This window comes from Gymnoscopelus braueri (genome assembly GCF_963280865.1).
Source record: "Gymnoscopelus braueri genome assembly, chromosome: 7".
NCBI lineage: Eukaryota > Metazoa > Chordata > Actinopteri > Myctophiformes > Myctophidae > Gymnoscopelus > Gymnoscopelus braueri.
In genome coordinates, this window is record NC_137608.1 from 8,396,154 (window position 1) to 8,684,511 (window position 288,358).

Sequence of the window (288,358 nt, forward strand, 5' to 3'; positions counted from 1 at the left end):
CATGCTCAGGACAGTGTTTCTATTCGTCACACACATTTCCAGTATTTTGTGAGACAGTGTTCACAGAAAAATAAATAATAACAACAAAACAACATGTTGACATGTGTACAGTTAACATATCATAATCCAGCAGTCCTTTCCAACTGCATGTTCTTGTGTGGGATGATTATAGAAACGGCTCATTTTATTCACGTCCATAATAAGAGGCATTCATTCATTTGAACATAGAAATGGACCTAAGTTGTGTCCTTTGCTGAACGGTGATTATTTTTGATTTAGCGCTGCTGTGTTTTCAATCATTATGTAAAGCCAAAGAAATGAGAAAATATGGGGTGCAAGTTATATACGTACGTTTTGTTGTTAAAATAAGTGTTAAATGGCACTGTATTCTGATAGTAACCAGTGTGTGTTTGTTTGTCCAGTAACAGGGGCCTCCCTGTCTCTCCAGCTTTTTAGTAAATCGGAAAATACATTTTCTAGTGAACTCATACAGGATACAGGATAAACAAGTGAAATTGGAAGTGATGAAAAAAATGAATATACTGTAATATTGAAGCTGATAAATGACCTCTCCTGATTTATTATTGGTATCCCAACCTGAACGTGTATTTCCTGTTTACTAAAGAGCTGGAGAGACAGGGAGGCCCCTGTTACTGAACAAACACTGTCTAGCAGGGGTTCCCAAACTGTTACTGAACACACACTCTCTAGCAGGGGTTCCCAAACTGTTACTGAACACACACTCTCTAGCAGGGGTTCCCAAACTGTTACCGAACACACACTCTCTAGCAGGGGTTCCCAAACTGTTACTGAACACACACTCTCTAGCAGGGGTTCTCACACTGTTACTGAACACATACTCTCTAGTAGGGGTTCTCAAACTGTTATTGAACACACACTCTCTAGCAGGGGTTCCCAGACTTGCAGCTCGAGACCTAAAAGATGAATTTTTGGCGTCTCTCCACTCCAGGACCCAAACTTAAATTATGAATTAACCACTTCATTCCTATTTCTGAATATAGTGAAAATAGCTGATTTACAAGCTCGCATGTCACTCTGTGCACTTCATAACAGGTCATACAACAAAAACATCATACAACAAAAACACAGTAGCAAAAAAACATAATGACGCGCGGTGAGCTTGTATGTTTGTTATTTTCATTATTTCTTGAACGTTTTAATGTAAATTTATGGATGTATTTATGTCGGAAATTCTTTTGAAAATTGCTTGACATTTTTTTCTGAAAAATGTTAGATTACTATAATTTTTGTAATATTTTGGAGTAATCATAAAAAAATTGTAGGAAATGTAAAAAGTCAATATTTACTCCTTATGTGCCCCAAAAATGGTTCCAGAACACTGCTCTATAGCAATGATTACTATCAGAATATAGAGCTTTAAATTCTAACTATTTCTGTTTCCTTTTTTTCTCGTCTCTTTATTCTCTTTTTTTATTATTATTATTTTTTAACCAAAACTGGAGCAGACTTCAAGGTGGCAAATACAAGGAAGTGGATTATTTGTAAACTTCTTTTTCTTTTCAAAGAAGAAGGGAGAAAAAAAAAAGAAGAAGAAAGGAAAACGTAAAGTGAGTGACTAATATGTAAATGACGGGGGACTTTGATGTCCCATAAAGTCTGTCTGGCATCTTGGAACATGAGGAATGCTTTAAGCCCATTTCCCTTCTCCTCTGTCCAAGTGGAGCTACCGCAGCCTGGGGGGGGGGGACACACACAAACACAGCCCCCATCATCTTTCAAAGCTCTTTACGCCTTTAATTTGTTTAGACAAACAGCCAAAACATGCCGGGGCCAAGCGCTGAGATGAACCCAGGGTCCCCGAGCAGGTTCCCGACCCTAACTATAAGACCACTAGCTCTGGGGACGACCAAAACAAACGCTAACCTGGCCCGCACTACCGGGAATACAAACAATTAAAGGGCCTAACACTCCGCGTGCGTGCGTGTGTGTATACTTGTAATTTCTATACTGCCAAATGCCAAATTTGGCAGTATGTCCCCACAAGTATAGCCACATTTTTGATGGACATAGTAAGGACAATTTCCTGGTCCTCACTAGAGAAATGGTTGTTGTTTTATGGTTAAAAAAACAGCAATTAGACCAGCGTCTCTCAAACTTTTTCATGTGAAGGACCCCCAAAATGATATGATTTGGCTGCGGACCCCCATCTCATATTTTGTGAGTGACCTCCAGAAGCAAAGACTTGTTCGCTTTAAACATTTTCAAATTTGCAAAAATAGCAGATCTACAAGCTCATAGAGTGGTGCTATGAGCTTATATATCTGCTATTTTTTAATAGCCAAAGTATAACATATGGTTAAAGTGGTTAAAATGGTTGTGACGCAAATTTTGTGACTAATTGTAACTAATTTAGCTGGGGACCCCGATTATATATCAAAAATAATATATTTCCATATATATTTCTAAAGATATAAAAAAAAACAATCACAACTTTTCATCAATTGAACAAATTCCAACATATTTCAGAATGATTTCATAAATAAAATAAAATAAATCAAATGATTTCCATACATGAATAAAGCAACGTTTAAGACGTAGTGAAAACAGCAGATCTACAAGCTCACAACGTGTCCCTTCGTGCCGCGCTGTGAGCTTGTAGATCTGCTATTTTCACTAGTTTGGGTCCCGGACAAACATCTAATTTCTCTTTTGGGTCTTGAGCTAACACGTTTGGGAACCACTGGTCTAACCAGCACAGAGAAGTTCTGGACTTCATCGCCAGACTGTCAGGTGTCGACAGGTCTCACGACGACTGTCACGTTTTAGCATTTTCATGTGGATAGAGAATCTTTCATAACCGTGGTTGTGTAGACAGGCTTTCTTTTTAGGAAAAACTGTTTAAAAAAAAAAAAACAGTGTATGTGTGGCCCGGGCAGAAGTCACACCAACACTGTTCTCGTGAAGCAGATTGTTTATGAGTAATGATGAAGATTAGTAAAGATCGCCATGTGTCACTTTGATTAGATTTTTCCTAGAATGTGTGCTTGTCTTGACCTTAAATTAGAAGTTTGACACACAGACAAACTCCCTCAACAGCCGCCTTCCCCCCCCCCCCAGCAGTGCAGCTCTTTAGTAAACAGAATATAAAATGTTCAGGTCAGGATACTGGTTTTATCCAAACAGGAGAGAGAACTCCACGAAGATCATACATCAGCTTCGATTTTATAGTGTTCCAGATAGACAGACAGACAAACAGACAGACACACAAAAGCCAGCTCGAAGGTCCGTTCGCTCCTCTCCTTCTGGGGCTGCTTGTCCCCCCCCCCCCTCTCCATCCAGATGCCATGCGTAGATATGAGAGGAACACTCTGGCTGATGACTGGGGTTGACTCAAACTCAAACTTTTTATTTAGATCAAATTAAAGGCTTCGCCGGTCGCCCTCCAATATGCACTAAATTGCAGTGTGCGTCAGTGGCTGGCCGGGCCCGGGCCGTCGGAGGCCCCGCTCACGCCGTCCTCCTGCTGATGTGGTCGTACACGACCACGTGCGCGTAGAGCGCTGACTGCAGGGGCGTCCTGCTGGAGCTGTCGCCAGTTGCCGCCTAAAGAGATGGGCCCCGTAAAAAAAAAAACAGGACAAAATGGTTAGCAGGTGTCCGGGGTAAGTCTGAGCAATGGCGGACAAAGTACTCAAGCACAGTACTTGATTCTGAATAGTATACTATAGACTATTTTATAAGGAGTATAGTACATACTCCTGATCTCATATCATTCAAATACAAGTGAAAGTTGCTCAGTCAACTTTATACTTTTTGTGTTAATGTACTGAAGTATAGCTTTTAGAAATAATCGATTAGATTAGAAGATAATTTGACAGTTCTCTAAACTGTAAGTGGAGAGTGTAACATCCTACTGTGTGAATTTCATTGACTAGAGTGACAGGTAACATCCCGTGAGACTTGGGACGAGAGTTGATATGAATAACGTGATCCAAGATGGCGGGATAAATATTCAGTGCCAAAGCCCCCAGAACCGCGGAGAATAATTGAAGCCTCAGAAGCCTGGTGGCCAAATCTGGTATTGCAGGACTTCCGCATTTGGGACGCATCCTTCTATCGTCTGAAACGCTAGTGGGCCTGCTCTATATCTAATCCAGGAAGTAGAGGTAGTTCCGGGTCCTTCATGCGCTTGTAAGCAACTTTAATTGAAATGAATAGGTGGGGCGGGGCCGTCCGCTCTCTAGATATGTTATAACTCTATGGTGCTGAGACAAGAGAGTGAAACCTATGATCTAAATCAGTGGTTCTCCTTGTACCAGGGGGTCCCCAGCAAAATGTCTTAATACAACATCACAATCATTTTAACCACTTTATCCATACGTTGGCTATTCAACAATGGAGAGAAGAAAGCAGCACCCGTGTGAGCTCCACAACGTTGTAGCGTTTTTATTTTTTAGCCTTTCTTTTTTTATTTATACCGTCGGGAGTTATGACAGACAAGCACTTTTGGACATCAGCAAAGCGATCCCACACCGGATTCCAGATCTTTTTGCCTAAAATCCTCCACTCGGCTGGGTGGTCGGGGAGATTCCCCTTTGTCTCCTCCGGGACAATAGAAAGGAAGCGGTGGTTTACAGAGTTAGCATCTGATGTTCTTCATCACACCTCCTGGCTTCACTGCTTACAGAAAAGACAGAGATGGACTGAGCGGTCAATGTGCAATGTGTGTGTGTGTGTGTGTGTGTGTGTGTGTGTGTGTGTGTGTGTGGGGGGGGGGGGGGGTTGTGCCTTGATCAATAACAACTGGTGCAAAGATGTTAGAGTCCTGGTCAGCCTCTGCTCAACAGACCTTGAACTTTTGATTATAGCCTGCCATCCTTTCTATCTACCACGTGACTTTAGCATTATGATTGTAGCCGCTGTCTACATCCATCCTGGAGCCAACAAGGACACAGCAATGGGGGAATTACATCAGACAATCAGTGCACAAGAGAATCGTCACTCGGATTGCGCAATCATACGCTGATCTAAAAAAGTTTTTTCCTAAATTCCACCAGCATGTCACCTGCAGCACCCGCAGTGACAATATTCTTGACCATTCCTACACACCCTTCAAAGATGGATACAAAGCTCTACGCCGTCCACCGCTTGGAAGCTCTGACCACTATTCCATCCAGCTGCTACCGGCCTACGAACAACGGCTTAAAAGGGAGCCGGTCGTTGAGAAGGAGGTCCGAACCTGGTCTGAGGACAAAGACGCTATGCTACAATCCTGTTTTTACCAGACTGACTTGGGATGTTTAAGGAAGCCGCTGGGAGTAATGTCAATGAACTCTCAGACTCAGTCACTGGTTTCATCAGCAAGTGCATAGACGACAAAGTCCAAAAAAGACAGCTCGGGTCTATCCCAATCAGAAACCGTAGATCGACAGCGGAGTACGTGTACAACTACGGAGGTTTCAGATCCGGAAACATGGAAATGTGCAACGCAATGCGCGGCCCTAAACAGCGCCATCAGGAAGGCGAAAAAGGCCTACACTGCAAAGATGGAAGACCAATTCAGCAGTGGCGACATCAGGGGCATGTGGCAGGCGGTACACACCTTGACAGACGGCAAAGCAAAAACCAGAAGTGGACCCGCCTGCCTCCCTCCCCAACAAACTGAACACCTACTACTACGGCCGGTTCGAGACCAGCTCCAACTGCGGCAGCCAAGCAGGGCCATCAGCAGCACCAGCAGAGGAGGCCCCTCTAACCATCTCGGAGGACGATGTGCGCACAGCCGTCACACGGGTTCAACATCCAGAAGGCGGCAGGACCTGATGGGATTCCAGGCTGGGTCCTTAAAGCATGTGCAGACCAGCTGGTGGGTGTTTTTGCTGACATCTTCAACCTCTCCCTCTCCCAGGCTGTGGTCCCCGCAGGGTTCAAAATGTCAAAAGGCCAAAGGGACATGCCTGAATGACTGGAGACCTGTCGCTCTCACCCCGATGTCAGCAAATGCTTTGAGAGGCTGGTGAGGGAATACATCTGCTCCACACTACCTGCCTAGCTGGACCAGTGGCAGTTTGTATACCACAAAAACAGATCCACCGATGACACTATTGCCATGGCTCTCCACATCGTCTTCTTGCACATGGACAACAAGCTGCTGAAGGACAAATATGAATGTGTACGTATGCTGTTCGTGGACTACAGCTCAGCATTCAACACCATTGTCCCAGCAAAACGTGACACAAAGCTCAGAGACCTGGGGCTACACCCAAGCATATGCGACTGGATGCAAGACTTCCTGTCCAACCGACATCAGGTGGTGAGAATGGGCAGCACCACATCTGACGCCCTGACCTTCAACACTGGAGCACCCAAGGGATGCGTGCTGAGCCCTCTCCTCTACTCCCTGTACACGTATGACTTCACAGCCACACATGACTCCAACACCATCATAAAGTGCGTGGACGACACAACAGTGATAGGTCGAATCGTCAACAATGACGAGTCTGACTATAGAGAGGAGATCAACTCACTGGCACTTTGGTGCCGGGAGAAAAACCTTGCCCTTAACGTCGACAAGACCAAGGAGCTGATCGTGGACTTCAGGAGGCTGCGGAGAGATCATGTGCCGATCCTCATCGATGGCGCTGCAGTGGAAAGGGTCAGCGAGTTCAAGTTCCTCGGAGTACACATCGAGGAGGAGCTCAAATTGGAGACACACCACACACGTGAGGAAAAAGGCTCAGCAGCGACTGTACTGGCTCCGCCGCCTGAAGAAGTTCGGAGTAGGACATGGTTCGTACACAACGGGCACCTGTCTAGTAATATAAGAAAGAGACAAACATTTTGAAAATAGCTGATCTACAAGCTTGTAGATCTGCTATTTTCACAATATTTATGTGTGGAATGGTGTCAAACTAAATGTAATGCCTCAACTCCTATACATACCAAGTGCTAATCAGGCTGGGGGGGAGGTCCCTAGTTCAAATATGATTATTTTGGGCCTGAAAAGGTTGAGAACCACTGCTCTAAGAAACTATACATAGAAACGGGCAGATAGTGTACATTTTGCATGGCATAGGCCCACACAAGTAAATACTTCAATACAACGTTTTAGCTAATGTAATGGTAGTGGGAGTGATATAAATATGGTAAAGCTCTATATTCTGATAATTGCTGAAAATATATTTTCAGTTTACTAAAGAGCTGGAGAGATGCTCCCCACCCCTGTTACCGAACAAACACTCTAACAATAGCAATGATTCGAATACAGAACTATTTAACACTTAAGCTGTAAAATCCCCTCTGATATATTGGCCATTACGCAAATTGCTAATAAAAAAAAGGCTTATTAAAGGGGATGCTAAGTGCTAATTTGACGTTTAATGTAATTACCAGGGCTCAGAAAAAGGCTTTGGGGGCTTGAGCCCATAACCCTGAATGGCAAAGTCCAAAGTGAGCCCTCCACTTCAGATGTGAAGCCCACAATGCAGCTGGGAGCGTTTATTTTTGATCTCATAAGTGTGTCAAAAGCGTCGAGTGGGAGTCGACACCTAGCCAGCCATTACGTTCAATTTACACTTTTACCTCAAACACACTTGTGGGCTTCTAAATAAGTCCACGGAGTCTTCCTTTACAAGTTCAAAAGAATGTCAGCTAAAATAGAGCAATAAACGAAAAGAAATTACCTCACTGAAGCACTGAGTTCAGGAAGTACACAGGGTGGGCACAACAGTTTATATACACCTCAGTCTTAAGACTGATTTATGGTTAGTTGTGCAAAAAAACAGCCTCACAATGTGTCGCAACATGATGCGTTGGGAGCTGATAGATTGGCTGTTTTGGCCGCACAACCACCCAGGAATTAAGCATCAACGTCCTGTTGTCTTTCAGAAATAATTTCATTCAACCAACTCAAACATTTGTGAGATTTGATCATAATTTTACTTTTCCCATTTTGGGGGAAAGAAGTTTCAAGTCTGATTTCTTTCCTCGATTCTAGAAGGTTCCCTGCGGACATGTGACTGAGTAGCTTTTAGGGAAATTATAGCACTGGACCGCGCCGGACCGCTGAGCTTGAAGCTGGGTTTGAAGCTGAGCTTGAAGCTGGGTTTGAAGCTGGGTTTGAAGCTGAGCTTGAAGTTGAGTTTGAAGCTGAGTTTAAACCTGGGCTTGAAGCTGGGTTTGAAGCTGAGCTTGAAGTTGGGTTTGAAGCTGGGTTTGAACCAGGGCTTGAAGCTGGGTTTGAAGCTGAGCTTGAAGCTGGGTTTGAAGCTGGGTTTGAAGCTGGGTTTCGGGGCCTCTAGCACGGTCGGTTTGCTGCGTCTGGCTTCCTGTGTTTTTAATAGACGGCCTGGCCTGGCCGGGGCGGGGCGGTGCTCGACCGCAGCAAGGAGAACACTCACCGCTTTGCCATTTTGGCCGCGCGAGGAAGGCATTAAAAAAAATAAGAACGCGGTCATCCCCATCCCCCTCTCCCCCACCAAAGCTCTGTCTGCAAATTCTAAATAGTTTCAGCTCCGCCAACTGCTTCCCTACACCCCTACTCCACCCCTCCCCCCAGTGGGGAGAGAGAGAGAGAGAGAGAAAACAAAACAACGGTGTCAGAGTGATTCTTCTACTACTACTGCTGTCACACTGCCAGTCTGGAGGAAACACCTGTCTACATTCTCATACAGGTGGAAAGCAAACAGCCCCCCCCCCCTCTCTCTCTCGCTCTCTCTCTTTCTTACGGGATACCCTGAATGACTCACATCTGATATCTGGGACTAATTAAGGTGGTACAGTAGTTTAATGCTTCAAGCAATTAGTCAATTTGGGATGAGCATTTCTTAGTCTAAATTTAATTTAATAAAAGATTTCTGAAGATGACTTTGGCTTCTTTTTCTTTTTCTTGGGACATGTTTTAGCGCAGTGAGGCACGACGCGTCCGGTGAATCTTACATAAGCATGTGTTTCCAATCCTCTGGGACTTGACAACAAGGCCGAGAGGCTACAAGGCAGAGCTGCGCCAGTGCTGCACCGGAACAAAAACAGAGCAAAGCTAAACACAGCGTACCAATGGATCCACGTTGAGGATCTTGCGGTCTCTCTTGTTCTTGAAGAGCAGGCCAGCGGGGTTGTTGCTGATCACCTGGTAGTTGGGACTGGCGTTGGACGTGGACCGCTGCGTCTTCCAGTTGTAGAAGCTTGGAGGGCAAAAGTCAGACCACTGTTATAACTGAATTATAAGTGCACCATAATCAATCAATCAATCAATCACCAGCTGTTGCTTGTCGTCCCTGAGATGAGGCGCAAGCACTGGGGGGGTTGTGAGCCTTCTCATTTGATGCAAATTGGAGCAACAGTGTGCCTGTGGCCACACGTGACCCCTGGCTATACTCATGGCAGACCCCAGAACAGTGTTTATGCCAAGTTTGGTGCGGATCGGCGCAACGGTGCGCCTCGTACATCCATATGTTATGTTACAATTATGACGTACACCGTCGGTCCAACCACCCACCCACCCACAAGGCAATTTTAATATAGGATAACATCTTCACAGGACCAATGCAAAGACGTTTGGGCGGTCTCTCATACTGGGATGGTATCATCATCCGATGGTATAGTACAGTTAGTCCAAAACGCGGCCGCTCGCCTCTTAACAGGGGCACGGAAATAGGATCACATCTCCCCTATTCTTGCCTCCCTACACTGGCTCCCTGTTCGTTACAGGATTCAGTTTAAGACTTTAATGTTTGTCTTTAAAGATGGAGTGCCATGATATTTTTCAACCCTAAAACCTGATCATAAGGTATTATTATTATGTAAGGATTTTTTTCAACAAAAAAAAAGTGTACAGTAAGTGTTAAAATTTTGTTTTTATGTAGACACACCCACCAGTGCATTAAGTATACCTGGTTCTCACCTTAGCACCTCCTCCACCACCTTAGCACCACCCACCTGTCCTAGTCCCTCCTCCTCCTCATGCCCACACCTGTTGTGTTATGATAATGAGGGGGAGGGTGTGGGCTTTGTGATGTCATTAAAGCGCTGTTTCTCTATTGGCACGTTTGACCCTCAAGGTTTCAGCCTCCAGGAAGAAACTCCAAATAGTCAGAGAAGACATAAAACACCATAAAAACACCACCGGGGGGCTTAATGAAGTTCTATCAACCTCATAGACACATGAAAAACAGAAAAAGTGAAAAAACATGGCACCACCTCTTTAAATGGGACCATTGTACATATCAGAGCTTCTATCTCCCAATAACGCTACAAGGGTCTTAGTAGGGGAGTTTCGAGGCTCCGTGAGCACCCCAAAAACACATCTCTTAAACCTGTTTTTTTAGGACCCTAAAGGTGTCTAGTTATGATTTCTGCTTGTTGCCGTTGTCAACTAATGTCCCATGGGGTTTATTTTTAACCCTTTCTGACACCTACCCCCAACCCAAACCATAACATGGAGATAACAGAGAATACCATAACTCTTGAAGTAAACAACATACAGCAACAAATGAACACATTTTTCTATATCATTTTGACCCAAGGAATTCATTAAAGTGGTTTTTATTAAGATTCAAACACATATTGACTCTATTACAGGGCAGAAACAGCCAAAAACTAGCAGAAAATGTTGAAATCATAATGATCACGTCTATATTTCTCTTTGTATTAAACGTTTACCGTGTATTCTTTTTTACCATATGTTTTTTAGGACCTTTATGGTGTCTAGTTAAGATTCATTCTTGTTGCCCAGGTCAAATAATGTCCCATGGGGTTTATTTTAACCCTTTCTGACACCTATTCCCAATCAAACCATAAAATGGAGATAACAGAAAATACCATAACTCTTGAAGTAAACAACCTACAGAGACAAATTAATACATTCTTCTATATCATTTGGACCCAAGGAATTCATTGAAGTGGTTAATATTAAGATTCAAGCACATTTTGACTCTATTTCAGGACAGAAACAGCAAAAAAAATGCAGATTTTTTTAAATCACATTTATATTTCTGTTTGTACTACATTTTTAAGGTGTATTATTTTCTACCATATATCTTTTAGGACCCTAAAGGTGTCTAGTTAAGTTTTAATCTTGTTGCCCTGGTCAAATAAGGTCCCATGGGGTTTATTTTAACCCTGTGTTGCACCTATTCCCAACCCGAACCATACAATGGAGACAATAGAAAATACCCTAACTCTTGAAGTAAACAAATAGACAAATTAACACATTTCTATATATAATTTTGACCCAAGGAATTCATTAAAGTGGTTATTATTAAGATTCAAGCAGGTCTTGACTCTATTTCAGGACAGAAACTGTAAAAAACTAACAGAAAATGTTCAAATCACATCTATATTAATCCTTGTATTAAATACTTAAGGTGTATTCTACTTTACCCCATGTTTTTAGGACCCTTATGGTGTCTAGTTAAGATTCCATCTTGTTGCCCAGGTCAAATAATGTCCCATGGGGTTCATTTGGTGACCATTTTAAATGGCGTTTTCATATCTGAACCAGACAACGTACAAAGACAAATAAACCCACTTTTTCATAGAATGTATACACCAGGAATCTAATGGAAAGGTCACTGACATGGTACAACCATTCTTTATTGGTGAAAAACACACAAATATCAAATTCTGGCTTATATTTAGGCATAATATAACTTTTTTTGAGTGGTGCCACCTTGCCCTTGAAGGAACTAGTACAGCCCTGATCACTGAATACATGGTACCCAAGCAGGGTGCTACAGTATGGCTGCCCAAGAGAGGTTGCTAGCTCCGTGACATTTACCAGCTGACGGTGCCTGCCTGTGCCAGTGTCAAGGTAGATGAGCAGGTTGATGTCGTCATCAACATCAACAATCATTCTTGGCAAATCTGCTAACACAAGAACTCACCAAAGTTATATAGGTATTGATCAATCAACTCACTTCTCAATCTAATGCCACAAGTTCATGAGCTGTTCCTTCCACGATGAGAGCAGCTGTTTCACATTTTGCCAGCCGGGATGCTGCCTCCTTACTCCCCCAGACCTTGAGCATCAACTGGCAGTGCTGTCGCTTATTTTCCGCATTGCCCAGAAAGAACTGGGGTTTCCTGGTGGCTGGACCTTGCACTATGAATTTCTCCGAAAGTCCACGCCTCAGCCGCTACTGCGCCCTTGATGGAATCAAGAGTGGTCTTGATTCCATCAAGGCGCAGTAGAGGCTGAGGCGTGGACCAGCTCGCTTGCCCCCATGCCAGGACACACTCATCCCCCACATCCAGTGGGTGAACTATAGAGTGACCTGTTACAAGCGAGCAGCTGAGCCAATCTTTTGGAGGCCTAAATCCTATGATGATGGTCAGGGGTGGCAGAAGACAGAAGGAGGGATTTTGGAGCCTGTCTGGTCTTGTGGGCCAATTCTGCCCCTATCTCTCATTGACCTGTTGACTGCTGGTGTCATCAGTGATGATGATGATAAGAGGGAAGAGGATGAGTTGGAGTTTGATGATGAGATGGATGATACTGATCAGTGAAATTGTGTTTTAATATAAGCCAGAATTTGATATTTGTGTGTTTTTCACCAATAAAGAATGGTTGTACCATGTCAGTGACCTTTCCATTAGATTCCTGGTGTAAACATTCTATGAAAAAGTGGGTTTATTTGTCTTTGTACGTTGTCTGGTTCAGATATGAAAACGCCACTCCTGTGGCGATGGGGTTCATGGTCACCAAATGAACCCCATGGGACATTAGTTGACCTGGGCAACAAGAAAAAATCTTAACTAGACACCATAAGGGTCCTAAAAACATGGGGTAAAGTAGAATACGCCTTAAGTATTTAATACAAGGATTAATATAGATGTGATTTGAACATTTTCTGTTAGTTTTTTGCAGTTTCTGTCCTGAAATAGGGTCAAGACCTGCTTGAATCTTAATAATAACCACTTTAATGAATTCCTTGGGTCAAAATTATATATAGAAATGTGTTAATTCGTCTCTGTATGTTTACTTCAAGAGTTAGGGTATTTTCTATTGTCTCCATTGTATGGTTCGGGTTGGGAATAGGTGCAACAAAGGGTTAAAATAAACCCCATGGGACCTTATTTGACCAGGGCAACAAGATTAAAACTTAACTAGACACCTTTAGGGTCCTAAAAGACATATGGTAGAAAAGAATACACCTTAAAATGTAGTACAAAGAGAAATATAAATGTGATTTAAAAGAATGCTGCTATTTTTTTGCTGTTTCTGTCCTGAAATAAAGTCAAATGTGCTTGAATCTTAATATTAACCACTTCAATGAATTCCTTGGGTCCAAATGATATAGAAAAATGTATTAATTTGTCTCTGTAGGTTGTTTACTTCAAGAGTTATGGTATTTTCTGTTATCTCCATTTTATGGTTTGATTGGGAATAGGTGTCAGAAAGGGTTAAAATAAACCCCATGGGACATTATTTGACCTGGGCAACAAGAATGAATCTTAACTAGACACCATAAAGGTCCTAAAAAACATATGGTAAAAAAGAATACACGGTAAACGTTTAATACAAAGAGAAATATAGACGTGATCATTATGATTTCAACATTTTCTGCTAGTTTTTGGCTGTTTCTGCCCTGTAATAGAGTCAATATGTGTTTGAATCTTAATAAAAACCACTTTAATGAATTCCTTGGGTCAAAATGATATAGAAAAATGTGTTCATTTGTTGCTGTATGTTGTTTACTTCAAGAGTTATGGTATTCTCTGTTATCTCCATGTTATGGTTTGGGTTGGGGGTAGGTGTCAGAAAGGGTTAAAAATAAACCCCATGGGACATTAGTTGACAACGGCAACAAGCAGAAATCATAACTAGACACCTTTAGGGTCCTAAAAAAACAGGTTTAAGAGATGTGTTTTTGGGGTGCTCACGGAGCCTCGAAACTCCCCTACTATCTTGAGGTCTACTGACCAGTCATTCCTTAAGGTCCCAGCAACAAAGTTGAATACCCGGGGAGATAGATCATTTTCCTTCATAGCGCCCACACTGTGGAACGAGCTTCCACCCCATGTTGGAGCGTCTCAAACCCTGCCTGTGTTTAAATCACGTTTGAAAACGCACTTGTTCTCCTTGGGGTTTGAAAACTCAGATTGAGAAGCTGCTGTTTTCCTACAGGCATTGTGTCAAATGTTGTCCTGTTTATTGTGTGTTGTTTTTTGCTCTTGTTTATCTTAGTATTCTGTTACTGAGTGTACAGCACTTTGGTTCAACACTGTTGTTTTTAAATGTGCTCTATAAATAAAGTGCATTGGATTGGATCAGGATTGCTTTTCAAAGCAGTGGGCAGAGGTTTGTTATCGCTGGTTTTCTACTGCATCCAAGCCCATTCAATGAATTTAGATTTCCCAAGACCGGGCTACGCGAGACTACTGCCATTAATAGGCCGCCCGGGGGGGCAGTTAAGGGTTAAGTGTGTTGCTCAGGGACACTTTGACACACAGACCGGGGCCCTGGAGGCGAACCGGGGACCTCCTGATTACCATCTCTACCCATTCAGCTACGGCCGCCCTATAGCATCATGGTTTTGAAGTGGACGTTTAAGCAGGATGTTTGTCTGTCCAATAAAAGGCCTCACAAGTGACAAATGACAGGCTGCACTTACAGTAAAGAGTGCACAGCTAACGGGCTGGACGCTAATCACACCACTCAATGGCTAATAAACAAGTCCCTTATCCGCAGTGGTGGAAGAAGTACTCCGATTTTTTACTTAAAAGTATCAATACCACAATATAGAAATGCTCTGTTACAAGAAACAGGCCTGTATTCAAAATATGACTTGAGTAAAATGTATTGAAATCAAAATACAGTATACTTACAATAACAAAGTAAAAGTACTCATTATGAATGGCCCACTTCACAAACATTTTCACAAACTTAGCCAATCTACAAGCTCACAATGCGTCGCAGATCAGCTATTTTCAAATAGCCGAAGAATAGAATTGGGCTTAATTGGTTAAAGTACGTTCTGTATTAATAATATAAATATAAATCTAGTAAATAGTAATAGTAAATAGTTAAGTGCCAAATAATTGTGGTGGAGTAAAAAGTACAATATTTGCTTGAGAAGTAGTGTAGTATTGAGAAAAAGGAAATACTCAAGCAAAGAGTACCTCAAAATAAGTAATTAAGTACAGTACTTGAGTAAATGTGCTTAGTTACTTTTCACCACTGTTCTCATCGCTAGCTTCCATCACATCCAGAGGCAGCTGCTCTGCAGTAACAGCGGTCCAATTGTCACACTCTGAGGTGCAGAGGGTTGCTCTTCCCCTGCAGCACACAGTGCTCCAGGAACAAAGCTAGACATAAGAACAAGCAAGACCTCTTCCAGTGGTGTAAAGTAACTAAGTACATTTACTCAAGTACTGTACTTCAGTACAGTTTTGAGGTATTTTTTACTTTACTGGAGTATTTCCAATTTTCTGAACTTTTACTTCTACTTCACTTCATCTCAGAGACAAATATTGTACTTTTATTCCACTACAATTATTTGAAAACTTTGGTTACTTTGTAGATTTTGATACTTTTACTTAAGTATATAACATTTCAGTACTTTTTTCCACCACTGACCTCTTCTGCAGCGTCAGTGATCAAACTCCCTCCACCGCCCCAGCCTCCTCCTCCTTGTGACATTTACTGTAGTTCTTCACTACGTTAATTGTACATGGATTTCTGGGGATTGTATCATGTTATGTGTACCTTAAGTTCATTGTTATGTCCATGTCATCTTGTGTATCTCTGTATCTTATAGGCTCTGCAAGATCATTGCAATAAATGGGTTATCTTGACAAAAGTGTCTGACTGAACGTTGGTGGTGTCTGTCATTTTCTTCGTAAACCTCTTTGCTCTGCAGAAGCATCTACTATCGTAACTGTCCAGCAGGGGCAGGAGGGAGCTCCCTGTGGCATACTGAGCCCAACACACCAGATCCTGGGAATGGCTGTTTCCATAGTTTGCCGTGTCCAGCAGTTGTTGGTTCCAGACCCTTTTTCCTTGGAGTCCCCCCCCCTTCTTACATCTGACAAAAGCTATAGACCCCCCACATGTTCCCCGCACACAGACACATGCATACAGAGCGTACGGCGAAAACAGTGGATCTACAAGCTCACAACAACGTGTGGCATCGCGATGTGAGCTGATGACAATAGCTGTGACAATAGCTCCTTTATTACTACAAAACATAGTATTAATCAAATAAGCCCTATTTCATACTTCGGCTATTTGAAACTAGCAGATATACACAGCTTGTAGATCTACTATTTTTTAAGGCATTTGACAACATTTTATGCTAATGCTTTTGTACTTTTTAGTAAGTAAAATGTTCCTTTTTATATCGTCTCTGCCGGGTGGAAACCTTATAGTGTACTTTTCAGGATTCAAATTCAAAAGTAGCAAAAGTAGCAGATCGACAAGCTCGAAACGCGTCGCTTTGCGCCATGTTTTGAGCTTGTAGATCTGCTATTTATAATGCTTTTGTGTGACGCTGTAGTATGATCAAGTAGGGCATACATTTACGAAAAAAACACAAACAATTAAAATATGGAGATAAGAGGTTCCTATACAGTGATATGTAATTGTATTGCTACTTTTACTTAAGTAAAACATCGGAATACTTCCACCACTGTGCCATCTGCTCTCTCAAACATCTGTCAAGTGTCTCCTGTCAGCGTTTGGAGTGGCCTCTCCTCTCCTCCAGTAAACACAAGCCTTCCGCCTCCCACAAACTGACAATCAGCGAGGGAAGAAGTACTGATATCGTTTACTTCCGGGAACGCATCTCTGTCATTCTAGATTTCTTTGGCTGTTAAAAAATAGCAGATATACAAGCGCATAGCGCGGCACCGAGTGCCGCGCTATGCGCTTGTAGATCTGCTATTTTTTAAAGATCTTGAAAAATGTTGCAAATCTTTGAATATATATTTTTTAAAGTGAACATTTGTAAGATATTTTGTTCCAGGGACGCCCAGAAGCAAAGATTTGAGTTACAAATGTTCGCTTTAAAAAATGCATATATTCAAAGATTTGCACAAATTCTCAAAAAGAGCAGATCTACAAGCTCACGAGCTTGTATATCTGCTATTTTTGAATAGCCACGGACATCTTAAAAATGACACAGATGCGTTCCCGGTCTAAATGGGTTAAGTTAAAGTAGCAATACCACAGTATAGAAATACTCTGTTGTACAGCATTACAACATTGTACGTATAGAAGTAGAGTACTTGAGTAAATGTAGACGGTCCAAACTTTTTTTTGCAAGCAGATACACATCGATGCATTAAATTAGAAGCTATGGCAGGACAATCTTGTCGAAAGTCTGGCTACCCCTTTAGTCTGAACCCGCTCAACACAGGTTCAGAATAGACCCCCCACCTCCCTCCTCTAAGGCACAGGGCTAAATTATATTGTTTGAAAGTCGCTCACGTTGGACACATGCACATACTTCCTTTCTACGCAAATTAGGTTTGACAGCGTTTTCAGTGCCTATTTATACCGAAATGCCATACGACAATTAACATTTTTTCGGTAGACCACTTTTATGCCACGGTGAACCACTTGCTTTTGGGTAGAAAAAAAAAAGAGAAAGGGACACATGTGAGATATTTTAATGCTGAACATGAAAAAAATTGAGAAAAAAAAGAAATGTTGAGAGAGAGAGAGAGTTTTGCCTTGTACATGTTAAAGGGCAAGACCACTTTGGTAGAGGTTTGGGTTGTGTAGTTACCTTGCCATGATGTAACTCCAAAGTGGTGGACAAGAAATAAAAAATAATTGCTCCATTGATTAGAAATTGATAGTTTAAAATATGCTCCTCATTGACTTACATTGTACGATAAAACAGTTCTCAAAGTCACTCTTTTAGCACGTAAACGAACGCAAACAAAGTTGATTCAGACAATATAGAACATCACCAAACCCAGTACTGTTTTTTTTAAAAATAAAAATGTCAACTTCCTGTTGATTTTGCCATTTTTAATAAGTAAAAACCTGGACTGGATCCGCGGATCCGGATCCAAATCTTCAAATAGTAAAATCAACAGGAAGTTGACATTTTTATTAAAAAAACAAACAGTACTGGGTTTGGTGATGCTCTATATTGTCTGAATCAGCTATGTTTGGGTTCATTTATGTGCTAAAAGAGTGACCTTGAGAGCTGTTTTACCGTACAATGTAAGTCAATGAGGAGCATATTTTGAATTATCAATTTCTAATCAATGGAGCAATTATTTTTGATTTCTTGCCCACCTTTGGAGTTACATCATGGCAAGGTAACTACACAACCCAAACCTCTACCAAAGTGGTCTTACCCTTTAAGCTTTATAAAAGGCTCCAAAAATAGCAGATCTACAAACGTTGTGAGCTTAAAGATTGGCTATTTTCGGCAAAGAGATTTGGTGCATAGGGGGTGAAAAGGAGGGGGCCAAGTACGGATTCCGGTAAACGAGGATTTAAGTGGTTTGAGAGGCTAGTAAAAAAAATCGTCTCCTCCCAGTTCGCCTACAGCTCCAACAGATCTCACGGCTGCAACTATCGATCGCCGTATTTTCAAAGCGACGATTATTCTATCAATTTTAGAGTAATCGAATAATTGAGAAGCACTTTTTGGTTTTCTTCTGGGTTCCCAAAGACTCAGGGTTATAGTGCTATACCTCCTGAGCAGGGCCCACAATTAGGTTCTGAGGAGGACCTTATCTGAAACCCAGCCGTATAGCCGTATATGGAAACAAGTCCAGAGCCTTTTCAATGAGTTTCACGACACGGTGGGGTTCACTTGGTTCTTGTAGTGCACTGGGGGTTGTTCCAGGGGGTACGCAGCTAAATGATCGATAGTTAGGAACCAAATGGATATAGATCTGTAACTCTGAGAGTGTACAAATGTGCACACTCTCAGAGTTATGGGGGGGGGGGGGGGGGGGGGGTACGGTTACGGTAGGGGACACAAAGGAGACTCTATGTGTCATCTACCGGAACCTGGATAATCAATAGGGGAAAGTCATTTTGGGGGTGAACTATACCTTTAATTGCATACCTCAAAACTGCACTCAAGTAATGCTTGTAAATGTAAATGTACTCCGTTACTTTGTCCAAAGCATGTGGATGGGAGCACCACACCCTGCAGCAGACATATGGACCAATGCAGTAAAAACGGTGTGTATGGGGCTGGAAACAATGACGGAGGCGCCCCCCCCCCCCCCTACTCCCCCTTGATCCTCCTGTTAGTTCCTGCTTCCCTATGCGTTCACCGCTGACGTTGTTTAGTTCCCGTTGCCATGCTAACCGAACGTGTAAGTTGTATTGTAACCTTCCCGCCGCGCTATAGCCAGTCACTTTTCCAGGCCTAATATCGTTGGTCTCATTACAAGACCCACAGGAGGGCTCGAACCGACCGGCCCGGCCGCGCTCTGCTGATAAACTGTCAACCAGTGCTTGTGGAGCAAACTAAAGTACATTTACTCAAGTACTGCTACTTTAACTACAATGTTTAATCCACTAAGACCGGGAACGCATCTGTGTCATTTTAAGATTTCTTTGGCTATTCAAAAATAGCAGATCTACAAGCTCATAGACGCGGCACCGAGTGCCGCGTTATGAGCTTGTAGATCTGTTATTTTGGGGATTTAAAAAAAAAAATGTGTGCATATCCTTGAATATATATATACATTTTTTACTCAAATCTTTGCATCTGGGGGTCCCTGGAACAAACTATTTTGAGATGGGGAGGGGGGTCCGCGGACAAATAAATCTCATTTTGGGCGTCCTTGACATGAAAAAAGGATGGGATTTAGAAGAGATTTGTGGAATCCCCAGAAGCAAAGATTTGAGTTACAAATGTTCGCTTAAAAAAAAATATATATATATATTCAAAGACTTGAACACATTTTCACGATTTCTTTTCATAAATAGCAGATCTACAAGCTCATAGCGCGGCACTCGGTGCCGCGCTACGAGCTTGTAGATCTGCTATTTTTTAATAGCCAAAGAAATCTTAAAATGACACAGATGCGTTCCCGGTCTTAATGGTTTAAGGTACTTTTACGTAACTACAGTATTTCCATTACCGACTACTTGTCTCTGACATGTGCCTCTGACTACCTGTCAAGAGGCAAATACTGTACTTTGTACTCCACCACAATTAGAATTAAGCCCTATTTTATACTTCAGCTTTTCAAGAGTAGCCAATCTACAAGCATTGGTAGATCTGTTATTTTTGAAAACTATCGAGACTTTTACTTTGATACTGTAAGTGTGTTTTGATGCCAATACTTTTGTAGTTTTACTCGTGCTTACTACTTTTACTCAAGTAGAACATTGGAGTACTTTTCCCCACCACTGCTCTCAACAGAGAGTTCCATTACAATAGAAGGTGCAGTTGCATTGTAATCTCCTTTTCCAGGCTAATATCACTGGTCTCATTACAAGACCCTCAGGAGGCCGACCAGGCTCTGTTGATAAACCCTCTACTGGACTGTATATTGACTATATTCACACAGCGTCCATTTTGCTCTCACGTCATATTTGCAGGTGGGGAAGGAATACCACCCGGGGTGGCATTTTAACTTTGCAAAATGGCCGCCGTGTGAAAATGGTGAATTGCAGTGGTGCCCAAACATAGGACCAATTTATTATGGGCAAGTAAATATATTTTATATCCTATATTTTAATATATTTAGGCCGGTAGTAGACCCCTTATCACAGTGTTTCCTAAACCAGTGGTTCTCAACCTGTGGGTGAGGACCCCATGATTTGGGGGGGGGGGGGGGTCCCCAGATGACTTTTCAGACCTTTTTAATCCTTGAAAAAAATAAGAAGAAAAAAAGACCATTACAGGTTGAGAACTACTGTCCTAAACTGAGTCCAGGTGGTCCCCAGCTAAATGATGGAAGAGTTGGTAACCAAACGGGTCCATTTGGTTTCATTTTACACTCTCAAGAGTTCAATTATTGTTAAACATCTGCATTACTTAATTAAAGAATTGTTATTTTGATCAGCGTTTGCCTGTTATCTCTCCTATGGTACCGCATCAATACAGCATGGAATTGTGGACAAAATCTTATCAAACAATAACAAATATTCAACTTTTTGGGTCTGAGAGTCTAAATCTCATCAAATGGTGGTCCGTGGCTCAAATGCTGCCTTATTTATTTTTTTCAAATTGCTGATCACCCCACACCCCCAGTTTCCTTAAAATTCACTCATCACATCTCAATCTTGATCTTGTTTGTGACCTTGACCTTAGAAATCTTTCCTTGACCTTGACCGTTGGAAGATTCATTGAAATCTGCCGGTCTGTTCTCAAGTCATTTTGCCAACAGACAAACAGACAGAGCTTATGTACTGTAGACTAGGCTATTCCCACCCAAACGTTCCCCCCTAGAATAGGGACGCTGGGGTTCAAGTTAAGCGTTGACCTCCGCCTGCCAGCCCTATAAAACCGGCACTGATTCCACGCTCAGAGCAAACGAGAGTGCGTTTTATGTGTTGCGAGGTGTCGTGGCTAGCCGTCAAGTCCGTGAGTGGAGAGCTGCACACACACACACACACACACACACACACACATTACATAATGCAGTGACACAACTGGGTGTTATACTTTGTTCCGCATGAGTGCAACTCACGAGACTAATAACACGGCGAGCTTGGCTACGCCACCGCTCCCTAGAGGTCACCCCCATTATCAAAAAAAGAAAGGCCTAGAATAATACCAGGACCTGGCCCAATAGGTTAACTCATATCCCAAGCACGTTCACCCATTACAAGGTCTTGGTCTGCTATGATAACACTTAAAGATGCTTGTAAGAGCCATAGGATTTCTTTCGTTTCTCATTCAATGACGTCACTGCGTCTGCGGAGCACGGTCAAGCAGGGGCGGACTGGCCATTTGGTATACCGGGCATATGCCCGGTGGGCCGCTGGGCCAGCTGGGCCAGTGGGCCGGTATAAAAAAAGAAAGAAAATGTGTTCCCGTTTTAGGATTATTACGGTCATTTCCGGGTCGCGCGGCCCAATTATTAGTTACGTTAATGTTTGGGCTGGGATGCTTTTCAGCTGTGGCGTAATTTACATTTGTTGCCGTTAAAACAATGAAACGCGTTGTTTTTTTATGTATGACATACTTTCTTGTGAAAATAGCCGATCTACAATCTCACAACTTTTCAGATAGCAACGCGTTGTGAGCTTGTAGATCGACTATTTTCACTAGTTTCCATTCTGAGAAGACAAAAAAAATCTTTATTGGTAAATGTTTTGTGAACCAGAGATCTAGAGTAGTTAGCGAAACAGAGGCTCGGTTCATAACGTACGGAAGAACCTATAGATATCAACAGACACCATCAGGGAGGCCATATCTCTAGCTCAATGAGAAGAGAGGCAGCCTGTGAATCCATAAGTCGCTGGTTCGATCCCTGTCCCCAACAATGTGTTGAAGTGATCATCATTACGAATTCTTCGTTTTACAAATAGTGTTTCTTGAGGTTAGGTCGTTGTTTTACTAAGGTGAAGGTTAGTGAGTGTGGGTGTAGAAAAGAGTCAGCTAGTCAGCAACCTTCCCCCTATTCCCATGGATTGGATCCACCCCTCTCACCTGCTCTCACTCATCACCAATCACACCTGTCACAACTCATTAGTGGCCTGGTGGCTTTTTCTTTGAAATAATGTGTAGTTTTCTAAATATTTAACTTTAAGCGCCCAATGCCATGTTATTGGTCATGGCCATTTAAAGGGTAGCAACATTAACAAACAAATGAGTCTATACCTGTAACAATGCTCTATAAACCAAGGAACCAGATTACTCATATGTTGTGTTGCTTTTGCCAGGATTCGAGCCCATGACCTTGCGGTTCAGAGTCAATAGCTCTTCCAACTGAGCTACCCGAAACAATATACATTGACATTTGATGAACTTGCAACCTTTACACTACAGATTTTCTTTACATCACACTCCGATTTAATCAAAACATTTAAGCTGTGTGATATATACATTTTGAGTTAAGACCATTAATATCAACCCATGTCCCTCTGCACTCTAGCAATCAGTGCACCTGGTGATACCTAGCCTGCCAGTCATTGGCTCCTCAATGGTGCTGAAAAGTAACTATGTACATTTACTCAAGTACCAATACAAACGCTTACAATGCACAGTACAATTTTGAGGTACTTTTACTTTCCATTTTTGTCACTTTACAAGTGTACTCTACTACAATTACAGCAGATGACAGCTTTCGTTATTGTTACTTTGCAGATTTAATTATTAATACAACACCTACAGTAACCACATACAGCCGATCTACAATGTGACACGTTATGAGCTTGTATATATATAATAAGCAACCCATGCTGTATGATAACTTACCACACATGAAATCCAATTCTGTCTATCCAATGGCTCAGTCAGTACACTGTCTACCTGTCAGTCTGTAAGTCCCTGGTTCAAACCCCAATTTAACCACTCCAAATATAATTTACTGAACCAAAATCATGACTTTGTTAATTAATGCATGTTCATGCTCGCGCGCTCTCTCTCTCTCTCTCTCTCTCTCTCTCTCTCTCTCTCGAAACCGCTTATTGCTGCTTGCAGCTATATTTTAACTTGTTTTTTGACGAGAGATCATGCTTACTCTGCTTATTCCGATCTCGCACTTGTAAGTCGCTCTGGATGAGGAGGGTCAGCTAAATGCCTAAATTGTAATCGTAATCAAGTGTTTGTTAAGTAACAGGGGTCGATCTCCCCGGAATTCCATCTCTTCAGTTAACAGGATATGGATAGGACATACATTTTCAGGTCGGGATACCAATTTGATCAAATCAGAAGAGAGAGCCCATACAGGATACAAGATACACAAGTGGAATTCTGAGTGATGAAAAATAAATAAATTAGCGGACAAAATTGGAACTGGAAAAAAAGCTGATCAATTATCTTTGTGGGATTCTCTCTTCTGATTGGATGAATTTTGTAACCCAGAGGGAAATGTATTTTCTATTTATTAAAGAACTGGAGAGACGGGCAGACCCATGTTACTGACCATACCCTAAAGGAATGATTACTATCACAATGTAGAGCTTTAACTTTTTAACAATAAACGTTGTTTTAACCAACAAACATATCACAGCAACTTTATCCACTTGAACCCTAGCATCCCCATTGTTGGGGGAATATTTGCTGAAAATAGCTGATCTACAAGCTCGCCAACCCTGGTCAAGTGTTAGGTTACTAAAAGTATGAGGGTTTAAATTGTTAACAACGATAGAGGAGATTTATTATCATTGATAATCACTTTGGAATGGTTGCGTGTGCAAACCTACTTTGCGTTTCAAACGTGGACCACTGGGACATCCAGTTATCAATGTAGTTCATCTTAATTATGGCTGACCAGTGGTGGAATGTAAGTAAGTGCATTTACCCAAGTATTGTACTCAAGTGCAATGTTGAGCTACAATTACTTCTATACTTCTACTCCACTACATCTCAGAGGCAAATACTGTACTTTTTACTCCACTACAGTTATTTGAAAATAGGTGTTCTGACTTTTGGGGTGTTATTCAATCTGTTTATTGCAATTTTTGGATGGATATTATGTATCTGCATAGTACCAATCTTTGATATCGAATGCTTCTGTGGAAAATCCAACAAACAAAGTTTCCAAAAGAAAAATATTGCATTATTATTACAAAACGTACATTAACCAAATAAGTCCTATTTTATACTTTTGTCCATTCGATAATAGCAGATCTACAGGCTCACAACGTGTCATGTCACAACACATTGTGAGCTTGTAGATCATAACTACATTGGAATCAATATTGTTTATTCTTTTCCCCCCACATTTCCTGCAAAGTAACGGTTTTAGACATACAAGGTTTCCACCCGATATATATCGGAACGGTTCAATCCATGTCAACACAGAGCAAACCGTTAGAACGTGTTGCCCCGAGGACGCTAATACAACGTGTGCATTCCATGTGTGTGGAGCTGGACATGCGCGACACGCAGGAGGAGCGTTCTCAGCCCTTTTCTGGCAAATATTTATCGGAGCTGGCAAACTCTGTTGTAATTCTAAGATAGAATATCCCGGGCCAGCCCCTCGCGAACGCACGAAACAAAGCGTGCGAGGCACAGCGACTAAATTCACCTTTGGAGCTGGGAACAGTTTCTCTTTTGTATTAAAACTTAATCAAGTACGACAGCAATGCAAATATTTTCACAGCGGAGGAATGGAGCCAGGGCTCACAGGTGCATTGACGAGGCTGAGCATGGAGGCAGTATGCTGCTGGCCTCACTCTCACATAAACTTGTTTTTTTTTTCTACCAGGGCTGAAAGAAGTACTCTGATCTTTTTGTTTTACTTTAGTAAAAGTAGCAATCCCACAATGCAGAAACACTTACAAGCAGCATAGGCTACACATGTCATCATGTACTAAGTTACAAGTAAAAGTCCTGTATTCAAAATTGTACTAAAACGTGCAAAAGCATTGGAATCAAAATATACTTAAATTACTAATAGTAAGATTCATTATCATGCAGAAAGTTTCACTTCACAAGTTTTCCAAATGTATAAAGATATATTTCCAAAATAGCTTTCGCCACGCGTTGTGAGCTTGTAGATCGGATTTGTCAAAATACAGTGTCACCATTACGACCCGAATTTGATCTACTAGCCCCCGGTGGCCCCTTGCCATTTTCCTAATGTGGTCCTCGGGTTAAGCCACTAGAGCAGGGGTCTTCAACGTTTTTCAGGCCAAGGACCCCTTAGCTGAGAGAGAGAGATGAAGCAGGGACCCCCCATACATATTGGATTCACGTTAAATGTGTGTTTTCAGACATTTAACCACTTAAAACCCTCAATACTTTGTAAACTTGACCTTTGGCTCCGTAGACGGTCGGCTCTTTTTTCCCTTTACAAAACCTCTTTGCTGAAAATAGTAGATCGACTATTTTCAGTTAATGTTCCCCCCCAGAATAGGAATGCATAGTAAGTGGTTAATAAATAGATTAAAAAAATAAAGTCCCTATCACACAAAGATTTGGTGACCCCCCTATAGTAACTCTGAAGACCCCCTAGGGGTCCCGGACCCCCTGTTGAAGATCCCTGCACTAGAGTATCCATGATCTAGCAGCTTGGTTTTGGCAGACGAGTATGATCTAGTGGCTCCAAAGACACATTGTTTAGTTTTGGCAGACGAGTATGATCTAATGGCTCCAAAGACGCATTATTTAGTTTTGGCAGACGAGTATGATCTAGTGGCTTCAGGTTTATGTTTTATATCAACATGTGACACACTGTAAGAGGCTGAAGTCAAACCAATTAAATACTACTACCTACGTGAACCTATCCAAACCCTGGCTGACTGAGAGACAGACAGACAGACAGACAGACAGAGCGTGTGTGTGTGTGTGTGTGGGGGGGGGGGGGGGGGGGACGGACGACGACAGAGTGTATAAACAGATGGGGTCTTTGCTGGGGAACATTAAATAGACATCAGAGATGCTGGAGGCACATGTGGAGAGTGGCAGGAAGCTACACACGCTCGCACACACGCACACGCACACACGCACACACATCTGTGGGATAATTAGGTGAGGGTCAGGACAAGAGTGTGTGTATGCACGCATGTGCGTGTGTGTGCGCGCATGTGTGAGTGTGTTTGCGTGGGAGGCACACTGTAAAAACAGTAGTTTTGCTAAATTAAAAGACGAAGAGGAATATACAGTGTGTGTATATATATATATATATATATATATATATATATATATATATATATATATATATATATATATATATATATATATATATATATATATATATATATATTTATATATATATCATTTGTTTGTTTGTTTATTAATTAATTAATATATTTTTTAATTTCACTGATATCCAAAATATTAGGTGACATACACTGTTTTGTATTAAAGAGATACTTGTTTGGTGTATTTGAGGTGATAGGAATCTAAGTAGATCATCATGCATAAGTGTGTTGCATCGTCTGTCTTGGGAAATATTTGCATTATCATCACACTTACTGTAGCACTGTGTAACTTCATAAAGAACAGTGCTATGACAGAGAAAAGGCGTACTTGCTGCATTCTCTATAACTTCACGTTCTTCTGACCACCTCTGATAATGTTCACATTCTAGCAAAGCAACGAGGGACATTCTGAGAAAAGTGTTGTGCTTGATTTATTTAAGCAGGTCTCCCAGGAGGGTGGAGGCTTACAGCATATGCCTTTACAAACCATGTTTATATGACCCACTCTCCCGGTGTGCCTGGTCAAATAAATCAAGCTCAGTGTTCAATTCGCGGTGTCCCCCGTGGCTTCTGTAGAATGAATGCAAACGCAGAAATTTGGGAAGCGCTTAAAAGCGTGAGAGGGGTGAAATGGGGGGAAAAGGTAAAAAAAGAAAAGAAAAAACACCCGGATGAGATTCACAGATTTTTTTGACTATATGACCAGTGGTGGAAAGTAACTATGGACATGTACGTCCTGCATTTAAGGACAATTTGTTTGTACTCGTATTTACTTGAATAGCCTATGTCCATTTTTCAATACTTTATACTTCTCCAATAGACGAAAGTATTGTACTTTTCACTCCACAACAATTATTTGAAAAAAATTGTTGCAATTACTTTGTAGATTAAAACCATTATTATAAAACATATAATATCCAAGTTATCTAGTTAAAATGAGTTATTAGTTGTTAGACCAACTGAGGATAGACTACTACAGTATATCCCATAGCCTGGATGGATGTTTCCTCTGTGATTGGCTAGTCAGTTGTTAGGCCAACCGGCTGATCAATGCTGTCAGTCAGTCAGTCAGTCAATTAGCCTGTCAATTAGTCAGTCAGTCAGTCAATTACTCCTCCCGAAAGCTGAGAAAGGAAGCTATCTGTTCGTCAATTACGTTCACGAAAAAATATTTTAAAAATATTAAAAAAATATATATATATATCTCACGAGACTACACAAAGTCATAGGACTTAAAGGAGAACTGTGCCATTGTTTAAGGTGAATGAATGCTATGCAGAAATATCTGCATGAACCTCGACATGAATGATCACCATGAACCTCGTTTCATGTCGGCTGGCAGCGGTTTGTAAGCTCAACCTCTTGACACATAACGCATTGGGAAATGTCACCAGTGTAAAAGGTCACTTACAGCTCCATTCTACACCCTCAGAGTTCAATTAACACTCCGCACTCCGTAGAGTTAAGCAGATATAAAGGAAGGCAGATAAACATGAGCAAAATGAGTTTTTTACTCATTATTGCCCAAGTTACCTAGATGAAAGTCCCGTTTTGTTTCATCTTTCCTGAAAACCTTAAAAATATGACTTAGGCAATTATGCTACATGGCTAACGATATTCAATTCATTCTGCCTTTCCCGCTGGTCTGGTTTTGTCCTCTCTCTCTCTCTCTCTCTCTCTCTGAGTCTTTGCCTTTGAGACGGTGCAGCAAGCAACAGCCTTTTTGCTCCGTGAACCTATCCACCCGTGTTTGGAGGTGTAGGAGTTAGGAGGCCAGCTAGCAGGGCTGGCACTGGAGTCGTCCCTGCCTGGGCTGCGTGCTTTGTGGCTGTGGGGGAGGACGGATGGAGGGAGGGAGGAGGGACAGGATTCCGACTCCTGCGGTGGGGTGGGGTGGGGTGGGGTGGGGAGGAGGTTTCTCGGTGCGGCTGCGTTGCACTGAGTGGGCAGCAGCAGCAGCAGCAGCAGCAGCAGCAGCAGCTCCGTCCGTCCGGGCCGGCATCTGCTCTCTCTTAGTGGCAACCACACTGGGCTGTTATTGTTCCCGACAGAGAGGCAGAAAGACAAGGGGGGGGGGGGGGATTAAGGCAGGGGAGGGGAGCTGGGTCCAACTGTTCCGATATCGTCGCTGTCTGGCAGAAAACCTGTATGTTCCAAAACGGTTACTTTTCAGGAAGTGGGGGGAAAAAACGAACCTGTGTTCAATGTAGTTATAATATTTAGTCACAAACTCTTGTTAATACTTTTCATTGGTTGAATATGTATGAAACCCACAGACAGACTCTCACTTTAAATACTTTCCCCCCCAAAAAAGCAGATCGACGAAACAATGTGTTGTGAGGTTGTTGATCGGCTATTTTCTGGCTATCGGCAGGCTGTGAAACTGTGTGGTAGAGGGACACTGACTGGGTGACTCAACCCCCAAGCTGGCTTGGGGTTCCACTCAGCAGCCGAGGCAGAGTTGGAGGTGACGCGTGGGGATGTGTTTGAGTGCATGCTGGGCGAGGAGTGGATAAATAAAGCAAAGCGCTTAACTCTGTCATGGAGGAGAAAGTGAAAACCACTTGTGCCGATGAAAAACGGTCATCCATGTCTATTTCCTCGACCAACCTGCTCATCGGAAGAGGTCAGGGGTTCAGTGTTTCTTGCTTAAGGACACTTCGATATGAAGCGTCTGCAGTCTGAACAAAGCCTTAGACTTTCTGTGTGTTAGTCAGTCTGTTTGTTGGTTCGTCGATCTGTGACCGACATATCTTGAAAAGCACTGCATAATGCTGGATTGCTATGGACTTTGCAACCTATAGCAACACTTTGAACAGTGAATTAGAGAGGATAAAATGTATCGTTTTGAATTGAGAATAGGTTTTGAATCGAATCAAAATCTAATCGCTTTGTGGGATTCCAAAAGATTCACCCCCCCACCCAATACTGTTTAGAATGAAGGACTTAAGCAGATGCCATCCACAGCAACGTGCAAAGTGCACAATCCGAGTAAGCTCTGGGGGGGGGGGGCACCAAAGATCACAGGAGGGGCGTGAGGCCTTGTCTGTTTGGACAAGGCCTATATTCGTTGTACGAGAAGTATATATAGGACCTAAGTGGTTAACATGTCTTAAAAACACAAGTGTGTACATGTGTGTGTGCACGTGTGGGGGTCTCAGCTCCTGTCAGATGCAAGAAGAGGGGACTCCAAGGAAAAAAAGTTTGAGACCAACTGCTCTGGTCCAGTGGTTCTCAAAGTGGGGTTCGGGGGCGCCCAGGGGTTCCTTGGGAGTGTTCCAGCAAGCCCCCAGCACAATTTGTTGATATAGCATCAAGATCAGTTTGAACCAATTTAACCGTATATTATCTGCTTCTTTCAAAAACATTTTGAACATTTGAAACATTTTGAGTACACACAATTCCTGTGCGGGGGTCCCTGGTACAAAATATTTTCAGAAGAGGGTCCGCGGCCAAACATTACTTTGGGGGTCGTTGACATGAAAAAGCACGGCTCTAGTCAACCGAAAACACGGTAAGCAGCCAAGTAAATAGAGAGCAAGGAAATTGGTCGAGCGCTACAAATTAACCAGGAGAGCAGGTAGACATCAAACCTAGCATCTGTCTAAACAACCAACTAAATGAGAAACTTGGCATCTGTGGTCGAGCAAACAGCTTCCATCTATCTAAATAAAGTACATAGCATGATGTGAACAAGTAAGCAATATACATCTGGAAAACATAGAAGCAAGCAAGTAAGCCTTGCCGAGCCATAATAAGGCAGGAGCCCATCTCCTGTTTCTGTAGCGTGTGACGGCTTGATGTACAAATTCACCCCTAGCCATGATGTACAAGTACACCCCCTGGACATGACACCAGTACTGTACGTCACATGGACATTCCCCCAATCCAGCCCTCGATGCTGAGGGCCAAGCAGGGAGGCATTGGGTCCCATTTTAATAGTCTTTGGTATGACCCGGCTGGGGAATCGAACCCCGACCTCCCAATCTCAGGCGGACACTCTAAACACAAGGCCACTGAGCTGGAAAACACACCTAGCATCTAAATCGCCAACATGTGGATAACATTTATAACTAGCATGTATGTAAAGAGGCAACATCATACTGTAGAATGAATAGGGGTAACACACCAGTAACCTCCTAGCAACCACCAATATAGATACACCCTATACCTAGTACACCCCAGTGGCGGCCATAGCTGAACGGCTGAACGTTGTGAGCTTGTAAATCTGCTATTTTCAAACATTTTAACTTTTGGTACTTTAAGTACATTTTGATACCGATACTTTTGTTATTTGACTAAGTACAAAAGTACTACGAAGTACATTTTTAATTCCGGACTTTTACTTGTAACAGGGTATTTCTATATTGCAGTGTTGATACTTTTACTTAAGTAAAATATCTGAGTACTTTTTCCACCACTGCTAGTAACCAGTGAATACTTTGGGTAGACGCTGGTACTCAACCCCCAGGTTGATATAATTTCACCCTGACATACTAACAGCATGAGGCTGCTGCTTGTGATGCAAGCCATATGTTTGTTAGTGTCGGGGTACCCACCTGTTCTGCTGTACGCGTACGCAACCTAATGCATAGATTCATGTGTAGGGCAACTCTGTCATAACTAACCCTATATGCAGTTCTGTCAGGTTCTCCTCTAGATTGTGGAACCATTGGCACACATGCCTGTATAGAAAGTGATCACTGTGGAAGGTTTTCTGTTTTACTGTTTATTTCTTTTTCTTTATTTTAGTTTATTGTGATGTTTTTCAGAATCAGAATCAGAACTTATTGCCCACTCTCCCCCCCCCCCCCCCCCCCCCCCCCAACTCATTTTTAGATATTGAGAGGTTGATTTACTATATTCAGAGCACTATTATTGTGATAGGGACCTCCCTGGGTCTGAAATAAAGGATTGAATTGAATTGAATTAAAATAAGCATCTAGACCAACCACACAATATATAAAAGCCAAAAAAGAAAGTTACTCACAGTCAAACAGATAAAAACAAAACATCTAAAAATCAATCAATAATAGTCGAAAACACATTCAAATGCATGTAGTGGAAGGGCAGAGTGGACATAAACTATTGGCCATCCTTACACAGAACTAAAAGCAAGGGAGAAGAGGTGGGTCCTTAAACTAGATTAAAAAACTGTCTATAGTGGGGCAGGAGTATCAGTGTTTTAACAACAAATGGAAGCAGGGCCCTCGTTGAGAACCACTGCTCTAAAAACATTGGAAATGTAGCAAGTGATATTTCACATCATGGATAGATGTGAATCAGCAAACACACACACACACACACACACACACACACACACACACACACACACACACACACACACACACACACACACACACACAGAGATATAACACCGAGGTTACACAGGTTGACTGTTTTGTTTGGTAGCGTGAACACGGGTGCGTAAAAGTCTCGTACGAAAGGGTCGTGCCCCAAAAAATAGCAGCCCTACAAGCTTGCGAAGCATCGCATTCGCGACACGCCGTGAGCTTGTAGATCTGCTATTTTCAGTGTGCGACACCATCATGCGACAGAGCATAAATCCGACTTTACATAATTCTCTCCCCTTGGCCAGGTGTGTTTGTCACGGTGGGATTTCTAGCACGTACTCGAAATGAAGGGGATTTGTTTGCTGTGCAAGAGTATGTGGAATGTGGGCATGGGTTCTTTCCAGTGGTAACTAAATACATTTACTCAAGTACTGTATTTGTGTACTTTTACTTCACATGAGCATTTCCATTTCCCGTACTTTTTGCTTCTGTGCCATTACATCTCAGAGGCAAGCAAATATTGTACTATTTTTATGTGATTCAGTAACTGAAAAGCACCAATTTAAACTCTCATTCCTTGTATTACTGTTGCATTCACTGCATATAGCCTTTCTCAAGTAACATTTTTAACACAGGACTTTTACTTGTAACAGAGTTCCTGATTGTGCTACTGCTACTTTTACTTGAGTAAATAAATCGGAGCGCTTCTTCCAGCGCTGCTGGTAGTGTCCCAGTGGTTTGCTGCCAGCTCAGTGTGTACACAGCTCTGCTGATGGACCATTATGAACAGGTCACAGATGATGTAATCCCACGCAGCGCCGCAGCTTGGGACTTCACAACTTCAACATCATGACTTCACAACTGCAAGTTCAACAGTTCAGCTGCAGGGCCATGCCCTCAATTCACTCCACTGGCGGCCATGGCAAACTTCACTGCTTCTCAGCGTGCAAACACGCTGAACACTAGAGCAAGGGTACGTTCGGCAATATGCACCGAGAACAGAGCTGTCGGTGTGTTGTGCTCTAGGTGGACTACGCGACCTGAAACAGTTGACTCTGAACACTGATGAAAACAACAAGGATGGAATAAGTAATCGCTACCGGTAAGTGCAGGCTTTCTGCAGACGGTAGTAACCTGGTTGCACTTTTCCTGAAGGGCGCCCGGAAGCTCAGAGCTTGGGTTAGGGCCCCACCGGACCCACCTGAGGACCTGGGGTTGGTCCTGGAGGCTCTACGACAAGCCCCCTTTGAACCACTTGAGTCAGTGAACCTGAAATGGCTGTCACTCAAGACAGCATTCTTGTTGGCTGTCACATCTGTAAGTCAGTCCATGAGGAGCTTTGCAGGTCTAGGCCGGATGATGGAGGAGTAGTGTTGCGCCTCAACCCAGCCTTTCTCCCCAAGGTTCTCTCACAGTTACGGGTGTGAGTATGCAGTAGCGTTGTGTGTGGGTTTTGTGTCAGTGTATGTGTGGGATTGTGTATGAGTTGAGTGTTCACTTCCAGGTGCTGAGCATTTCCTGATTGCTGGCTGCCAATCACCCTTGCTTCTGGTGATTGGGTGGAGAAGACTGGAGAAGACTATTTAAGATCTGTGAACACCTGTGGTCTCTGGCAGCATTTGCAGTAGTGCTGTCCACCCACACACACTTGGTGCTCTTTGTTTAGTATTTAAGTAACTGTTTTGAGTTATTTAGTAAATGTGTATTATGTGAAAGCAATGGGCCACGGAAGCCAGCTTTTTGTATAAAGTCATGTTTTGTTAGATTATATTAGAGTCGAGAATTTAGGACTTTATTTTACTTTATTTTCTGTTTGTCAGGTTAGTGTTTAACACTCAAGATTATAGGTTTAGGGCTGTTATGTTTATTTCCCTGAGTTGCTCCGTGTGTCCTATGATTTTGTTAAAGTGTTAAATTTAATGTAAATATCTTAAGCTATTAATAAAAACGGGTTTCACTCCCAATTTATGTTGCATCCCTTCTTCCTCTAGACTATAGGGACGTAACACAGAGGCACATCACAATCAGGTGATTGAGCTATGTCCTCTCTTTGACATGCAGACAGATGGAGTACAGAGACAGAGTCGGTCCCCACTCTGCCCTGTTAGAGCATAAAGCCCCTTACACACCGAGGGCGAATTTTTTAAAAACCTTATAAAGTCTATGCAAGCTCACATGGAGCGAAAAGCGTCTTTTGATTATTCGGAACGAGTACGAATTTTGCGTATATTCGCATATTCGCCGGTGTGTAATGACCTTAAGAGTCGTACATCAGCACCACACGTGCCCACAGAGTAATAGAACCGGGTGAATGTAGTTTGAGTCCGTAGTCCAACGACTGAACGTGGCTGCATCCTTTCCCTCGGGGGAGTCGGTCTTGCATGCTACCCAGCGGTAGGTGTCACCTTCACCAGTCAGTTGGCCTTGTGTCCGTTGGGCTGGCTTGACCGGCCCTTCACCCCTGTGGTCACTGGTCTTGGCCAGGCTCTGGGTAGCGTCTTGCGCCTGAGCGTTTAGCGACGGATGTCCAGCCGCCCCAGGGGTTGTAAATATTTAAATGCAATTTACTGGTGAATATATTAAATACAGTATGTGCTTGGGCCGTGGGCCCCTGGTGTTGGCTCTGGGGGTCTGGGACTGCTTCGCTTCCTCACAAGGTGTCTTACAGAGTTTCCCCACAAATATGTTGGGTGGAGAGAGGTTGTAACCTTTGTTCTTTGAGTGAAGAGACTATCTCTCCACCTCCATCAAGTAGGACATCACAAACGTAACCTGCGAGGCTCACTGTTGCTCAAATCTGCAGCAAACTTGGCACCAACACTGGTCAGGGGTCTGCCATCACAATAGCCACACCAGGGGCCACATGCGGCCGCGCACCATTGCTCCGATCCACACCAAATGTGGCACAAACACTGCTCAGGGGTCTGCCATCAGAATAGCCACGGCAGGGGCCACTGGCTGCCACAGGCACACGTTGTTCTGATCCACACCACACTTGGCACAAACACTTTTCAGGGGTTTGCCATCACGATAGCCACACAAGGGGCCCCTAACGTGGCCAAATACATATACATTTTGGGGGTCCTTGACATGAACCTGTTTGAGAACCCCCTGGTATACGCTAACCACAGCGGCCCTCTGTGTACAGGCCTGTTCCATGCCATGCATGTCAAAAATAATATTTGAATCCCGTGAAACAAGATCTCCTTGCCCTTCAAATCTGGTCAAATCTTCCTCTAGCCGAGGCCTCCACGAGTCACACGTTAGAACAGGGGTCTTCAACTTTTTTCACCACATATTTGTATAGCACAGTGGGTTTCAACCTTTTTCATATCAACGTCCATTATTTATTCGGCATTTGAGCCACGGACCACCGTTTGATGAGTTTTAGCCCCTCAGACCCAAAAGTTACAATATTTTGTTATCGTTGGATAAGATTTTGTCCACAATTCCATGCTGTATTGGAGAGATTACAGGCAAACGTTGATCAAAATAACAATTCTTCTACATTCTAATCGTGTAGACTTCTTGTAAATCAAGTGATGCAGATGTTTAACAATAATGTAACTCTTGAGAGCGTAAAATGAAACCAAATGGACCCGTGGTTACCAACTCTCCATCATTTAGCTGGGGACCACCTGGAACCCCCTCAAGGACCACTGGTGGTCCCCGGACCACTGGTTGAGAACCACTGGTATAGCAGATTAAACGTTAGATTTCATAGATAGGCTCTTGGACTTGTTTGGCAGCACTATCATCAGTGTTGTGTAAATCCAGGTTCTTGGTTTGTTTGTTTAGACATTATCTTTTCTAATAATATGTTGGATTCTTATGTGTATTTTCAGACATTTAACCACTTAAACCCTCAACAATTAGTGAACTTGACCTTAGGAACTTGGTCTGTTCTTTTTTCCCTCTACACCAATTCTCTTTGCCAAAAATAGACTATCTACAAGCTCACAACGGGTAGCAGCACGATGCGTTGTGAGCTGGTAGATCTGCTATTTTCAGCATGTAATGTTCCCCCCAGAATAGGGATGCTAGGGTTCAAGTATTCAAAAAAAACATTTGGCGGCCCCCCCGTAGTAACTTCCGAGGACCCTCCTTGGGGTCCCGGACCCGCTGTTGAAGACCCATGCGTTAGAACAAAGGTTTAGACTCACCTTAAATCAGTGTGCCTTGGCATGAGCCTCCTCTTTCCGCTGAAATACGCTTCAAACTCTTCGCTTTGCAGTCTGTGGGCGTAGTCTATATAGCCAGATATTTCCTGTCCCAGAGCATTTCGGTCCCTTATGAAAATAATTGACTGTAAAGAAAAGAAAAAGAGGGGGAAAAAAAGGTGGAATCACTGCGTAAATAATCATAGAGGTCAAGCAGCCAGGAGTTAAAGCCAAGGGGGGGCATATCAGTTGCTTCTAATGGGGAGATACTGGACTTAGATGAGGGTATCCGTTACAAATACACCCACCTTGAAACCCAGAGGGAGGACACTGTAAAATGGAGTGTTCTTTTAACCTTGAGAGTGACCCCTTGTGGGTCCATTTGTAGACTCCCAAGGTTATAGACGCTCTCACAGGACCCTTATGGGTCCATTTGGTTCAGTTCATAAAATAACACTCGTCTGTGCTTTCTGTGTGAATCCGAAATTGTTTTCGTTTTCGCCGTACCATGAATTTGACTTTAATCGATGCTATGAACGGGGATCAAATCCAGAAAAAAATGGACCCCAGCATGTCTGTCAGCCTGTGAGGGGCCCGTTCAGACTATAGAGGTGGGCTGTGGACGGAATATCCTGCTCAGACATGTGTGTGTGGGACTTTCGGGCCGGACCCTGCGACTTAACTAGCGGCTGACTTCCGTTCCAAGACAGCCTACAGACGGGTTCGAACGTGGCGGAGGTTAACGTTCAGCTTTGCCATGAGATGAGAAGGGAGCTCGCCTGAGTCATAGAGTGCAGAGCAGTGCTTTAGACTCAGCTGTTTGGGCCCAGCATTGATTGATTGATTGAATACTTTATTAGTCAAAGTGCACATAGGTACAGTAAGACATTAAGGCTAAAAGTATAACACAAAATGTTTTCATTGTGGTCCTATGTAGTCAATTCATCAAAAGAGCATAGAATATTAACATATTAATATATGTCATCAACAAATACAAATAGCTATATTTACAGGGGAGAAGAAATGGGGAAAACAACAATTTCAGGCCAGTTTTGAACGAAACCAGTGATTCACATCCTTTAATGGATGATGAGAAGGAATTCCACATTACGGTGGCATAGTAGTAGAATGTGAATTTTCCCATATGACATGAATTATTTTCATCCATGGCACCCCAAATTACGAAATATTGTTATTTTTCACTCTAGCATCATATATTTGTGCCATATTTTACTACTTTCATTTGACATAACAATATGAAATGCCTTGCAATAACTATCTGTATCTTTATGCTGATCATTATTACTATATTTATGTATTTTTATTATAAGATGACGATGCATGTTCAGGTTGGGATACCATCTAAATCAGGAGAGACAACAGGACACAGGATAAACAAGTGAAATTGGAAGTAATGGCATATAAAGAAATGATTGGAACTGTAACACTATAAATTCTAAGCTGATAAACGGATGGGTACCGTCTCTGGATTGGATGAATTTGGCAACCCGCCTCAAAATGTATTTTCGGTTTATTAACCCTAAAGAGCTGGAGGGATAAAGAAAAAACTTTTGTTTTAATCATAAAATATCTATTAAAGACCTATTACCTTTTTCTCTCTGGCCTTTAATTCTAGCTGAGTGTGAATCCCTGGCCTTTAGAGTGCATTGCTGTTTTAGCCCTTCTTTTGCACTTTGGGTCGACCACAGTCGTTGCAAATGTGCTTTACAAATAAAGTTTGAGCCGAGTTGAAACGCACAACAGTTTGTAAGATCTTTGTGAAGCGGTACAAAGGGAACATAACACTTCCCATTTCCCAAATATTTTTCTAAGAGCAAACGAGAATAAGAATGGAAATCGGGGAAGGGGAATCCCACATTTTTGACGGCTTCAACCTATAGTCTAAACACTGATTTGTGATCTGTGCTTAAAAGGAACCCAGGCGTTTGATGATGTCTGTGTTTGGGTCTCTTCAGTGCAAACAACAGCCTGGTCCTGTTGTTTGCACTGAACACTGTCTCCGTGAATCAACTCCTAAAGTGTAAACTTAAACCGCATCTACCCTACAGCCAGTGGCAGAAAGTAACTAAGTGCATTTAGTAGTACTGTACTTGAGTACAATTTGAGGCACCATTGGCATTCTCCAGACACTTTGTGCTTTTAGGCTACCTACAGACAGTGTTGCCAGATTCTGTGAGAGAAACAAGCAACCAGGTCTAGGAAAACCAGCCCAAAAGAAGCGACTATGGGTCACGTGAGCACTTTAACATATACATCAGCTATTTGAAAATAGCAGATCTACAAGCTCACATGCGACACGTTGTGAGCTTGTAGATCGGCTGTTTTCAAATAAAATCTTGCAGGGAAATTATAATAAGAAGATCTGGCAACCCTGCCTACAGAGGCAAATAATTGTACTTTTCACTCCACTACAATAATGTGAAGTTACTTTGTACATTCCCATTATTATTACAAAACACACACGGTTAGCGCTCGGGTGGCGCAGTGGTAAAGTCCCTGCCCACCACCACGGAGGTTGTGGGTTCAAATCCATTGTGGCGCAACCGGCTTTACTTTGTCTGACGTCTATGTGAATACATTTGGTCTGTGTTCGGCGGGAGGAGTAGGACGAAGGCTCTACGTCCTCCCGGTGGGGGCTCCTCACTGGCAGGTACTAGGATACAACAGCAGTGACAACACGGAAATGTGTGTGGGGAGGAATTCATTGGCATAACGACTACATTGGGGAGAAAAAGGCGGTACAAAATAATTGGCTACTCTAAATGAAAAAAAGACAGTTTTCTTTTTCTCGGCTATTCAAAAATGGCTGATCTACAAGTCTGCGACAACACGGCACAACACATTGTGAGCTTGTAGATCGGCGTTAATACATTTTTTAATACATTTTGACAAAGTTGAATAGTTTTACGTTGGTGCTGTAATATCGATGACGATACTTGTGTACTCCGTCTCAAGTTAACATTTCTCACACAGGCTGTTTACTTGTAACTTTTACTTGTAACCACATCCCTTAGGGCTCTATACAAGTGTCTTTTCTGTTTTCTGTTATTGCGGGGAAAGCTTTCGCAGGAAAATAGCCAAGCTCACAACTTGTCGATCGGCTATTTTCTGCGAAAGCTTTCCCCACAATACGGATACTGGGATTTAAGTGGTTAAGTAAAGAAATATGAGTTGTTCTTCCATCGCTGCCCGCAGCAGACGGAATCAAAGCATGACAGATAGGCTTGTCACTGGACTCAGACAAAGCGGATGAAAGCCCACGCCGTCCTCTCTAGGCCCCCAGGTGACAGAGAAACGTTGAAATGATCTTTTCATGTTCGATTGGGTGGTAGAGATAGCAGCGCCCTCGGTGATATAAATAACGGCCCATGACAATGGACAGGAGAAGAAGACGCACTAACAGACTACACACACACACTCAGGTGTGAAAAGCTTGTTTTGGCTGCCGTCACCGAGATCACAGCGGCCTTGATCGCGTCCCGCTTTGTCTCGGGGAAGGAGGCGTTTTGTGCGGGACGCGTCTTGTTTATCCTCTCTCGCAGCAAGCCCTGCTACGGTATTGGCATAAAGGGATGCAGGCAGATATCGGTATTCTAGTTTTCTGAATTATTTTTCAAAAATGCCCGATCTATAGCTCACAACTTGTAGATCTTTTTTTTTAAAAACAGGGCTTAAGTGGTTCAGTAAAATGTTCAGTTCATATGCATATTTTATATTTACTTGTTTGATTGTTCATTGTAAAAAAAGGTACAAGTTGTTTTCATATATTGAAGTATAAATCATTAACATTTTTGTATCTATTAAAAATGTGTTTGTGTTGTATTTTGTTCATTCATTTGTTTGCTCATAAGTTAAAGGTAGGGTAAGTGATATTTTTGGGTTAAAACAAAAAGTTTTAACCCAAAAATGTTGTTAAAAGGTTAAAGCACTATATTCTGATAGTAATCATTGCTATAGAGTGTTTGTTCAGTAACAGGAGTCTCCCCGTTTCTCCAGCTCTTTAATAAACAGAAAATACATTTTCCGGTAGGTGTCAAAATCTCAGCCAATCAGGAGAAAGTACCAATTTTTAAGCTTCCAATTTTGCCTGCTCATTTCTTAGTGTCATCACTTCCAATATCACTTGTTTAATCTATATCTTGATTGAGTTCTCTAACCTGATTGGATAAAATTGGAATTTTCTGTTTTATAAAGAGCTGGAGAGACAAGGAGACTCCTTTTACTGAACAAACACTCTATAGCAATGAGTACAATCAGAATATAGAGCTATTTAACACTTATTTTAACCAAAGAAAATCACTTACCCTACCTTTAAATGTTAAATGTTCTAGTTCTAGTTGTTTTTTCTAAATGATTAGAAAATTTACTTTTTGACAAAATAATAATAAATGTCTAGGACTCTCCGAAATCGGGATGGGACCCAGAAATCTGGCATGGGGTCGGGGGCTCTGTAATAGTCAGGACGCGGGCCAGCTGCAGATCCCCTCACTGAGAGCGGTGAGATAACTATTGCTCCAGAGCTCAAAGGGAAAAAGAGAGAAGGGCTCCTCTCTCTCTTAAACGTTTAAAACAGATGCGATCAGGTTCACAGCTGGTCGGGGGCCTACAGGGCCGGGGGCCTGGAGGGGCCGGCTACCCTGTCTTGTGGCTTCTGTGCTCTCCCGCAGCCTATAGCTTGAAAAGACATCATCGGGTGGAGCCAGAGAAGAGAGAGAGAGAGAGAGAGAGAGAGCGCAGCAACCGGTGGGAGGCGAGCAGGATCGCTGCTGAGATCGCCTTCCTGCGGAAGAGAGACTCCTATTGCCCCGTGGTAATTAGCGACAATGGATCACCAGGGCCTTTCCTTTGATGTTACAGCAAATGAATTGGCTGAGAAGCAGAGCGTGGCACCAACCTTGAGGCCAACGTATGCGTTGTGTGCTCTCTCAACGTTCTGAGTTTTGAGCGTTCTGTGGGTAACAGACTTTTTTTGTGTCATTGATTGTAGTGTCTAGGTCTTCTATTTCTATGTGCTCGGGCGATGCGAGAGTGTGGTCTAGCCAAGTGGTTCTCAATCTTTTTCATGTCAAGGACCCCCAAAATGATATGTATTTGGCCGCGGACCCCCATCTTAAAATATTTTGTTCCAGGAACCCCCCCCCCCCCCCCCAGAAGCAAAGATTTGAGTGTTCGCTTAAAGAAAAAATATATATTCAAAAGGTATTCACAAACAAGACTTTTCAAAAATAGCAGATCTACAAGCTCATAGTGCGGCACTCGGTGCCGTGCTATGAGCTTGTATATCTTCTATTTTTGAATAGCCAAAGTATAAAATATGGATAAGGGTTAAAATGATTGTGACGCTTTATTAACTAATTTTGCTGGGGACCACCTGGTACCCCCCCCCAAGGACCCCACTTTGAGAACCAATGGTATAGCCAACACCAACTCGGGACTCCTGAATCACTGCCCTTCACACTCTCCTATCTAGCATCAGGGTCTTGAGCTCTCTACAATGTTAGCTAAGATGTCGCGCCTCAGTGCATTTACGTAGGTGGTGCGCTTTCTTGCCTTTCCTGGCTTTGCCCTGGTGTCAGCTTGCTTCCCACTATAGTTCCGGGGTGCCTGACACTGTGCCCTGTGCCAGCTTCATCCTTCTCTCTCTGCCATGTGTCTGTGACCTGTGGTATAAGGTCCCCATATGAGGACCACATTTCTGATGTGGTCCGTCCATGTGACACCTAGTGCCGTTCGTAGCATTCATGTGTAGACTCCATCCAGGGCCATTTTCCTCGTTGTGCTGTGAGCATCCATGTCTCAGCCCCCATACAGCAGTAGCCTACCGACTCCACTGTAGCTACAAACAGCCGCCTCTTGAGCAGTGTCAATTTTGACAGCAAATTCTGATTTAGTCTTAGTTCTAGTCTTTTGAATAACACACCATTTAGTTTTAGTCTTAAAATATGAAAATATTAGTCTTTAGTCTTTTAGTCTTATAGTCAGCAAAATTAACACTGCTCTTGAGATCTTCTCCCATGTCTGATTTCCACACTCTCCTCAGACATTGTTAGTTTTTTTTGATGTGCAACACCTGTGTCACTCAAAGCACAAGTTGTCCTTTACGGGTGCATTTCTTTCCACATTCAGCGTTAAAACAAAATTACACTTCGGTAGATGGCAACGTACGTAACTACACAACCCAAACCTCTGCCAAAAGTGCCATTTTATCTTTACCACTCTCAGCTTGGCGTTCCTACTTTTGGCATGTCATTACAGGTGTAAAAAATTTATCAAATTGAAATAAAAAAGCAGAAATAGCAGATAAATTATTTCGTAACGCATTGTGAGCTTGTAGATCTGCTATTTCTGCAATTAGTCGTACAATGAAGTATTATTATGGGTAAGTAGTTTAACACTGAATTGTACTGTACAGGGCCCAGGTCACAGGGCTGAGGTTCTTTGTGACACTCGACACTCAGGTCCTCTCAAGTGTTTGAACGCGCGCAAACACACACACACACACACACACACACACACACACACACACACACACACACACACACACACACACACACACACACACACACACACACACACACACACACACATTCACACACACACGCAGCTGTAATTACAGACGGCCGCGAGAAAACACCGTTGACCTTAAAAGGAAAAGGTTACAAAACAACCCACCCCAGAACAGTAGCCCTCTGGAGTTCTCTTTGAGTCCCGCAAATCCTTCCGTACAATTTGTAAACCCAACAAAGTGTCTGAATTCCGTCTGAAATCCGCCCCGCTCCCCCGCCCTCCGAAAGAATCTGTTCACGCGCTTGGAAACAACACAGTTGACAGCACGCACACACACACACACACACACACACACACACACACACACACACACACACACACACACACACACACACACACACACACACACACACACACACACACACACACACACACACACACACACACACACACACACACACAAACTTGTGAGGACATCAATATTTTGGTACATGGTATTTAAAAAAAGTTTTAACCCTAAAAGGTGCACTACATTGGCGTGCATGTGAATATAAATCAGGGATAACTCTAACCCCAACCCTTAAACCTAACCCTTAAATGCCTGCCTAATCCCAACCACAACCTGAATCGTTTTCAAATTGTAAGCCCAACTCCCCAAGAATTTCTTTCCTCAAAAATGTATATTTCTCAAATTCTACAATAGTACTTGTGGGGACATTATACTCGCAAGTATACACACACACACACACACACACACACACACACACACACACACACACACACACACACACACACACACACACACACACACACACACACACACACACACACACACACACACACACACACACACACACACACACCTCCTGACAATCAGTAAAAGCTTCACAGATGTGACTTATTGGACCAACCCTGGGCTAATCTTTCAAAGCCCCGTGGCTGAAAGAGGGGGATTTACAAATTCAAGTCAAACACAAGCTGACGGCCGACTGACACGTACTGTTGCTGCTCCTTTGTTGTCCCCACAATGTCCTACAGGTGGACTCACAATGCCCGCACCACCTGACTTCCTCTGCCCTGTGTGTGTGTGTGCCTGTGTGCAGTGGTGTAAAGTAACTAAGTACATGTACTCAAGTACTGTACATAAGCAACATTTTGAGGTATTTTTTACTTTCCTGGAGTATTTCCAACTTTCAGTACTTTTACTTCTACTCCACTACAATTATTTGAGAACTTTAGTTACTAGTTTTGTAGATTTAGATTATTATTACAAAACATAAATTAACCACTTTCTGCCCTATTATACATTTCGGGCATTTGAAAACTTGTGAAATGGGGCATTCTGCATAATGAGTACTTTCTATTTTTGGTGCTTTAAGTACATTTTTAGACCAATACTTTTGTACTTTTACGCAAGTATTTTTTTTGCTTGTAATAGAGTATTTCTAGATTGCATTATTGATACTTTTACTTACGTAAAACATGCGAGTACTTTTTCCACCACTGCCTGTGTGTGTGTGTGTGTGTGTGTGTGTGTGTGTGTGTGTGTGTGTGTGTGTGTGTGTGTGTGTGTGTGTGTGTGTGTGTGTGTGTGTGTGTGTGTGTGTGTGAGAGAGAGAAAGAGAGTTCTAGAGGAAGGCTTACAATTAGGAAAGATTCCAGGTTGTGGTTTAGTATTAGACGTGTGGAGGTTAGGTTTAGGGGGTTTAGGGGTTTTGGAGTTATTCGTCATTCATACTTAGTTGCTCACAGGTGCCGTGCATTGAAGACCTACAAGCTCACAACGTGTCGCATGCAGCGCGAGTGGGTAAGAGGAGGGGGGGATAGGTTGTGACACTCTGGTGTCCACCCGTGTGTACCCTGGCTTCCAGTAAAGAGGTTGGTAGGGAGGGGGAGGGGAGGGCAAACACACACACACACACACGCACACGCACACACGCTGCCCTGAGGAAACGACCAAAAGGGCTTTTTATCATGTTTCCACGCAAAGAGGGCCGGGTTTCCACTGACACATGCTCCTGAAGCCGTAAGAGGGAGAGTGTGTGTGTGTGCGTGTATGTGTGAGAGAGAGAGAGAGAGAGAGAGAGAGAGAGAGAGAGAGAGAGACACACACAGACACACACACACACACACACACACACACACACACACACACACACACACACACACACACACACACACACACACACACACACACACACACACACACACACACACACACACACACACACACACACACACACACACACACACACACACACACACACACACACACACACACACGTGGGGGTTGGTTTGTGCGTCTTGCCTGGTGAGTCGCTCTGGTACCCAGATAACACTTCCCCAGGAACTCTGGAGACTCCCTCTCTCTCTCTCTCTCTCTCTCACACAAACCCCCTACCCCCCTTTCCTTGGCCCCTGCCCCCCCCCCCCCCCCCCAGATCCCTGGGAACAATCCTGCACTGTCAGGTTTGCAGTGCAGGTGTCTTGCGGTGTCAGCTGCCATACTGTTTATTATTGGTGGGCTGCGCTTCTAGGAGGAATCCTGGGCCATCACTAACAACTGTGTAAATTTGTTGGGGTAATGAAAACATGGCCTGGACTACAGGAATGTTTAGGTGGGAAGTCCTTCTTTTTTTTCTTCTTTTTTTTTGGCAAGCTCTGTCCTTGTCCCCCTTTTAGATGGGGGCTGGAGTGCGCGTGCATCTGTGTGTGTGTGTGTGTGTGTGCGTCTCTGAGCTAATACGCATGTTAAGAGAATGTGCGTGCGTGTGTGTGCAAGTGTGTGTGTGGGTGGGTGGGTGTGTGTGTACTTGAATTACTGTATTTGTGAAGGCCAAAAATTTCCCCACAAACACACACAAATTGAGAAATAGAGGGGAAAAAATCCTGGTCTTCCCAAGAGTAATGGCTGTTTTCAACTTTTGGGTCATTGGCTTAAAATGGCACTGAAAAAAAAAATCACTGTTCGAAAAATGTTGACGTCCATACAAGTATAGTAATATAAGCGTGCACGTGCGCACGGATGTGTGTGTGTGTGTGTGTGTGTGTGTGTGTGTGTGTGTGTGAGTAATGGGTGTGGGGAGGGGCCGGATGAGTAGGACGATGATGAGGGGCCGTTGCTTATTTGGCTTGGAAGTGACTTCACACGGATAGGGGGCGGAGCGTTGGGTTGTAATAGATGCGACGGTGGAAACCATATGTGCTGAGGTGTGCTGCATCTGTGGCCATTCCACCCCGAATTACTCACTCTGCAGATCTACCCGAATTACACACTCCTGCAGGATATGGGAGCCAGAGCACCAAACGCGCGCAACGAGATGGTCTGTGGGCACCCCCCCGATCACACTCACGCGAGTCACGCACACACACACGCGCGCGCACACCCACACACAGAGGTTTGTATTTCTATACTTGTGAGGAAATCAGAATTTTAAGACAGTGATTTTATTGATGCCGTTTCTTTATTGCCGTTTTTTTTTACCGTAAGTCTAAAGCCGAAAAATTGCAGATCTACAAGCCCACAACGCATCGCGCTGCGATGCGTTGTGGGCTTATCTGCATTTTTTTCTCCCGGTGCACGATCATACGCCAGGGCGCAACTAAGTAGTGTAAGTCAGATATAACTCCATTTATAATCCCTGAAAGATGACCTTTAAATGTCTAATCCTGAACCTAACCCCCAACATGAATCTTTTCTACTCGTAAACCTGTGTTTCATTCTAACCATGAAACAAAACAAAAATTCTTAGCGAGGACCAGGACAATGGTCCTCGCAACGTCTATTTCTTATTATTCTACTATACTTGTGAGAACATTTGCTCCTCACAGCGTATAGTAACACAAACACAAACACACGCGCACACACACGCAAACCCCCCCACCATCACTAACCTACATCAGCCGGCGTACAAGCTGCAAAACAGCTATAAATACTACAAAGTTGCGCGGGGACGCTAACCCCAAGGGCATGTGCTAAACTTCATTCAACACCAGCTTTTGTGGACAAATCAGGTGGAACATGTGGAAAGCCAGCCACACACACAGACAGCCACACACACACACACACACACACGTGTTGGTATCCCTATACTTGCGAGGACGTCAACATTTTAGGACAGCAATGTATTTTTAGCAAGTTATTGAGTTATACTTGGTCACGCGCCGTGTTGCATAACAATCTACAAGCTGACAAGCGGCACTCGGTGCCGCGCTGTGAGCTTGTAGATCTGCTATTTTTGAATAGCCAAAGAAATCTAAAGTGACACAGATGCGTTCCAGGTCTTAATGGGCTAGCCAAATTCCAATACTCTAACCTCCACACTCGCACCTCCGAGCTACAGTAGGAGGCGAGGATTAGATGAGAGTCCAGAGCAATCGAGCAGGTCGGACAGAAGGCCACATTCTAGTTCTCACATTTCCACCTCGTCCTGGACGCTTGTATGTTCATGAATTGAGCTGTTTGACATGTATACTCCCACACCCTGTGCACAACAAACAGCGTGATTGTGTAAATTAAGATCAAACTAATTTGTTGCTTCAGTAGATTTGATCACTGTTATTCACATATACGCTGTATACATATACAAATGCACTTAAGTATCAATGAAGTGGGACACTTTCACTCTCAAACCTTTGATGCGCACGTTTACATTATTAGGATATGAGCAGATCAAACGTTTCGTCGCTTTAAAGCATCCCTTTGAAGTCCGCAACATGCATGGCTTTCGGACCCCATCCCCCAGACAGCGAAGTGTCCATCCCATAGCCCGAGGAGAAGGTCCACTACAGTATCCAGTAACAAAACAGATAGTCAGTCAACGCTTCCGGTGAGTTGACAAGAAACTGGCTGCAGTGACAACTTTCATGTACACTTGCTGATCTTCGCTCCAAGTGGCTTTGGAAGCCTCCTCTCTACTCACTCTCGGCTCCTCCGAAAGCAAAGTCACATTTGGGACGCGACCGATTTCCGGGTCGCGCTGGAGGACGGAGTGCGGAGTGAGCGGAAATGAAGGTATTGGCTTCTGAAACACACAGTGAGTGGACAGAAATGGTTCCATCCAGAGCCTTCTATTGGAGAGTTGCGTCAATGAAGGGGCAAAAAACAGCGCCGGTCACATGGTTCATGTAAACTCGAAATAGTGACAAACGCTCATAGACTCCAGCGCATTCCGTAAACTTCCGGTTCAGGGCTTAGTCACTATTCATCTCCTCCCGAGCCACAATTGGAGTGGCCCGATAAAATGAACGGCGGTGACGCAGATCTTTAATTATATGGCTCTGGTGCCATCTATAATGTAATGAGCATTAGTGAGGACCATTGAAGAAGAAAAGAAATGTCCTCCTTTAACCGTTGCGCTTTTATAACAAGAACCTTGGAATCAAATCCAAAACCTGAACCATCTCTTTAAAGGGATACTTCACTTTCAAAACTTTTTGGGGTCATTTTAAAATGTTTTATTCATTTTATCAGACACGCCCCCTTCCTAATACTAACCCATTGTTACTTCAAACTTTAACCATGTTACTGTAGACTCGTTTAAAACACACATCCCTGGTTCTGGTGACTGATATTGTCCTTCTAATGCGTGAGGGGTCCGTGTTTCTTCAAATACCTTTTCCATAAATGTTTTATGTTTTTGGGAAAGTGAAAAAACAAAGAAAGTGTGTTTTCAATTAACCTAGCATGGTTACAATGGAGTTTGATGTTACACTACAATAGTATATAGGAAGGGGTCGTGTCTGATAAAATGAATAACTAAATACTGAATCAAGCAACTTAAAAACTGTCTGGGGTGCTCACAAAAGCCAGAGTAGACGCTAAAATGACCCCAAACATGTTTGAAAGTGAAATAGCCCTTTAAGTCCAAATCAGACTCAATCAAATGGTCAAAAAACACCACATTTCTGTCACGGTGACACGGTCGTCCGAAAATAGCCGACCTACAAGCTCCCCAACGCGCCGTGGGCCCGCTGCGTCGCGAGCCCGCTGCGTCGCGAGCTTGTAGATCGGCTATTTTCGGTAGCCAGCATAAATCAGGGCTTTAACAGGGGCCTGCATGTACTGTAACTGTGTGTGCGCAGATGCGTGCAACGGGATGAAAATAATCAAAGGACAGCTTCCTCTCGTTTATAATTATAGGGTGTGCCACCGGGCCGGGCAGATGTCTTGGCACAGGGAACAAGAATGTGCCACTTAACCATTCAAAGGCTGCTGGCGCTATTCTATTGGTTTGCTCTGGAAGCCATTCAGAAAAAAGCCTGTCCACCGGTTACACACACACACACACACGCGCGCACACGCACATTTGTTCCGTTTTTAACCCTGAAGCTGAAAATAGCTGATCTACAAGCTCACAACGTGTCGCGCTGCGACACGTTGTGAGCTTGTAGATCGGCTATTTTCGCTGCGCGACACCTGCGAGCAACTAAGTGTAGACCACGCATAACTCCAACCCTGACCCCCGAACCTAACCTCTAAATTCTAATCCTATCCCCATCCTGAAACTTCTACTAATTGTGAGCCTATACCAACCCATATATATATATTTTTTTTTTTTTTCAAAACCATAAAACAACCATTTCTCCTGTGAGCAGTGGTGGAAAAAGTACTCAAATGTTTTACTTAAGTAAAAGTATCTGCAATGTATCAATACTGCAATGTAGAAATACTCTGTTACAAGTAAAAGTCAGGAATTCAAAATTTACTTGAGTAAAAGTACAAAAGTATTGGTATCAAAATGTACTTAAAGTACCAAAAGTAAAAGTACTAAAATGTTTAAAAATAGCAGATCTACAAGCTCACAATGCGACACGTTGTGAGCTTGTAGATCGGCTACTTTCAAATAGCCTAGGTATAAAATAGGGCTAAAGTGGTTAATGTATGTTTATAATGTAATATATGTATATCTGCAAAGGAACTAGTAACTTAAGTTTTCAAATAACTGTAGGGGAGTAAAAGTATTTTTTTTGCCTCTGAGATGTAGTGGAGTAATTACAGTACAGTACTTGAGTACATGTACTTAGTTACTTTACACCACTGCTTGTGAGAGCGCGCACACACACACACACACACACACACACACACACACACACACACACACACACAAGATTTGCGACCGGGCTCCTATTAGACCGCAACGCGACGTTTCTGTGGTTTTTCTTGTACTTTATTTCATAAACTATTTTCTGCTCGGCTACATGACGTTTCTTTCCAGCACGACTTCAAAGAAGACGAACCCTGGTACAGAAATACGGATGCACAGCTATGGTGACGGTGATGGTTTGGCTGTTGTTTAGAAGTCCCTTAAGGGAAAAAAAACGGGGTGGATTTGAGCAATTTGTTTACCTCGTGTGCTCTCCATCTGCGTCCGTAAACAGAGTGCGTCGGGGTGTTTGTGCAAGAGCCGGAATAAGTAATCCATAAGTAATCCAAAGGCAGGTGTCCTGTTGTGCTTTCTAAACAACCAGTGGAGGAATGCAACGCCCAGTGTGGTTAGCCGCACCGCTGGTGGGACAAGTACTCGGATTTCTTTCTTTTTTTCTACTTTAGTAAAAGTTGCAATACCACAATGTAGAAAGGCTCTGTTACGAGGACAAGTCCTGCATTCAACGGTCTACTTGTGTGAAATTACTGCCAAGTATTGCCATCAAAATATACACGTACAGTATCAACGTAAAAGTACTTTTTTGAGAATGTGTCAAACCTTTTCAAAAAGAGCCGATCTGCGCGATGCGACGCGTTGGGAGCTTGCGGATCGGGTTAATGTTGAATAGCTTAAGTGTAAAATAGAGCTTAAGTGGTTATATGGTATGTAATCTGCAGAGTAACTAGTAAGAAGTACAATATTTGCCTTTGAGACATAGTAAAAGTGTACAGCATCGAACCCTGGAAACACTCAATTAAAGTAAAAGTAACCTCAAATCGGTACTTAAGCCATTAAGACCAGGAACGCACCTGTGTCATTTTAAGATTTTTTGGCTATTCAAAAAACAGCAGATATACAAGCTCATGGTGCGGCACCGAGTGCCGCACCATGAGCTTGTAGATCTGCTGTTTTTTTTTTTATCGTGAAAATTTTTGCAACTATTTGAATACCGGTATATATATTTTTAAAACGAACATTTGTAAATCAAATCTTTGCTTCTGGAGGTCCCTGGAACTAAATATTTTACAAACGTTCGCTTTAAAAAATATATATACACTCAAAGAATTGCATTTTTCACAATGTTTACAAAAAAATAGCAGATCCACAAGCTCACAGCGCGGCACTCGGTGCCGCGCTGTGAGCTTGTAGATCTGCAATTTTTTTGAATAGCCCAAAGAAATCTAAAAAGAATCACACGGATGCGTTCCCCGGTTTCAATGGGTTAAGTGCAGTACTTGAGTACATGTACTTTAGGTATACTCTGCCCCCACTAGGTTTAGCCATGAGGGCAAGCCAGCTGCAGCCAGCTCCCCAAAGGGGAAGCGGGTTGGTCAATCAGCCCTATGCGCTGCGCTGTGGCGTCGCTTGCTTTTCGCAGAAAGCTGCACCAGTTAAAGCCCGGACCACAAAATAAGTGGCTTGAGCCCACATACTTCAAATTACAGGGCACTGGGAGTCACAAAATGCTAGCCTCCTTTTTTCGCAATTTGGTGTTTTAGAAATTCTATTAAAACTCCTCTTAGCTTTGGCCCTCCATCCGAGTTCGCTCTGTGTCCGACCTGTACTGGTTTTAACTGACAAGAGCCCCCCCCCCTTCTTTGTCTCGCGTTTAGCTCGGGAATTCGTCTCATTCTGACAGAATGGTAGCTTTGTTGTCGTCACACAGGTTTACGGGTGTGAGAGAAGTGGGTGAATTCTGTTTTTCGCGTAAGCTTCGTTGTTGTCAGGAAAAGGTGTGTGTGTGTCAGTGCTGGAAAAAGTTCTCACATTTGTTACTTAAGTAAAAGCATCAATACCGCAATGTAGAAATACTCCGTTACAAGTAAAAGGCCTGTGTTCAAAATGTTACTTGAGTAAAAGTACAAAGGTATTGGTATCAAAATATACTTAAAGTACAAAAGTAAAAGTATTCATTACGCAGAAAGTCCCATTTCACAAGTTTTCAAATGTATAAAAAAAGGAGAGAATCCCAACAAAGATATGAACATTATATATGCTTCATAATGAATGTAGTTATTACAGTTACTTAATGGTTATTACAGTCGTATAGGCTAAAAGCACACAACAGTCTGGTCTGCACAACACAGCACAGAGATATGCACATTTCTGCATATATAGCACGAAAAGAAATTCGTATGAGGTTAGAAGGTTTTTAGAAGCCATGATGGAGGTGCAGAGCCAAACACCCGGCTGCAACAGGCAGAGACAACGGAGGCGATGACAGAGACGTATGTTAGCGGACTGACGTGGAACTTCTAAAAGTATATCGTTGCCGTCGTATAGAAACCTCTTATCTCCATGTTTGAACTTTTTGTGTTGTTTCTTTCATAAATGAATGCCCTGTCTGATCATACGATATGAAGAGAAACTACATATTAGCCTACTGTATGTCCTGAAAAACTTTACTTTTCAAAAAAAAAAAAAAAAAAAAAAACCTGTGTTCCCATGGATTCAATGCAGTCATTATTTAGTCACAAGCTCTGGTTAATAATACTGTACTTTTCATTGGTTAAATATAAAACCCACATATACTGTAGACTTGAAAAAAAGTTTTTACCATACCAATACCAAATTTTTGTATTAATTCACGAAAAAACTAAAAACACAAAAAGCTAATATCGTCGGGTGGAAACCTCATATGTCCAAAACTGTTACTTTTCAGGATTCAAATAGAAAAAAATGCAAAAATAGCAGATCCACTTCGCGCCGCGTTTGAAGCTTGTGGATCTGCTATTTTTGTGTGACACTGTAGTATGATCAAGTAGGGCGTTAATTTACGGGGAAAAAAACTGTGGCGTAAAGTAACGAAGTACATTTACTCAAGTACTGTACTTAAGTACACTTTTGAGGATTTTTTACTTTACTGGAGTATTTCCCATTTTCAATACTTTTACTTCTACTCCACTACATCTGCATCTACAATGCGTCGCGATGTGTGCATTGTGTGCTTGTAGATCTGCTACTTTCAAACGATTTGTATCCATTTTGAACTTGTGAAATGGGACATTCTGCACAATGACTACTTTTACTTTTGGTACTTTAAGTACATTTTGATACCAATACGTTTGTACTTTTATGCAAGTCAATTTTGAATTCCAGACTTTTACTTGTAACAGAGTATTTCTACACAGTATGATACTTTTACTTACCACTGAAAAAAACCCACAAAAAGTTAAAATATGGAGATAAGAGGTTTCTGCCCGACAGCGACGATATAAAAGCCGCAGCATGTCGTTAACTCCATGCACGACTGTAGGAGGCTGCTAACCTCCCAGGCAGGACCAGCCGCTATCAAAGCCAACATTTAAAGCATATTTTTAGAGAGACTGAAACGTTGCTGTGAGTTATAAGCTTTTTCAAAGGAGCCACACTAAAACAAATAATCAACACATCATATGAAACCCATCAAGACATCCATCTGATCTCCCAGCTCTTGCACAGCGGTGGAAAGTAACTAAGTACATGTACTCTGGTGCTACACTTCCATTGTGTTTCCATTCTTCTCTGTGCTTTATCTATGCCTTAACTTCACTGCGTCTCAGAGGCAAATATTGCACTTTTACTCGACTACAATTACTTGAAAACTTTGCAGATTTCAATTAGTATTACAAAACAAGTTTTCGATTAGTATTACAAAACATAGATTAACAAATAGCTGATCTACAAGCTCACAACGCGTCACATCGCGTCACAATGGGAGCTTGTAGATTGCCTATTTTCAAAAGATTTTGACACATTTAAAAAGACATGAAAGAACATGTGAAATGGGCCATTCTGAACAATGAATGTTGATGCCAATGCTTTTGTACTATACCTTTACTCAAGTAAAATGTGCAAATGTAGGCCTTTTACTTGTAACAGAGTATTCTAAATTGTGGTATTTGTACTTAATAACAAATAAATAACATCAGAGTGCCGCTGCTCTTACAAAACGTGACCTGACCATGTCCAAACTGCTGGTGAAGCGAAGGGAAAGTCCCGGTCGAGTCCGGTAAGCGCAGAAAGAGAAAGTATTTTCGAAAGGCTGTTTTTCTCTGACCCGAGTTCACCGCTTCCGCAACAAGTCAACCCGTCTCTGCAGCAAAATAAACAAGCTAATAAAAATGACGCTGTGTGGGTGCTACTTTTACCGACAGCATGGTCAACCGATGCAACAGCTTTGGAATCTCACTAACCCATTATGAGGTTAACTTTAAACCACCTAAAAGCCTATATACTTTGGTTTACCGGGGTCCCCCAGGGCTCTGTATACTCTGAGTCCAATCTCTTTGTGAGCTTGTAGATCTGCTATTTTTGAAAAATCTTGAACATTTTGTGCAAATCTTTGAATAATACATATATCTTTTTGAAACATTTTTATCTAAAATCTTTGATTCTGGAGGTCCCTGGAACAAAAAACTTTACAAATGTTCGCTTTGAAAATATATATATTCAAAGATTTGCACACATTTTCACAATTTTTCAAAAATAGCAGTAGCGGTGCCGCGCTATGAGCTTGTAGATCTGCTGTTTTTGAATAGCCAAAGACATCTACATAAATCTCCTTACTGAAAAAGCTACAAGGCTCAAAACACGTCGCAATATGGCATGTTGTGAGCTTGTAGATCTGCTATTTTCACCGACTGTTTGACCCAGAATAAGGACGCCAGCCTTCAAGTGATTGAAAACAATTTCCTCGTCCATGGAAACGCAGCTAATCAAAGCAATCCTCATTATGGAGAATTAAGTTGAATTTCAATTAGTCAATTTAAAAGTTGTCAGTTTGAAAATCTGTTATTTCAGTGTAAATTAGGCATAAACTGTCAGCCTGACTGCTGGCATCACTTTGACTTTGCAAATCTTTGAATACATTATATATTTTTTTAAAACATGTTTAACTTAACTCTTTGCTTCTGGGGGGTCACTGGAACAACATATTTTACAAATGTTCGCTTTAAAAAATACATATTCAAAGATTTGCGCACATTTTCACTATTAAAAAGAAAAGCTCATAGCTTGTATATCTGCTATTTTTGAATAGCCAAAGACATCTAAAATGACCGAGATGCGTTCCCGGATTGAATGGGTTAAACGCATGTGAGAGCGCAGCAGGGGGGCGGGGCTGCGGGGGTGTGCCTATACCATGCCAGAGGAGAGGGAAGACAAGGAAACTTAAAGCAGTGGTTCTCAGACTTTCTCAAGTCGAGGAAAACCAAATTGAGCGGACACCCATCTGAAAATGTTTTGTGCCAGGGACCCCCAGAAGAGAAGATTTGAGTAAAAAAATTAAAATATATAAATGATTATAGTCTCAAAATTGCAGATGTACAAGCTTGCGGTGCGACACGAAGTGACGAGCTGTGAGCTTGTACATCTGCATTTTTTTTAAATAGCCAAAGTATAAAATATGGTGGTTAAAATGACTGTGATGCTCTATTAACTAATTATATACTAATTATATTATCACCCCAAGGACCCCCAAGGGGTCCATGGGGTGGTTCCAGGGGATCCCCAGCATAATTAGTTAATTACCCCACTTTGAGAACCACTGACTTAAAGGGATGGTTCAGTTTTTTTTTTTTTTTTACATATTGCGATAGTACAATCTCACAGCTTGTGGTGAGCTTGTAGATCGGCAAAGAGATTTGGTGCAGAGGGGAGAAGGGAGGGGGCACGAGTACACGGACCCCTTCGGGGATTCCTGGTCAACTAAGTATATAGGGTTCAAGTGGTTAGATTCTCTGCTCTCTAGAAGGAAGGAGAAGAAGAAGAAAAGAAAGAAGCCCCTCCCTTCACTAAATGAGTCGAATGCCTGAATCCAGCAAGGAATTGCAGGTTGAGAATAGCAGGCCGCTCTGGGAGATGTGGTCAGTGTAAGTATACTCAAAGTACCGTACTTAAGTATAACTTTGAGGTACGTTTACTTTCTTGAGTATTTCCATTTTTCTTCATACTCCAACTCCACCACATCTCACGGGCAGATATTGTACTTTTCTTTACTCCACTACAATTTATTTAGCTTTATTTACGCATGTTAACTTGTAGATTTGGATTATTATTATTGCAAAATATACATGAACTATTTAAGCCTGATGCTAAACTTATAGGCCGATCGAAAATAGCTGATCTACAAGCGCACAACGTTGTGAGCTTTGTAGAGTAGATCGACAGTTTTCGAAAAAGTTTGACGCAAATTTCGTAAATTGTTAATCCTTTGAATTTGTCGCTTTAAGTACATTTTAATGCCAATACTTGTGTATTTTTACTCAAGTTGAATTTTGAAACGTAGGCCTTTTACTTAACAGAGTGCTTCCACACTGAGGTATTGCTATACTTTTTTGCTATGCTACTTTTTTTTTTTTACTGCTATACTTTTACTTAAGTAAAAAAATATATGAGTACTTCTTCTTGTTCCCCCAGTGGATGTGGTCACAACACACATCAGTCAAAGTGCGTCTCAGCTGCACATTGCAGACAGCAGCGACCGAGCGGGTTGAGTCCGCACCTCCCCCGCCACTCCTACAATCATTTTCCAAATTCCACTGGCTTTCAAATTACCAAGTGGGAAGTTTAGCCTTAAAATACACTTGGAGCAGCGCGGCAGAGAGAGTACATACAGGGCTGCGACTATCGGGTTATTTTCTTAGAGATTATTGTAGCGATTATTTTCTTTATAATTTGTTTGTATGATTATCGTTGTTGTCGGGCAGAAACCCTCCTCCATCTCACACAAAAGCATGAAAAAAAACGATGCGTTTTGAGCATGTAGATTTGCTACTTTTAAATTTGAAAAGTAGAAGTAGAAGTAGAAAAGTAGAAGTTCCGTATTTAAAATGTACTTGAGTAAAAGTACAAAAGTATTAGTAAAAAAATGTACTTAAAGTACCAAAAGTAGAAAGTACTCATTATGCAGAATGTCCCGTTTCACACGTTTTCAAATGTATAAAATGTAGAGAAATCTTTAGAAAATAGCAGATCTACACTGACTGTATGAGGTTTCTACCCGACAGAGATGATACATTTACAATTTAGAATTTGGGCTTATCCAGAGCAACTTAAAATAAGCACGGTCATCACATTGAGTACATAGGATGCAGAGAGACAATGTATAGTGCCTCAGGAAACTATAGGATCACAGGTAAACCAAGAACCTAGCATCAGTTTAAACAATATACTATCAAAACAATAGGACATCTGTGCATTGAGACTATACACGAATCCACGGAGCGCTGCCCTGCGCGCAGCCATTGCTGCGGTGTCAACGCTCCGCGGACGCGACACCGCAGCAATGGCCGCCTACAGGCAGCTACAGGCAGTGCGTCTGTGGATTCGTCTATAGGATACCAAGAAGAAAGAAGAAGAAACAATACCATGGTATTATTTTATGTTATCTTATCATTACAATCTTATTGTTTTCCCAGTTATTTGGGGGCTCACTTGCATTATCCTGACGGCCCGCCAGGGGGACCCAGCACAAGTGAGCATCGTTTAACTCCTTGAACACCTTGGTAGAAGCATCCTCGTCCACGAGTGCCGCGCTATGAGCTTGTAGATCTGCTATTCTTGAAAAATCGAGAAAATGTGCGCAAATCTTTGAATATATAATAGATATATTTTTAAAGCCAACATTTTTAACTCAAATCTTTGCTTCTGGGGGTCACTGGAACAACATATTTTGAGATGTGGGTCCGTGGCCAAATACATATAATTTTGGGGGTCCTTGACATGAAAAAGTTTGAGAACCACTGGTCTAGGAATCTCCGAAAATGGGATCAACATCGGAACCAAAAGATCTGTCGTCGGTCACAGTGTCACAGCCGCAACGTTCGGCCAAAGACTGCATGGGCGGTTACATCTAGTGCTTCAGCATCACACGCCCCCTTTTTATACAAGCAGACCTTGAGAAGCCCCGATGCCCCGGTTGAACCAGACGCCTTTATGTCTTTTTTTTTTGCAAACGGAGGGAGAATTCTCTGTACTTGTGGGTTTACACAGAGAAAACAGCGCGGCAAAGCCCTTCTTTTATTAAAACAGGGCCAACACCTGTACAATAACACTGAGCACACAAAAGGCTGCGGTTGGCCCAGCGCTCGCACCCACAAACTCAATCCATTCAATCCCCAAACGTGCTTTTGATACCGAAGGTGTGACCCTGCATGTGATGAGATAGCGGCTGCTGAGGCGTACACCGCACAATGCAAGAGCCTTGATGTGTGTTTTGCTAACCAAAGATCAAATGGCAGGTGGAAGAAATATTCAGATTTCTTTTTTTTGTTTGTTGATATTATAGCAACATAAGTGTTTCAGAAAACTGTCGGGATTTAGGAGACATTTTGTAGAATCCCCCCAGAAGCAGAGATTTGAGTTACAATTGTTTGCTTTAGAAATATACATGTGTTCAAAGATTTGCCACATGTTTTCACGATTTTTCAAAAATAGCAGATCTACAAGCTCGTAGTGCGGCACTCGGTGTCGCGCTACGAGCTTGAAGATCTGCTATTTTTGAATAGCCAAAGAAATCTAAGACACTATTAAGGTTAAGTAAAAGTATCAATACCACAATGTAGAAATACTCTGTTACAAGTAAAGTATCATTTATAGTCGGACGTAAGGATACGTAACGAGCGCCGGCGCTCCTTACGTTGTCGTTTTTGTCTCCCCCTCCTTCACCTGCGGCCCCAGTTTTTCCTTCCGTGCAGTCGACATTCACCGTCAGGCCGACGTGTACGTTCAACTACGTTGCCTGTATTACCAGTGGCGCCCGTTGGCAGTATAAGGAAACAAAGTTTTCCTCGGGCCCTCTTTCTCCAAAAAAAGACCCACGTTGGTGGAAGTACTTGAGTAAATGTACTTAAAGGGATACTTCACTTTCGCCGGGGGACACATTTAAAAAAAAATATTAAAAATAAATGAAAAAAGTTATGGAAAATTCATGGCCCCCTCACGACACGCAGTGTCCTACTAATGTGTGAGGGGGCCATGAATTTTCCATAACTTTTTTCATTTATTTTTAATATTTTTTTTAAATGTGTCCCCGGCCCGAAAGTGAAGTATCCCTTTAATACTTAGACCCGTCGATCAAAACGAACCCAGCCATTCCCTAAAGTTAAACACACACACACAAATAATATAGCACAGTGCAGTAGGGGTCGAAACTCACGTTTTGTAGACAACCATTGTTTTTGTCTAGTTTGTGGACTAGTTTGTGTCTTTTATCGCGTTGTAGCTTCATGTTGTTAGCTGCGCTGTTGCCAGCTGCGCTGTTGCCAGGTTTTGTGAGAGAAATAAGCAACCAGGTCTATGAAAACAAGCCCAAAAGAATCGACTAGGATATAGCAGATCTACAATATATGTTTGAGAATCACTGGTTTAAATAATAATTGGCCCAAATAAGCAACTACAATTTAGAAACAAGCCCAAATAAAACCTCAACCACCAATAAAAAATTGCTTGTTTGTTTACAAGCAACTTTACAGAAAAATAAGCCCAAAGTCGCTTATAATAAGGAGACATGGCAACATTATGGGTACGGTACATAATCTCGCAACTGCCATTTAGTGGATGAATAGGTGTATTACGCCTGTACACTTTAAAATAAATAAAATAACCCCTAAATAACGTGAACGACCATGCATGTGTCCATAAAGAACGGACGGAATCCCTCACCCCCTGACGCACGTTTCAGACCCATCTAGGGACTTTGAACGGGCCTTAAAAGGCCTACTCAAATTTGCATTTGAGTGAGAGTACAAAAGTATTGGCTTTAACATACTCAAAGCACCAAATGTAAAAGTATACTAATTATGAAAAATTTATCAAAATCTTTTGAAAAAAAGCAGATCTACAAGCTCACAGTATGTTTTGCAATAATAATCTAAATCTGTGAAGTGCAAAGTACTGAAAAATAGGCCCACTCAAGCAAAGTAAAAGTATACCTCAAAATTGTACAGTGTTACTTTCCAGCACTGCAGGAGAGGGAGTGCTTAAAGGGATAGTTCACCCCCAAAATGACTTGAATTCATGGATATGTTATTGTTTTTCTCGCATTCCTAAGTCAATAATTTGATGACCGGCAGCGGTTCCGGTAGGAGACACAAAGAGTCTCCTTTGGCCTACCGGTCTGCTGGTTATCAAATTATTGGCTTAGGAATGCGACAAAAAAAAAAAAAAATATCCATGAATTCAACTCTCTATAATCGATAGAAAAAAAATTGGGTGAACTATCTCTTTAACTCTACGCAAAGCCAGGAAGTATCTCAACAGCCATTTATCGCTCATCTAGTGCTAACTTCTAGTAAATGAAATCAACTTCCAACTTGTCCATGTTAGATCCCTGGCGACTGCCATCACCCGCACACACGCACGGACGCACGCACATTTACTTAGTAGACTTTGGGGGCATTTACATAGACTCACATTAATCACCATACAGCTCTGCCTTGAACACCACAGTCCCCACCAGGCCAGCAAGTCCTCAATGGCAGACGTGGGACTGTTCCAACAGTGTGGGTCTGGGTACTGGTCTTCCTAACCACCAGACCCCAAATGGTCAGGGTGGGCAAGCACACCTCTACCTCCCTCACCCTGAACACTGGAGCCCCATGGGTCCCGCACTGAGCCTTGTGTTGTATTCCCTGCACACCCACGACTGTATAAAGCCAAGAACAGCCCAAGCACCATTGTAAGTTTGCTGACGACACTGTGGTGGTGGGCCCTATCGAGGATGATGACGAGAGGGCCTAAATGGAGAGGTGCCAAGAGAACAGCCTCTTCCTGAATGTGGGGAAGACCAAGGAGATGATTGTGGACGTCTGCACCAGTGTTGAAATTGTGATTTAGTTTTAGTCTACTCGTTGTTAACTAGTTGTACGAACTCTTGTTTTATTGTTGTATTGTTTTATTGGATCTTGTTTAGTCGATACACTCATTTGTTTTAGCTCTTGCTCATTTGATTTTGCCATTTGTCTCATCTGTTTAAGAAAGTAGGTAGCTGATATATTGCACTTTTACCTTAGCGCTAGGTATACTCTTGGTTGCTTGTTTTAGCAGAAAATGCACTTAAGACTTCTGGTGATTAGTAGTTTTGTTCCCTACCTATGTTGAATGCACTTATTGTAAGTCGCTTTGGATAAAAGAGTCTGCGAAATGACTGTAATGTAATGTAATGTAGTCATCTTCTTTTGAACAAGTAAGACGCGCGAACGCTGGAAGCGAACGCAGCTCTAAAAATATTGTTTGTGTGTGTGTGTGTGTGTGTGTGTGTGTGTGTGTGTGTGTGTGTTGTGCATTGTAATCAGAGCATTGTCTAAATTCCTGCACTCTGGCGCACTCGGGTGGCTGCTTACAGGCAGTGCACGCATGTGAGTCACATGGGGGCATGAGCCAATGAGAGCATGAACACAGACACACAGACAGACAGACAGACAGACAGACAGACAGACACACACACAACCCGAGCAGGGTTACATAGTAAGCTCCACTTGGTCGGAGGCGCGGCTTCGCCGCGCCTCCTTCCGCGCCTCCTTCCGCGTTCGCAATAACATTCCATTTAGTTTGTCATATTTTAGTCATCCGAAATGTTTTAGTTTTTGTCTAGTTTTAGTCGACTAAATATCACAAGATTATAGTCGACTAAATCTACAGTTGATTTAATCGACTAAAATGTATTTTGGCGGTGCCTTGATGACGTCGTAATGGCTGATTTTACACTTGGTTGCATGCTGAAAATAGCCGATCTACAAGCTCACAACGCGTAGTTTTGGTCATCGTAGCTTAGTTTTTTTTTTAATATTTATATTTTAATATCTTTTAAAAATAGCAGATCTACAAGCTCACAATGCGTCGCATCGCGAGATTGTGGATCGGCTATTTTCAAATGGCCAAAATGTATATAGCGGTTATGTTTTGTTATAATAATAAAAATCTACAAAGTAACTAGTAACTAAAGTTTTCAAATAATTGCGGTGGAGTAAAAGTATAATGTTTGCCTCTGAGTTGTAGTGTAGTGTAAAAGTGTAAAAAGTTAAAGTACTGAAAATTGGAAATACTCCAGTAACATAAAAATACCTCAAAATTGTACTTAAGTAAATGTACTTAGTTACTTTACACCACTGGAAGTGAGCCTGTGTCAGAGCCCACACGGAGGGGTGAAGAGGGAGATGGACAGAGGGAAAGAGAGATCTCTGTCTTGCGCGCTGAAAGACGCATGAATAGGATATATGATTAATCTCATTGATTATTAATTATAAGGAGGTGAGATTTTGTCCAGAGGTAATGCCAGCTAGTCTACCGGAAAACGTTAGCTATTCATAATCGTCTCCTCTTCTCCGTTAATAACACAACTTTCAGAGGTTGAGTCGATTGCATCCCAGATGTACTGTGGATTTTAAAATGGCTGTCAATGCTCGTTCATAAAATCGTGCTGAAAGTGATCCAAACGATATTGTCCACGACTATCGTTGTTGTTATAGTTATGGTGTGGATGCTGCCTTCCATTTGGGCAAGACATTTATTTTTTAAACGACGTTTTTATAGTTATTGTTATCGTGCTTGGTGTGAATGGCACTTTAGAGATGAAAGTGTCCAGTTTTCTGTACGTCATTCCAGTCTCTGGCTGCAGCAGACCCTATAACAGTAAACTTAACTAATGAAATTCACTAAATTCAATTTGGGGACATCAATTTTGTCCCCAATTAGACAACATTCCTGACATAGGCCATATTTGGGGACAATATAATATATTGTCCCCACCCACACACACACACACACACACACACACACACACACACACACACACACACACACTCTTAAGCATTGCCGCTGGGGGTTTGTGAGATTAGCTCCAGATACACACACGCACGCACAAACGCACGCACGCGCAGGTAGACATACAAACACAGGCACACAGACACACAATCAACTCTGCTATGTTTTCATATATAAAGCTATTCTCGGTAATCTCCCCTCTTACATTTGCTCCAGATTTGTCTTAGTTAAGAACACTCTTAACCTCAGATCTAGTGCTTGGCTGACGTTATGTCGTGCCTTCATCACAATCTGAGGCAGATAAAAGAAGTCTTTCTTATTTTGGGCCTTGGTCGTGGAAGGGTCTGCAGACCAGACTTAAATTGGCTTCATTAATTCCTCTAAGAAGTTTTAAAAGGATTACCATGGACGTACTTACCAGTAACTGCTCCTGCTTTGATGTGTTGGCTATTTTTTTTTCTTCTTTAAGTCTTATATTGGTTTCTTTTTATTTGATTTGTTCCTTTTAAATTGTTATTCTATTTCTCCATTCATTCTCCTGGAGCTCTGTAGGTTGTCGGTGCATTTTTGTGGATATCGTATGGCTGTATTGTCCTGCATTGTCTGGTAAAGCCGTGCAATATCTCTGCCTGCTGGCCATTTCACTCTTGAAAAAGAGTCTTTAGTCTCAATGTGGTTTTCACTGAAGGTTAAATGAAATAAAATAAACTAAGTTGTTGAAAACAAAATACAAATTTTAAAACTCATTCTTGAATTTTTTTCCTAAAATGTATATACGTCATTAGTCAATGAAATGGCTAACATGTCGTGTTTAGGACATGAAACAAAAGGTTAAGACAACAATGACTTTGTCCCACCTCAGACAGACTTTGTCCCACAGAAAATAGCCGAATGGGGGCACGGTGGCGCAGTCGGTAGCGCTGTCGCCTCACAGCTAGAAGGTCCTGGGTTCAATTCCCACCGGGGACGCTGTGGGCGCTGGGGGCGTGTTCTCTCCTCTGTGTCATCAGTGCCCATACCCTAGGGGTTGGCGAATGGGCCTTTCTGTGTGGAGTTTGCATGTTCTCTCCGTGTCCCCATGGGTAGGTACCCTCACAAAAACATGCGGTAATCCTGGTCTCTATATATGGCCTCCCCCTGGTCAGCCGGGGCGCCTGATGGAGGGGAAGGGAACTGGTTGGAATAACGTGTTCCACACGCTACGTCCGACCGGGGAAACTCACCCCTGTCAGGTGATAAGAAGGCTTGTTAGCTCTCATGCATTGAAGGAGGCATGAGCTCGGCTCTGGGCTCTCCCTAGGCTGGCAGAGGGAGTGTAGCGCCCAGGATTACTTAGACAATTGGCACTAGGTGAAAAAAATGGGGTTGCAAAATCGTGGGATATATATATATTTTTTTTTAAATAGCAGATCGACAAGCTCACAACGCGTCGATGCGTAGTGAGCTTGTCGATCTGCTATTTTCTGCGAAAGCTTACCCCACAATAACAGAAAACAGAAAAGATACTAGCATAGAGCCCTGAGGAACTCCGGTCAAAGGTTTACGTGGTTAAAAGAGCAGTACGTCTGCAGTCCATCAGTCAGTTGTTTCCGAGCAGAGAATAAAAATAGCCATTTGAAGGGTTTTTTGGAATTTAAATGCAGGAGTCTGGTTAATACACAGAATGCATGAACGCTTTCCTTTGTGTGATGTTAAGTCGTAAACATCCTAAAGCAAACCGCACAACTGGAAAGAGAAACAAACTCATCTCGGCGGTGGGTCCTCTAGCACTTGTCATTGTCCCCCTGGAGACAGAATCATGACACCATACGCTACAAATAATACCATGGAGCTGTCCACACCAACTGGAAGAATACTCCATATTTAACTTTTTTTTAAAGTACAAATACCACAATGCAGGAATTACGCATTAAGTAATGCAGAATGTCCCATTTTGCATGTTTTTTAGTTTCCAAAAATGTGTCCGAATCTTTTTACAATAGCCAATCTACAAGCTCACAAAAGACTGGCTATTTTTGAGTAGACAAAGTATAACATAGGGTTTAATTGTTGTAATAATAATCTAAATGTACAAAGTAACTTTGACTAAAGTTTCCAAATAATTGTAGCGCAGTAAAAATGTTACAATAATTGCCTCTGAGATGTCGCGGAGTAGAAGTATAAAGCATTGAAAAACGGACATACTCTATTTAAATAAAAGTACCTGAAAATTCGACTTCAGTACAGTAAATATACTTAAGTTACTTTCCACCAGTGCACACTAAGACACATGCATGCCATCAGCTCTAGAGAGGCATGAACATGATCACCACAAACAGCTTTATTTTGGAGAGCACTCCCTCCCTTCCTGTTCAAAGAGACGGATGTTTGAACAGATTTCGGAGCGGAGGTAAATAAATGTTATATTGGGTCAGCAATAAGTCTGGCTCAAAGCGGCCCCTTCTCTCGCGCACACGTGCTCTACCTTCTCTCATACACACACACGTGCACTTACCGTCTCTCATGCACACATGTGCACTACCTCTGGCCTGAGTGCAGCTGTGACTTGGGCTGTCACAATCCTGAAATTTTACTTGACGATTAATTGTCATTGATAATGTATTGAACATTGGAACATAATGAATAAACATTACAATTCTGTTTGTCTTTTAGGTTTTGTAAACAAAACTCGCACAAGGCAGATATGACAAATTACTTAAACATATTAAGAAATTACTGACATATTTAATAACTTTTAAAATATAAAAATAGAAATAGTCGATCTACAAGCTCACAACGCGCTTCATGCGCATTGTGAGCTTGTAGAGCGTTTATTTCTGTGTCAACCACGTGAAGAGGGGCCGGTGAGCTCAGGTCCTGGAAACTACAGATCTACATATAACAGTGGTTCTCAAACATTTTAAGGTCAAGGACCCTCAAATCGATCCGTATTTGGACAGACCGACAGACAGAGATCTCCATATGGTTATTAAAACGGACACTAACAGACACACAGAGAAAGACAGACAGACATGGAGATTCTTGGATTTTGGGTTCTGGACAATGCTGGTCCGACTGAATTCCCACTCGGCACAACACAAAGTCAGGTTCAAGACGATACAAACAGCAGGTTTGAAGTTGATTGGTCGGATGGTGCTCGAGTTATGTGCGATGTTGTGTTATGATGTTTATGTTGTGTTATGTGAGAAGGGCCAGCATTTATAGACAAATCTCACCTTCACTTGTCACCTACACTTGTACAGAAGGTGTTATTTACAGCTCAGCTTTCAACACCATTGTCCCAGCAAGACTCGACACAAAGCTCAGAGACCTAGAGCTACACCCAAGCAGGAGCGACTGGATGCAAGACTTCCTGTCGAACTGCCGCCAGGTGGTGAGAATGGGCAGCATCACATCTGACCCCCTGACCCTCAGCTCTGGAGCGCCCCAAGGATGTGTGCTGAGCCCTCTCCTCTACTCCCTGTACACACATGACTGCACAACGACACACAACTCCAACCTTCATCCTGAAGTATGCTGATGACACGACAGTGATATGACGGATTATCAACAATGACGAGTCTGCCTACAGAGACGAGATCGGTTTACTAGCATTCTGGGGCCAAGAGAACTCTGGTGCCAAGAGAACAGCCGGACCCTCAATGTCGACAAGACCGAGGAGCTGAACGTGGACTTCAGGAGGCAGAGGAGAGAGCATACGCCCGTCTTCATCGATGGAGCTGCAGTGGGAAGGGTCAGCGAGTTCAAGTTTCTCGGAGTACACATAGAGGAGGATCTCAAGGGGGATACACACTAGCCATGCATGGCCAGACTAATGTCACTGCGTATATATTAGTCTGGAATCTCTGTGTGGAACCTGCATTTCCAAGGAGCGAATTCAAGAAATGCCTCTGGTGATAAACCCGCCCCATATTTGCATACTGGTTCGGAACCAGTTGGTTCCTGATTGGTCCCTCACTACTTCCGAGGAAGTGAAATCCAATCACAACTGAGCGGTGCCAGACCAAATCTGCCGAGGGCAATTATTTTTTTGCAATGGCAGATTCGTCTTATTTCCAGGCTAGATACACACACCACACACATGTGTAAAAAGGCCCAGTAGCGACTATACTGGTTTCGCCGCCTGAAGAAGTATTGAGTTAGCCCCTTCAGATTGTACTACAACAGCTCCATCGAAAGCGTCCTGTCAGGCTGTGTTACAGCCTGGTATGGAAACTGCACTGCCCGAGAAAAGAAAAACCTACAGCGGGTGGTCTGGTCAACAGAACGCACAATGACGATAACAACGAGGCGAGCTCCCCTCGCTCCAGGTACTGTACAAGAAGAGGTGCGTAAGTCAAAGCTCAGTGCATCATCAAGGACAGGCACCACCCCATGCCACAAACTGTTCAAACCCATACAACGACCGTGGCCCGAGCAAGGCGGCCTGCCATAGTATCACGGGCCAGACCACCAAGTTTATGAACAGTTTCTACCCGGCTACTATCAGGTTGAACAAAGCATGACCATCATCAGGCTGGCCTTGGACTTTTGCTTTCCTCATGGATCTACCAGTGGATTATACCAGTTAATAAAACGGCTAGTCCCAATCCTCGATTCTGATAGGCTGGTGTCCGTTTAGTAGACGTGATAAAAGACACTATAATCTACTCCTTATATAAGCTTATATTAGAAATTCTCAGCCTTTTTACACCAAGTACCACCTCAGAAAATATTTGTCTCTCCACGTACCACCATTATGACTGATGTTAAAATACAGTAGCGTACAGAGGGTCGGAGGCACTCGGCTAGCGCCTCCTGCCACACGCCCCCCAGCCATTATAAAATACTCAGTAAACTGCGACCTCTAGCGGATTATTGGTTTAAAAAGCAACTTTTTGTGGACTAGGTGGTTGAACTTGACACTTGCGTGCACCTTAATCTCCTTGAGGGGGTCCCAAATGGCCCTTTGCGGGTGTGTAACTGAGAGTGTACGGGAGAGTTACGGGTCCATTTGGTTCCATTTGTACACTCTCAAGAGTTATGGTCCACTGTGCTACACCAAATGGAACAGAGCCTTAATTAGTATCATTGGTAAGACCTGCGAAGGAAGTAAGGAAGAGGCCCAATTTCTTTCCAATATGGCTGCTGTGCATAGAGCTTAGTACCATCCCCTGAGACCCCAAATGACACCCCTTATCACCTCCACTCTGTCTAACAAGCAGACAGAAGAAATGTCAGGCAAGTGAAAAGAAAAAACAATAGGATGTAGAGAGGGAGTTGTCCTCTGAATCCACTCACCAGCAAACCCCAGAGACACAATTATTTTCCTTCCTTCTTTTCCTTGGACATGCTTTGGTTGCGCGTTTGTCAGATGAAGTGAGACTAAGGGCTTTACTGTTTTGATTTCCCACGTTTTTTTTTTTTTTTTAACTGACTATATGTCTGTGTTGTGATCCAACAGTGGAGCAGACAGACGTCTGCTGGTTGCACAGATCGCCCTTCCTTCTGGAGCGGGAGTGGATGTGAAAAAGCCCCCAGACGGCTACAATGACCACAGTAACCTTACAGTATACTTTGAACCCACACCCGCACCCTGAAAACAACTTGCTCTGCAGACTGAATAGTGCATGAAGGAAGAAAGAAAAAAGAAAAGAAAGAAAGAAGGAAAGTCAGAGGGACAGCTATATGTGAGCAGGTCAAAGCGTGGTGTGCGTGTGATGGTAAGAGCAGCTTGCGTGTTTATCGCTGTCAGAAAGGAGTACGTAAGGCTGTAAAAATGACTAAATGTCCAAGTCATTTCCTCCACGTCTTGCATCGTCTGATAGAGGAACCCACAATGTACATATAGGAAGGAGTCTTATGCAGTGCGGACAATCTTCCATGTTTGTCTACCACAAATACAAAAATAACGTTAAATACAGCATTATGCAAGATAACATGTTCAGGTTTATATATATATAGTGAAATATGGAGTGAAATACACCAACAGTAGCAAAAATCTACAGTGACCACCCTAACCTCCCACGCACGCACACACGCACACACACACACACACACACACACACACACACACACACACACACACACACACACACACACACACACACACACACACACACACACACACACACACACACACACACACACACACACACACACACGACCACTTAAACTTTATATAACTAATTGACAGGAGCCCCCACGGAAAATGGCAGATCTTCAAGCTCACAATGCGCTGCAGCTTGTAGATCTGCTATTTTCGTTATCCGTTGTACGAGATGATACGAGACGATATACAGGGCAAACAAGAAAAACTAAAAAAGTGTGTGTGTATATGTGTATATGTGTGTGTGTGTGTGTGTGTGGGGGGGGGGGGGGTCAGCTGTTGTAAAAAGGGGGTGAGGGAGGGCTCCAAGGGAAAAAGGTTGGGAGCCACCGACCTTTGCGACAGCAAACCCACCCATCTCCTAGAAACTCAAGCTTGTGATAAACTCTTGTTTGTTTTACCCTAAATTCACAATCCTTTGACATAAAAAAAGAGAAAACAAACAAACTTTAAAGTCATGGGGTGGGGCGTAATTTCTTCTTAAAATGTTTGGAGATTAGTTTGATCTTGACAAGTGGACCAAAACATAATCTGGAGGCACGGAGCAATTAGTTCTAGGTTCAAAGTGAGTAAGACGCGCATTATTACAAATCCTCTATGGATCCATTAATGCCTTTACAACCCTCTAGCTCTCACATCTCCAAACGGACCAGGGGAACCCCGGCCCACACTGGTGGGAGAATGACTCGGAGTCTGGACATGAGTGAAAGTTTGCATTATCACAGTGTAGAACAGTGGAGGAAAAAGTACTCACATTTTTTACTTAAGTAAAAGTATCAATACTGCAATGTAGAAATACTCTGTAGCAAGTAAAAGTCCAGAATTCTAGATTTACTTGAGTAAAAGTGCAAAAGTATATTGTTATCAAAATGTACCAAAAGTAAAAGTACTCACTATGCAGAATGTCCCATTTCACAAGTTTTCAAATGTGTAAAATGTATTAAAATCTTTTGAAAATAGCAGATCTACAAGCTCACAATGTGTCGCATTTTCAAATAACTGTAAGTGGAATAAAAGTACAATATTTGCCTCTGAGATGTAGTGGAGTAGAAGTAAAAGTATAGAAAATTGGAAATACTCAAGTAAAAATTACCTCAACATTGTACTTTAAGTACAGTACTTGAGTAAATGTACTTAGTTACTTTACACCATCGGTGTAGAAATAGTACGATTTTGAATGCATGACTTTTACTTGTAACAAAGTACTCAGATAAGAGTGTCCCTATTATGGGCCAAACATTCTTTGAAAATAGCAGATCTACAAGCCACATAGCAGATCTACAAGCTACAAGCTTGTAGAGTGGCTATTTTCTGTATTTTAAATCACAATGCATCGCATCGCCACACGTTGTGAGCTGGTAGATTTGTTTTTTTAATGTCTTTTTTTTAACTTTTTTAAAATACAGGTAACAACATAAAAAAAATGACATGCCCAGAATAGGTATGCCAGGTTGAAAGTGATTCAAATATAAAAGTTTAGGATATTAGTATTGACTCTGTATTGATGCTCTATATACAGTAGGCCTAGTAAATTAAAAGGGTAATTCATAACTCTATCTATAATTGTATATATTGCAACAACAGCTACACCTGGATTTATCTCACTACACACCAGGGTGACTCAACACACCGTTTGAAAACCACTGGTTAAGTGAATAATCACTTTCTTAATTGTCACCTCCTGTTCGCACAAGCGCATTAAAGTGGGCTGCAAAGTCAGGGATTAGATACGAAAAGGGGAAGTCCATTATTCCTGATCCCATAAATCCAATATGAAGCATGCATGAACACACACACACACACACACACACACACACACACACACACACACACACACACACACACACACACACACACACACACACACACACACACACACACACACACACACACACACACACACACACACACACACACACACACAAACAGTCCTCCTCATGCTAAGTGTAGGAGGACCATAATGACTTTTTTGTGTTATCCTTTTAGTCTATAAGTGTTTTACTGTACCTCCGTGCTGTTTACATTTTCAACCAATGAAGTATTCAACCAATCAATTAATCAATAAGAGGGAGATTATCTATATAGCTACGATTCAGCGGTGAAAGATTTGTGTTGAGATGGGTGCTATGGTAAAATGTTCTGTATTGTCCTTACAGTAGTGGTTCTCAAAGTGGGGTCCGGGGACCCCCGGGGGTCCCCGGGAAAATAAGGAACAGTTTAGGGCACTTTAACTTTATTTTGTACTGTATTAATTAATATAGTCTACCATACAGATTGGTTAAAATGTTGCATTTATTGACCACTTACAGTAAACCCTATACATACTTTGCTACATGTGACTGGCGAACATGGCCAATCCTCAAGCATTGCACTGTGCAAAATATGTGTCTATTTTTACCTTATTATTAAAATTACAATTTTGTCATTTAGCAAACGTTCTTATCCAGAGCAAGGTAATCACATACATCAAATGCAGAGACAGTGTAGTGCCTCAGTAAACTAGGATCACAGGTAAACCAAGAACCTATCTTCAGTCTAAAGAATATACTATCAAAATACAATCTGTACATAGTACAAACTATAGTATAACAGGTAAACAATGAATCATCTGTCTAAATAACATGACATTATGACATGGTTGCTAGGATCTAAATGACATTATGACATGGTTGCTAGGACACATGTGGTTCAAATAAGTTCCGGATTGCAGCTTGGACGTGACTTAACCCATTATAGTGCAGCGGATAAAAGCAATATTTTGGGAGAATCGTTCACTTGGTGATACAAGCGTGAAACTTGGTACAGATCATCTTTAGAGGTCATTTATCGATTTTTTTAATCGAGCCACTTGAAAATCAAAGATGGCGGCCATTTTTCAAGATGGCCGACATCTTAGTGGGCAGTTAAGTGATATGATGGTTTATTTGGTGATACAAGCATGAAAATCGGCATGAGCAGTCTCTGTGGGTCACTTGACAATAGGCCACCCACAGCTACTTGAAATTTCAAGATGGCGGCCATTTTTCAAGATGGCCAACACTTTAGTGGAGCAATTAAGTTATATAATGGTTTATTTGGTGATACAAGCATGAACATTGGCATGAGCAGTCTCTGTGGGTCACTTGACAATAGGCCACCCACAGCTACTTGAAATTTCAAGATGGCGGCCATTTTTCAAGATGGCCAACACTTTAGTGGAGCAATTAAGTTATATAATGGTTTATTTGGTGATACAAGCATTACATTTGGCATGAGCAGTCTCTAAGGGTTGCTTGACAAGAAAACACTCCCAGCCACTTTACATTTCTATTTTCAAGATGGCCGCCCCCTGGATCCTCAAAAGATACATTTCTCATTTTTTTTCATTAAGGACGATTATACGATTATTATTATTATGCTAAAGAACAACTTTTAACACATCACAATATAGTTGTGTTGATTTGTTGATCATAGATAGATTAGATAAGAGTGAATATCTGCACTACCAGGGCACACTGGTGATATATCACTGCTGTTAAACTCAGAGTGGGGTTCAATGTCAGCTAATTGAAAGTTGGTATCCCAAATGCTGTCTAATTTACCCCAAAACAGTTAGATAGCCGCACCTGAATTGACAGGTTGTGCCAGCACGGGAGAGCCGAGCCAAGGTTAATGGGGTTTTAGTTAACCGGATGTGTATACAGATCGCTCAGGATTTAAATGGCATTGGATGAACGATCGAACTAAGTGTAGGGTTAAGGCATGAACTTAGTTGTATCCCATACATCAAAGTGCTTGGTAAAAGGTGGTAAAAGGATAAACCCTCGGCCTCTGCCTATGCTGCAGACATGGCAGAAGCCATCATAACAGTTGTGAAAACTAACTGGGACAGATGTTTAATTTGTCAGCAGGTCACCAAGGAAAAACTCATTCAGCCGAGTTTATTCAACAGAGAGCACGATCGTACTGGTTATGATACCATTGCAAGAAATGTTCCATTATTTCATAAGATCAATGCTCTGCCTATCTTACTTAGTCCAACCCGACTAGATGAAGGTGATGGCATAGAAAGCACATCGACAAGAAACAGAGCAAAATATAATTCAAGCTGTAAACTTAGGTTCAACAACACAGAGCTGGAAAGGGCCCAAAAGAGAGCATCTACATCTGCTGGAGACACTGAAGATACCAAAGATATCCATGTCAAGAGGCCAAGAAGATCTAATGTATGACCGGTCCAGCGATGTCACAACTGTGAACGAGGCCAGGCTTGATCTCTTTGCCAGAAAGCAAAGACAATATGACTTGATCCCACCAACTCAAGCAGCACTCAAAGAGCATGCCAAACATGCTTCTTATGAGGCTGGATACGTGTGGGGACAGGCATTGAAGCGACATCCACAAATGCCGAGCCCATCTGACTGGGGATGGGTGGAACAGGACGAGAAGTGGAAAGTCTTCTGGACTCCACTTCCACCTATTGCGGAGAGTTGTTGGGAGTTGACCAAATGTGGGTGCTCCAAGGCATGTACTGGAAGGTGTAACTGCTTCAGATATGGACTCAGTTTCACATGCCTATGTAGTTGCCCCTGCTAGAACCTATTTGCATGTTTATTTTGCCAGAGTTATTCCCTGTTGTCCTCTGTGTTTTCAAGTGGAGGCCTATGGCTCGGCTTCCCCTCGTCACATCGACGCATCATGTTTTACTTTTTATCTAGTCTATTACTGTGTAATTTTCAGTTGTTACTTTGTAACATTGCTTCCACTGCCTTCCACTGCCATATCTAACAGTGAAGCACATTTTCAGTTTAGTTCCTTAGTATCGTTTGTCATGGTTCCGTGGCTATTGCCATTCAGTATTAGCCATTACTCATAATTTTGGAGCACTGTCCGTTCAGCACCACAACTGTGCTTATCAGCACCACAACTGTGCTAATTTTATTTAATTTTATTTTAATCTTATTTTTTGTATCCCCACCCCTTAGTATTTATTTGACACATGTAATGGCTGTTAGTTTAAAAAAAACAATATATATATATATATATATCCTCCCTTGTGACTGTTACCTTGTCGTGGTAAGGGAGCTTGTTTAGGCCTACCTCAGTGAACCCTGAGAGCTATGCCGGTGGGAGGCAACTCCTGACAGGTCTTACCAAACTGGACAGGTCGTGGGCGAGGAGTCAGACAAAACACAGTCAAACAACCTCTCTTGACAGAGCTTTTTGAGGAACCCAATACATTTCTATGAGAAAAGGTATCATTTAAAGATTGACATCTTGAAATTTCAAGTGGCTGTGGGCGGTTTCTTGTCAAATGACCTTTTGAGACGGCTCATGGCAATTTTCATGCTTGTATCACCAACTAAATGATTTCTTAAGCTTAACTAGTCCACTAAGGTGGTGGCCATCTTGAAAAATGGCCGCCATCTTGACATTTCAAGTAGCTGTGGGTGGCTTATTGTCAAGTGACCCACAGAGACTGCTCATGCCAATTTTCATGCTTGTATCACCAAATGAACCATTATATAACTTAAATGCTCCACTAAAGTGTTGGCCATCTTGAAAAATGGCCGCCATCTTGAAATTTCAAGTAGCTGTGGGTGGCCTATTGTCAAGTGACCCACAGAGACTGCTCATGCCAATTTTCATGCTTGTATCACCAAATAAACCATCATATCACTTAACTGCCCACTAAGGTATCGGCCATCTTGAAAAATGGCCGCCATCTTGGATTTTTGAGTGGCTCGATTAAAAAAGTCAAAGAGTTGACCTAAAGGAATGTTCATGCCAATTTTCACGCTTGTATCACAAAGTGAACGATTGTTCCTACTATCCGCTCTACTATTAAGACCTGAGGCGATTCTTAAAAAAAAAAAAAAAGTTTTTGGAAAAGAATTAAAAAACAAAACAAAAAAAAGCAGATCTACAAGCTCATAGCGCGGCACTCGGTGCCGCGCTATGAGCTTGTATATCTGCTATTTTTGAATAGCCAAAGAAATCTAAAGTGACACAGATGCGTTCCGGGTCTTAATGGGTTAACCCATTAAAACCGGCATCTGGTCATATTAGATTTTAGCTATATATGATTGTGTGTGTCACGATTTCTCTAAAATAGCAGATCTACAAGCTCAGAGCGCGGCACGAATACATATCATTTTGGGGGTCTTGATATAAAAAAAGTTTGAGAACCACTGATGATGCAACATACGTTTTCCAGAAAACGTAGGGATTTTGAAGACTTTTTTTTTGGAACAGGTCCTCATGTCTTAGCGGGTTAAAGAGCAGGTGCGGCGCGTTATCGAAGAACACACAGTGATTGGTGGCGGAACACATTCCTCCACAAAGCACACAAAGAGCACAGGTGTTAGGTTGTGAAAGGGAAAGTGTGCATAAGCCACAACCACTTGTAAAAGACACACTAATGACTCAACGCACGCTCAAATCGTCGGTGTTCCATCTAACCCCGGGAGTGTGTGCAAAATGGAACCATAATGGACCCGTAAAGGGGTCCATTTGGTTCCATTGGCACACACTCCCCGGAGTTTACACGTGGATAAATGAACACTGAGGATTTTAATGTGTAGAGAGCTTAAATATTTGCCCTGGTGTCATTTCAGGTCTTGCTCTGGGATGGGTGTGTGCGTGTGTGTGTGTGTGTGTGTGTGTTCTACAAGCTCACAATGTGTCGCGATAATGACTACTTTTACTTTTGATATTTTGATGCCAATACTTTTGTACTTTTATTTTTTTGAATTCCGGACTTTTACTTGTACTACATTGCAGTATTGATACTTTTACTAAAGTACAAAATGTGAGTACTTTTTCCACCACTGTGTGTGTGTGTGTGTGTGTGTGTGTGTGTGTGTGTGTGTGTGTGTGTGTGTGTGTGTGTGTGTGTGTGTGTGTGTGTGTGTGTATTCCCATTAGAAGGGCACAGCACGACTAAAGCCCGTTTAGGTTTGCAATAACATTATCCACTTCAGCCCCATATATACACACTTCTTCGTAAGACAAATCGTGAAAATAGCTGATCTACAAGTTCACTCCACGGCACGTTGTGAGATCGCAGATCGGCTATTTTCTTTAATCTAAGATTTCTAAAATCTTGACAAATGTTGATACAAAATAGGGACTCCAGGGTTAATAAGGTTAACATACATTTGTAATTAAATTGTGATATTGTAAAACATTAATATCAAACATTTCAGAAAGTATATTTTTCCCAAAAGGAAATGCATGTATTTAACCCATTCAATCCGGGAACCCATCCGGGACATTTTAGATTGGAGCTATAACCATTATTTTATACTTTGGCCATTCAAAAATAGCAGATCTACAAGCGCATGGCGCTACAAGCGTATAGATCTGCTATTTTTGAAAGATCTTGAACATTTGTGCAAATCTTTGAATACATGAGTACATGAATATATTTTTTTAAAACAACATTCTTAACTCAAATCTTTGCTTCTGGGGGGGTCCCTGGAACAACATATTTTGATGGGGATCGGCGGCCAAAAACATATAATTGTGGGGGTCCTTGACATGAAAACGTTTGAGAACCACTGATATAACATCATTCTTTTCAAAAAAACTGTTAAGATTTAGAAGACATTTGTAAAGATTTGCCCAAATGTTCATGATTTAAAAAAAAAAAGCAGATCTACAAGCTCATAGCGCGGTATGAGCTTGTATATCTGCTATTTTTGAATAGCCAAAGACATCTAAAATGACATGCGTTCCCGGATTGAATGGGTTAATTCAGTCCAAACCAGAGGCAGGGATAAAAACACACCCCCTCCCTCCCACCCGCCATAAAAAAAGCGGGCTATCAAAACCAGAGGCAACCAGAGCCCCCCCCCCACACACACACACACACACACACATACACATCCCCCAAGCACCCCAGCAGATCTAACCTTGCTGTTAGTAGTTCACAGAGGAAATAAAACTCTCAACTCCATGAAAGAAAATGATTAATTTAACCCATTCAATCCGGGAACGCATACTGTGTCATTTTAGATTTTTTTTTGCTACAACCATTATTTCATACTTTGGGCCATTCAAAACAAGACCAGGAGACCTGGTTCTGCCAGACCCAGAATAAGTACTTTATAAGATCAGAGCACTACGTCACGGCTAAGCCGGACTTCACATGACGTGTCAACCTGTGTCCCTTTTCAGAGGTCCCTTCTATGCCCATGTATGGACGAAAGGGGGGACTGAATGGCCGGACTTCGCTTGACGTGTGTGCAGAGGAACAATTCCGCTCAGCTACTGAGCTTGTGTATCTGATCTTTAAATTGTGAACATTTGGTGCAATTTTAAAAAAAACTCAAATCTTCGCATGTGGGGGATTCTACAAATGTCCTCTAAATCCTAACATGTTTTTTTTTTACTTATGTTGCTATATATCAGTGGTTCTCAAACTATTCCATGTCAAGGACCACCCACAATGATATGTATTTGTCCACGGACCCCCCCCACATCTCAAAATATTTTGTTCTATACTCAAAGATTTGTACACATTTTCTCCCAAAAATAGCAGATCTACAAGCTAGATCTGCTATTTTTGAATAGCCAAAGAAATCTAAAATGACACACAGATGCCGTTCCCCGGATTGAATGGGCTAAAAGACGAGGCGAACAGCCATGCGAGCGCGGCCTCAATATCCAGCGGCTTTTATTCTGCTCTTGTAAATGTGGTAACGTTTTTTATTGGAGGCTAAATGCAAGATAATCATTTAGGTGGTCAAGCAGCACTCGAACAAATGACAGACCTGTGACAGATTGATTTTTAGTTTGGTAATTAAAGGTTCAGGCCGTACCGAAATAAACACAGCAAGTGGAGGGTTATGATTAGGCCTTTGAAGAGGCAGATAGGCTCGTAGAACCTTAGAGACTGAACTATATTTAGAATGGTGCGCCTTGGGGCTTTCGTTAAAAAAGACTCTGAACAAATATTTAAAGCTGCGAACCGGGAACTTTTGAGTCTTTTATGCCAGTGTGGTTTTCAAAGTGGGGTCTGGGGGAACCCCCCCACTGCAAGGGGTCCTTGAGGGGGATCAAGGGGTCCCCCCCAGCTAAAAAAGTTACTATAGCATCGAAATCTGTTGAACCACTTTAACCCATTAAGACCGGGAACGCATCCGTGTCATTTTAGATTTCTTTGGCTATTGAAAAATAGCAAATCTACAAGCTCAGAGTATGAGCTTGTAGATCTATTATTTTTGAACAATTGTGAAAATGTGTGCAAATCTTTGAATATATATATATTTTTAAGCGAACATTTGTAACTTAAATCTTTGCTTCTTTATTGTTTATATTTTTTTTCAAAAAACAGTTTTCCTCAGGTCTTCATGGGTTAAACCTATACATCGGCTATTTGAAAGAATACTACTTTAAAAAAATATTTATTTTAATCTTTATTTTATGTGGAATATTTGTTTTAACATTTTAACAACAAATCTTGTATGGGAGTCCCTGGCACAAAAAAAGGAGGGACATTTTCAATTAAATTCAGTTAATAATTGTATTATAGTGCCAAATTGCAAGTTATCTCAAGACACTTTAGACACCTTAGTTTTTTTAAAGGAGCACTTCACCCACTTTCAACCTTATGTTCATTTAATTTGTCCTCACTAATGCTCAATATAAGATGGCACCATTTCTGTCTCGGAGGAGTTTCTGAACTGTGGACAGTTCAGGGGGCATGCAACAACAATGGCCTCTGTTTCAGCATACTGACCTTCCAGGAAGAGAAAGGCTGTAGTTTCTTGGATAGTTTGCTTGGATACCACATCGATGAGGTCATTGGTAGGCAGGCTTCTGAACAGGCCACAGCTTCACCAATGAGACCCAGAGTGAGTGGACAGAAATGGTGCCATACCACAATGAGCATGAGGACCAATTATATTAAGATAATTTAATCAAATTATTATTATTTTTACTTTTAATGAAATTGTGATAGTAATGAAGGATGCGCTTAGGCACTGGTTTGGGGTTGTGAATAGTCACTTAAATTCTCAATGTCAGATGGTTAACAAAAAATAGCGTGCAAAATATTCAGAATAATCGTGAATAATAGTGGGAAGTTGTCCCCTAGCCGCAGTGGCGTACCCACCATAGAGGCAAGGCAGGCGGCCGCCTGCCCAACTAAAATCTAGCCTCCCCTAGAAAATAAAGTAAAAGACTGAAAAACAGGCAGTGAAAAAAATCCAAAGAGAATAGTGGCCATCGGACCTCCTCGTCCATTCACGCGGTCAGGCAGCCAATCACTACCGTATCCATTCAGCAGAGCGACGTCGCCTATAGTGATGCAAATGTGTGCCTTTATCTTCAGGTGCCAGGAGTGCCAGGGGTGGGGGTCTGGGCCAACACCTGTACTCACCTGGCATAAAAGGGGCTCTGAGTCTGAGAGCAGCTTGAGCCATTAAACTACAACATGAACCACCGCTGAATAATTGATTGATTGATTATACTTGCATATTGTTTTTATTAAAGTTTTTCAGTTTTGTAGTCAGTGTAGTGTTGTTGTTAACTTGTTTCCCCCCGAGATTTCCCCCCGACATTTTTCCACCCCTTTGGAGGGGTGGGGGGGTAGAGAAAAAAATCTCGCCTGCCCTAAATGTAATTTCTGGGAACGCCACTGCCTAGCCGTGGAAAAATTATAAAAAATCTGGTTTGAGTGGTTTGAGAGGCTTCTCTGTGATATACGATGATAATCTTAGCTATACTTTAACTATTTCTCTGGTTGTATCTAGTTCTATCTTCTTCCATCTGCCTCCTATGTCGGGGTTCAGCATGTATAAATAAAGATGTGACGTCATGCTGGCGTTGTGCCAGATTAGGTGGTTTTCTCAGGCTAGATGTCATATCCTTTGTAACAGTGATATTTCCAAACGTGAATATCAAACATATCAGACAGTGACAAGAAGCAGAGACAAAACATATCCCCACGCACCATAAGACTGATTGACCAGAGGGGGGTGGGGGGATATCAAAAGAAGAGGAATGGAAATTGAAGTTACTTAAGTACAGTACTTGAGTAAATGCACTTAGTTACATTCCACCACAGCCTACGAGGGCACACAAAATTAACTGAAGTGTGTGTTTAAGAGCGGGAGGGAGGGCGGGAGGGATCCGGAATAATCTCCCGGCCCCCCCTCAACTATCACGCTCCTTGTCTGAGTCTTATCCAACTTTAGCCGCGCACACAACTAGAGGTTAATTCTTTTGACCCGATACAAAACTCTCCCTGTCGTTATTGGACATTTCTGTCGCTGACAGAAGCTTTCAGAGCCTGTTTGTTACGGACCAAACATGTCGGAGGAAAGCGCAAAGAATTCCAACCATTTCGGCGGGGCCTTCGGTTCGCTCCGGCCAAATGAGTCAGCTATTCATAGCCGCCGCGCGCAAGCTAGCATTTGCGTTCCGTCTGTCAAGCTATCGGTTTCATTCTACTTGTGTTTCTATAGTAGCAGTGGTTCTCAGCCTTTTTTCATTTCAAGGACCCCCAGTTTGATATGCATTATACTAGGCCTCGGACGTGATACCTTTACCACTAAAATTGGAGGCTTACAGGTCCATTTGGTTACGTTTGTACACTCTCAGAGTTATAGACCTGTAAAGGTTGATTTGGTTCCCCCTCAATGAACCCTGGGGGTCCCTGGACCCCAGTTTGAGAACCAGTGCTACAATAACAGATAATAATAAATAAAATAAAAATATATCTCTGATTTATATTGTGCTTATCGAAGTACTCAAAGTCACTTTACATGTGAAAAAAAAAAAAAAAAAAACTTTATTGTGAAAAAAACAACAACAACTAATAACTCAACCCATACGTTTGTGTGAGGACCAGGAAAATGTTCAAAAAGTCTGTTTGTCAAATTTTACTATGTGTAAGTATAGCAATACAAGCACACACGCACACATACACACTGTGACGCACGGTCGCACGCACCCACACGCACTGTGACTGACGCGCGCACAAACACACACACACGCGCGTGCGCGCACGCACTCTTGCCAAACCAGTGCAAGGATACAAACAAGCCAATCTCCCCAGGTCATTAAGCCCACTTCTCAGAGCTTTAGGCTACAGTGTGAGCAGCAGTAAACCCTGACCATGATGGGATGTTTATTTGTTAAAGCTCTTATTGGCGGTGTTTGCCCAGGGCAGAGGTTAAAACGTTACATGCCTAGGTGAACGCACTCTTTAACATGAGGCTTACACTGCTGGAACACTGCCAAGTGGAAACCAAGCTTATTGGAGTTTTTTTTAATTAGTTTTATATTTGTATTTTGTTTTGACTTGTTGTTTGCAATTTCAATTCGGTTTGGACTCGGTTAGAAGTGGGTGCATTGTTTAGTTTCGGTTTTATTTTATTATTTTAAATTAATAGTTTTGTACAGCAGTACTGCCTGACGCTCATAAGTTCAATATCTCCCCTGGCCATGTAGGGTTTGCCTCCCACGAGGGAGACCCGGGTTCGACACACACAGCTCGGTTAAAAAAAAAGAAAATCTATAAAATAGTTTTTATGAGGATTACAGCTTTTAATATCAACATGTGGTAATTTGGTGGCCATTACTGACTTTCCGAACAATTGGATTTTCAAATTGGTTGGAGCACGGCGGACATAAATAAGTGCAGAGGGGGTTTGAACCAGGGCTGCCTGTGACTTATCGATTATTTTCTTAGCGATAATTCTATCGGTTACTTTTTAGCATCTTTTTAAAAGCATCTTTTTTACATGTTAACATATTTGTTCATATATCTATGAATCAATATGGCCACGTAAGTGTTGTTTTATACTTCGTCGCACAACGGTGTCAGAAATAGTGAAGATATCCAATCTACAAGCTCAATATTCTGATTCTATGTTCTCTATATTCTGATAGTATTCATTGCTATAGAGAGTTTGTTTAATAACAGGGGTCTCCCTGTCACTACAGCTCTTTGGTCCAATCAGCCATTTCATCCAATCGGGAGAGAACATATTTATCAGGTTACATTTTATAATGTTCCAGTTCCAATTTGGTCTGCTCACTTGTTGCGTTTCATCACTTCCAATTTCACTTGTATCGGATCCTGTATGAGTTCTCTGTCCTGATAGGATGAAATAGTTTTTTTCTGTTTACTAAAGAGACCCCCGTTACTGAACAAACACTCTATTGCAGTGGTTTTCAAACTTTTTCATGCCAAGGACCCCTAACTTGATATACATTTGGCCGCGGACCCCCATTTGAAAATGTTTTGTGCCAGGGACCGCCAGAAGCAAAGATATCAGTTAATTTTCGCTTTAAAAAAATATAAATATTCAAAGATATGCACACTTTTTCAAGGTTTTTCAAAAATAGCAGATCTACAAGCTGCACTCTGTGCCGCGCTATGAGCTTGTATATCTGCTATTTTTGAATAGCCAAAGCTAAGCGGCTAAAATGATTGTGACGCTATGTTAACTAATTTCACTGGGGACCCCCTGTTACTACCTCAAGGACCACTGGTGGTCCCCGGACCACTGGTTGAAAACCACTGCTCTATTGCAATGATTGAGCATACGGAGCTATTTAACTCTCATTTTAACCCAAATATATCACTAACACTTTAAATGTGCCTCTGCAAGTTCTATGTCCTGCATCAGTTTATGATCTATCCGTTTGGCCAAAGCGGGAGAAGGGTGGGAGTTTGTGGGTGGGGTGGGAGAGTGTGGGTGGGGGCATCCCCCCCCCAATGTGTGACAGGAAACAAAACATGGCCCCTTGTGACTGGCCTGTTTGAGGTCACCTTTCAAAGCCCAACGTCCTTTAACTTTAATGCCAACATCACCCACAAGCCCAGTGGGGGAAATTAACCAGGCACGTTTACTCAAAGTATCATACTCAAGTACAATTTTGAGGAACTTTTACTTTACTTGTACAGCGTATTCCTACATTGTGGTATTGCTACTTTTACTCAAGTAAAGCAAATCAGAGTACTCCCCCCCGCCCCAGAGTACACACACACCCCAGACCCCACAGAGCTACAAGTCACAAACAGGAAGTGTTTGCTGGTCCTGTTCTTCTCTAATGACGCAGAGGAATTCTCTACATTTCCCATTGTCCTCTTCAACGGACTGCACTTCCTCTACGCCAGTGGTTCTCAAACTTTTTTCACGTCAAAGGACCCCCAAAATGACATGTATTTGGCCACGGACCCCCATCTCAAATATTGTTGTTCCAGGGACCCCCAGAAGCAAAGATTTGAGTTACAAATGTTTACGATTTACGATTTTTCAAAAATAGCAGATCTACAAGCTCATAGCGCTATGAGCTTGTAGATCTGCTATTTTTGAATAGCCAAAGTATAAAAGGTTAACATTTTTGTTAAATTTAGCTGGGGACTCCCTGCAACGCCCCCAAGGACACCTGGGGGTCCCCGGAACCCACTTTGAGAAACTTTCTCAAACTTTTTTCATGTCAAAGGACTCTCCAAATTGTATTGTATTTTATTTGGCCACGGACCCCCGATATGAAGCGATTTTGTACCAGGGACCCCCATACAAGAGTTGCGTTGTTAAAATTTGAGTTGTTAAAAAGCGATGTGACGCGATGTGAGCTTATAGATCGGCTATTTTCGCTAGTTTTGCATTGTTCAATGGCAAAGTAGGGCATCAATTTACAAAAGCATGAAATATGCAGATACAAGGCAGTGGTGTAAAGTAATTAAGTATATTTACTCAAGTACTGTACTTAAGTACACTTTTGAGGAATCTTTACTTTACTGGAGTATTTTCCATTTTCAATACTTTTGTTTCGATCTACTCACTACATCTCAGAGGCAAATATTGTACTTTTACTCCACTCCAATTATTTGACAGCTTTAGTTACTAGTTACTTTGCAGATTTAGATTATTATCACAACATATACATTAACCACTTCAGTCCTATATACAATTCGGCCATTTGAAAATAGCCGATCTACAAGCTCACAATGCGTTGCGATGCGACGCATTGTGAGCTTGTAGATCTGCTATTTTCAAAAGATGTTTATACATTTTTAACTTGTAAAATGGGACATTCTGCAAAATTAATTACTTTACTTGTGGTACTTTAAGTATATAGTTTGATGCCAATACTTTTGTAATTTGATTACCAGACTTTTACTTGTAACAGAGTATTTCTACACTGCAGTATTGATACTTTTACTTAAGTAAAAAAATGTAGTACTTTTTCCTCCACTGATACTGTAGGCCCCCGTGCATCAGCGTGCAGGCTGCATGCAGCAGGCTCTGGCTTCATCAACAGGACAGTTGGTCCAAGGCAAATATTGTTGCCCTTTTGGACGATCCCAGACAGGACAACATGCCTCGTCACACAGCTCTGATGTTTATGACGGACGCCGTTCCCACGAGGGATTGTGGGAGCTCACAACGTGATGTACGTGTAACACTCCTCACTTACTCGCCATCTTTGTTTTTGAGACAACGGAGCTTGTTTGCGTTAGATTGTGTCATCGGTGGGCTTAACGCTAGCGTAACCAACATTTCCAAAACATATTGTGCAAATCTGTGAATCTGCTTGGAAATGATCTGCCTTTTTATGATGGGTGACTCCCGTTCTCACGGCTCCTTTTAGCCAAATAGCTTGAACACCACATGCACGCACGCATGCACGTCACACGCACACACTTGAGCTTCATGCAACATTTAACTACTATTTTACTACTAGAGCAAAAACTGTAGTCGCTAGAGGGTTAGGTTTAAGAAGGTTTGACCAACCGCTGGTGGCCATTTTGAATATATCTATCTATCAACACATCTGGCAAATTTGATAGGTTTAGCTATCTTCTTCTTTCGGCTAATTCCCATCAGGGTCACCACAGCGGATCATCTTTGGCCTTCCTCTTCTCCTCTTTACCTGGCAACTCCATCTTCAGCAATGTTTGTTTGTTTGTTTTGTTTTTAGATATTTTAGATTTGTTTTTAGTGGTATTGATACTTTTACTTAAAGGGATAGTTCACCCAAACAATGACTTATTTTCTATCAATCACACACCCTGTGAAGCCTTGCATTCATGGAGATTTTTTTGTTTTTGTCGCATTCCTAAGCTAATAATTTGATGACCAGCGGAAAGATGCTAATGATTCCGGCAGGAGACTCAAAGTTGACACTTTGTGTCTCCTACCGGAGCCGCCGCCGGTCATTAAATTATTGGCTTAGGAATGCAACAAAATAAAAAAAATCTCCATGAATTCCACTCTCCATGGGGTGTGTAATCGATAGAAAAAAAAAGTCCATTTGGGGGTGAACTATCCCTTTAAGGGACGACTTCACCCATTTTCAACCTATGTTCATATTCGGTCCTCACTAATGCTCATTATAATATGGTACCATTTTTGTCAAGTACTTCTTCTTTTTTGGGGGGGAGGCTTTTATCTTTTTTTTGGGGGGGGGGGCTTTTATCCCTTTATTGATACGACAGTACGCTGACAGGAAATGGAGAGAGGGATGGAGAGTGACATACAGCAAAAGGCTCGAACCCGCGACACGCTGTCATGCTACGCTGAGCCAATAGGTACCGCTTTGCCAGCGGCCAAGGCCCTGACTACTTCTTCCACCACTGCTACATCACATCACAAGCTGAGCGGCGGTATCAGCCGGCGCAGGGCGGTTCTCTCCCTCTCTGGAGGAGATAATGTCCGACACGTCCTACACACAAGGAGGATCAAAGACGCCGTGACATCATCCATACGCGCCGCCGTGGCACTTCACAGAGGAAGCACAGATAAACGTAGCGAGGCCCACGGTCTTTATCAAAGGGGCTTGACTTTGTTTTAACCCATTCAAACCGGGGAAGCCTCAGTGTAACCACTTTATCCATATTTTATACTTTGGCTATTCAAACATAGCTTGTAGATCTGCTATTTTTTGAAAAATCTTGAACATTTGTGCAAATATTTAAATATATATATTTTGACTCTAACTAACATTTTTGACTCAAAATCTTTGCTTCTGGGGGGTCCCTATTACACATAATTTTTAGCTCTGTGCGTGCGTGAGTCCCTAAAATCTCTTCTGCTCGATTCTCCTCAGTGGCTGGAGCAATTGATCTGCATTTGCACACAGCCATTGACCATTACCATGTGCACGGAACACCCCAAATGTCAGCTGTTTATTAGCATTTTTATGTCAAATAATGTCGCCATGGTTACGGCCCCCCGAGCTATGGGATGGCCCCCCGAGCTATGGGTCTGTGCACAGCGCAAAACCCAAACTGCACATACTTTGGGTGCTCATATCCCCCGACGGGTATGGTCTAGTACATATAATTTTGGGGGTCCTCGACATGAAAAAGTTTCAGCACCACTGATATAGCAACATACGTTTGCTTTCCATTTAGACCTCAGGTCCTCATTTAACCCATTTAGACCTCAGGGCTAAATGGGTTAAGACCTTGATTAAAAGCTTTGGGGACCACCCCACACCTCCCACCCACAACCCCCCCCCCCCCCCCCCCCCCCCCCCCCGAATGGAAATAGGTGTTCAAACTCTCATTCTGTTTTTGCTGGCTCTTCTGCCCCCCCCCCCCCCCACCTCCCCAAAACACCCCACCCTTCGTGATGAGGCCTGATAGGTCACAGCGGGAGGAATTCACCATGTTTTTTTTATTAGTTCGTTTTCACTGTTTGTTCTGAAAAGCGTGAAAGCGCACTTCAAGAGGGAAAGGATAATAAGAGAAGCGTGATTTCCTTTTATCTCTGCTTTTTCTGTTGGCTCTGAAATAACTAAACGGGGAATAATCAGGGGGAGGGGGGGGCGTGGGGGGTTAAGACAACATTAACTTTGTCTGAACACTTCCCATACATGTCCGTCTATGAAAACATGTTGATCCTTTTTCTTTTTTAACTCCTTTCCTGGTGTCCTGTGACTGATATGTGGCTTTTTTGTTCTCTATAAGGCCAGAGATGAGAAGATTTTTGTTGGGGGGGGGGGGGGGGGCGTTAAGATAAGTCCAAAATACACAGTAAAATCCTGAGTGTAAATACTGTAAATAAGTGTAAAAGCAGACCCCTAAATGGTACTGTTTACCAAGCCTACGCTGTGATATCAGTTGGAACAGATGGTTGCTGGAAATACAAGGCTGATAATGATTTTTTTTTTACAACATGTTTCGTTGCAACCCTCTTTGAGCTTGTAGATCTGCTTTTTTGCAATTTTTGAAATAGGGCTTAAAATGTTTTTTTTCTGAAATGAAAGTGCTGGTATGGATTTGTTTGTAAACTTGAAATAAAGAGTTCAACTTCCTGTTGATTTTATTATTTGAAGATCCAGATCCATGGATCCAGTACGGGTTTTCATCCTAATTAAAATAGTGAAATTGACATTATATATATATATATATATATATATATATATAGTATTGGGTTTGGTGATGTTTTATAGTGTCTGAATCTGCTTGGTTGGTGTTTGCTTGAGAGCTGTTTCAGCGTAGAATGTAAGTCAATGAGGAGCATATTTGAATGATCAATTTTTAATCAATGCAGCAATTATTTAAAAAAAATGTCTTTGGAGTTACATCATGGCAAGGTAACTACACAACCTAAACCTCTACCAAAGTGTTCTTGCCTTTAAGTACAGAAATTGAGTAAATGTACTTAGTTACTTTCCACCACTGATGAAGACTCATTGAGGTGGATGGTTATAGGCATACAGGGAAATAAATTCTCCCAGTGCCCCAAAACCAAGATCATCTCCCAGACAATCACAATATGCTGTCTGCAAAAACATTAAAGCATGATGTCAGATCATTAAAACTGCCGACATCGCCCAATATGAAGTCTGCATCTACGACGCTGTGTGTGTGCAAGCATTCTGAGCTGATCAAAACACATTACACATGGATCTGTAATGTCACAGAATGTTAGGACACACAGGAAAAAAGAACAGGCTTTACCAATCCAAAACGTGTGTAGTAGGGTGGCACCTTAAGGTGCCAGCGGTGGGGTGCCACCCCAGGTGCCACCCTATTACACACTTTTTGTTTACCCTGGACAGTGGACACGCCACACCATGACACACACACACACACACAAACACACAAGATTTTTTTTTTTTTTACATTTTCAGGGTGTCTGTTAACTCTCAGAAATAAACAGTGCTGCATGTTCAGGAAAATGCTACCCTGAACATTTGCCATTTACAATGAGTATCTTCAGTTCATGTCGGTTTCTGGCATTCATATCTTAGTAATGGCCGCGAGTCTATTTAAAATAATTTCCATTTCTGTCTGGCAGAAGCCCTGTGCACCTGTTAACCACGCACTGCAGTGATGTGGAAAATATGCAGAGAATCCAACGCTTGAAATTGTAATCTGAAATCCTTTCAATATGCAGAGGATCCAATGTTTTAAAGTGTCATCTGAAATCATTTCAATAAGCAGAGAATCCAACGCTTGAAAGAGCAATCTGAAATCCTTTCAATATGCAGAGAATCCAACGTTTTAAAGTGTAATCTGAAATCATTTGGATTATAATTTGTATGCGTTGCCTTGGACTGGCCCATGCACGCTTGGCATGTGAGGACCCTGCAGGCTGTGTGCATTGTGTCGCACTGGGGGACCGTATGCGCTGGGCTCGGTACAGAAACATGCAGGCCCTGGTCTCACAGAGGCCTCGGGATGGCGGCCTTCCCCCTTCGGGTACGGTGGGCCGTACCCACCTAAAAGTCGTGCGGCAGAGGCCTTGGGCCGCTTCGGGCGTGGCGGCTGCCCCGCGTGAGGCACTGAGCGCGGTGGGTGATGAAGAGGAGGATGACGTCTTCTCCATTCATGCCCCAGACGAGCTGGTGTTTGGTGCCAGTGCCTCGGTGTTCCGGGCGGCACCATCTACTGCTGGCTTGGTCTTTTTCCCACTCCCACGCTAGCAGTGTTGGATCGGTGGGGCCGATGCCAGCTGCTAACGCGTGCCCTCTTGGAGAGGGTGACGACGGCCCTTGGCCTCGAGTGGGGAAAGCCGGCCACTGGTGACCTGCTTGTCCCCACCTGTCCCCAGTTCGCTGTGGTGATCACTCCAATCGTCATTCCGGTGTTCTAGGGCGCCTCAAGAAGGACACGAGGTGGAAAGTTGGGCCACGTAGGGATTTGAGGCAGTCGCAGAGAGCGACTGCCTGCATGGCACACCATGTACACGGATTAATCTGGTAATCTACCTCGGATGCCTCCGGTTATATCATATTGGAGTGATCCAATCGCTCACATAACTGTGGTTATCTACGTAACCATCGTTCAAGATTGTCCGTCCGTCCGTCCGTCCGTCCGTCCGTCCGTCCGTCCGTCCGTCCGTCCGTCCGTCCGTCCGTCCGTCCGTCCGTCCGTCCGTCCGTCCGTCCGTCCGTCCGTCCGTCAGATCTACATGGGGGGCGGTCTCAGCTTGTGTTATATGTAAGAAGGGGGGGGGGGGGGGTTGAAGGGAAAAAAGGTTGGGAACCACTGCTGTAAAGTGTTGCCAGATTTTATCGAGAGAAACAAGCAACCAGGTCTACGAAAACAAGCCCAAAAGAAGCACACTTTTTTTTTTTCATAACTTATCTAAAGTATTTGACCCCATTTCCAGGCCTATATGATGCAATAATGTGTTGCCAGTGTGCTATAAATGCCCCAAGACTGACTCGAGCGAAGGTGTCACGTGACAAAAAGAACAGATCTACAAGCTAACAGCGTATCACGGTGCAACGTGTTACGTGGGGTCCCGTATACATTAGGCACTCACACAGCATGTGCAGCACAGCACCACATGTTACATATTTCACGTAATGCTATGCACATTTTGGGACATGTTTTTATTTATGTACAAAATCAATAGCCAAAAACATTTCCAAACATTTGATTAATTCCAAACCTTTTCCAGGCCTGGAAAACTGTTTTCCTACTTTGAAAATGTTTCCAGGAATTTCATGACCGTGGGATCCATGTGTACACAGACCATTTGAAAATAGCAGATCTACAAGCTCACAACACGTCGTACTTGTGACGCGTGAGCTTGTAGATCTGCTATTTTCAAAATAAACCATTTTTTTAAACATTTCAACAACACAAATCTTGTGGGGGTCCCTGCCTGGCATAAAAATGTTTTCAGATGGTGGTCCGTGGACATTATTCATTTGAGGGGTCCTTACATGAAAATGTTTGAGAACCACTGGTTTAAACAACATTAGGAAGCAAGCCCAAATAAGAAACTACACTTTAGAAACAAGCTTAAAAAAATTCAATCACACAATCCGTAACGACCAATATTTACAAGAAAAAAACTAAGTTCAAAGTCGCTTATAATAAGCAGACATGGCAACACCGGTAATGCACCATTGTATTTGGAATAGAGACGTTGGGACAATATTATGTGAAAAAAACTAAAAACAACACTGTGTGGTTGAAGCAGCTGGCACTCCTAGATATCGTTGAAACCTCTTATCTCCATTTTGTTTAACTTTTTGCGCTTTTTTCATAAATTAACGCCCTACTTGATCATACTGCAGTCACAAAAAAGCATCAAAAGTAGCATATCTACAAGCTCGAAACGCAGCGATCTGCTACCTTTGCCATTTTTGAATTTGAATCCTGAACAGTAACCGTTTTGGACATCATGAGGTTTCCACCTGACAGAGACGATATGAATCAAAAACATGAATTCCTGGACTTCCTCTCAGAAGGCCACAGGCGTGCTGGGGGCTCTGTTGTTCAAAGATGTATTCAAAAGATTCATAAGAATTAAAAAGAAATGCCTGAAAATGGCTGATTTACACACTTGCATTGCGATTTTCTGTTTCGTTTTTTAATAAGTGTTAAATAGCTCTTTATTTTGACAGTAATCATTGCTATAGGGTGTTCGTTCAGTAACAGGGGTCCCCCCCCCCCCATCTCTCAAGCTCTTTAGTAAACATAAAATACAATTTCAGTTCAGGATACCAATTTCACCCAATCAGGAGAGAGAACACCCACAGAGATAATTTATCAGCTTCAATTTTATTTTGTTTCAGGTCCAGTTTTTCCCCCTCTTTTTGTCAGTATATTTTGACGCCAACACTTTTGTACTTTTAACTCAAAGCCACATTTTGAATAACAGACCTTTTACTTTTATAGTAGATTTTTTTACATACTACTTTTACTCAAGTTTAAAAGGGACATGAAACTAGTTTGAAGTTACACTGGGTTGTATAGGAAGGGGGCGTGTCTGATAAAAATCTAATATCTAAATATTGAATCAAGCAAACGGTCTGGAGTGCTTACAAAAGCCAGAGTAGACGTTTAAATGACCCCAAACATGTTTGAAAGTGAAATGTCCCTTTAATTCGTTTGTTGCAGCTGCGTTGCTTACTAGTCTGCCATGTTTTTAATCTGCGTAGTTTTTAAGCTGAACTGGAAAACAAACTACAAAATCAGCCTGGTATGGGGTTCCATGCCCCTTTAAAAACAGAAAATCAGAGCAGCTTCCACCGCCACTGCCTGTGGAAGACATGTTGCCCTGACCTATAAGTGGGAGAGATGGCGTCCAGTATTTACTCAGGTGGAATAATATTGCAGCCAGCGCAGCGCGGAGCAGAGCTAGAGCCAGTGTGTGTAGTGATAAAACAAAGAGGATTCTCAGGAATGTGCACCATGTGTTGTTCACAGTGCAACCCCGACGCACGCTGGATTCCCAGCGAGCAGTGCTGTTCTTTTTTTTTACTTGAGTATAAGTACCGGCGGTGGAAAAAAAGTACTGACATTTTTCTTACTTAAGTAAAAGTATCAATACTGCAATATATACTGTATAGGAATACTCTGTTACAAGTAAAAGTCTGGAGTTTAACATTTACTTGAGTAAAAAGGACAAAAGTATTTGTATTAAAATGTACTTAAAGTACCAAAAGTGGAAAGTACTAATTATGCATTAGTTTTCAAATGTGTAAAATATTTTGAAAATAGCAGATCTACAAGCTCACAATAAATGGCAATCTACAAAGTAACTAGTAACTAAAGTTTTCAAATAATTGTAGTAGATTAAAAGTACAATATTTGCCTTTGAGATGTAGTGGAGTAGAAGCAAAAGTACTGAAAACTGGAAATACTCCATTAAAGTAAAAAATACCTCAGAATTGTACTTTAAGTACAGTACTTGAGAAAAAGTACTTAGTTACTTTACACCACTGAGTAGCAATTCCACAAAGTAGGAAAGACCCTAGCAGTGTTCATTTTGACAGCAATTTTGATTTAGTTTAAGTCATTAAAGTTTAAGACTTTAGAATAAAACTCAATGTAGTTTTAGTCATATCTTAGTCATCTGAAATGTTTTAGTTTTAGTCTATTTTCTTAATATCATAAGATTTTAGTCAACTAAATCGACAGTTGATTTAGTCAGTGAGGTAAAACACATTTTTAGCAGGCCTTGATGGTGTCGTAATGACTGGTTTATACTCAGCCGTGTTCCGAATCTACAAGCTCACAGCGCGTCGCAGACGTGTTCTGAGCTTGTAGATCAGCTATTTTTGGAGCCAATCATAAAATGAATTGTCTTAGTTCTTACTGGACCTCTTGTCCACTAGTCCTCCCTAACATTTTCAGTTTGTATTTGTTGGCTAAATTGTCACTGTACAAAAGCTAAATAAAAACTAAGCTAACAAGCTCACGCTCACGGGTTTGCATCGAGACAAGTTGTGAGCTTGTTCTACAAAGTAATATGTAAATGAAGTTTTAAACCATTTTAGTGGAGTAAAAAAAAACACAGTTTTGCCTCTGAGATGTAGTGGAGTAGAAGTATAAGGTATTGGAAAATGGACATACTCAAGTAGAGTAAAAGTTCCTCGAAATTGTACTTGAGTACAGTACTTAGTTACTTTCCACCACTGTGAGGATATGTTTTCCAACATCAAGTAGCGATGCCTCTCTGACCAAAAACAGACCTTCTTACCTCACTGAAGGCTCAGTGTCATGTGACTCATGTCCATTTAAAACACACTGATAACCAAGGTGTTGACCCATTCAATCCGGGAACGCATCTGTGTCATTTTAGATTTCTTTGGCTATTCAAAAATCTTGAAGATCTGCTATTTTTGGGGGAAAAAATCATGAAAATGTGCGCACATCTTTGAAAATATATATATATATACATTTTAACTCAAATCATTGCTTCTGGGGGGGTCCCTGGAACAACATATTTTGAAATGGAGGTACGCGGGCCAAATACTTATTATTTTGGGGGTCCTTTACATGAAGAAGTTTGAGAACCACTGATTATAGCAGCATACGTTTTTTCAAAAAACTGTTAGGATTTAGAAGACATTTGTAGAATCCCCAGAAGCAAAGATTTGAGTTACAAATGTTCTCTTTTAAAAAAATTGCACACATTTTCATGATTTTTCAAACAATTGCAGATCTACAAGCTCATAGCGTGGCACTCGTGCCGCGCTATGAGCTTGTGTATCTATCTGCTATGTTTTAATAGCCAAAGTATAAGATGATTAAAGTGGTTCAAATTTAAAATGACAGATGCTTTCCTGGTTTTGGTTAAAACACAGTGATAACCAAGGTGTTAATCACTTAACAACCCCTATATACATAGTTGACTGGAGTCCCCCTGAGCTCTATACTAGGCCTTTATTTTGTACTTTGGCTATTCAAAAAAAGCAGATATACAAGCTCATAGCGCGGCACTCGGTGAAAATGTGTGCAAATCTTTGAATATAATATATATATATATTTTTAAAGCAACATTTTTAAACTCAAATCTTTGAGTTTAAAGAAAATATGGGGGTCCCTGGAACAAAATATTTTGAGATGGGGGTCCGCGGCCAAATACATGTCATTTTGGGGGGTCCTTGACATGAAAAAGATTGAGAACCACTGACATAGCAACATACGTTTTTCAGAAAACTGTTAGGATTTAGAAAACATTTTGTAGAATCGTAACCTCAGGCCATAATGGGTTTAAACACAGTGATAAACAAGGTGTTAACCACTAACAACCCATATACACAGTTAACTGGAGCCCCCCTGAGCTCTATACTAGGCCCCCTCCCCCTTTTCCCTCTACACTTTTATGTCTTCAGCGGAAATAGCCGATCTACTAGTTCACAATGTGTCGCATTGAAATACAGCAATAACAAAAGGTGTTAACCACTTAGGCCAGGGGTCTTCAAGGTTTTTCAGGCCAAGGACCCCTTAGGTGAGAGAGAGATGAAGCGGGGACATTCGTGTTGCATTTCATAGATAGCTTTCAGTGTATGTTGGATTCATGTCAATGTGTATTTTCTGATATTTAACCACTTAAACCGTCAATACTTTTCAAACTTGACCTTTCACTCTGTACTTAGTCTGCTTTTTTTTTTTTTTTCCACCAAACCTCTTTGCCGAAAATAGCCGATCTACAGTACAAGCTCACAACGCCTCGCAGCGCGAGGCGTTGTGAGCTTGTAGATCTGCTATTTTTGGCTAAAGTTCTCCTAAGAATAGGGATGCAAGGGTTAATGTAAAACATATCACACAAAGATATGGTGACCCCCCCTGTAGTAACTCTGAGGACCCCCTAGGGGTTATCCCTTGTTGAAGACCCCTGCTCTAGGCAATTTTTTATCTAATAAAAAGACTTTTACTTGTAACAGAGTATTTCTTATTTTGTGGTATTGCTACTTTTTTTCCACCACTGTTGAATGTGGTCCCTATAAAATGTTCAGCTGCATGAAACAACAGGGCAGAACAATCACACTCTGTCCACAATCCCAGCTGGCCGTCAATCGCTTAATGGAAGTGTTGATTTGATACCGAGTAGAGTTTTTATTACACCACCATCCCCCCATATTCCCACGGGACACATTGAGCTGATGCACGCTGCGAGGGTGATAGTGGCGCAAGAAGTAACTCGGATGCTGTAACTTCAATAAAAAGTATCAATACTACAAGGTAGAGATACTGTTTTTTATCACACGATTTTGCAACCCAATTTTTTTTAACCAGTGCCAATTGTCTAAGTAATCCTGGGCGCTACTCTCCCTCTGCCAGCCTAGGGGAGATAATCTGTTTTAAGTAAAAGGCGTATACTGTACATCAAAATGGTACTTGTAAAAGTATAAAAGCACTGGCATCAAAATGTACTTAAAGTGACAAAAGTAAAAGGACTCGAACACATTTTATTCTAAACATTTTGATTTTGTTCCTTCTTTGTGAAGCCCACAACACATTGTATTAAGATTTAAATGTTTTGTTAAAAATCTGCAAAGTAACTAGTAACTAACAGTTGTAGTAGAGTAAAGTAAAATATGCGCTTCAAAGTTGTACTTAAGTACAATACTTTCAGAGAGAACTGCAGCCCCACAGCCCTTTAGTGCGCCGAACACATTGAGAAATGCACTAAATACTTAAGTAAGGTAATCCCTGAGAGATTAGATTAAGTGGATTCCTGGTCGTTTGTTGGGAACATTTTTTCAATGATGTCTCGGGGTGCTTGCAGCTGTTCGTTAGAGGGTGGGGTTCCCCAACCTTTTTCAGCGTGAGACCACGAAGATGCATTTGGTGTCTTTCCCGGGACTCAAACGCACAAAAATACATGATGAATGAATCCTTTAAGCCCCCTTTTTTATATAAAGTTCTGCATACTTTTTCTTTTTGCACTTTTGGCCAATACTTTTTTACTTTTACTTTAAGTGGAGTACTTCTTCCCAGTGGTGTAAAGTACATTTACTAACTTTGTACTGTACTTAAGTGAAATGTTTAGGTATTTCTTACTTTAGTGGAGTATTGCCAATTTTCAATACTTTTACTTCTACTCCACTACATCTCTAAGGAAAATATTGCACTTTTACTCCACTACAATTATTCGAAAACTTTAGTTACTAGTTACTTTGCAGATATAAATTAGTATATCATAAAACATACATTAACCACTTTAGCCCTATTTTATACATAGGCTGTTTGAAAATAGCCGATTGCGTTGCTACGCGTTGTGAGTTTGGAGATCTGCTATTTTCAAACATTTTAGTACTTTTACTTTTGGTACTTTAAACATATTTTGATGACAATACTTTTGTACTTTTACTCAAGCACCATTTTGAACACAGGCCTTGTATTGTCACAGAGAGTATTTCTACATTGCGGAATTGATACTTTTAACTCAAGTCCAAAAAAAAATTGTACTTTTTACACCACTGCGTTTTCCAACCGCTGTGTGCATCATTCATTAACGGTCGCTTTACCACACAAAATAATTCTCCTTTGTCCCCCTTTGATAGATGGCTTGGAGCTGGTGGGGTCTCCCGCAACTCTGTAAGGGCCATTCAAGCCAAGGTCACCCGATAGCCCCCCGCTATAGGACTCAGTGCTTTCTAAGGCCTTATTCCACCTTGGCCCCACCGCTTTGAAATCAACCTTCCCATTGTTGTTTTTACTGGCCGTGACAAGGACAAAGGAGCGGGCAGCGAGGGACACACACATGGCCTGAAATGCAATAGGGCTGGGAAGCCGTCTCGGGTTTCCAGCCACTATACTTGATCTGTGGGCTGCTTGACTGACCACCTTATTATCTATGGCCGACCGGGAGCTTATCAATACACAAACTCTACTGGGTCCGCGGACCAAAGACAAACACGTCCTTTATAGAGGAAGTCCCCCTGGACACGGGACACACACACACACACACGCACACGCACACACACACACACACACACACACACACACGCCCCTGGGCTACGGTGACGGGACACGTACGCGAAAAGCCAACTGTCTGAATACCACACAGCTGAAGGAGTGGGAGTTGACGAAAATGTCCGAATGCCAGTGGTGGAAAAATGTGTCAATTTTTTTGCTTCAGTAAAAGTATCAATGCGACGCGTTGTGAGCTTGTATATCTGCTATTTTCAAATAGCCTACATATAAAAAAAACACGGCTAAAGTGGTTAATGTATGTTCTATAATCATTTATCTGCGAAGTACTGAAAATTGGATATACTCCAGTAAAGTAAAAACACCTAAAAATTTTACTTAAGTACAGTACTTGAGTAAATGTACTTAGTTACTTTCCACCTCTGCTAAATACTCAAATCAAAGCTAAAAAGGCAGGCTAAGGTCTTGCTTTATACCACAATGAATATTTCTCTTTCAATCGTATAATGGAGAATGTACGCATAGTTGAATATCATGTGTCAGATTGCAAACATGTTCAAAGATAATGATTAAAAAATACATGTTTTTATTGGGTACACCTAATAGGTAACTCCTCTAAGTTTATTCGTTAATCAGTTAAAAGTGGTGATTAAGCAATAGTTTTGGTAATCATTGCTATAGAGTGTTTGTTCAGTAACAGGGGTCTCAGCGTCTCTCCAGCTCTTTAATAAACATAAAATGCATTTTCAGGTGCATTTTTTATAATGCTCCAGTTCCAAATGTGTCTGCTTACTTCTTTGCTTCATCACTTCCATTTTCACTTGTTTATCCTGTATGCCCTATGAGTTCTCTCTCCTAAAATTGGTGAAAATGCATTTTCAGTTAGGCTATTCTCGAGGTTGAAATTGCTACGTGGCAACACACCAGACTGATTGCTGTACCTTTGTCACCTGTGATGAAGTCATGACTCATGAGTGAACATGCTGTTCTAATGATTCATTCCCTATTTATCGATGGCTTTACAGGTTAAGAATTGATGTTTTTTTTGTTTTACATACATTTTTAACCTAAAGCTTTTTTTTTTTAAGGATTATAGTTATTTAGTAATTGAAGTAGATTTGAAGAATCAATGACGTTCTAATGTCTACAAAATACCCTTTTTGTGTTATTCAATATTCCTGAAAATAAAACTCATGGAGTGTACTCTCTGGATATTGCGTTTTGAAAATAAAAATAATTTAGCTCAGTGGGAAGTCCTTGAATGAGTCGGAAGAATACGTTGTCATTAAACACTTGTGATTTGACAACGCCGACTAGCCGACACTATCTTTGGACTAAATCAGAACTATTAACCATTGAAACCATACTTTGTTGACCGTGGTCCTCCAGGGTCTATACTTTTCCCTCACACACCAAATCTCTTCGCCGAAAATAAAATCTCTTCGCTGAAAATACCTGATCTACAACCTCACGCATCGCGACACGTATACTGTTACAGATGCTTTTTTATTTTATTTTCTTACTTTTGAAATGTGAAATGGGCCATGCATAATGAGTACTTTTACTTTTGGTATTGGGAGTTTTAACCTCATATCTCCAAAACTGTTACTTTTCAGGATTCAAATTCAAAAATAGCAAAAGTAGCAGATCGACAAGCTCAAAACGTGTCCTTTCACGCCGCGTTTCAAGCTTGTAGATCTGCTACTTTTGATGCTTTCGTGTGAGGCTGTAGTATGATCAAGTAGGTCGTTAAATTACGAACAAACACAAAGCGTTAAAACATGGTAGATAAGAGCTTTCTGCCCGACAACAACGATATGCATGTATAATCTGTGTACTTCTCCTACCACCGATCTGATAGATATGGGGGGGTGGGTGGTGCACTGGGTGGCGGCATGGGGGCGGGTGGTGGCGGGACACCTTCTATTTCAGATGTGTGTGTGCAACTCCCAACAATGAACAGCCTCAGGCATCCTGTGCAGGTGTGACCGATTTAATAAAAAAAGAAAGAGGAAAAAAAAGAAAACGTAACTTCTTACCCAGTGTAAATAAGAGCCAAAGCTACCAGGTGCACCCTTTGTTTGTGTGGGACTTGGCAGCAGAGTCTGTTTCGCAATGGGGCCAAAGAGAAAAAAAGAAATCACAATGAAGGTGAGGTCGTACGGGCTTTAGAAACCCAGCTGATCGGAAAGATAAATGCTACGCCTCGGTGGAGGGAGTACTCCCAATATTTATTTTAACTTATAGCTCTATTATGTCATTTATTGTTTAGTGAACAAAATGTTATTTTGTCCAATCTGAATGGTAGTGTATGTTAATGCAATGTAACTTCTATACAATTGGTTGTATTTTTGGTCTCCCTACTCTTCTATTGAGTCATTTAGATGTCTAGGTTAGACACAACCTTTGACAGGATTCCGTTTCTGGTTTGAAACAAATGTTCTCCCCTGAGCAAGCACACAGGCTCTATTAGCTCAGTTGTAAAGTTTTCGGCACTTGCGCAGGAGACCAGGGTTCAAATCCAGGGTAGAACAAGAGTTACATATTGCAGCTTTAGATAATAATAGAAATATCAAAACGGAGAAAGACCGTGTTACAAGTAAAAGTCCTGTATTAGAACCTTTACATGAATAAAACTACAAAAGTATTGGTAAAGTAAAATGACTCCATATGAATACCCCATTTCACAATTTTGTCAAATTTAAACACTTTGCATTACACCACGTTGTGAGGCTATTTTCAAAGCGGTGTTTGTTTCGTAATCATATTTGTTTTGTCAAATAATTACACTGGAGTAAAAAGTACAATGTACCACTCCCAAATGGGAGACGAGCTGTTTGTTACTGCCATGTCGACAGTGGTGGAAAGTAACTAAGTACATGTACTCAAGTACTGTACTTAAGTACAATGTTGAGGTATTTGTACTTTACTTGAGTATTTCCAATACTTTAAATTACTTCTACTCCACTACATCTCAGAGGCAAATATTGTACTTTTCTCTCTAGGTCGTCCTCAGACGAGCCCTCCATCGTTGCTTCCAGTCATCCCGACTCTCCATACATCTGGCCAGCTCATTGGTGCTATGGGCTCCTGCATCCTTCTTGAGCGTGTCCACATATGTTGGTGTGGGGCGTCCTCTTGACCGGTGCCCATGTGTTGGTTCCCAGAGCACCAGTTTGCTGGCTGGCAGCTCTCGGTGCCTTTGGCAGTGTCCTGCTAGTCTCATTCTCCTTACAGCAATCTTCTCGCTCACCCTTGGTATTCCCTCATACAGGATTATGTTGGTAACATGCGCACTCTTGCTGATGTTAAGCACTGCACGCAGCATCCTGGTGTAGCACCCGTCCAGGGACTTCTCAAGGGCTGGTTTCAGGGTCCAGCATTCACTGCCATAGAGAAGAACGGACTCTACTGTCGCGTAGAAGAAGCTGAGTTTGATTTGGCGGGGGAGATTGGAGTTCCATACACTGGTCATGCCATTCAGGGCCCTCCATGCAATTGCCTTCCTCACTTTAAGATCTTGCTCAGTTGAGTTGACCCATGAGCCCAGGTATTTGAAGTCCTCGACTTCTTTCAGCACAGTGCCTCCTGCTGTAGTCAGAGGTTGATGTTCTGGTGGAACGTTGTAGGTGAGGACCTCAGTTTTCTTGGCGTTTAGCCTGAGGCCGACCTTGGCGCACTCTAGCTCTACCCTGTTCAGTAGTTCTTGTGCTTGTTCCACGTTGTCAGAGAGCAAACTGATGTCATCCGCATAGTCAAGGTCTGTGAGGACCACTGCGGGGTGTCGCCTCGACTTCCTTGGCGTTAGTGTGAAGCCAAGTTCCTGCTCTCGCCCACTGATTGCTTTCCTGAGCGCATAATCGAGGACTATAATGAAGAGAAAGGGGGCTAGTGTATCCCCTTGCATAACCCCAGCCAGGATGTCAAACTCCTCGCTGTTGCCGTCTGGGGTCACCACCTTGGCCCTTGTTCCTGCGTACATGGACTCTATTGCTCGGAGTAGGTTGGGAGGAATCCGGTATGCCTTCAGGATCTTCACCATCATGCCTCGGTGGATCGTGTCAAATGCCTTTTTGAAGTCTATAAAGCATAGGACTGCAGTCAGGTTGTCCCTCTTTACCTCCTCAATCATTCTCCTAAGTGCCAAGATCTGAGCTGTTGTAGTTCGTCCCTCTCGGAAGCCGTTCTGATTCTCCCTCAGGTGAGGGTCAATTGCTTGCCGGACCCTGTTTAGGATCATGCGGTTGTAAGCTTTAGCAATGATACATGTCAGACTGATGCCTCGGTAGTTGTCCGGCTTTGAGAGGTCCCCGGATTTGGGCACTGGGATGATGTTTGACAGAGACCACATGTCAGGCCGCCGATGCAACAGGGCAAGGTTACAGAACTCTAGAATGACGTCGTCGAGATCACAGTTCTTCAGGACCTCTGGGGGAATGCCATCTGGACCGGGACTTTTTCCCACTTTCACTGTGGTTTTCGCCCTGGCGAGCTCCCCAGGCGTGAAGGGATCATCATCGATTTCCAGGTCCGGGACATCTTCCGGCACATCTTCCGCAACTGCTTCTGCCGACTCTCCCAGCAGCCTCTGGAAGTGGCTGAACCAGGTCTTTACCCTCTCCTCAGGGCTGTGTCCCTTGACCTGTCCCTCCTTGGTCCTCTTCCTCCCAGTCATCTCGTTGATGACCCTCCAGGCCTCTCCATATTTCTGGTCACCCTGCGCTTCCTGCACTCTCTGCACTTTCTCCATCAGCTTCTCCCCTTTGATGGTGTCGTATGTGCTGAACAGAAGATGCTTGGCTTCATTCAGCTCCATACGTCTCTCCACAGTTGGCTCCTTCTCAAATATGAGACGGGCTTCCTCCATCTTCCGCCGTGCCGCTACCACCCCTGGGTGCTTGGATCGCAGGGAAGTACGGACTCTCTCCATCATGGGTACACACAGTTTGGTCGCCTCCTCGTTGGCAGCAACGAAACGCATGTATTCGCTGCTGGGATCCGCTCCCATATCCAGCTGCTGGAATCGCTTCCTCACCTCCTCTGTGTACCTGGTTTGGAGGCCAGGGTCGCTGGAGAGCGCTTTCCAGTTATACCGGATCCTGGGGCTTGGTTTGGGGGCCCTGAGGCTCAGACGCACCTTCATTGAGACCACTCGGTGGTCTGAGCCCACAGTACTGAATGTGGAGTATGGTTCTGCATTCATAATGGAGTTCCTCCACTTCTTCCTCACAAGGATGTAATCCAACTGTCTCAGCGTACCAGTGGCTCTATCTCGGAAGGTCCACCTCTTTCCTATCCTCTTCCGGAAGATGGTATTTGCCGCCATAGCTCGTGTTCTGTGAGGAAGGCAGTAAGGTAGGTGCCATTGCGGTTAGTAGAGTCGTGGTAAGGGAAGGGTGTGTCCTCTGGTCCAAGCCTTGCGTTGAAGTCCCCAAACTTTTACTCCACTACAATTATTTGAAAACTTAGTTACTAGTTACTTTGTAGATTTTTATATACATTTCCGCCATTTGAAATTAGCCGATCTACAAGCTCACAATGTGTCGGGATGCAACACATTGTGAAATTGTAGATCTGCCATTTTCAAAAGATTGGTATACATTTAAAAACTTCTGTATAATGAGGACTTTCTACTTTTGGTACTTTAAGTACATTTCTACAATGCAGTATTGATACTTTTACTTAAGTAAAACATTTGAGTACTTTTTCCACCACTGCATGTCGATTATCAATCTATGGCAATGCCCCTTGTGGTGTGGCCGTATGAGTTGAAAGTGTTTTAACTGACAGGTGTAATTTACACTTGAAAGGGTGAGCATGACATTAAGAGGATAAAAGGTTCAGTCTCTGATGAATATATCATATGCAAGACAAGAACTTCACTTGAAATGGTATCCTTTTGGTAACTTAAATTGGATGTTTCTGCCCGAAAGTGGCCATAAATAGATAAATAAGTGTGCGCGCGTGCGTGCTTCTAATACACGCGTCTCTAAGAATATATTTTTCTAATTATGACCGTGCGTGCGTGCGTGCGTGCGTGCGTGCGTGCGTGCGTGCGTGCGTGCGTGTTTCTAATACACGCGTCTCTAAGAATAAATGTTTCTAATTATGACATTTAAACAATTTAATTGAGTTCAAACCTTGAACAGAACAACTTGAAATGGGTTTGCGATCAAAGTCCATTTGAGGGTCCGCGACAGGAAAAATCTGCTACTACAGTAACAAACGCCAGTTCGGCTAAATAAATTGATGAGATAATTCTACCCACATCCCAGTGATAATAAACTGTAATTAAGGGATAATCAACAACAAGCTGTGTGGTTAGCATGCACACGATGCGGAGGATCCACAGAGTGCATTATTCTAACAGGCACCCTTGCAATAGAAACTTTGCGCGGCACCACCGCATCTCTGTCAACAAGACGTCAAAAGAATCGGAGTACTTCTCTTCTACCACCGCTGGAAATGAGTGCCAGCTGAGGCAGTCAGCTGACAGTAGTTACGTCTGTTACCGCAATGTCAACACATGCGTTTTGTGTTCCCCAATTTCCAGCGCTTGTTTACACAGCTCTAATACTATGTAACACGACTGGGAGTGTATAAGCGCCACTAGCAAAAAGGCAAGGCAGTGGCTCAAAAGGCAAGGCAGTGGCTCTGAAGCCATGGCAGTGGCTCTAAAGGCAAGGCAATGGCTATAAAAGGCAGGGCAGTGGCTCTAAGTTGTCCTAAAGGCAAGGCAGTGGCTCTAAAGGCAAGGCATTTGGCTCTCTGATATGATCAGTGGTGGAAAAAGTACTCAAATGTTTTACTTAAGTAAAAGTATCAATACTGCAACATAAAGTACAAGTAAAAGTACAAGAGTATTGGCATCAAAATGTACTTAAAGTACCAAAAGTAAAAGTAGTGGCATCAAAATGTACTTAAAAGTATCAAAGGTAAAAGTACTCATTATGCAAAATGTCCTATTTCAAGTTTTCAAATGTATAAAAATATTTTGAAAATAGCAGATCTACAAGCTCACAATGCGTTGTGGGCTTGTAGATCGGCTATTTTCAAACGGCCGAAATGTATACAGAGCTGAAGTGGTTAATGTAGGTTTTGTAATAATAATCACAATCTACAAACTAAGTAGTAACTAAAGTTTTCAGTAAAAGTACAATATTTGGATCCGAGATGTAGCGGAGCAGAAGTAAAAGTATTGGAAATTGGATATACTCAAGTAAAGGCCAGTGAAAGGAACAGCTCCTTCTTACCTCCAGGCTATGGTCAACGCTTATACTCCTGCCCGACCACTTTGGTCTGCCGCCTCGGGGCGACTGATTGCCTCGTCGCTCAAGGGTCCTTCTGGCCGATCTACACGGTCACGGCTCTTTTCTGTTCTGGCCCCACAGTGGTGGAATGAACTCCCCACTGATGTCAGGACAGCAGAGTCACTGCCCATCTTTCGCCACAGGCTGAAAACCCACCTCTTCAGGAAACACTACCCTTCCTCTTTGCCTGGCCTACTTGCTGTCAATTAGTTGTACGAGCTCTTGTCTTATTGGATCTCGTTTATTCGATACACTCATTTGTTTTAGCTCTTGCTCATTTGATTTTCCTACTTTGTCCCATCTGTTTATGAAAGTAGGTAGTTGATATATTGCACTTTTACTTTAGCACTAGGTATACTCTTAGTTGCTTGTTTTAGAAGAGAATGCACTTGATACTTCTGGTGATTAGTAGTAGTTTCGTTCCCTACCTACAGTATGTTGAATGCACTTATTGTAAGTCATTTTATCAGACACGCCCCCTTCCTATACAAACCCACTATAACTTCAAACTCCATTTGTAACATGTTAGATTCATCAAAAACACCCGTCCTTGGTTCTGGTGACTCACCCTGCCCTCCTAATACGTGAGGGGGCCGTGTTTTTTCGATTACTTTTTTCATTTATTTTATTTTATTTTTAACACGGCCCCCTCGCGTATTAGGAGGGGCAGGGTGATCAAATGACCCAAAGTTTTTTTTAAAAGTGAAATATCCCTTTAAGTAAATGTACTTCGTTACTTTCCACCACTGGTGTCTACGTAGGCGTTGCGCCTTTTTGCCTTCCTGGCTGTGCCTTGGGTTTGCCTGCCACCTGTTCCGGGTGCCTGATGCAGAGCCCAGCCAGCCTCACTATACTGACCTCGTCTGTGACCTGTGGTGCTCTAAGGTTAGAGATAAAGGCAACGGCTCTAGACTTCAGGGCCCCTCGGAGTCTACAGGCAAGGCTAGGTTGGTCGACCTGACCAGTAAGATCATCCGAGACAATGCAACTTCAGGACATGTCAACCGCTACATAACTAAAAAGGCAATCCAGGTCTATTATGAGCCCACCCGCCCCATTCACTCATCATTCGAGCTTTTTACCATCAGGCAGGGGTCCCATTTAGGATATTTTAAACAAGAACATTATAAAATAATCCAAACCATCCAACCCCACACATGTCTGCCTTTGAGCAGTAGTGATGTAAGTCAAACTAAATGTAAGGCGGGTGGGTGGGGGTTCAAATGTACTCATCATTTTGGGGGGGTGGGGGGGGTATCTTTTTCATAAGGCTGACCCACTTGATTTAGAGCCTACCTTGAAATATATTACGTGGTCCTCAAAGGACAATGGCTTGTCTTCAGTAAATGTATTCAACGTTTTTTTTTCCCACTGACAACCTGGCGTCTGCATTGCGAGTGTGTACAGTAGCTACAGTATTTTGGAACTTTCTTCTTTTCGAAAAACAACTTTAATCACATTTTTCGAATTGATTGAGTTGACTTTGCTTTTCTAGCTTAATCCAAAATATGGCACCAGTCTGACTCTAATAGCAATATAATTGCAACAACTCACAGTGCAATACATATCGGGTTTTCTAAGTTTTCCTGTTCAGATGCAAAGGGTTATGTGAGACAAATTAAGGAGTAGTATGTTCATTTTAGCTCAATTTAACCCTGAGAGTGTACCCAAGTGTGTGTAACCTTGTTTTTGTCGCATTCCTGAACGAATAATTTGAAGACAGTCAGTAGGACACTCAAATTATTGGCCCCAAGAATGCGACAAAAACTAAAAAAGCTCCATTAATTCAAGGCTTCATGGGGTGTGTAATTGACAGAAAATAAGTTGTTTTTGGGTGAACTACTCCTTTAAACATGAGTCAAGGCAAAGACCAAACGCTGACAAACATTTGACACACAAGCAACGATGCATCACCTAAAAGTTTATGTAAAGTCATTCTGTTCCAGCAACCGTTATATTTGACAAGTCCCAGTGCTTATGAAGGAAATCGTCCAATATTATTTTATGCCACAAACATGGCATTAAAACTGTACCGAGATGTAATAAGTGTCTCCAAATGAGATACGTATGGAACTACATAAAACATATATATACGCCCACACATGAGCAAAATGTTCACTGGAATAGCTAAGTAAGGTAAACATACCAGCCGGGTCAAGCCTCGTCAAACTGTATTAAGATTACCTCTAACTCAAAGCGTTTCAAAGAGAAGGAGGTATTAAGTGCTCAAATGTGGATTTGATTTTAAACGGAGAGGTTGAAGGAAAATAAACATTTTCTCAGCGGATTCTTTTTTTTCATCAGAGGAAGCACTTAGGTGAGGAAAAATAAAAAGGGGGGGGGGGGGGGGGATCATGTCAGCATAATATTGTTGAGAACACACAACACTGGGTTTTGATATCCTCGTGTTTTCTTGCGACAACTTTCAAAATAGAGGAAGAACGACTCGGGGATAAATGTATTAATTCATCTCACGAGTGAAAATTTGCGTTAGTCCAAGCCTAGCCTGGCGTCAATACCATTTTCAGGTTTATGATCCGGTCGGAGCGGAAATAACCTTACGTCATCGGGTGACCGGAACCAACGACCGGAACCACTGGCGCCGTACACTTCTAAAAGGATTCCCGTTTAGTTTGGTACAATCGTTTCGTTTGGTATAATAATGGTTTGGTACAGTATGTCCATTTTCTATTCTAACTCATAGCGCGACCAGTGAGACTAAACTAATTGATTTGCATTATATGGTGGACAAAAACAATGCCACGCCAACCGGAACCAACCACCGGAACCACGATTATGTTTTTCCTTTTTTCTAAACCGGATCACACGGCTAGTTTTAGAGCGAATACCGGGCTTTCCTCCGAGGTGGAAAGCCTGGTGACGCGAGGTTAGTCCAAGCCCCAATCAGCAATTTGTGTGACAGCTTGAAAGGAGCCCCCCACACAAGCATGCAGTTTCCTAAACACAACCTTCAATATATAAAATGATGACGGTATTATTATTTTTCTGTTGCTGTACAGCAAACCAGTAGAAGGAATGAAGGGTATGCATTCAAAACGGGTATCATTCACAACAAACGGCCTAAATGCACAAAATCTCTGCCTGTCCCCTGCGTACCCCCCAGAAACATTTGACCGTTCCAACTTTAAACTTGGCATGTCTATCGCCGAAGACATGATGGAGTGCAGTGCCGAGCAGTGTTGCCAGGTCTGCTCATTATAATTTCCCCCCAAGATTTTATTTGAAAATAGCTGAAAGTGCTCATGTGGCCCATATAGCTGCTTCTTTTGGGCTTGTTTTCCTAGACCTGGGTGCTTGTTTCTCTCACAGAATCTGTCAACGCTGGTGCAGAGTGCATGCGTTGCGTGTCTGTCCGTTCGAATGCTTGACCCCTCTGACTGATCTACGTCAAACCTGGCATGTTGTATTGTCCAGGACGCAGAGGGCATGATGTGCCAAGTGGGAAGTCGGTCGGATTGGAGGTTGTCCAGAACCCGTGCGCCAATGGATCTCCATACTGTATTATGGAGATCCCTGAGGAATACACACAGCATGTCTGTGTGAACCGTCTGACTGATACCAGTACTATGACGTCACGTTGATGACATCAGAGACCTCCATATATGGGCAAAAGAGGCAGACAGACGGGTACAACGGGTAGTGCATAACCAGAGGGGCATGCTGTTCCAAACGGGAATCGTGGTAGTAATAACAAATATTATAATGAAAAACCAGTGTTGATCTTGTTAGTAATACATTGCAAACTATTTGTGTATTTCATTCATCGTTTATCTCCATATTTCATAAATGAATGCCCAGTACGGTAGATCAGCAATTTTTTTGCTATCTTCGTGAAAATGTGTGAAAATCTTTGAATAAAATGACATGCCCAGACCAGGGAGGCCAGGTTGAAAGTGGTTAAGTGTGTCTGCGGGGGTTTATAAATATTGAACCAATAAAAAGTATTAACAAGATTATTAAGCTTATGACTAAATAATAATAATACAAAAAAAACACTGGATCCATTGAAACATAAATGATATAGTCCCCTCCCTCCATTTCCTGAACATAGCCATACAAGGTTTTCACCAGACAGTATGTTGGGCCTTTAATGGAAAGCTCATATGACACGCTGTGGGGCCCGCGGCGTCGGACAAAATGTCTATTTTTACAACAATTATGACATGTTTTGTTTCAACGCATTAATATCACGGATGAATGCTTGAGGAGTGGGAGTGAGAGGTGTAAATAAACCCTGTGACAGGGTCTATGGGCCGGTGGAGGTGGTACATAGACCCAGGGCTGAGGGAAGTATAAATAAATCTCCTCCCTATACGATAGCAAACATACGCGGACAATTACATGCCATTGGAGGAACAGTTATTGAACTGTGTTTCGACAAGCTGGCAGAACCGGGTTTGAAACGGTGCATAAGCAGCCTGTGGAAGAAGTACGTTTTTTATTCAAGGAAAAATTGCAATACTTAGACATACTCAAGTCAAGTTTAAGTCCTGTGTTAAAATATTTACTTCAGTAAAAGTGCAAAAGTATTGTCAGGAAACTTAAAGGGATAGTTCACCCCCAAAAAATCGATTAGTCACCCCATGGAGACTTGAATTCATGGATATAATTTGATGATCGGCGGACCGGTAGGCAGCGGTTCCGGTAGGAGACACAAAGGAGACCCAGAACCGCTGCCAGTCATCAAAAAAATCCATTAATTCAAGTCTTCATGGGGTGACTAATCGATGGAAAAAAAGTCATTTTGGGGGTTAGTCCGTGAGCCAGGGGGGTTGGTCAGTACCATCTGAGGGGAATAATGCTCATAGTGATTTTTGTCAAGGTATGCATGTCTAGAGTTAGAAAATATGTGATAGCTTGCACCAATGGTAGCTTTATGGGTGCTATCAAGCATTTTATTTTATAACACTAGGCGAAAATGACATGGGTCAATCTATGAAAACATACTATTAACCCCCCCCCAAAAAAATATACAAAAGGTTTTTCAATTGGTTCTGGTACGTCTAGGCATGCTTAAGAACATACAAAAAAATCTAAGAAATTATATTTCTCGTAAAGCCATCATTTTCAAGATGGCGTCCAATATGACTGCCATGAGCTTAAATGGCTTTATGATACTGTTCAACCTAGAAAGGTGGTTTTGGTGTCTAAAACTAGGTTTTAGGGTTCAAGAAATATGGCTGAATCAGTGAAATTACCATCAGTTAATTATTTATTGCCAAATCAAAGATGGTGTCCATCCCATGGTGATGTTCCATTGTACTAAATTATGTTAAAAAATATTGCAGTTGTGTGAGGGAATCTGTGAACTTATGGTGATTCATATGGGGACCTGGGGCGGGGGGGGGGGGTTCATAGGTGTAGAATCTATTTCTACTGTTATATTTTCACTTGCTGGTCAGTCTTTGGCCTATGTGCTAAAGGTCAGGTCAAGGTTTCTCTCGCACCTTATCGTCCAACCAGGTGTCCAAGCAGGCAGCAGATATGGTCACTGGTAGACATGTACAGTAGGCCCTATTCACCTCACAATTGACATGGAGCCGTTTGTGGACACCTTGCAGGTATGGAATCAGCCAGAAAAGCTCTATAATGTAATTGTGTTATACAGTCATTCTTCAGCTGCATTGCAAAACTGATGCAAGGTTCAGCACTGGAAGTGGAAATGCATGTGGTTGCAGAACATGACAGGCAAGTTCAGTGGTCAGTCCTGAGTCAGCAGCACTCTTGAAGTGGTTTCTCTCAACTTGGCCAAAGACATTTGAACAGGTACAGCAGTAGCCTACCTGGACACTGCGCATTTCCATTCTACTGGCTGACAGTGGGTAGACAACTTTTTCCTACACTTCACATCCACCAGTTTGAATGTGCAGGGAGCAGTGGTGTGTTCTAGTTTTTTTTTTAAGGTATACTATGATTATTCCCTGCCTCCCACACGCACGGCATGCGCGCGTCTATAATTAATGAAATGTAAAAAAATTGCACGCGCGCTTCGCGCTGTAATGTCTGTCTTGCTCTCGTTCTGTCTCTCGTACTACTCTGGGTTCCTTGTTTGTTTTTGTTGTTGGCGCTGCCTGTCTCACTCTTCCGGGGCTTTACCTGCTGGGGCCAGTGTTGCCATGTCCGCGTATTATAAGCGACTTTGGGCTTGTTTTTCTGTAAAGTTTTCTTGTAAAATGTGTAATAAAAACTCAACAAAAGATACCATTTAAACAAATATATATTCAGTGACTGTTGGACAATCAACAATCCACACACCTACAACAGTCCCTAATAATGTGGTATTGATAAACAATATCACATTCACTTCTTGGAAACAGAAAACTGAACAAATAAAAATGAAAATATTTGGTTAATATCCAAAAACTAAAATAAATGCATTACAAAATATATGTTTTCTTTGTCTGTTTGTCCCATGCTTTCTCTAAATATGATGTAAGTGTGAATATCTTATTTTCAAAAATCCATGCAAGTCTCTCTGCATCACTTAACTAAATAAAATCTAGGTTTTTACACCTATTAAATATGTTTTGATGCAGATTGTGATATAAGGGGCAGTAGAACATAAAGTGGAACTCATTCTTAATGTATGTCACAGTAAGTGAAAATCTGCTCTTCTTCTATTACTCATCTATACCTGGTTTCCTCCTCATAGGTTAACCTATTTAGACCTGGAAAGCATTTAGATTTTAGTTATATCGACATAGGTTTTTCAGAAAACTGTTAGGATTTAGAAGGTATTTTGTTGCTTTCGGGTAGAAACCTCTTATCTCCATATTCTAACTGTCTCTGTTTTCTTTCTCATAATTTAGCGCCCTACTTGATCACACTACAGCGTCACACAAAAGCACCAAAAGTAGCAGATCTACAAGCTCGAATCGTGGCGCAAAGCATTGCATTTTGAGCTTGCAGATCTGCTACTTTTGATATTTTTGAATTTGAATCCTGAAAAGTAACAGTTTTGGATAATATGATGTTTTCACTAGACAGAAGATTTGTACAATCAGCCTCAGGTCTAAATGGGTTAAGGTTAAGACATGAGTCAAAGATTTGTATTCTTACATTAGCGTAAAAACTGAACAAAATTCACAATAACACTAGTTTTTCCTTTTTTTCTCCATTATTTATTCTTTATACATTTATTTATTTCAACTATTAAAAGATATATATCTCAATTTAAAAGGCAAACATCCCAACAATAACCAATAAATGAACTGATATAACACAATACACCAAACAAAGAGTAGCATGCAGGAAGAAGCAATGCTTATTAATTCCTAAATAAGCATTTACAGTAGTTCTAAATGTATGATGGAAAATATGAACTGACTTAACAAAATCAATAACAACAATATCAAAATCTAAGTTAAGGTTAAAACTGACATCTGTCAGTTGTTGCAGTTTATTTGAATATACATGAACACAGCTATATATTTACCTATTTGATTGATACATGTCTAAACATGCAGATATTATGATTTCCATAAGATTTAAGATCTTCTCATTCAGGATGTCATGACATGTAATAAAAGGCTGCACAACACTCAACATGGACATGGATAAAACTCCCTTATACCTTTGATATAGTATTATGTACGTAGGTAATAATAATAATAATAATAATAATAATAATAATAATAATAATAATAATAATAATAATAATAATAATAATAATAATAATAAACTTGACATGAAGTGTTTTACACAGCAATTAAAAACAGCAAAAATAATTAAGCGTGAGTGCTTTACAGAAAAAGCAAAAACAATTTAACAACAAAGCAAAAAAAGAAAAGTAAAATAACAACATTAAAACAATAGCAAAAAAGGCAGTGGATCAGGCAAAAATATTGAATACATGAATAACAACACAGAGATCTACACAACACAAATCAACTGAAAGCAAGAGTGAAAAAACTGTGTCGGTAGAACATAGTCAGGATAAAAAAAATCTACAAGCCAACGATGTGTTGCATCGTGACGTGAAGTTCTTGGTCTTCCCAGACATGCCTCCACCTTTACAAATCCTATTCAAACACTTACAAATATGTACTGGATAGCTACAGAGGCCAATCTACCATCATCATCCCAATAAAAAAAAGCACAACTAAACACAATTCACAAACCATGCCTCATTTAACCGCAGCGTTAATGAAAGAAAGGCTAAGATGAAATAAATATAAATTTCATTCAAATACATTAAACTGGTGCCACCTAAGGGTGCCCTCCTTTCAAAAACATTGCTTCCAGAGCACCCCAAAATTATTTCCACCCCCACTGATAAACACTAGTCTAATCTAATAATAATAATATAATATAATTATAATAATAATAATGTGAATGACAGGAGGAGAGATGATCAGAGAAGCAGAGTTTCTACCACCATCGTTAAAACATGGACTGAAGAATGGAAAGAGGTTCTCAGTGAAGGTGCAACCAGTGAAAGAGTAGAGATGAACTCTGGTGTCCACATCATAAAAGGAGACCAGACCCTCCTCATAATCCACAAACACTCCCACTTTCTGGACCTCCTTTCTTACAGGGAGGAGGACATCAGGGTCAGCAGCAGCACAATACTCGTTTCCATTGCTCAACCATATAGTCCAGTAACCAGTGTTGGGACTCAGTTTGATGTCTCCCTTCCTGTTGATGGACTCTCTGGCCACTCCTAAACTCCAGGCGGTCTTCCCTTTAACCTGAACCTCATAGTAAAACCTTCCTGAGGAGAATCTTTGTTTTCCTAAGACACAGGGACATTTAGAGAATCTCTCCGTGTTGTCAGGGAGATTCTTCTTTACATTTCCATGAATCACTTGTTTTCCGTCATCAGACAGGATGAGGTAGTGATGTGCTGTAGTAGTGTCCAGAGTTACATCCACCTCATATTGTTGGATCCTCCTCAGCTCAGCATCACACAGCTTCCTCTTCATCTCTTGACTGAGTGTCTTCTCCAGCTGAGCCACAGCTGTCCTCACTTTCCCCACATGTGAGCACTGATGGACATTGATGTTTGTCCAGTCCTTGGTGGGTCTCCACCCAGTGCTGATGGAAGGGACGTTCTGGAGGAGGTGGAGGTGGTCTTCAGTGTGTGAGAGCTGCTTCAGCTCAGAGCTTCTCTTCTCTAACTCAGTGATTTCCTGATGCAGCTCTTTAATGAAGCCTTCAGCCTGTTTCTCTGTTATTTTCTGCTTCTCTTCAATCACATCAATGAGCTCAGCCTGGCTTCTTTCAATACAGCTGATGAGAGCATTGAAGACCTGCACACTGTCCCCTATCTCTCTGTCTGCATCTTTCTTGTTGAGCTCTACCGAGTGTTTGATCTCCTGAATCTTCTCTTGTCTCCCCTGGATCATCTGCTGAACTTCAGCCTCTGTCTTTCCCAGCTCAGCCTTCTTTCCTTCACATGCTTCTTCCAGAGATACAATGTGATGGGACTTGTGGTGTGACTCAGTGCAGGACTGACAAACACACATGTGGTCAGTCTTACAGAACAGCTCCAGAGGTCTGTCATGTTTCTTACAAATAAAGTCTTCCACGTTCTTTACAGGGTCGATTAATTTGTGTTGTTTTAACCCTGAGATTCTCTGATGAGGCTCCAGGTGAGTCTCACAGTAGGAGGTCAGACACACCAGGCAGGACTTCAGGGCTTTGAGTTTGGTCTCGATACAGACGTCACAGGAGACTTCATCTGGTTTAGCAGCCTCTCGGTTGGCAGTGTGATTTATTTTCAGCTGCAGTGACTTCCTAAACCGGTTAGCCATCTCAGAAATGAAAGTATTGACTGAGACTTTTGGTCTTCTATAGAAGGTTTTGTTACAAAGTGGACACTTACACACATCATTAGTGTCCCAGTAATATGTGATACAGGTTTTGCAGTAGTTGTGTCCACATGGAGTGGTGACTGGATCAGTGAACACATCCAGACAGATAGAACACCTGAACTGCTCTTCAGATGGGAGACTGCTGGCTGACGCCATTTTCTACACATTGAGAATAAAAGTGAAAGTATCAGTAGTAGTTCTTGAATGCTACTTCTCATAGCTTGATAGTTATTAATGGGATTGTATTGGAATAGGCACAATAATGTTGAACAATGTTCTATACTTGACATGGAAACATTACATTTCACTTTTTACCAATTGAAAGATCGGACAGAGGAATGTCAAGGAATATGAAAATATGAGAAAAGCACGTTTGGGTACAGTTTCACGTACCTTATATTATTGTCTTTTAGTGAATAATAAATCCTTATCTGCTGTACTCACCTGTCTTTAAGTGGTCAGTATTGCTGTTAAAGTCCTGTTGAAGGTTTTGTAGCGCATGAGCGCTCTCACCAAACTGTTGAAGGTTTTGTAGAGCGTGTGAGCAATGTCACTTCACCGTTTACTTTCAGTTTAGAGATGTTGAGAAATGTCCTCCTTGCACGATAGCTGTTAACCCTTCACACCCTCCACTCTGCACTGCATGTTAGTAATTGCATGTCCTTTAATTTTAGACAGTATTTACATTTCAAGATGACAATTTACATAAGAACAGTCAACTATTGGCAACGGTTCAATATTTTTCAAAGCCAAGCAAACAATAATGACTATAGCAACACTGAATGTAAGATGAAAAAAATGTAAACCCTATTCAACAGAAACATTTTAACATTGGTTTCCCTTGCTCACTACTAGTGTTTTACTTTACCTCATCGTGACGTAAAACATTAAGGTGCAAAAACACATCGGTAGGTCCACATATTAGCAGTTACATGAGATAAGACATGAAAACACTAAGCTTCAGAGCTCCCAAAACAAACTGATACGACTACTTCTCGGCCTCAAGCCCATGACCCACCTAATTCCAACACACTTTGCTAGTTCAGGATGGCTCAGGTAAGAAGATAGGGTTAAGCAAATACAAATGTTTTTTAAGATAGTCAAAGAGACATTGCCCTTAGTGCCCTCATACATGTCAAACTACTTCTCCAAAGTGAGTGACACTCACAACACTAGAGGGAGCCACCATGATCTGGTTAGCCTACTCCTCAAATATAGAACCCACACGGGAAAGTTCTCATTCTATTTTTTTTTATATTTCTTTCTTGGCTTTTATGCCTTTATTGATAGGATAATAGGCTGACAGGAAATGGGCAGAGAGATGGAGAGTGACACGCAGCAAAGGCCGGCGGGGCCGGGACTCAAACCCACGACATGCTGTCAGGCTATTTTGGAGCCTAGGAGCCTGGACCGCTACGTTAAGTTCTCATTCTACCGCTCTGCCACCACAATGTGGAATGTCCTGACACCATCCATTAAATGGTAAATAAATGGTAAATGGTGCATTTATATAGCGCTCCAAAAGCGTTTTACATAGATTGTGCATTACACTCACCCTTTCACACACAGTCATACACCGATGGCGGAGGAAACCATGCAAGGCACCAACCTGCTCATCGGGAGCAATTAGTGGTTCAGTGTCTTGCTCAAGGACACTTCGACACTAACTCGATTAAAGGATGTGTAACACTGGTTTCTTTCATAATTGACCTGAAAAAACATCTATTAGGAGCCACCTTTTTTTTGTACATAATAGTGTTTGTATTTGTTGATGACATGTATTATTGTGTTAATCTTGTATGCTATGTTGATGAATTGAACACATAGGACCACGATGGAAACTTAGATCAGCTGACACAGGAATGCTGTCCGAGTCTTGTCTAAAAAACACCCTGGACAACGCTCCACAAGTCCTAAACTCTTCTCCCCTTTTGACCTTTTATTTTGTATTTCACATTTACCTTATAAGTCACTCTGGATAAAATGTCGTTGTGGGTTGCGTTTTTTTGGGTCTTGTTTCTAAAGTGTACTTGCTTAGGCTTGCTTCAAAAAATAGCCTAGGTTTTAAGTGCTCATGTGGCCTAAGTTGCTTCTTTTGGGCTTGTTTTCATAGAACTGGTTTCTTATTTCTCTCGCAAAATCTGGCAACACTGGCTGGTGAATGAAATCACAGAAGACTCGTCCCTAAACACACTCGCCCCGGGTCTAATCGGGGTACATCAGTGATGTACCCCAAGTTACTCAGGAAGAGTAACAGTTATTACTTATTTCTTGTTTTCAAGAGCTATATTACATATTGCATTACATATTACTTTTGCTGCAACACGTCGCATTGCAGATTTTTGCAACTTATTAGCTTGTATTTGATTAGATTTTTAATTTATTTAGCACAATGTAAAAACAATACAAAAAACAGTACACAAAATATAAAAAGAAAAGTGCATGATTGAACATGATTGAAATACCTGATTATCCATGAAAAGTTTACTGATAATAATTAGCCAACATAGTTGACATATTAGATTTTACAGGATGTCAAATCCATAGAGCAACCAAGCACACAGGGAGTACAGAAGAAAAAAGAATAATAATAACAAGACAAAAGTTATCAGGGAATGCGTGATAATGGATGTGACATTATGTGACCTGTCAATCAGAACATCCTTCAATTTGTTCTTGTATAAATGAAGTGAAGAAAGTTGTATACCAGTAGAGAACTTGTCCCAACGTGTAGTACCTCTGTATTTAAGGGAAATTTGACCATGACTAATACGGTAAAGGGGGGATGAAGATTTGTAGCCTGTCTAGTGTTGTATTTGCTCATTTGAGAATTTGTTTGGAAGCAATTACTAAAAGGTTTGGGAATGGGGTTGGGGGTATATAAGTAGATAAATACTTTGGATGTAGGAATCATATGTGCTGGCCCAGACAATATTGCAGTATGTTAAGTGTGGATAAATCAAGCTATAATATAATGTAAGCAGACAGTTCTGATTGACCATGCCACTAATTTTCCTGATGACACCAGTAGATCAGTTCTTTTTCTCACAACCTCCTACTACGGCGCTTGAATGGCCTCTACGCAGCTGGACGGACGGACCGGTCATAGCAGAAAGAGAGGGCACTTGTCTCAGTCAAAACGCAGTTGCGCAGCATTACTTGGATCAGTACAACGCTGTCTCACCCAAAAAAAAGTCATATTTTGACTTTTTGGGACAATCTTGACCAAACGTGTCACGTGAAGGGGGGGGGGGGGGGGTGGGGGGCAAGAAAGTCACAATATGACTTTCGGGGGAATATATGATTCACGATTCTGTGCCTATCATGACATAACTCGGACGGCGCTGAGTCGGCACGGCGCTGAGTCGGCACGGCGCTGAGTCGGCACGGCGACTCGCTCGCTTTAGCTCACTCTGCGGTGCCCTCCCGTGGCTCATGCTTGAGACGGCGTGCCTCCGAAGTTTTAACCTGAGAAACACAATTTCCAGCGAGGGCCTAAATTTTGATTAACCAGGAATCATGTGGGGGAAATCATGTGGATCTCGGGATCCACATGGAAACGCAATGGGGATCTTGGGCCTTCCAGTCACCTGATGACGTACTCGAGGGTTGCCAGATCTGCTTATTATAATTTCCCCGCAAGATTTTATTTGAAAATAGCCGATCTACAAGCTCACAACGCGTCGCATCGCGACGCGTTGTGACCTTGTAGATCTGCTATTTTCAAATAGCTGATGTATATGTTAAAGTGCACATGTGGCCCATAGTCGCTTCTTTTGGGCTAGTTTTCCTAGACCTGGTTGCTTGATTCTCTCACAGAATCTGGCAACACTGCTGGCAGCATGCATATAAACTTTGGCGCTGATCAGTACAGCAGTTTGCACACACACACACACACACACACACACACACACACACACACACGTAGATGGATAACCTCTTCCACCACCGTAAGTAGCACATCTACATGCTAAAATAAATCAGGTATTTGGTAGTCTCTGCATTGATGTGTGTGTGTGTAGGGCTCAGTTGGGACTCTGTGCTGCTGGGTGGTGGATGGATGTCAGTATGGGGCAGACAGCTGGTCCAGGCAGTGTTTGGAAGGGGGGGGGGGACATTTCCACTCGACTTGACACAGTATGGATTTTGTTCCCGTTCCTAATGGAATTGCAGGAATATTTCGGACGGGGGGAATCCGTCCCCATTACGTAGCATTGGAGAGTGGGATGTAATAATGTACTCACAGTCATTTCCCCGCTGCGGTTGGCCTCCTCGCGCTCTGCCAGGGCCTGCAGGAAGTTATCTTTGAGTTCTCTTCCTGCACTTGCCAGTGTCCTGGAAAAGAAAACATTCAAAAAGAGTTTGAAATGTTTCTTTTAAAAGCCCCCGAAAAGCACATGGAGCCTTTAGAGCAAAGAGAGAGCTTTCCTTCTCCTTATGGAGGGCTTTAAAAAACACGCCGGATAGCTTCCTATCCATACACTGCAATGTCCTTAAAAAGCTGTAATCTGTAACTTTTTATGTCCAATAGCGGGATTTGAACCAAGGTCTCAGAGAGACACATTTTCTGCACTCATGAGCTTCAGTCAGTACTACTTGTCAACCAGCAGGTGTTCTACCAGACGCCAGGGTCTAAATGTCTCAATGGAAGAGTATAGGTAGACCACCTCTAACCACTGCACATGTACTAGTTATATTGTATTAACATACTCTACCATACAGATGTACTAGTTATATTGTATTAACATACTCTACCATACAGATGTACTAGTTATATTGTATTAACATACTCTACCATACAGATGGACTAGTTATATTGTATTAACATACTCTACGAAATGCCTTCTAAATCAGTTGTTCTCACTTTTTTTTCAAAAATAGCAGATGTACAAGCTCGCAGCATGGCACGAAGTGACACACTGTGAGCTTGTAGATCTGCTATTTTTGAATAGCCAACGCAAAAAATCTAAAATGACACAGATGCTTTCCCGGTTTTAATGCGTTAACATTATTCTACCATACAGATGTACTAGTTTTATTGTATTAAACATACACTAACATACAGATTGATTCAAATAATGATTTATTCATTCAAATAAGTTCCAGATTGCAGGTTTCACTCTGAGAGTATACTTTACACTCTGGTGACGGGCAACACCGTCATACTGCTGTGTACACAAATTGTTCACTCAAACCCTAGCATCCCTATTCCGGTGGGGGGGGGTGGGAAACATTAGCCGAAAACAGGCGATCTACAAGCTCACAATGCGTCGCGGTTGTGGGCTTTTTAGATCACCTATTTTAGGCAAAGAGATTTGGTGTCGAGGGAGACAAAAAATAGCAGACCAACGTACAAAAGCCAAACCGTGGTCAAGTTTACTACGTATTGGGGGGCGGGGGGCGGGGGGGGGGGGTTAATTGAGGGTGCAGTTGCGCCAAGTCCTTCACATGCAGACCCCACCGCTCGTGCTGAAAAACGGCCCCATTATTGCTGCTGGCTTCGCTTAAAATTACAATAATAGAGACGCAGGAGATCTGAATGTTCAAATATACTAGAATTCGGGAAGAGGAATGTCTTTTGGGCCGGGCGCCCCCACATTGAAGCTCTTTAGAGAGAGGGGAATAGCGTAGTGGTGAAAGTGCAGGGACAGCACATACTTGGAGGCTTGAGGCCTTAAACTCCATCCTCGGAGAGTGAATGAAGGATTGCTTGCTGGGTCATTGGGGGGGGGGGGGGGCGAGGGGGCCGACCGAGGCCCCAAAGTAAACACAGGTGTTGAGGAGGAGGCAAAGCGACTGGGGTTACCCCCTTCCAGTAGCTAGAGCAACACACACAGTCACGCTTGGAGGTTGAATAATACCCAGCCAAAAAAAACCAAGAGCCGCGGGTGCGTGTTTTTCGAAACTTCTTCCCCGAGAGTTTCCCCCTCCATCGACACAATTTCTTAACCCGTTCAGGCCGGGAGCGCGTCTGTGTGTCACTTTAGGGTTTCTTTGGGCTATTCAAAAAATGGCAGATCTGCAAGCTGATGAGCTTGTAGCTGAAAATGTGTGCAAATATTTTAATATACATTTGTAACTCAAATCTTTGCCTCTGGGGGTCCCTGGAACAAAATATTTTGAGATGGGGGGGGGGGGGGGGTTGCCCGCGGACAGATACATGTCATTTTGGGGGTCCTTGACATGAGAAAAGTTTGAGAACCACTGATATTATAGCAACATAAGTATTTTTCAAAGAAAAACTGTTAGGATTTAGAAGACATTTGTAGAATCCCCAGTAGCAAAGATTTGAGTTGAAAATGTTTGAAAACGCTTTAAAAAACATGTTCAAACTTCAAAGATTCGCAAAAATGTTCACGATAAAAAAAAAAATAGCACCTGGTGCCGCGATACGAGCTTGTATATCTGCTATTTTTGAACAGCCCAAAGTATAAAATAATGGTTATAGCAAAAAAAAATCTAAAATGACACAGTAGGCCTAATATGCGTTCCCGGATTGAATGGGTTAACAAGCCTCATTTGGAAAGCATAACGAGGATTTTCGTTATTGGGGGGCTCGTGGTTATTAGATGTTAATGGCCGACCGCGATTCATCTGCGCTTTTTTATCGCGTCTCGGGTTGCCGTCTGTGTGGTCAGGTGGACCCGATGGTCCGTGGGAGAAAGGATGTGATGCACCGTTGGGAAAAAAAGCAGATCTACAAGCTCGCAAGGAGCCTGTTAGATCTGACATTTCTTTGGGGCACGACACCATCGTATGACAAAGTATAAAGACTATACACACACACACACACAACCACCTGAAACGGATGTAATTTACAAGCAAGTGGAGATATTTCAACGGAGTGAGTTTACTCCAGGGGGGGCCTCCAGTACATTAACAATGTGTGATACACTGGAGGTCATCTCTGTTGGGGGTAAACAGTTGTCACCGCTGAGCGACTATCCAACCAGTGTGTTTACGTGTGTTTAAACACAGCGTTAAGACTGAAGGCTGCCTGGGGGGGGCGCAGCCCCCAGGGCCACCAGGCGGCACCTGGGGGACCAATTGGAGAGAAGAGGAAAATTAAAATAAACACGCATGCGCGAGCATACACACACACAAACACACACACACACAATTATCCCCGGTTTCTTAATGACCTGTGCCACATCTGTCTCTCGATTTATCTCCATCCAATTTAAATTCCAATTCAATGTAGGTAATTGTGCCAGTTTAACCAATTTCCAACTTGTGTTCCTAAAAATATTTTCACATCACGACACGTTGTGAGCTTGTAGATCGGCTATTTGCAATATTTTCTTCAAATTTCTTTTTTAAAGCAATTTCACGATGGCGTGTGAAGGGGGGAGGGGGTGGCGTGGTGTCATAGCTTGGCTATTTGTTTGTTCCTTGGCATTGAAACATTTATTTTAACCCCTCAGCTATGCACGTGTCATCCATTGACCTATATGAGCATGGTGCCTCCCCCAAAAAATCTTCTGTCAAACTATTTATTGTGTGCATTATCAGGAGTTTCTCTTGGACGACACCTACCTACATACTCTGCCAATGTATGGCCATTGTTTGTCCACTGTTAAGAGAAGTACTTTCCTACAGTAATAACAACAGGGAGCATTCCAACCCATGGGAACTTCCGTTCAGTTTCCTGGAGCCCCAAAAAAATAAAAATAAAGTCCAATGTATGCGTTCACACTGGCAGCGACAAAGCAACAGGTAGGCCACCATATTTTTGTGCAAATCCCTCGATATCGATATTGTGATGATAATTACATTTGGTTAAAGGGATTCTAGGCAACTTCAGAGAACAAAAAAAGAAAAAAAACTGTTGTCAAACACCGCTTTCACCTCTCACCGATTTCTACAAATTATTTTTCAAATAGCAGATCTACAAGCTTACGACGCAAAGTGAGGTGTTGTAAGCTTGTAGATAAGCTATTTCCGCTATTTAATTTTGTTTTTAATACAATTATTAAATGTGTCAGTCATTTCTTTGTATATTTAAGTTATTTGGCTTTGACATTTTGTATTACAAAGCCTAAAAGGCAAAACATACATTTTATATGTTCCAATGGTCAATGCCAAAACCACAATTAAATCGTTAATCGCAATCATTTGTATGACAATGGTCAACTTACATTGTGTAATGGTGACAGCCTGGTCTCTAACTCCACTCTATTGTCTGCTTGCACAGTAGAGCAGACATGTATTGCAGGGAACTGCAACTCAATTTAAAAGCACATTAACCACTATGATTCTCATCGTAGGGGACCACCCACAGGATTTTACAGCGTAGATTGGGAGTCCCAGAGATATATATATATTTTTTTTTAAGTATTGAAAGGGGGGTCTGTGGCCTAATGTACTCGTTCTCAACCTTTTTCTGGATCAAGGCCCACTTGAACATCTCGAAAGTGTTCGGGTGGGTTTATTTGTGTTCCGGCTTGGATCAGTGGAACTATAACATTAAGTTCCTGTTCATCGATATCACAATGAAAACTAATTTTGTCAAAGTTGTAAGGAAAAAATACCATGACGTTTTTAAATTCATGTTATATTATCATTAAAATGTTATAGTCTTGGGCCAATTAGTTGGGAGCCCATTTACAAACAGTACTGGGGGTCCTTGAAATAAAAAGTGAAACTAATACTGGAACTAATACTGGAACTTCAATCTACACTGTAAAATCCTCAGTGCTTTATTTAACTCAGCGTGTACAAAATGGAACCAAACGGACCTCCTGGGGTTCCATTTGTATGCACTCGGTTCCAGTTTCCAGTACACTCCAGTTTCCAGTTGCCACCAGTTTCCAGTACACACTCGGTTCCATTTGTACACACTCAAACGGTAGTGTTTCTCAAGCTTTTTCATGTCAAAGACCCCCAAACTGATTATGTATTTGGCCGCGGACCACATCTGCAAATATTTGGTGCCAGGGACCCCAAGAAGAGAAGATTTGTGTTAACCCATTAACAACACATTCCATGCCAGAGTTTAATCTCATAATGTACTCACCAGTGCCAGCGTTTTATTGTTTTTTTTTTTTTTTTTTCATGTCGCCACAGACCTCGCTAAATAAGTTAAAAGTGCGCGTTCATTTGGTTCTAAACACACAGCGGATCTGTGAGAAACGGCCAGCGAAAACAGTTTCCAAATCCGAGCCGCCATCTTGAAGATACAGCGGATCAACGCTAAACAGTGATCAGCGAGGAGAAAAACAACAACCGAGAAAATCGAGTTTTAAACAGGATCCCAGACAGGAAGCGGATACGATCGAAAAAACCGGAACCCGAATAATTCGGTTTCCGGTCCTCAAACCGGAAACGGAAATGGATCAAAAAAAATCGGAAAGTGCACCTGGGGAAATTTCAATGGGAATCGGCGGTTCGCGTAGATCTACGCGATTGGCACGCTGCGGCTTTAAATAGGTTCGCGTAGATCTACGCGATTGGCATTCAATGTGTTAAGACCGGGAACACATCTGTGTCATTTTAGATTTCTTTGGCTATTTTTGAAAAATCATAAAAATGTGTTCAAATCTTTGCTTCTGGGGGTCCCTGGAACATTTTCAAGCCATTCTCAACCCCACTTTTTTGAGAACCAATGCCATAAGGGTCCATTTTGGGCCACCTGGTGGTCCCCGAGCCACACGTTGAGAACCAGCGCACTCAACATTGCAATTTCATCACCCCCAAGTGAAAAGAAGAAGAATGGTCTGGAGCAAAGGTGTGTCCTCTTCGCACGACAGCCAAAATGTGTTGCAGCGAAGACTTCCACCCATAATTAATGGAATGTCATTAAAAAGGTATTTGCGGGAAGAAATCTTACATTCCCGCTTAACTCTCGGCCTTAATTTTGCAAATAAATATTCAGGCTATTGGCTGAAGGGTGTTTTTTTGTTTTTTTTCGCTGATAGATTTAGATTTCGTGACGAGTAACAGATGTTCTCCATTTGAAATCATTTTTCTTGTGTTCTCCAGTCACATTAATAGAGGGGGGAGGGAGGGGGGGGTGTTCATTAGCCCGCAGCTTTTCAACAGCAGTGCTGGAAGAAGTACGAGTTTGGACTTAGTAAAAGTAGAAATACCACAGTGCAAAAATACTCTGCTACAAGTCCTGCATGCTAAATCTTACTCAAGTTAATAATATATATATATATATATATATATATATATATATATATATATATATATATATATATATATATATATATATATATATATATCATTTTATTGGACTATAATTATTTATTATTAACCACCAATGCCCTATTTACTACGGCTATTTTAGAAATAAATTTGAAGATGTTTGATTAATTATTACTACGTAATCTAAATCTGAAAAGTAAAGCTGTCAAATAGATGTAAAAAGTGCAATATTTGCCTCTGAGATGTAGTGCAGTAGAAGTATAGTGTATTGGAAAAAGTAGAGCATTGAGAAATGGGCACACTCAAGTACTTGAAAAGCACAGTACGTGAGTAAATGTACTTACTTACTACTATACACACCACTGGCAGATGGTAACTTTCAGTAATACGGTGATCTTGAGAATCAAAACATACTGTACTAGCATATTTTTCCTGAGAGCGCTAGGGAAAATGAATCTTATGGAAAATATTATTTTGGGCTGGTGGATGTCGGGGGAAATTCCACGCAGCATGACAATTTACTTTATTTGGGGCTTTTTTCTAAAATCCTCTGTCACCTTTGATTACAATGAGCTGGATGTATCAGTTACATGTGTGTGTCACGTGATATCCTACATGTACCTCAGTGCTTCTCAACATTTTCATGTCAAGGACCCCCAAATTAATATGTATTTGTCCACGGACCTCCATCTGAAAATGGTTTGTGCCATGGACCCCCCATACATGTCCAAACATTTTCAAGACTTTTCAAAAAGTAGCAGATGGACAAGCTCACAGCGTGGCACAAAGTGACGCGCAGTGAGCTTGTATATCTGTTATCTTTGAATAGCCAAAGTATGAAATAATAGTGGTTAACACATTGAGTGCCATAAACGGTCCGGACCGTTTTTGAGAATCCAGGCGTCGTGTGCCATAAACAGTCCGGACCGTTTTTGGCCCATTTTTTTTTTATACGTGGGGGCCACGTGGGGCGCTCTAACGAAACTTTGGGATCATCCAAGGAGTCTCTGAGAAGGAGAGGCCAGATGTGGATCCATGTCAAAAATCCTTCCGGTCGGCCGCTCTAGCGTTAACTCCTTGACTAAAAGCTTAATATCTCCATTTCTTTTTAACGTGGTGGAAGTGAGCCGTTTTCGATCGGCGATCACTCTGCAATGGAGGATCGCGTTAGAAATATTATTGTTCCAGGCGTTAGTCGGGACCCTCCGCCGTCTCGCACGCACGCTTTGTTTACATGCACTTCCGCGTCGGGGCTTCTACAGCACGAAACAGCACAACGTAAGTGGATGGAAGATATGCAGGCACTGAACGTACCCTATTTTAATAAACCTCTGGCACACAATGTGTTAAAATTAAGACCCCCAAATTAATATCTGTAAATATGTTGTACCAGGGACCAACATACAAGATTTGCGTAATTAAAATGTTTTTCCACATATTTTCATATATTTTTTTAAATATGCGTGACCTAACCTTAACCTTCCAAAAAAAAACAATGCCTAAACCCAACCCTAAACCTAATCTTAAGCCGCAACCTAACCATAAACCTAAACGTTGAATGCAACGTACCTAAAATGCAACGTTTTTGGGGTCCAAAGTAAGTTTCTATAGAGCGTTTGTTCAGTAACAGGGGTCTCCCCAGGTCTCTAGTAAACAGAAAATAAATGTTCAGGGCGGGATACCAGTGTTAAGCAATCAGGAGTGAGAACCCAGAAAAGAGTATCAGCTTCAACTTTATAGTGTTCCAGGTCCAATAATATATCTATATTTTTTCATCACTTGCAATTTCACTTGTTGTATCTTGCATGAGATTCATCCAATCAGGAGTCCTTTCTCCTGATTGGATGAAACTGGTATCCCGACCTGGAAATGTATTTTCTTTTCACAAAAGAGCTGGATGATCCCTTTTACTGAACAAACAGCAGTGGTTCTCAAGCTTTTTAGTGTTTTTTAATTTCCAGTGTCCCATAACCCTTAAGACCTGGAACGCATCTGTGTCACTTTAATTTCTTTGGCTATTCAATAGCTATTCAATAGCAGATATAGCAGATATACAAGCTCATAGCGCGGCACCGAGTGCCGCGCTATGAGCTTGTAGATCTGCTATTTTTGGGAAATAAAATGATTTTGATTTAGATTTTTGATTTTTTTTCAAAAAACTGTTTTTAAGAATCGCCTCAGGTCTTAATGGGTTAAGTACACTGCCTGGACATGATGCTAGTCTGTCACATGATGTCCAAGTACAGCCAGAACGGTCCAGCGGTGCCCGAGACTAGCCGGTCACACTCGGACAGACAGACAAACAGACACAGGAGTGAAAACATAATCCCTCGCCTTTGGCTGTTGTGGCCTGGCGGGGATAACAATGTTTTCACTGTGCTTCACACTGTGATGTTACATGTGGCAGTTAGCTGCGTTAAAGCAGTGGTGGAAAGTATCTAAGTGCATTTACTCGAGTACTGTACTTAAATAGAGTTAAGAGGTATTTGTACTTTACTTGAGTATTTCCAATACTTTTACTTCTACTCCACTACAATTATTTGAAAACTTTAGTTACTTTGAAGATTTTGATTATTATTATTATTGCAAAACCTACATTAACCAACTATAAACATTTCGGCCATTTGAAAATAGTCCATCTACAAGCTCACAATGCGTTGCGATGTGACACATTGTGAGCTTGTAGATCTGCTATTTTCAAAAGATACTTCCATTTGAAAACTTGAAATGGGACAGTCTGCATAATGAGTACTTTTACTTTTGGTACTTTAAGTATATTTTGATGCCAATACTTTTACTCATTCCATTGTACATTTTGAATTCCGGACTTTTACTTGTAACAGAGTATCTCTATATTGCAGTAGTGATACTTTAACTTAAGTAAAAAATGAGGGTACTTTTTCCACCACTGTGTTAAAGTGACATGATAATACATTCTGTATGACGAGTTGAACTGATATGACATTGAGAACATCCAGGCAGCAATCTGGGAACCCATTGGTTCCCCCCCCCCCCCCCCCCTTCTTTGTTCTTGCCTCTGGGGGCACCACCCACATTTTTGGTGCAAAAACAGGATTAGCTCCTCCCGTTTCATAGTCCACTTCCTCCCAGGTGCTTCTGTGTTTATTCGTACTAACAACAACACTACATGTTTAGGGCAGTGGCGCTGACTCCGTCTTGAGAGATTAGACAGACAGTGAATGAAAAGAAGTAATGATTTCGTGCAACATCTTTAAAATGTTGGACTACCTCCAAACAGAGACGGCCTCCTCGCGCAAAAAAAAGAAAGCCCAGACCAGTGTTGCCAGATTCTGTGAGAGAAACAAGCAACCAGGCCTAGGAAAACCAGCCCAAAAGAAGCGACTATTGGCCACATGAGCACTTTAACATATACATCAGCTATTTGAAAATAGCCGATCTACAAGCTCACAACGCGTCGCGATGCGACGCGTTGTGAGCTTGTAGATCGGCTATTTTCAAAAAAAAAATTGCGGGGAAATTATAATAAGCAGATCTGGCAACCCTGGCCCAGACCCCAGGTCAAACTGCAAAGGGCCGTCCATTTTGGTTCCATTTGCGCACTCTCAAAGAGTTCCGTTAACACGATGTATAGCTATAGGGTAGAAGTTGAGCACCTCTGGTTCCTATCAGCTCCAGCACTGGGCCCGTCATGTGTCAGCAAGACGCCCTGACCTGGCGTTATGCTCGTACGGTACGGTAGCCCCCTCTGAGGTTTCCATCTAGGCTCGCCTCGATTGCCCCGCGGTCCAAAACCACAGCCGCGCTCTTTGTCCATTGTGCTGCCACTGCTGCCTTCGTTTTCACAGCCTGCCTCCAGAATTCTTCGCTTCTCTATATTAAAAAAAGGACAGCCATCAGTTTTCCCCGTGCCAAGTAAAACCCCATGCGGCGAACATGCACGAACACTGGATACATTTCGGTGCAAATCCAGCCCCCCCCTTCCCACCCGCACCCCCCGCGCCCCCATCCCCTGGTGGCGTTGGGAAAATGAGATTGTGGATGTTACTGACACGAGAAGCCCCCCCCCCACAAAAAAAAACGGGACCCCGCGGCCCGTTTCGTACGGAGCCAAACGCCTGCCACTCTGCATCACTGCCATGCTTTTTGCACAAGCCACCGTGGCTGTGAGGTTTCTCTCTATATATATTACATCTGTTGTCAAGAGAATTGCCTCCACTGCACTCTGGTTTTTTTTTTTGGACAGGTGTACTGCAGTAGTACGTTCTCTGTGCGGTTCTTGTCCAGAGACATGCTCTAGTCTACCGGGTACTGCATCAACTAAATCACGGTTTCCCCAAAACTTTTTCAGTTCAAGAGCCCAAAAGATAAATGTGGCGTCTTCCTCCGGGAATGTGAATTAATCACTTAAGCCCAATTTTAATAATAGCCGATGTACAAGCTCAGAGCTTGTAGATATATATAGATATTTTCACTATTTAAAAAAAAGGAAAAAAAAATTCTTGTTGTATTACTTTTGTTAATTTGAGGAAATCTTTTGAATGTATTTGTATAGATTTTTTTTTTAATTGGGGGGGAAATGTGGGATTTTAAGTCTTTTTTGTTTTTTTTTGTATAATAATTGTTTGGCCCATCCTGGCCCATTGTTTGGGAAACACTGAACGAAATAATCCCAACATCCCCAGTTCAGTTCCGGCTGCAGAGCTGTGTTGCAGGTCCTTCCCCTCTCTGACTGCGGTTGGATGTCTCTCTACTGTCCCATGTATATGAAAGGTGTCATGTCTCTCTACTGTCCCATGTATATGAAAGGTTTAATGTCTCTCTACTGTCCCATGTATAGAAAAGGTTTAATGTCTCTCTACTGTCCCATGTATAGAAAAGGTTTAATGTCTCTCTACTGCCCATGTATATGAAAGGTTTCATGTCTCTCTACTGTCCCATGTATATGAAAGGTGTCATGTCTCTCTACTGTCCCATGTATATGAAAGGTTTCATGTCTCTCTATTGTCCCATGTATATGAAAGGTTTCATGTCTCTCTATGTATATAAAAGCAAAAACCCACTAAAAACAAATAATCTACAGACACGACACTGACTTCATATTTTCCAATGGTTTGCCGCGAATTCATCCGTAAAGCATTCAGACGTGTATTCTTATGGCAGGTGGTGTAAAAAGTATTCAGATATTTTACTTGAGAAGTAAAAGGAGACGGAGTAAAAGTTGCAATAATACCACAAGTAAAAGTCCTGTATTCAAAAGTAAGTACTCATTATGCAGAATGGTCCATTTCACAATCATATTATTGCATAGTAATTAGTCATGCATTAATGTGCTTTAATGCCACACCTGGTAAAGGTGGGGCTGATTTTGATTACTCCATGTGCAGCTGGGTAGATTAACCCATAATAATACATCATCCCTTTTTCAGTTAAAATCTACAAAGTAATTAGTAACTATAATAGCGGTATTAGTAGAGTACCAAATATACTAAAGTAAAATAAAACCGCCTCAAAACTCTACTCAAGTGCAGTACTTAGAGTAGATGTACTTAGTCACTCTCCTCCACTGCTTTATGGCACAAAAGGAAAGACCATGTTTGTTTTAGTAGGTGACTGAATCCAGCCTCTGTGGCACACAGTGGCAGACTCGTCTGACGCGCAGGGACACCAGCTGCATGTGGTGGGACACCTGCTAGAATGGTCTATAAGCTGGTTTAAACAACGAGAAAATATAGCCGCAGAGCGGCAATTTAGGGGTTCAAGCCAACACGAACTGTTTGAAGCTGTGAGGGTTTTTTAGACCTTTGACAGTTTCCGACACCTGTGTTAAACCATAACTAACAGGTTCTATGATGACCGGACAGATTACTCATTCATTTACAGCCAAAACTGTCCCTTTTTTCACTGACACCTCCTACTGTTACATGTCAGAAACATTTTGGGGGCATGTTTTACAAGTTTAATTAAACAACATAAAAAAATATAATAGTACACACATGGTTCAACAGTATTATTAAACATATTATGAATGGAAAAACAATTTAACTGGCTAACTTCAGTGGGGTACCACAAGGGTCAATACTGGGCTCTGTGCTTTTCAATCTACAGTAACCCCCAAATGGTACCATCATAATACAGTAGATTCTCAGAGTCACAATGTACCTACAGTACTGTAAGCTGACCACACACAGATGTATCCCCCCCCCCCCCCCCCCCCACCCACCCCCCCGAATATGGGTTTGGCTGTGGACACCAAGTTGAGAAATAGGAGCCAGGGACCCCCGTAAGAGAATTTGATTTGTCAACATGTGGCAACATTCTTTGAAAATAGCAGATCTACAAGCAATGCGACGCAATGTGACTTGACGCATCGTGAGCTTATAGGTAGGAGACAGCCCTCCTGTCCGTACAAATGAATATCAACTATCTAAATATATTGAATATCAAGCAACTTAAAAACTGTCTGAGCCAGGTGCACAAAAAAGAGCGGGTTGTGTGTGTGTGTGTGTGTGTGTGTGTGTGTGTGTGTGTGTGTGTGTGTGTGTGTGTGTGTGTGTGTGTGTGTGTGTGTGTGTGTGTGTGTGTGTGTGTGTGTGTGTGTGTGCGGTTACTGTATATTTTTGCTACTTTGGTGTATTTTGCTTCTATTGTTGAATTGTAATGTAAAGCACATTGAGTTTTGCACCTGCATGAAATGTGCTTCACAAAGTAATAAAACTGACTTGATTTGACTTGACTAGCGGTTGATTTGAATGAAACTTTCGGGGTATGTTTCAGGTACTGGACGTATCCCGTGAGCCTTGTGATGATTGGCTCAACACGTTGTTGCCTTTGGTCTATTTATGTGCTGAGCCATGCCCTCTGAAAGGGCACCCTAGAGCCTTGGTTCTCAAAGTGGGGTCCGGGGACCCCCAGGGGGTCCTTGGCGGAGTACCAGGGGGTCCCCAGCTAAATAAGTTAATATAACGTCACAATAGTTTTAACCACTTAAACCATTATTGTATACTGGTTATTCAAAAATAGCAGATCTACAAGCTCATAGCGTGGCACTCAGTGCCGCGTTATGAGCTTGTAGATCTGCTATTTTTGGGGGAAAAAATCGCTGGCACAATATATTTTTGAGACCGGGGGGGGCATATCGTTGCCCATATCGTTGCTGTCGGGCATATAAAATCTTATCTCCATATTTTTTACTTTGTGTTTTTTTGGTAAATTAACGCCCGACTTGATCATACTGCAGCGTCACACAAAAGCATCAAAAGTAGCAGATAAGCTCGCAACGTGGCGCAATGCGGTGCGTTTTGAGCTTGTAGATCTGCTACTTTTGCCATTTTTGAATTTGAATCCTGAAAAGTAACAGTTTTGGACGTTTCCACCCGACAGAAACGACATATTATGGGGGACCTCTGTATCTGTCTCGACCCCTTTGATGGCCATATATGGAGATCACTTCCTGTCTGTCTGTGTCCCTTTTATGCCCATATATGGAGTTCTGTGTCAGCCAAGCCCAAATATGAGCAAAATTATTATGTAGATGTATCGATATTTTTTCAACCGACTTCCCACTCGGCGTATCCCTCCCTCTGGGTCCTCGGCGTTACGCACACCCAGTTCTCGCGGTACGGCGCGGGACCACTGTCACTCACGCACACAGATTTCGTGAATGTATAGAAAGGAATGCAGGGTTGTGCTGGCAAAGCCCAGAGTTTGACCTCTGATTCCTTGCTTATGAGGCCATCACCAGCTGTGCCTGGTCACAGCCAGTGGTGTAATGTAACTAAGTACATTTACTCAAGTACTGTACTTATAAGTACAATTTTGAGGTATTTTTACTTTACTGTTTATTTACGGTTTTCAGTACTTTTACTTCTACTCCACTACATCTCAGAGGCAAATATTGTACTTTTACTTCGCTACAATTATTTGAAAACTTTAGTTACTAGTTACTTTGTAGATTTAGATTATTACAAAACATACACTAACCATTTCAGCCCTATCTACAAGCTCACAACGCGTCGCTTTGCGACGCGTTGTGAGCTTGTAGATCTGCTATTTTCAAAGGATTTTATACATTCGGAAAGTGCCGAAATGGGACATTCTGCATAATGAGTACTTTTATTTTTGGTATATTTTGACGCCAATACTTTTGCACTTTTTGCTCAAGTCAATTTTGAATACTGGACTTTTACTCGCAGCAGAGTATTTCTACATTGTGGAATTGATACTTTTACTTCAGTAAAAAAAAAAGGGAGTACTTTTTCCACCACTGGTCAGAGAGCAAGGCAGGGTGTAGCTGTGCGGTGAGGGCTGTTAGTGAGAGAAGAGGGTGGACCATGACCGGAGGAGAGGGCATGAAAGTTTGGTCCGAAAATCCCACGGCACACCTGGACTTTTTTCCTCTGAAAGCACAACAGTGTGCCTCGTCGACACAGACTTTGAGAGGCGCTGACCTACAGGGCACTTCATTAGGTTTTTTTAATCTACCATACTGTAGAGCAGGGGTCGTCAACAGGGGTCCTCAGAGTTACTACAAGGGGGACTGTCAAATCTTTGAGTGTTACGTTTTTTTTTTCTACATTAGCCGCTTGAACCCTAGCATCCCTTTTCTGAGGAGAACCGATCTACAAGCTCACAACGCCTCGCGCTGCGAGGCGTTGTGAGCTTGTAGATCGGCTATTTTTGGCAAAGAGGTTTGGCGTAGAGGGAAAAAAGAGCAGACCAAGTAAAAAAACAAAAGTTTCATCTGGAACCCAATTTTATACAAGATAGAGGGGGGTCCCTGCTTCATCTCTCTCTCAGCTAGGGGGTCCTTGGCCTGAACAACGTTGAAGACCCCTGCTATGTACTGTAGAGAAGTGGTTCTCAAAGTGGGGTCCCGGGACCCCCAGGGGTCCTTGCGGTGGTACAATGGGGTCCCCCGCTAAAGATAGTTAGGAACCCAAATGGATCCACACTTTGTCTGTAACTCCGACAGCATACAAATTAAACTACTACTACACTACATTTGGTTCCATTTGTACACTGTCAGAGTTAAATTAACACTGAAGATTCTACGGTGTAGATAGGGGCCCCAGAGAGAGATCAAATGGGGCCTAATGAAATGAGGATCACTGCCATTGAGGCATCCAAGAAAGAACACATTTTTTGTAACTTTTCCCTTGAACATGGTGACACCAGGCGAGCGGTGCGGTGTGATGCCCCATTACTGCCTCGACCTGAGTTTGCGAGTGGTGACACAAACCTAACCTTAAAAGGAATAGTGCACTCAAAACATGACTTATTTTCAATCAATTACACACCCCATGAAGCATTTAATTCATAGAGATTTAGTTTTTGTTTTTGTCGCATTCCTAAGCCAATAATTTGATGACCAGCGGACCGGTAGGCAGCGGTTCCGGTAGGAGACACAAAGGAGACTCTTTGTGTCTTCCCCCCGGAACCGCTGCCGGTCATCAGATTATTGGCTTAGGAATGCGACAAAAACCAAAAACTCTCCATGAATTCAAGTCTCCATGGGGTGACGAATCGGTAGAAACTATCCCTTTAACCCAAAAACCATGTCAGTGACTAAGCATCCTACTCATTCTTCACTCTTTTGTGTGACGTGCCCTGCAAAAGCCTTGCTTTCCCAAACCCTGCGCTGTCAGTGGCGGCAAGTGGCGCGTGTTGTCTTTTAAAAGGAGGGAAAAAAACAAAAAACGGGGCAACAACGGGGCTAACATCTGATTAGCATTCACGGTACTATCTCTCCCCCTCCCCCCCCCCCCCCCGCTCCCTTGGTATTTTATTACCACAGGTGCAGGGGCATTCATTGATCAGATGCACGCTACAGGCGAGGTTAGCGCTCTAATTGAAAACAGCTCTATTTGTACACCTGCAGCCACTAAAGGGGTCTCTCTCCCAAAGAGAGAGCGGTGGTGGTGGGGGGAGGGGGAGGGGTGGGTGAAAAGGAGAAAAAAAAAGAGAAAGGAATGGAGAGAAAAAAACAGAGCAAGGACAGAGCGCTGAGGAAAGACAGGCCTTATGGGAGGCATAGGTTAAGGCCTACAGAGCAGGCGAGAAAGTCATTCCCAAAGAAGCAGCAGGACAGGCGCTCCGAGTCAGGAGTTGACGGCTCCGCAGGTGCAAGAATATTTAGTGGCCTGCGATGTCACTTTGATTTTCCCGGACGAACGTTACCCGGGGTTTGTTCAAAGAGGATGGAAAAAAAAGACAAAAAATGCTGCGAGCGTAACGGCTATACTAGCCGACAGCTACATGCACTACTGTAATTCAGTGTCGGTGGAAAATTGGCCTCGTGAGCGGACGAGTGCACTAGTGGAATCCTCAGTGTCAATTTAACTAAGAGAGTGGACGGATCTTAAAAGGGATAGTTCACCCCCAAAATGACTTTTTCTATTAATTAGTCTCCCCATGGAGACTTGAATTCATGGAGATATTTTTTTTTGTCGCATTCCTATAAGCCAATAATGGTCATCAAATTATTGGCTTAGGAATGCGACCGAAACAAAAATATCCATGAATTCAAGTATCCATGGGGTGACTAGTCGATGGGGGGGGGGGGGGGGGGGGGGGAGAATGGTGATATTAGGTTTTTAGTTTTCTAAGATAGTAATCATTGTTTGTTTGTTGATTTAATGACTTCCAATTCTACTTATCCTGTATCCTGCATGAGGTCTCTCTCCAGATTGGATAAAATGTATAGGGGGGGGGGCGCTGTTACTGAACAAACACTATATCAGAATCAGAATCAAACAGCAATATAGCAGTAAATGGCTATGGGAATATAGAGCTACAGTATTTAATACCTATGTTAACACTTATGTTAACAAAAAAATATCACTTACTAGCACCTACAACATGATACTGAGGATTTTATTGTGTGAGAACTGTAATCGTGTCGCTTACTTTGACTGCAAGGGGCAACAAGCGGTCCAGCTTTACAGAACAGAGGGGCGATTGTACCGGACCCCCTTTGCAGGTGGTACATTGCATCCCGGGCCCTGTGTTTTCACAGTGGAACCACAACACTAGGTCAAGGGGTCGGATGGGTTTTAAATCCAATCACAAACCACAGAGGAAGGAGCGGTCTTGGTTTAATCCATTGAGACCGGGAACGTGTCTGTGCCATTTTAAGATTTCTTTGGCTATTCACAAATAGCAGATGTAGGAGCTTGTAGATCTGCCATTCTTTCAAAAATCCTGGAACATGTGTGCAAATATTTTATATATATATATATATATATATATATATATATATATATATATATATATATATTATTTTTTGCGAACATTTTTAACTCCGATCTGTGCTTCTGGGGGTCCCTGGAACAACATATTTTGAGATGGGGGTCCGCGGCCAAATACATATCATTTTGGGGGTCCTTGACATGGAAAGGGGAGCACCACTGATATAGCAACATACTGTCAGGATTTAGAAAACATTTTTAGATATGTATTTGGCCAAGGACCTCAAAATCTCAAAATGTTTTCTTCCAGGGACCCCCAGAAGCAAACATTTGAGTTACAAATGTTCGCTTTAAAAAATATATATATATTGAAAGATTTGCACAAATGATTTTTCAAAAATAGCAGATCTACAAGCTCTTAGTGAGGCACTGAGTACCGCGCTTTGAGCTTGTAGATCTGCTATTTTTTTAATAGCCAAAGAAATCTAAAAATGACACAGATGCTTTCCCGGTCTTAAAGGGTTAAACAGTGCAGGGGGACACACAGCCGCCCCCCCCCCCCAAAAAAAAAGCCTGTCCCCGAGCCTTTCTGATTGAAAATGTCTGTGGCCCCGCCGCATGTTTTTGCCGTCCTGTCGAGGCCTTTTTTTTTCCCCCCCCCAAGATGTCAAATGTGAGGGAAAGCGATACGCAGGCGCCTCTAATTAGTTCAAAAGGGCAAAAATGTGTGATATATATTCCGCGACAACTTATATTTCGCCTGCAGGTTTCTGCCGTTTGCCGCGAGAATCCAAATTGCATGTGAAATCCTGCTATAACAAGTTATTTAACCACATTATACCGTCCAAGCAGAGTTCGGCCTTTGAAAAAACAAATACCGACTACACTTGGTACGACTATTAAGCAGAAATAGCTGATCTACAAGCTGAATCAGGGATATATAACATAATCCTCTCTGTCGGGTGGAACCTCATATGTCCAAAACGGTAACTTCTCTGGATTCAAATTCAAAAATAGCAAAAGAAGCAGATCTACAAGCTCGAAACGCGTCGCTTCGCGCCGCGTTTCGAGCTTGTAGATCTGCTACTTTTGATGCTTTTGTGCGACGCTGTAGTATGATCAAGTAGACCCCCCCACCCCCCCCCCCCCCAGTAAATCCAACCATGCTCCCAGGCAATAGGACACGAGATTGCAGAGTTTGACAAGCTTCGTGACAGCCCATAGTGTAAGGGAGAAAAATCGACCTTGATATTCTACAGGCCGTCCCATAATGGACACAGAATAATGTAGGGCCACGTTCAATGTGTTTCTCTTACTGCATCAATTATTATCGGTTAATCCGTTAAGACCGGGAACGCATCCGTGTCATTTTAAGATTTATTTGGCTCTTAGATCTGCTATTTAATTGAAAAATAAATGTGAAAAATGTGTGCAAATCTTTGACTAAATCAATCTGATATAGCAACATACTGTTAGGATTTAGAAAATGATTTTAGATATGCATTTGGCCGCAGACCCCCATCTCAAAAAGTTTTGTTCTAGGGACCCCCAGAAGCAAAGATTTGAGTTAAAAATGTTCGCTTTGAAAATATATACACATTCAAAGATTTGCACACATTTTCAAGATTTTTCAAAAATAGCAGATCTACAAGCTCATAGCGCGGCACTCACATAGCCGCGCTATGAGCTTGTAGATCTGCTATTTTTCAACAGCCAAAGAAATCTTAAAATGACACAGACGCGTTCCCGGATTGAACGGGTTAATTACCTCGGAAATAACGTCTACATCCACGTCCATGCCCACTGCAGAAAAAAGCAGACTGTAAACTCTCTGCATGTGATGCCTTTCCCAGCAACGCTCTGTTATTAACAACTTGTCCAGCTTGTTACTACTGAGCAACCAGATGAAAAGACAAACTACGCAGCGATTAATAATGTAATTCAATGAAAATCACTTAAATACATAGAGCCAGGAAAGGGCGCAGCAAGAGCTTTTCCTTTGTGTGTGGACCAAAGTCTTTCTGTTTTTTTCAAAGTCTGTCTTGTGAACAGGTGCCTTAAACACTCTAGCGAATCCCTATTCTGGGGACGAACATTCTGCGAAAACAGCTGATCTACAAGTATATGTAGGGTTTAAGTGGTTACGCCTCATTCATACTTTGTTGTACGGCGGTGTCCCACGCCTAAAATAGCCCATCTACAAACTCTCACCGCGCCGCTTTGCGACGCGTTGTGAGCTTGTAGATGGGCTATTTTCAGCTAGCCTGGGACCAGACGAATCTGCCAGTGCAAAAGAAAAAAAATCCGATTTGGGTCTGGCCCCGCTCCGTTGTGAATCCATTTCCTGCTCCCGAAGTCTGGGGTGACCAATCAGGGCCCAGTATTCAAATATGGGAGACTGTAATTGGTAGTTGATTGTAGGTCAAACCAATTGCGTCCAGAGTCATTATTTTGATCCCGCCCCTTGGAAAAATAACTTCCTCATAGAAGCACCAGACAGAGAATTTTCAGTGAATGTTCCCCCCAGAATAGGGATGTTATTCCCAATTCCACACATTTTTAGGAATTATGGGGTTATGACTTTTACGGGTGCCAGTTTTGAATTGCAAGCAACCTGAAGGTACTCTTTTATGGCAGTTTTGAAGGAGAGTTAGGGTTTTACACTCCTTCACTACTTTATAGGGCATTCCACATTTTTGTTGCATAGCAGGAGAACGAATTCAACCCCTCGTTTGTGCCAAATCACAACACCTCTGGTGTTGTGATTGTGGACTTCATTTAAGTTTTTGAAGTACTTTGACAGGTACATGGGTTTCTTTACGTTATGGTGGATCTTGTAAACCAGGCCGTAATCACACTAATAGAGTGACTGAACCGTAGTTACCGTAATAAAGTGCAGTGTGAAACGGACCATTTAACAGTGTTTGCTTACTTCTTGTGCTGGCTTCTGGAGGACAGCCTGGCGGCTTGTGCGGCTGCCTTCCTGGCCTCAAACTCCTCTCTCTTTAGGACCTCACCGCTGCCCCTGTAGCCCAGCTCCACCAGCTGACGAGCCATCTCCTCATCCTGACAATCAATGAATCAATAAATCAATCAATCAAAATGTGTTGTCACTTGTCACAACGCAAATACGTAAAAATTTTGGTGAAATCTTCATTTATGGAGGCCTTCACTTTTGCAGTTAAAGAAAGAAACAAAAAAAGAATCTGAATATAAAAGGGAGAATAAAAAATAAGTGCATAAAACATGTTTCCATCGTGCTCAATTCATCAACACATTATATAGAGATAATTGTCTTTAATCAAGGCCAACTACTGCATAGTGTGTGTGTGTGTGTGTGTGTGTGTGTGTGTGTGTGTGTGTGTGTGTGTGTGTGTGTGTGTGTGTGTGTGTGTGTGCGGCTGCTGCGTGTGAGCCACCAACTTTACGAAGGCCAAGTTCATAAAGTCATCATCTCTGAAGCAGAGATCCTGCTGAGTGCTGTCAGATCCAGTGTCTTCTCGTTGGATCCAATTTGTTGCCACGTGTCGACATCATGCCCAAAACATCCCCGCCATTCAGCCAGCCCTCAGCGGCTGTCTGCACCAGGAAAGGAACGTTCTATTTTTGTTCGATTTTGATGTGGCCAGCCAGAGAACAAGTCTCGGCCATTCGCAGCAGGTCCCAAAAATGGCTCTGAAAATCACTGTTCATTTCCGAGGCACTTGTTGTGTACATATATGTATACATAGCAGAAAATAGCCGATCTACAAGCTCACAATGCGTCGCACCGGCGCACCGGCGACGCATTGTGAGCTTGTAGATCGACTATTTTCCTCTATTGCCACGTTGTACAACAAAGTACAGATCAGGCTTAATGATCTGCGGGCCTAGTTATTATTGCATAATATCCAAACTGGGTCCTTGCAAGTTCGTTGAACATTATCACACGTTTTTTTCTTTTAAGAACAATTGAGTTTATAAAACACAGATTTATGGAGGGCTTATCAGTACGAGAGGGCGGGTCAGGTGACCTGGGCTGGCTGTGTTGTGTCAGAACGTCACAAGTTATTGCAGATGACCCCGGCTGATTAGCAGGTCAAATATGAGCCGTTTCTCTCCTCCCTGTGTAGACACAGGTGTTCAAGCAGTGTGGGCACATGATGGCATGTTTACTGTTGGCCACAGTGCCACCTACTGGACAGAAAGGGGAACAAATCTAATACACAGGTGGTTTTCAAACTTACTCAGTCACGTAATAGGTTATTTTACATTACTTGAGTATTTCCATTTATTGATACTTAATACTTATACTTATACTCAACTACACGTCAGGGAAATAGAGTAACTCCACTACATTTATTTAAATTGACAGCTTTAGTTACTAAGTTACTTAGATTTAGATTATTAATAATGAATCATGTAATTAATCAAAAAATAGCTCAAAAATCTAAATAGCTGATCTACAAGCTCACGACGCCTCACAACATGTAGCAGATCAGCTATTTTTGAAAAGCCAAAAGTATAAAATAAAGGGGGGAAAAATGTTTACGTAAAGTGGCACTATGTAACTTTTTTTTAATGAATAAAATGTAATTTTGTGCAATCTGTATATTAATAAAATATAACTTATACAATTGGGGTGGTTGTATTCTATTGAGACATTTAGATTGTGTCAAAGGTCATGTCTCTCCTAGACACAGGATCTGACACAAATTTTGACCTGATGGTCATTGTAGGAGCCAAATGGGCACACATTGATGTGATTGACAAAGGCACCGCATTGGCATATTGGTTGGTGGGAGTGTCGCTGTGGGTGGCCTCAGTGGCTATAAATAATGGCTCTCACCTGCTCACCTTTGTTGGTTGGTTTGCCCATTGAGGTAGGGTGAGCTGGGAGAGCTATATTTTGTTGACCGCTTTTGTTTTATTGGTTATTGCTCACGGTTTAAATTATTCGAATTCTTGGCACGTATTATTTATTCATTGTAAATTGTAATAATTGGTGCACTGAACTTGAAAGTAAAGCATTTTAAACTTGAGCATTCGTTTGGAATTGAATCTTTGAATGTGCGTCATACAGTTTTAAATCTCCCAGGCTTAGCCTGCCGGCTGATCATTTATTGGGAATGTTATCAGCTGCAACAGTCATGATTCAATTTATCCCCTGTAAGCAGACAGGCTCCATTAGCTCAATGGGGAAATGTCAGCACAATGAATCTGAGCACTTCTACCACTGGACAACTTCCATCTCAAGAGATTGTGTCCACAGGACCCTCATACGAAAATATGTTTTTGGTTTAATTACTTTGTCTTGATTGATAGTGGTGTTATTGAGACATAATTGGTATTAGGCACTTACATTTATTGAGATGATCTCAAGTTATTTGAATTATAATTAAATTAAACTACTCATTTGGCTGGAGAGTCCCTGTACGCATGTCATGCATGACCTTTCTGATCTCTTGGGCGTGTTTTCCCCCCAAAACAAGTCTAAAAACAAACAAAGCAGTTTTAGGATATTAAAAAAAACTCATTTGTCCTTAAAACTTGGACATATCATAGCAGCTAGTTTGTCCCCATACTGACGAGAGAGTGACTGGCTTTTCTTTTCAGGTTTAATAATATTAATATAAAATAATAATATACAATTCAACATTATCTTCATCGACCATTTTCAGATTTCAATGTTTGTCACATCATGTAAAAGCTTACAATATGTACTTTCATAATCTGTAAGTAAGAAATCTGCTCCCAAGGTCATTATGAAAGGAGAATCAGGACCTGTTACCTCATTCACCAGTGTGTGACTACCACCACCTAGCGGCCGCATTGAATAACTACATCAACAAACATTAAGCCCATGTAAAGTTAGACTCCATAACAAGAGAATGAAAGAATTGCAAATCAGCAAAAGTATTGCATATTAAGTTAGATGTTAAAGAGGAGGAAGGGTTTAAAAATAGTTTACCAGAATCTCCAACACGTTAATTCAATAACATTTAGGTTTAGCCTTTAAACGAAGATACAAACAGTGGTTGGAAAAAGGTTTTGTTTTTTTGTATCAGTGACTTACCTCTAAATAATACAGATCCAAAGCAGATACGTGTGACTGGAGGAAATCCTCATAAGTGTTAAACTGCAGGACTGTGCTGTCCAGAGCTGCGGACGACGTTTCCTCCATCTTTTTTTTTTACCTTCACTACATGCCGTTGCTTTAGCAACCACACATCAACAGTGGTGGAAAGTAACTAAGTACATGTACTCGAGTACTGTACTTAAGTACAATTTTGAGGTATTTTTTACTTGAGTATTTCTAATTTGCTGTACTTTTACTCCATCTCAGAGGAAAATATTCTTCACTACAATTATTAGAAAACATAGTTAGATACTTTGTAGATGTAGATTTATTACAAAACATACATTAGCCACTTAGCCCTATGCATTTCGTCCATTTGAAAATTTGATACCAATACTTTTGTACTTTTACTCAAGCAAGTTTTTAATTCCGGACTACTTGTAAAACAGTATTTCTACATGGCAGTATTGATGTTTTTACTGAAGTAAAAAATGTGAGTAGTCCTAGGTACTTTTCCCACCACCGCATATCAACAACAGCAGCTCCACGTCTTAAAAATGCTGCATTTAATGCTGCACTTCTCCGTACCACAACACGACGGTGTCGTTTCTCATAAAAAAAACACTTGAAAACACGTGGAAAGTAGGCTAACTTAAGTACAGCTTAAAAAGCTGTCAAATACATGCATTATTTGCCACTGAATTGTAGTGGAGAGAGGAACTATTTAAAGAAAAAACCTCTGGAAAAAAAAACCTCTGACTTACATGATAGAACATTTGAAGGCTGCACGTGAGGTCCCCTTGATAGGCTCTAATGTACAGCAGCCATATTATCACTTCCTTCACAGCAGGTGTTACCCAATGATACTAATGAAGGCTCTGTCCCATTTAGTGTAGCACATATAAGTTCTCAGACTTTTTAAATTCCTCGACCCCTATAACTCTGAGAATGTACAAATGGACCCGTAAGAGTTACACATCCGCAAGGGGCCATTTAGACCCACTGGTGTAGCAAAGTGTTTCCAGTGATATGCACAATATCAGCACCCTGACTCTGTTTGACCAGAATGGAACAGAGCCTTTGTTAGTATCGTTGGCAGCACCTGTGAATTTCTTCACAATATGGCTCCTGTGGTGGTCATACCTATGTTCCCCGGACCTATGTTCCCCCACTAAGGTTATGGTTAGGGTTAGGTTTAGGTCAGGTCCTATATTCCCCGCTCTCCTAGGAAAGCGGGGAACATAGAACCTGGGGAACATAGGTACGGTCCCGCTGCTGTGCATAGAGCCTATTACCCAACTGGAAACAGGTGCTCTTTGGAGAGGGTCTATCCCATAGATATGGGCCCATCGTGGTGGGCATCACTAGCCTGGCATTGGCCAGACTGATAACGTGGATTCACTCTCACGTTCCTCCCCGGACCCGGTATCAGTCTGGACTTCGGCCCATAGGGAGCGAGTATGAGAAATGATCAGAAAATGATTTTGACGCTTTTCACTGTTGTACGGACAGCAGTTGAAATGCAGTCACTGATTGGCCCGATCATTTTCTGATTTCTCATACTCGCTCCCTATGGGCCGAAGTCCAGACTGATACCGGGGAGGAACGTGAGAGTGACTCCACGTTATCAGTCTGGCCAATGCCAGGCTAGGGCATCACTTCTGTCGATTCGATCCCTGATACCTGATCAAATCGACAGGAAGTGATGCCCACCATGCCCTAGGAAACTTGTGGATAGAAGAGCAACAGAGTTTAAAGGGATATTTCACTTTCAAACATGTTTGGGGTCATTTTAACGTAGGCCTACGTGGGCTTTTGTGAGCACCCCAGACAGTTTTTAAGTTGCTTGAGTAGGCCTATTTAGATATTTGGTATTCATTATGAATATCAAATGTCTGTAAAAAAAAATGTTTACAGACACGCCTAACTTCAACCTCCATTTTAACCATGATAGATTCATTGAAAACACCGTCCTTGGTTCTGGTGACTGATATTGTCCTTCTAATACGTGAGGAGATTTTTTTTCAAAAACTTTTTTACTCTTTTATAATTTTGGGGGGAAAATGTAAAAATAAAATAATGAAAACATAAAATAAAAGGATGGGGGTTGTCTGTTAAAATGAATAGGCTGTTGTCTGTTAAAATGAATAGGCTATCAAATATCTAAATATCAACTTAAAAAGGTATTGGTGCCCAGTGATGCAGCACTGATCCTGGTGACCAGGATACTGTACCACCATGGTTCATACTCAATTAGTTCTATTGCGTGCTCTTCAGTGAGAGATTAGAGCCAGGCATAACTTAGAAGAAAAAAAAACATTTTTTTTTAACCAAGAGACTTCTCAGTCTGAGTTCATCACAATATTTTGCAAGGCATGCATCTTACCACTGTACCACCGATTAATTCTATTGCATGCTCTCCAGTGAACGATTAAGGCACAAACTTGAAAACATATATATATTTTTTTGAACCAATAGACCTCTCTGCATGAGTTTGGAAGGCATTTATCTTACAAGTTACAACTGTACCACCATGGTTCATCCTGAACTTAAGATTAGAGCCAGGCACTAACTTGGAAAAAAACATCATACTTAAACCAAGAAGAGTATGTCTTCTCAGTCTTGTGCTTACAAGTCTCAGTTTTTGTGTCATAATGAACCCTCTAATCATGGATGTACAGATTCTGTCATTCTGTCAGGGAGTGTTGTGTGCTGTAGATTTTCATCTTTTGACCTGCCACCTCTCCCTTCAACCTCAAATATTATGCCATAAAACATCTCATTGATGTGAAAGGCCTGGTGGCAGAACAGAAAGGGAGAGGCTTCAAATCTGATGATTGGGGTTTGAATCTTAAGACTTTTATTTTGTGTTGAATTAGGTTGATTTAGAACATGCAGGCTCAGGAATCCCCTTTGATCGTTTGTTTATTTGTTTCTTCTGTAGTGACTCAAAATCAGTGACACCTAGAGGCACAAGTCAATGTCATTTAATTTCTCAAAATTGAGTGTCCCAAAATTCAGTAATTTACACATGATTTATACAGGAATAGAATTATTAGGACTGTGCTATGCAGAGACAGTTGCACTTCATTGTCTATAGTCATTTCTGTACAACTTAGGATCTATGTATATTTACAATTTCATGTTTTGTTAACAGCCCAGTCATTAATAAAAAATAAATACAAAATAAAAGAAAGTGCCATTGGGCCTCACCACACTAATAGCTTTTCAAAACAAATGTGTAACAAAGATTTACAATTTCTGTTATACAGTGTATATACATAAATTTTTACATCTGTACTGGAAGGTTTTTATTTTTTTTCCAGGTGGGTTATGGTTCCATGCAAATGAAGTGATGGTTTAAATCAGGTTGAGGCTTAGAAACAAAAGAACGTTGTATGATCAGTACCAAATTAAACTGATAAACATGGCAACATGAAAATCATAGAACACGTCCCAATTAAAAGAGGTCTTAATAATAATTCACAACAAGAACAACTTCTACAAGAAAGTAGTTCCCGGCTTCCCACATGCAGCACAAACCAGGAAGAGCAACTTCCTGAGACACTAGTGCCTGCCTGTTTACTCAGACAGTCCAGATGTGCTAGACCTCAACTTTTCCCAAACAACATGGAGAAACAAAACTTGTTAGCTCAACCTCTTTGTAACTAAGAGATTAAATAGAAATTCATATTTTTTTCAACAAAAATAAATATTATACTTATTTTCTATCAAATACACACAACATGAAGCGTTGAATTCATGGAGATGTTTTTGTTTTTGTCGCATTCCTGAGCCAATAATTTGATGACCAGCTGACTTGCTGAGTCATCGGTACCAGCCACCCGGTCATCAAATTATTGGCTTAGGAATGCGACAAAAACAAAAAATATCTCCATGAATTGAAGGCTTCATGGGGTGTGTAATTGATAGGAAATAAGATTTTTTTTGTGAACTACTCCTTTAAGCCAGATTTAGTTCCTACGTCTTCCTGTGTAAACTGCTAGCCTTGCAACTTAGTGGCCGAGAATCCAACACATATGGTTTGCGCTTGTTCTTCTTACAAGCCCTGCCCGAAGCCCCTCAGTCACTCGCCGTCCAACACGGGCATATTAGAAGTCCCACACGGCCGGAGCTTGTAAGGAAAACAAGCGCACCCCCTACCTCGTTCAGCTACGGATACGCTGTAGAAACAAATAAGATAATTCCTTTTAACAGGACGTTCATGAAAGTCCTTGCAGGCTTGTTTCCAATGAGGGCCTGTGAGCAATTAGGGGTTAAGAGTCTTGCTCAGGGACAAATTTCATTTCATCGACTCATATGCTGGCGTGGCCTGGAATCGTACCTGGGGCAACCAGGGCCTCTGGCTCCCTAGGCGGGCTCACTAACCACTCAGCTATGGCCGCCCCTAAATAAATAACGCACCTGTGACTGATATAAGCTGGTGTAAGGGTAAGATCATAGTGTGTTTTATCACGTCTACTAAATGGAAACCAGCCAATCAGAATCAATGATTCGGACTATCCATTTTAGAATGAGCATTTGTGAGGACCAATTATATGGAGACAATGAAAATGGGTGAAGTGTTCCTTTATGTTACTGAAGTGAATTATACCATTAACATACATGGCTATTTGTAAACAAAACATTATGCTGAAATAACTACTGTTAACTGAAGTTTTACTATCAGTTTCTACGTACAATGTTGAGGTGTAGTTAAGGACAATGCACCTCCTCAAGCCGTCCATTTCAGTAGCTAAAAAACCTCCAGGGTTGCTGCTGGGTGTTGGCCATGCACTTAAAACTGTTTGTACATCATCAAAACTTCAAGTCGAGCAGAACTCCAGCTTCCACTCTGCGTGCAAAAGGTCAACATTTCCTGGAGTTTGGCACCCTGCCTGGAGTTTCCTGGAGTTTGGCATCCCCCCCCCCCTGCAGGGGGGGGGGGGTGTGTGTGTGTGTGTGTGTGTGTGTGTGTGTGTGTGTGTGTGTGTGTGTGTGTGTGTGTGTGTGTGTGTGTGTGTGTGTGTCAGATTGAAAGGCCAACTCTGTTGACATGAAGAGTTGTGCCGCTTCAAGCACAAAATGCTACATAAGGTGTTTGTTGGTTTAACAGAGGCTTGGTGGTTATGCAATGTCAACACTGACCAGCGGAATGTCTTCCTTCTAAAGTGTGCAGTGGTGGAAAGCAACTACGCTACTTTTACTCGAGTATTATACTTAAGCACAATTTTTAGGTACTTTTACGTTACTTGAGCATTTCCATTTTTCGGTATTTTATGCTTCTTCTCCATTACATCTCCGAGGAAAATTTGTATAACAATTACTTGACAACTTTAGTTCTAATATTAACCACTAAAGCACCTTTTTATACTTTGCCTATTTGAAATTATCCGATATACGATGCAACACGTTGTGAGCTTGTAGATCTGCTATTTTTAGGGGGGGGGGGGGGCGGACAAAAAAGCATAATGAGTACATTTATGTATTTTAATGCCAATAATTACATACTTTTACTCAAGTGATACATGTATTTTGAATGCAGGGCCGTAACTTGCAACAGAGTGTTTGTAACCGTTTTTTATCGTACTTGGTATTTTATCTATACATTTTAGTATATAGCTTTCTTTTATTAGTTATTGTTTTAATGTGTCTTCCTGTCTGTTTGTTTCATTGTCTGCTGCTGCTGCTTTTGCTGTGTTTTATTTTGTTGGCTCGTCGTCACTGTAAATGAGGGTTCCATTTGTACACTCTCAGAGTTATGGGGCCCTTGAAATTGAAATGTTTGAGAACCACTGTGCTACACTAAATGGAACAGAGCCTTAATTAGTATGATTGGTAACACCTGTGAAGGAAGTAAGGAAGCGGCCCAATTTCTTTCCAATATGGCTGCTGTGCATAGAGTCTATTGGGCCGTGTTCGGGGAGGAGAAGCTGGGCTGGGAGGGTGTTTTTTGTCACTGCACATACTCCTACAGTCTGGGGGCGGCAACCTGTCGGCAAAGGATTGTTGAACGGGAGGAGTAGGATGGAGGAGGCACTACTGTGCGTCCTCCCGGTGGGGGCTCCTCACTGGCAGGTGAGCCAGTGGGGTACAACAGCAGCGGCATCTAAATCAAGCAACTTAAAAACTGTCTAGGGGTACACACAAAAGCCTGAGTAGACGTTAAAATGACCCCAGAATTGTTTTAAATGTGAAATACCCACTTTAACGTTAACAAAATTGTACCCAAGCAACAGTACTTGAGTGAATGTACTTAGTTACACTTAGTTTCCACCACTGCCAGAGAGAGAAAGAGAGCAGCCTGCAGAGAGACGTCAGAAGTCGGCGTCCCATCCAGACAGCTCATCAGGAGGCGTTTGTTCATCAGCAGGGTATTTGTCAAAGTAGCTGTGGTCTGTAGGGCCTTTTAGCTGCAGTGTAGGAAACGCAAAATCATTACTAACCAAATAATCAAACAATCAATCAATCAGGGTTTTGTGATGTTATATATTGTCAGAATCCTCTTTGATTGTGTTTGTTTATGTGCTGAAACAGTGACTTTGAGAGCTGTTTCAACGTGCAACGTGAAGTCGGTGAGGCAGGTGGGTGAGGAGACTATTTTTGGATGATTCATTTCAACATCAACGGAGCAACTATTGAAGATATCTCACCAACATTAGGAGCTGCATCGTGTCAAGGAAACAACACAAGCCAAACCTCCACCAAAGTGTCAACAACCTTTTTGCTTTGCTGCGACCTACAAGGGGAGTGGCTTGTGTCAACCTATCCAACAGTCATGTCTGCTTCAATGCAGCCGATCCATCCTGGAGAGTTTAATTTGTACCCACAGGGTACAAATTAAACCACCCAATTGAACCGCATTGGGATCAGTAGGGGAGAATTGGATATATAATTGCTAATTGATTCAGTCACTTGTTTTACATGATATACAGCAAGGGTTCCCACACTTTTCAGGCTGTGACCTCCCAAAAATAGAGCCCCCCCCCCAGTTTGTGAACCACTGATATACAGTACAGTAAAATAGACAGTGTTAATTCATTCATTTGCTCCAAGAGTGGACAAATGTACAGGTCCATTTGGTTACTTTCATCCACAAATGAACACTGAGGATTTGCCTTGACTTACCTCTCTTTTCAGTGGAGATGCTAAAGACCTGACCTTCAGTCCCTCCCAGTTGAAACCATTAAACCACCTTTGGATACATTTAAAATAATGTCAGTGTTACATTGTACAGTTTTGTTTATGTGCGTGCGTGCGTGCGTGCGTGTGTGCATGCGTGCACACCACTTGAACCCTAGCATCCTAGGGAGGGAACATTCGCCCGTGTTGTGAGCTTGTAGATCTGCTATTTTTAGATATGAGATTTAGTGTAGAGATGATACATTCTCAATAAACGACATAGTTGTCGTTGACGGTTTTGAAGTGCTAAGTGCATAGGGTTTTAGTGGATATGTTTTATAATTATTATAATGTTATACAATGGATCCTCCTCACCTGTGCTTCTTGATGTCAGTGATTCCATTCTTCAGGTTGCCTAGACGCTCGGCAGGGTTTCGTCTGTAAAGCAGACGTTCGTTAGAGTGATGCTTTCTACATATACCTAATAAGCCTGATTTAAACTGCGTTGCATGCTGGAGTCACGAGCTGCCATTTTCCCACAAGTGGCTCTGTACCTGCACAGCTTTCGTATGAGGTCCTCTGGTCTCTTGGTGACCTTCTTGGGGAAGTCCATCTTCTCGATGCCTTTCAGGATGAAGGTGTACGTCATCATCTGGTCACTGCCTGAGAACGGAGGACTGTGGAACGTTAAGAGAGAAGAAAAGGGTGAATGGACAGTGGAACTTCAAAGCTACCCCCTCTATAGCTTTATTGTTCTACCCTGGATTTGAAACAGGGTCTCCTACACAATTGCGGACATTGCTTTACCACTGAGCTAATAGAGCCTGACTGAGAAAAATGTTGACCTTCAGGCAGTACCACTCTTTACAGCTCCAGTATCATCTACTACTGTACGGCCATATTGATGATGAACGCTTGGTTTACAGTGATTTCAAACTCAGGGCTTCAACCTAAATTCTGAAACTAGGGGGAATTTTCACAGGGGTTCTCTACCGAGTCCAATGAGTCCTTCCTTCAAGTGTTACCAATCATACTAATTAAGGCTCTGTTCCATTTAGTGTAACACAGTGGTTCTCAAACATTTAAATTTCAAGGGCCCTCATAACTCTGAGAGTGTACAAATGGAACCAAATTCCATTTGTACACTCTCATAGAGTTACACTCTGGTAAGGGGCTATTTGGAACCCCCCTCAAGGAACCATGAGGGTACCTGGACCCCACTTTGAAACCCACTGGTGTAGCAGTGTTTCCAATGTACGACAAGCACTTCAAAAGTTATGAGATAAACATCGACCAGTCAGGAAAGGGGGCGGGGACAATTTCACCAGGACTCGCCTCCAGTGGCTCTATGATGTCATGTGGTCAGTCTATGACATCAACAGACATAAAAAAAACAGACGGACAGACGGACAGACGGACGGACAGACAGATGGACAGACAGTGATGGGGCACTCCTCCGCAGTGCCCCATCACTGCAAACTCCATCGCGTCGCTCCTGCTGAGTAATGGCCGCTTCCCTAACGCAGACAAGGACTTCAATAGAACAACATCAGCAAGAGTCCACGAGCTGTTCAGGGCCCCAGGATGTGATTCCAACCTATCCATCAACTTCACGACGAAAGAGATCGATCTGGCCACACAACGCCTGAAGACTGGTAAGGCACCAGGGATAGACTGCATCCACCCTGAGTACATGAAACATCAAGGCAAGAAGGCAACTGACTGGCTCTGTTCCTTCCTTTCTACATGCCTCCAGTACTCAAAGCTGCCAAAGATCTGGCGTCGTGCTAAGGTGATCGCCCTGCCAAAGCCAAACAAGCCGAGCGATGACCCAAAGGGATACCGGCCCATCTCACTGCTGTGCGTACCCTTCAAGCTCCTTGAACGCCTCATCCTGGCACGCCTCACCCCAGTGATCGACCCCCAGCTGCCCAAAGAACAGGCTGGCTTTCGAAGCGGTAGGTCAACAACAGACCAGGTGACCCTTCTGTGCCACGACATAGAAGACAGCTTCCAGGCAGGAGAGAAGGCGGGTGCCGTCTTCCTAAACCTCACGGCTGCCTACGACACTGTCTGGTTGCGTGGGCTACATATGAAGCTTCTGGAGACCATCCCAGAAAAGCACATGGTGAGCTTCATAATGGAGTTGCTGAGCAACCGCAGCTTTCGGCTACACACCAGTAACGGCCAAAGCAGCAGGGTGAGAAAGCTCAAGAACGGTGTCCCGCAGGGCTCAGTGCTGGCACCGATGTTATTCAACATCTACATCCACGACCTACCCACAACAACATCAAGGAAGTAACGGCTATGCAGACGACCTGGCCATTTTGCTCAGCAAGCCATCCTGGGAAGCAGTAGAAGAGGGCCTCTCTGAGGACATGAACATTCTGTCTTCATACCTGAAGAACTGGCGCCTCAAGCTCAGTGTTGAGAAGACTGTATCAACAATGTTCCACCTCTACAACAAGTAAGCAACCCGTGAAATTAACATCATGGTTAAAGATGCCCCGCTACAGTCCCAGACCACCGCCCGTGCCGCATTGATACGCCGTCTAGCCGGTACTACGTGGGGAGCCACCACAAAGACACTGCGCATCTCCACCGAGGCTCTGGTGTTCCCCGCCGCTGAGTACTATGCCCCAGTCTGGAGCCGTAGCCCTCATGTGAAGAAGCTGGATGCTGCCCTCAACACCGCCCTACGGACCATCTCCGGATGTCTACGAGCCACTCCAACAAACCAACTGCCTGTCCTCGCTGGAATCGCTCCAGCAGAGGTCAGACGAGAAGCCAACAACACCAGCAGACACCTCCAAGGCTTCCTGGGTGAAGGCAAGATGGAGGGACCAGTGGAAGGCAGCAGAACCATCCAGGCTTCACAAATACATCGAGGACCCAGCAGATGTTCCTGGCCAGAACCTCCCACGCAAGGAGTGGACAACCCTCAATCGCCTGAGGACAGGTGTGGGACGTTTCAATGCATCAATGCACAAGTGGGGCCTCACAGACAATGCCCACTGCGAATGTGGGGATCCAGAACAGACTGTGGAACACGTTATGACCAGCTGCCCCAAATACCGGCCACCTAATGGTGATCGTGGTTTAATTGACCTAGGCAATGACACACTGGACTGGCTTGCTGCAACGGAGCTGAAGGTCTAAGGACATACGACAGAAGAACAGACAGACAGACAGACAGACAGACAGACAGACAGACAGACAGACCTGCCAGTGAGGAGCTCAAAGACCAGGATGCCCAGAGACCAGAAGTCCACGCTGAAGCTGTGGCCCTTGTTGAGGATGATCTCCGGGGCCACGTACTCCGGCGTCCCGCAGAACGTCCACGTCTTCTGACCGCCTTTGATCTTCTTGGCAAAGCCAAAGTCAACCTGGGGACGATTACAGAATAATATCACTACCACGTATACTGTACATCGTCTATGTTGGATGGAAACCTTGTATGTCAGGCACCCAGAACTGGTAGTAAGCAAGCTGATATTGTAGAGCCAACCCAAGGCCCAGCCAGGAGTAGAAAAGCGGCGCACCACCTACGTAGACACACTGCGGCGCGACAGCAGAGCTAACAACACTGCAGAGCTCAAAACCAGGAGTCCAGAGTTGGTGTTGGCTAGTCCGTAACTTTTCAGGATAATGTACAAAATAAAACTGTGTTCCAATGCATCCAATGTAGTTATTATTTAGTCACAAGCTCTTTTCATATTTAAATATTTATAAATCATAGAACGAGGTAGGATATGCACATCCCCACAATTCTTGATACAAAAATATTGTTTTTGGACCAAAACAATATTTACTTGGATCCCATTGGCTGATACAGATAATAATAATCTAAATCTATAAAGTAACTTATGTCTGCAGTTTTTGCATACATTTAGTAGAGTAAAAAGTACAATATTTGCCTCTGAGATGTAGTATGAAGTTTAGAAAAATAGTATGGTATAGAAAAAATTACATTTCCTCAAAATTGTACTGAAGTAAATGTAAGGTGTTTAGTAAAAGTTACTTTCCATCGCTGAACAAAAGGCACATTTCCTGCATACTGCATTTCATCCATGGTGCTTTCATGAATGGCTACGTTCTCACCAGTTTGATGTAGCCCTCAGCATCCAGCATGAGGTTCTCAGGTTTCAGGTCTCTATAGATGACGCTGTTGCGGTGCAGGTAGTCGAAGGCCTCCGTCACACACGCCACACAGAACTTAGCAGTGGGCTCGTCAAAACTCCCCCTGCAGGCCAGGCAATGAACGACAGCTATGAGTGATCAACCTTTAGGAGTAGTGGTTCTCAAGAATGGACCCGAGAGAGAGTCCATTTAGTTCAATTTATATACTCTCAGAATTAAATGAACACTGAGGATTTCACTGTGAACAGTACATAGACATTATTATGGATTCAAGTTGATTAAAATAGGCTATCTACAAGCTTACAACACGTCGCAGCGTGACGTGTTGTAAGCTTGTCGATTTTTCGGTTATTTGTTATTTTAAGATTAAAGAGTATTTGAAGTGGTCAAACTAGCAATAGAATGCAAGCTCAATCTTCCAGAGAATCCAAATGATCTCTCAGATATTTCATAAAAGCAGAGGTTAACCCTCTGGCGTCTGGTATTTTGTAAAAAAAAAAAAAAAGAAGAGGACTATCCTTTTATGGCCGACTTTAGCATAAATCTGCAATTTCTTGAACTGGTGGACTATGTCTACCAAAACATCATAATTCTAATTGTTCATGAAACACAGCGCTAGTGTGTGTGTGTGTGGGGGGGGGGGACTTGGCCAAGGAATCTTTTTTCAGCCTCTGAGACAGAGATTATTATAATAGTTCAGCGTATAGCTTTGTATCCCAGCTCTACCTGTCTCTGAGCAGACTCCAGATCTCCCCTCCCAAGCAGGCCTCTAGCAGCATGTACACATACTTGTTGTCCTTGAACGTACGGTACAACCTACGGACAGAAATAAATGACAAAGTTAAACTCATAGTCAGGGCCATTCTGGTCAGTTACGATGCTCGAGGCCACCTGTGGTCTCATCAAAACACGAATCGGCCTGCTACGGACGCTATACTTCATTAAAGACAGGTTGGGGCGCTCCTCTTCCCAGCTCTGAGAATCACCCTTCAGCGCTCTTAGCGTTCCATTGTTTTTTTTGGCAGAGCGCCCCCTGGGTGCTTCAAGCTACAGATAGTTTAACTTTTGGAGAGGTGCGCCGCTCATCAATCTCACGTTTAATCCTAGTGGCTGTGACTGACAACCCGGTCATTTATGACCTGACGTTGAATTGTTAACCACATACGGCCTTCAAATATAGTAACAAAAAAGCCCCATCAATGACAAACAATAGAGTATACAACAGTATACTGTACTAGGGGTGGGACGATATATCGATATCGCGATATATCGCGATACTTTCTCCCGCGATAAATAATCGATATACTGCCGGGAAAAATCGATATAAAAAAATAATAATAGTAATATTTGTTTTATTTATTTAGTTTGTGATACGTTGTTTTTCCGACTCTGTATTTGTGTAATGATGATTTTGAACTGTTTGGAGCTATTTTATGTGTTTATGAATTGAATACAAGGACTATCGTGATATATCGTTGGTGAATTTTCATGCAATATATCGTGATATCGCAATATATCGAATATCGTGATATTATTGTTATTGAGGGCCTAATATCCACAGATATCGTATTGTGAGATACCCATATCGTCCCACCCCTATACTGTACATCCCTATACAAATAGCCTGCACAATGCAGACAGGTCATGGCTGACCTGACGATGAAGGGACAGTGGACCTCAGCCAGGATCTTCCTCTCTGAGTGGATGTGTTCCTCCTGCTTGTTGTCCACAATGTGCTTCTTCTTCATCACCTTCAAGGCAAACGTGATGTCCTCGTTTTTCACCTTCACCTGCACGCGCGCACACACACACACACACACACACACACACACACACACACACACACACACACACACACACACACACACACACACACACACACACACACACACACACACACACACACACACACACACACACACTTCTTCATATTGGACGGTATCAGTATCTTTTTGTAGGCAGAGATTTTCTCCGCTGTTCCAGCCCTGTGGTTCTCAAAGTGGGGTCCGGGACCCCCTGGGGGTCCTTGAGTGGGGTTATATCTAGACACAAATATAGCATAAAAATGTAGCCTTTAAATCAGCTATTTGAAAACAACTGATCTACACACTCACAAGAGCTTGTAGATCTGCTATTTTCAAAACTCAGAGAATGTTTTTTGAATCATTTTAGCGACACAATTCTTGTATGGGGGGGGTCCCTGACAGAAATTATTTTCAGACGGGGGGGTCCCAAATACATATACATTTGGGGGGGGGGGGGGTCCTTGACATGAAGAAGTTTTAGAACAACGGAGAGAATGCTTTCAAAGTGTTGTTGGGGTCTCACCAGCTCCACTCTGCCAAAGCCCCCGACGCCCAGAGTGGAGATGACCTCCAGGCTCTCGAAGGGCATGGAGGCAGGGATGGACGACACTTTGTCCTTCAGCTGGAGGACATCTGGGGACAGGAGGTGGCTCTGCTGGCATGACACCGATCTCCTGGGGACACGACAGGGACAGTGGTGGAAGAAATAGAAGATTTTCGTTTTTACTTAAAGCTGCACTATGCAACTTTCCTCTTCTACCCCGGCTTTGGACCCGGTTTCCAGCACAAGTGCTGACATTTTTACCATTGAGCTAATAGTGCCTGCCTGCTTGCTCAGGGGATACATTGAATCTTGACCATCAGGTCAGAATTCATGTCAGATCCTGTGTCTAGGAGAGACCTTTGACACAATCTAAATGTCTCAATAGAAGAGCAGAGAGGCAAAATACAACCACCCCAATGTATAAGTTGTACTGTATCAACATACTCTACCATACAGATTGGACAAAATTACATTTTATTCATTAAAAAAGTCAGTATAAGGCATGTATTAAAATGTTTACTGTAAAGGAACAAAAGTATTGTCATAGATCTGCTATTTTTTAACAGCCAAATAAAATAGGGCTTAAAGGGATACTCCACTTTCAAATAAAATAAACATTTAAAAAATATATTAAAAATAAATGAAAAAGTAATGGAAAAATCACGGCCCCCTCACGCATTAGAGTGTCCTACTAATGTGTGAGGGGGCCGTGATTTTGGCATAACTTCTTTCATTTTTTTTTAATATTTTTTTTTAATGTTTATTTTATTTGAAAGTGAAATATCCCTTTAAGTGGTTAATGCATGTTTGTAATGATAATGTCAATCTGTAACATAACATTTATTGTAACAAAGTAACAATTATTTGTCAAATAATTGTAGTGGATATAATAATATTTGCCTCGGAGATGTAGTGGAGTATAAAGTATCAAAATTTGTAAATACTCAAGTAAAGTAAAAGTATCTCAAAAGTGTACTCAAGTACAGCACTTGAATAAATCGTCTCTGTCGGGTGGAAACCTCATATGTCCAAAACTATTACTTTTCAGGATTGAAATAAAATAAAAACAGCAAAAGTAGCAGATCTACAAGCTTATAACGCATTGCTTTGTGCTGCGTTTCGAGCTTGCAGATCTGCTACTTTGAATGCTTTTGTGTGACGCTGCAGTATGATCAAGTAGGGCATTCATTTACGAAACAACACAAAAAGTTAGAATATGGAGATAAGAGGTTTCTGCCCGACAGCAACGATATGAGACGTTTGAAAGGAAAGAAGCATCATAAGGAAGTGAAGCTCGTGTGTCAGAGCAGAGAACAGTACTTTGTGTCCGAACGACTCGTTCAAAAAATATAAATAACTGGGAAAAAGTGCTCCTGTGCTCCTCGGAGCAGAGGTCTCCGCCAGGCCAGGCGGGTTATTGTGGGCCAGCAAAGTTTGGAATTAAGTCTTTATAGAGGTTAGTGGAATCGCTGCATTCATGATTTGAGGCGTTTTTTTTCACGCCGATCGGTTATAGGTAAAAACACAAATCAGCTTGTTATAACGCCACCATGAGCCTGATTCAAAAAATGTAGGGTGGCATTTCTTCCTCGGCCTAGTGGCAATTGTGCGTGCAAAGTTTCACGGCAATCGCACGCCGCGTTCATGATTTGAGGCATATTCTTCCAAACTGACCACTCCTGCAAACTTTAGAAGCATTGGGCAGACCCGTCTTGATCACATGACTCTAGAGATACTGTGTAGAGTAATATCAGAAAATGTGTTTTGCAAAAATCTGCCCCCTGGTGGCGCTATAACAGGCCGAGGTGAACAATTTGTGGCAGAGGTTCTGCTCTGGCATCCGGGGAGCAAGGTTATAATAGTTTTGGATTTTTTATTATAGTTTAGTTTTAGTTAGTTTTGACACTTTTTTTTCTAATTCAGTTAGTTTTAGTTTTTAGAGCGGGTTTGCTAGTTTTTATTTAGTTTCTATTTTTGTGACAACACTTAGTTTTAGTTTAGTTTTTATTAGTTTTAGTGTTAGTTTTAGTTTTTTTTTTCATACTTTGTTTTTTTTGTCAGGTGCAGGATTCAACAGGTCAAAGTAAGTATTGTGTAATAAAAACTAAAACAAAAGATACCATTTAAAAATATATATTATTCAGTTACTGTTTGACAATCAACTATCCACACAACAGTCCACAAGATAGCAGCCTTAAGTGCAAAATGTACTGTGCCTGGTATAAATCAAAATAGCCATACAATATATGAACATAAACCCTTTCATGACACACACAGGGTCCAGGGGTCTCAGGTTTCTGAGGTGCTCAGAGAGGCTGCCTTGTCAAGGTACTCGCTATCAGTGGTGGAAAAAGTACTCAAATTTGTTACTTAAGTAAAAGTGTCAATACATGTAGAAATACTCTGTTAAAAGTAAAAGTCCGGAATTCAAAATGTACTTGAGTAAAAGCACAAAAGTATTGGTATCAAAATTACAAACAAAGGTAAAAGTACTCATTATGCAGAATGTCCCATTTCACAAGTTTTCAAAATGTAGGCTATAAAAGGTAAACACATCTTTTGAAAAAAGCAGATCTACAAGCTCACCAAAGCATTGTGAGCTTGTAGATCGGCTATTTTCAAATGGCCGAAATGAAGTGGGTATAATGTATGTTTTGTAATAATAATCAAAATACCTACAAAGTAACTAGTAACTAAAGTTTTCAAATAATTGTAGTGGAGTAAAAGTACCATTATTATCTCTGAGAGATGTAGTGGAGTAGAAGTAAAAATACAGAAAATTGGAAATACTCCAGTAAAGCAAAAGTACCTCAAAATTGTACTTAAAGGGCAAGACCACTTTGGTAGAGGTTTGGGTTGTGTAGCCTTGCCATGATGTAACTCCAAAGGTAGACAAGAAATGAAAAATAATTGCTCCATTAATTAGAAATTGATCATTAAAAATATGCTCCCCATTGACTTACATTGTACACTGAAACAGCTCTCAAAGTCACTCTTTTAGCCCATAAACGAACACAAACTAAGCTCATTCAGACAATATAGAACATCACCAAACCCAGTACTGTTTATTTTTTTTATAAAAATGTCAACTTCCTGATGATTTTACTATTTGAAGATCCGGATCCGGATCCGCCGATCCAGTCCAGGTTTTCTTTCTAATAAAAATAGCTAAATCAACAGTAAGTTAACATTTTTATTTAAAAAAAAAACAGTACTGGGTTTGGTGATGTTCTATATTGTCTGAATCGACTTTGTTTACATTCGTTTACATGCTAAAAGAGCGACTTTGAGAGCTGTTTTACTGTACAATGTAAGTCAATGAGGAGCATATTTTGAATTATCAATTTCTAATCAATGCAGCAATTACTTTTTATTTCTTGACCACCTTTGGAGTTACATCATGGCAAGGTAACTACACAACCCAAACCTCTACCAAAGTGGTCTTGCCCTTTAAGTGGGCTACAGTAGGCTACTTGAGTAAATGTACTTAGTTACTTTACACCGTGGTCCGTGGGTTTTTTCCCTTTGATAATTGCTCCACATTGTATCACCCGTTTGCACTACAAGGCAATTGTTATTGTCTTTCTTGCTGTTGTATTCAAATAAATCCCATATAGGACCATATTTGTCCCAACTTGTTTCTCCGTCGCCATTATAAAGTAACGTGCAGTGCCGTGCAGTCAGTCAGTCAGTCAGTGCTGCTCACGTGCTACGATGCAAATTGAAAACAACCGGAGTAACTCGCCCCAAAACACACTCGCCCCCAATTCTTTCGCGTACCAGTGATTCTAATACCGCCGGATTTGCCCTGGGGCGACGGTGTTTTGGGGCGACTACGTCAGCGGACCAACGGTGACTGCAACTGACGTAGAACTGCGCAGGGGAAATGAATCGAATTAATTTAAATCTAAAAGGCTTATAAATATTGACAAAAACTAAAACGAAGGGCATTTTGACTATCATTTCAGTTAGTTTTAGTTAGTTTTGTAAACACACAATATAGTTTCAGTTAGTTATCGTTTTTCTTTTTTCTTTTAGTTTTTATTTAGTTTAGTTAACTGAAATATTTTTTCACCTTTAGTTTTCGTTATTTTGTTAGTTTTAGTTAACTATAATAACCTTGCCGGGGAGTGGGTGTGCACAGTTTCACGTCGATTGGGCCTACGGTGCCGGAGATTAGCTGTTCACAGACAGATGGACGGACGGACGGACGGACAGGGTGCAAAACACATTCCAATGGATCCAATGTACAGTAACTAGTTATTATTTAGCTCTTGTTAATACTTTCCATTGGTTCAATATTATAAAGACTAATATGAATACAGACTTTCAACCTGGCGTCCCTATTTTGGGCATGTCATTGGAGGTGGAAAAGTTCTAAATGTTTCCAAAAATAGACAATGCAGACAGGTGCCAAGTACAGTGGTTCTAAAAGTGTGGTCCAGGGACTCTCCGGGTTCCTTAATGGGGCTCTAAATTGACCCTTACAAGTCTGTAACTCTGACAGTGTACAAATGGAATCAAATGGACCCTATCGGGTCCATTTGGTTCCATTTGTACACTGTCAGAGTTAAGATGGATGTTGAAATATAAAAGTTTGAGAACCACTGAGCTAGTACATCGGCTGTTTTCCCTACTTTTGTACAATATTGTCATATGACGAATTATAAAATAAATAGGGCATTAATCTTCTGCCCAACAGTGATGATTATGTTGCCACGATATAAAGAATAATACTGATATAACTTCTTCCATAGTGTATGGCGACCAGTTTGATCTGACCTTTCATCCATCACTCAGTGGAAGAAGTACTCTGTTTTTACTTAAATAAAAGTAGCAATACCACAACATAAAAATAGTTAAAAGGCCTGTATTCTAAAATGTATAAAAATGATATACAGTACCAAAGTAAAAGTACTAAAATCTTTCAGATTTTTGTCGCATTCCTAAGCCAATAATTTGACGACCGGCGGAAAGATGCTAATGTCTCCGGTAGGAGACTCAAAGAGCCTCCATTGAGTCTCCTACCGGAGAGTCCGCCGGTTACCAAATTATTGGCTTAGGAATTCAAAAAAATCTCCATTAATTCAAGGCTTCGTATGGTGTGTAATTGATAGAAAATAAGTCATTTTTGTGGTGAACTGCTCCTTTAATTGGTTAATGTACGTGTTGTAATAATAATTATATAGATTTAGTAACTTTGTAACTAAAGTTTTCAAATAATTGTAGTGGAGTACAAAGTACTTGAGTAATTGTACTTGGCTACTTCTCCAGCCCTGTCTGAAGACCTACTTGGCGTGTCTCTTCTTGTCATCACGGTCCAGACTGGCCACATAACCCTGAAGATACTTCTGCAGCTCACTGAAGGTCCCCACCGTCTGGTCAAATGTCCTGTAAGAACAACAGCAACCTAGTACGTCAACTCTAAACACAGCAGTACAGTATATAACCCATCAAGACCTGAGGCCGACTCTAAAAACGTATGTTGCTATATCAGTGGTTCTCAAACATTTTCATGTCAAAATTTTACATGGATTTGGCCGCGGACCCCCATCTCTATTTTGTTCCAGAGACCCCAAGAAGCAAAGATTAGAGTAAAAACAATTGCTTTCAAAATACGTATATATACAGTATATATGTTACAGGGAAATTGGCATTCCAGGGAAATTGAAAGGGGAGCGCTTGTTTTCACCGCCCACCAGGCAATTCTGTAGAACCAACGCTAGAGGGCAATGCAAGCCAGACATGAGCCCCACACCACACACGCACACATGCACACGCGCACAAACGAGCACGCACACACGCACACGCACACGCCTTATTCCATGCAGTTGAAGCACAAGGGGGCGAGGGGGCGGGGCTGGCGGGCTATGTTAGTGCAGTGAGTGGCAGTTGGGGCAAACGCAGTCCCCACAACATCATTTACGATTCTGTGCCTATCGGTACATAACTCGGACGGCGCTTAGTCGACTAGCAGACCATCGGCCGGTCGGCGCGGGCACTCGCGCCTGGAGGCGCTCGGGCGCGACTCCTCGGCCTCAAGGTCTGCTGAGTCGGCGCGCCTCCGTCATGGTCCAAAACTATACTTTATCGGCGAAAAAAAGTAGTCCGTGGTTGTTTGAAAAAGTAATGTCCCAAGCGGGAGTCAAACCCAGACTCCCAGTGGTAGTGGAGTTCAATGATTACCGAAGTGCGCCACTGAGGCCTCCTGGTTGCTATGTTGTTGTTGTCGTCGTCGTCCTCGCATCAAAGCCCCACCTCGCAGCCCCGCGCCTAAAAGCAAGTGCTCCCCTTTCAATTTCCCTGGAATGCCAATTTCCCTGTGACATATATACTGTATATAATTGTCAATATTTTTCAAAAATAGCAGATCTACAAGCTCATAGCGTGGCACGAAGTTACGCGCAATGAGCTTATATATATCTGCTATTTTTGAAAAGCCAAAGTATAAAATAATAGTTGAAGTGGTTAAAATGATTGTGATGCTATATTAACTACTTTTGCTGGGGACCCACTGGATTTAATGGGATTATGTTATTGCTGAAATCGATAGCTTGGTCACGAAGGATAGGGAAAAGGAAAACATCCAGAGCTTTTAAAAAAGTGAGGAATAAAATCACACTTTCCCCCAAAACATAAATATAATCTATATAACTAGGGTCATGGTTGGGAACGCTTTCCCCTTTGGAAATACAATATGCATTGTTCCCGTTGTACCAGGTTGTTGGCAGAGTACTTCACCATTATCATAGTACATGGAGAACAAAATACGGTTCCATGTATGAAGTGGGCATAAATGGAACTCAGAGGGACGGACAGAGATATTTGGATTTTCGGTTCTGGACAAGCATTGGTCTGACCGAATTCCCACAACCGCCCACAACACACGCTCAGTTTGAAGTAGATCAGTGGGCCGGTTACCATTATTACCAAACAAGCCAGACAGACATACAATCTATTCTATTCTTCCTCTTGTGTTCCTTTACAAAAAGAAACAAACAAACAAAAAACGTACACTTCAGCTTTGAGAGCCGGCTCCCAGCGTTCACCTAGCTCATTAAAACCACAAAAGCATCTGTGTCATTTTAGATGCACTATTCAAAAATAGCAGATATAAAAGCTCGCAGCGCGTCACTTGTACATCTGCAATTTTTTTGAATATTTTTACCGGCTCAAAGAGAAGACTCGTTGGAGGATGACGACAAGGATGACGACACAGCGTCGCTATTAACCGAGCACCGCGAATCTCCATCGTCCCGTTCGCCGTCGGCCGTCTTCCCCCTCACTGCCACGAACCAATACACGGCCCCGGCGCACAGGAACACGAGCAGCAGCACGGAGGTCATGGAGGCCGTGAGGAGGGCAGGTGAGGGGTAGGGGTTCGGGCGGGCCCGGGGGGCGACCAGCCTCCCTTCGGGCAGCATGGACAGGTCGAACAGCTCTTGCATCGCTTCGTGGCCCCGCACGTCCTTGGGCGTCACCGTGAGGTACCAGTACAGCCTGAGGATGGAGACCTTCTCGTTGAAGATATCACACTGGTAGGTGCCCTGGTGGTGATCACCGGCCACGGGGATGGAATAGAGCGCGTCCGTCCCGGTAGTCACCGTCTTAAACCGGCCCACCCGCGTGGTGTTCAGCCCCGCCGCAAACTTCCAGACCATCTGGACGTTCGGAGGCAGAGTGACGTTCTGAGGCAGAGTGAACGACAAGTTGCACCAAATCTGGATGCTCTTGTATTCCGTGACCTCGGTGTCCTCAAGGGGGCAGTCCACAGGTAATCCACAGGACTCGTACTTACACGACACGCAGTTGTACACAACGTTGTCGACCAGGAAGCCGCACGGATAGGAACATTCCTTGGCTCGAGGCAGCCGAGAGGCATTTGTGAGGAATATTCTGGCGGCCTGTTGCAGAATTGTGATATACTCCTCGGCAGAATGTTGTTTTTCGTTAAACACGGCTACCAGTGGAGTAATCAAATCTTGCATAATTCTCTTCAATTTGAAATAGTAGTTGGTCCCTACTCTGGCCGCCTCTTTGAGTTTATCATCGTAGTCGAATATTTGCTTCACTAACCCCACGCAGAACGAGTGGTTAGAATCTGGGGGAAAACGCTCGCAGAGATTAAAACGTATCATTGGATCATCGCCATCGGCGATGTTCATCATAAGACATTCGAAACAGCACAGAGAGGGATGAAGCAGGAATGCGGAATATAACACAAGGACTAAAAGTATCTTCCAGATCATCTTCATTTACTGGTTTAAAATGAAAATATATCATATAAATGCTAAATTATGTTATGACGTCATTGCATGATGACGTTGTTATGTAAGGATGTAAAAAACACATCATAATTCTTTAATTTACTGGTCCACTCTATGAAAAATAATTTACATTTGTGTTGTTGATGCTGAAGCACTTTTCACACCGCTAACCTCTTGAAAATAACATCAGTAACAGAATAAAACTTTATGCACACTATGCCCGTTGAGAATACCTGTTGTCAGAGTACCCACTGTATGTACCCTATCATTCCTATTCTGGGCCAAACGTTCAGCAAAAATAGCTGATGTACAAGCTCACGACACGTCGTAAAGAGAGGTATTGTGAGCTTGTACTTGTAGATCAGCTATTTCAGGCAAAAATATTTGGTGTAGAGCTGTGGTTCCCAAACTGGGGGTCGGCTCCAGAGGGGGTCCCCAAATTATTTTGGGGAGGTCCCCAGATGATTTAACCTCACTCCGTCAAATGGAAGAAGCTTGCGACACACATTTTGTTTCACAGCCCACTTCCATCTGAGACTCCGGTCGCAGAATCGATGACAGACAGTTTAATTTTTTCAAGCTACTAGGCAGGTGATTGGATGATCCCGCCCCTAGCAGCCGCTGATTGGTTCGAACACGCAGGGTTCGGGCAGCTTTACTCCGTGAGCAATCCCAGACTCCTTCCTGAAATCAAATGCAAATGAGATTTCCGGAGGGAGGGGGGTTTACCAGGCTACAGATGATTAGCTTAATGTGCAACATTGTGTTCTCACTCAACAGTAAACAAACCAACATACAGTTTAAAGGGCAAGACCACTTTGGTAGAGGTTTGGGTTGTGTAGTTACCTTGCCATGATGTAACTCCAAAGGTGGACTAGACCATCGTTTAGAAATTGATAATTCAAAATATGATTTGACTTACATTGTGCGGCAAAGCAGCCAAAGTCACTCTTTTAGCATGTACAGTAGACGAACACAAACCAAGCTGATTCTGACAATATAGATCACCACCAAACCCAGTGCTGTTTGTTTTTTTAATAAAAATGTAAACTTCCTGTTGATTTTACTATTTGAAGATCCGGATCCGCGGATCCAGTCCGGGTTTTCTTCTTAATAAAAAATAGCAAAATCAACAGGAAGTTAATATTTTTATTAAAAAAAAAAAACACTACTGGGTTTGGTGATGTTCTATATTGTCTGAATCAACTTTGTTTGTGTTCGTTTATGTGCTAAAAGAGTGACTTTGAGAGCTGTTTGACCGTACAAAGTCAATGAGGAGCAAATTTTGAATTATCAATTTCTAAACAATGGAACAATTATTTTTGATTTCTTGTCCACCTTTAGAGTTACATCATGGCAAGGTAACTACACAACCCAAACCTCTACCAAAGTGGTCTTGACCTTTAACTGAGCAACTTTCACTTGTAGTTGAGTCATATTTGACCATCATAGATGGAGTATCTATACTTTGACTCAAGTACTGGAGTTGAGTACTTTGGTACTGTAGTCTCACTGGAGCTGGAGCAATGTTTTTCTCTTATTATTTTCTTATTATTTTTTTCTTCTAAATGCCTAATCCTAACCCTATTACAAACTTCTTCTTCTTAGAGTCTTTTCCTAATTGTAACCCTAAAGCTCATAAACGATATGCTTTGCGATTATTTCACATCAAACTTTTATTGTGGTGAACGCCAGATTCATACAAGTTGGTGATTTTATTTACGCTGAAAATTGGACCATGTTTCGGAAAATTATTACAGCGCTTCGCCATGTTATAATTGCGCTCAGTGTACATTTATTTATATGTGTAAGTATAGTAATACACACATACACACACACACACACACACACACCCCCCCCCACACACACCCACACACACACACCCACACACACACACACACACACACACACACACACACACACACACACACACACACACACACACACACACACACACACACACACACACACACACACACACACACACACACACAGCAGCCTTGTCTTATTTTCTCCACTTGAAAATAGTTTGAGCTTGTCACGGTGTCAACTTGCTGAAGAGGACAAGTACAGAGGGCCTCCACAAACGCTTTTGATTGAGAAATTTGAGACAGTGTTCTGGACAAAAGTCAATTAATATTGCGCTTCCTCTTTCAATCTTTCTCTAACGCGATTTGTCTTGACTTTAGTTCCCAACGACCAGAAAACAGCACGACTGCTGTTTTGGAAAACGGTTATATTTGAAATTAAATTATTAAATTAATTTAAATTAACAAAGAAAGACAGTAAGGATGCCAATAAGCTCATATCGTCACTGTCTTCTACGTCCAAAACCGAACATTTTCAGGAAATGGAATAAAGAACCTTTGTTCCATTGGAACATACAGATGCAATATTTTAGAATTTCAAAGGGCCTGCCATTGGAAATTCATGGGCAAATCAGTGGGAGATCCAAACCTTTTCAGTGAGAAAGTGTGACAGTCGCCAGGTGTGAAATGGTGTAATTTCAAACAAAGACTAACAAGTAAGACGCGCGAACGCTGGAAGCGAACGCAGCTCGAAAATATTGTGTATTTACGGACTTGTAATCCGTGTTATTTGAACATTGACATTGTGTGTGTGTGTGTGTGTGTGTGTGTGTGTGTGTGTGTGTGTGTGTGTGTGTGTGTGTGTGTGTGTGTGTGTGTGTGTGTGTGTGTGTGTGTGTGTGTGTGTGTGTGTGTGTGTGTGTGTGTGTGTGCAGAGCATTGTCTAAATTCCTGCACTCTGGCGCACTCTGGCGGCTGCAAATAGGCAGTGCACGCACGTGAGTCACATGGGGGCGCGAGGCAATGAGAGCGTGAGTCACATGGGGGCGCGAGCCAATGAGAGCGTGAACACAAAGACAACACACACACACAACCCAAGCACAGTTACATAGTAAGCTCCACTTGGTCCTTCCGCATTCGCAATCAGGCCCGAATAGGGGGGAAACTGTGAAACGATGAGCAGGTCGGTGCCTTGCAATGATTTCCTCTGCCGTCTGTGTGAATGTGCGCATGAATTGGTGAATGTAAAGTGCTTCGGAATATAAGGATATACAGTATATACTGTAAATACACCATTCACCATTTTACGCTGTACCTGTCAAGTATAGCCTAAAAAATAACTAAGAAACAAAGAAAAGGATACTCACTCTCGGTCAATCACAAGGCACTCCACTCCGTTCTCATCAGCAATGATATTGGCTGATCTGACGTCATCACTAGAAGACATGAAATGTTTATATGTTAAGTCTGAGTCCTACTTCATCGTACAACCGTGTTGCTTGCCCGAAAACGGCAGATATAGAAGCTCACAATTAGTCCATGAGCCAGACAAGATTTCATTATCGAAAGAGTGGGCAAAACCATACCTATATTAAATTGTTTATAGGGTCAATATAAGTAAATAAATATATGATAACCTTTCCACAGGAGCAGCTTTTTCATATTTATCACACATTTCGTTATTTTCCCCATACGCACATGACAGGTGAAAACATTACAACATTTAAAAAATAGTTATCATAATGAAACTTCCCCAGTTGATTACTTACATGAAGACAATGATTTATTGTATTACAAGTTTTCTGAAATTGTATATTTAAATATGCAAATTAGGCATTAGGAAAATATGCCCGAATTTGCATAACTTTCCAGAATCAACATTGGAACATTGGACAAAGCCAGAGTCAACATTCTTATTTCATTTTGTTAAGATGTTGGAGTCAAAGGTTTTTAACGAGGGAATATTCAATATCTGGCTCAATTTTGGGGCTCTGGCTCATGGACTAAATGCATAATTTGCATATTTAAATACACAATTTCAGAAAACTTGTAATACGATAAATCATTGTCTTCATGTAAGTAATCAACTGGGGAAGTTTCATTATGATAACTATTTTTAAAATGTTGAATTTTTTTCACCTGTCATGTACGTATGGGGAAAATAACAAAATGTGTGATAAATATGAAAAAGCTGCTCCTGTGGAAAGGTTATCATATATTTATTTACTTATATTGACCCTATAAACAATTTAATATAGGTATGGTTTTGCCCACTCTTTCGATAATCATTGCTCAATTTTGGGGCTCTGGCTCATGGACTAAATGCGTTGCAACGACAAAGTAATTATGGAAATTAAAGGTAGGGTAAGTGATTTGCTTTGGTTAAAATAAGTGTTAAATAGCTCTATATTCTGATAGTACTCATTGCTATAGAGTGTTTGTTCAGTAAAAGGAGTCTCCATGTCTCTCCAGCTCTTTATTAAACAGAAAATGCATTTTAGTTTCAGTTTCATTTCCAATTTTATCCAATCAGGACAGAGAAATCAGTCAGGATACAGATTAAACAAGTGACATTGGAAGTGATGACACTAAGAAATGAGCAGGCAAAATGGGAACTGGAACACTATAAAAATGAAGCTGATAAATGGGTACTTTCTCCTGATTGGCTGAGATTTTGTCACCTACCAGAAAATGTATTTTCTGTTTATTAAAGAGCTGGAGAGGCATGGAGACTCCTGTTACTGAACAAACACTCCATAGCAATGATTACTATCACAATATAGTGCTTTAACCTTTTAACAAAAAACTTTTTGTTTTAACCATAAAATATCACTTACCCTACCTTTAATTAATTATTTTGTTTGTCTTTTTAAAATCTTTTGAAATTATATATATTCTTTTTTTTTAATGTAGGAAACAAAAAAAAGGGGATATTTACTCCCATACAAATTTGTCCGTGACGCAAACATGGGTCCCAACCCACTGTTTGGGAAACTGTGGTCTAGAGAACCAAACGAGCTGCAACACTCGCATTCTGCAATGACTTCCTCTTCCATTGTTCAGACACTGGGGACAACCTGGCTTTTCCCTCAGAAGCGTTCAGTGTGTGCACAGAGTGCTTCCAGATACACCGCTCCGTCCGAATACCGAACGATAAGACAGTACCTGGGGTACGCTCCTGCACTCAAAAAATTGCAAAAATTGCAGATCTACAAGCTTATCGTTGTGAGCTTGTAAGATCGGCAATTTTCACCACGCAACACCATCGTATGACAAAATATAAAATGGCTTAAGTGGTTATAATAAAGAGGCATTCTTTTCTGGAACGGGAACAGATTTCGTGTGGAAGTGCAGAGCAAAATATTGAGCTTGACTTAACTCTTAAAGTGCACAAATGGAACATATCAATGTCAGACACTACAGTATGCGTGTCGGGTACCTTATGAGGGCCTTCTCTCCGAAGTAGTCCCCTTTGTGCAGCGTGTTGATGATCTGGGGAAGCACCTGTGTCTCTGTGCTCTGCGTCACTTTCACCTGCACACAGTTCAGGTTCACACACCGTTCAAACTCCCAGAATGCAACAAATGGACCTGTGTCCGTTTAGATCAGCAGTTATCAAGGATAGGATTTTGACAGTAATACGTATGTGTGCCTCTAACAAGTCATCTATGACATATGGTTCTGTATTAAAAAAGACTAAAAAAACTAAACAACAATTATAAAGCCCCATAACTTTGATGTCAGGCAGAAACCTCTTATCTCCATATTCTAACATTTTGTGTTGTTTTGTAAATTAACGCCTTACTTCATCATACTACAGGGTCAAACAAAAGCATAAAAAGTAGCAGATCCGAGATTGTAGATCTGCTACTTTTGGTGCTTTTGAATTTGAATCCTGAAAAGTAACAGTTTTGGACATATTATGAGGTAGTGCAGCAGTGAGCACTGGTGGATTTTATCCGCTCTACGGTCAGGGGGGGGCATTTCCTGTATTAGCCTACGCCTAAGCCCCCCCCACTCCCCCCCAACAATTGTGTCTGGGCTCTGGTTTAGCTGAATAGCTGCTATCTCACACAGGCTGCTAATGGCAGTTAAGAGTCCCCTGAGGTTGAGCTGCCGGCTCTCTCCATCTCCCCCACCACCCCCCCCCCCCCCCCCCCCCCCCCCCCGGTGTCGGGTTGCTGACATTACCAGACAAGACAGACACACAGGCGGGTGGGTGGGATGGTGAGCTGACTCCCACAGGGTGAGTCATAGCTGACATCCACCTCCCTTTGCCCAAACTATGAAGAGGGGGTAGAAGCATGGGCCCTGGATGGCATGGAAGGTTTACAGTATTCAAAGGAGAGGAACTGAAGGTCTATACTTTAACATTTTCATGTCACGGACCCCCAGATTGATATGCATTTGGCCGCGGCCCCCCATTTGAAAAGATTCTGCGCCAGAGAAGATTTGTCAACATTTGTCGAAAACAGAACCATTGGTCTAGACTCTAGAGCACGTGGTTGCAAAACTGGGGGTCCCCAAATTATTTTGGGGGGGTCCCCAGCTGATTAGCTTAATATGCAACATTGTTTTCTCACTCAACAGTAAACAAACCAACATAAAATAGCCTACACAGGTTATCTGCACCTTTCTAAAGTGACAATTTAAGGACTTTTTAGACCTTTTTTTATACCAAATTGGCCAAATTGTCAAATATTACGTAAGAAAGAGGCAAACATTGTGAAAATAGCCGATCTACAAGCGCCCAGTGTCTGTCTATTGTTAGTGGCTAGAGTGTGTGATTGATGTGAGAGGACACGTTTACCTTTCCCTGTGAGATGAAGTAGAAGGTGCTGCCCTCCTCACCCTCTCGGATAACGTACTCTCCTTTGTCGTAGTATTCCTGGAGGAAGGAAGGTGCAGAGGAGACGCAAGTCAAGAGAAGATGAAAGTGTTACGCTGGATTCACACCAGCAGCGCTGATGCTTGTTCACGACGCAAAATGCATTAACCCGTTAAAACTGGGAAAATAGATTTTGAAAATAGCAGATGTACAAGCTCACAGTGGTCGCTTCGTGCTGCGCTGCGAGCTTGAACATCTGCTATTTTTGAACATTTTTCAATGTTCCTCCTCTTCTGGGGCAGGGGGGGGGTCCCTGGCACAAAACATTTTCAGATGGGAGGTCCGCAGCCAAATACATATCATTTTGGGGGTCCTTGGCACGAAAAAGTTAGAGAACTACTGATTAAGAAGGCATTTGTAGAATCGGCCTAAGGTCTTAATGGGTTAAACTGCACGTGTGCGAGGTTACGAGTGACAGCCTGTCACCGTGCGTCAACGTCGGTAGTAGACGTTGACGCACGGTGAAGAAACGACTGTACAGGTGAAGAAACGACTGTATGGAAGTAGCACATAAAAATAAAAAAATTAACTAGCAGGTGTAGATGTGAAACTAATCAAGATTGAGCAACTAAATTATGTATTTATTGTCTAAAATGAATAGGTTGGTTACAAACAAGCTGCCAGAAATGAGGAACGATTGTGTCTACTTCACTTTTTCTCTCCTGGCTGGGCAGAGCTAACCTGACACCGTCAAATGGAAGAAGCTTGCGACACACATTTGTTTCACAGCCTACTTCCATCTGAGACTCCGGTCGCAGAATCGATGACAGACGGTTTTTCTTTTTTTCAAGCTACTAGGCAGGTGATTGGATGATCCCACCCCTAGCAGCCGCTGATTGGTTCGAACACGCAGTGTTCGGGCAGCTTTACTCCCTGCGCAATCCCAGACCTCCTTCCTGAAATCAAATGCAAATGAGATTTCCGGAGGGAGGGGGGTTTACCAGGCTAGGGCAGAGCAGCAGTGAGCCGCTCAGAGCACCCCAAGACCAGAGCTGTCCCTGCTGCTCCCACCATACTGGGGATAGACTGTTTATGTGTGTGTTGTGAGACATGTTATTCAAACAGGAGATGAGTGATAGTTGTCTATCTACAACTGCTAGTTTATCATATTTATTTTATACCCCTAACACTATAAACTGAGTTATACTGTGTACGCGACTGTCACACGCCGCAAATAGCTTTTCTACACGATCACGATGTGTCGCAGTGAGCTTGTAGATCTTCTATTGTGCATTCTAATCCTAACCTTTTCCTAATTGTAAACCTAACTCCCCAAATCTTATTTAACCATAAAACAACAATTTCTCTTCTGAGGACCAGGAACATTATCATCACAATGTGTATTTTCTCAAATTCTTGTGGGGACATTTGGAAGTATAAGACACAGATACACAGACACACACAGACACAGACACCCACACAGACACACACACACACACACACACACACACACACACACACACACACACAACACACACACACACACACACACACACACACACACACACACACACACACACACACACACACACACACACACACACACACACACACACACACACACACACATACACACACACACACACACACACCCTGTCAGTCACACATCTGTTTGAATAAACTCTTTCGGGGACCTTGGTCAAATACTAATGGTAACAGTATCTGGGAGTGAGCAGTGACAGGAACAACATCAGAGCCGTTCATCAACAGGGTAATTTGTGAGGGCTTTCCGACTGGAGGAAGAGAAAACATGCTGACACTCGGTAATAGTATATCGTCGTTGTCGGGCGGAAACCTTGCCATGTCCAAAACTGTTACTTTCAGGAAATGGAATAAGGAACCATGTGTTCCAGGTGATCCAAAGTAGTTATTATTTAGTCACAAGCTCTTTTTAATGCTTTTCATTGATTAAATATCCTTCTTATATTAAAATTGCTTAGAGAGTGGGTGGACCAACGGTGGACGCCACAAATGCAACGTCTGGATATTTGGTTGCTCCGATCCGCACCAAACTTGTCACAAACACAGTTCAGGGGTCTGCCATGAGAATAGTCAGACCAGGGGCCATGTTGTACGACCCAGCTTACTGCTGTCGGGGGTCCCCAGGTTAGACAGAAGCCACACATTGTCAAGGCACACCGTTGCTCCAATCTGTACCAACCTCGGCACAAACACTGTTCAGGGGTCTGCCATGAGAAGAGTCACACAAGGGGCCACGTTGTACAACTCAGCTTATTGTGTCAGGGGCACCCAGGAGCCATGTTGTACAAGCATGCTTACTGCTACCAGGAGCCCCCAGTGGCACCAAACTTGGCACAAACACTAGCAAAGGGTCTGTTTAGGTTCTAACCTATACTGCACGTACTGTATAGGGGGAGATACAGCAGTGTTTAGCACTTCAAATGGCCATAACTCACCCACGCTCTTGTATGATGAAATACAGGTGAAAATAAAAATAATTAATTCAAATAATTTCGAAGATGTATCTACAACACATCATGCTTTTACTACTGTACAGTATGTACACAGACAACTTACCACTTCCAGGCAGTCCACGATTTTGCTCAGCTTGTCCTCTGGTAGATTAGCCAAGAGTGATACACTGCAGAAAACCAACATCCAAAACACATTATAGTCATCGACATCTTATTATAGTTATAGTTATAGTTTGTTTATAAATACAAATAGACACTGACAATGGATCCAGTTATTCAGCTTATTTGGGAGTGTAATTAAGTAAGTCGTTCGGAGAGGCTTATTGCCGGTATCAGCCAGAGCGTGGGCGGGAGTCTATTCCCGTTTCGCATTGTGCACCTACCATCAGCTCCCAGTACTTACTGCATGACTTGCCACACACAAACCGTGCTACTCATACGCTGAGTTGGCGGTGCCCGGGATGGAACACATGACCTTGTGGTCGAAAGGCGAGTATTACACACAAACCGTGCTACGCATACGCTGAGTTGGCGGTGCCCGGGAGCGAACCCATGACCTTGTGGTCGAAAGATGAGTGCGCTACCGACTGAACTACAGGGCACAAATTTGGCAGTTTAAACAAGAACAAGATATGGCCTGATAACAGTGTGGACTTCATGTGTCTATTCTATGATGTCAGTCATCTATCTATTCTATGTCATATTATCTATGTCATAGATAATATGACATAGAATAGGAGTCATACATCATACTGTAGATTCTATGATGACTCCTTTGGGCATGGTTTCAGCCTAAAACAAATTATAAAACATAATAGGTGAAAACCTTGTATGACCAAAACCGTATACATTTCAGGAGATGGGGAAAAGAATAACCTGTGTTCCAATGGAATCAATTTAGTTGTTATTTAGTTGATCAGTATGTGACACTGAAAAAGATACACAGTGGCAAAAACATAATCTCCGCCTTCCTGCCTGGCAGAGATAACTTTTATATAGGCTGCTCGTCGCAGGCACAATCACTTATCCACAAATGACCCATTGTGATAATAAGACTGCTGTATAAAGCTGGATTTATCACGTGAGGGCATAAAGCGTGCCAAAAATAGCTGATCTCCCACGCTCACAGCCTGTGTGTATACATTTGGCTTTATCTTATTGGCCAGTTTGGGACGAACCTTCGCAGGAAGTTGCGGTACTGCTCCTGGCGGGTCTCGGCCGTCCTCCTCATGATGTTCTGGAACACCTCGCGGTCCAGAGCCCATGTCCTCGCTTTGTTGACCACTGCAAGTACAGCAACAACAACATGCATCAGAGAGCATACCGGTGGGGGAAGAATGTTTTACTTGAAAATGGTAAATGGTGCATATAGCGTGCATAATATAGCGCTTTACATTCATTCACCTGTTCACACACAGGAGGCTATTTAACCAGTGACCTTCTGATTTCCAAGCTGCCGCCTTACCTCCTGTGCCCACAGCGGGATTATTATGAGGGTGGGATTATTTCGAAATATTTTTGAATTTTGGCGCAGTCGGTAGCGCTGTCGCCTCACAGTTAGAAGGTCCTGGGTTCGATATCCGCCGGGGACACTGTGGGCGCTGGGGGCGTGTTCCCTCCTCCACGTCATCAGTGCCCATACCGTAGGTGGGGTTGGCGAAAGGGCCTTTCTGTGTGGAGTTTGCATGTTCTCCCCGTGTCCCCTAGGGTAGGTACCCTCACAAAAACATGCAGTAATCCTGGTCTCTATACTGCCTCCTCCTGGTCAGCCGGGGCGCCTGATGGAGGGGAAAGGAACTGGTTGGAATAACGTGTTCCTTCCACGCGCTACGTCCTACCGGGGACACTCCCCCCTGTCAGGTGATAAGAAGCGGCCTGCTCACTCCTCATGCATTGAAGGAGGCATGAGCTCAGTTCGGGGCTCTCTCCAAGCTGGCAGAGGGAGAGTTGCGCCCAGGATTACAAGCTTAGGCATTTGGCACTGGGTGAAAAATTGGCTACAAAATCGTGGGATACATTTTAAGAAGTAATTTGAAAATGTCTTTAAATCTTTTGACCTTTTTTTGTGGGAAAAACTAAACAAACAAACCCCCTCTGACACTATACGGTGCCACCCTGCCTAGTCTACAACCATATGTACTCTGAATGTAATCTGATCCAGCCACTGGCCAGATAGCAAGAAGCATGAGAATCAGATATGTCATTAGAGAGAAGCAAACAAGCTTCGGCGGGGGCGTGTTTACAAAGGCTTTACATCGCATCCCATAGCCTTGCCCTCTGGTTTGTCGTCACCTCATTGGCATTTGGAAGGCACATACCATGTATGTGAGAGTGCTCTTTGTCCCCGGCCCGGGGTCTGTGAAGGACATATTTGTATATGTTGACTAGTAATTGGCTGGTGGCCCTCAGGGGTATGGTGGGGTTAGAGGGTACGCTTACTTGACCTAACATTCAGGGTAGTAGACCAACGTATCGACAACTCATCATTTCATGATGCTTATTAGTTGGGTTTTGCTTTGTAAAATAAATAAATAAATAGCCGATCTTCAAGCTTGTAGATTGGCTTCTTTCAGTAATATAAGCCACACAGTTGTACGACAACGTATAAATCAGACTTAATTCCATTTGTGTCTCTTGATGTATAACTGGCACACAGCAAACGTGCACTAGTGAATCCAGCTGCTGTCAGAGGTCAGAGGTTAACTAGGGTCTTTGTAAAGGTCATATAGCAGTGGTGGAAAGTAACTAAGTACTGCACTTAAGTAAAATTTCAAGGTACTTTTACTTTTGGTACTTTAAGTATATTTTGATGCCAAGACTTTTGCACTTTTACTCAGATCAAATGTTGAATACAGGACTTTCACTTTCACTACTAACAGTATTTCTTCATTGTGGTCTTGCTGCTTTTACTTAAGTAAAATGTTAACACAACTGCTGGGCACAGTAACATGATAATCATGAGCTGTTTACCTCGGACAGACGCCGTTCTTGTGCAGTTATACAGGATGGCCAGTTCGCCAAACGTGGTCCACACATTTATCGAAGTTAGCAGTTTGCAGTTCTGAAACACGTCCAGCTTTCCATCTGGAAACATGAAACAAGGACAATCAAAAGTTTATATCAGGGCTTCCCAAACCCCAATTATTCAATTAACCTACATACTGTACCTAAACCTATTACTTCTACATGTTAATTTCAATATTTATTTTCGGTTAATTGCCCAGCCGTAACTGACACAGAACATAAGTAGTAGTAGGACACATGCTCCTGAATATATAGACATCAACTTAATCAAAATAACAGGATGAGGAATATGTCGTTGTGTCTTTGTTAATGTTGGTGTTGATTTGGACTCTTAATCACATGAACCCTAGCATTCCTATTCTCACCTTAACCTAATAGGCGGACTGGTGAAAATAGCCGATGTACAAGCTCACAATGTGTCATGTCATGAGCTTGTAGATCGGCTATTTTCAGCAAAGGCATTTGGTGTAGAGGGGAAATGGAGGGGGCCAAGTACAGATCCCTGAAAAAGGCGATTATAAGTATATTGGTCAAGTGATCAATTCCCTAAAACTTTCAGGGTCTCACCACGCATGCTGTAATACCTTACATTCAATGGGCTGCCCAGGATTCTTAAGTGGGGTTTCTTATTAACATAAATAATGCATTACAAAAGTGATTATCAACCTTTTGAATTTCAAAGATCACCAGTTTGATATGCATTAGGCCACAGACCCCCATTGCATGTGATCGCTTGTAGATCTGCTATTTTCAAATAGCCAAAAATATGAAATAGGGCTCGGGTAGTTAATGGTCAATAATTACAGTACAATAACATGACGCTAATGCTTTTGTACTGTGACTTAAGATTTTGAATGCAGTATATTTACTTGTAACAAAGTATTTTTTTACAGTGCTCAATGCTCGTACCTGCCAGCACATACAGATGGTTGCCAGGCTCTCCCTGCTTGGTGACATAGTCCCCCTGCTGGTAGGTCCTCTCATACATGCACTCCACCATGTCTTTGATCTGCTGCAGCTCCAGCCTCTTCAGATACTGGTTCTTGTTCAGGGCGTCCGTCAGCAGCCTCTTCACACTGTCACACACACCATGAAGGAAAACATCAGCACTCCCCTAGGACCATCTTTTAAGTAGGGTTGGGATCTTTTTGGATTTTTTTTTTCTAAATTTTTATCCCACGATTTTGTAACCCTATTTTTTACACCCAGTGCCAATTGTCTATGTAATCCTGGGCACTACCTTCCCTCTGCCAACCTAGGGAGGCCAGGCCGAGCTCATGCCTCCTTCAATGCATGAGAGCCAACTGACCTTCTTGTCACCCGACAGGGGAGAGTTTCCCTGGTTGGACGTAGCGCGTGGAAGGAACACGTTATTCCAACCAGTTCCCTTCCCCTCCATCAGGCGCCCCGGCTGGCCAGGGGGAGGCAGTATAGTGACCAGGATTACTGCATGTTTTTGTGAGGGTACCTACCCTAGGAGACACGGGGAGAACATGCAAACTCCACACAGAAAGGCCCTTTCGCCAACCCCACCTAGGGTATGGGCACTGATGACGCGGAGGAGAGAACACGCCCCCAGCGCCCAATGCGTCCCCTGCGGGAATCGAACCCAGGACCTTCTAGCTGTGAGGCGACAGCGCTACCGACTGCGCCACCGTGCCCCCCCATCTTTTTTTTTACTGATCTTTTTGGATTTTAACGATTCCCATTCCCTAACGATTCCCTCTAAAGTTTAGAGGGAATCGTTTAGAGTCTAAACGGTCCGATTCCTTAATGGTTCCCTTTAACAATTCCTGTAGGGGGTTCCAAATGGACCCTTAGAAGACTGTAACTCTGAGAGGGTACAAATGGAACCAAATGGTTGGTTCCATTTGTATTATTATTATTATGGTGGTCCTTGAAATTACAAAACTTTTTGAGAACCACTGGTATTGTAATTGTATAACAGACGTGAAATCTTCATACCAGCTCTGACAGCGTGATCAAACTGATTCTGGTTCCTCAATGTTAGATCCGGTTCCTTCGGTTCCTACGGTTCCAGATCCCAGCCCTACTTTTAAGTTGGATCAGGATTTATTGATTTGTAAATAAATAAAATAAAATAAAGGGTGGGGGGTGGTTAAGTTAATTACTTAACCACTTGAACCCTAGCATCCCTATTCTGGGGGTGAAATTAGCAGATTAACAAGCTCACAATGATGTGTTGTGGGCCCCATTGCAGTCAGAACTGCAGCCTCACTCCCAATTTTCACTCTAGTCCGAAGATTCACATCTTCAGACTCCACCTCACCCCCTAGCACTCACCTCTTCAGACACCACCTCACCCCCTAGCACTCACCTCTTCAGACTCCACCTCACCCCCTAGCACTCACCTCTTCAGACTCCACCTCACCCCCTAGCACTCACCTCTTCAGACACCACCTCACCCCCTAGCACTCACCTCTTCAGACTCCACCTTACCCCCTAGCACTCTCCTCTTCAGACTCCATCTCACCCCCTAGCACTCACCTCTTCAGACTCCAATTCCCGACCCTAGCACTCACCTCTTCAGACTCCACCTCACTCCCTAGCACTCACCTCTTCAGACTCCAATTCCCGACCCTAGCACTCACCTCTTCAGACTCCACCTCACCCCCTAGCACTCACCTCTTCAGACTCCAATTCCCGACCCTAGCACTCACCTCTTCAGACTCCACCTCACCACCTAGCACTCACCTCTTCAGACTCCACCTCACCCCCTAGCACTCACCTCTTCAGACACCACCTCACCCCCTAGCACTCACCTCTTCAGACTCCACCTCACCCCCTAGCACTCACCTCTTCAGACACCACCTTACCCCCTAGCACTCTCCTCTTCAGACTCCATCTCACCCCCTAGCACTCACCTCTTCAGACTCCAATTCCCGACCCTAGCACTCACCTCTTCAGACTCCACCTCACTCCCTAGCACTCACCTCTTCAGACTACAATTCCCGACCCTAGCACTCACCTCTTCAGACTCCACCTCACCCCCTAGCACTCACCTCTTCAGACTCCAATTCCCGACCCTAGCACTCACCTCTTCAGACTCCACCTCACCCCCTAGCACTCACCTCTTCAGACTCCACCTCACCCCCTAGCACTCACCTCTTCAGACTCCACCTCACCCCCTAGCACTCACCTCTTCAGACTCCACCTCACCCCCTAGCACTTCACTCTACTTGTATCTTCTTGATGCTAGCTTACTAGCAGAGGTATCTTCGTTACTTGTTCTCATGTACTTGTTTCTTATTTGTTTTCTCTCGAGGTGTAGCTTTGTCATTCCCATTAAATCTTGCAGCCTTATTGTACTGTATATAATCAGGCATGCAACAGTCAGTGTCATTTGCAAAGGATGCTTGTACTGTTTCAACAGGCCTTATGTGCATGAGAGGGTACCGGATAGGCTCATCCACCAAATCACTTGCATCTGTTACCCACATGAACCCTAGCATCACTATTCTGAGCATGTCATAATAGGCCAACATTCGGATACAATAGCCCACCTACAAGCTCAAGTGAGGGGATTGGATTTATTCATAAGGGGTGTTGCCTACGATCTGAAGAACACTAAGAAATTACACATGATGAAAAGGTCCTCTTTGCCAAAATACATCCTGTATTGCAAGTCATTCCTCTGGTGGAATATATGAGCACTGACTGGTGGCATTTTAAGTCCTATACAATTTGTCCTATACATTTCCCCCCCCTCTACACCAAATCTATTTGCTGTTGCAAAGCGTTGTGAGCTAGTAGATTCGATATGAATGTTCGCCTATTATGACATTCCAAGAATTCCCAGAATAGGGACGAAAGGGTTACTGTTAACTTTCTAACCATGCACTAAATTTGGAAAATCAAAACAGGGATACACAGTGTAGCAGAGCAGACCGCCAGAGCTCTAGATGCTTGATTTGTTACGCGGCAGACCAGGGTTCCAATCCATGAACAACATCACACAAAAAGTCCTCTTGCCAGCTAAAAACTAGAGCTCCAAAGTTGAAATAAAACCAAATAATCTCACCTTGCGTCCTTGGGTACGCGTGCCTCCTCAAATGAGAACCTGGGCAGGCAGCTGGAGTCGTAGGTCCTGGAGCTGGGCTCCGCCGACACGCCTGCCTTGGCCCCTTTCCTCCTGTTGAGGGTCTCCTTGACTGGACCCTCGAGGTTGGAGCCGTCCCTGCCGCTACCTTTCAGCGAGGGAGCCCGCACCGCCGCCGCCGCCTGGCCCGGTTCAAACCCCACTGCCGGGGCTGAGGGGTAGGGCTATCACCATCATGACATTTTACTTGACCATTACTTGTCATATACGAGTAATTGCGTTTTTAGCATCTTTGCAAACAAACATTGCACAGGACAGATATGAAAAATAAATAACTTCAACATACAAAGAAATTGACTGACAATATTAAACTTGTACCAAAATAAATAATGTATATGTACATATACTGTATATACATATATAGTGGAAACAAGGTGTCGCATCGCATAGCTTGTAGATCTGATAATTCCACTATTTCTTTTTTATGTTTGAAAACGTATGAACATTCTTCAACAGATGACAACAAATGGAAACGATGCTGACGACCACGCAAATCATGTAATTGTTATATAACCGCTCCAGACCTACCGGTGGTGGTGGTGGGGCCATGGTGGCCTGGCTCTTCAGCTGCTCCTGCAGCTTGTTGAGCTGGATGCACTTGACCTGCAGCTCCTCGCTGAGCTCGGCCAGCATCCGCGTCTGCCTGGCCAGCTGCTCCTGGAGACCCTTGATCTGGCGGTCCTTGGCGCGGAGCTCCTCGTCTCTCCTCTTGCCCTCCCTCTCCGTCTCCTCCAGTCTGGCTCTCAGGGCGTCATGGGGGGACGGGGGGCTCTTGGGTCGGGCGGCTTGGGACGGCTCTTTGAGGGCTCTCCCGTTGGACGCGGCGTCCGTTTGTTTTAAACACTTGGACTTGACGGAGCCGTTCCCCATCTTGTCAACGTTGGGTTCTCTACCTCGTTGTTTAAAGCTTTACAGACAACACAGGAGGCTTTCCTAAACGCATCTCTCTGTGTCACCAGGAGGCCGTACTGACATTTAGCTCCTCGCTGTTCAATGTCACAGCCGGTCTGTTTGAGAAACCTCAGTGTATGATTTCAGACTAAAAAGGCTGACATGTCAATGAGGAACACTGGGGAGAGAGAGAGAGAGAGAGAGAGAGAGAGAGAGAGAGAGAGAGAGAGAGAGAGAGAGAGAGAGAGAGAGAGAGAGAGAGAGAGAGATTGAGTATGTAATGGTCTATGAATGTGTCTTGTCCATTTATTATTCAGAAGGCAGGAAGTATTAGGTTACATGAACAGTTACTTGTGCGAAATTGGAAGCAGTGCGCAAGTAAAGCTCTCAATCTGAAATGTGTTGGGGGGAGGAGTAGTAGTGAGAAGGAAAAAAAATGTTTTATATTAATCTAACGTATCTTTTACTGGCAACAGCACACGTTATTTAATTAAGGAGTGAATCATAGAAATAAATAAATAAGTACTCCCTACAGTCTGCATGGTGTGTATGAGAAAAAATGTCAAAGGAACAATGTTGTCTTTGTTCGGGACCACACCGCCAACTCACACACACATACAGTAGACACCATTCATGAAATTCCTGTTGTGACAAAAGTGGAGGCTCAATTCGCCCATTATCCAATTTATTTATTCTATCTATTTTAAAACTCTGTAATGTGTGGACCCTTACGGGTCCATTTGGTTCCATTTTGCACACTTATCAGAGTTAAATTAACTCAGCATTTGTAGGCCTACAGGGTATATTATGATCACACATAATGGTTAAATGAGAGCACTTTGGTACTTACAGTACGTGTCTTCTTGGTCCGGGGTGGAAATAGCTCTGTGCGTCGGAGCATCAACGCAGCACTGCAGCCTGTGCGCTCTGCTCTGTCTGGAGAGGAGCACTGCCTGGAGAAGACCACGCGCTCCCCCGTTGGCAGCGGCAGGGCTCGAGCCGCCATACGTGTTGTATTCCACTGGGATGCACCACTGACTGACTGCACCACCTAAACAATTACTACCTTCCTTGGCCACTGTTCATGTACACAAAGACAATTTATTCTGCACTGTAATGTAAATAATAACAATTATTATTTGTATTATTATAATGACCAACTAATAATAATCATAATGGTAATAATAGAAAAGAAAATGCAGGTGTCCTTTTACAATGTGTGAATGCCTTAATGTTTTGTGTAAAGCACTTTGAATTACCTCACAATTAATTTACCTACAGGACGGTAGAAACTTGGCACAAACACTGTTCAGGGGTCTGCCATGACAATAGTCACACCAGGGGCCATGTGTGGCCCCCAGAGGCCTCAAGGGTCATGCACTCCGTTTCTCCAATCTGCTCCTAACTTGGCATAAACACTGTTCAGGGGTCTGGCATGATGTGAATAGTCACACAGGCAAAAAAAAACTTGCACACATACTGTATAGGGCGTTACAGCAGCGTTACTGCAGTGTCTAACACTAACTTAAATGGCCATAACTTGTGACCACATTGCTCTGATGATCAGCGCATATACTGTAGGACTATTTAATCTAGTACAAATAAACCTGCCTGACCACACTGACATTCCATATTGTGAAGATTTTCCTCTTAAGCATCACAACAACTTTTTAGGAACACCTTAAAGGGGGGGGGGGGGGGGGGGGCGGGGGTACCCTATGTGAATACAAGAACGCTCGCCCCAAAACACGCTCGCCCCGGGTCAAATCCGGCGACCTCGGAATGGCCGCCACCAGGTATTCCTAAATGTAACCTCAGTAAAACTGTGCCTAAAAAACAAATAATAGCACAAATAAGACTTCCTACACCGCCGGGGAACCTGGGAAAATACAGGATAGGTGGGCACTAAGCACACCTGTGCACCATATTTTTGGGGTGACTGGGCACCTGGACGAGTGGGCACCTGGAGAGGTGGTGTCAAGGATATTTGAATATAAACATTTAAAATGAACTAATGTGATAAAATGTTCTTCTGCTTGACCCCACCCTGCTTCTATGAGACAAGCTGGCACCTATGCAACATTTAAATTATTTTGTTTTGTTGCTTGCTTGTTGACTAAATTAACATCTCTATGTGAAAACTGTCTGTGTTTAGGTGTTGAGGGGGTGTGTCTGAAACAGGCCTATTTAACCAGAGGTAGAATATGACCTCAGTGAGCCAAACTGGATTTCCATTGCATGATGCTATTGTGTAAAGTTTGCTCCTTTTACTCGAGTAAAATCTCTCATACTTGGAATTCTGAATTGTTGTCTTTGCCTCATTATGTATTTATGTTTTTGAGCACCCAGTACAGATTCCCCTTTGACATTTGGAGGTAGTCCGCCGAGATAATTGAACGATTTGGACGGGTGCTGGCTGAGTGGGGAAGAGTGGTCGTGGCCTGGCAGTCTTCGCTGCTCAGCCAGCCATCCGGGGTGAGTACTGAGGTCTCTGTTTGGGTGTTCTGTACATGAGGAATTACTTTTTTTTCAGGATTCTAAAGTATCAGTGATGAATTGTGATCACCATAGGCATTTTGATGGCCTATATGTAGGGAGACTGAAATGTCTCGCCTTCATGCGCATGACACAGATTAGAGGGACTTTGCTTGATTTTTTGAATACATAGGATACAATATATGGAAAAATGGAGGCTGTGGACGTGTTTTAATCTTTTAAATTTGTATTCTTGGTGGAATGTTTTTTAGTGTTGCCGATTAACGTCAGTCGAGGAAACGCAGTAATCATAAGCCGACACACTCAAACCGTTAGGAGGTCATGTTTAGTAAGGTTGTGTAAATGCGTTCAGTGACTCTTTTAGTTTTTGCATGTATTTGTATAGAAGTTATTCAATCAATCAATCAAACAGTCGCCGGCTGTCTGTTCAGGGGGACTTTTGTCCGGCCTGAGGGATCCTGTTGTACAGATATACAACAAAGCTAGCACAGAATGAATGGTTTGTATGAGTGTGTGTGTGTGTGTGTGTGTGTGTGCGAGTGTTGTTTATTGTAATGTTGTGTGTACAAGACAACACAATTATCTTTTGATCAAGGTTAAAGGGATATTTCACTTTCAAATAAAATAAACTTTTAAAAAATATATATAAAATAAATGAAAAAAGTAATGGAAAAATCATGGCCCCCTCACGCATTAGAATATCCTTCTAATGTGTGAGGGGGCCATGAATTTTCCATTGCTTTTTTCATAATTCTTTTAAATACTTTTTGTAAGTTTACTTTATTTGAAAGTGAAATATCCCTTTAAGGTGCAGCATCTGTAAGTACATGGATTTTTTTAAAGGCCTGTCGGGACTGACCGAGGCCTCGAGAAAACCATTATTCTGCTGTCTTGAAAAGGAGGGGTAGAAGCGAGAGAGGAGTGAGTATTAACTAATATAACTAATAATAGATAGGAATTTTTAGATGATAAGAGTGAATTTGTGTTCACAAAATTAGGAGGCATTATCTCTGGTTGTGTGGAGAGAATATATTGAAACAAAAAGCCTGTGAAGCACATACTGCCACCTATCTTAGATCAACTGGCACCTGTAGTTTTTCTTTGAAAGGACTGGGCTTAGACCTGTATAGATATTCAAATCAGCCCATTGATACACCAGTCGCCAGTCTGAGTTTTGTGGTCTGTTGACAAGTTACTGCCAGGTACTCAAGGAAAGTGAGACAACATGTTTGCTCAAATAGAGTGTGTGAACTACTTCATTACTTTCAAACATGTTTGCTCAAATAGAGTGTGTGAACTACTTCATTACTTTAAAAAAATAATACATTTGTGGTTCATTTTAGGAGATTGTGAATCTGGTATTGCTACCAGTAAAACCTACTGATTGTAAGATACTTATGTAGTGTGTAAGAGCACAGAGATCTACGAGTGTTTCAGTTTCTTTCCCTCACAGCAGGTGGTCGACACTTGGAATTAGGTGTTGTTGGATTAAACCCTGAACTTTTGGCTACTATGGTGATTAGATTAACCATACATTTTGACACTACAATGGAAGTGCCATTATTTTTAGGGATGAGTGATTGAAAATGTGAATATATCTTAATGTAGACAGTGTGTGATGTTTTCTCCTGTGTGTTGATGGGGGCTCTTCATCCGCTGTGGGGTCAGGGTCTGGGTTGAGGATTTCTGCTCCATTGGGACGCCATGCAACAGAAATCCGACAATACCAGTATGAATTTATTTTCTGAGTTTTGGGCTTGTGGGAAAGTTACTCTCGATAATGTTGTTTCCTTCCCAATTTCTTTTAGGATCGGTGTCGTTCTATGGGAGGCTAACATAATGTTTTGATGTGATTTCATGTTGTTGTATAATGAGTGTGTTTTATCCCACGTGTATTTTGTGACTAATAGCACGACTAACAAACTAATTGATAACTGACCTATTGAGACGTGCGTCGTCGAATTTATTACTTTCAATTTTTCTGGTAGCCGGGAACACTGGATTGTCCAATAATCCGAAACACGGGGGGTAATGTATGGTGTTTATTCTGATTTTGATTGTTACAATTGTTTATTCTGATCTGAAGAATCCTAGTGCTTTTCCTACTGAATAATTGAGCATAAGGGCTGTGTAAACATATGACATGGTTTCTGTGTGTGCTTAGATTTGTATTGAATGATGCTAATTCATGTCATGTTTTATTTTGTTTCTTTTTAAGATGTTTTTGTAGTAAATGATTGCTTCTCTCTTAGTGACACAGACACAGGACTGCAGGACCACATCACTAAATAGCAATATTAATCTAGTGAATTTTATGGTAATTGGTAACTAGTATAATTGGTTTGAGAATGGATTTCTAAACATGAAAGTAAGATTAGTTTACTATAGCTAGTGGTGTGCCTCTAAGTGCCATATATGACTAAATGCCATACATGTGGTTTAGTTAGGGTGTGTTAAATAATGTTGTTGTGAGTGTTTATTCTCAGGTCCACTTATGAACTGCAGTGGAACTGTTTTGAGAGAGGAGGAATAACAGATGATGACAACGTGCTATCTCTACGGCTTGTGTGGTATTAAGTATCGTGGTTTGCTATAAAACATTGATATTTGTTTTTCCATATGCAGAGTCAAATATCATATGATATATATATAGGTACATTATGTGTATAGCTACACTATTTGAAAAGATTTCATCTAATCCTATGTATTCCTGTATATGATAGATGTTGGCGAAATTTTGAAAGTATGCTGTATGTGATTTTAATGAATTTTGTGATTTTACATTTTGAACCCTTGATGAGATTATTTATACAAGTTTTGTGTTTCTTTTTCAAGAATGGCGTATGATGGTGTTGCTAAGGATCCTATGGAGTCTTCAGCCCTGGTGTTCACAACGGGGGATGGACTGGCTGAGTGGATGAGGAAAGAGCACTCTGAACAGGAGGACCGGCTTCTGGACTAGGAACGACCTGGAACCACGCTTCACATTGCAGGACGGGGCAAACGCCACGGGAGGATGAAAGAACGAGGAGCTACGCAGGATTCTGAGAGGACACCGCAGGACATTCGCCATCCGGATCCTGGCGTTGTCAATGATTAGTTTTGCTACAGTTGACGGCATCACTCTTTTTGTGGATGCCCATTCCATTAACGGCAAGAGAATGACATTGCTATCACTTTGGTGAAACAAGATTTAGTGGAACAATGGACTATGATACTTTGAGGCCATGAAGAAGGACCTTTTCGGAGCTTTATTTCTTTTATGATCTGTACCTGTATTTTGTAACTGTATTTTTCTGTACATGAATGGACTTTCTCCCTGTGCATTTTTGTTTTGTTGAACTTCTACATGTCGTTGGCCGGAAGGGTGGTCGTGGCTAATTGAGCTGGGCTGGATAGGAATTTTCCTGTGAAGTTGAATATGGGTTTTTCGCCTATTCCTGCGATATGCTATGAGTATTGTTGTGTAAGGGTTTTTTAAATGTTAAAATGGGGGAAATGTCAAGGATATTTGAATATAAACATTTAAAATGAACTAATGTGATAAAATGTTCTTCTGCTTGACCCCACCCTGCTTCTATGAGACAAGCTGGCACCTATGCAACATTTAAATTATTTTGTTTTGTTGCTTGCTTGTTGACTAAATTAACATCTCTATGTGAAAACTGTCTGTGTTTAGGTGTTGAGGGTGTGTGTCTGAAACAGGCCTATTTAACCAGAGGTAGAATATGACCTCAGTGAGCCAAACTGGATTTCCATTGCATGATGCTATTGTGTAAAGTTTGCTCCTTTTACTCGAGTAAAATCTCTCATACTTGGAATTCTGAATTGTTGTCTTTGCCTCATTATGTATTTATGTTTTTGAGCACCCAGTACAGATTCCCCTTTGACAGTGGGCACTAGGATGAGTGGGCACTAGGGACATGTGGGCACCTGGATGAGTGGGCACCAGGAAGACTGTAGGATTGATGGCCAGTGGAAGCCAGTCAGCCATAGCATTGGAGCGTTTACAAACGTGCCAGCAGGACCAACAAAGATGTTGAAGGTAGGCATGACCGTCTGAACCTAAAGGCACAGTGTGGAACGTGCAGCTGTACCTCCTGGTGAAACTGCTGCATAATGAAGGAAGCCTAATCCCCATCCAGCTCCAGCTTGTCTCAGAAGACAAGCTACGCTGCTACCAGCGCAAGCAAACTAGACATTTTCCGGGCAAACTGGTCAACTCGTGGTCTGCCAATGAGAACAGCTGACTGCCTGGCAGATGCTTAAGCAGGCTAGTGGATTGACTGACCCTGTGCATACATAGTGATGAGGGGGGGGGGGTACAAAAGTACAAAGTACAAAAGTACAAATACTTTTGTACTTTTACTCAAGCAAATTTCTAATTCCGGAATTTTACTTGTAACAGAGTATTTCTATATTGCAGTATTTATACTTTTAGGCTACTTAGGTTAAAAATCTGAGTACTTTTCCCACCACCGCCATAACAGGACTAATGAAGTCAATAATAATTTACGGTAAGTTTACCTGAATGTCCCACATCACATGTTCCACTTGCAAGATGGGGATCTCATTTTAAACAAGCTCAGTGCTTTATGAGTCTTCCAGTTTAGTAGACCTTGTATTGTGAATTTGTACTTCCATGTACTGTTGTTCTCATGTCTTACTAAATAAAGTACATCAATCAATCAATCAAAGATGCCTGTCTGCATATCCTTTGAGGAAAAACGTTATTGCTACAATTCACGTATTATTGTGCCGTGTTTAGAAGCCAGATGCTTCATAAGTACAGTATTGTTCCATTTAGTTTACTGTTAAAATAGGCCGAGGTTCCCTGATTAGTCATCACTCACTGTGAATCTAGCTCCATAAAGAACATCTCACTCCGCTATACAGCTCATAGCGGAGTGAGAGGTTCTTTATGGAGCTACTGTGAATCATGAATTAACTGGCATAGCACTTATTCAAATCGTAGGCCTACTGCATTGCAATATCAATATGTGACGTCTATGTTTCAAATATTTCACCAACCACGACAATATACGTTTCTATATTAATGTCGCAGACTGAGACAGTTATCAAACATTTAGGCTATGAAGCAACTTTGATTCGGAGGCTTTACCCTGCGAGCAATCTGAAAAATGTCCACTAGATGGCGGCAAGGTATAGATTCAACTTGTAGTTGAAGCTCTGTAGTTATAATCAGACCCAGACAAGGCTCTGGTAATAATTTGACACACTTCCGGATGACGATAATTATGATAAATAGAAATGACAAAAAAGTATTTTCTAATTTTCCATCATTGAGCAGGTTGGTGTGGTTTCCTCATAGAAAAAAGGGTTTCCTCTGCTGTCAGTGTTTGTGAATGTGAAATACACACATTGTTGAGAAAGGCTGCATGAATGCGTTCCATTCCATTCATTCATTCAGGCCACGGACCCCACCTGAAAATGTTTTGTGCCAGGGACCCCCAGAAGAGATTTATGTAAAAAGATTAAAAAAAAAAAAAAAAAAAAATCAGAAATGTTTAAAAATAGCAGATATAGGCTATAAGCTCTAGCAGCACGAAGTGCTAGAAGTGTAGATTTGCTATTTTTGAATTGCCAACATATAAATAGATAAAGTGGTTAAAATTATATTGCCTGCCCTGGTAGCAGGCGATAGATAGATAGATAGATAGATAGATAGATAGATAGATAGATAGATAGATAGATAGATAGATAGATAGATAGATAGATAGATAGATAGATAGATAGATATAGAATCAGTGCAATACCACACATCAGAAAAGGCAGCTACACTTGGAGGTTGACCCGATCTTGGTACTTAAAGTACGGGTCGTCAAGGTACCAGTTCCTCCTCTTCCAGAACTTGGTGGTCATTTTGTCCAACAGCTTGCTCTGTGTCTTGTTACAGAACATGTGCTGCCTCAGCCGGCTCCTTCGAGCGGGCAGCTTCCTCCACAGCTTCTTCTTGTGTCCAGCCTTGCGTCTGACCCAGAGGCCACAGTGCAGCCTCAAGAACCTGTCCTTTACGGACTCCACTGACTTCCTCTTCCCCTTCTTCACGCTGATGTATGTAAGGCTTCTGATTGGCTGCCGGAACAGGCCCGGGATAGGAAACGGTGAGACGCGTCGCAAGAGCACAGTGGGGTCCGGGGACCCCCAGGGGTCCTTGAGGGGGTTCCAGGGGTTCCATTGATAGTTAGGAACCAAATGGACCCGTCGTACCGGTCTGTAACTCTGGGAGTGTGCAAATGGAACCAAATGTGCACACTCCCAGAGTTATAGGGGTCCGTGGCCCTAATGGGACAAAACTGGGGGTCCTTGAAGTTATAGAGTTTTGGAAACACTGACTTAGCAGACATAGAAGCCCAGACAACAGTTGATGGTTTCTGCAGCAGAGTTGGAGGTTGAATGATGGGAGAGAACAGGCAGAGCTTTGGTGCTCCGGTGCAGACATAGAGCAAACCAGGGACTTTCCTTGTCAAGGCGGCCGCCATGTTGTTTCCATTAAATTAAAAAGAAGACATTATAGAGGTTAATATCTCATATGTCCCTTTTATGCCCATATATGGAAATCTTTGTCTGTCTGCCTGGGTCTCTTTTACGCCCATAAATGGAGTTTATGTGTTTATGGGTGGATGTCTGTGTCCCCTTTATTATGTGAAGATCCCTGATGTCATCATGATATCATCGGGTGGACGGTTCACACTGACATTTGTGCATTCTTCAGGGATCTCCATATATGGACATACATTGTAAATGGGAGTAAACATAAATGGGCCATGCAGTTAGTTGCTCTCAATATTGAATCATTTTACATTTACTTAATTAAATGTAAAATGAGTCAATGTTGAGTTAGTGCACACAGGCCATTTCTCCCCTACAATGTTATGAGAAACTGTTTTTGTAAATACAAATTCACAACAAAATCACAAACAAAAAGCATTTTACAACAGCTGCCAATACGGCTCAGCCAATCATAATCAAGGACCAGAACTATCCATTGTATAACATCAGTTTCAACATAACAGATCTAGTACTAACTACATGACAGAGAACATAGGATCGAGGTTGGTCAAAATAACAATGAATAATCTGACATGAACAGTATGGAGGAGGATCACAGTCTACTGACCAACCCCATACCTCCTCAGAGAACATGTCAACCAATCAGGCTGCTGTTTAGAATCTGTGACAATTGAAGAGTCCATTTGAGATCCTTTGTTGTCCATAAAGTATCCATATCCTAATTTGTTGTTAAATCGATCTGATCTTCCTCTTTTCAAAGAACAGGACGTGCTTGTTCACAATCGGATCGTGTTTACGAAACACCAGTTTATCTCTGAAACGATTCCTCTTTGTGTTGAAGAAATATCCTGTCCCTGCAGCGCTCATCATCTGCACCAGGACTGTCTTGGACTTTGCCTTCGCCAAATGTACAGCAGTGAGAAACATGTTTACATTATTTCAAAAACTCCTCAAAGTCAGCTTCAAAACAACACATAAGTCTTCACTATCTTTAAAGTCACACTGATAATTTTCTGTCTGTGTTCCCTTTTATTCCCATATGGAGGTATCTGTATCTGTCTGTCTGCATCCCTTTTATGCCCAAATATGGAGTCCAGGCTAGTCTCTGACATTATGACATCAGGTTACTCCATATATGGAGATTAACAGATTTATTAATATACAGATTTTGTGAATTATGGGCCATTCTGCATAATTAGTACTTTTACCTTTGGTGATTTAAATATAATTTGATCCTAATATGGCCTCTGGCGAGGCCTCTACCCGGCCCGGGGAGCCCCGGGCCTGGGTACTCACTCAAGTCCGGGGGACCCCCGCCTCCGGGGGACACCCGACCCTCCAGGCGGTCCCGTGGACCCATTCTGTATCTTACCCTTACTTAAGTATCATTTTGAATGCTGGCTTTTATTAAGCAAAGATCCTCCACCACTGTCTGTGATTATGTTATGTATTGTTTTTGGTGAATATAAATATTTAGGAATTTATTGATTAGAAAGGTCAAGGCTATACGGTATGAAAATGTATACAGTAACTTCTTAGAAACAATAGAAAGTGATCATTCCTACAATATACAGTAAACGAAACGTGACTAACTGTTTGTTGTCACGATCATGGCCTTTGCCCCTGACCTGTGTCAGCCCTGTCCTGTCTAGTGTGCCCGTTTCTCCCTGCTGTGACTCTACTCCTCACTCCCTCCCATATGGCCAATCTCCTCACCCCTCTCCTGTGGCCTAGAACAGTAGTTCTCAACCTGTGGGTCGGGACCCCCAGGGGGGTCCCCACATGATTTTTTTGGGGGGTCCCCAGATGACAAGGACTTTTAAGACCTTTTAAAAAAATACTGGTCAGATATTGGCCAAATTATCAATTAATATAAGAAAGAGGCAAAACATTGTGAAAATAGCCGATACAAGCTCAGAACGCGAGCTTGTAGATCTGCTATTTTCTCAATATTTATCTGTGGAACCGAGTCAAAATGTAATGCCTCAGCTCCTACAATTCCAAGTGCTTGTCAGGGTCGGGGGGTCCCCAGTTCAAATATGATGATTTTGGGGGGTCCCCAGTTCAAATATGATTATTCTGGGGGGTCGCGGGGGTTTAGAACCACTGGCCTAGAATAATCAGATTGCCCTGAGTGCCGTCAGCTGTGAGGCATAATTTGACTGAGGTTAGGGGTTATAAGGTTAGCTTTAGGCCTAATTTTACTGAAGTTAAGGTTAGGAACAAGGTTAGGGTTAGGCATTAGGCATAGCTGCAAAAACGCTATGAAGAAGTTCAACAAGGCAGAACTGGGGCCAGCGGTGGCCTAAATGTTAGAGGAGCGCTCAAGCGCACTTGTTGCCGTTAAGGTTCACGGTTCGATTCGCTGGACCGGCACTAACAATCTGAGTGGGGATCTGGGGAAGTGAAATGAAGTGAATTCAGTTTGCTCCAAACACAGACTAAATTGAATAATGCAATATCATACACGATACAGAGCTACCTACAGTACCAGATACCAGATTTATTTTTGGAACATGGTTATTTTACATTTTGGAAAAACATCTATGGGATCTACATCTATGGGATTTTCTCCGGCGTCCCAATATTGGAAAATAATGGACACGATAGAGGAGAAGAACGAAGGCCATGTTGAATATTAAATATCATGAAAACCCTTTGAAGTCAGCTCTACACTAAACTATGAACAAAATTATCATCTAATAATTCACACTCAGACATGATTAAATTATTAGAATAAATTAGATTATCAGCGCCCTGATGAAGACCTTCCGAGGTCGAAACATGTTGCTAGTTACATCCTGAGTGCCCGGATCGTCTGTGTTTTTTTCACGTCTTGATCCCGATTAATCCAAGAGCACCATTGACACTTTTTACTATAGTTACTATAGTTTTTTTTATCTCCTGTGAGCACCTGGTTGGAGGGACAGCGAGTGCATTTTCCGGCAGCGGCTGCTGCCGGTGGCGGCGGCGGCGGCGGCGGCGGCTGGAGCTGCCGGTGGCGTCAGCTTTGGGAGTGTGCTGCGTTTGTGTAACGCAGTCCCCACCAATATTATTTACGATTCTGTGCCTATCGGTACATAACTCGGACGGCGCTTAGTCGAATAGCAGACCATCGGCCGGTCGTCGCGGGCACTCGCGCCTGGAGGCGCGAGTGCCCGCGACTCCTTGGCCTCAAGGTCTGCTGATTCGGCGCGCCTCCGTCATGGTCCAAAACTATACTTTATCGGCGGAAAAAATAAGTTGACTGCCGCTCCTCCACCGGCAGTTCCGCGACTGCCGCTCCTCCACCGGCAGTTTCCGCGGCAGTTCCGCTGCTCCACCGGCAGCTGCCGCTCCACCGCCGGCAGTCACTGCCGGGAGCTGCCGCTCCTCCACCGGCAGTTCCGCGGAAGTTCCGCGGCTGTTGCCGCTGCCGGAGAATGCACTCGCTCCTTCTGCCTGGTTGTTCCAGTTTTTTATACACACAGGTCAGTTTAAAAAAAATAAGAGAACAATATCAGCTTTTATATTTTATTTGGAAATGGCAAATTGAACAAAACTTCACTCAAGTATTTTAACTATGAGACTTGTAAGTGAAACAATGTAATCACATAGATCATAGGACCACAATGGAAACAAGTCCCCAGGACTTTTAGCACAAATGTCTGACTGTACCTTGTGCTGTTTACATTTCTGTCTAATAAAGTATTCAATCAATCATTCAATCAATCAATCAATCAATCAATCAATCAATCAATCAATCAATCAATCAATCAAGCAAGCAATCAATCAAGCAATCACACTGCAACAGTGCTCAGTATTGTAATGCTATCATAACAGTATTTGTACCAAAGCACACAAAAAAAATAAAGAATCTGTCACCAGTCATAAGGCAAATTGGCACCATTTTTTATTCTGCACATGGCCTTAGCATGGATGGGACATAGGGAGACAAGGAGTCAATCAGAATCAACACAATGCTCCTGCATGTGGTTGTGTTGTGTCAAAGTGTGTGTTCCCCTAGTGTACATACAATCATTAAATGTTAATAATGGTTTACAGATAAGTGATAATGTGTAGAACCTAAACACACAATTGCAAGGGGACGATATTGCTGTAGGATCATCCTTTTTAAACAAAAATCTGTTTTGATACCATCTCTGGGATCCCAATCTACACTATGAAATCCTAACTCAAAGAGTGTACAAGTGGAACCTATTGTGTACACTCTCAGAGTTACGTACCTGTTACCTCCTTAAGGACCTCACAGGGTCCCCGGGACCCACGTTGAGAACCACTGTGATATAACATGTTTAATGTTTAATATAAAGTGTTCCTTACAACTAGGCCAAATGATACAGTACATCAGATGGCCTGATGGGGGCAACAGATCTCCAGACATTTCCATCTCAACTCCATTCCTAAGCCCCCTCTCTCCCACTTTGTATAAGGCTTTGTGCCAACTATGAGATCACTGCGCCCTCTGTCACTCGACTGTACGCTGGGTTTTACTAACGCACTGTTTACTAGTATGCTGTGGTAGGTTTACAAAAACACTGTGTACTAAAATGTACACATGTGACAATTTGCTTTATTTTGAACCCACTAATATTGCAGGCACTACAGAGTCAGCTGATATGTCAAGAGTTAACCTTGAGGTAGATACAAATGTTGCAGACAATACCATAGATTGATGTCATGATGCTAGCAAAACATGTGGAGATAGACAGCTGGAAGGATAACAATGTTTTTGAGGAAGTTAAAGATGAGGGACAAAAATGTGTTTCTACCAGGTGGGTGTGCGCCCTCAAAGAGACACTCACTGGACCAGTACCAAAAGCAAGCCTTGTGGCTAGAGTGTTTGACGAGTTCAAAGGACTCCCCCACACGTGCTACAGAGTCACTTCAGCTACTTGTCTCAGTGATTTGTCAAAGACAGTGGACACATCATTCGATGGACATAAAATCTGCATTTTTGCAGGGAATGACACTATCACGTGACATTTACATCAGGCCTCCTCCTGAGGCTGAGAGTGAAGGCACATTATGGAAGCTAAACAAGTGTGTCTATGGTCTGGAAGATGCTCTACTGGTACAACAGAGTAAAGGAAATGGTGCTGACAACAGGAGGAAAGATTTCCTAAGTTGATCTAGACATTTTCTACTGGCTAGATAAGGACTGTGCTGTGACTGGGGTTCAAGCCTGCCATGTGGATGACTTCATATGGGGAGGAACACCAAGTTTCTACACCACAGTGATACCATGTGATCAGATCTGCATTCCAAATTGGATGTGAGGAACATGAAGTCATGAAGTCCACTGTCAGTCACTGAAAAGAGTTACTCAAGGCCCTTAGTGAAGATCAATGGCAACTTACTAAGAGTAATGAATAAGGGACAACGGACAATGACACTGAAAGGACTGTAACTATTCTTTGAGACACACATCCAGGGTTTTGACCAATAAGCACCTTTGTTTGACCCAACGCGGGACAGCTGACACTTCTCCGGGTCAAACAAAGGCATCATGTGACATTGATCCCCTTCCCCTATTCGCTAATACTTGGACATGACCTATGTGTAGGCAGAAGAATAGACACTTGAAGGGACAATGACACTGAAAGGACATTGAAAAAATATATGTATACTTTTGGTCACAAGCTGTAACTAAGTCACAAGCTGTAAAGTTACACATATCAATGTTTTCATCAATATCAACAGACAACATAAACATCAACCAGCAACATGATGAGACACAGGCCAACAGTCCTATGAGCAACAAGGCAACTGCTCCAAATAAAATGCAATATTTTGGGTAAAGAAAAATCAGACAATAGATCTTTTAGTAGACCTTTGTTTGCAATTAATTAATCATAATTGTAATTAATTATAATCTTTGTTATTATTATTATTATTATTATTATTATTATTAATAATAATAATATGAACTGCTACAAAACCTGTGTCATTTTGGGGCATAAACAAGAAGTTGAAGGATCAAATTAAGTCTGATAATGATGTACCATGCATGTTCACATCATAAATACTTTAGGCCTACTGCGTCCAACAGTTTCTGGTTGATACTGGACAGTATTGAACCTTTTGTGTGGAAATTAGACAAGAAAACATGCTTAAATCCCTTTTTAACATGGGCGTCAATGGGAAATTGTGACAATTAGGTGACCTATTTTAGCATTTTTAGCATTCGCGCTTTTGCAGCCTACCCATCTGACAACTTAACACGGCAAAGTGGTCAGAGATGGGTGGGGTGCGTTTATTTTAATGATCAATCAATCATGTAGGGTGAGACCTTTCAATCAATGTGCAAGTTAGTCGTGCACGCGCTCGCTAATTCATGCACGTTCGTGCACGCGCACATTATACGCACCATACGTTTTGCATTACTTGACAGACATTTAGACCGTTTAGGATCCCATAGAGCGTTGGTTTTTCAAAGTGGGGTCCGGGGACCCCCAGGGGTCCTTGGGTTAATAAAGCATCACAATAATTTTAATCCCTTTAACCTTTTATACTTTGGCTATTTTTGAAAAATCGTGAACATTTGTGCAAATCTTTGAATATGATATTTTTTAAAGCAAACATTTGTAACTCAAATCACTGCTTCTGAGGGGGCAAATATTTTGACATGGGGGTCCGCGGCCAAATACAAATCATTTTGGGGGTCCTTGACATGAAAAAGTTTGAGAAGCACTGCGTAGACAGAGAGGGATAGCTGTGCTGTAAATCGACTATAGCACAAACTACTGAGTTGTGTGATAGTTCTAGTTGAGAGTTGAGAGAGAGACACAAAAAAGTTACAAGCTATTATAAACTGTTGATTCAGACAAACCACCTGTCCTCTACAACACGTGATCACGCGATTCATTTCTCACAATCTACTCCCTCCCACACACACACACACACACACACACACACACACACACACACACACACACACACACACACACACTGCAGCGATGACTCAAACTATGAGAACTTGTTTTTAAAGCCTTGTTTTTAAAGCCTTATTAATGTCATACTTAGAAACCTTAAAACATTGTACAAACAGCAAACACTAAAGCTATGAAAACCAGAGGAATCTGTGAAGAATATATTGCCTAAAGTCTATACCCTCCAGCTTATTTTTTTCTTTATTTATTTAAATTTTACAGTATTTGTAACTGCATTTTTCCCTGTTATTTGTAATGTTGATATTTTGTCAAGTAGTCTAATGTACATACAGTAAGTTGTACAAATTTTGAGGAAGCCTATATTTTACTTTCTTCAGTATTTACAATTTTCAATATACTTTTACTTCTACCCCACTAGCTACATCTCAGAGGAAAATATTTTACTTTTACTCCACTACAATTATATGAAAACTTTAGTTAGGCCTACTAATTACTTTGTAGATTTTGATTATTATTACAAAACACACTAAACACGTTCTGCCCATACACGTTTTGAATACAGGACTTCTACTTGTAACAGAGTAGGCCTATATCTACATTGCAGTATTGATACTTTTACTTAAGTAAAACATGTGAGTAGGCTACTTCTTCCATCACTGCCCCCAGCTCCTCTTATCCAAGCCTGACTGCTAACCCTCTCCTTGCTGGTTTAGCTTCCTCCAGTCAAGACTGCAGACTCACTCCCTATTTTCCACTGCAGTCTGAAAACTCCCCACTTCAGACTATACCTCACCCCCTGACACTCATCATTCCTTATATCACTTCTTGTTGCATATTTTCGCTATATAGGCCTACTAGTTATATGCAGATGTACATGCATGTATTTTGGTTGGTCGGGGTCTCAAAGGGGGACAGCGGAAGGCCACAACCCGGAATGTCTCATTAAAATAACAGCTAAACATGTATTCATTATCAATCAACAATATAGAATTGGACACTTTCTTTATACTTGCATAATGGGGGTATTTGATGTTGTTGTGACATTGTTTTCTTTGTTGCTTCTCTATTCTTCTTATCTATATGACTACATTTTCTAACAGCAAATCATTGAGTGAACTTCAGTGAAGACTTGGGAAGTTATTCTGAATCTCAATTTTCAGCCATGGCATTTGGCCAGTGGACCTGTCATTTTTGTAGATCGGCTATTTTTGCTATTTTAATTATTGTAAAATGATTAAATGCATGGCCTGTTTTTGCCATAGTTAATGAGTTATTTAGATTATTGCCACTGTTCACTGTCAGTCATTTCTTTGTATCTTTTACAGAAATGTTCTGCAATAATCCAATGATCAACACCAAAAGCACAATGAAATCATTTATCGCAATTATTTATTTCATGATGGTGACGACAGCCCTACCCAACCCTTGATGTGAGCTATAACCATACAACACCCTAAAATATCACTCTCACCCCTTATATCTGCTCATCTGCCAAAAACCTTGGTGTAACTTTCGACAGTGCCTTTTAATTAGATCAACATATCAGTTTTGTTGTTAAAACCAGCTTTTTTCTGTTAAGACTTCTCGCTAAGGTTGAAGCCTATGAAAGGCCTTAACCTTAGCGAGAAGTCTTAATTAACTAAATTGAAGCTGTTATTGAGGTCATCAGTTCATAACAATTCACTATGAATATAACTTCTAATGAAGTAGTGAGATTGGATTGGAATAGAATTACCAGACAGACAGACAGACAGACAGACAGACAGACAGACAGACAGACAGAGTCTGTCCGTAGACTATTGGCAAAAAACTAAAATAGACTACTGTGTGAAAAACAATGCTGTATAACTGAATAACACCATTGGAGAGAAAGACAGAGAGTGAGACAGCAATATATAATATTATTTAATTTCATAAAAATTCACTATGAATATAACTTCTAATGAAGTAGTGAGATTGGATTGGAATAGAATGATCAGACAGACAGTCTGTTGTCTAGTGTGTAAGAACAGGGAAAACTGTGGTCTCAAAAACATAAAGGAAAACTGGCAGAATTTATGAAATTTATGCAACTCGCTCGTTGCATAAATATTAGGAAAACTCCTTAGACAGAGACTTAAGAAAATAGACATTTCTTATTTTTTTAATTGCTCATAAAGTGCTCTTAAAAAAGCTAACATTTCAGTCCTGGGACCTTCATCAGTGCTATATGGATGGATCACAGAAAAACAAGTTGCTTTTATAGGAATCTAGATCAGCTCAGCTCAGGTGCTGAGGATCACTACTCAAGGTCATCACCATGGCAATGGTGGGGCGTTGACATATCATTACAGACAAAAAACCTAGGGCTACACAGTGTTACATTTGAAATCATGAAGTTCATTGTACAGACCATTACACATATAGCCATGTTAGCATTTTCTTAAAAAGATAAAATTCACAAATCTCTCTCACCCTCCAGGTAGACCCATAGTGTTCTCTAATGATAGCCTCACAGAGCCCCTCTCTAAGTGTGTCGATCGCCACATGAGACCCATTGTAACCAAATTGCCCTCTTATTTAAGAGACACAGGATACTTCATTCAAACAGCTTTCAGAGGTAAATATCCCCAATTCCACCGCCAACATTTATTTGGTTACCCTTGACGAGGTCTCCCTTTACACCAATATGCCCCATGATTTAGGCATGGAATCCTTAAGATTCTATTTGGACTTAAGGGAAGAACTGACACCTCCAACCAACCTTTTGGTTCAAATGACATCCATGATTTTACAGAAAACCTTTTTCCTGTTTGAAAACTCCTTTTATCTCCAAATGCAGGGGGCACCAAAGGGCTCAGTATTTAGTCCAGATTATGCAGGCATTGCCTGGCTTGGGCTTTCTAGAACACAGTTCAGTGTGGCACAATAATCCATTTACCCACAACATGCTGTTATTCAAGAGATATGTTGATGATTATGTTTCTCATCTGGCAGGGAACTGAGGAAGAGCTACATAGATTTGTGTCCTAGTCCTATTGTACATAAATAATCTGATTCTGACCCCTCTACCCTCAAATTCAACATGGAGTTTAACAAAAATGAAATCCCTATTCTAGACACGGGACACGCAAATTGTCCACCACTCTGTACACCAAACCTACAGACAAGAGCCTGTTCCATGCCACCAGTGCATACCCCCCTGCTTGTGCCTGCATATACCTACAATCCACTAAGCAATGACGTACGTACTAGTATCATAGAGAAACACTGGAATGTTTTGTTAGAACATGCTAACATGGCTATACAGTATGTGTAATGGTCTGTACAATGAAGTTCATGATTTCAAATGTAACACTGTGTAACCCTAGGTTTTTCGTCTGTAATGATATGTCAACGCCCCACCATTGCCATGGTGATGACCTTGAGTAGTGATCCTCAGCGCCTGAGCTGATCTAGAGCCCTAAAAGCAACTTGTTTGTCTTTGATCCAGCCATATAGCACTGATGAAGAAACGTTTGCTTTTTTAAAATTCACCCTTCACTATAAGCACAGAGGACTTTATGAGCAATTCAAAAAAGAGAAATTCTATTTTCTTAAGTCTCTGTCTAGTTTTGCCAGTTTTCCTTTATAGTGTGTAGGACACACTTTGAGAACCACTGCATGAACAGGCAGGAAAACATGCACTTAAAAGTTATCATGGTTTATTGTTGTTACATCTACAAAGTCAAGTCGATCTGCTATTTTCACGACTCCCTTTGTTTTCATTATTTTTAATTTTTTTAAATGTCTTTCCAATTTTTAAATGTCTTCCATTTTTTTCATCTTTTGAAATAATTCAAAACAAAATGTAGGAAATAAAAAATGAAGGGGTATTTACTCACGAGCCTTAAAATCTTGTGGGGGGCTCATACTGGGGTTTGCCTAGGGCCTCCTGATCCCTAAGCATCCCTGGGCCTATCTCCCCCGCCATCAATTGGAGATGGCAATTCACGCCTTCATTTCGCCTTCAGCTCTCCCCTGAAGTTGTCCCTAGCTATAGCCTCAAGTCAAACTGAACACTCCTCACCTATAGCACGCCTGCACTTAAACAATGATAGAAATTGGCATCAATAACTCAAACAAAGGCAAAACAAGGCCCATGAGTTGATCTACAATTACATAATTCTCATTTTCAATAAATACAATTTAATAAATATTTCAGGCACCAAACGCATACAAGCAAAATGCTAAATAACATTAAGAAACAGCCCCTCCTCCTCTAGAGATCTTGGCCCCTTCCAATCAACAGGATTGCCAGGATTGCTCACACACACACACACACACACACACACACACACACACACACACACACACACACACACACACACACACACACACACACACACACACACACACACACACACACACACACACACACACACACACACACACACACACACAGACACACACACACACACACACACACACACACACAACATGTGTGAATCGCAAGGATCTGAGTTCAAATCTGCCTCCCATCTTGTTTCCCGTCTCTAGTTCAGGTGTTATGTATGTTGGCCTACTACATTTCTGTATTAATATTTTTAATCGTAGTTCTATCTACTAACTATCCAGCTATGCATCTACGTTTATCAGTTTTTTCACCATGCGTCCTTGGACGTGTTCACCTGCTCATGGATGTAGACAGCAGAGCTCGGATGAACTTCAAAGGTTTAGGCCTGAACATGTTGAATGACATGATGGCTCCCACAGAAAGAGAGAGCAAACACAAATATTTAGATCTTTGTGTTTGCTCTCTCTTTCTGTAGGAGCCATCATGTCATGGAAATCGTAAAATTAAGTACTCTCCATTAATGGAAGGCACAATGGAGCAGTGTGATGTTCTTTAATACATCATTCTGAAAGGAATGAAGTGAGGCTCACTTCACTGATCAAAGTCAAAAGCAGCTATGAAATCAGAGTGACAAAGAGTTTATGGTAACATTGTAACCACTTAAGTGAAGTGCTGAATAAGGCCTGATCACCGGCTGTCCCCAGGCTGGCCCGTCAACTGGAACACTTTTACTTGAAACCGACTGTTTTCCTCCCTTCATGTGGACATGTTCCTCTCTGCTGACTTTACTTCCCCTGTTGTCTTAGCTGGCACTGGCCACGACAAATAAAGGACAAATGTTTATTAAGTAACCGAAGCAAACATAAATCAACTAAAGCATGACTGACTAAGATAACAATATGTGTTAAGGATCCTATGAGGTGTGGAGTCAGTAAATCAGTAGTGTATGTACATGCACAAGTCCGGAGCATGGAGAGCTGAAGGAGACTGAGCTGTGAACTTGTATCCTGCAGGCATCGGAGCAGAGTTGATAGCCAAGGCAATCCAATGACAAAGACTATTACAGATCCTTCTAAAAAAATTATAATATTGTAGAAAAGTTTATTTTTTCTGTAATATTATTATAAATGATAAATATGTTGGCAGTTGCCTTTTAATAAATAAAGGCGCTGTTCCTCTTTTTTACTCCTGAGTGCCCATGATCGTCTGTTGTTTTTTCACATGTCTTGATCCCGTTTAATCCAAGAGCACCATTGACACTTTTTACTATAGTTACCTTTTTTTATCTCCTGTGAGCACCTGGTTGTTCTTGTTTTTTATACACACAGGTCAGTTTAAAAAGAACAATATTATCTTTTATGTTTTATTTGGAAATGGCAAATTGAGCAAAACTTTACGCAAGTATTTTAAGTATGAGAATTGTAAGTGAAACAATGTAATCACATATGTCATAGGACCACAATGGAAACAAGTCCCCAGGACTTTTTTTCCCCATCCTTTTTGCTCAAATGTCTGACGTTTACATTTCTGTCTGATAAAGTATTCAATCAATCAATCAATCAATCAATCAATCAATCAATCAATCAATCAATCAATCAATCAATCAATCAATCAATCAATCACATTGCAACAGTGCTCAGTATTGTAATGCTAATCATAACAGTATTTGTACCAAAGCACACACAAAAATAAAGAATCTGTCATCAGTCATAAGGCAAATTGGCACAATCTTTTATTCTGTACATGGCCATAGTATGGGTGGGACAGTGAGACAAGGAGTCAATCAGAATCAACACAATGCTCCTGCATGTGGTTGTGTTGTGTCAAAGTGTGTGTTCCCCTAGTGTACATACAATCATTTAGCGTTAATAATGGTTTACAGATAAGTGATAATATGTAGAACACACAAATTGCCAAGGGGCCAATATTGTTGCAGGATCTTTTTTTAAAACAAAGATCTGAATTAATACCTTATATCTCTGGGATCCCAATCTACATTATGAAATCTTAACTCAAAGTGTGTACAAATGGAACCATTGTGTACACTCTCAGAGTTACATACCTGTTAACTCCTTAAGGACCCCACGGGGTCCCCGGGACCCACGTTGAGAACCACTGTGATATAACATGTTTAATGTTTACTGTAGTGTTCCTTACAACTAGGCCAAATGATACACTAACATATATAACATCAAATGGCCTGATGGGGGCAACAGATCTCCAGACATTATCATCTCAACTCCATTCCTAAGCCCCCTCTCTCCCACTTTGTATAAGGCTTTGTGCCAACTATGAGATCACTGCGCCCTCTGTCACTCGACTGTATGCTGGGTTTTACTAACGCACTGTTTACTAGTATGCTGTGGTAGATTTACAAAAACACTGTGTACTAAAATGTACACATGTGACAATTTGCTTTATTTTGAACCCACTAACACTGCAGGCACTACAGAGTCAGCTGATATGTCAAGAGTTAACCTTGAGGTAGAAACAAATGTTGCAGACAATACCACAGATTGATGTCATGATGCTAGCAAAACATGTGGAGATAAACATCTGGAAGGATAACAATGTTTTTGAGGAAGTTAAAGATGAGGGACAAAAATGCGTTTCTACCAGGTGGGTGTGCGCCCTCAAAGAGACACTCACTGGACCAGTACCAAAAGCAAGCCTTGTGGCTAGAGGGTTTGACGAGTTCAAAGGACTCCCCCACATGTGCTACAGAGTCTTCAGCAACATGTCTCAGTGATTTGTATCAGACAGTGGACACATCATTCGATGGACATAAAATCTGCATTTTTGCAGGGAATGACACTATCACGTGACATTTACATCAGGCCTCCTCCTGAGGCTGAGAGTGAAGGCACATTATGGAAGCTAAAAAAGTGTGTCTATCCATGGTCTGGAAGATGCTCTACTGGTACAACAGAGTAAAGGAATTGGTGCTGACAACAGGAGGAAAGATTTCCAAAGTCGATCCATCCGTTTTCTACTGGCTACTGGCTACTGGCTTTCTACTTCCAGCCTGCCATGTGGATGACTTCATATCGGGAGGAACACCAAGTTTCTCCACCACAATGATACCATGTGATCAGATCTGCATTCCAAATTGGATGTGAGGAACATGAAGTCCACAAAGTCAGTCACTGAAAAGTGTTACTCAAGGCCCTTAGTGAAGGACAATGGCAACTTACTAAGAGTAATTAATAAGGGATAAGGGACAATGGACAATGACATTGAAAGGACTGTAACAATTCTTTGAGAATAATAGAATCAAATAGCAAAACAGCCTCAGAGACAGAATGTCTTGCTGCTGTTAATCGAAGTTCACTTCATGCTGATACACCAGGCAACTTGTTGTTTTTTTTTGTCTTCCACTGCAAGCAAGAACAAAACAATGTATTACCATTTGTGAATAGATACATTAAAGTTGATTGCAGTCTTACACTAGCACATCAGTTAAAAGGTATGGGATCATTAAGATAGCCTACATATTTTAAATTTAGCTCTATGTACCCTTTGTCTGGTTGCATTTCCTAAAAACCATCTCACTGCATCTCTGATCTATTGCTAAATTGGTTCTGGGGAATCTTGTACAATCACACCATCACTAATCTCTCTCTCTCTCTCTCTCTCTCTCTCTCTCTCTCTCTCTCTCTCTCTCTCTATATATATATATATATATATATATATATATATATATATATATATATATATATATATATGGCTCAAATTTCTCTTTTGAGTCTGGAGCTGAGAAAGTTTGGGAAACTCTGTACTCTGCAGTCATCATAACGGTAACAGGATAGGTGGGCACCAAGGAAGAGTGGCACCTCAGTGTTAAATTGGCTATTTAGTCCAAAATGTAAATGAAAGTTAATATTTGGGAAATGTTTTGAAGTAAAGTAAAGTATACATGATTAGAACATGCTTAAACATTCGACAATTAAGGTCTAATATTTCTACAATTGCTACAATTTGCTACAAAACCTGTGTCATTTTGGGGCATAAACAAGAAGTTGAACAATCAAATTAAGTCTGATAATGATGTACCATGCATGTTCACATCATAAATACTTTAGGTCTACTGCGTCCAACAGTTTCTGGTTGATACTGGACAGTATTGAACCTTTTGTGTGGAAATTAGACAAGAAAACATGCTTAAATCCTTTTTTAACATGGGCGTCAATGGGAAATTGTGACAATTAGGTGACCTATGTTCCACCACTGGGATTTCTTAGGACTTTTGATACGTTATTAGGCCTACTAACATATTTATGAAACAAAAAAAGTTGAAAGAGTTGCTGTTGCAATTTGTCCTAGGTCATTTTGTATAGGCCTAATGCCTACAATAGGTGCATGCATGGACAAGCGGATCATCATCTGAGCGCAACAGTTGTTTTATCGGACGCCACCCACTTCAACTGTATCCTGAACGATGGCATAGATCGTTAAGGTCCATCCAATGGGAGCACACCGAATCCTGTGGCTTTCATGTCCAATTTACTATTTCCCTTAATCTTGAATCCAAGAAATTGCAGCTCATTATCCAGCGCGGGTGGCCCGTCGCTGCATATGCTGAACGAGTGACTCGCAGGCCATAACTGACCGTAGGATCGTCGTTGTAAAGCATATTGATAAGGTGGCTGGTTCTGGTGGCGGTGTAAATCTGTTCCTTACGCCCAAACTATCATCTCTGATGGGCTGAAAGATGATGGCACGGGTGAAATGGGTATAAGACAGTCTAGACAGAACGGTTCTGTCTTATACCCAACAAGGCAGTGCCCCAACACACACATTTTATGGATCAGCAGGGTCCACTTGAAAATCTCAAAAGCATTCGCGCTTTTGCAGCCCACCCATCTGACAACTTAACACGGCAAAGTGGTCAGAGATGGGTGGGCTGCGTTTATTTTAATGATCAATCAATCAATCATGTTCCGACTTGGATCAATGGAACCAACGCTGTAGGCTATTGCATAAATTCCGATTTCATCACAAATGAAAACCCATTTTCACGGTTTTAAAGAAAAAAAATACATAAATTTTACATCAATTATATTATATTAATCTTATATTAATGATTATCACTGTTTTAGGTAGGTTGAGACCTTTCAATCAATGTGCAAGTTAGTCGTGCACGTGCTCGCTCATTCATGCACGTTCGTGCACGCGCACATAATACGCACCATACGTTTTGCATTACAGTGATTGACAGACATTTAGGACCGTTTAGGATCCCATAGAGCGTTGGTTTTTCAAAGTGGGGTCCGGGGACCCCCAGGGGTCCTTGGGTTAATAAAGCATCACAATAATTTTAATCCCTTTAACCTTTTATACTTTGGCTATTTTTGAAAAATCGTGAACATTTGTGCAAATCTTTGAATATGATATTTTTTAAAGCAAACATTTGTAACTCAAATCACTGCTTCTGAGGGGGCAAATATTTTGACATGGGGGTCCGCGGCCAAATACAAATCATTTTGGGGGTCCTTGACATGAAAAAGTTTGAGAAGCACTGCGTAGACAGAGAGGGATAGCTGTGCTGTAAATCGACTATAGCACAAACTACTGAGTTGTGTGATAGTTCTAGTTGAGAGTTGAGAGAGAGACACAAAAAAGTTACAAGCTATTATAAACTGTTGATTCAGACAAACCACCTGTCCTCTACAACACGTGATCACGCGATTCATTTCTCACAATCTACTCCCTCCCACACACACACACACACACACACACACACACACACACACACACACACACACACACACACACACTGCAGCGATGACTCAAACTATGAGAACTTGTTTTTAAAGCCTTGTTTTTAAAGCCTTATTAATGTCATACTTAGAAACCTTAAAACATTGTACAAACAGCAAACACTAAAGCTATGAAAACCAGAGGAATCTGTGAAGAATATATTGCCTAAAGTCTATACCCTCCAGCTTATTTTTTTCTTTATTTATTTAAATTTTACAGTATTTGTAACTGCATTTTTCCCTGTTATTTGTAATGTTGATATTTTGTCAAGTAGTCTAATGTACATACAGTAAGTTGTACAAATTTTGAGGAAGCCTATATTTTACTTTCTTCAGTATTTACAATTTTCAATATACTTTTACTTCTACCCCACTAGCTACATCTCAGAGGAAAATATTTTACTTTTACTCCACTACAATTATATGAAAACTTTAGTTAGGCCTACTAATTACTTTGTAGATTTTGATTATTATTACAAAACACACTAAACACGTTCTGCCCATACACGTTTTGAATACAGGACTTCTACTTGTAACAGAGTAGGCCTATATCTACATTGCAGTATTGATACTTTTACTTAAGTAAAACATGTGAGTAGGCTACTTCTTCCATCACTGCCCCCAGCTCCTCTTATCCAAGCCTGACTGCTAACCCTCTCCTTGCTGGTTTAGCTTCCTCCAGTCAAGACTGCAGACTCACTCCCTATTTTCCACTGCAGTCTGAAAACTCCCCACTTCAGACTATACCTCACCCCCTGACACTCATCATTCCTTATATCACTTCTTATTGCATATTTTCGATATATAGGTCTACTAGTTATATGCAGATGTACATGCATGTATTTTGGTTGGTCGGGGTCTCAAAGGGGGACAGCGGAAGGCCACAACCCGGAATGTCTCATTAAAATAACAGCTAAACATGTATTCATTATCAATCAACAATATAGAATTGGACACTTTCTTTATACTTGCATAATGGGGGTATTTGATGTTGTTGTGACATTGTTTTCTTTGTTGCTTCTCTATTCTTCTTATCTATATGACTACATTTTCTAACAGCAAATAATTGAGTGAACTTCAGTGAAGACTTGGGAAGTTATTCTGAATCTCAATTTTCAGCCATGGCATTTGGCCAGTGGACCTTTTCATTTTTGTAGATCGGCTATTTTTGCTATTTTAATTATTGTAAATTTATTAAATGCATGGCCTGTTTTTGCCATAGTTAATGAGTTATTTAGATTATTGCCACCGTTCATTGTCAGTCATTTCTTTGTATCTTTTACAGAAATGTTCTGCAATAATCCAATGATCAACACCAAAAGCACAATGAAATCATTTATCGCAATTATTTATTTCATGATGGTGACGACAGCCCTACCCAACCCTTGATGTGAGCTATAACCATACAACACCCTAAAATATCACTCTCACCCCTTATATCTGCTCATCTGCCAAAAACCTTGGTGTAACTTTCGACAGTGCCTTTAAATTAGATCAACACATCAGTTCTGTTGTTAAAACCAGCTTTTTTCAGTTAAGACTTCTCGCTAAGGTTGAAGCCTATGAAAGGCCTTAACCTTAGCGAGAAGTCTTAATTAACTAAATTGAAGCTGTTATTGAGGTCATCATTTCATAACATTTCACTATGAATATAACTTCTAATGAAGTAGTGAGATTGGATTGGAATATAATTATCAGACAGACAGACAGACAGACAGACAGACAGACAGACAGAGTCTGTCTGTAGACTATTGGCAAAAAAACTAAAATGTACTATTGTGTAATAAAACAATGCTGTATAACTGAATGCCTCCATTGGAGAGAAATAAAGAGAGTGAGACAGCAATATGTGATATTATTTCATTTCATAACAATTGACTATGAATATAACTTCTAATTAAGTAGTGAGATTGGATTGTAATAGAATTATCAGACAGACAGTCTGTCTGTCTAGTGTGTAAGAACAGGGAAACTGTGGTCTCAAAAACATAAAGGAAAACTGGCAGAAAAAGACTCGCTCGCTTCATAAATATTAAGAAAAACTCCTTAGATAGAGACTTAAGAAAATAGAATGTATTTATTTTTTAATTGCTCATAAAGTGCTCTTAAAAAAGCAAACGTTTCGGTCCTGGGACCTTCATCAGTGCTATATGGATGGATCACAGAAAAACAAGTTGCTTTTATAGGAATCTAGATCAGGTCAGCTCAGGTGCTGAGGATCACTACTCAAGGTCATCACCATGGCAATGGTGGGGCGTTGACATATCATTACAGACAAAAAACCTAGGGCTACACAGTGTTACATTTGAAATCCTGAAGTTCATTGTACAGACCATTACACATATAGCCATGTTAGCATTTTCTTTAAAAACAATATTTCTGAAAGATTTTCATAAAAAGATGAAATTCACAAATCTCTCTCACCCAGGTAGACCCAAAGTGGCCTCTAATGATAGCCTCACAGACCCCCTCTCTACGTTTGTCGATCGCCACATGAGACCCATTGTAACCAAATTGCCCTCTTATTTAAGAGACACAGGATACTTCATTCAACAGCTTTCAGAGGTAAATATCCCCAATTCCACCTCTAACATTTATTTGGTTACCCTTGACGAGGTCTCCCTTTACACCAATATCCCCCATGATTTAGGCATGGAATCCTTAAGATTCTATTTGGACTTAAGGGAAGAACTGACACCCCCAACCAACCTTTTGGTGCAAATGACATCCATGATTTTACAGAAACACTTTTTCCTGTTTGAAAACTCCTTTTATCTCCAAATGCAGGGGGCACCAAAGGGCTCAGTATTTAGTCCAGATTATGCAGGCATTGCCTGGCTTGGGCTTTCTAGAACACAGTTCAGTGTGGCACAATTATCCATTTACCCACAACATGCTGTTATTCAAGAGATATGTTGATGATTATGTTTCTCATCTGGCAGGGAACTGAGGAAGAGCTACATAGATTTGTGTCCTACTCCTATTGTACATCAATAATCTGACCCCTACCCTACCCTCAAATTCAACATGGAGTTTAACAAAAGTGAAATCCCATTTCTAGACACGGGACACGCAAATTGTCCACCACTCTGTACACCAAACCTACAGACAAGAGCCTGTTCCATGCCACCAGTGCATACCCCCCTGCTTGTGCCTGCATATACCTACAATCCACTGAGGGTGAGCAATGATGTACGTAGTATCATAGAGAAACACTGGAATGTTTTGTTAGAACATGCTAACATGGCTATATGTGTAATGGTCTGTACAATGAAGTTCATGATTTCAAATGTAACACTGTGTAGCCTTAGGTTTTTTGTCTGTAATTATATGTCAACGCCCCACCATGGTGGGGCGTTGCCATATGCCATGGTTGCCATATGCCATGCCATGGTGATGACCTTGAGTAGTGATCCTCAGCGCCTGAGCTGATCTAGAGCCCTATAGAGCGTGCCAAAAATCCTGAAGGGGGCGTCAACAAGTGTCTTTTGGTAGCTGCGGACATCTTTGAGGGGTAAAAAGCAGGTTGACTTAACATTGCCCAATGCCACGCCCAATGCCTCGCCCCCGCAGCCTGATTTGCCCCTTCTGCTGGTGACGACACGTTGGCACGCTTAATAAGAGCAACGTGTTTGTCTGTGATCCATCCATATAGCACTGATGAAGGTCCCAGGACCGAAACGTTAGATTTTTTTAAATTCACCCTTCACTATGAGCACAGAGGACTTTCTGAGCAATTCAAAGTAAAGAAATTATATTTTCTTAAAGATGGAGTGCCATGATATTTTTCAACCCTAAAACCTGATCATAAGGTATTATTATTATGTAAGGATTGTTTTCAACAAAAAAAAAAGTGTACAGTAAGTGTTAAAATGTTGTTTTTATGTAGACACACCCACCAGTGCATTAAGTATACCTGGTTCTCACCTTAGCACCTCCTCCACCACCTTAGCACCACCCACCTGTCCTAGTCCCTCCTCCTCCTCATGCCCACACCTGTTGTGTTATGATAATGAGGGGGAGGGTGTGGGCTTTGTGATGTCACTAAAGCGCTGTTTCTCTATTGGCACATTTGACCCTCAAGGTTTCAGCCTCCAGGAAAAAACTCCAAATAGTCAGAGAAGACATAAAACACCATAAAAACACCACCGGGGGGCTTAATGAAGTTCTATCAACCTCATAGACACATGAAAAACAGAAAAAGTGCAAAAACATGGCACCACCTCTTTAAGTCTCTGTCTAGATAGTTTTGCCAGTTTTCCTTTATAGTGTGTAGGACACACTTTGAGAACCACTGCACAGGCAGGAAAACATGCACTTCAAAGTTATCATGGTTTATTGTTGTTACATCTACAAAGTCAAGTCGATCTGCTATTTTCACGACTCCTTTTTTTATATGAAATTATTTGGAAAAACGTTTAAGTTTGTTTTCATTATTTTTTATTTTTTTAAATGTCTTTCCATTTTTTAAATGTCTTCCATTTTTTTCATCTTTTTCATCTTTTGAAATAATTAAAAACAACATGTAGGAAACAAAAAATGAAGGGGTATTTACTCACAACCCTTGTGTGGGGGCCTCATACTGGGGTTTGCCTAGGGCCTCCTGATCCCTAAGCATCCCTGGGCCTATCTCCCCCGCCATCAATTGGAGATGGCAATTCACTCCTTCATTTCGCCTTCAGCTCTCCCCTGAAGTTGTCCCTGGCTATAGCCTCAAGTCAAACTGAACACTCCTCACCTATAGCACGCCTGCACTTAAACAATGATTGGCATCAATAACTCAAACAAAGGCAAACCAAGGCCCATGAGTTGATCTACAATTACATAATGCTCATTTTCAATAAATACAATTTAATAAATATTTCAGGCACCAAACGCATACAAGCAAAATGCTAAATAACATTAACAAACAGCCCCTCCTCCTCTACAGATCTTGGCCCACCTGCTCATGGATGTAGACAGCAGAGCTCGGATGAACTTCAAAGGTTAGGCCTGAACATGTTGAATGACATGATGGCTCCCACAGAAAGAGAGAGCAAACACAAATATTTAGATCTTTGTGTTTGCTCTCTCTTTCTGTAGGAGCCATCATGTCATGGAAATCGTAAAACGAAGGAACTCTCCATTAATGGAAGGCACAATGGAGTGTGATGTTCTTTAATACATAATTCTGAAAGAAATTAAGTGAGGCTCACTTCACTGATCAGAGTCAAAAGCAGCTATGAAATCAGAGTGACAAAGAGTTTATGGTAACATTGTAACCACTTAAGTGAAGTGCTGAATAAGGCTTGATCACCGGCTGTCCCCAGGCTGGCCCGTCAACTGGAACACTTTTACTTGAAACCGACTGTTTTCCTCGTGGACATGTTCCTCTCTGCTGACTTTACTTTCCCTGTTGTCTTAGCTGGCACTGGCCAATGTTGTTGTTTATTAAGTAAACCGAAGCACATAACATAAATCAACTAAAGCATGACTGAATAAGATAACAATATGTGCTAAGGATCCTATGAGGTGTGGAGTCAGTAAATCAGTAGTGTATGTAAATGTCCAAGTCCGGAGCATGGAGAAGGAGACTGAGCTGTGAAGTTCTGAAAATCAGTGGTGGAAAGTAACTATGAGTACATTTACTGTAAGTACTGTAGCCTTAAGTAAAATGGAGTATTTCCAATTTTCAATCATTTTACTTATGATCGTTTTAATACATCTCAGAGGTAAATATTGTACTAGTCCACTACAATTATTTGAAAACTGAGTTACTTGGAAGATTTAGATTATTATTACAAAACATACATAAACCACTTATTCACTCATCCCTATTTAAACTTTGGCTATTTGAAATTAGCTGATCTACAGGCAAGTAAAAAAACATTTTCCACCACTGCTGTAAATATCTTTGTAGTGTCACATCCAGGTCTGGAATTTTGTCATTTTAGGGGCAAGGCCACTTGGCCTTTGGTGTTGAATATGTAGACTATCTGGAGTGAAGTAAATAAATGATGGTATTTACAACCTTATCCATGCTCAGCCATGCACCAATCAAAGTCACTGGATTGGTTAAAAGATGGGGACTCAGGGTAGTTAAGAACTCAGAACCTCAACAAAAGACACATGGTGTCTACATCAGTGGTTCTCAAAGTGGGTGCCGGGGACCCCCAGGGGTCCTTGAGGGAGTTCCAGGGGGTCCCTAGCTATATGATGGATAGTTAGGAACCAAATGGACCCTTATGGGTCTATAAGTAACTGTGCACAAATGGAAGCAAATGGACCCTAACGGGTCCATTTGATTCCATTTGTACACTCTCAGAGCTAAATGAACATTGATTTTTTACAATATTAATTGGGGTCCCAGAGAGAAATGCCATTAAATGGGGGTCCGTGGCCTAATGTATGTCAAACCAGGGGTCCTTGCAATTAAAATGGTTGAAAATCACTGCTAGAGCCGTAAAAATAATCTCTGATGGGGGCCTTCGCAAATCTTTTCAAATGGGGATCCGCAGGCTAATAAGTGTCAATTTAGGGGTCCGCAAGCTAATAAGTGTCAATTTGGGGGTGCTTGGCATGAAAATGTTTGAGAAACAGAGAAACACTGGTGTCTCTTTCTTGGTGGAGAAAGTACAGTCAGCTGGGGCATTAAGGACACTGTGGCCTCAGGGTATGGCTTTTTTTTTTAGGGGCACAAGGCCAAACTCAGGGTTAACGGCGGCCATGGCCTTCGTGCAGGCCTCCTTGAAATTCCTAGCGTGTTCACATCACAGGTTTACCGGTGTAAAAGAGCAACAACATTATTTTCCTTTACAAGTAGTTGTAATAGTGTCACTGGTCATGCAAGTTAAGAAAGTGACCATGTATGTTCTTATATTGTGACACTACAGGTTCCAGTAGTTCTCAAAGTGGTATCCATGGGACTCTCAGGATTCCTCAGAGGATTCTAAATTAACCCTTACAAGGCTGTAACTATTTTTATTTTATTTTTTAAACATTATGTTTATTGAGTTTTTATTCCTACCAAATGTTTATGGACTGAATATTCAGCATGGTCAAAATAGCCAAGAAAAATAATGAATTGGTACAAGTCTGTAACTGACAGTATACAAATGGAACCAAATGGACGGGTCCATTTGGTTCCATTTGTATACTGTCAGAGTAACAGAGAGAGAGGGAGAATATTTCTATAGGCTACTTTCATGATCTTAGACCATCCTTTATTTCATCTAATAGTAAATAAATAGTAAATAAACACCTTGTGTTTGTGTGTATAGATATTACTTAAATCATTAATGTTATTTTCATATCAAAGTCTATGATTATTATTATTTGTAATTATATGCAATGTCATAAATTCAATTCAATTTAATTTGATTAAATTGTCAAATCACAATCAAGTTGTCTCAAGACACTTTACATGTAGAGCAGAGACCCGACATCCCACCCTGAGCAAGCAATTTTGCGACAGTGGCAACAAAAAACTCCCCCTTAACTGGAAGAAACGTCAGGCAGACCCTAGGCTCTAGGGTGGCGGCCTTCTACCTCGACCGTGTCGGGGGAAAGAAGAGAGAGAGAGGGAGAGACAGAGGAGAGACAAAGAGAGATATAAGTAGTAACAATAACAATAGTAGCAAATATAATAGTGTAAGATAGTATATGATAATATATTATAGTACAACAATAATGTATGTATACAGTATATAATGGTATAATATAAGAATGTTAAAGAGGTGGTGCCATGGTTTTGCACTTTCTCTGTTTTTCATGTATCTATGAGGTTGATAGAACTTCATTAAGCCCCCTGGTGGTTTTTTTATGGTGTTTTATGTCTTCTCTAACTATTTTGAGTTTCTACGTCACAGAAGCGCGCAGCCCTGTGCGCAAGCTCGTGCGCACGCTCGTGAGTCGAGCCCATTGGTCGAAACCGTTTTCGCTCGTTTGTGTAGGAGCCCCAGGCCGTTTTAAGCTGCAGTACCATGAATGGCCAGCATGTCCATTTGGCTTCAATGAAACCACTGGGTTCTGGGGGCTTGGGTCAAACGTGCCAATAGAAAAACAGCCCTTTAGTGACATAGTAAAAATATACCCTCCCCCTCATTATCATAACACAACAGGTGTGGGCATGAGGAGGAGGAGGGACTAGGACAGGTGGGTGGTGCTAAGGTGGTGGAGGAGGTAGGCTACTAAGGTGAGAACCAGGTATATTAAATGAACTGGAGGCGTGTCCACATAAAAACATAATTTTAACAATTTATGTATACTTTTTTGAAAAAAATCGTCCTCCTAGTATAACCATAATACCTGATTATGTTTTAGGGGGGGGGGTCACTGAAAATCACGGCACCCCGTCTTTAAGACAATATAGTGTAGTGGTATAGTCATGTAATGTAGTAGAAATCCACGTGTGGAATTAGTGGCAGGCCTTACTAGAGCGTGAATCCCTACAGTGTTAATTACAATTGCACAAACCCACACAACCGAAAGGGAGGACGAGAAGAGAGAGGACAAGAGGAGAGAGGGAGGGGATGTAAGGGAGTGGGGAGGGAGGGAGAGGGGAGAGAGGACGACTATAGGGTGACTGAGTACTGAGAAACACTATACATATCTGACGTTTATAACAAAGCAAACCATTTGAACATCGATTGAAAATTGAGCAAGCTATATGGTTATTGCAATAGTACATGTGACATATAGACATGCTATGAGTGAGTGAGCGTGCGAACAATGGTGGAAAGTAACTACCAAGTACTGTACTTAGGCTATGTATACTTTTGAGGTATTTTTTTTACTTTACTATAGGCTACTTTATACTTCTACTCCACATCTCAGAGGCAAATATTGTACTTTATACTCCACTACAATTATTTGAAAACTTTATTAAGGCCTGGGCCTACTAGTTACTTTGTAGATTTTGATTATTATTACAAAACCACTTCAGACCTATAGGCCTACTGTACTTTGGCAATTTGAAAATAGTCGATCTACAAGCTTGCATTGTGAGCTTGTAGATCAGCTATTTTCAAAGGATTTTTATAGTTTGAAAACTTGTGAAATGGGACTGCATAATGAGTACTTTTACTTTTGGTACTTTAAGTAGGCTATTTTGATGCCAATACTTTTGTACTTTTCCTCAAGTACATTTTTAACACCGAACTTGTAGGCCTTCTTGTAACAGACTATTTCTATAATAGGGTATTGATACTTTAACTCAGGGGTCTTCAACGTTTTCAGGCCAAGGACCCCTAGCCGAGAGAGAGATGAAGCAGGGACCCCCTACTCTATATTGTATAAAATTGTGTTTTAGATTAAACTTTTTTTGTTTAGTTGGTCTGCTCTTATTTCCCCTTTACACTTATACCTCTTTGCCAAAAATAGCTGATCTACAAGCTCACAACGCCTTGCAGCGCAAGGCGTTGTGAGCTTGTAGATCGCCTATTTTTGGCTAACGTTCTCCTCAGAAAAAGGGATGCTAGGGTTCAAGTGGTTAAGGTAAAACAAAAATCATATCACAAAAAGATTTGGTGGACCCCCTGTAGTAACTCTGAGGACCCCCTAGGGGTCCCGAACCCCCTGTTGAAGACCCCTGCTTTTGTCATAAAGGTGTGTACTTCGTCCATCACTGGGTTAGATATCTAAAGAGGCAGGTATGTGGGTGTGTCTATATGGGTGACAGCCCTTTATACAGTCAGGAGCAGAGATTCACAGAGAGAGCGAGAGAGAGCAAGAAAGAGAGAGAGAGAGCGAGAGAGAGCGAGAGAGAGAGAGAGAGAGAGAGAGAGAGAGAGAGAGAGAGAGAAAGATAATTCATCATCAATAGCCGAGCGCGTGACGACGAAACATCTAAAAATGTAAGTGTAAAAGTGTTGAATAATCTGAATAAGTAGATATTGATATTGATATCAAATGTAAAATGCATTTGAACTTGCTAATGGTTAATAATAAATGATGAGATATCCAGAATTTATCTTTTAATATCAGGATCTGTGGCAAATGTGTCATGTCTTTTTGGATAATGTCATTCTGAGCTGTCTGCTGTCAGCTTGTCTTGTGTGCAGAGTGTTTGCTATAGCAAATATAGCTATATTTGTTATAGCCTACATTTTGGACAAAATAGCCAATTTTACATGGAGGTGCCCAGATGTCCCTATAGTGCCCATCCCGTATCCGTTTTTGATGGTAACAGGATTGATTGATTGATTGATGTACTTTTATTTAGTAAGACATGAGAATCACAGTAGCCTACATGGAAGTACAAAATTCACAATACAAGGTCTACTAAACTGGAAGACTCATAAGCACGCAGCTTGTTTAGGATAGGTGGGCACTATAGGGACATCTGGGCACCTCGATGTAAAATTGGCTATTTTGTCCAATATGGTGTCCAGATGTCCCTATAGTGCCCACATATCCTACCTGTGGGTGAATATGTGATGCAGTCTGACTCGCATTCTTATGGTGAAACTTCATGGAATGTTTGCCAAACTGTAGCCTAAATCCTTTGGATTTGGTGTTTATTATCATAACAGTCTTGGCTTTTTATATAGCAGAAGTGTTCTGTGCTGCTTTTTGTCACAGCATATTATGGATTGACCAGTGTTGCCACGTCCGCTTATTGTAAAGCGACTTTGGGCTTGTTTTTCTCTTACAAATATTGCTAGTTGCGGGTTGCGTAGTTTTGGGCTTGTTTCTAAAGTAGGCTATAGTTGCTTATTTAGGCTTGTTTGCACACCGCACTTTGATTCTATCTATATGAGGGTGGATTCTGCAAATGCTTTTCAATGGGAATGGCGTGGTCACGCACCTTGCCTTTATGTGTTTTTTTAGAATGCGCTGGTTGCAAAAAAAGTGTAGCCATAGTTTGGTGTGACCGTGCCCTAAATGTTGTTTAAACCAGTGTTTCTCAAACATTTTCATGTCAAGGACACCCCAATGAATGTGTATTTGTCTGCGGACCCCATCTGAAAACATGTTGTTGTGCCAGGGACCCCCATACAAGATTTGTGTTGTTAAAATGTCAAATTGTTTTCAAGATGTTTTTGAAAATAGCAGATCTACAAGCTGATAATGATTTTTGAATAATCGTGAAAATGTGTGCAAATCTTTGAATATAGGCTATATATTTTTTAGGCTTTGCTTCTGGGGATTCTACACATGTCTTCTCGATTTTTTTGGGAGAAAAAAAAAACGTATGTTGCTATAATATCAGTGGTGCTCAAACTTTTTCACGTCAAGGACCCCCACAGCTAGTGATATGTATTTGGCCGCAGACCCCCATCTGAAAATATTTTGTTCCAGCCAGCCAGGGGTCACCCCCCAGAAGCAAAGATTTTAGTTAAAGATGTTCGCTTTAAAATATATATATATTCAAAGATATGCACACATTTCCAAGATTTAAAAAAAATAGCTAATCTACAAGCTCAGGAGCTATGAGCTTGTTTATCTGCTATTTTTGAATAGCCAAAGCTAGGTGGTTAAAATGATTGTGACAGACGCTATATGCGGTGTTGCTATGCTCATGGGTGCGTTCGAAAATTACGCACCGGAGCACACTCGCCTATTAGTTTGTATTGGCCAGTGCGCTCAGTGCTGTATTTTCGAACGCGCCCAATGCATGGGTGCGTTCGGAAATACAGCACTGAGCGCACTGGCCAATGCAAACTAATAGGCGAGTGCGCTCCGGTGCGCAATTTCCGAACGCACCCCATGTTGGGATGTGGTTGCACTGTGTTTTATTGACGTGACGCGCACGTCGCTTAAAGCACCTACACTACAGGTCACACACTAATGGACAATAGGCTCTATGCACAGCAGCAATAGGCCTATTATCACTTCCTTCACAGGTGTTACCAATGATACTAATGAAGGCTCTGTTCCATTTAGTGTAGCACAGTAGTTCTCAGACCTTTTAATTTCTACAAATCATAACTCTGAGAGTGTACAAATGGAACCAAATGGACCCGTAAGTGGTCAATGCATGTTTACTAATAATAATCAAAATCTACAGAGTAGGCCTAACTAGTAACTAAAGCTGTCAAATAATTGTAGTGGAGTAAAAGTACAATATTTGCCTCTAGTGTGACGGGCCTACTTTACGCGCGGGGCGCACAGTGTTGCCATGTCAGCTTATTATAAGCGATGGCTTGTTTTTATGTAAAGTCGCTTATATTGGCAGTTGCGGGTTACGTTTTTTTGGGCTTGTTTCTAAAGTGTAGTTGCTTATTTGGGCTTCCGTCCAAATGTTCTTAATTATTATTTTAACCAGTGGTTCTCAAATATTTTCATGTCATGGACCCCCAAATTAATATGTAGCCTTTTTGTCCCCTAACCCCCATCTGAAAATGTATTGTGCCAGGGAGCTCCGACACCTCCCGTACCAGATTTGTGTTGTTAGAATTAGAATGATCATTGATTGAATATTTTATTAGACAAAAATGTAAAACACCTTCAGATTAATATTTTACATTTTATTTCAAGATTTTTTGAAAATATACAGATCTGTGAGCTTGTAGATCTGCTATTTTCAAATAGCCGATGTATAAAGTATATAGGTTTAAAGTGCTCAAGTGGCCTATTATAGTCACTTCTTTTGGACTTGTTTTTCCCTAGAACTGGCTGCTTGTTTCTCTCACAAAATCTGGCAACGCTGCTCATTGAGTGAAAGACAGTGTGAACAGAGCACATTTGGAATATTGTAAAGTAAATAGGACTATAAGTAATGGGCTAATAGCTCATTTATGTGGTTAAAAGCTCTATTGTACTGGAATGTGTATTAGCCTGGCTGTTGGGGTTTTATAGGTTTTGCCAGGTTTCAGTTGTTTCTCATAAGCGTGCATCCGTTGTCCGTCAACAACACAGTAGCCTAGTCTGTGTCTTGACTTCAAGGCGCTGACTTTGGTTCCATTTGTACACTCTCAGAGTTACACACCCGTCAAGGTGGAATTTGGAACCCTCTCAGAGTGTCCAGTGAGCCAACGTGCACAATATCAGCACCCTGACCTGACTCTATTTGACCTGAATGGAACATTAGTAGCTATCATTGACAACACCTGTGAATTTCTCCACACTATGGCTGCTCTGCATATAGCTGTATCAGCTAAGCCTTGTTAATTGCCGTGAGTGACAGTTTGTTTATTAGTCGGTAAAGTGTCGTTTTTAAAATGTGTTTTATGTGACGGTATTGGCTTGCGTCACTGTCTGCGGTGCGCAGCTTTAGGGCTGTCACTGCAGTGGTTTTCAACCTTGTCAGGCCCCAAAATAATCATATTTGAACTGGGGGCCCCATCATATTTGAACTGGGGACCCCCAAAATAATTATATTTGAACTGGAGACCCCCAAAATAATCCTATTTAAACTGGGGACCCCCCAAAATAATTTGAATTCCAAGTGCTCCAAGGGCTTAAGGACTTAATTGTGAAAATAGCAGATCTACAAGCTCAACGCCTCGCAAAGCAAGGCATTGTGAGCTTGTAGATCTGCTATTTTCACAATTTCTTCTTTCTTATAGTATTTGACAATTTATAGTATAGTTTGTTGATTTCTATACTATAGAGACACACAACCAGCCAAACCTGGCTGGTTGTGTGTGTGTGTGTGTGTGTGTGTGTGTGTGTGTGTGTGTGTGTGTGTGTGTGTGTGTGTATGTGTGTGTGTGTGTGTGTGTGTGTGTGTGTGTGTGTGTGTGTGTGTGTGTGTGTGTGTGTGTGTGGTATATTAGGCCGAATTATATATTTTTTCATGCTGGCCTTGCTGTGTATAGTGATCAAAGTCTCCTTGTTATTTCAGATACCTGCGGCCACTGCGGCAGCAGTGGCACTCTGTGTGCCAATGAGGGCTGCCAACCTCACTAGTCTGGCCCTGGCTGTCACCATCCTTGGTTTGTTTATTGAAATTGCCCCATTACTTTCATAATGATGTTGTCTTGCTTCAATCTTATAATATTCCAGTTCCAATTTTGTCTGCATTGTTTTCCCCCATCACTTATTTCACATACCTGTATGAGTTTTCTCACCTGATTGGTTAAAATCACAACGCGTCACGATACGACGCGTTGTGAGCTTGTAGATCTGCTATTTTCAAACATGTTAGTACTTTTACTTTGGTACTTTAAGTATATTTTGATACCAATACTTTTGTACTTTTACTCAAGTAACATTTTGAACACAGGCCTTTTACTTGTAACAGAGTATTTCTAAATTGCAGTATTGATACTTTTACTTAAGTAAAACATGCGCATACTTTTTCCACCACTGATCTCTTGTTATCTCCACTATGTTCCAGTGTGTGCGGCAGGGCCTCATGTAGCCCAGAGCGACTCAACTACCCAGATGAGCAGCCCAGGCAACTCAACTACCCAGACGAGCAGACCAGGCGACTCAACTGCCCAGACGAGCAGCCCAGGCAACTCAACTACTCAGACGAGCAGCCCAGGCAACTCAACAACCCAGACGAGCAGCCCAGGCGACTCAACTACCCAGACGAGCATCCCAGGCGACTCAACTGCCCAGACGAGCAGCCCAGGCGACTCAACTACCCAGACGAGCATCCCAGGCGACTCAACTGCCCAGACGAGCATCCCAGGCGACTCAACTGCCCAGACGAGCATCCCAGGCGACTCAACTGCCCAGACGAGCATCCCAGGCGACTCAACTGCCCAGACGAGCATCCCAGGCGACTCAACTGCCCAGACGAGCAGCCCAGGCGACTCAACTGCCCAGACGAGCAGCCCAGGCGACTCAACTGCCCAGACGAGCAGCCTAAGCGACTCAACTACACATCAGTCTGCCAGCAGCCCATGCAACCCAAATGGCCGCATAGTTGGAGGGAAGCCAGTGAAAAGGGGGGAACTGGTCAGCTTGCAAATATGGGGTACAAAGCATAGATGCGTTGGAACTGTCATTGACGACGAACATGTTCTCACTGCCGCCCATTGCCTTGGGTAAGTGTATTCATATCATATTACACCAGGGGGCGATTCAGAGGTAGAGAGAGAGAGAGAGAGGGGGAGAGAGAGAAAGAGAGAGAGAGAGAGAGAGAGAGGGAGGGAGGGAGGAGGTAGAGATAAAGGGGTAGAGAGAGAGAGAGTGAGAGAGCGAGAGAGAGAGAGAGAGAGAGAGAGAGAGAGAGAGAGAGAGAGAGAGCGAGGGGGGAGGTAGAGAGAGAGAGAGAGAGAGAGAGAGAGAGAGAGAGAGAGAGTCTGCCACTGTCACTGCCTGGCTCATGTTCATGTGATAAACTATATAAGCAGTCTGTGCTGTGCGCTCTGTATGTTAAAGCCACATCATATAGGCTACTTCGTCTGTGTCGCAGATGTACACGCCCCCAAACGCATGGCGCTGTGAGCTCACATCGTAGGGTGGTGCATACATTAGGCATAACTTATAAAAGTACTACTACACACAGACTTACCTGGTTACTGGTCAGCTATTCTCTCCACCACCATGTCTTGGGCTAATTAACCACTTAAACCCCATATGGGAGACCGGAGTCCCTCAGGGCTCTATACTGGTGTCTTTTCTGTTTTCTGCTAGTGTGGGGAAAGCTTTCGCAGAAAATAGCTGATCGACAAGCTTACAACTGCGACGCGTTGTAAGCTTGTCGATCTGCTATTTTCTGCGAAAGCTTGGTTGAAGTGGTTAAGCCCCTGATTAACTGTTTTAGACTGTCTTAGAGCAGTGGTTCTCAGACATTTTCATGTCAAGGGCCCCCAAATTGATATGTCTTTGGCCACAGATCCCCATTTGAAAAGATTAAGAAATTTCTAAATGATTCAAATTGGTGCCAAGATTTTTTAAAGTTTTCCAAAATAGCCAATGAACAAGTTCACAACGCGTCGCAAGACATTGTGAGCTTGTAGATTAGCTATTTTTGAACATGCAAAGCTTAAATTATAACTGATTTAGCACGGGACCCCCTGAAACCCCTTCAAGGGACCCCTGGGGGTCCCCAGGCCCCACTTTGAGAGGCCCCATCTTCGAGAACTGTAACAGCCTCGGCAATACAAAACAAACTCAACCAAAAAAAAGACAAGGAATATAGCATATATCACTAAATGGGTTATTTATACAGTATGTCTCTATTTCCAGAGACACAACCCCAGGCAGCTGGACAGTAGTTTATGGACTGGCCAACCTGGACGATGAGGGCGGTTTCAGGAGACGCGTTATGAAATACGTGGTCCACCCAGACTGGATTAAAAGGTAGGGATTGTGCATGACTGACCATACATCAAAGTAGATCAGGGGTCTTCAAGGTTTTCCAGGCCAAGGACCCCTTAGCTGAGACAGAGATACTTAGTAAACATGACCTTTGGCTCTGTACTTGGTCTGCTCTTTTCCCCCCTACACCAAGCCATTTTGCTGAAAATAGCCGATCTACAAGCTCACAACGCCTCGCAGCGCGAGGCGTTGTGAGCTTGTAGATCGGCTATTTTCCCCCTCAGAATAGGGATGCTATCAGGGTTCAAGTGGTTAATGTAAAAAAATAAAAATCCTATCACACAAAGTTTTGGCGCCCCCCCTGTAGTAACTCTGAGGACCCCCTTGGACTCCCGGACCCCCTGTTGAAGACCCCTGAAGTAGATTACTCTAGCGCTATTAATAACTAACTAATATTGGATTATTCTGACCGATCCCTAGTGATAGGTATTGGGCTCATGACATTGTTGTGGCGAGAGTCGACTCACCGGTCCCTTTCAGTGACGACGTCAAACCTGCCTGTCTAGCGGACGAGGGGAGCGTCTTTCCGACCGGTACGGAAGCCACCGTCTCCGGCTGGGGCTACGTCAATCAAGCAGGTAAGCACGGGACCCCCAAAATGACGCCCTGCGGACCGAATCATCAAATGTGGCCACATTTGGTTCCATTTGTTAACCAATTGAGAGTGTCCATTTGGTTAACACTCTCAGAGGTAACCAAATGGACCCTTACGATCAATCGTTTTCTTGGGCTCCCCCTGGAGCCACCTCAAGTACCTCTGGAGGTCCCCGGACCGCACTTTGAGAACCACTGTTGTGCAGATACACGTAGGATTTCATTGAATAATGTTACAGTATGACACTGCTGATTATTAATAATAGTTAATTAATAGTTAATTAATAATAACAGACTGCTGAGTATTATTATTAGTATTTAACCACATGCACCCTATTCTGGCCTCTGGTCATAATAGGCCAACATTTGGTGAAAACAGCAGATCTGCAATAATCACATAAATAATGTCATTTCTAAATGGTTCCACTGTAGTATGTAAACACTTAAGCCTTTGTGACACAACATGAGCTTGTAGATCCGCTATTATCTGGACATTAATGTTGAACGTTTTTGCCATAGTAATAACATGCCCAAAATAGGGACGCAAGGTTGAAAGTTGTTAATCTTGCAGTCAGAACCTATATGCACACTGATAATGGTCCTGTTGTTTCTCTATGTTTACAGAAGAGCTGCCACCTCCCAGGGCACTTCAAGGACTCAACGTTACTGTGACAGACCATGAAGTGTGCAGACAGCTGTACCAAGGAAGGGTGACGGAGGAGATGCTGTGCGCTGGAAACTTGGGTGGAGGCCAGGATACGTGCAAAGTAAGAATGCCACTCAAATCCCATTCAAATCTTAACCCATTAAAACCGATTCTAAAAGTGTCTTCTTAAATCCTAACAGTTTTCTGAAAATAATACTAAAGTATGTTGCTATATCAGTGGTGCTCAAACCTTTTCATGTCAAGGACCCCCAGAATTATATGTATTTGACCGCGGACCCCCATCTGAAAAGATCCAGAGAAGCAAAGATTTTACTTAAAAATGTTCACTTTCAAAATACATATATATTCAAAGATTTGCGCTCATTTTCATGATTTCTCAAAAATAGCAGATCTACAAGCTCGCAGCTCGGCCCTTTGGGCTGCGCTGCGAGCTTGTATATCTGCTATAATGGTGCAATGGTGCAATGGCACCATTGATGGGGATTCCAAGCTAACAGAAAACTACTACAGCCTTTCTCTTCCTGGAAAGTTAGCGCGCTGAAATAGAACTAATACATTAGATAATTGTAGAGACTTTACATTGTAAAAATGTACAACTTGAAATGACCAAACATGCCTAACGATGATGTCACTGGTAGGCAGGTGGTGTCTTTTTAACAGCCCACAGCCCTCCTCAGAGTACACAGAAATGGTGCCATCTTCTAATGAGCATTAAAGGACGACTTCACCCATTTTCAACCTATCTTTATATAATTGGTCCTCACTAATGTTCATTATAAAATGGTACCATTTTTGTCTGCTCGCTCTGTGTCTCAGAGGAGGGATGTGGACAGTTCAGAAACCTGCCTACCAGTGACATCATCGATGGGGAATCCAAGCTAATAGAAACTGCAGGCTTTCTATTCCTGAAAAATGTTATAATGGAAGCCATTGTTCTCGCCTTAATACAAATCACTGTCACGGGCGGGCAGGTTTCTGAATTGTCCACAGCCCTCCTCTGAGACACAGACCAAGTAGATTTCTTTCTTATAATGAGCATTAGTGAGGAGTGAGGACCAATTATATGAAAATAGGTCAAAAATGGGTGAAGTCGTCCTTTAAGTGAGACGCAGTTGTATGAAGATGGATGTAAACTAGGTCAAGTGGTGCTGGAGAGTAAACAATGCTTACTTGTGTCTCATCAGGGCGACTCAGGAGCCCCCCTGATGGTCAAACAAGGTGATGTTTGGATCATGGTCGGATTCCTCATCAGAGGCCCTGATATATGTGCGGCTCCAAACAGGCCCTCCGTTTACATGACAATCCCCAGCTACAAGAAGTTCATCAAATCTGCCATTGAAGGTGTGTTCATGGCACACGGTCATTGAAGCATGCCGTGTGTGTGTGTGTGTGTGTGTGTGTGTGTGTGTGTGTGTGTGTGTGTGTGTGTGTGTGTGTGTGTGTGTGTGTGTGTGTGTGTGTGTGTGTGTGTGTGTGTGTGTGTGTGTGTGCGCACGCGCGTGCGTACGTGTGCATATGTGTATGTTAATTGTATTTATTTAGAGCTGTCCTGGTGTGTTTTATCACGTAGAGATGAGAGATCCTCCGAGTCCAGAGTGTGGGCCAGTTGGAGGTCCACGTGTCAATGGTTCCGTGAGCTCGCAAGGTTCCTGGCCGTGGATGGTGGCTATCCTGGTAAATATACATAATATAACAGGGCAGCAAGTGGCTCAGTCAGGAGGTACAGCAGTCGTCTTGGAATCAGAAGGTTCCCGGTTTGATCCCCAGCTCCTCCTGGCTGCGTGTCGAAATGTCCTTGAGCAAAACCCTGAACCCCTAACAGTTTAGTTAGGGGGTTAGTTAGGGGTTTAGTGTCTTGCTCAAGGACACCTTGAAGTTTATTTATTCTTGCTGTTGTTTTTATCATGTTGGTCAACCTGGTTGTTTTTAAACGTGCTTTATAAATACATTTGACTTGACTTGACTTGAAGTGTCACACACACAGACAGCAGAGGAAACCATGCAATATAATAATAAATTGTTCTTTTGATCTAATACATAAAATGTATTATGATTTATTTACTATACATTTGCTCCAGCTAATACAGTGGTTCTCAACTTTTTCATGTCAAGGACCCCCAAATGTATTTGGCGACGGACCCCCGAATATTCCACATTTTTCAAGATGTTTGAAAGTTGCTTAAACTGGCCAGCCCTGCTAAGTTAAACCAGCGTGATTTTTGCAGATCTACAAGCATGTGACGTGTTGTGAGCTTGTAGATCGGCTATTTTCAAATTGTATAGAAAGTGGTTGGACTGATTTTCATACTATATTATAATAATACATTTGGCTTCTGACCCCCTGGAACCCCCTCAAGGACCCCTGGGGGTCCCCGGGCCCCACTTTTAGAACCACTGAGCTAATAGACACGGTCATATTTTGGAGAAGTGCTTCATTCATGCTCCATTTTACGACGGTGTCACACAGCAAAAAGAGCCAATCTACAAGCTCACAGTGCGGCATGCCTTTGATTCACACTTTATCATTTCTCTTTCAGAGACGTCACGATGGAAGCTTTCAGGGGGGTGCTGCCCTAATGAACGAGTATTTTGTTGCTACCTCAATTACCGTAATGGTCAGGTAATCCAAACATACATAACCATGAGATATAAGTTTATTATCACTATTACAGATAGTTACTTTTTGATAATGTAATTAAAGTAAAATAATAATTTGTTTCTGTTGTCTTCTCCAGTGCTGGTGACTTTGTGAAGCTGGGAGCCTGGTTTGTCAATGACATCAATGAATACACACAGAAGATCATGATTGAAGAGGTAGGAACATCAAGCATGTGTGAGAACATAATACATAACTAACACTATGTTCACACTGCCGGCCCAAATCTGATGTTTGGCCTCTCTGGATGGAATCAGATTGTTTTATCAAGTCTGTCTGAGCCTGCAGTTTGACCTAAGTCTTTAAATACACATTATAGAGACATTAAAAAATAGAGCTGTTTACTGATACATTATACTGTTTATATTAGAATTATACACATAGAGGTTCAACTGGTAGAGATCAAACATCAAGACTCAGCCCTTATTGAGCCTCCCTCCTCTCTCTGCTGTCATTCCGTGTCTCTTGCCACTGTCTGTCACTATCAAATAAAGGCTTGAAAAAAGAACATCAAATTTTGAGGAAAGTATACACATTACTGAAATTAAAGTTGTGTTTGAGAACTGAGTGGCAGGGAGGTGCTTGGTGCTTAGGTTCAATTCCAACAGCCAATGCGTGCTCATCAAAAACCAAGCGCCTTTGAGCAAGGCACTGAAATCCTATCTACGCTTCAATTCAGTCAAACATATTCCACAATTTGTTAAAAATCCTTGGAAAATAGATCTACAATCTGAGTTTTTTTTTTAATGTTTGGAAACAGGGCTTATGTGGTTAATCTAAACGTGTGCCTGTCATTTCTCTGGTAGGTCATCTACCACCCCAACCACACCGCGACCTGGGAGGAGTGGACTAATAATGGCATGGTGTTGCTCAAACTGGCTAGCCCAGTCAAGTTTAACAAGCATGTTAAAGCTGTGTGTCTTCCTGAAGCTGTTCTCTGGCCCCCTCACTATAACAGGCAGTGCTTATTCGCTGGATGGGGGTGGGACCCCCACGCTGATCCACCAGGTGAGGAAACAACATAAACACACATTCAGACAGGTTGACAAGGAATTTGATTGGTCACGGTATCAGCATGTACTGATAATGGGGCGGGACTTACATTTGTATGTACTTCCCCTGGAAGCTTTGACGAATCACAGCACAGTTTTCATATCCTGGGATGTAAACAGATCTGCACAGCATTAACGTAACGTCCTTGAAGGCTTTAGGGCGGGACTTCCTGTACTTGCTTAGACACTTGACTGGCAATACGTAATCTCAATATTATATTCAGAGTGAAAATAGATGATCTACAAGCTCACATCACAGCATGCTGTGAGCTTGTAAGATCGCTATTTTCGATATTTGTGAACAATAAATAAATACATATATCGTTTGCCTATAATGACATGCCATAAATAGGGACTAGTAGTTAAAATATAGTGGTATATATTTTTAATGGTATAGCATTTTCTTGCTGTCCTTGTCCTCAACTTTGAATCCTGTTTCTTTTCCCCAGTCACTCTGCCTGGCGCACTCCATCATGCTTTTTTGTTAACCATCGCCAATGATCAGTGCAGCGAAAGCTCCAACACTAAGTTCTGTGTAGGCCCCAACCCCCATGACCAGGCCAGACCCTACTATGTGAGTGACACAGAGATGAAAACATTACCATGACATTTACACATAAGAACACACACTGAAAAACACAACTGCTTGTTGTTTCAGGATGACATAGGAGGACCCATGACGTGTCTCACCGACCGCAAACCTGGAGGCTCCAGTGGAATCCAGTGGACCTTGTTTGGTTTCTACATCATGGATGATAGGAGTCTTCTGTTCGCCAACGTCCCCGCGATGATCCCGTGGGCGAAACAGATCTTTGCAGACCACGCCAGTAAAGTCTGCTTTAAGAGATTTGATGGTTAATAATTCCGTTTGCAGGACAGGTGCACCTCTGAGAAACATCTCACATGCGCAGATGAATTAACCACTTCAGCCCTGGTGTTCCTGTTTTCATTTAATGAACCACCCTGGTCTATTTTCATTTAATTAACCACTTAAAGCCTGGTCTACCTATTTTCATTGATTAACCACTTAAACCCTGGTCCTTGTGACCCACTGTACCTTTATCATTGTATACAAATAATACACTACACAAAATAATAGTTCTTAAATGGTTCTTCTTCTTTATTTAGTGAATGATTCACCATGTTCCTCATATGGTTCTTTTTTTGTAATTATTTGAGGGACCTTTAAGGGTTATTTATAGAACCATTCATATAAATGGTTCTTTAAATAACCTTGGTCTGAAAGGTCCTTCCTGGAACCAGTTTTGGTTCTAGTTGACACCTTTATTTTTCTGTGTGTGTAAACTAAACTAACAAGGGTGATTCACATAGATGTATTACACAGGTGTAAAGATGATAAAACACAGCAGTGGGCGTTATGGGGAGGAGTGTTGGACCTACAGTCATGTAGTGAGACAGACATGTGTTGATTGTATACCTGTGTGATTGTGTGCACATACTAAACTAAACTAAACTTAAAGAAGTTGGGAGTGGCAAAGACGGGTAACTTTGTTTACAGAATTGGGGCCAAATGCATATAATGTATTTTTTAAATTACATTTAAGGCCCAATATTTCTACACATGCTACAAAACCTGTGATAGCCACTAGCCAGTCATAAACAAGTAAACAGTAAATTTAGGTCTGATAATGATGTCCTGTGCATGTTAAAATCATGTATACTTGACTTTATGAATAAGACCATTTTACAAAGCATTACAATTGTTTATTTTTACATTTAGTAGAAAGAAACAGCAAATTTAACGTTGACTAGTGGACCAGTATCTGTCAGTTTGAACTGAATGTCAATAAATCTCTCTTTATATACTTTGTACTTGTGTCTGTTACTGTTAATATACTTGATGTGGGATGAAGAAACAAAAAAAGCAACTATTTAAGTGTAACCTTTCTTTCTTTCTTTCTTTCTTTCTTTCTTTCTTTTTCCTTTATTCAGGGAAGCACATTGAGAGCAAGCTCTCTTTTTCAAGGACGCCCTCCCTGATAACAGCATATAAAATACAATACATACAAAATGAAAAACAATAACAAACATATGAATCATATTACAGTGTCACAGATGCAAATAAACATAGAGTTACATGAAGCAGGTGCAGTCACTATGTAGTGTGTCCTCGAGAAGCACCCTAAATGTCTCAAATGAGACCAATCGCACCAGTTTCAGAGAGTCCTGAAGTTTGTTCCATTTGTGTGGAGCATAATACATGAAAGCAGTCTTTCCTTGTTCACTGCTCTTATGAGGACTGGTATATCTAATGTGGGTTTGTGAACATGTTGAATGTCCTGTAACCGAGCATAGGTACAAAGGAAGCTTTCCACACAAGGCCTTATAAATAAATAAAATATAATGTTGCTCTCTACGCACTGCGAGAGATGGCCAACCCAAAACGCAGGGCGCTGTGGTAGACTGCTTCAAGAGGCTTCAGTGTGGAGAGTGAAGCATGCATATACAATATATCCCCATAGTCAAAAACAGACATTATTACAGATTGAATTATAGTCTTTCTGCTGGAAAAAGAAAAACAGGACCTGTTTCTATAGAGGAAACCTATTTGTGTCTCACTTAAATGAGAGCTTGGTATCTAGCCAAATGCCCAGGTATTTATAAGAAGTGACCAGCTCAATTTGTTCACCTCTTAACCTCTTAATTATGGGTTGGCAACTTGGCACATTATCTATGGAAATGATTCCGGTCAGAGAGTCCTTTATACCAGAGGGTTATTTAACTGAATGAGTCCAGCATACAGGAGATTGTTGCAGGCGGTGATAATAGGTGTAACTGCATGTGTTCTTAAATAAATAACACAAATAAAAGGTCTTTGAGTTTAACATAAATCAAACATCTATGTGGCAGTTTAGTTATATCTGTTGTGTCACATGGGCACAGATCAAAGAACAAAGTGTCAAAGAACAAAGAACATGGAGAATAAACATGTCTTTTCTTGCTACTGCATGCATAGGTTCACAAAAAGGCGTGGGATACTATGAAATCCATGGAATGTCATCCCCAACCAAACCTATTGTGACAGATAATGAACTTGGCTTTTCTAATGACCTAAATACTTTCTTTGCCAGATTCGAATCATTAGGCGATTCCTCTAAGTGCACTGAAATACTTAAGGCTGTAACACCTGCCCCCTCAGACAGAATTATCATCACTGAAGAGGATGTCAGAAAAGTGTTTTGGTGTACTAACACAAGGAAAGCTAATGGGCCAGACGAGTGCAGTGCTTTTCTCCTCAAAAACTTCGCATCTGAGTTGGCTCCTGTGTGGCAACCAATATTTCAAACATCTGTAGACACACACATAATTCCTCTGTGTTGGAAAACCTCACACATAAAACCACTACCCAAAATCCAATGTCCAAAAGAACATAAGGATTATAGACCCATAGCTCTCACTTCAGTGATCATGAAATCACTGGAAAGAATACTGTTGCAACATCTTGTAAGTATAACTAAAGACAAATTCGACCCCTGTCAGTTTGCTTATAAGAAAGGTTGTGGTACAGAGGATGCGGTTGTCACACTGGTCCACTTCATTACAAAACACCTAGATAAGTCTAATAAGAATCATGCAAGGGTGCTGTTCTTAGATTTCTCTTCAGCTTTCAATACAATACAGTCTGATATTCTGGTGTCAAAGATGGTACAGTTGGAACTGAATCCATACTTAATTCACTGGTATGCTCCCTTTCTTACTAACAGAGTACAGAGGGTGAAAGTGAACAGAACCCTCTCCGCAGCATTAACTACTAATGTTGGTGCTCCCCAGGGTTGTGTAAGCTCAGCTGTACTTTTCACCCTTTATACTGACAGCTGTCGTACTGAGGAATGTCTGTCTGAATGTCGCACTGACAAACCAGACCAATACATTCTAAAGTACTCTGATGATACAGTTTTGATTTCTCTTTTGGATAGTTCCAGTGATCCTGGACTGCACCAACACAGAGTAAATAAGGTGGTGGAGTGGAGTGATAACATCGCTCTTATCATTAACACAAAAAAGACAGAGGAGATTGTTTTTGGTGCCCCACTAGAGATACACAGATCCCCCATTACTATTCATAGTGAACAGATTAACCATACCCGTATACATACCTAGGAGTAGTAATTGACCACCTTCTGTCATGGAAAGACCAGATTGAATCAGTGGGTAAGAAGACAAAGCAAAGAGTCTATTTCCTTCGCCGCCTGAGATCTTTTGGTGCTAGTAGACAGATTCTTCTTTTGTTTTTCACTTCTGTTATTATGAGTGTTCTTCAGTACTGTAGTAGGCCTACCACCTCGTATGGATGTCTGTCTGTAGCCTTAAAGTCACAACTGCTGCAGCAACTGAACATTTGTTCAAAGATTGTTGGACAACCACTTCAGAGGCTCTATACAGCTACATATAATGACAGTATGATAAGGTTGGCAAGGAATATCACTTCAAACACTAGCCATGCTTTGTATGGAGAATATAGGTTGCTGCCTTCAGGAAGGAGATACAGTGTTCCTACATACTATAAGGTCAAACTGAAGAGGTCCTTTGTCCATCAGACGACATTGAGGCTTAATCAGGAGTTGTAGGCTTGGGGTAGGCTGAGGGGTGGACATTGCTCTTGTCTTTGTATGTCTTTATGTATGTATTTTGTTTTGTTTTCTTGTGTCATGTCAAATGTGTGTACTGTTTATCGTTGCATACATGGCTGCTGGGTCGCAAGACAAATTTCAGTGTGAACTGACCATAAAGTATTATCGTATCGTATCGTATAGGTTCATGAAGTTAGTACAGTAGGTACATTAGATAATTTAGATACCTCAAAATAACATGACTGTAATCTTAAGTAAAAGTTGAAATAATTCTAAACATTTTAGGCTTGCCATGTATTGTTATACCAGCAAATCCGCCTTAATGTGGGATTAAAAACCACCCTAATTGACCTTTTCACCCATGTGTGCTTATAATAGGCTCAGTTGCAATGCAGGCCCGATGACAGCTAAAAGGCTTTCAGATCACAAACAGTTCTTTAATTCCAAGTGACACATGCTGCTTGGCATGTCTTTGGTCTAATAGGTTCTAATAGTGTAACACTGTAGCCACAAGGAAACTAAACAACTGTTACAGGGGAAAGCAGATTTTATGTTCTGGCCAGAGAGTGGCTCTCTGGCTGTTTGTGGGATGACTGAATTATCCTGTGAAGCTGAGTCCAAATTAATTTGAATCAGGCCACGTGTGACTGCTTAACTCTTTTCTTTAGGACCGGGAAAGCATCATTTCTGTCATTTTAAGATTTCTTTGGCTATTCAAAAATAGAAGATCTACAAGCTCATAGCGCGGCACAGAGCGCCGCGCTAAGAACTTGTAGATCTGCTATTTTTGAAAAATCTCGAACATTTGTGCAAATCTTTGAATATATATTTTTAAAGGCAAAATTATTTTTACTCAAATCTTTGCTTCTGGGGGGTCCCTGGAACCAAATATTTTCAGATGGGGGGTCCGCGGCCAAATACATCATTTTGGGGGTCTTTCACAAAAGTTTGAGAACCACTGATATTATAGCAACATACGTTGCTGTTTTTAGCAGACATTTGTAGAATCCCCAGAAGCAAAGATTTGAGTTAAAAATGTTCACTGAAAAAATACATATATTCAAAGATCGTAGCGTGGCACTCGGTGCCGTGGTACGAGCTTGTAGATCAGCTATTTTTGAATAGCCAAATAATTCAAAAATGGCTCAGATTAATTCCTGGTCTTAATGGGTTAAATCAGTCATCCCAAACTGAGACCAGGAAGAATTCCCAAACGAAGCCTATACCCCACCCAAACCAAGCAAAAAAAAAACAATTTGGTCAACCACCCAATGGCCAGGCTGTGCTGCTCCCCAACAGGGCCGCTTTGCTGCTGTCTTCCCAGCCAATGCACTGATGTAATATATCACTTCACTTCCTGTTGCTGCACCAGGTGGATGCTCTGCTGTTGCTGCTGCTAAAAATCTATGACATTTCCACAGTTTAAAAATATTTTTTGTCAATATATATTCTAATATATTGATATTAGTAGTTAAGTGGTCTTGGGCAAATAAGTGGCTGTGGATCAACAACTGCCAGAGGTGATATCTGGTGGATTCAGTTTGGGGCCTACCTGAGGTCTCTCCTGCTCAAGCCAGGGCCTATCTGAGGTCTACACTGCTGTCTACCTAAGAAGGGGTTAAAGATTGCACATAGTAATATCTGCAGTCTTCGCAAAAAAGCGAGTGAAATTGAGAGTCGGCTGATGTCTAACAATGTTCACATACTAAGACACATTTAGATCAAACTTGTGATAAGGAATTAACTGTATATGGATATAATATTAATCATATCTATAGGAACAACAGAAATATTCATGGTGGTGGTGTGGCTTTTTATATTTCATATGATATTCCAGTAAAGAGGAGGGAATACAAGGCCTAACATTGAACCTATATTCATTTGTTGCTGTTATAGACCACCTAATTCCAATGCTCAGTACTTTAATCAGTGTGAAATGTTGGACAGAACATCAGATAGTAACAATGGTATATAATGGGAGACATGAATAACAACTGCCAACTGGATCATCTCTCCAACATGCTCACTTAAGAAAACCCTCCATGCTATTGCAAATACAGTACATGTCATTTAACACAGTGTCAGTTAGTCAACCAGCCAACCAGAACTCAAATAACGATAACTGGCATCTCCTCTACCTGTATTGATCATACTTTTGTCACAAATGCAGCTGATCTATGCTCAAATGTGATTTCAGTTCCATTTGGGTGCACTGACCACAACATAGTGGCTTTTACTAGAAAGGCAAAACATCCAAAAGCTGTTCCAAAAGTCTTCAGTGAGGGCTCATTTTTAGAAGAACTGGAAAAAATACTAGGTGTGGAGGACAATCCAGAGTTGACTTTGAATTTGTTTATGCAGTTATTTTTGTCAATAGCTGACAAGCATGCTCCAACAAACTGTTAAATCTGTAAGAGCACCGTGGATTGACAATGGAATTAAGAACTGCATGGCTTTGAGAAATATTTCTAAGCAAACAAAGTGAATCTGTCAGTCTGGATGACTGGCAGATCTACTGTAAATTAAGGAATAACGTGATAAAAATGAATAGAAAGAAAAATACATTGTATTATCAAACAAGGATAAATGAAATAAAAACGGACAGTAAACTGCTGTGGAAAACGTTTAACAATGTCTTAGAGTTCTAATATGGCTTCCTCCTTCATTGAAGTTGATGGGACTTTTATTACTAAGCCATATGCCATAGCTCAGTATACTTTACCAGTAAAGTAGACAGGTTAAGACATGATATGTCTCGTAATGATGTAGTACATTGTGTTTCCTCTATATTAGACAAAATGATGAAGAACAAGTTCTGTGTGTTTAGTTTTTAAACCCATTAGCTCTGAGGAGGTGGAAAAACGTATACTTTCAACACACAGTGAGAAGTCTGCTGGCCTGGATAACCTATCCGACAAGTTACTGAAGATCGCTGCACACCTGGTAACTAAACCAATTACTCACATTTTTAATCAGAGCTTTAAGTGTGTGTGTGTGTGTGTGTGGGGGGGGGGGGGGTCCACAAGTATGGAAGGAAGCTTAAGTTATTCCAATACCAAAACATACAAAAACAAACATCACAGGGGTTAACAGCCCCTGTGACATTCTGCCAATTTTTGTTAAACTGAAATGCAATCATACTTCTCTGAGAATCAATTAAATACTGACTTGCTCAACATGCTTATAGAGATGAGCTTTCAACATGTACAGCATTGACACAGTTAATAGATGACTGTCTAATGTAATTAGGTAATAAGAGACTAGTGGGGTCTGTATTGTTGGATTTTAGTGTCACATTTAATATCATTGATCACATTCTGCAGCTCGACAAACTGTCTTGTTATGGTTTTTCTTTATCTGCTGTAAGGGGGATGAAGAGCTATTTTTCCAATAATCTCACAGACATGGAATTCCACAAGGGAGCTGCCGGTCCTTTGTTGTTCACCATATTTGCAAATTACATGCCATTTGTCTTAGACCCCAAACTGATGCCTGTTCGAAGGACATAGGAAATAGGATTAGCAAGCATCAATCAGGGAGGGAGCCTATCACCTGTCTTGTCATCAGAAATGGGCATCGCATGATAGAAAATTAAGTCCCACTTCTCTAAAAGAAATGTTACTCCTTTTTTCTCTCCTCTTCTCGTTTCCTACATGTTTGCTCAGTTGGAGGGCCTAAGGAAAGGATACAAGTGTAGGAAATGAGGATTTAATATAAGGACCTGAGATGCACCGAGAAATAGACATGTTTTGATATTACTCGTACAAATTTTGTCCAAACATCACGCAAATGGTACACATTATTTCTATAGTCATGTGATCAAGATGAAAATCTGTCTGATTTTTCATATTCCATCATGAACAGCAGTGTCCGATTGACTGCCGTGAAACATTGCTGGCCCACAATAAGCTACCTGCCCTGGCGGAGACGCATATTCTTCTATTTATTGTGCGTGTGTGTGTGTGTGTGTGTGTGTGTACACACACACCACCTCCTGCTCCCTCTGAGTCCATGCTCTGTGGCTGCTGACCTGTAATGACTCATGAAGGACACCATCTCACTCTGCGAATGTGTTTCACATTTGGCACTGAGAGGCGGGGGAGGGAGAGAGAGAGAGAGAGTTCAAATAGCAGTGAGCTTCTGTGTTTTGTTGGCTTGGGTTTCACGCAAACAAACAGGAGAAGGCCGGGCGCACACCAGTATTGCTGAGGTGCTGCTAAAAGTAGCCTAAAAGTCTAAAGGTGAAGAAAAGGCTGCACTCATAGCCACAATGCAGGATATTCTATTGAAAACCAGCGTTTTCACCTGGAATGGTCTTCTTCAGTAATTGGCGTCTGGGTTTCACACCAGATGCATACCGTATACCCAAGTATCCATTAAGTGTTACTGATGACCACCTTTCCCAAGTGGACCCGGGTAGTACGGGTGCGGATGTTGATCCGGGTACGGTACAAGTGTTCACACTAATCAAACCTTCTGGCAAGTACACTCGGGGCCCTGTGTGCACCACCTAGCTCTAGCTATAGAGTCCAATTAGGTTTACTGCTTAAATCAGCCATTCCCCATCCCACAGACAGACAAAACTAAACCTGAATCTGAACTCAATTTGAGAACAGGAATGTCCCCAGGCCAGCAGTCATGGCCGCAGAGAATGGCTATTAAAAAGATACTTAAAGTTGAATTCCGGTGACCTTTGTTCTCAGTCTGTTCCTGGATCTAGTTATTAAAAATGTCTTCTGAAGGTGTTGACAAGTACGTTTGGTCTTAGGACCTGGAACATGCGACAAACCACATTATATACAATAGTAACAATATTTCTATAAAAGTGAATAAATAAAGATGAGTGTGGTATAACTACTGAAACGACTGTGGAATCAAATGTTACACAGAAATGCACAATCACATTGTGTGGGCTCCATCCTTGAATGTGGCACTTAAGAGGATATTTAGTTCATCAAATAGTTTAACAAGAACATTTTTTATCAGTGAGACAGACGGTCTCTACTCCCTTCTGAACAAGAGCTCTTTCATGGTTCAGTCTCTTAGAACAGAGAGAAACAGTGTATTGTTTAAGGCATGTGAAACACAGTTATGGTTATTTAGTTTTACATGAGAAGTTTCATCCAAACATCTAAAGAGGTTAGTGTGTTGGCAGCATTCCAGCATTACACATTGCTCTGTGACCTCCGTGCAACCCTCCCAGCATAGGAGCGCCCCCTATAGGACATCCAGGACAGTATGTGTGTGTGTGTGTGTGTGTGTGTGTGTGTGTGTGTGTGTGTGTGTGCGTGTGCGTGTGCGTGTGCGTGTGCGTGTGCGTGTGTGCGTGTGCGCGTGTGCGTGTGCGCGCGTTACCTGTGAGGGCCAAAAACAAGTATAGTAGAACTAGAGAAACAGAAAAAGAATTAGACAATTAGAAAATAGACATCGTGAGGGATAATGTTCCTGGTCTTCACAAGAGTAATGGTTGTTTTATGGTTAAAAATATTTGGGGAGTAGCATGCATCAGCCTCCAGGCTTACATCAGGCTGGGTTTAGGCCCTAAACCCAGCAGGAGTGTGCTCTTCCTGTGAATGAATCCTACCCTAAACTTTAGGGTAGGATTCATTCACAGGAAGAGCACACTCCTGCTCCCATATTCTCTTCATGAGACAACTGTCATCTATATTCTTTTGTTATAATTGTCATAGGCTAATGGAAACTGTCAGCTAATGATCGTCACGGTGGAGACAGCAGCCAGTGTCAATCACAGTGTCAATCACAGTGACTACTGGCCAATTACAGCAGGGTCTCCCTGGAAAAGCCCAGGGAGCTGTCCGGGGTGCTGAACACGAAAAAAGCTCCCGGGACAGAGGCCGCTCAGACAGACCCTCTCAGCCAGACGGACTCTCTCTTTTTCCGGTGTTTCTCCCAGGTGGAGCGTGGCTTTGAGGCATAGTTTCTGTGAGGTTAAGGTTAAGGCTAGGGTTAGGCATGGTTTTTGCGAGGTTAAGGTTGGGGTTAAGGATAGGTTTAGGCATTTAAGAACGCCCGCCTACGTTTTCACCCAAGACAAGGGAATATGAAGAACATTTGACTATAAACGTGTAAGCCTGTGTTGACTCCATCCAGAGTTACCCGGACAAATGAGCTTTGAGAATTTTACAACCCAATATTCATTCGTTTTCATGTTTAAACTCTTAACCTAGCAACAAAGACAAACATGCAGATGTGGATTTGAACACTGGTCTCTGACATCACAGGCAGCAGCACTAACCAGTTGGCTAAACGATGAGGCTCTCCAGACTGGTTTATTATACATGTTACAATTACCTGTGTACCAAGCTCATGGACACAATGTCATTGGGGGGGGGGGGGTCGGGGGAAGAGAGGCAGCCTGAGAGTGAGAGAAACATGTGAAAACAGTGATGTTTAAGTGTTATTTGTTCTATAATCAGATATGTGGTCACCGAATTAAGAGCCAGGGTGAGGCTCTATGAGCGTGTAACCCTGTTAAAAACAAGATGGTTAGTGTTTGGTGCTGGGTTTTCACTCAGTATTTCTACCATAACCAGCTGACATTAATAGCTACAAGAAGGGCTGTGGCTGGTCAACTAACATGCTAGCCTGGAGGAAAAGAGAGTGTGTGAGACATTTCAACACGTTTCTGAGTGAGTAATGATTTCAAGGTCAGAGTTGACAATATAGTAATCTCAAGCAAAGAAGAGGTTACCTGTTTGGGCTGTATTCTTGACAACAAACTGACGTGTGATCAAGAAAGTCAATGAAAGAACACGTTTTTGGGAAGGATTTCCTCTTTTGTCAACAAAAGCCCTTTCAAGACTGGAGCCCTCATTCAATGCCATTTTATTATGCTTGCACCTCTTGGTTCTCCAACATCTCTAAAAACTAAAAAGCTTCAGACCTCCCAAAACAAACTGATACGACTACTTCTCAGCCTTAAGCCCATGACCCACCTAATTCCAACACACTTTGCTAGTCTGGGATGGCTCAGGGTAGAAGACAGGTTTAAGCAAACGATTGGTAGTCAAAGAGACAGTGCCCTCAGCGCCCTCACCTGTGGAACTACTTCTCCAAAGTGTGTGTCTGTGTGACACCCACAGCCACAACCAGAGGGAGCGAACTAGCTAGGCATTAATCTAGGCATTAGAACTAGGCATTACTCTAGGCATTAGAACTAGGCATTACTCTAGGCATTAGAACTAGGCATTACTCTAGGCATTAGAACTAGGCATTACTCTGCCACCAAAATGGAATGCCCTGACAGCTGATTCGTGTCAGATCCTGTGTCTAGGTGAGATATGACCTTTGACACAATCTAAATGTCTCAATAGAAGAGCAGGGAGACAAAATACAACCACCACAATTTTACAAGTTATATTGTATTAACATACTCTACCATACAGATTGTATGAGTTATAAAGTAATATAGAGCTGAACAAACACTGTATGTCTATTAATTACTATCAGAATAAAGAGCTTGAACTTTTTAACAAAAAGCGTTTTAAATGAACCAGAAAATATTACTCAACTTCTGCTCTTTAACATCACCACGTGCACAATCAAAGCTGTGAGTCTCAATACAAATGTCCACTAGATGGCAGCAAAGCATAGATTTAACTTTGTTTCAGTAATAAATGACTGTAACGTTCAAATGTCTTCTATTTTCCATCATTGAGCATGTTGGTAAGGTTTACTCTGCTGTCCGTGTGTGTGAATGCGAAATACATTGTAATGCACTTTTTGATTGATTGAGTGATTGATTGATTGAATATTTTATTAGGCAAAAAAATGTAAACAGCACAATTACATTTATAATACTTTGACTAAAAGGTCCGTCCAAAAAAGTCCTTGCGGTCTTGTTTCCATTGGGGTCCTTGGACCATAGAGGTATAATATAAGCCTTGGACCCTCGCATGAAGCCCCCGGAAGTACCTCTACCTCCAACAGCCAATAGAGCAGGCGCACTAGCGTTTTATACGAAAGAAGCATGCGCAGTAGCGTTTTGAATGCAGAAGAGTTGCTATCCCAGATATGAGATATATCCAGATAGATCCCAGCGCCTTTAAAAAGGCGCTGCATAAATGCAGTTCATTTATATATTGATTAATTCATTAATTCATTGCATTTATTTATTAAAACTGTAAGCTTGGCTATTTTCTAAAGATTTGTATACATTTATGCATTTGAAAACTTGTGAAATAGGACATAATGCATAATGGATACTTTTACTTTTGGTACTTTAAGTACATTTTGATACCAACACTGTTGTACTTTTACTCAAGTAAATTTTGAATTCTGGACTTTTACTTGTAACAGAGTATTTCTACATTGCAGTATTGATACTTTTACATAAGTCAAATATTTAAAGGGGAAATCCACCCATTTTCAATATTTAACTATGTCATTAATATAGCATAAAGGAGTTGTGTGGAAATAAGAAAAAATAAAAAAAAAAATTAACATTGCAAAAAAATTTAACATTGCAAAAAAATTAACATTGCAAATTACACTGTGATGACTCATCATGGTGTAATTTGCAATGTTAATTTTTTTGCAATGTTAATTTTTTTTGCAATGTTAAATTTTTTTTTAATTTTTTCTTATTTCCACACAACTCCTTTATGCTATATTAATGACATAGTTAAATATTGAAAATGGGTGGATTTCCCCTTTAAGTACTTTTACCACCACTGGATCTATAGAGACACACGGCCGGAAGCGGAAGGCCTACAAATCCACGCCCACTTTTGACACTCGGGGTCCGTTAGAACGATGAACTGCAGCTCTCAATGCAATCTCTATGAGAGGCATTGTAAAATACCGTCATTTCACTGGTTAACTACTGAGGCTGTAGCGATTTTTTTTGTGTTCTAATAATCTGTCCCATTTGTTTAATTTGTCCTTTTTAATGTCCCATATCTTTCATCTCGATATACTACCCACAATATACTATAATATACTCCATCAGTATGTCAAAATCGCTAGCATCGGAGATCTAGAGTTTAAGTGATCGCATGGTATATACGTCACGGACGCATCCCTTGAGGTTTTCGGGTTTCGTCATTATCTCTGGAACAGAAGGTCCAATCTGCTCAGTTCAAAGCTTGTTGGATGCGTGACTTTGAGGACATTAAGCACGTAATGACACATTTTAGGGTTATTTTTTTTTTTTAGGGGAGGCGAGATCTTAGTTGGGCAGGCGACCGCCTCTCCTGCCTCTACAGTGGGTACGCCACTGGTCGGCGCTCGGCACGGTAAAGACAGTGATGTCACTGAAATGCCCGTCTGCTGTCTACCCTCTGCTGTGTTAACATTATGGGTAACTCGTTAAAGTGGCAAATTAAATGTGAAACACATCAACTATTAAGAAAACAAGAAGATATGTTGACAAAGACACTCCATACATTTGGAAACATATTTTTATTTAAATCAATATCGTCTTCAGTTAATGCAGGATAATTTTAAAAGTAGGCTAATTCTCATATCCTCTCATAGGGAATGCATTGGCAGCTGCAGTTCATCGTTCTAACGGACCTCGAGTAGCGGCGCTGTCTCAAAAGTGGGCGTGAAATTTGTAGTCCCCGTGTGTCTCTATTAGAGCACATACGGAGGCCGTTTCTCAATACCCGAACTTGTCTGTACTCCCGTCCTCACGAACTCGTGATACGTCATCAGTCGCTGCCCAAGTACTGTTCCAATTCTGGGGCCGTTTCTCAATACCCGAACTTGGGAAGCATGGACTTGCGTCCTTGGAAGTTCAGACTTGCAAGTTCGCCTCGGAAGTAGGAACTTCCGAGTACGGGAGGACGGGAGGACGGGAGTACGGTAGTTGGAACGGCAGCGTACTTCCGAGGACGGGAGGACGGGAGAACGGGAGTACGGTAGTTGGAACGGCAGCGTACTCGATGACGTCACCATCTCGTTATTTTTGTACAACGGAGTATAAAATAAGTTTAATGTGCTGTTTACAACAAAACATTCTATAAAAAATAAAATTTAAATAAAACAACACTGCCTCTTTTCGTTTTCAAAAGAGAAATACATGTTAATATCCCATTTACTGTTATATTTTTTTAAAAGCGTATAGAAATATGCATATGAAGGCCTATCCAGGGGTTTTCAACCGGTGGTCCGCGGACCACTGGTGGTCCGCAAAGGTATTGCAGGTGGTCCCTGCCCATGCATAAAAAAAATTCAAAATAAACTTTTCTTAAAAAACGTTTTATTTATTTTATTTTTTTTACTTTTAATAACTTACAGGAGTTCTTACTGTATAGTGTGTGTGATATGAAATGTGAGCTTACCATAATCACAGTAATCCTTAATCATATTCCATCATATTCAAACAAAATCACTGTATTTTATTATTAGATATTATATTGATATTATAAGAAAGACAAGCATTTTAAAAGTGAGAACGGGACAAAAATGGACCAGAAGCGTCTTGTAGTTGCTGCTGTGGCTGTAGGCATGCTGCATTTAGAGGCTGAAGAGGAGGCTGCCCAGTGGAGGAGGAGAATCCGTGCAAGGAGAGCCAGGATGGAGCTGAGGAGGCAGAGGAGAGATGCCATGTTGGCCTGCCTCTCTAGTGTTGTAAGTTTATCTAACTAGGCAATTTTTTGTATTGGATAATGCTTTGTGTTAGTTAGCCTAGACTTCACAGTTTACTTGGTAAGCATAAATAAAACACAAATAAGTGTGAATAAAGTACCTGTACTGTACCTCATCTGTGTGACATTGTATATCATTAGTCAAAACCAGAATATCCCATGAGTCATGTCTATGAAGGCTAGCTTTATGTATGGTGAAACATAAACCTTTATATAAACTGTGGGACACGTCATTAGTGAAAAGCACTATATTTCATATAAGGCTACAGTGGCTTTCTGGTCTGATAATTCTGCAAGATTTCAGCAATTCAAGAGATGTGGTGTAGACAGAAATAGGTCCAAGTACAGTTGCAACTCTGGTCTTCATTACATAATAATGTAATAATGTAGGTTTGGGTGATATGGACCTTGATATTTTGATGTTATGGTGAAATCACTATGAGATTTAAAAAAAGTAAAATAATCAGTTATGCCAATATAAGCAATATTTTCAAAACTTTTCCAAAGTATTTAGCCCCAATTCCAGGCGTATAGCAATGGTGCAATAATCTTAAAAGGGCAAGATCACTTTAATAATAATAATAATAATAATACTACATCAGACGTATATAGCGCTTTTCTAGTACCCAAAGTCGCTTTACAAAACAGTTTAAAAACAATTTTATTAGGAGAAAAAGATGATGTTAAAAGGCTAAAAACAAAAGGCTAAGGCTTAGAGGAAGAAAGTGAGATTTGGTTTGGGTTAAGCAGGGAAAGCGAGTCTAAAAAGGTGGGTTTTGAACACGGCAAGAGTGGGGGCGGCTTTGATGTGAGGTGGGAGTGGGTTCCAACCTCTACTTTGGTAGAGGTTTGGGTTGTGTAGTTACCTGTCCAAGGTGGACAAGAAATCAAAAAGAATTGCTCCATTGATTAGAAATTGAGAATTCAAAATATGCTCCTCATTGACACTGTACAGTGAAACAGTTCTTAAAGTCACTCTTTTAGCACTAACAAGGCTGATTCAGACAATATAGATCACCAAACACAGTACTGTTTTTTTTTTTAAATAAAAATATCAACTTCCTGTTGATTAACTATTTTTATTAAGAAGAAAACCCGGACTGGATCTGGATCATTGTCTGAATCAGTTTGTTTCTTTATGTGCTAAAAGAGTGACTTTGAGAGCTGTTTCACTGTACAATGTAAGTCAATGTGGAGCATATTTTGAATTATCAATTTCTAATCAAGGGAGCAATTTTTTTTTCTTCTTGACTACCTTTGGAGTTACATCATGGCAAGGTAACTACACAACCCCAACCCCTACCAAAGTGGTCTTGCCCTTTAAACATGTGTGCTATCAATGCCACTGCCTAGATAGACTCCAGCAAAGGTGTCACGTGACAAAAGGAACAGATCTACAAGGCAACAATGTATGACGCAACGCGTTAGCTTGTAGATCTACTATTTTTGTCACATGACATCCTGTGTACATTAGGTGGCACGTATTTCAAGTAATGCTAGACATGTTTTGGGACAATAGACAATGCAAATTAGATCCAAGCATTAAAAAAATTCAGTTAACCCATTAAGACCGGGAAAGCATCTGTGTGTCATTTTAAGATTTCTTTGGCTATTCAAAAATAGCAGACATACAAGCTCACTATGAGCTGGTCTACTGTATCTGATATTTTTTTGAAAAATCGTGGAAGATTTGTGCACAACAAAACTTGTATATATATATATGTTTTAAAGCAAACATTTTAAACTCCGATCTGTGCTTCTGGGTGGTCCCTGGAACAACATTTAGAGATGGGGGTTCGCGGCTAAATACATATCATTTTGTGGGCCCTTGACATGGCAAAGTTGGAGTACCACTTATACAACATACTGTTAGGATTTAGAAAACATTTGGCCGCGGACCCCCATCTCAAAACGTTTTATTCCAGGGACCCCCACAGAAGCAATGATTTAAAAAAAAATACCTGTGTGAAGTGGACGGTGTCTTGCTAGCTAACAATACTGAATGGAGTCAACCAATCATGTACAAAAGATAAATACATTTATTGAAACACTCTTTATGATGGACGAAACCATAACTTGAAAAAAACAAATTTTTGGTTTTTTTCAAGTTATGGTTGCTTATATAGGGCTATGCACATGTGTCATGTGACACTGGCCAATCACAGTCCTGAATAGATTGTGATTGGCCAATCACAGCGCAGGATAATTCTACTAATTTCCTGGGCCCAGATCACAGCGCAGGAAAATGTACATTTTTCCAAATCTCACTTATAGGGGCGGTTTCACCGCCCAAAAAAAATGCAGATCTACAAGCTCATAGCGTGGCACAGTGCCGCACTATGAGCTTGTATATCTGCCATTTTGTGACATGATGTTCTTTTTTTTACAGGACCAACCCACAGTGCGCTATGCGCAATTGAATGAGCATGTCCCCTTCCTCAGTCCCCTGTACTTCGCCGGTGGCGACACAAAACCAGCCCTACGGCTATCCAGGTTGAGTGTGACCATGCTCATCCATATGCTGCCCCGGGAGAAGGACCACGGATGGAGCCATGAAATTGAGGTGCTGGTGACACTTTACTGGCTGGCCTGTGGGGCGTCCTACAGGATGACACGAGACGCCTTCGGGATGCCAATCTCCACCATCTGCAGGACGGTCCACAAGGTCTTTGGAGGAAATGATGACAGAGCTCCTCCACAGAGTGATTCATTTCCCCAGACCCGAGGACATGGAGGAGGTGGGGGCCGAGTTTCGCTGGCTAGCTGGACATCCGGTATTCCGCCATGCTGCCGGTGCCATCGACGGTTGCCACGTCCGAATCGTCCCCCCTAGACTGCCACAAAAAAAGTGCTACATTAACAGGAAGCTTTTCCCCTCACTGGTCCTGCAGGGTATCTGTGATGCGAATGGCAGGTTCCTGTTTACATTGGCCAACCAGGTACTGTACATGATGCCCTTGTCACGCGTCACTCTTTTAGCACATAAACGAACAAAGCTGATTCAGACAATATAGAACATCACCAAAGCCAGTACTGTTTGTATTTTTAGTGCAAATCGAAACTTCCTGTTGATTTTACTATTTTTAATAAGAACAAAACTGTCAAGTCTAGGCTAATTACTAACACAAAGCATTATCCAATACAAAAATTGCCTAGTTAGATAAACTTACAACACTAGAGAGGCAGGCCAACATGGCATCTCAACAAGACGGCAATCCGCAGTCTTCAACTAGTAAAACCAACAGGAAGTTAACATTTTTATTAGAATAAACAAAACAGTACTGGGTTTGGTGATGTTCTATATCGTCTGAATCAGCGTTGTTTACATTCGTTTATGTGCTAATAATAATGTCAATGTTTATGTACAATGTAAGTCAATGAGGAGCATATTTAGAATGATAAATTTCTAATCAATGGAGCGATTATTTGTGATTTCTTAATCTTGTCCACCATGGCACGTTAAATAGACTCCAGTAAAGGTGTCACGTGACAAAAAGAACAGATCTACAAGCTAACAACATATCACGGTGCATTTTAATTTTGGTCACTTTTACCTCACCGAAGCCTCGCCGGTCTACTCCACGTCCTGAGCTTCCTTGTGGGCAGGGGGTGGAGCCGGGAGGAAGCCTCGCCGCTCTGTTCCAGGTCCTCAGCTTCCTCGCGGCCAGGGGGGTGGGGGATGGCACTGAGAGGGACTTGTCTGGGAACGGTATTGCGCCATGCTGCCGGTGCCATAGACGGGTGCCACGTCCGAATGGTCCCCCCCTACATCAACAGAAAGCTTTTCCCCTCACTGGTGCTGCAGGGTATCTGTGTTGGAGCGATTATTTTTGATTTCTTGTCCACCTTTGGAGTTACATCATGGCACGTTAACTACACAACCCTAGCCTCTACCAAAGTGGTATTGACCTTTAAACATGTGTGCTATCAATGCCTCTGCCTAGATAGACTACAGTAAAGGTGTCACCTGACAAAAAGAACAGATCTACAAGCTAACATATCACAGTGCATTTTCATTTTGGTCACTTTTACCTGGCCGAAGCCTCGCCGGTCTTCTCCAGGTCCTCAGCTTCATTGCGGGCAGGGGGGGGGGGCCGGGAGGAAGCTTCCCCGGTCTTTTCCAGGTCATCAGCTTCCTCCCGGCCGGGGTGCAGTAATTAGAACCCTATTTTCAGGAGCATAAAGACCCACCAACAGGCAAAGGGATAGAGCCCGGTGGTGCCACAGCTGCAGGTGGCGTGGTGCGCTTAGCGACCTCTAGCCCTTCTTCGAAAGCAGAGGAAGCCAGGGAAAGCCAGCCACAACCTAAGAAAAAAAAATGAAGATATGCTGGATTTGTTTCGGGAGGAAGCCTCGCCGGTCTGTTCCAGGTCCTCAGCTTCCTCGCGGCCAGGAGGGTGGGGGCGGGAGGAAGCTTCCCCGGTCTTTTCCAGGTCATCATTTTCCTCCCGGCCGGGGTGGGGCGGCTCTCCACTGGATTCCTGACAAGAAAAAATATACGATAATTTAAAGCAATCTGCTTGTGTTCAAATATGTGTATCAAATATAATTTTATTCCAAGGCAACGTCTCTCTTCCATGGTTAGAGAGGGAGAGAGCGCAAGATTGCATTGGGGATAATGGCTTGTGCAGTCTTCTCTTAATCTGTTCTTTTTGTCACGTCCGATATACATTTAGGCTGCAATCACACAGCCTGTTTGGCGAAAAACTAACTTATGTTACATGTTTTGTGTAATGTACATGTTTTGGAAAATGTTTTTTATCAACAAAATCAATAGCCAAAAACAATGCATAGCCAAATATTTTTCCACGACCCTTGATAAATTCAAAACCTTTTCCAGGACTGGAAAAGGTTTTTTCTAATTATGAAATATTTCAGGGAATTTCATGACTGTGGGGACCCTGTACATTAGGCTGCACGTATTTCAAGTAATGCTAGGCATGTTTTGGGACAAAACATGAAATCAATAGCCAATGCAAATTGTATCCAAACATTTTCTAAAACATTCAGATTAAGACTGTCATTTTAAGATTTCTTTGGCTATTCAAAACATTAACATTAACATTCAACATACATTGGCCAACCAGGTACTGTACATGATGCCCTTGTCATGCGGCGATCACGCTTCTACAAGCAGGCCCTGTATCCACCAGCAAGGTACTTCCTGTTGGGTGATGGAGGCTATCCGTGCTTGCAGCACCCTGTGGCTCTTATGACTCATACCGCAAGCCTTTGGCAGGTAAGAACGCTCTTCCTGTGTCATAAGAAAACACACACACACACACACACACACACACACACACACACACACACACACACACACACACACACACACACACACACACACACACACACACACACACACACACACAGAGAGAGTACTTTGGTGACTTTGAAATACACAATAGATTTACAAAGTACATTTGAATTCACAGGCCAAGTTCAAGCACGGTACAACCGGCACCACACCAAAGGACGCAACATCGTAGAGCGTACCTTTGGGATGCTGAAGGCACGGTGGCGCTCGATCTTCCTTCGGGCCCTGGAGATCAGGCCCATCTTTGCCCCAAAGGTGATCGCCGCATGCTGCATATAATACTCCACAACATTTGCAAGGCAGCAGGGGATATCCTGGACGAGGAGGAGGAGCAGGAGGATGGCCCGGGCCCAGTTGAGGAGGATGGCGCAGACGGCGCTGAGAGGGAACTGTCTGGGAACGGTCTCCGAGAGAGGCTTGCTGATGAAATCAGTGCTCCTGATGAACTGGATGCATGGCTGGGAGACCATGATTACATGTAGAGCAGAGGTCTTCAACGGTGGTCCAGGACCCCTAGGGGGTCCTCAGAGTTACTACAGGGGGGTCCACCAAATCTTTGTGTGAACTTTTTTTTTACATTATCCACTTGAACCCTAGCATCCCTATTCTGAGAGGAACATTAGCCGGAAATAGCAGATCTGCTATTTTCAGCAGAGAGGTTTGGTGTAGGGGGGAGCAGACCAAGTACAGAGCGCAAGGTCAAGTTTACTAAGTATTGATGGTTCAAGTGGTTAAATATATGAAAATACACATTAACATGAATCTAGCACAACACTACACAATGATAGTGCTGTCAAACAAGTCCATGGATCTATCTATGAAATCTATGAAAAGGTTTAATCTGCAACATATGTAGTAGGGGGTCCCTGCTTCATCTCTCTCTCAGCTATAGGGGTCCTTGGCCTGAAAAACATTGAAGACCCCTGATCTACAGACAGAGGAAGGTTTGTGTACAGCAGGGGTGTTCAACAGGGGGTCCGGAACCTCTAGGGGGTTCTTAGAGTTACTAAAGAGGGTCCGCCAACTCTTTGTTTGATGGGGAACAAGCTTATAGATCTGCTATTGTTCCGAACAATAGCCGAAAATAGCAGATCTATAAGCTCACAACACCGCGAAGAATTGCTGTAGAGGGAAAAAGAGCAGACTAAGTACAGAGGCCAACGGTCAAGTTGACTAAGCATTCATAGTACAAGTTGCATCATTTCATTTCATATAATTAGATTGTAAATAGTTGTGTATATATATATATATATATATATATTTATATATATGTTGTATTATATTAATTTCATGCAATGGTGTCTTTTCTGTTTTGTTGTAAATCAAATTAAATAATATAATTTACTTTCAAGAATGTGTTAAAATGTAATTACTTGTACAACAATTGACAAATGAAACAAATCCCTGGGAAGTGAACAAAATAGACAACATATATTACATATTAACGGTACACTACCCAGGGGGGTAGTTTTTTTTTTGGGGGGGGGGGTCCCCAGATGAACAGCTTAATCCATTAAGACCTGAGGCTTTTCTGAAAAACGTATGTTGCTATATCAGTGGTGCTCAAACTTCGTTCCAACTTTTTTGTTCCAGGGACCCCGAGAAGCAAAGATTTTAGTTAAAAATGTATATGTGTTCAAATATTTGCATACATTTTCAAAATTCTTTCAAAAATAGCAGATCTACAAGCTCAAAGTGCAAATATGATTATTTCACTACATTTTGTCCACCAGTTTCTCAAACAGAGCCAGATATCTCTCTGAGCGCTGTGTGGCTGCCCTTTCCCTCTCCTCTTCTCTTCTCAAGTCCTCCCTGTGCCTCTCCTCTTCTCTCTCGGACTGCTCTCGCAAGAAATCCAGCAAATCTTCATTTTTTTCTGGCTGGCTCTCCCTGGCTTCCTCTGTTTCTGATAGGCTAGAGGTCGCTAAGCGGACCACGCCACCTGAAGTGGCAGTGATATTGGATGCAACCACCAGGGGGGCATTAATTGAGTGCTGCCCCCCGAGAGCAGCATCCATCTGACTGTACCACTTCCAGGTGGCAGCTGTGGCATCACCAGGCTCTACCCCTTTCCCAGATGGTGGATCTTTATGCTCCTGGAAATAGGGTTCTAATTACTACACTGTGAAACTGACTATTCACATTCCCAAGTAACACTTTCACTCAAGGAATGCTGCGTCTTTGCAGATGTTCAGATTACCTTGTAGCGATCTTTGAGATTATTCCACTTCTTGCCTGCCTGTTTGCCTGTCATGGACAGGCCTGAAGTCTTAACAAATTCCCTGAGAAAACAACAATACTGACTCACTTCCACTACAATAATAAGAAATCATTAAAGATGGACACTGCCCAAATCTGACACCAACCACTGCCCAGATATATAGGAAATGCTAGAAGCACTCAATACTCACTCCCATCCAGATTTAAACGTGTTTTTCTTCCCAGTGAAGTACCGGTCATTGGTCCCCCGCCAGGTAATGAGGGCCTGGGTTTCCACATCTGTCCCTTGAATAATATTGTAATGCTGTATGTTAGTTTAAATGCACATTGGTAGCAATTGTTCAATAATAATTACATGCAAATTTGATCAAAAGAACACAAAAGAGGCAGTTAAGTACCACTTTAAAGTTGGATACTAATAGGTTAAATGGACTAATTTACTAATAAAGTTGAACTATAAAGTTATGAATCCTAACTTTGCACTCAGTCAAACCAATTTGCCCAACTGAGACAAAAGACCAGTGGTCAAAGCAACAAAGTACATTTACTCAAGTACTGTACCGTGCAATCTTTAGGTATTTATACTTTACTTGAGTATTTCCAATTTCCAATACTTTTACTTCTACTCCACTACTTCTACTCCAAATCTACTCCATTACAATTATTAGAAAACTTCAGTTACTAGTTACTTTGTAGATTTAGATTATTATTACAAAACATACATTAACCACTTGAGCCATATCTACATTTCGCCCATTAGAAAATAGCCGATCTACAAGCTCACTTATAGGACTTGTAGGTCTGCTATTTTCAAAAGATTTCTAGACATTTTATACATTAGAAAACTTGTGAAATGGGACATTCTGCATAAGGATTACTTTCAACTTTTGGTATTTAAGTACATTTTTATACCAATACTTTTGTACTTTTACTCAAGTAATTGTTTTATTCCGGACTTTTGCTTGTAACAGAGTATTTCTACATTGCAGTATTGTTACTTTTACTCAAGTAAAAAATGTGAGTACTTTTTCCACAACTGATAAACAAATGCATATTTCTCTGGATGAAGTCCTCTTGCTTGGTGAAAAGTCTCGTTGACAGCTCAGTGCAGAATTAACTCCCTGGACGCATACCTTCAATTGAAGTAAAATAACGTTAATACTACTCGCATAAACACATATCAAACATTAGTCAGAGGCAGTTCTATCTCCCCAAAATTGGCTGAGACTATAGAAGTCCAATAAATATATCCACAACTAATTAGATCTCATTTGAACCACTACAAAGAAGACCCAGCTGAACCAGCGGACACTTTCAAAAGTACTGGCCGCAAATAAGGCTTCTTAGGCGGGGTACAGTGGTCTGACGGGCCGGTCATCTGCGGCCGGGTTAACAGCGGCTAGCCGGCTACACAAACGTCCGAAAGTTCGGTGCACAAATCAGCCACAGATTTGAAGTTAATTAACAACATTCAAGCCTAAAATAAATCTTAAAATTACATTCTGTGGCAAAACAAAAAAAGAATTCGGACATTTCTTACCGCGGTCCGTGGTCCTGTTTTTCAAGCGCTGGTGGTCCGGTGCGGTGTTGCATTCTGGGCAATCTGCTGTGAAAAGTCCTCAGCGAGTCTAGTCTGAAGCATGCTCGGTAAAGGGGGCGGATCCGGGCGGATCAAGTTCACATCCGGGTATTTGGTCTGTACTTGGGCAAATGCGAACTTAGAATTGGAACAGTACTTGGGCAGCGACTGATGACGTATCACGAGTTCGTGAGGACGGGAGTACAGACAAGTTCGGGTATTGAGAAACGGCCTAAGTTCGCATTTGCCCAAGTACAGACCAAATACCCGGATGTGAACTTGATCCGCCCGGATCCGCCCCCTTTACCGAGCATGCTTCAGACTAGACTCGCTGAGGACTTTTCACAGCAGATTGCCCAGAATGCAACACCGCACCGGACCACCAGCGCTTGAAAAACAGGACCATTATGGCGGACACGGACCGCGGTAAGAAATGTCCGAATTCTTTTTTTGTTTTGCCACAGAATGTAATTTTAAGATTTATTTTAGGCTTGAATGTTGTTAATTAACTTCAAATCTGTGGCTGATTTGTGCACCGAACTTTCGGACGTTTGTGTAGCCGGCTAGCCGCTGTTAACCCGGCCGCAGATGACCGGCCCGTCAGACCACTGTACCCCGCCTAAGAAGCCTTATTTGCGGCCAGTACTTTTGAAAGTGTCCGCTGGTTCAGCTGGGTCTTCTTTGTAGTGGTTCAAATGAGATCTAATTAGTTGTGGATATATTTATTGGACTTCTATAGTCTCAGCCAATTTTGGGGAGATAGAACTGCCTCTGACTAATGTTTGATATGTGTTTATGCGAGTAGTATTAACGTTATTTTACTTCAATTGAAGGTATGCGTCCAGGGAGTTAATTCTGCACTGAGCTGTCAACGAGACTTTTCACCAAGCAAGAGGACTTCATCCAGAGAAATATGCATTTGTTTATCAGTTGTGGAAAAAGTACTCACATTTTTTACTTGAGTAAAAGTAACAATACTGCAATGTAGAAATACTCTGTTACAAGCAAAAGTCCGGAATTAAAAAATTACTTGAGTAAAAGTACAAAAGTATTGGTATAAAAATGTACTTAAATACCAAAAGTTGAAAGTAATCCTTATGCAGAATGTCCCATTTCACAAGTTTTCTAATGTATAAAATGTCTAGAAATCTTTTGAAAATAGCAGACCCTACAAGTCCTATAAGTGAGCTTGTAGATCGGCTATTTTCTAATGGGCGAAATGTAGATATGGCTCAAGTGGTTAATGTATGTTTTGTAATAATAATCTAAATCTACAAAGTAACTAGTAACTGAAGTTTTCTAATAATTGTAATGGAGTAGATTTGGAGTAGAAGTAGTGGAGTAAAAGTATTGGAAATTGGAAATACTCAAGTAAAGTATAAATACCTAAAGATTGCACGGTACAGTACTTGAGTAAATGTACTTTGTTGCTTTGACCACTGGTCTTTTGTCTCAGTTGGGCAAATTGGTTTGACTGAGTGCAAAGTTAGGATTCATAACTTTATAGTTCAACTTTATTAGTAAATTAGTCCATTTAACCTATTAGTATCCAACTTTAAAGTGGTACTTAACTGCCTCTTTTGTGTTCTTTTGATCAAATTTGCATGTAATTATTATTGAACAATTGCTACCAATGTGCATTTAAACTAACATACAGCATTACAATATTATTCAAGGGACAGATGTGGAAACCCAGGCCCTCATTACCTGGCGGGGGACCAATGACCGGTACTTCACTGGGAAGAAAAACACGTTTAAATCTGGATGGGAGTGAGTATTGAGTGCTTCTAGCATTTCCTATATATCTGGGCAGTGGTTGGTGTCAGATTTGGGCAGTGTCCATCTTTAATGATTTCTTATTATTGTAGAGGAAGTGAGTCAGTATTGTTGTTTTCTCAGGGAATTTGTTAAGACTTCAGGCCTGTCCATGACAGGCAAACAGGCAGGCAAGAAGTGGAATAATCTCAAAGATCGCTACAAGGTAATCTGAACATCTGCAAAGACGCAGCATTCCTTGAGTGAAAGTGTTACTTGGGAATGTGAATAGTCAGTTTCACAGTGTAGTAATTAGAACCCTATTTCCAGGAGCATAAAGATCCACCATCTGGGAAAGGGGTAGAGCCCGGTGATGCCACAGCTGCCACCTGGAAGTGGTACAGTCAGATGGATGCTGCTCTCGGGGGGCAGCACTCAATTAATGCCCCCCTGGTGGTTGCATCCAATATCACTGCCACTTCAGGTGGCGTGGTCCGCTTAGCGACCTCTAGCCTATCAGAAACAGAGGAAGCCAGGGAGAGCCAGCCAGAAAAAAATGAAGTTTTGCTGGATTTCTTCCGAGAGCAGTCCGAGAGAGAAGAGGAGAAGCACAGGGAGGACTTGAGAAGAGAAGAGGAGAGGGAAAGGGCAGCCACACAGCGCTCAGAGAGATATCTGGCTCTGTTTGAGAAACTGGTGGACAAAATGTAGTGAAATAATAATATTTGATCTGTGTCATTTGCATCAGTCTTTTTACCACTTAAACCATATTTGATACTTTGGCTATTCACAAATGGCAGATGTTCAAGCTCACAGCGTGTCACTTTTTGCCGCACTTTGAGCTTGTAGATCTGCTATTTTTGAAAGAATTTTGAAAATGTATGCAAATATTTGAACACATAAATTTTTAACTAAAATCTTTGCTTCTCGGGGTCCCTGGAACAAAAAAGTTGGAACGAAGTTTGAGCACCACTGATATAGCAACATAAGTTTTTCAGAAAAGCCTCAGGTCTTAATGGATTAAGCTGTTCATCTGGGGACCCCCCCCCCCGAAAAAAAACTACCCCCCTGGGTAGTGTACCGTTAATATGTAATATATGTTGTCTATTTTGTTCACTTCCCAGGGATTTGTTTCATTTGTCAATTGTTGTACAAGTAATTACATTTTAACACATTCTTGAAAGTAAATTATATTATTTAATTTGATTTACAACAAAACAGAAAAGACACCATTGCATGAAATTAATATAATACAACATATATATCAATATATATATATATATATATATATATATATATATATATATATATACACAACTATTTACAATCTAATTATATGAAATGAAATGATGCAACTTGTACTATGAATGCTTAGTCAACTTGACCGTTGGCCTCTGTACTTAGTCTGCTCTTTTTCCCTCTACAGCAATTCTTCGCGGTGTTGTGAGCTAAGCTTATAGATCTGCTATTTTCGGCTATTGTTCGGAACAATAGCAGATCTATAAGCTTGTTCCCCATCAAACAAAGAGTTGGCGGACCCTCTTTAGTAACTCTAAGAACCCCCTAGAGGTTCCGGACCCCCTGTTGAACACCCCTGCTGTACACAAACCTTCCTCTGTCTGTAGATCAGGGGTCTTCAATGTTTTTCAGGCCAAGGACCCCTATAGCTGAGAGAGAGATGAAGCAGGGACCCCCTACTACATATGTTGCAGATTAAACCTTTTCATAGATTTCATAGATAGATCCATGGACTTGTTTGACAGCACTATCATTGTGTAGTGTTGTGCTAGATTCATGTTAATGTGTATTTTCATATATTTAACCACTTGAACCATCAATACTTAGTAAACTTGACCTTGCGCTCTGTACTTGGTCTGCTCCCCCCTACACCAAACCTCTCTGCTGAAAATAGCAGATCTGCTATTTCCGGCTAATGTTCCTCTCAGAATAGGGATGCTAGGGTTCAAGTGGATAATGTAAAAAAAAAGTTCCTATCACACAAAGATTTGGTGGACCCCCCTGTAGTAACTCTGAGGACCCCCTAGGGGTCCTGGACCACCGTTGAAGACCTCTGCTCTACATGTAATCATGGTCTCCCAGCCATGCATCCAGTTCATCAGGAGCACTGATTTCATCAGCAAGCCTCTCTCGGAGACCGTTCCCAGACAGTTCCCTCTCAGCGCCGTCTGCGCCATCCTCCTCAACTGGGCCCGGGCCATCCTCCTGCTCCTCCTCCTCGTCCAGGATATCCCCTGCTGCCTTGCAAATGTTGTGGAGTATTATATGCAGCATGCGGCGATCACCTTTGGGGCAAAGATGGGCCTGATCTCCAGGGCCCGAAGGAAGATCGAGCGCCACCGTGCCTTCAGCATCCCAAAGGTACGCTCTACGATGTTGCGTCCTTTGGTGTGGTGCCGGTTGTACCGTGCTTGAACTTGGCCTGTGAATTCAAATGTACTTTGTAAATCTATTGTGTATTTCAAAGTCACCAAAGTACTCTCTCTGTGTGTGTGTGTGTGTGTGTGTGTGTGTGTGTGTGTGTGTGTGTGTGTGTGTGTGTGTGTGTGTGTGTGTGTGTGTGTGTGTGTGTGTGTGTGTGTTTTCTTATGACACAGGAAGAGCGTTCTTACCTGCCAAAGGCTTGCGGTATGGAGTCATAAGAGCCACAGGGTGCTGCAAGCACGGATAGCCTCCATCACCCAACAGGAAGTACCTTGCTGGTGGATACAGGGCCTGCTTGTAGAAGCGTGATCGCCGCATGACAAGGGCATCATGTACAGTACCTGGTTGGCCAATGTATGTTGAATGTTAATGTTTTGAATAGCCAAATAAATCTTAAGATGACAGTCTTAATCTGAATGTTTTAGAAAATGTTTGGATACAATTTGCATTGGCTATTGATTTCATGTTTTGTCCCAAAACATGCCTAGCATTACTTGAAATACGTGCAGCCTAATGTACAGGGTCCCCACAGTCATGAAATTCCCTGAAATATTTCATAATTAGAAAAAACCTTTTCCAGTCCTGGAAAAGGTTTTGAATTTATCAAGGGTCGTGGAAAAATATTTGGCTATGCATTGTTTTTGGCTATTGATTTTGTTGATAAAAAACATTTTCCAAAACATGTACATTACACAAAACATGTAACATAAGTTAGTTTTTCGCCAAACAGGCTGTGTGATTGCAGCCTAAATGTATATCGGACGTGACAAAAAGAACAGATTAAGAGAAGACTGCACAAGCCATTATCCCCAATGCAATCTTGCGCTCTCTCCCTCTCTAACCATGGAAGAGAGACGTTGCCTTGGAATAAATTTATATTTGATACACATATTTGAACACAAGCAGATTGCTTTAAATTATCGTATATTTTTTCTTGTCAGGAATCCAGTGGAGAGCCGCCCCACCCCGGCCGGGAGGAAGCTGATGACCTGGAAAAGACCGGGGAAGCTTCCTCCCGCCCCCACCCTCCTGGCCGCGAGGAAGCTGAGGACCTGGAACAGACCGGCGAGGCTTCCTCCCGAAACAAATCCAGCATATCTTAATTTTTTTTTCTTAGGTCGTGGCTGGCTTTCCCTGGCTTCCTCTGCTTTCGAAGAAGGGCTAGAGGTCGCTAAGCGCACCACGCCACCTGCAGCTGTGGCACCACCGGGCTCTATCCCTTTGCCTGTTGGTGGGTCTTTATGCTCCTGAAAATAGGGTTCTAATTACTGCAAGCTGATGACCTGGAAAAGACCGGGGAAGCTTCCTCCCGCCCCCCCCCCCCCCTGCCCGCAATGAAGCTGAGGACCTGGAGAAGACCGGCGAGGCTTCGGCCAGGTAAAAGTGACCAAAATGAAAATGCACTGTGATATGTTAGCTTGTAGATCTGTTCTTTTTGTCAGGTGACACCTTTACTGTAGTCTATCTAGGCAGAGGCATTGATAGCACACATGTTTAAAGGTCAATACCACTTTGGTAGAGGCTAGGGTTGTGTAGTTAACGTGCCATGATGTAACTCCAAAGGTGGACAAGAAATCAAAAATAATCGCTCCAACACAGATACCCTGCAGCACCAGTGAGGGCAAAAGCTTTCTGTTGATGTAGGGGGGGACCATTCGGACGTGGCACCCGTCTATGGCACCGGCAGCATGGCGCAATACCGTTCCCAGACAAGTCCCTCTCAGTGCCATCCCCCACCCCCCTGGCCGCGAGGAAGCTGAGGACCTGGAACAGAGCGGCGAGGCTTCCTCCCGGCTCCACCCCCTGCCCACAAGGAAGCTCAGGACGTGGAGTAGACCGGCGAGGCTTCGGTGAGGTAAAAGTGACCAAAATTAAAATGCACCGTGATATGTTGTTAGCTTGTAGATCTGTTCTTTTTGTCACGTGACACCTTTACTGGAGTCTATTTAACGTGCCATGGTGGACAAGATTAAGAAATCACAAATAATCGCTCCATTGATTAGAAATGTATCATTCTAAATATGCTCCTCATTGACTTACATTGTACATAAACATTGACATTATTATTAGCACATAAACGAATGTAAACAACGCTGATTCAGACGATATAGAACATCACCAAACCCAGTACTGTTTTGTTTATTCTAATAAAAATGTTAACTTCCTGTTGGTTTTACTAGTTGAAGACTGCGGATTGCCGTCTTGTTGAGATGCCATGTTGGCCTGCCTCTCTAGTGTTGTAAGTTTATCTAACTAGGCAATTTTTGTATTGGATAATGCTTTGTGTTAGTAATTAGCCTAGACTTGACAGTTTTGTTCTTATTAAAAATAGTAAAATCAACAGGAAGTTTCGATTTGCACTAAAAATACAAACAGTACTGGCTTTGGTGATGTTCTATATTGTCTGAATCAGCTTTGTTCGTTTATGTGCTAAAAGAGTGACGCGTGACAAGGGCATCATGTACAGTACCTGGTTGGCCAATGTAAACAGGAACCTGCCATTCGCATCACAGATACCCTGCAGGACCAGTGAGGGGAAAAGCTTCCTGTTAATGTAGCACTTTTTTTGTGGCAGTCTAGGGGGGACGATTCGGACGTGGCAACCGTCGATGGCACCGGCAGCATGGCGGAATACCGGATGTCCAGCTAGCCAGCGAAACTCGGCCCCCACCTCCTCCATGTCCTCGGGTCTGGGGAAATGAATCATTCTGTGGAGGAGCTCTGTCATCATTTCCTCCCAAGACCTTGTGGACCGTCCTGCAGATGGTGGAGATTGGCATCCCGAAGGCGTCTCGTGTCATCCTGTAGGACGCCCCACAGGCCAGCCAGTAAAGTGTCACCAGCACCTCAATTTCATGGCTCCATCCGTGGTCCTTCTCCCGGGGCAGCATATGGATGAGCATGGTCACACTCAACCTGGATAGCCGTAGGGCTGGTTTTGTGTCGCCACCGGCGAAGTACAGGGGACTGAGGAAGGGGACATGCTCATTCAATTGCGCATAGCGCACTGTGGGTTGGTCCTGTAAAAAAAAGAACATCATGTCACAAAATGGCAGATATACAAGCTCATAGTGCGGCACTGTGCCACGCTATGAGCTTGTAGATCCGCATTTTTTTTTAAACTCTGGGACATTTGTGCACATCATTTTTTTTTATTTTTTTTTTTTAATCATTGCTTCTGTGGGGGTCCCTGGAATAAAACGTTTTGAGATGGGGGTCCGCGGTCAAATGTTTTCTAAATCCTAACAGTATGTTGTATAAGTGGTACTCCAACTTTGCCATGTCAAGGGCCCACAAAATAATATGTATTTAGCCGCGAACCCCCATCTCTAAATGTTGTTCCAGGGACCACCCAGAAGCACAGATCGGAGTTTAAAATGTTTGCTTTAAAACATATATATATACAAGTTTTGTTGTGCACAAATCTTCCACGATTTTTCAAAAAAATATCAGATACAGTAGACCAGCTCATAGTGAGCTTGTATGTCTGCTATTTTTGAATAGCCAAAGAAATCTTAAAATGACACACAGATGCTTTCCCGGTCTTAATGGGTTAACTGATTTTTTTTAATGCTTGGATCTAATTTGCATTGTCTATTGTCCCAAAACATGTCTAGCATTACTTGAAATACGTGCCACCTAATGTACACAGGATGTCATGTGACAAAAATAGTAGATCTACAAGCTAACGCGTTGCGTCATACATTGTTGCCTTGTAGATCTGTTCCTTTTGTCACGTGACACCTTTGCTGGAGTCTATCTAGGCAGTGGCATTGATAGCACACATGTTTAAAGGGCAAGACCACTTTGATAGGGGTTGGGGTTGTGTAGTTACCTTGCCATGATGTAACTCCAAAGGTAGTCAAGAAGAAAAAAAAAATTGCTCCCTTGATTAGAAATTGATAATTCAAAATATGCTCCACATTGACTTACATTGTACAGTGAAACAGCTCTCAAAGTCACTCTTTTAGCACATAAAGAAACAAACTGATTCAGACAATGATCCAGATCCAGTCCGGGTTTTCTTCTTAATAAAAATAGTTAATCAACAGGAAGTTGATATTTTTATATTAAAAAAAAAACAGTACTGTGTTTGGTGATCTATATTGTCTGAATCAGCCTTGTTAGTGCTAAAAGAGTGACTTTAAGAACTGTTTCACTGTACAGTGTCAATGAGGAGCATATTTTGAATTCTCAATTTCTAATCAATGAATGGAGCAATTATTTTTGATTTCTTGTCCACCTTGGACAGGTAACTACACAACCCAAACCTCTACCAAAGTAGAGGTTGGAACCCACTCCCACCTCACATCAAAGCCGCCCCCACTCTTGCCGTGTTCAAAACCCACCTTTTTAGACTCGCTTTCCCTGCTTAACCCAAACCAAATCTCACTTTCTTCCTCTAAGCCTTAGCCTTTTAACATCTTCTTTTTCTCCTAATAAATTTGTTTTTAAACTGTTTTGTAAAGCGACTTTGGGTACTAGAAAAGCGCTATATAAGTCTGATGTATTATTATTATTATTATTATTAAAGTGATCTTGCCCTTTTAAGATTATTGCACCATTGCTATACGCCTGGAATTGGGGCTAAATACTTTGGAAAAGTTTTGAAAATATTGCCTATATTGGCATAACTGATTATTTTACTTTTTTAAAATCTCATAGTGATTTCACCATAACATCAAAATATCAAGGTCCATATCACCCAAACCAACATTATTACATTATTATGTAATGAAGACCAGAGTTGCAACTGTACTTGGACCTATTTCTGTCTACACCACATCTCTTGAATTGCTGAAATCTTGCAGAATTATCAGACCAGAAAGCCACTGTAGCCTTATATGAAATATAGTGCTTTTCACTAATGACGTGTCCCACAGTTTATATAAAGGTTTATGTTTCACCATACATAAAGCTAGCCTTCATAGACATGACTCATGGGATATTCTGGTTTTGACTAATGATATACAATGTCACACAGATGAGGTACAGTATAGGTACTTTATTCACACTTATTTGTGTTTTATTTATGCTTACCAAGTAAACTGTGAAGTCTAGGCTAACTACTAACACAAAGCATGATCCAATACAAAAAATTGCCTAGTTAGATAAACTTACAACACTAGAGAGGCAGGCCAACATGGCATCTCTCCTCTGCCTCCTCAGCTCCATCCTGGCTCTCCTTGCACGGATTCTCCTCCTCCACTGGGCAGCCTCCTCTTCAGCCTCTAAATGCAGCATGCCTACAGCCACAGCAGCAACTACAAGACGCTTCTGGTCCATTTTTGTCCCGTTCTCACTTTTAAAATGCTTGTCTTTCTTATAATATCAATATAATATCTAATAATAAAATACAGTGATTTTGTTTGAATATGATGGAATATGATTAAGGATTACTGTGATTATGATAAGCTCACATTTCATATCACACACACACGATACAGTAAGAACTCCTGTAAGTTATTAAAAGTAAAAAAAAAAAAAAAAAAAAAACGTTTTTTAAGAAACGTTTATTTTGAATTTTTTTTATGCATGGGCAGGGACCACCTGCAATACCTTTGCGGACCACCAGTGGTCCGCGGACCACCGGTTGAAAACCCCTGCTATAGGCCTTCATATGCATATTTCTATACGCTTTTTAAAAAATATAACAGTAAATGGGATATTAACATGTATTTCTCTTTTAAAAACGAAAAGAGGCAGTGTTTTATTAAAATTTTATTTTTTATAGAATGTTTTGTTGTAAACAGCACATTAAACTTATTTTATACTCCGTTGTACAAAAATAACGAGATGGTGACGTCATCGAGTACGCTGCCGTTCCAACTACCGTACTCCCGTTCTCCCATCCTCCCGTCCTCGGAAGTTCCTACTTCCGAGGCGAACTTGCAAGTCTGAACTTCCAAGGACGCAAGTCCATGCTTCCCAAGTTCGGGTATTGAGAAACGGCCATAGAGTTATAATATATCTAGAGAGCGGACGGCCCCGCCTCCACCTACTCATTTCAAAGAAAGTTGCTCACAAGCGCACGAAGGACCCGAAAGTGCCGCTACATCCAATTTTGGAGCCAACAGAGCAGGCGCACTGACGTTTCAGACGAAAGAAGCATGCGCAATAGCGTTCTGAATGCGGAAGAGTTGCTATCCCAGATATGACCACCAGGCGACGGCAGCTTCACTGTTCTACCGCGGTTCTGGGGGGCTTGGTTAGTGTGTGGACTGTGGACTGCCAGATTCCATTCCCCAAAGCTCGGTCACTCGCTCACTCTCCTCGCTTCCTCCACTCGCGCCTAAGCCCCGCCCCTGCGAGGAGCCGAGGATTATTTGCGAGGACGAGTGGCCGACCAGCTGGCTTCAAAGGATCGGACTGCACTTAGCGCGTCATTTCAAAGCGACGGCAAATTCCGCGATCACTTATGACGTCTCAAACAGCTGGACCAGAGCCGTGGATGAAAATATACATGCATAGAATAATATGCAGGTATAGAATAATACAGAATAGAATAGACAATTCATCAATGTGGATGGCCACATTGTTATCTTTATAGTTAACATTTTGTGCAAAGCCATTTATTCCTGAAATAGTGAACGAAGCGCCAGGATGAGCAAACTTACATTTATGAATTAAATCCTGACCTGTCCCTCTTTTTGCTCGTACAGTCCCCAGACCCCCCACCCCCCGCAGCAGTCCCGCACGGCACTGCTGCGTATAACAGCCACCGTATATTACAGAGTATGTCTGACTCTGAATTACATCATTCATGCAGGGTGGCCATACGTCCTCTTTTATCCGGACATATACTCTTTTGGGGGGCTGTCTGGGGGGTTTTATAAAATCCTTCAAATGTCCGGGGTTTTGAGAGCTTGGGTGATATCCTCCCCACTTCTGGGACGAAAAAAAAAGAAAAAAACTCAGACGATTTTGTGATTTTGCTTGATATTGTTTGATAGCGAAATAAATCATGACTGATAGACATGAAAGAAGACCCTTCACAGCAAATAGAGAATTTTTAAATTTAAGAATCGGTTCAGAATTGAATGAGTACGGCTATAGTTAAATAGCGTAAAGTGTCCTCTTTTTGGGGAATTCAGAATATAGTCACCCTATATTCAGTCTATATATAAATACAATACATTATTTTAAACATAATCTTTGTCACAGTGATTTATAGTAGTCCATGCACTGCATTGAGGCATGCACGGAGAGAAATGAACTATCAGCTTTTGAGACAGTATAAGTGTGCACAATAAATTACAATGTATATAATTGTATTATACTTTATATCATACAAAGCAATAAAGCCAGTGGCTTGTTGCGTCTTTTCAGTTAATTTACACTGTGTGTGTGTGTGTGTGTGTGTGTGTGTGTGTGTGTGTGTGTGTGTGTGTGTGTGTGTGTGTGTGTGTGTGTGACGTGTGTGTGTGTGTGAGATGGGCAACGAGTGATCGGCGGGGGCGAGGGGGGGGGGAGCCGGTGTTTTCGGGGTATGGTTTCGGGTTTCAAGCATTGTTTGTGTGGCCACATGTGGAGGAGGACCATGTATACGTCACGGCAGAAGGGAAAAAACAAAAAAAACGTCTACACGTGATGCGGAAGTCTGCCGCGGAGGAGCTGTGGAGAGTGGTCGAGCGTACACTTGATGTACACTCGCTAAATGCGGAAGTAGAGAGCCGCCTCGGCTCCTCCACTCGACTCCACTCGCCTCCTCCAAGAAGCAACTGAGTAATTGGAATTTAGCACATCCGGTTTGGAGTCGGAGTGACCGAGTGGGAGTGAGCGAGTGGCCGAGATTTTCGGGTTTGGAATCTGTATGGGGGGGGGCATACACACTCCGGTACAGTAGGTGGCGGTATGCACCACCAAAAAAATAAAAATAAAATAAACACAACCTCAGAGAAGATGTCATGTGCCGTGCGTGACCGAGCCCGACAGTGTGCGTGCGCGTGCACACAGTATCGAGCGCGGGAGCCAAGCCGTCCTAATCATGCCGAGTTGTGTCGCTATCAGATGTTCCAGCAGATCATCAGACAAGAGGGTCTCAACAAACAACAAGGTCTCTTTATACAGGTAATGTTATAGAGACCCGTTTGGAACCTCTACTCTCCACCATAGCTCCCAGATGAGGTCCCGCTGTATGGGCTCCCGGCAGAGGTAGAGTGTGTCCAAACGCAGTGAAGATCACCCTTTTGGCAACATCTTATCCGAAAAGTAAAGGTAGTCCCAGACACCTACAGATGTTTGACATTTCGCCGGAAAGTTACATTTTACAGACGGGGTTGAAAAAAACATGTTTACCCATTCAACCCGGAAGGACCCCCGGCGGCAGGTGCCAGTACTGCTCCCGATTCGGGTTCAAAACAATGGGGAAAGATTGACGGAGGCTGACTAAATAAGCCATTTAAACGTTTTTTTCAACCCCGTCGGTTACATTTTACTTTCCGGCGAGATGTCAAACATCTTTAGGTGTCTGGGACTACCTTTACTTTTTGGATACGATGTTGCGAAAAGGGCGATCTTCACTGCATTTGGACAAGCTCTACCTCTGCCGGGACCAGAGACAGAGGGACCTCATACAGGCTCTGTTGTGTTGTTATATTGGCATGTTATTACAACTTGGAAGTGGTGGAAAAAGTACTCGCATTCTTTTACTTGAGTACACGTATCAACACTGCAATGTAGAAATACTCTGTTACAAGTATAGTAACTACTCCGGAATTAAAAATTTACTTAAAGTATTTGTATCAAAATGTACTTAAAGGACCAAAAGTAAAAGTACTCATTATGCAGAGTGAATGTCCCATTTCACAAGTTTTCAAATCTATAAAATTATTTTGAAAATAGCAGATCTACAAGCTCTACAAGATGCAAGATGAGATTGTAGATTGGCTATTTTGAAATTTCAAATCACTCACAAACTTCAATGTATTCATTTCAATTCATTTTTTATATATTTTTTATATTATACTGTTAAGACTGATGATGAGTTAGGCCTGTCACAATTATAACATAAACGTCTAATCGCAATTATTTGAGATAATCGGAAGCTTGTAGATCTGCTATTTCTGCAATTTTTTACAAGTATACAATTATTAAATATAATGTAAAAATATAATATCAATAATTTCTTTGTATTCTTAATTATTTGTCATATCTGCCCTAAAAGGCAAACAGAAATAAAATGTGTATTCCTTTGTTCCAATGTTCAATGCCAAACGCTCAATTAAATTGTTAATCGCAATCATTTGAACGACAATTAATCGTCAACAAAAATTTGTAACCGTGACAGCCCTAATTGATGATAGGTTCTTGGTTCTTGGTTTAGGTCAGGTAATATGCATTACCTGACCTCGTATTTACCTGCTTACTGTAAATCGCTCTGGATCACAATGCCTACATTGAGAATTGTAACCACTTCATCTAATCTTCACAGGTTCCCATTTCGTGACGAGGAAAGACTGCAACGCTGGGTCACTAATATCCGGCGTAAGGACTGGAGGCCAACGGCCAACTCCAGGCTGTGCGACCAGCACTTCGAAGAAGACTGTTTCAACCACAACTACGGCAAGAAGCGGCTCCTTCCAAAAGCCGTCCCCACTATTTTCAACTACTACCAGAGCCATGGTCTCAACGTGCCTAATCTACCCAAGAAGGAGGACAAGACTAGAACGACACCCCGGGCATGCACGGTAGGTATTATTATTATAGTCCTGTCACGATTATTTGCATAATTAATTAAGAGGGGTTAATCGCAATTACTTTGCATAATCGTCATTTCCATTCATCGGTATGAATTCATCTTTTGGAGAGAAAACAATTGCGGTAATAGTCGATCTACTGAAACGAATGTCTTCAGTTGGGCAATGTTACATTAACATGAGATAAAAGAGGTCCAAGATTTTAGATATCGTCTCTGTCGGGTGGAAACATCATATGTCTAAAACTGTTACTTTTCACGAGTCAAAATCAAAAATGGCAAAAGTAGCAGATCTACAAGCTCAAAACGCGTCGCTTCGCACCGCGTTTCGCACCGCGTTTCGAGCTTGAAGATCTGCTACTATTGATGCTGTGTGTGTGTGTATATGTATGTATGTATATGTGTGTATATATATATATATATATATATATATATATAATATATATGTGTGTGTATATGAGATACACAATTAATGTTAGCGTTATATATCTATGTCACAGGGTGAATGGAGAAGCAGGTAGATTGAAGACAGAGCGCTCGTTTTTAGGCACGGGGCTTCGGGGCGAGGCGGGGCTTTTCGAGATAGGGTTTATTAGCGAGGCTCGCGAGGAGGAGGAGGAGATGGAGGACGCGGCGCTGCGAGGCGGGGGTTTATTACGTGAGCCTCGCGAAATAAACCGTCGTCCTTCTCCTCCGAGGAGAAGGACGGTTTATTTCGCGAGGAGGAGCTCCTCCTAGCGAAATAAACCGTCCTCCTTCTCCTCCGAGGAGGAGGAGAAGGAGAACGCGGAGAGGCGGGGCTTTGATGTGCCGACGCGGACCTGTCTTTTGTTGTTCCCCCCCACATAGCAACCAGGAAGCTACGCTAGGGGAACGCTGAACACGCGTTCACACGCACACGCTTGTCCACGACGGAGGCGCGCCGACTTAGTGGAGCTTGAGGCCGAGGAAACGCGCCCTCGCGCCTCCAGGCGCGAGTGCCCGCGCTGACCGGCCGATGCTCTACTAGTCGACTCAGCGCCGTTTGAGTTGTAAACCGATAGGGACAGAATAGTTCTTTTCATGGATCACTGTGTGTGTGTGTGTGTGTGTGTGTCAGGGAGAAAGTAAAACAAAAGCCAGAACACAATAAAAGTATCTTAACAGTCCTGCTTTCAATAAACCAAAAAAAGCATGAGCGCGTGCGCGTGTGTGTGCGCTTGTGTGTGTGTGTGTGTGTGTGACTGTGTGTGTGGTCGCAGCCATATATGTTTGTGCACAAGCCTGGCTTGTGGCTCCCTCTAGTGTTGCTTCTACAGAATTGCTGGGTGGGTGGTAAAAACGAACACGCCTTCTTCAATCTACCTGGTTCTCCATTCACCCTGTAACATATATATATACATATGTGTGTATATGAGATACACAATTAATGTTAGCGTTATATATATATATATATATGTGTGTATATGAGATACACAATTAATGTTAGCGTTAATTGTCTTTTCTGCATAACAGACAACAGCACCCAGGATTATTTGGGTGAAGCCTTCTGTCCCTAGAAGAATAAACCCTCCAGCATCTCCAGATGCCTGTCTGGACCACAACTATAGTGAGTATAAACAACTAAGACGTTGCCTTGAAGAAAATGTATTGTTTACTGCATAATACACATACATATCGTTGCTGTTGGGCAGAAACCTCTTATCTCCATATTCTAACTGTAACCTACAGCCTACATGATCATACTACAGCTTCACACAGAAGTATCAAAAGTAGCAGATCTGCTATTTATTTTTTTATTTGTTAGTTATTATTTAGTCACAAGCTCTTATGTGACGCTGTAGTATGATCAAGCAGGGCATTAATTTACGAAAAAACTCAAAATGAAAATTTGAATATGGAGATAAGAGGTTTCTGCCTGACAGCAACGATGTGCAACAATCAAAGGAACCAATTAGAAAGCAATGCTTTAACTAACTAACATTGACAGTTGATTGGGGCCCATGACCCACCTTTCTCCCACCCATTTTGCCAGCCTAGGCTGGCTCAGGGTGGAAGACAGGGTTAAACAACAAAAAATGGGACTGGCCTTCAAAATTGTAAATGCAAATTTGCCCGATATGCCCCCTATTCCCGCATATCTGAATAAATACCTCCAAAAGGTTAGCGACACCCACAGTCACAATACCAGAGGGAGCGTTAACAACAATTTGGTACCACCCACCCATAAAACAAACATGGGCAAATTCTCCTTCTACAGCACTGCCACCCAGGATTGGAATAGTCTAACCCCATCCCTCAAAAAATGCAGTTCGCTGGGCTCATTTAAAAGAGCCTTAAAAAAATCACCTTTCAGGAGGCCAAAGGAGGAGGTAGTACCATTTTCCCGTTAGACAGCAGACCCCCCCCCCCCCCCCTGTTCTTGTACATATTTTTTTTCCCCTCTTTTTTTTGTTGTTGTTGTTGTACATAGTGTTATTTTTTTGCTGTTTATTTTGTAATGATATTTGAACTGTGGTGCCACTATATATGCCTATGAATTGAATACCAAGGCCCTCATTGGAAACAAGTCCGCAAGGACTTTTATGAACGGACCTGTTAGACAAAGTATTTTAAATGTAACTGTGCTGTTTTACATTTTTTGCCTAATAAAATATTCAATCAATTCAATCAAAAAACAGTAACCAAAGTCCACTAACAGTGTTTAATATGTAATAAAGAACTTCTCCTCTTCAGCCACAGAGACCTCTGGACGAAATCTGAACAAAGGAAGAACAAAGGGTATGTGATTAATATGTTGTATTATTATGTATATATACTGTGCGTGCGCACGCGCGTATAGAGTACACACACACTCACAAACATAAATATATATCTGCTGTCGGGCAGAAACCAGCTCTTTCCAATATATTAACTTTTCAGGAAATGTTTTTAGAACAACACAACACTGCCTCATCAAAGTCGGTATGGTGACTTTATACATTGTCAGATACTTGAATGAGTCCTTATATTATCATCACTTTATACCCAAATACAGCTCAAGTGGAGTTGGGAGGTTTTTGACCATGAATGTGGAGACTTCACGTCATTCTAATCAATGATGGAAAAACCACCCCACAAGTTGGAGTTAGGTGGTTTGACCGACAGTTTGAGGATCCAATGGAGTTAGGAGGTTTAGTCAGAAGCGCTTTTTAAATACTTTTCATTTGTTTAATATTTGTAAAACCCACACACAGATGTAAAGGGTGTTCAATTGCACTGATTTCTTAAAAAATGGAGATGGCTGGTTTCTGCCCGACAGCGACTGTAAACATTAAACCACATAAATGTATTTATTGTTTTGTTATCATTTTCACAAACTCGTTGCGCTTGACGTTTTACGCTGTCATGTTTTTTTATATTTTGAAGAGGAGATGAAGATGAAGCTGACTCAGCTCCAACAGACACAGATACGACTGAAGCTCCACGCCAACATCCTGGGCGAATACGTCCGTAACAGAGTCATCCCCCTGGAGCTGCGCGTCCAGATGGCGCCGACCATCGGCTCGTACAACAAAGACTTCAACAAGAAATGGTGCGACTACTGATGGGACGATACGAAAACTTACATGTCACGATTATTGTGGCAAACAGTAATTGCGATTAACGATATTATCGCGATAACCAAAATATGTTTAAAACTCAAAATACCACTTTTGTTAATGGAACGTTCACCATTAAATAGCAGATCTACAAGCTCTGCAATGCGTTGTGAGCATGTAGATTGGCTATTTTTGGCAAATTTGTGTAGAGTGAAATAAGAGCATACCAAATGCACTCTTGAAAGGTCCGTTTTGATGAAGCATAGAGGTTGTTACTAAATTTGCAGCTCAACAAAAGCTAATTCATCCTAGAGTATGACAGGACAATTTCACGATAAATGTAAATCTCTGTGATGCGATTAATGCGATTTTTGTTTTATCATGATAAAAGATAACTATTACCGTTCTATCTCTAGGTGCGACACACTAGATAAGTGCTCGCTGGACCTGATGCACCTGATCGTCGAGGATCTGTCGTGCCAAAAAGAGGACGTCAGAAGAGACATCGTGAACCAGGAAGCTCTGATGATGCGAAAGCTCGGAGACGATTTCACCATGATCAACAGGTACATCAAAACGAGCCTGAAGAGCTTTGAAGAAAGGTTGCACGCGGAGAGGGTCCAGGAGTACGACAGGGACAGACTGGACCACCAGTTGAACCAGGTTAGTAGCAGTGGTGGAAAAATAACTTGCATGTTTTACTTAAGTAAAAGTATCAATACTAAAATGTAGAAACACTCTGTTACAAGTAAAAGTCCATAATTCAAAATAAATAAAAGTAAAGGTGCAAAAGTATTTGCATCAAAATGTACTTAAAGTACCAAAAGTACTACTCATTATGCAGACTGTCCCGTTTCACACGTTTTCAAATGTATAAAATGTATAAAAGATCTTTTGAAAATATCAGTTCTACAAGCTCACAACCCGTCGCATCGCTACGGGTTGTGAGCTTGTAGATCGGCTATTTTCAAGCGGGTAATGTATGTTTTTAAATAATAAAAATCTACAAAGTAACTAGTAACTAAACCAAATAATATTAGTGGAGTAAAAGTACAATATTTGCCTCTGAGATGTAGTAGGGTAAAAGTACAGTACTTGAGTAAATGTACTTAGTGACTTTACACCATTGAAGCTGCAAATATCCATTGTCTTCGTAGCCATTATTCTATCGATTTATTTCTTTGATTAATCAAATAACCAAAGAGAACTTTTAAAAATGAAAATTTGCTTTATTTTTTAAGTGATTAATATGATGTGTAATACTAAGTTGTGCAGCAGTGTCACAAAAATAGCCGATCCACAAGCTCACAACGTGTCGCAATGCGTTGTGTTGTGAGTTTGTAGATTATTTTTTTATAATCGATTAAAGGTAGGGTACCCATTGTTGCTATAGACTCTAGAGTGTATCCAGTCAAGATACAAAACTCAGACAGGATACAGATTAAACAAGGGAAATTGGAAGTGATGAGCAGACAAAATTGGAAACTGGAACACTTAAAAAAAATAAGCTGATAAATTGGTACTCTTTTGATTGGCTGAACATGTCTAACCCACCTGAATTTTCAGTTTATCAAAGAGCTGGAGAGACGGGGAGACTCATGTTACTGAACAAAAGCTGAATATGCAATGATTACTATCACGTTATAGTGCTCAAACCTTTTTTAACAAAAAACATTTTGTTTTAACCCAAAAATATCTACCTTTTAAATGGATTAACTGTTGCACCCCAAACCCAGGTGTACAAATGGACGTTTGGTGAGCCTTCAGAAGAACAGAACCCAGCTCAACAACAAAGCCACGCTGCATCAGAGGCAGCAGTTACTATTGAACCCCTCAGTGAGTCAGCAGTTACCGGTGAACCCCTCAGTGAGTCAGCAGTTACCGGTGAACCCCTCAGTGAGTCAACAGTTACCAGTGAACCCATCAACCAGCCTCAACAAGGCCTCAACCGTGAGTAGAGCTGTATAAGCAACTATCCATTATTTTCTTAGCAATTGTTAATGAATTGAAAAATCAAGAAGCTCGTTTTTTTTTGCCAAAGACCTGAAGCCGATACTACAAATGCCTTCTAAATCAGTAGTTCTCACACTTTCAAGATTAAATTTTTTTCTTCTTAAAAAATATCAGAAGCTTGCGGCGCGAAGTGACGCACTGTGAGCTTGTACATCTGCAATTCTTTTAATAGCCAACGCAAAAATCTGAAATGACACAGACGCTTTCCCGGTTTTAATATACCTTTGTTTAGAAAGTATAATATAGATATAGTTTCCGATCGTTAATATAGAAATCTTATATGTTTAGCTGTCCAGATGTTGGCAGCTGAAGAGACATCATTTAGTTAGTCTCCTTAAATACTTTCTTCAGCTCAACTTCCATCAAAGTGTATTCCTTCCCTCCCATTCCCATGTTTCCAGTCATTTACACACACACACACACACACACACACACACACACACACACACACACACACACACACACACACACACACACACACACACACACACACACACACACACACACACACACACACAGAGGAGGAGGAGGCTGCACGCTAGAGCGCTCCCAATTGTTTGTTCGAAAAGTTTGGTAAAAGTCAAAACTTTGATTTAAATTTTTGATTTAACTCATTTACAATACTATAACATCAGTGCCGTGAGGCACTCGGTTTATGGACGCCGCCAGATCGTTAAGAAGTGGTGTTAAGAACGTGGATACAACAACCGCAGGCATGTCCAATAAAGACAATAAAGACAATGTTGCACAAGAGCTCAGAAAGCTTTCTCAAAAAATTGATGAGATGAATGTGAACATCAGAAAAGAGCTTAACAGCAAAGTGGATCAGCTGGAGTCAACTATCCAGAAAAACCAGGCCCAGGTTCTGGCCGAGCTAGCCAAACAAGGCAAAGAGATACGCACGCATATGGATCTGGAGATCGGGCGTTTGGAGGCAAGAATTGACACCCTGGAAAGAAATATAGAAGGGCCCGCCATCGCATCAAAGCCACGGTTTGATCCAGACGTATCGCTTGTCATCTCGGGTCTCCCAGAGGACGAGAATGAAGATCTCCAGCTGAAGGTGCTACGGCTCGTAAAGGGCCTCGACAGCGAGGCCGTACCTGTTGCGGTGGAGAGAATGCGGGGCCGTGGGAGAGGACCGGGGCTGGTGAAAGCCGAGTTCAGCTCCGTGGACGAGAAGGTCGCTATACTACGAAAAAAGCAGCAACTACGGGAGCAGGAGGAATTCGCTAAGGTGTATATACGATCGGCAAAATCTCATACTGACAGGTTGATGGAAATCAACTTCAAGACGCTTCTCCAGGAGCTCCCGGGAGGGACAGATTACTTTGTGTCTGGAAATGGACGTCTACGGAGAAGAGAGAAACGGCCGCGGGGTTCGGGGTTTGTTGAGACGGGTCAGCCTAGTCCGGAACGTACATGATGATCTATCCATCCCTTACCGGACACATTAACACTGGTTCACTGGAACATTAACGCCTGGACTGATCTGAACAGTAGGTTACGATCCACTGTATTAACATCTTTATCACCCGATTTAATTTCTTTAAATGAAACCCATTTATCTGGAGAGCAAACTATTTGTTTAGATGGGTATGTTTGGTATGGACATAATAGAAAGACACACGTCAAAGCACCAAGAGGATCAGGAGGTGTGGGGATATTGGTCAAATCATATCTTTTTAGTATATTTGAAATTGAAATTGTTGATAAAACAGTGGATGGGATTATAGGGATCCGCTTTACGCACAGACCCTCAGATTATAGTTTCGTTGTGTTTTCTTGTTATTTACCACCAGAAATGTCTCATTGGGGAAGAGACGCGTCATACTTTTTTGCTCATTTATTAAGCCAGATGTATTTATTTTCACACCTTGATGCTATGTATGTCTGTGGAGATGTCAATAGCCGAATCGGTGGACAACCAGACTATTTAAATGAAGTGGATAACATCCCCTTGCGTCACTCTATTGACGACTGTGTGAACCGACACGGCGAAGCCTTTTTAGAATTTCTACTTGACTCTAAAATGTGCGTACTAAACGGCCGTATAAACCCCCTTGAAGATAATTTCACGTCCATTTCAACGAAAGGAAGGGCTGTAGTTGATTATATAGCTGTACCATTTGACTGTCTGGGGACTTGCTTAGATTTTAAGGTGCTGTCCTCAACTACACTTATCTCAGACTGCCAATGTTTTGATTTAATTGGTGATCGGTGTCGTGCTCCAGACCACTCACTATTATTTTTAAAATTTTTCATACGGCCACAAGTTGGTAGTATTGATGAAATTAACCATGTTCCAAATAAAGAAGTGAGTAATACATTTAAACGTAAAATGTGCAGATGTGTACCAAATTCATTTTGTTCATCAAAAATGGAAAAATGTCTAAAAGAACAGGTCAATAAGATGCGGACAATGCAAAAAACACAGCATGAACTTGATAACTGGTATAGTGGAATCTGTGAACTTTTGTATGGGGAGTTGGGGAATAGCCAAAGGCAGGAGGGCAGGTCTAACTTTCAAAATAAAATTCATAGGCCAAATAAACCGTTTTGGAATGAAGAGTTAAATGGTTTGTGGAAGGCAATGCGTAAAGCAGAACATATTTACTTGAAATATAAAGGAGATAAGATTGATAAGATTCAGAGAGAACATTATAGAGTTAATTTCAAGTTAAGTCAAAATATGTTTGATAAAAGGGTACGTTATTTTAAAAGGCAGTATAATAAAGGATATATTTTACATTTGGAAGAAACACACGCAGCCAATCCACAACGTTTCTGGGATCAGATAAATAAACTTGGTCCAAAAAGGCAGAAGAAAATACCATTAGAGGTGTATGGTGATGAAGGTCAATTAGTAACTGACATTCCAATGGTTTTAAATGAATGGGAAAGGTGCTTTAGGGATTTGTTTTCAGGGAACCAAGAGGGAGACTATTTTGATGCAGCATTTGCTGATAACATTTGTTTACTTAAATCCCAGCTAGAAAATCAATCACCTCACCCCACTCTTAATCATGGAAATGTTCTAAACAATGTTATTAATACTGAGGAGGTGAAAATAGCTATTGCTGCTCTGAAGGTGGGCAAAGCCTCAGGTTTTGACGAAATAACAAATGAAATACTCAAAAGTACCTGGTTCACAGAGGCACTCTATGTTTTATTTGATTTTTGTTTTGAAACTGGGACTATTCCTTCAGTTTGGTATAAATCTATTGTAAGTCCAATACCAAAATCCGCTAAAAATGACCCTAGAATACCCCTAAACTATCGAGGCATTAGTCTTTTGAGCACAGTATATAAAGTGTATACTTCGATTCTTAATTCCAGGCTTATGAACTACCTAGAAGAAAATAACCTTTTAGTAGAAGAACAGAATGGTTTTAGAAAGACTAGAGCCTGTATCGACCATGTATTTTCCATTACAACAGTAGTTAACAATAGAATCATGCAAAACAAGTCATCCTTTGCCTGTTATATCGACTTCCAAAAGGCTTTTGACTTTGTCAACCGAGATCTACTAGCTTATCGTCTTCTGGAAGAGGGTATACACGGAAAGTTTTACTGGGCCATACAATCTTTGTATAAAGCCCCCCAGGCATGTGTTAGAGTAAATGATTACTGTTCAGGGTGGTTCCCAACGCCATCTGGTGTCAAGCAAGGGGATTGTCTCTCCCCTACACTTTTTGCTATATTCATCAACAATCTGGCCAAGGAAGTCAAACAACTAGGATTGGGTTTACAGTATGATGGCAGTACCAAACTAGATATTTTGATGTATGCTGATGACATAATTATGGTAGCAGAAAATGAAAATGATTTACAGAAAATGTTGATGTGTACAGATAATTGGTGTAAAAAGTGGAAACTGACAGTTAATCATAGTAAGACCCAGATCATGCATTTTAGACAAGCTAGAGTAAAGAGGAGTGATTTCCAGTTTTATTTAGGGGAACAAAAACTACAGTATGTTGAGAATTACAAATACTTAGGTCTTAACTTGGATGAACATTTACATTTTGAATATGGTACATCAGTCTTGGCCGGATCTGCAAGCAGAGCTTTGGGTGGTATTATAGCAAAAACTAAACAGCTGGGTGATCTGGGATATGCTGCCTACTCCAAATTATTTCACACTTGTGTCTGCCCTGTCATGGACTATATGGCTGGGATATGGGGGTTAAACACAAATATGAAAGGACAAATGGTCCAGAATAGGGCTATACGGTATTTTCTTGGAGTACATAAATTTGCACCTGTATTGGCAATAACAGGAGACATGGGATGGGAGGCATGTGAAATCAGATGGAATGGCAGCATGGTAGCTTTATGGAATAGACTAATCAAAATGCCAGAGAATAGAGTTGCCAAGAAAATCTTTAATTGGGATGTCTCGATAAAAGGTGCATGGGCAAGTACAGTAGAGGATATACTTCTGAGGGCTGGGTTGCTTAACCATTTTCAAAATAACAGCATTGCAAACATCTCTGTGGTGAAGGAGAAACTTTATGGTTTGTATCAGAGCAAATGGTCACAGGATATATTGTATAAACCAAAACTTAGAACATTTGTTATGTTAAAAAGCTGTTATGTTAAAGAAAAATATGTTAGTGCTCCATTGTCCAAAAGACAAAGATCTCTTTGTGCCCAACTCCGTTCTGGGATCCTGCCCCTGCACCTTGAGACTGGTAGGTATAGAGGAGTAGTGGAAGAGGAGAGGGTTTGTGTTTATTGTGATATTGCGGATATTGAGAGTGAGTTCCATTTTGTTTTTTATTGCCCTTTGTATCATGACCTGCGTCAAAAATTATTTAAGAGGTGTAGAAACCCGGATTTAATTTGGTTGGATGACGCACAGAGACTTATATGGATTTTTGAGCACAGGATATTTGCACTTGCGGAGTATCTGGAAGGGGCCTGGGACAGACGGGCAAAAAGAACATACCTGTGAAGTGTAATTTATTTTATTTTATTTTTGTTTTGTTTTGGGTGTTTGCCAAACGTTTTCCTTTGTGCAGTGTTCTATGAAGAGAACTTGATATTGTTTATTTATGTTTTGGTGTCTAATAATCCCGTAAGGGATGGGTCTTTTTGACAAGACACGAAAATAAAAATTCATTCATTCATTCATTCATTCATTCATTCATTCATTCATTCACACACACACACACACACACACACACACACACTCGCCCCCAGTGGTTCTTTTATTAATTTTACTGAGGTTAAGGTTAGAAATAAGGTCAGGTTCAGCCATAGTTTTATTGAGGTTACGTTTAGGAATAAGGTTAGGTTTAGGAATAGTTTTACTGAAGTTACGTTTATGAATAAGGCTAGGTTCAGGCATAGTTTAACTGAGGTTAGGTTTAGGAATAAGGTTAGGTTTAGGCATAGTTCTACTGAGGTTACGTTTAGGAATAAGGCTAGGTTCAGGCATAGTTTAACTGAAGTTACGTTTAGGAATAAGGCTAGGTTCAGGCATAGTTTAACTGAGGTTAGGTTTAGGAATAAGGTTAGGTTTAGGCATAGTTTTACTGAGGTTACGTTTAGGAATACCTGGTGGCAACTGTTCCGAGGTCGCTGGATTTGACCCAGGGCGAGCGTGTTTTGGGGCGAGCACTCTTGTATTCGGGAGTAATAAGTAAAGTTATAATATTACTTTTGAAAAGAGTAACGATTAACGAGTAATGTATTCTTTTTTCCCCCTCTTTTCTTTAACTTTTCTAGTAACAAGTCGAACACTGGTTCTTAGTTACTTTCCGCCACCAGATACAGGAGGGTCTGGGAAAATATCATCATCATCACACATCCAGAAACACACCGCCGTGCTGCCAGCAGCCAAAGACACTGTGATCAGCCTGTCTGTCAAGGTAATAATCACCCCCAAATACCCCACATGGGGGGGATTGAAAGAAGATTGATGGAACTCTCTTAACCCTTCTAAATCGGCCAATCTGATCATACTACAGCGTAGCACAAAAGCATCAAAAGTAGGAGATCTACAAGCTCGAAACGACGCGCGTTTTGAGCTTGTTCATCTGCTGCTTTTACAATTTTTTTTATTTGAATCCTGAAAAGTAACAGTTTTGGACATGTGAGGATTCCACCCGACAGAGATGATCTATCAGCCTATGCATGATTGATATAGAAGTGTAGAACCTTGAAACCACATGAAACTTTCCACATTTAATCGTAATTCTATACTGAGGGGGGCGCCAAAGACCACAGGGTGTGAGGCCTGGTCTGTTTGGAGGTAATCTCTCAAGACAGATTCAGAGCTCTGCGACAAATTCAAAGAATTTGTCTCTTTTTTGGCAGATGGGTTCCCAGGTTGGTTTGGAGGTAGTCCCAACATTTAAACATGTTTCACAAAATCATAACTTGCTTTCATCCACTTTGAACCTGGCGTCCTTATTTTGGTCATTATATATATTGACAATGACAATATTATTGTCAAAAAATTATCTGAAATATTCAAATGCTTCAAAAAGTAAAAAAAATTATAAAGCAAATAGCCAATTTACAAGCTCACAACGCGTTGCAAAGTAATGCGTTGTGAGCTTGTACAATTTCTCGTATGCGAGCAATTCGTCATAGGAGAAGTATACTGTATAGTGTGGGGGTTGTCAGCGTTTGTCAGATGTAGGAAGGAGAGGAGGGGCAGACATACATGCTGATAAATTATTTTTATTTATTTAATAATGTTTTACAGTGTTAAATATAATGGACATTTCTAAATCATTATAGGAGATGAGGCGAAATCAAATGCTGGCACAGGAGAAAAGGAGAAGAGCGGTGAGTCTGAAAGTTTGTTTCGATTGCGTTGTGAGTGACCACCCAGACTTTGTTTTCACATCTGTGTCATATTTCAAGGGTTCCCAAACTTTTCAGGCCGTGACCCCCCAAAATAATCATATTTGAACTGGGGACGCCCTCCCCCCCACCCTCACAAGCACTTGGAATTCTAGGAGTTGAGGCATTACATTTAGTTCCACTCCTTTCCACAGATAAATATTGTAAAATTAGCCGAACGGCTATTTTCACAATTTTCCCTGTTTCCTGTAATATTTGACAATTCGGCCAATGTTTGACATTTCTTTATAGTATATTTTGTTGGTTACTTTTGACGTAGTAATGGTCTTATTATTAGTTTATTTTTCTTAAATTTTAGAGGTATTATTAAAAAGGTCTTAAAAGTCCTTAAATTGAAATTTAAGAAATGTGCAGATACCCTGTATACACTTATACTTTATGTTGGTTTGTTTACTGTTGAGTGAGAAAACAATGTTGCACATTAAGCTAATCATCTGGGGACCCCCCACAATAATTTGGGGACCCCAAACAGTCCCCCGACCCCACTTTGAGAACCACGGTATTTGACCCCTTATGCTGTTCCAGATTGTAGCTGAGAGAAGACGGAAGTTGGAATCTCTTACAGAGCATAAGAATGGTGTCTATTTCGTGCTGAAATACCCGGATGGGAGTACGAAAAAGAGGAAATTTCTTCGCTCACAACCATTCCAGGTATGTTGTGCAGTTTGTTATTGTTGTTTGTGGTAAAAAAAAAAACGCTGGCAGCAGCAGGATAAAGCGGATGCATAGTACCTGTGAATGTGTTAAAGGATGTGTAACGCTGGCTTCTTTCAAAATTGCCCTGAAAAAACATCTATCAGGAGACCACAAGGGGAGGGAAATGTAATTTCCCCATCTCTTTTTTACATATAGTGTTTGTATTTGTTGATGACATGTATTATTGTGTTAATTATTATATGCTATGTTGATGAATTCAATACATACACTAGGCCCACAATTGAAACAAGTCCCCAGGGCTTTTTTTATGCTTTCTTTTTAGCTTCTAAGGGACGTTATTTTTTAGAGAAGTTTAGGGATAATGGGTAAGGCACGGCAAAAATAGGGCCATAAATGTCTTACTGTACCACATGCTGTTTACATTTCTGACTTAAGTATTCAATCAATCAATCAAAACATTTACCAAAACTCCTGTCACCCACCCCAGGACCTCGTTGCGTTTGCAGGCTCGGACGACGTGGCCAGTGAGGTGTTTTCCATCCAGTCACTGTCCTCACAAACACCTCTACAGAGCTCCCTCACCGGCAGCATTTCAGATTACATCGACAGACAGACGTGCATTCTGCAGGTGCTCTGGTTTTCAAGCCAAGTTCAGGTGAGCAAGGTTGAGAGAGAGTTCATGATGAGAAGTACGTTCAATGTGTGTGTTTTTAAAGTTGACCCTATAGGGCAGGGGTCTTCAACGTTGTTCAGGCCAAGGACCCCCTAGTTGAGAGAGAGAGATGAAGCAGGGACCCCCTCTATATTTTATACAATTGTGTTTCAGATTCAACTTTTTTTTCTTTTTTACTTGGTCTGATCCCCTAGGGGTCCCGGACCCCCTGTTGAAGACCACTGGTCTAGGCCATAGCGATGGCGGCCATTTTGGGGTGCCACAGATAGAAACCCCATTATTATTTTCCTAAAGAGATTTCCAAAAAAATGTAGGCTATATACATTATTTTAAGCCTGGAATTAAGCCATCCAGGCTCCTGGTGAATCATGACCATTTGAAAACCGCAAAATAAAGTATATAATATAATTCAAGATTTAATAAGACACGTTGTGTGCTTGTAGATTGTCTATTTTGAAATAGCCTGGTTTTAAATGATAAACTTACTTTGGGCTCGCTTTCGTAGACCTGGATGCTCATTTCTCTCGCAAAATCCGGCAACACTGGAAATAGGCCCTTTGAAATGTGCCCTTGATGGTTCATCTGACCCGAAACCTATTTTCTTTGTTACTATTTAGTCACAAGCTCTTGTTTAAACGTTTTGTTAGTTAAATATGTATTAGAAGCCAATTGACAGAATTAACCACTTTACAGAATTGGCACAATCTACAAGCTCACGTTGCTGTTGTGAGCTGTAGGGCATTAGGTAGGGTAAGTGATTTTATTTGGTTAAAATGTGAACTGTTTGTTCAGTAACAGGAGTCTCCATGTCTCTCCAGCTCTTTAATAAACAGAAAATGCATTTTCAGGTTATCCAGTCAGGAGGATACAGATTAAACAAGTGAAATTGGAAGTGATGACACAAAGACACAATTGGAACTGGAACACTACACAAAATTAAGCTGATAAATGGGTACTCTCTCCTGATTGTCTGAAATTCTGTCACCTACAGTACCTGAAAATGTATTTTCTGTTTATCAAAGAGCTGGAGAGACCGGGAGACTCCTGTTACTGAACATACACTCTATAGCAATGATTACTATCAGAATATAGTGCTTTAACCTTTTAACATAAAGCTTTATTTTGTTTTAACCAAAAAATATCACCTTTTTAATTTACAAAAACAAATGAATACATCGGTCAGCATCGGTGTGATGGAAGAACGAGAGTTGTACTGCGGCATGTCTCTTCACAAACTATGTTCCCACTGTCTCTTCATTTCAGGACACTGAAATAGTGGATTCTGTCACCAAGGGGAGGGGACATTGACCACAGTCTCTGTCGACGAGGATTGTTCTGGACACTCACTCCGGACACACCCTGTAGCCCTTTGGACTAAATGAGGACTTTGAGAATAAGAGCTATATGTTCTCCTCTGTGTGACCCCTTGTTCTCACTGATCTGGACCCTGGTGGTAGCTTATTCATGATGTTCTGTTACACATGGTCTCCATTCCCCCTACATGCAAGGTTTCTCCTAGTAGGAAAACATTCCTTTGTGCATTTTGTATGCACTGCACTGTTTAGTTTAATTCCACTGTCACAATTCTAATTTTGCAATGGTGACACATGCAGGTGTTGCACATGTTCTCCTCTCTGGGTGTGGTGTGGTATGACAGCGATTCTCAATCTGTGGAGGGGGGTCCCTAAGGGATTTTGGAAGGGTCCAAACCAACAAACCAATATATGGTATAAGTGTACACAGGGTATCTGCACATTTCTAAAGTGACAATTAGGACTTTTAAGACCTTTTTAAACAAACAAAATATTACCTGAGAAAGCGAAAATTTGAGCATGTAGATCAGCTATTGTATTTTCACAATATTTATCTGTGGAACCGAGTCAAACTAAATGTAATGTCTCACAACTCCTGCAATTCCAAGTTCTAGTCAGGGTGGCGGGGGGTTCCCAGTTCAAATATGATAATTTTGGGTGGGGGGGGGGGGGGGTCGTGGCCTGAAAAAGGTTGAGAACCACTGTGGTATGGTGTGGTGGTTCCTCCTTTAGCTTGTGCAAACTCGGAGGTCTTTTCTCATTACTCTGTGTCACACCTCCTCGTGTCCTCACCTGTCTGTTCTGCAGCCATGATGACCTTGAAAATCGCCATGGTAACCGCCATGGTGAAGGATGTTCTAAGTCATTCATGAATTGCTTTGCGAGTATCTGAGGAGCCAGTTTAGGAGCGAGACGTTTTAGAGCCAACAAAACGTTGTTATGTGCTTATAATTTAGTGAGGTTTGAATAGAAATGCTCGTGTCCTGGCCATCCTTCTGCTGCCAACAGGATGAAATGGTTGTGTTAAAATGCTCTCATTAAAAGGATTGTGACATAAAAGTGTGGATGATGTTTGTATTGACAGGAGGAAAGGAGGCTGATGTATATTCACCCTCCAGTGCAAACATCAGTAGAGCTAGGGTCATTATTTGAGCTGAAAAGCTCAAATAATCATTTAAATGGCAGTTAAAGGATTTAGTCTGGCAGGCACAAATCACCATTGTACATTAGGGCATTGGTTCTCAAAGTCGGGTCGGGGGACCCCCAGGAGTCCTTGGGGTTCCAGGGTGATCCCCAGCAAAAGTAGTTAATGTAGCATCACAGTCACTTTAACCACTTTATCTATTTATATGTTGGCTATTAAAAAACAACAGATCTACAAGCTTGTACATCTGCTATTTTTTAAAAGTTTGGAACATTTTTAAACAAATCTTCTCTTCTGGGGGTCCCTGGCACAAAACCTTTTCAGAAGGGGGGTCTGTGGCCAAATACATATGAATTTTGGGTGTCCTTGACACGAAAAAGTTTGAGACATTGGAGTCCCAAAGATTTAGGAAAAAAAAGTTTCCTATGTACACCGTAGCGGCCGGTCCATATTTGAACCCACCTGGTGGTCCCTGGACCGGACGTTGAGAACCAGTGCTCTATGTAATGACGTCATCACTGTGATGATGATGTCATAACGCCGATGCATGATGTCATCATGGCGTTGGCTATTCAGAAATAGCAGATCTACAAGCTCACAGCGCGCCACTTTGTGCCATGCTGCGATCTTGTATATCTGCTATTTTTAGACTTTTTGAAAGTGTGAGAACTACTGAATTAGAAGGCATTTGTAGAATCGGCCTCGGGTCTTAAGGTGCACAAGAAGACGACAAAAAGACGCTTATTTTGGCGAGCATAACATGCAGACTATGGAGTAACAGTGTCATTAGTGAGCTCAGTGCTTTCTGTCCCCCCAAAAGACATCCATGGTGTACGTTATTCCTTCTGTTCCAAGGCTGAGGAGCCTGTTGGCCCTGCTGTGCTGCCTCCATGTGGCCTCTGCCTGCCTGCAGTGTGACCGCAAGGTCAGGGAAGAGATAGACGAATACATAAATGCAAATACACACCTAACAGTACCTCTGAAAGATATAAAAAAAAAAGCGTATACAACCTACAGAGATTTGGCCCGTGAGAAAAGCGAAGGGGTCATTGATCCAACCAACCTGCACAGAGCCACCTCTAGATTCCGAAATGCACTTAAAGGCCTTGAACCACAGCCTGAAACAGCAAGTAGTTTCCTCTCAGTGATGGCAAGGGAAGGCAAAACAATCCTAGAGGATCAACTGAACATGTTTGTCAGCGATGAAGGAGGAGTATGCCCCAATAAGTGTGGTTTGCTCCATAGAAAATTGAAGAACTGTATGAAGAAGGATGTGAACAGTAAAGACGACACCTGCCCAAACGAGGACAAAGACTGCTCCAAGAAGCTGGACTGTGGGGAGCGGGTTGTGCGGGCGATGGAGGACGATCATGTCGTGCTGGACTGCTTCCTCCCTTGGCACAGCCTGGTGTCGGGGAAGAAAGAGTACCGGTACTCCTGGGCCAACGGAACGCACGCGCCCGCCGACAGCGACTTCACACCCCTGCTGGTGACCGAGGAGTCCGGCTTGGTGCTCAACCAGCTGCAGGCGGACCAGTGGGGGACGTACCGCTGCACGCTGCAGGACCGCCGAGACGGAACGCTCATCTCCCGGATGACCTTCCGCCTCCACGTTGACCCCGTGCCCGCCCAGACGCTCGGGCCTGTCCTCACGCTGCCCACCCTGCCCGCCCCCACGGCTTCTAAACCCATGATGCACACTGTGTGCGTGGTGCTGACCACCCTGTGTCTGACGGCCAGCGTAGCCGTGACCGTCCTCCTGGGGGCGATGATGAGGCGACACGCCAGACGTTTGGCTGGAGGGGACTAACAGGCCTGATTTAGGCTGCATGGGAAATTAGCCTATTTAGACCTGTGTTACACCTATAGGCTATACGTTGTTATGCCTTTCAAGCTGGGAACGCCTCTGTTAGTTGTTGCTGTAATATTACTGTTGTCGGGCAGAAACCTCTTATCTCCACATTTTAACCTTTTTGTGTTTTTTTGTAAATGAATGCCCTACTTGATCACACAAAAGCATCAAAAGTAGATACAAGATCTACTGATCTACTGTAGATCTACTACTTTTGCTATTTTTGAATTTGAATACTGAAAAGTAAGAGACGACAGAGATGATACATAGCAAAACAATTCTCTATTTTTTTCAGAAAACTTTAGAAGGCGTTTTTTGAATCAGCCTCAGGTCTAAATGGGTTAACCGAAAGTGTATCGACACCAATATTTTGAGCCAATAACCGACTTAATCTCTTGCTCATGTGGGTTTTTGTCTGTTTTATTTTCGTTCTTTGGGGGGGATAATTGTCTTTACATTTCGTATGTATCAAAGAATCAACACAAATAATTTGAATAGATTTTCCTTCCTCCTTCTGAAACTGTGAAACGTTGGTTTCCCAAGAAGGTCGTTTTGTGCATCGTGGCTACGAGCTGTGCGACCCCTCTTTTCATTTTTATAATGGTCTGATCAACCACAAGTTTTGTAGGAAAGAGTACAGGTATAGAATAATGAATACAACAGGAGAAATGAATAAGAATGTTTTAATTTATAATTTATTTATAATTTATCTTTTTGGCTTACTTATCTTAGTCTCAGATACAGAGATCCGGTTGTCCAGAGCCAGATCCGACCGCTATGCCCATGTATGGTCATGTGCATGTATGGGACTCGAGGGAGTGCGGTGCCCGTCGTCGAGTGGTTCGGATATTGAGTTGTCCAGAACCAGTGCCGATCCAACCAATATAATTCCAATATATCGCTATATACCGATGACATCAGGGATCTCCATATATGGGCATAAAAGGGACACAGGTAGACAGACAGAAACATACATCTCTAGTATGGGCACAAAGGGGACAACACGCCCATGGCCACACCTCCAGGCACAAATAACGGAGACGGCATTGTGTATAGCGGGTAGTGCGGCCGTAAGGTACCGTTTGGGGACAGCGCCAGCTGCCTTGTGCGTAATTAACGGGTAGCGGGTAGTGCCAAGGGACAGTGCAGGGCGCTAGATAGGGCCCTAGATGTAAAATTTAAATTTAAATTTTGCCTTTTAATAAATTATATTGCTGGCTTATAATACTGTACACGGCCACAAAGAAACAACATACTGATGTGATCAATTCTTGTAAGTGTCACAGCAAAGGGATATTTTCAGTTTGAACTTTACCTGACACCTACATGTGTCCAGTGTGTGCTTGAGCGTAAGTTGTCTATTGACCACACTGTGCAAAACAGACAGCTCTCTCAGGATGCTGCTGAGACAGCAGCACCTGCATGCAGGAAGCCATCATTTTCACAAGACATAAAGACATATCGTCGCTGTCGGGGCAGAAACCTCTTATCTCCGTATTCTAACTATTTGTGTTTTTTCGTAAATGAACGGCCCTACTTGATCATACCACAGCGTCACACAAAACCATCAAAAGAAGCAGATACACAAGCTTGAGACGCAGCATGTTTTGAGCATGTATATCTGCTACTTAAGCTATTTTTTTATTTGAATCTTGAAAAGTAACAGCTTTGGACATATGAGGTTTCCACCCGACAGAGACGATTATATGACATTGACCGGGGTCACACAGGGGTCTATGTTAGGCCCCCTTCCATTAAATATTGTTGCGACGTGTTGTGAGCTTGAGACCAGCTATTTTTTCGCTGAATGTTCTACTCTAAATGGGGATGTTAAGGTTTCATGCAGTTTAACCTCTTATCAGACCTGTTTTCTTAACAAGACACAGAGATCCACTTCAATTATTTACAGCGCGTCAATAATGCATGCAGTGCATCTGTTGGATTTTTTCACATTTCCAGCTAAGCCTTTATCATGGCGTGAAAATACATGATCACTCTTTGTCACGTCTCTTGTAGGCAAAAAGGTCTTCATCAATGTATGTATGAGCACCTTTACCACTACAAAGAGATGTTACATCAATCCTGCATCATATCGTACATGCTGAGAGTCACCTTTGGACATGCACAGTGTTAATTTATGGATTTGTAACTGAAAGTAATCAAATGGACTAAATGGACACTCCCTTTTGGGTCAAATTGGTTACATTTGTACGCTTTCAGAGTTAAAGGTAGGGTAGGCTAAGTGATATCTTTTGGTAAAAAAAAAAAAGAATGTTACAAAGTTAAAGCTCTATATATTCTGATAATCACTGCTATAATGTGTTTGTTCAATAGGGGTCTCCCGCGTCTCTCCAGCTCTTTGATAAACAGAAAATACTGTTTTCAGGTGGGTTGCCAGTGTCAGACAATCAGGAGAGAGTACCGCTTCAGTTTTATAGAGGTCCAGTTTAAATTTTGTTCTATTTGAGTCATCACATCCAAATCCACTTGTTTATCCTGTATGAGTTCTCCTGATTGGATAAAATATGTACCCTGAAAATTTATTTTCTGTTTCCTATAACTGGAAAGATGGGGAGACCCCTGTTACTGAACAAACACTGTCATAGCAACGATTATATGGCACCGTAGAGCTGTTTAACACTTATTTTAACAAAACAATATCACCTACGCTACCTTTAACAACTTATGTCCCATTTATACTTCATCGAACGACAGCGGATGACAGCGAGCAAAAATTACTATTTTAATAATCATAATTCAAGTGTAATTCAAAGTGTTCAAGAGCTTAATGCATGTTTTAGCATAAAAGCTCCATACAGTTTGAGTAATTATAAAGCGACTGATTATGCTCGTAATTATATGATCGCTAGAAACAACCTGTGTGTGATCGTAAGCCTGCAGTGAACTACGTACTAGAGAGGCCATCGTCTCTGAGTTTGGCACCGGCCACATGGTCAACGTGCCAGATGACAGAAGAGACCTGAGCCGTCCCGCGCTGAGTGATGTATTGACAAATGTGTTGGGGGGGGGGGGGGGGGGAGGCGGTTGAGGGGGTGGGCTCACAAAACGGATGATGACACCAGCACTGAAGCATCAGGGGCAATAAATATCTCAGGAAGGGGGGCACTGGAGTCATGCAACGGGACGCGTTGTAAACTTGTAGATCGGCTATTTTCGGCAAAGAGATTTGGTGTTGGGTGAGGGGAGACAGACCAGTCAACTTAAGATTGTGTTTACTATGTATATAGTGGGTTTAAGTGGTTAAATAGTATGTACAACATGTGTATACACTTTTCTTATTAATGACTTTTCATAATATGTGACTTACATAGGTTTGGTTTTGGGTAAACAGGCTTGAAATGAATGAATGTGTTGACATCCTATTTCTAGATTATTTTGAGAACCTCTCCACATGTAATGCAAGCAGCTATACAGCACAGCTAAAACAGAACGCGCACACACGCACGCACGCTGAAACCAGCATGCAACGGTACCGGTTTCTGTTGAGTTTACACATCATCAGCTATCATCATGATCTTATAGGCCCAAATGGGTCCATTTCAAACGTCAACATTTGACCCCGTCCTAAGGGTTGCATTATTTTTTTCTCTCTTTCTTTTACACATTCACAGTTAAATGTACACTCCGGATTTGGAGCGTGTGTTCGTTACAAGCTTCATGAGGTCATTAAATCTATGCCATGCTCTCATAGTCCAGGTCAGCCAATTCTGATTACGACATTTGCTGTGACGCTAAATATACACATCCTGCATTGTGTGCACCGTGTGCTGGAACTATTTACACCACAGGAAGCATCCACGTGTCGCTGACGGGCACAAACTGACACTTATCCTGTCCACTTCATGGCATCTCGCTGGCGTCTACATCACATGGTTCTCAAAGTGGGGTCCGGGGACCCTCAGGGGTCCTTGAGGGGGTTCCAAGGGGGTCCCCAGCCAAATGTTTGAAAGTTAAGGAATAGGAACCAAATGGACCCTTATGTGTCTGTAACTCTGAGAGTGTGCAAATGGAACCAAATGTACCCTGACGGAACCAAATGGACCCTTATGTGTCTGTAACTCTGAGAGTGTACAAATGGAACCAAATGCACCCTCACGGGTCCATTTGGTTCCATGTGTACACTCTCAGAGTTAAATCAACACTGATGATGATACTGCAGTATAGAATGGGGACCCAGAGATCAAAATGGTATCAAATAAGGGTACATGGCCCAATGCATATCAAGCTGGGTGGCCCTTAAAATTAAAATGTTTGAGAATCACTGCTATACTTCCATAAAAATATCTTCTCTTAAGGCATGTTTTCAAATGTGGGTCCACGGGGCTAATGTGTCAATATGGGGGTCCTTGACATGAAAACGTTCGAGACACGTTGCCTACCTCTGTGTTTGTCCAAGTATTATTTTATAGTCCGTCATACGACGATACGGCACACTAGACAACGTTCGGGCCACTAGAATTCAGTAGTCATGTGGTCTGCGAAATTGTAACACAATAGCTGCCTTATACGAGAGGTAAAATAAAGTACCTCACCCAACAAAAACGGATAGATGCAGTCAGATTACAGTTCAGAGGTTTAGAAAAAAAAATCAGGAGTTTTGATGTCCCAACAAAATTATTTAAATGATTATTTCACAATCAAAATAAAAATATATATTGTGTGGAAGCAATACATTTTATTCCTCACCATTTTGTATAGCTATGTGGATAAATAGTATTTTTTTTTTCATAAAAAATAGTATCTATATACCCTTTAAGAACGTGCCTGCTTGTGCTTAGATATTTAGGTTCTACCTGCTTCATACTGAAGCTTCCAATGCTTGTGTGGCTCCTGCCCGTGAATAGATGCCTCAGTAAGTGATGTACATTATCGGAATAAAACGAGTGATAGCTCTTATCTCTGTGTGCCAGACAATCTCTCTCCATACCAACAGCTCTCCTTTAATGCACCTTTCAAGCTCTCCAAGTGCTTATAGAGAGAGCAGAAACATTTTAAAACCGTCAAAGCAAGTAAAAGGG

At 41.8% G+C, this 288,358-nt stretch overlaps 9 protein-coding genes and 1 long non-coding RNA gene across 13 annotated transcripts; 5 read left to right on the plus strand and 5 right to left on the minus strand.

The window, feature by feature from the left end:
- Positions 1-3,462: 3,462 nt before the first annotated feature.
- Positions 3,463-140,905, minus strand: cfap299 (cilia and flagella associated protein 299; the record flags this gene model as incomplete). The annotated part of the gene is made up of 6 exons (XM_080433440.1): positions 3,463-3,585; positions 9,035-9,164; positions 36,189-36,331; positions 117,670-117,760; positions 137,675-137,808; positions 140,798-140,905. 6 exons carry the CDS (start codon positions 140,903-140,905, stop codon positions 3,490-3,492), a joined length of 702 nt encoding a protein of 233 aa, XP_080289566.1. The 3' UTR covers positions 3,463-3,489.
- Positions 104,323-113,979, minus strand: LOC308088212 (E3 ubiquitin-protein ligase TRIM21-like; the record flags this gene model as incomplete). The annotated part of the gene is made up of 3 exons (XM_080432620.1): positions 113,870-113,979; positions 111,950-113,584; positions 104,323-104,469 (listed from the first exon to the last, which is right to left on the minus strand). Exons 2-3 carry the CDS (start codon positions 113,579-113,581, stop codon positions 104,323-104,325), a joined length of 1,779 nt encoding a protein of 592 aa, XP_080288746.1. The 5' UTR covers positions 113,582-113,584; positions 113,870-113,979.
- Positions 140,906-147,117: 6,212 nt separating the features above from the next.
- prkg2 (protein kinase cGMP-dependent 2) lies at positions 147,118-179,823 on the minus strand (the record flags this gene model as incomplete). 3 transcript variants are annotated; one of them, XM_080432389.1, is made up of 19 exons in its annotated part: positions 147,118-147,213; positions 147,929-147,995; positions 148,298-148,360; positions 148,477-148,599; positions 151,145-151,308; positions 152,024-152,165; positions 152,789-152,878; positions 153,716-153,852; positions 154,391-154,541; positions 159,704-159,802; positions 165,854-165,922; positions 167,926-168,020; positions 169,297-169,374; positions 171,913-171,976; positions 172,988-173,093; positions 174,780-174,893; positions 175,743-175,909; positions 178,876-179,075; positions 179,503-179,823. In XM_080432389.1, the coding sequence occupies 19 exons, from the start codon at positions 179,821-179,823 to the stop codon at positions 147,118-147,120; spliced, it is 2,346 nt and encodes a 781-aa protein (XP_080288515.1). The 3 variants fall into 3 exon arrangements, with proteins under 3 accessions (XP_080288515.1, XP_080288514.1, XP_080288513.1); XM_080432388.1 differs by having other exon boundaries at positions 179,497-179,823; XM_080432387.1 differs by having other exon boundaries at positions 179,482-179,823.
- A 9,780-nt stretch (positions 179,824-189,603) lies between these two features.
- LOC308088671 (large ribosomal subunit protein bL33m-like) lies at positions 189,604-189,801 on the minus strand (the record flags this gene model as incomplete). Its single annotated transcript, XM_080433222.1, has 1 exon — positions 189,604-189,801. The coding sequence occupies one exon, from the start codon at positions 189,799-189,801 to the stop codon at positions 189,604-189,606; it is 198 nt and encodes a 65-aa protein (XP_080289348.1).
- Positions 189,802-224,874: 35,073 nt separating this feature from the next.
- Positions 224,875-227,869, plus strand: LOC308088854 (chymotrypsinogen A-like; the record flags this gene model as incomplete). Its single annotated transcript, XM_080433441.1, has 6 exons — positions 224,875-224,976; positions 225,840-225,922; positions 226,038-226,116; positions 226,765-226,966; positions 227,460-227,584; positions 227,669-227,869. 6 exons carry the CDS (start codon positions 224,875-224,877, stop codon positions 227,867-227,869), a joined length of 792 nt encoding a protein of 263 aa, XP_080289567.1.
- A 14,158-nt stretch (positions 227,870-242,027) lies between these two features.
- Positions 242,028-245,048, plus strand: LOC308088855 (uncharacterized protein; the record flags this gene model as incomplete). Its single annotated transcript, XM_080433442.1, has 2 exons — positions 242,028-242,198; positions 244,605-245,048. Exons 1-2 carry the CDS (start codon positions 242,034-242,036, stop codon positions 245,046-245,048), a joined length of 609 nt encoding a protein of 202 aa, XP_080289568.1. The 5' UTR covers positions 242,028-242,033.
- A 10,329-nt stretch (positions 245,049-255,377) lies between these two features.
- On the plus strand, positions 255,378-256,615 carry LOC308088458. Its single transcript, XR_013933446.1, has 3 exons — positions 255,378-255,465; positions 255,702-255,882; positions 256,470-256,615. It is a non-coding gene; the product is annotated as an uncharacterized lncRNA (long non-coding RNA).
- A 1,489-nt stretch (positions 256,616-258,104) lies between these two features.
- LOC308088857 (uncharacterized protein) lies at positions 258,105-260,820 on the minus strand (the record flags this gene model as incomplete). The annotated part of the gene is made up of 2 exons (XM_080433443.1): positions 260,650-260,820; positions 258,105-258,548 (listed from the first exon to the last, which is right to left on the minus strand). The coding sequence occupies exons 1-2, from the start codon at positions 260,812-260,814 to the stop codon at positions 258,105-258,107; spliced, it is 609 nt and encodes a 202-aa protein (XP_080289569.1). The 5' UTR covers positions 260,815-260,820.
- A 2,661-nt stretch (positions 260,821-263,481) lies between these two features.
- LOC308088069 (uncharacterized protein) lies at positions 263,482-280,916 on the plus strand. 2 transcript variants are annotated; one of them, XM_080432419.1, is made up of 12 exons: positions 263,482-263,598; positions 264,962-265,217; positions 266,720-266,813; positions 267,941-267,985; positions 268,613-268,778; positions 269,202-269,448; positions 270,522-270,735; positions 276,535-276,677; positions 277,555-277,602; positions 278,206-278,331; positions 278,825-278,992; positions 280,274-280,916. In XM_080432419.1, the coding sequence occupies exons 1-12, from the start codon at positions 263,516-263,518 to the stop codon at positions 280,316-280,318; spliced, it is 1,635 nt and encodes a 544-aa protein (XP_080288545.1). In that variant the 5' UTR covers positions 263,482-263,515; the 3' UTR covers positions 280,319-280,916. The 2 variants fall into 2 exon arrangements, with proteins under 2 accessions (XP_080288545.1, XP_080288546.1); XM_080432420.1 differs by having other exon boundaries at positions 267,947-267,985.
- A 1,377-nt stretch (positions 280,917-282,293) lies between these two features.
- izumo1 (izumo sperm-oocyte fusion 1) lies at positions 282,294-283,277 on the plus strand (the record flags this gene model as incomplete). The annotated part of the gene is made up of 1 exon (XM_080433444.1): positions 282,294-283,277. One exon carries the CDS (start codon positions 282,294-282,296, stop codon positions 283,275-283,277), a length of 984 nt encoding a protein of 327 aa, XP_080289570.1.
- Positions 283,278-288,358: the final 5,081 nt, after the last annotated feature.

Excerpts from the sequence above, each read along its gene's own strand:
- LOC308088069 (XM_080432419.1), top strand. The coding sequence starts at position 263,516 with ATGCCGAGTTGTGTCGCTATCAGATGTTCCAGCAGATCATCAGACAAG. Across the intron at positions 269,449-270,521 it reads TGGACCACCAGTTGAACCAG|GTGTACAAATGGACGTTTGG; the intron begins GTTAGTAGCAGT and ends CCCCAAACCCAG. Across the intron at positions 277,603-278,205 it reads AGGAGAAAAGGAGAAGAGCG|ATTGTAGCTGAGAGAAGACG; the intron begins GTGAGTCTGAAA and ends ATGCTGTTCCAG.